Source organism: Clarias gariepinus, chromosome 6, assembly GCF_024256425.1.
Source record: "Clarias gariepinus isolate MV-2021 ecotype Netherlands chromosome 6, CGAR_prim_01v2, whole genome shotgun sequence".
Classification (NCBI taxonomy): Eukaryota; Metazoa; Chordata; class Actinopteri; order Siluriformes; family Clariidae; genus Clarias; species Clarias gariepinus.
This window is the reverse complement of record NC_071105.1, coordinates 30,465,044-30,753,401: the sequence shown is the minus strand read 5'-3', so window position 1 is coordinate 30,753,401 and position 288,358 is coordinate 30,465,044. Positions and strand designations below refer to the sequence as shown.

Sequence of the window (288,358 nt, the reverse complement as noted above, 5' to 3'; positions counted from 1 at the left end):
TTCATTTCTGCAAATTCTAGTACTATACTATCACCTAATGATATATTACATAGTCAATATCCCAGTATTTAAAATATGAGTGTATTTACCTCTCTTGGCCTCTTGTAACAGCGATCAGCAGCTGCTGTCGACTCCACTGAAACTGAACCAAACTAAAGCAGGCTAAAATATTTTTCCAGTGCTAATCACATGCTTATATTTTCAAGTGAAAAAGAGGAGAGACAGTCAGGCTTAGTGTTTTTCAGTGAATGGAGTGCTTTTCATTTGAAATAGCTCAAGGAAAGTCTCATTCCTCTACTATCTACAGACAAACAGCCATTGTGATACATACAGACTTTCAGAAGTATTTCCTGTAGCTGCATTTACAAAGATAAGTTAAAAGAAAAGTATATCATTTTATGTAGGTGAAATATTCAGAAAATCCATTTTAATATAGTGTATACATTTTAATTCAGTAATCATTTAATTTGCATCTGGAGATTATCCCAACAACACTGCATTTGAGGCGGTGATTCACTGCATTGAACATCAGTTCATGCACATTATAACATTAACACAATTAACATTAAAACCACCTAGATTTTAAAGTTTACCCTGTGTACTCTACCCCTTAGGGGATGTGTTGTGGTCTCTGGCACCAGGATGAAGAGATCCTTTTTGTGCCCTGGGTTCCAGGGTGGCACCACCAGGGATACATTACATGATGATGCACATCCCATGGGTGCTGGAGTTTGGAGGCCAGGGCTGTATTCACAAAACTTTTTAGAATTCTCTTAAAGAGCTCCTATCTTGGCTTCTATCTTGGCTATTAGACTAAAAGTGACGTAGGAAACGTCTCAGAGCAACTCTGATTAAGAAAAGTAAAACACTTTTATCTTAGTGAGGTGGTGTGACTGACCCCGTTGCTACAGTAGGAATGACGCAGCAATTGAAGGACTGTGACTGGTTGATAGAAAAATCTGTAAAGGTCTTAAAATACACTCTGTGTGAAAATAGAATATATAATATCTTTTATGGGCTAAATATCTTAAAGTTAAGAATATTAGAATATTTCTTCTTCCTGCCATTTTGTCCTCTGCTATAGAAACTCTTAAGCCTCTTAAGCCTCCTCTCTACTCTTAACAATTTTTACCTTAGGAGTTGTTTATAGGTCTAAGATGTTTCATGAATTATTTTTATCTTTACTACGATTTAGTTCTAAATTTAAAGGGAAATTCTAAGAAAATCTTTTAATTCTTGGAATTTTCAAAAAATTTTATCATTAGGAGCAACTTTTAGGCTTAGAAGCTCTGTTAATATGGGCCCTGAGGTCTGACGCCTTGACCTCTTTGCCTCCTGTACCCCAGACATAGCAGGGTGTGGTTCGCTGGGTGTTTTGGTGCCTTTCTATTTTATCATGACCAGTACTGACTTTTTCCAGCAATTTGTGCTATTTGCTTTTTTGTGGAACTGGACCAGACAGGCTGGCCTTTGGCTTCCATGGGGATGGGTAAGCCCTGGGTGCTAATGATCCTGTTGCTATCTTTATTGATGTGAATGGGTGATGCAAACTGGAGAACCCGGGGAAAACCCATGCAGACATTAGGATAACAATCACTTACACAGACAATAAAGTTTAGGGTTAACTTGGTTACCCCAGGGCTGTGAAACACAATGACTTGGCTGATTTATATCCCAATAAATTTTTAGTGAATTGATTCACATGATGAATGGAATGAAAGACAAAGGCAGAGCAGATGTGCTGAAAGTGGTGAAAGATGAAAAAGGAAGAATGTTGTGTAGTTCTTTGGGGAGGAGTTGAGACAGGCTCTGGGTGGTCAAGAGGTGCTTTCAGTTGACTGGACAACTACAGCTAATGAATAGGTGATTAGGGAAGAAGGTAGGAGGGTACTTGGTGTATCATCAGAAAAGGGAAAAGTGGACAAGGAGACTTGGTGGTGGAACGAGGAAGTCCAGGAGTGTATACAGGGAAAGAGGCTAGCTAAGAGGAAGTGGGACACTGAGAGGACTGAAGAGAGTAGACAGGAGTACAGGGAGATGCAGCAAAAGGTGAAGGTAGAGGTGGCAAAGGCCAAACAAAGAGCATATGAGGACTTGTATGCTAGGTTGGACAATAAGGAGGGAGAGGTGGATCTGTATCGGTTGGCGTGTCAAAGAGATAGAGATGGGAAGAATGTGCAGCATGTTGGAGTGTTTAAAGATAGGGATAGAAATGTACTGACAGGTGCCATAAGGGTGATAGGAAGATGGAAGGAGTACCTTGAAGATATGATGAATGAGGAAAATAAAAGATAATGAAGAGTAGAAGATGTGTTGTAAAGCAGGAAGTAGCAAAAATCAGTAAGAGGGATGGAGTTAAAGAGGATAAAGAGTGGAAAGGCAGTTGGTCTTGATGACATACCTATGGAGGTCTGGAAGTGCTTAGGAGACGTTGCAGTAGAGTTTCTGACTAGTCTGTTTAACAAGATTGGGTGGAACAGGTGGAGAAAAATCTATGGAGATGGTGTTACTGTATGTGACAAAAGAATATCAGCGAGAGTGAAAGGAAAGATGTTCAAGATAGTGGTGAGACCAGCGATGCTCTACGGCTTAGAGACAGTGGCACTGAAGAAAAGACAGGAGGCAGAGTTGAAGGGTAGCAGAGATGAAGATGTTGAGATTCTTTTTGGGAGTGACAAGGATGGATAGGATCAAGAATGACTCCATCAGAGGGACAACCCATGTTAGATGTAAGGTCAGAAAGGCCAGATCGAGGTGGTTTAGACATGTTCAGAGGAGAGATTGTAAGCATACTGGTAGAAGGATGCTGAGGTTGGAACTGTCAGGCAGGAGGTCTAAAGCAAATTTAGAATTCAAAGAGGAGATTTATGGATGCAGTGAGAGAGGACATAAAGTTAGTTGGGGTGAGAGAAGAGGACACAGAGGATAGGGTTAGGTGATTCGCAGTGGCGACCCCTGAAAAGGATTAGCTGAAAGACAAAGAAGAAGAAGAATGTGCACAGCTGTCATCAAGGTAAAGAGTGATTACTTTAAAGAATCTAAAAAAATTATCACATCATATTGTTTAATTATTCTGTTAATCTAATACCAAATGCAGTGGATTTTAATTATTTCATTAATTTATGTGGGTAATATGGAAAAACCACTAAACTTACTGTGCATGTCCTCAGACTGTGGGACACAACCCACCATGAAAACACTTTAAACCCCCAATCCAGGAGGTAAAAGCAAGAGCTTGCCACCAAGCGACTGTGCCACTTGGGTTAACTTGCATTTAATTATTGTAGAACTTTTGCTACTTTTTTTTAGAAAGTAGCTTAACAAAATTTTTATACATATTTATATCATTATCTAGCCAACAGTGGTAAGGAAAAACTCTCATGGAGAGTAAATCAGCACCTTCAGGTTGTGCTGAATGGTGGGACTCTGATAACCATAGTAGACAAATAAAATTAGTGAGGGGTATGAAAATATTTTAAATAGGAGGCTTGCGATAATCACTGCAGCAATTTTTTGGGACAATAATTAGTACAGTGTATATCGAAGCACTGCTAAATTCTCTAATCTATTTGCTTAATTTATTTTCTATACCACCAGAGCTGATAGCAATCACAAGTTTAAGGTACATTTAAGCTAAGCTAACCATAAGACTTTATTAATTGACACAGGTCGTTTAGATTGCACATGTTGGTAGAATGAGATACTCTTTTTCTATACAAAGGTACTATTCGATGTAGTCTTAATCACCGGTGATGCATTTGTGGCATCATTAAACCCAAATCTCAAATCCTCTTTGAAAATCTCCTTTATCCCACATTCCATCAAAATGAAGATGTCATGTCTGGTGCTATTCCGAGTCAAAAACAAGCCTTCTAAGAGGTCATTATGTCACTGTAAATGTCCGTGTATGTCTCTACTTTCCCAGCATTGTTAGCATGGTGCTAGCAGCAATGATAGTGAGAATGCTAGCTCTAGCAGCAATGCTAGCGGCATAAAAAGGCTATCAGCAAAAACAATGGCAAACTTCAACATGGCTTTGCGAGCAGTTCTCCAGGCTTTATCATTACTAGAAAGCATTTCAGCTGCCTATTGCATATTGAGTCTATGGTTTAAAGGGGGCAGTCACAAACTTTTAGTTGGCCGTCATAAGTGAATGATAAGTGGCTTGTTCTAGCCGAGCAAAGGGGAATTGGATTTTCCGTCTGAGGGCTGGTGCTTTGGTTGTCAGAATACAATGAACTGGTTCTAAATTGGGCATGGGCTTAGAGATGGCTCCAGGACTGCTGTGGTGGAAAAGGGGCTTTTGTCGCAGCTGATGGTCTCCCACTGCACTACTAAATGTTTACAGAGGTGACACCACTAACAAGAGCAATTTGCACAAATGGATAAAGAAGTTTAAAGAAGCAGAGACCAGTATTGAAGACATCAACACAGGGGATTTACATTTAAACTAAGCATGTCAGTTAATAATAATAATAAAAAAAAAAACATGCCTACTTTTGCATTACTTTGGGTACAGCCCAAAGCCCAAGTTTTTTGTTGTTGTTTTTTATAGTAACAGCTAATTTCCTATTTACATAGGGCTAATAATTAAGATCCAAATAAGATTTGTTACATGTACCTTACAGCACAGTGAATTTTTTTAAATAACCCAGTTTGGAAGCTGGAGGTCAGATTTCAGGGTCAGCCAGGTCAAAGTGCCCCTGAAATAGATAGGGTAAAGGACATTGTTTAAGGGCTCAACAGTGGCAGTGTGGTAGTGCTGGGGCTTGAACTTCCAACTTTCTGTTCAGAAACCCAGAGACTTAGAGCCCATTTGAGCTACCACCAACCGAATAATTAAATAATTTAAACTAATCTAGGTTTTATTTTTTTGTTGGCCAAATTGTTCTGTAAAGAGACAATTTAATATTTTTGGATGGGGTCTTCTCCTATTACAGCATGTCATTGATCAGTCCTTACTTAGAGCCAGGCTATTCCAGGGTATATATTTTTCTATTATTCTTTCCCTTTAAGTGTATTTGTGTAAGGGACAAGCAAAGTTGGCTACTGTTTATGCCAGCGAGACACATGGCAATGTGACAGAGAGAAAGAGTCTATTTACTGTGCGACCATGTACAGGCAGTGGCTGCTATGTCTGAAAATGAACCGTGGATATTTTTACACAGCAACTCTCTTAGATGCACAGTCTGCAGAGTCTCTGCCCATATTTCGTAGGTCATGTCTTTCATTACGCTCTGAATTTGCACATCTGTATTTCTTATAAATATTTATTGGCATAGCATCTTTTACAAATTGCAGATTTCACTCATTAACATTGAATAAAATGAAATAAAAAGAGAAAAGGCCAATGCACAAGAAGGTACTGGACCATGGGTAATTTAAAACAAAAGTTTCTGTGAATTTGTCACATGCAGTCCCCTCTTGCTGGCTACAGCTGAAGAACCGGCTCTGGTCCTAGTCATTGTTGAGCCATGGGAGTTGATAGAGGATGTGTCCTTTAGTGAGTTACAGCAGAGGCTAAGGGCAAGCTGATTCACAAGTCTAAAATTAGATGCAATATACTGGTCCATGCTTGCCTACGAGGGGAAGTCCTGGTCTTATTTAGAAAAGCAGGTTTAAGCTTCTTGCCCTCTCTTGCAAGATGCCATGTCTGGATCAAACCAGATACTGTATGCTGGTCAAATGCAATGAATTGGTGCAACAATAACTCTAAGGAAAATTTCTCAAATGAATAGGCAGACATTTCAATGTTTTCAGTGAGCCTACAGTAAATACATACTCAATTGTCAGTTATTTGAAACAAACATTTAATCAAAATAAGAATTGATCATCCCTTGTGGCACATCAGAAGTGGATGAGACCAAAGACAAACAGCCATCTGTTCAATGAACTGTGTGAACTAAAATTATTTCTTTTATAATTATAAGTATAAAATTTTAATTATATCTTATACTTATAAGTATAGTAAGTGTATTAATAGGATTTATATACTGTATTAGTTTTTTTTTTCTTTTTGGCGGTCTGCCATGAATAAAGGTCAAGTTAGGATCATTTACAAATAAATCCATCATGACAACACTGAAACTTTGTCAGTGCCACTATCTTTAATACACTTTAATACTGATTGCATGACTGGGCCAAATGTACTTGGTGCTGAGGCATCATGTGTCAGAACATTCTTCAACATGCTGGAAACCTGATACGCTACCTGTTGTTCATGCCATGCCGTACGCATATACCATCAGAATTTAAAATACTATTCTAAGCATCTGGGCTTTAGAGAGCTGTGGAGATCTTCAACTTAACCATCGACATAGCTGCCAAAGTGTTCTTAGAAAGAGATATACTTTGCTTGAATAGATCAGTAATGAAGATATTGCTGAACTAGATATGATTTTATTGCAAGGCAGTTGTGCAGTAAAATACTACAAATCATATTAATTTCCAGTAATGTAAACAATACAGTAGGTACAGTACAAGAGGTTTGTTGCTTTGGCCTTAAGGGGTCTTCTGGGTGTCTTTTCAAATGTGGGATCCAAATGTGATAATTTGATTATTTAGTCCCCTTTATGAAAGTATTGGACATTTTTGCTATACACTGAAGAAATTTGGGCTTGAGATCAAAAGATGAATATTTGATTTTCAATTCAATTAAAAAAAATTTTATTTAGCCTTTTTAACAATAAACATTGTCTCAAAGCAGCTTCACAAAAATGAAAAGAAAATTTAAAAAAGAAAATTTATGGAAGTGTGTATGTGTGAGAAAAATGTGTCTAGATAATAATGGTGTGAATACAGTAAATGAATGATAAACGAAATGTCTCTGATGAGCAAGCCAAGGGTGATGGCGACAGTGGCAAGGAAAAACTCCCTGAGATGGCAATAGGAAGAAACCTCGAGAGGAACCAGACTCAATCAGGGAACCCGTCCTCATCTGGGTGATAACAGATAGAAATGATATAACATCATGTGTGTTATGCAGCTGAAAGTTAAATATAACAGAAGTTATTTAAATTAACAAGTTTAAGGTACATTTAAGCAGGAACTTTGCAGGGTTGAACTTTGTCTACTGAAGCTGACACAATCTCCAGATGCCTCGGGATACAGTAGGTGGAAAAATAAAGAAAACATGGATATGGGTATTAGCGTAGTTGCTATTCAGGATAAATGTACTGGAGTATGAGGTTATGGGATGAATTATGTGTATGCCAGATTAAAGAGAGTCTTGAGTCTACTTTTAAACTGGGAAACTGTGTCTGAGCCCCGAAAACACTGTCACAGCCACCCAATTTTTAGATGAAAAGTTTTGGAAGACATAGTCTTAAACTAAATTGGAGTAAATAACATAAAATATCATCACCTACTGTATAGAACAGTCTCTCTCATCCAGGTTGTTCTTTAACTAGTTGTTATTACACCAGTGGTTTCTTACTTTTTTAAAACCTTGTTGTAATGATTATGATTGATTATTATTATTTATTTTTTAATCAAATAAAAATATAAATTCATTTTTTTCTGTTTAGTAGACCGTTCTCTGGTGATCATGCTGGTTTATCCTTTTTTAACAATAAACAGTCTGCCCAGGTGAAACCCAGGGCCTATATGCTCATGTTGTGTAGGGCCTCGCGCATTGCATAAGACCTCCAAAATAAGAAACAATTCTATGTTTGTGTCGAAGTGACTTTCGTTAAGTATGATTTACTCCATGAGAGTGAACTAAGCAGTTCAGTAAACCAGTATTTTCCAGTTTAATGTCAGTAATAACAGGTGCACATCACTTGCTAACTTAGTTTCTTAACTTAGCTTCTTGGTCTGTGTCTTGCTAGATAGCTTGTTGGCCTTACCCAGACATTTTGAGAGAGTATGCAGACACATAGAGTTTCAAAATAGAAAAAACCTGTAAATGCTTAATAAAATCACTGTTATTAGGATGTAAAGTCACATGCATATTTCAACTGCACACGTCTGGTATGGCTGGTATGCTTATGTTAAAAATACCCATATTAATATTATTAATGTATTGTTTGTTTAATACATCTTGTTTGTTTTTGTTGTTAGTTCAATAGATGTATACTCCTTTCTGCTCTATATTGGTCTACTTATTCACTGATGGATGAAGCAAGCTGTTTTAAAAGAGGGAGGATTGTAGAGGGAGTACTGGGGTGTCAGGTGTTACTGTGTGTCAGTAGAAAATGGCTCGCAGAACAGGTAGGAGATCTTAGCAGAAATTAGCTTAGAGCCCCAGGAAGGTTAGGTGTGGCTCTGCACAGGGTTCAAACCAACAGTAGACTTGATAGTTTAAACAACTGAACTGAGACTGCATTACAAGCATTGAAGGATAAATGTATGAAAATATGTATGTCTGTTTGGCACAATGACCTATAAAATTTAGAAGATTTGGCATTACGCTACTCCAGCAGTCACAGTTTTGTCCCAATGGATATACAGTATCAGTATCACCTCCTCCTCTAATACTTCATGACAGTGCCTTATCATAGTACAGGCAAGTGCCTTATTATGTCTGACTGAAAATCAGCCAACTGCATAAATGTCTGTGGTCTCAGAGGTTAATAGAGTTCAGAAATCCTGAATGGAAAATGGGGTGCCGCAGGTGCATATTTCTCACATCACTTTTACACAAAGCAAGAGCTTTTTGCTTTGAGCAAAAGTTTGATTGCATGGATCACAGGTACCATCTACCTAAACATTGTAGCCCAAGTGCACTCCTTCATGGCAGTGAAATTCCGTAATAGTACTGTAGCAGTCTAATTAAGCAACATAAATATATACAGTATATATATATATATATATATATATATATATATATATATATATATATATTCAGGCCAGTCATCTAGCTCTCACAGTTTGCTCTCCTGAACTCCTTCAAATTTCGTAATAGTACTGTAGCAGTCTAATTAAGCAACATAAAAAAAAAAAAAAAAATATATATATATATATATATATATATATATATATATATATATATATATATATATTCAGGCCAGTCATCTAGCTCTCACAGTTTGCCCTATATATACTACTTATACTATTACTGTCTGCTACTTACTGTATGCTCCGTGAAGCCTTCATAAAAGGTCTAATATGAGATGCTAATAATGGTGATTTTTGAGACTGGTAACTCGTCATGTCTTAAAATAAAAAGACTGTTGTTGTTACTTAATTACCTAATGTCATATTTAATAGTTTTAAAACATTCAGCATTAATCCATAGTGTAGAAAATGAATCCAAACTTTTGACTGATATGTTCAAACTTTGAAACATTTGGTACTATATTTATATTAAAGGAAAGAACATCTGAATGATCAGATGTAACAGAGCAACCATCAGCAAATAGTAGTTTAATGAGCTCACTCTACTGTACAGCCTTTGTTTTAAATCTGGACCCTGGCAGCTCCAGCTGATGGTTGAATCAGTGTGGTCCCCTGCCCATGTAGCACTGGCAGGGATGTGTGTCAGCAGGTGTAATTGTCGTGGATGGAAACATGAGGCGTGCTGTAATCTATTCCTGGACTTGCATGGCTTCTCTCATTCTCACTCTGCGAAAATAGTCTGCCCCTTCAATCCCATACACCAAACCACCGAAGTGAGGATATGATATGTGTAGCTGCTGTGTCTATTTCCACACAACTATTCTTGTGTGTGACTTTGTGTAGATAGAGGATGTAGGAAACGTATTTGTATTGATTTTTTTTTTGGTAAACACTTTATTCCCATTGAATTATCCAATGAAAATCAGCTTTTACAGTAGTTCTTGAATCAACTGCATCATTTCAAGTATTCAAACATTTGGACAGACATAGTAAAACTAAATTGTAACAGCTGTATTCTACAGCTACCACATCTAGTTTTTACTTTACAATCCTATCAAATCTAATATTCAGGTGTAAACCATGTTATCTAAACTAAACGTAATGGAAATAATTAAATATGAACATTCATATAAATACAAAAGTATAAAAGTCAAGTGAAAAGTGGAAATGGTGCAATTTGTCATGTAAAAAAAACTGCTTTTAAGATTGCACACACTCATCACAGTTTTCAAAAGCAGCTATTTTGTGTTCCTGTGCTAACCGGGGCTCTTTTATATTTCTTCATCTAAGTCTTTGTATCAAACAAAGTTTTTCTTATTGTTTACTCTTCTTCTGCCCCTTTTGCCTCTTCATATTCCTCCTCCTCATCTTCCTCTGCGTCTTCCTCCTCATCATCTGCACCAAAGTCCATTTTTGCTAGCATGGCCTCTACTTCATCAGTAAACAGTGTGAGGTGGTCCATCTTCTCAAAGCCAAACTCTGGCCTTTGTAACTGGGAGGTTTTTGCTGTGTCCTTGGCTTCAGCAATGAGCTTCTTGGCATTGATGAGAAACTCGGCTATGTTGCTCTTGTCCAAACTCTGTGTGGCTTGGTCTATCAGCTTACTGGTAGCCTCCAACCGTTCTCTGTACTGCTGAATTAGTGATTGCACGACTGCTACCTTCTCATCCTGCTCTTGTGTGATTTGCTCCAACAACTGGGCCTTACGGTCTTCCAAAACTGCATAGAGTAAGTCAAACTTCTCTCCGAGTCTCTGCTTCTGTAGTTGGCTGTTCTCTTCCACAGCCTTGCAGATCTCCTCCATTTGCACAAGCATGGCCTGCACACAGCTGTTGCTAGCTGCAAGCAACTCTGTTGAGTTTTGGAGCTCAGTCTTCTCGGTTTCATAGACAGCTTTCAGGGTAGATACTTTGCAGTCCTTGTGCTGGCCAAATACCTTGCACATGGAGCAAGTAGGCACCTGGCAGGAAATACAATAGATGTTGATGCGTTCATCCGCATGCTCCTGGCACATTGGTTCTTTTGTGTCCTTGTCCTTCAAAGGAGGCTCCAGGCCATCACCACCACCTCCACTGTTCTCCAGCTGTTGCTTGTAGATGTCAATTATATTCTCCACAAGGAGATTCCTCTGAAGCCCATAGACACCATGGCGGTCCAGCACCACCTCAAAGCGGCAGGTTGGGCAGCGGAAGATTCCTCCTGAGAAGTGGTAGGGGTTGCGAGAGTCATAGAGGTCATTAGCGCAGCCACGGCATAGATTATGCTGGCAGGGCAGGATGACCACCGGCTTGGTGAACATGTCCAGGCAGATGGGACAGCTTAGCTGTTTCTCCAGGCTCTCCATAGGTCCTACGGCCCTCACAACTTGTCCTGTCTGAATGTCCATGTCTAGAGGTACTGTATCCCAGTCTTTTTTTATGTCAGGTCCTTGTGTAAAGCTCTCCTGAGTGTTCCTGTTCTTGTCAAGGTTTATTTTGATCTACTGGTCCAGTAGGTCACCCTCTTATATACTAGTCAGCCAGTTGTGTCATTTGATCCAGGGGCTGGCTGTGTAAAGATTCCACCCTCCACTTGTTTGTGAAGCTTGATTCGGAGAAGACATTCTGCCTTTTGACATAGCCCACTTGGATAGTCACATGCCAAACTTAGCAGCAACCCTCCCATCCCTTCCCACCCCATCCACACTCCATCTGTGGGAACACTAAAGCAGCACAAGCCAAACAAGCCCCATGTGACCAATGAAGTATTCAGACAGAGCTCTGCTTGTTGCTCAACAACATGTCAGGTTAGGCTATACATAAATCAGCTTTGTTTATAGCTTTTTATGCACATTTATAAGCTTTGTTTTGACATCATATCAGGATTTTATATACTAAAACATATGTATATGAAGATATAACACACAAACTTGTCCACTAATCCTTCCACCAATGACCTTTAATGGTAATTTTAGTTGGTTTTCCTTATTCAAAGTTTCAATGAATGTTCCTGGATATCCTTCAATTGTCAACACTGTTGCTCAATATTGGCACTGCTTCTTCGTAAATAAACATGTGGACCTGTGTGCACTTCCACCTCGCTGCCCCTGGAAGCCACTTGTGCAACTTTCCTCTGAAAGGAAAGAACTCACTGTAAAATCTTTCAAAATAACAGGTGTTGTCCATGTGGTTATCAAGTGTACAGGTTGGAACAGGCTCCTGGATGTCACACCTTTGTGCAAGATGGAAATATTGCATAGAAAAACAAACTATCCAGGTCTGTTTTTAGAAAATTAAATCAGCAAATTATAATGTATAATCAAAAATGTTTTTTCATTTAATCATTTTTATTGGTCTGTTGAGTAAAACTGTTTTATGTGTTAAGAAATTAAAAGGGGTGTGTTATTATTGTCTAACATTTTTTTTTTTATTTCAGCTTTAAAAATACTTTCTTCAGAAATGAACTAATGCTGTGGATATATGGCATTTTTTCCAACATTTTAAAAAGAATGCCAGTAGTTGAACATCTTATTTTAAATTACCCCTGATTGTGAATCAGTGTGTAAGTGTGCATGTGATAGGTGCCCTGCCACAGACTGATGTCCACTCTCATTACCAATGTTTCTGAGGTAATGGGAGCAGCACTGCATGTACTGGCTGGGTGATATGGGGTGTGGCAACCCACACACGGCAGGGCTCGAACCCAGATCCTTAGATTCAAACACAGCAACCTAGAGCCTTAGCTGCCTGAGCCGCCTGAGCCACCACTCCCACATCTTGCATCTATTGATCTGTTATAGGAATAGTTCCTCTTGACAGTAGCACACAACTTTGGTTTTACCCAAACATCCATCTAATAATCCATCCAAGTTGGAAACTTGCTGTTCCGCACACCTGGTGACGTTTCCTCAGTCATCTTATGATCCGCGTTAAATGCGCCATTATCACACACACCCAGATAACTGCACTGCGAGTATAGGAAGCCATTAGGCTCAAACTTGGTCATATGATTGATTTGCGTTTTAAAAAAATAGTAAAGCTTTCAATTTCTAGATTAATCACATGAGTTAACGTGTTAATATTGACAGCTCTAAATTGAACATAATTTATAAAACTTCTATTTATTTTCTAAACTATTTCTTTGCTCTAAGTAAGTTAACGGCTTTATTTCATTGCAGTTTTAATGCAGTAACTTACTCATTATTAGACCACTATTAGAGCGTTATTGTATCGCTATATCTAGTTTTGATTTTGTAGCTCCATAGGACTGAGAGTGACCAAATCCTGTTTATTTTTTTTTATGATTCACCCTTGGTCCCCCCCAGCTTACACACACACGCACGCACACACTCCTGTCTTCTACATTCATGTAAATATAAACAAGCATGTGATTCAGCTGGTACCTGACACTTGATTATGAAACACTTTCCAGTGTGACCATGCTGATGACTGTTGCTGTCCAGAGAATTGTTTTTTGGCTTGCTTTTTCCTTTTTTTTTTTTTTAGGAACAGAAAAAAAATTATTCTTAGTTTTCACCTAATTTGATTAAGCTTGGCTTAATTAATAGTACACTTGCACTACTGAGGATTTGACATTAATATTTAATCTTAATTAAGGCAGCATGTTCATAATGCCGAGTCATAATAAAAAGCGAAGATGGTTCCAAGAACTTGGAGTTCATAAGGTTCCAGGTCCCAATGAAAATCAGCTGTTAAGGTTCCTGAACTTTTTTCTTATGCCTAGATAAGTGTGCCAGAATACGTATGAGCGCCCTGGTGCCAGGATCACTGATATTTTATTATTATTTTTTTTAACTGTGCAGTGTGTTCTTGCGGTCATGTTGTCTGGTCCTAAGGTCAGACTAAATGTTAGTGTGTGGATCAAATCACATTAGTTCACTTACTAAGAAGCCTAGAAAACACAAATACTGGTGTCCTATTTAAGGTCGCACAGGTATAAAATCTGATACTAATTTCCATTTTGTTCTAATCCTAATATAATCAATTTGAGTTTGTTTTCTATGCTTAAAATGATAGTGTGATATATTATTTGAGCTAATAATGGAGCTCTAAGGGAAAAAAAATAAGCACACGTGACAAATAAACTGATGAACTATTAAGCATAAAGAACAACCCACTTAAAGTATGCACTTAAAGAAAAAGTATTTTGGTAGTTAAAGTTTTTAAATAATAGCTAGATTTCCAAATATGTTCCAAATTGTTTTTGTTGCATGAGTGTCAACTGCTTTCTTAGAAGTCTATATCATGTGACATTGTAAGGAGATGCTGTGAGCCACAGAAAACAGTGCTGTTAGGTCATACTTATGCCACAAAGAAAAGCTAAAATGACTTTCTCCTGACGCCTGTTTATTGCTGTTTTGTAGTACATACTGTAGTATTCAGGTTCTTTCCTTTCTTTAATTAATTCCCTGCGTATGAAAAATGTTATTTTTAAACCATCTTTACATCTTGTTTTTTTATATACCATCTTTACATTACACTTGTTTTGCACCAGATGTTATTTATTTATTTATCTATTTATTTTTTACAAAGCAGCTTATATCTGCAGCATAATGAAAACTATGGACAAAAGAGTGTTTCAGTGATGTCATAAAAACAAACTATAACCATTTACCTGTCAGTGACTCTAAATGTTTTAGTAATACTTTAAGTGGCAGTGGTGGCTCGGTGTGTTAAGGGTCTGCGTTCCTGATTGGAAGGTCAGCAGTTTGAGTCCCAGCTCTGCTGTGTTGCTGCTGTTGGATCACTGAGCAAGGCATGCATACCTGTCTGCTCCAGGGGTGCTGTATAATGGCTAACCCTGTGCTCTGGCCCCAGCCTACTAACTACTGTAGAAGCTGGAATATGTGACCAATGCAAAATTTAAAAAATGTTGGAAAGTGTAACTACGCAAATTGGCCACTAGATGGCATGTAACACCTGCTTTTCCAAGTTCTTCAATATAATTTATCATGGTCAGCATACAGAATACAGTACTGCCTTTTCAATACTGTCTTAAAGTCAGACCTTATTATGTATATTATGTTATGTATTATGTATTACTTACACGCACATATATGTGTGTGTGTGTAAAAAGTTTAAATATTTACATTACTTTACATTATATATATATAATTCTTTTTTTTTTTTTTTCACAAAGCAGCTTATATCCGCAGTATAATTCAGGACAAAGCAGTTGAGTTACCAAGTACTCAAGGGCTCAACAGTGTTTTTTCAATGTCATACTATAACTATAACCATAACAATGTACCTGCCAGTTAACGTAATAAAAAAGGCTGCACTTTTTATATCTAGTGTATAGAAACGAATGTAAACATGAGCAGAACTGCAAATAGTAAAAAGCTACATATTCAGAGAAAAAGTAAAATTTTTCTTACAATATATCACTCTGACCTCAAACAATCTTACTGTAATTGTGGGCTGGTCCATAAAAAATAGCACCCTCCTTTGTTTACAAAACTAATTTATTGAAATACCCAGGGGCCTTTCATCAGGACGACAATCTGATTTGTGCCCTTAACAGACTCATGAATGTGCTTCCTCCCTGTTGGAAGTCGAGTTCCTATCAGCAGTAAAATCTCAGCTCCCGAGTATGCCTACAATACCAGTTTATTGTGCTTAAGTAAATGAGGCACAATGGGGCGACTCCATTGAGCAGAAATAGTTCAATGAGCTGGTTTTGCTTCTTGTGACAGACTTGTTACATTATGTTTTTTTTGTGTCTGGCATGCTGTGGATACGAGGTTCCTGTTGAGTTCAATCTCACTGTTGTTACTGAAACGTCACGCCTCATTATGTTTTGTCCTGTGGTGACCTCTGTGATGAGGTCATGTGTGATAAGTCTTATATGAAATATATGAAATATGTAAAATAACATATTACAGTACAAACCACTAAATTATGATTTATGATTATGATTAAAATAATGCCTAACCTCTCTGAAAATGAGAAAAAAAGTAATAAATATCTGATTCTTTGTACATTTAAAAAATATATGTTTTCCTTTTCAGTCTGTATTGTGTAGTGTATGTGGAATTAAATTGTTTTGAAGCAAAAGTAACCAATCATGTGGCAGCAGCTTAATGCATAAAATTATGCACTATTTCAACCTTCCGTTACTGTTCAGATCAAACATCTGAATCAGGGAAAAAATGTGATCTTGGTGACTTTGACCAGGGCATGAGTGCTAGTGCCAGACAGGCTGTTTTGAGTAGTTTATAAATTGCTGATCTCCAAAAAACATACAGTATGAGCTGATGAAAGAGGTTGGAGGAGAAAGAGCAAATTAATTTGAGCTGAATGTAAGTCAAAAATAATTACTCTTTACACATGTGGTGCACAAAGAAAATACATATCAGATGGCATAACACTGAGGTGGTTGGGCTTCAACAGCAGAAGACCACACTGGGCGCCGCTCATTTCAGACTGTAAAAGGAATCTGAGGCTGCACTCGGCACAGACTCAACTAGTCAAACATTTCCTCATCTTTTTCCAGTCTTCAAAATCCAGTTTCAGTGAAGCTGTATCCTGGTTAGGCAAATGGCTGATTGTTTAATTGCATGAATGCAAAGTGGAGCTAGTGGATGTGTAATCCCAGTTAAAAGCCTGCTTCAGGTCCTTGATGTAAAATTTGGAAAATTTCAAGACTACATTAGTTGCTATTTAAAATACATGGAAAACACAACAGCAGAAATCTATACAGAATTTTGAAACCAGTGCATGACATGCCTTTGGCAAACACCTGGGAAAAAGATTTGTGACACCCCTTGGTTGTCTTCTTCTTTTTTATGTATATCGCTCCTGTCAGTCTTACTATATCCCAGTTTTTCACACTCCCTTGGGCTCTCTTCATACTATATTTAGTGCTCAGAAGAAAAAACATAGTGAAATCCATTGCTAAACACACAGCAGTGCCAGATAAGTTTGCTCCTGGCAAAAGTCTTCTGCAAAGGAAAATAACAACTTTGGAATTTCTTTATCCAAGATAGAAAAAAAAAAACTTTCAACCAGGAAGTGCTCTGTGCCAATTTAGTCACATTCCTGTAGCTATAAACTTGTGAACTGTCAGGATCGTTAAATAGAGGCTAGCTGATACAGCTGGACAAAGGTGTCAACAAGTAAATCCATGCAGAAAAGGAGAAGGACAAAATCTTTAAAAAGAAAAGCACACATTGATGGAGAAAATAGTTCTCAGAAATGATATAAATCTATTGCTTAAACTCACAAGTTAACTGCAGTAGTGTTTATACATAATCAGGTGTTACTAATGTAAGTGCATGTCTTAACAATATTAAACAAATCAAATACTTGTCTGCTGTACACTGATCAGCTGTAACATTATGACCACCTGCTTAATATTGAGAAAGTCCCCATTTTGCATCCATAACATTGATGCACTGTGTTTTCTGACACCTTTTTATTACAACCAGCATTAACCTTGTCATCAGTTTGATCTATGGTAGCGCTTCTATTGGATCAGACTACATAGGACAGCCATTGCTCCCCATGTGCATCAGTGAGTCTTAGCCATTTATAAGCCTCTCGCTAGTTTACTGGGTTTCCTTCCATGGATCACTTTGGTAGGTCATAATCACTTCCGACCAGGAAAATCACACAAGACCTGCAGTTGTGTAGTTGAGTCCCAGCTCTGCTCAAATCCTTATGCTTGGCCATTTTTATTGGTTCCGGTACGAGTGGGGCGCCACTGTAAAGAGATATTGAAAATGTAGCTACTCTAAGAAGGGCCAAATTGAAATGGCTAGACAACTGGGCTAGAGCAAGTCGAAAACCGCAGCTCTTATAGGATGTTCCCAGGCTGCAGTGGTCAGGACATTCCAAAAGTGATCCAAGGAAGGAAAACCGGTAAACGGGCAATAGGGTCATGGGTGGCCAAGGCTCACTGATACACATGGATGGTAAAAGAGATACAGTAGCTCAACGTGGAGAAAAGGTTGATGCTGGTTTCAAAAGAAAGTTGACAAAACAGACAGGTGTTAGCAAATGTGGGACATAGTCAGTATTAGGCAGGTGGTCATCATGTTATGGCCGATCAGTGTACCTAGCCAGGTTAAGAGCTAACAAAGCTTAAGAAATAAAATTAAGGGTTTAAAAAAAAAAACTAAAAGTACTTCTAAACTGTTTACCTCAGTAACACAGAACATAACCCCACAAAAACGATTTTTAATTAATATTCAATCATTGCTCATTATTGTTTCTGAGACTTTTTTTTCCTCTGGACTCCAAGTAAAGGCTCAGTCCAGTTAGACAGCACATGGAAGGTTAGCTAGCTATCTAAATGAAAAATACACAGGCCCAAACCATGTCATCTGTGACAAATCATCACAAAGCAGAAAAATAAAAACAATTCTATAAATTAGACTATGTTACTTATGATGTCCTTATATCTATAATCAGTATTGTCAACAGTCATGGGTGATTTTTTATTTTTTTTGTAAACACATTTAACTGTCAGGGTAGCAGTGAACACATTGTATGAGATAAAACTTTTCAGAATTTGAAGTGGTTCCTCCACTGCTAAGTGGTGAGTAAATTACATCCAATGACCACTTGCCACCTTCTCCATTTATCCTCTCCCCTGAGAAACGATGAATATGTCAAAAAAATAATGAAAGAATCTGTCCTTTTCACATAAGTTTAGCATAAGACACATCCAGCAGAAAAAAATGTATAGGAGGAGACTTTTAAAAATAACCATGGCCCCATATTATATACATCTCTGTCAGGGAAGGCGTCGTTCCTAAGGCCCCAGGAGGCAAACTGAAGATGTACTTTCCCCTCTGCTCTCATTTAACATCTGGCTGTGAAATAAATCTGTCCCCATGAAACCATGTTATCTGAAGTTATCTGTACCTAATGAAAGACACAGAGAAATACGATGGGAAACAATCATGGAACACATTATGGATTAGTATTTGCTTCACCTCTCTATGAGGCACTGACCGTGCAAGTTCGTCTGAAGACACTTCAAGAAGCTTTTAACTGATCATAAGGTAAACTTTACCATGGACTTACCACAGATGAATTGATACTTGTTTTTGCTGACAGCCATGCCTTTAGAATTTATCTGAACAAATATAATAGGTACATACTTTAAGATTTGCATTCAAAACTAAAACCTTTTAGAAGCCCACGATTATTAAACCAAAAAACTATTTTTCCCTCCTCTGCACGACCCCGCTCAAGACTGTTAATTCAGCATTATCTCTGTCAGGATGAATCACAGTTCTAAAAGGCCCATAACTAAAACTGAATATGTTATGCACTTTCCTTTCGTCACATCATCAAATAAAAAAAAGAGAAGCTATCCCAACGGAGCCATGCTATCTAGCATTAGTTGACAGCTGTAGTATATAACAGGGAATAAAAGTGAACAATTAAATGAGCTGTATCAGAACGCTATGGGTTATGAGATTTAACTAATGCATCCTGTATGATTGGCTTACAGACAACATTGTAGAGGAATGGTGCCATTAGTACTATTTGAAATACTTTAAAAAGGTGATTTGGAAAATCTTATGTGTTTATTTATGTGATCGGTCTAGACTAAATGGATCACAGAGGACAATGAGGCAGAATTCTGGCGACTTGAGCCATTGCGTGACATAGTTGAATGTGTGAGAAAATGTGGGTGTTGTACATTATTGTTCACTCTCATGGCTCTGAGCGTTTGATCCCTCACCTCCGCTTTTGAAACGCCCAGTGCCCTCTTAGCCCTGGCATTGCCCACAAAGGGCAGACGGGTTGCACCCATGGTTTTGAATGAGGATTGGCATCAGTACAAATGTCGTAAGCCTTTGTGAACATACTAGGCGTCTGGCACAAATATGCACTTAACTGAAGTCAGAGGTTAATGTGGTTTAAATTAAACAGTGAATCATTGTTTTATTCACGTCCCCCCAAAAAAATTTTGGTGCCTAATATGTTGTTATTGTTAGGGTTCTATACATCTGTGCTTTCAGACAAAATACAGACAGTGGACAAATTAAGGGAAAAACATCACAATAAGGTTTTAGATCAGCACATGGTTGGACGGCTTCTATACAGTATATTATTTTGATATATTTTTCAAAATTCTCCATATTTACAGGATGGATGAAAAACATCCCTCCAAATGATATTTCCACAATTGTTTTTTTGATGATGGTAGTAAAAAGCCCTGTCTAACACATTGAACCAAAATCTCCCACAGTATTGGTTCATTTGGATTGATATATGGTGATTGTGAAGGCCGTAGCATGTCATATATGTTATACTCATCATACTTACTGTACTCTATTTTCATACTCATCAAACCAGTGGTCCCATGTCTGCAGATGTCATCATATAAGGATCTGTTCCCATCACATTTCATCACATCCCATTATTATTTCCAATCATACAAGTACCTGTATGTTAAAATGAGTAGCAGCTTTAATATGCTACCAGAAAGTTATTCTATATCAGAGAGTGATTGTAGCAAACCAGACTTATCCAAGAAGTGACAATCTATGAAGTGAAGATCCATTAATTTTTATTATGAAATCCAGTTGAACAGAGCGGCTGTTTTTAGAGGTTTTGGTGGGCAGATGCTCTGAACCAAAAAAGTACACATTTATAAAATAATACTCTACTTGAGTAATATGCATGATATTTCATATATATATATATATATATATATATATATATATATATATATATATATATATATATATACAGTATATATGGCATCTTAATTATTTTTTCCCCCAAGTTTTAGTAAATTACCTAATTATAAATACAGTGTACCTCTCAGTCTATTTTGTTGCACACACTCACAATCATCCGGAAACTTCTGACTCAACATTCACCATAAGGTAAGGAAGGTAAGCCTTACAGAGGGCTATATCGATGCATGTTCATATTCAAGAGCCACCACACACTGATGTCTTCAGGCAACAAATGCTCCATTTATAGTATTAAGCCACTCCTGAACTAGAGAAAACATCAGAAATGGAATTTGGAAATCAAGGTCACAGAGTCTGCAGAAATGGAAAGGCACAGAATTCAAGTTGCTTGAAGTTTTTACAGTTGGTTGATTGTCATCTGTTGATGTTGGTCCACTGTGCTTTATCAAATCCAAAGTCAATACAAGGTCTAACATGAAATTTTGGAACATTTCATGCGTGCTTCTGCTGAAAAGCTAAATGGATAGGCTGATTTGAACAGAATTTTTTTTTCAAATGTTGGACAGTTCTGTATTGTTAATACATGTTTGATGTTGGTCATGTTTGTCTCACGAAATATTCTAATATTTTGGATTTTTAACTTTCGTGAGATGCAAGCCATAATAATTGAGATATATACTATATATATTCAGACAGGTATACTCATTGCACTTATTTTATCATGGAACTATTGTTTCACAAAGTACGATGGATAAACATAAATTTAAAAACATAAATTTTGTTTTTTGTGTTAAGCCCTCCAACAAAGTATGGGTTTGACAAAAGATTTTGTTTTGTGATAAACCAATGCAACAAATGATCTCCTAGTGAAACTGTACACTGAAGACACAATTATCTCTGGGGAATTTTATTTAGTTGTGTGAGCTCAGTTTCTATGTACCACACACACACACACACACACACACACACACAGTTCCTTTCTTCTAAAACATTAGGTTTAGGTTGTGTCAGACAGGGCAGTATGTCTGTGGTTTTACAGTGACAGTTGCTGTGCACAGGAATGCCACAACATATGAGGTCAAAAACCTTGAAGACAGGTTTATCAGTGTCCCACTGTGGTTATCAGCCTTCCAGAGGGAGACAAGGCTGATCCTGGTCAAAGATGACCAAGATTCACTATGTGGACATTTTTTTCTCCTTGGTAGCATAATAGAATAAATGTTTGGTGAATTTTGCACATTATATATCCAATATAGATGATGTACTAGTCTTATGTTTGCTAATTCATAGTATATGAAGGGGTTAAATTGCACCAGGATTGTCAGTATGGTTTTATTTGTGTAAGCTTCTTGTTTAAGCTTCTAGTCATTTGCTAACACTTATTGAGGTTCCCATTTCCAAACAATCAGCATAAAACAACATTCACAACTATTGATAGGAGAGCAATACAGGTGCCCAGAGAGGGTTATCAAACATGTTAAAACTTTTGAATTGAAGTATGTACAAAATCTGACATTCTTACAAGTATATCACTTTCTAAGTAATGATGCTAGCCATAAAATTACTTAAGAAAATCTGACTTGGTATCTTTCTGCTTCATGAGAATCATAATGGAGTGGTCCTGGTATTTTAATCTAAACAATGTCCTCAAAGACCATGTCCCAAACATTGCTTTGAGTTGTGGGGGAAGATAAACTCGCATGCTGGCTCCAAACCTAGGGATTTGTGCTCACACACTGAGGGAACGAGATTATATCTATCAGCATCTTATTCACTGATAGTAACGGAACAAGCAGGAGATTAAAGACTGGCAGATTAAAAGAGATTACAAAATCTCTCATCTCATCTAAAGCCTTCTGGAAGAGTGTAAACAGAAGTGTGTCCAAGCAAGGTTCTGAGTTACGGGTATTAGTCACTCACAATAATAGACCTAGTAATAATAGCGCTGTTTGCCTGATGTGATTTCTCAGAGTTAGATAGAGACGAAGCTTTACATTATCTACTTGCCTCTTTCTGTTCAAGGCATTGTGTTTCAGGATTTATTCGTTGGGAGGATTATAGAAACCTTGCTGAGGCTTTCAGGACCAGTTGCAGCTCATAAAGTTGCAGCTGAAGTTCCGGTGGACATTTATAGTGCTGGTGTCACATAGTTATTTATGATTTTTTTTTTTTTCTTTTTGCATGTTTAGGTCTAGTGTTAAGCCAGCATGGTCACTAAAAGTGACAGCCACCATGGTTGTTTTATGGTGTCACTTTAAAAGTGGCTCGGGGTCATCAGAGAATAAATGTGAGGTCTTTGCTCTACCAGGGGTTGAGGTTGGGGTATTCCACAACCTGTAGTCATGAGACAACTCAAAAAAAAAGGAAAAAGAAAGAAAGAAAGAAAGAAAGAAAGAAAGAAGGAAAGAAAAGAAAAAAGAACCACATATTTCAGAAAATGTTAACATTTTATTTAATAGAGGATTTGTGGTAAAAAGAAACATGCAACATGAGTTTGTATGTATACTTTTCCCATGGTGAAACATAACCTCTTGCTCTATTGGGTTTTTTAACCTACAATAAATATTATTTTTATTATTAGGGGTTCCCCTTATACTATAAGTGGACAATATACCTACTCTAAATATATAAATATAGAATATTATGCTAGGCCAGATAGTCACTTAAAACATGGACAATACCACTGCTGATTTTCCACACACTTCATTTCATTTCACACTTCATGGCCACCCATACTGTTACCGTTATATCAACATGCCATATCTTTCCTTATAATTCATACAGTTTATACTTTTCCATTTTATATATCTCTATTGTATATTTATATTATTGTAACAGTATATTGCATATTTCTAGATTTGATATTTTTACGTTCTTTTCTAGTGGCATTTGTTTTTTCTTATCTTCGTATTCTTCCTCGTCTTTCCTTCTAAGGTCACAAATAGCCGTGTAAGCATTTCAGTGTGTCTTATCCTGTGTATGGTTGTGTATGTGACAAATAAAAATTTGTTGTTAAATTTGAATTTAGTCAAATACATTATTTAACTTTTCCTACTAGCAAACAAATGGAGCTAGAATGATGCATCATGTCATATTTAACACTCATAGACATGCTGCAGGGAAAGATTATGCCCTATCAAATGTGTATGCACTTACTGATTGACATTTTCACATTTGAATACATTTTAATGCACTTTTTTGTACAATGCACTTAGGATTCTTGGGACAGGCTCTGGATTCAGCAGGAGACAGAAATTCCTAAAGATTATCGCATATAAAAAAAAAATACTAATATAACATGCTTCTCAGACCAGACAGACTATGTTACTGTGGGATTGTAAAAAAATCCCCTTTAGATCTTTGGGAAGAGATGCAGTGGAATGTGTGGGTTTTATTAAATCTTTCAGTCTCAAAGCTCTCCCAAACACTGTAAAATCTCTCTGATCCTCAAGGTCACGTATAGTCTACAGTAGATACCGTAACTTCCCTAGCAACCATACCAAATACTTTCCTTTATCTATGGAGCACCTGCATCTTTCCAAAAAAAAAAAAATTTGCTCACATAGGCCCCTTATAGTGTAATAATATGATTTTAATAAATAAATTAAATCAATATTAGCTAGAAGTGTTGTATATTGACTCGCTTGAGTCACCATGTAGTTTAACATTTTGGTAAATACTAAATACTGTACCCTAAGGTTCTATTTCTGTAGAATTCATTTTTATATATGAATTCTGAGTGTATGATTTGCTTATGTAATTTGAAGGCTAGAGAAAAAAAAATACAACCAGGAAAATTAAATCCCCCAACTGACAATGTTTAACTAATACCTATGAGGATTTTACTTCATACCTCACACCCTCATTCACATGTGGGTATAACCATATTACATTATGGTAACACATTAGCAGGTGCCGGTATCTCCTACTGTAGCTGTGCGTAATCAGAGAAGAGTTTACTGCAATAAGTTGTCCCATAGTTTCCTTTCTTTTCTTTTGAGACTTTTACATGAGCGAAAGGCATTCCTTGTTATTCAGATTAGCCGCTGTACTTTTTTCCCATGTCATGCTCAGCCTGTGCTCTGATGGGCATGCCATAGAGTCAGCGATTCTGGAAATACCCATGAAATTACCCCAAGCCATACCCAACTCCTTGTGTTGCTTTACCCTGGTCACTCTCTCTCTCTCTCTCTCTCCTTCAGAACCGGAGGTCCCAGCAACTTCCTAATTGAATCTGGATTGTATCCAGCTCACTACAATGCAGGTCAAAACATGCATGTGACGGTTATTCCTTTCGTTATTCCTGCTCCTTATCTCCACATCTATTTGCTTTATGTTTCTTCATGCTCGCCTGCTTTGCTTTTCCAGGACTCCTGTCTCCAATCTTATGTCGGCAAGATATTGTTGTATGGAATGTCTCTGCCAAGGATGACCTCATCTGAATGATAAGATCTACCAGCTTGGTCGGCTTGTGTTCATCAAGTGTTCACAAGAAATTTTCATTAGCGACGTCAGAGATCAAAGGGCAAGAGTGGAGGGCCACTAGACTTCATGAGACTGCATGAATGAGTGACTAAAAATATCTGCAGCATTTGTTTGGCCTGGGTTGTGTTTGTGATGGGGTATGGTAAAGGATCTGGAGGGAAAAAAAGCTCCTCAAAATAAATAGGACCAATCAGATTTGAAAACATGCTTTGTCTAGAGATACATTAATATTAATATTTCTTTGGCTGAATTTCTCATGTAAGTTAATATACTGTTTATTAAAGTATAAAACCATTAGCAGGGAATTATAGTAACAAAATCATGGGAAAAATCATGAGAATGCAAAACATTTATTTGTGCCTTTTTAAGTAACAAACAGAATTACTCAACCAAGACTACAAATTTGGCTCTTCCCCAATAACCCAAGATTAGTTCCGAGCTGAACTGCTTTTAATTGAGCTCTGTTTCAGCCTTTGTGGGATTGTAGGTCAATGCAAGGTCAACAGCGCGGCAATTAAACCTTTAAGTTGAGCAGCATGTTGGAGGGAAAAAGAACTTGCATTAAGGATGTATTGCTTCTATGTGACCCACTCACAAAATACTTCAAGAACACTTCTCTTTGAAGTGTTTACTTGTACTCCTTGATCTTTGCTTTGAAATGAGCTAGAGACGAAGACAAAAAAAATTTAATAGCAAGGAAAAGCTTTATTGTCTCTGATCGATTCGGAGGTTGTGTGTTTGCTGATTGCAATCTGCTCCACAATGTAGGCCAGGTTGTCTGGGCGGCAGGGGAGCGAGACAGGCGTGTGTTTTCACTGTCCTCTCCCTTCCTGGGCTTTGAGCCGTGCAGCCTGGCTCAGTAAACACACCGCACGATGAGCACCCAGAGTTTCTCGCCCGAGTCTTGAGCATTAGTTCAAGCTTTTCCGTCAGGTCTGAATTTGCTTATTTGGGGGCCTTTTGGTAGTTTTTCAAACCAAACAAACTGTCTGTGCATGAGATTTCTTACCAAAGAGGGACAATTTACAGTTTGCTGTTCAAGCATATAAAAAAAATATTATTAAGTTCACGCTTTTAGATTTGGTGTTAAGTTGTGTTGCAACACTTGAATAGCTTGAGAGCTAAAGATTTATGCAGGGCAAAACTGTCTAAAGCGCTGCAGATGGGACATTATTTTTTTTCCATAGCCAAACACTATTTTTTTTTTCATTTTTTAAAATTTGTTTTACCTTGTACTATGCTCTTGCAATTAAGTGAAGATTTCACCAACACGTTTAAGGGTTTAAGGGTGACAATGTTTTTTAATATGAAAGGAATAATAGGTATTAAGACAGTGAATTGTTTTAGTCCTCTTATACCCTTGCAGTTCACCAATGCATACTATTTTACATTTATTATTGAATGACAATTCATGCTGTTTAATGATTTATAGTTGCATTTAATGTTGTGGAACTTACTTATGTTCTTACTTATGTTATAGAAACACCTGTTCGCTTGGCAGCTGATTTTTTCTCTCTCGCTTGAATAAGACAAGAAATGCAGCCTGGAATATTTACAGATTCCAAGGAGATTAATTGAGCCTTTCAGATTTAAAGTTCTTGCAATGTTTTTTTTTTTTTGTAACTCAAATCTCTGGTTGTTTCCTTAATATGGCAAGAAAATTGCAACAGACGCTCACACAGTTTAAAGCTAATTATGTCTACATTATGGATCTCAATTCCATGGATAATGATCTTTGACAAACAAAACAGCAGTTAAATATGAGGGATTCATTGTCAGGTAAGGGATTCACGCCGGGATTGAAACGAAGCCAGGTCACTCCGTGTTAATTTTTAAGTGCAGTCGGCGGTCACATAAGTTAGCACGCAATCAAGCGATTAATGAAATGAAGGAAATGAGATCAGTGACCTTTTTTGCATTTATTAAGCCCCAAAGCACAATCTAGTCACAAGACAACATGGTTCTACAATATAGGAATGCAACATTGAGTTTATGTTCAATTAGGAGTGCAGTAATTGAGAGAAATAGAAGAGTATTAGCTCAAAATTTCCCAGTGAATAACAATTTGTCATGAATCCAAGTTTAATCCATAGGAGACTCTGGTGCATGAAACCCGGTGTGCGTACAATATTGATACATCCCTAATGCTCTCATGAGTACACTCTAGCCTGCATTTAATCATCCTTGGGCTTAAAGCCAAGATACAATCAAGCATTAAACCAGTAGTCATACAGAATTAAATCATGACTTTACTTCAAATTGCTCCAAATCAAAATGGATGTTAAGGATTAAAGACATGAATCAAGGAATTCATGAATAAGTGTCCTGGGTTATGGGTCCTATCACGCCTCATCACTCCACAGCTCTACTTTCACTGAACGCGGTGATAGGTTGCTGATTAATAGCATGTAATGAGAGATTGGGTTTCAAATTAAACAAAGTCCAAAAGCAAATCGTCCTTTTTCTGCCGAAAATGGTCACGGTCAGTTTTTATGTTTTAGCCAGGACAGCAGTTTTGGCCTTTAGAGCTCTTGACATTGCATTTCCAAAAAAGAAAAAAAAAAGAAAAAAAAAAGAAAAAAAAAGTAATAATACATTTATTATTACAGCAGCTGAGCATTGCAGAACCGGAACAGTCTATTTGCACCATTACTTTCTGACGTACAAATGAATATCTGTTTACAAGATCAGGAATTCTAAATGATATTTCTTTAACCGTTTAAATAATTTATATATGCTATTTGTCATTCATCACGTTATTGGGTTCTGCCATAGCTAAAACTCTTGTCATAAATAATGCTACTCTTCCATGATTTAAAAAAACTACAAGCCACCAAAGCAAACATTAGTGTAGCCACTTAAAATAGTTACTTAGCAAAGGTAACTGAAAATAAAGTATGAAATCTATTCACTCAGTAATTTCCCAACATTTAGCTGAAATGTAAATATCTTTTTTAGATCGTGCTCTGGTCAGAAGCTTACCTGTGCAAATATTAAGGATTTGGATCGAGTCAGGTCATGTCTTGGCTTAAAAGGAAAAAAAGAAAATAAACAGACAGTGTGTGTATTTTCTGTCTTAGCTCATGTTAACGCTCTTCAGCTAAACCTGAACGTGGCACTCCTTGCCATATTTAAGACCGCAGAAATCGAGATGTGTTAAAAAGTCATGTGGGACGCCTTGGGATCCTACAGGATCATAAATGCATTCATTTAAACAGGGGTCAAATAAGGCCTTTTTTTTTTTTAGTTTGGCCATCAGTAATGTAAAATCTGTGCTGGAAAAAAATTTGCTGCAGTCCCATGTTTCGGTAGCAGTAGGTAAATATTTTCTGATTACAAATGGCGAGCTAGTTAGTTAAGCACATTAGTCAGTAATGGTGGAGAGAAACTAAATACTCTATGATCATGGAGAGTGCTCAACAAATCTCAGAAACTGGATACCTAAAATTTCAGCTATGAGAAGTAGTGCACTTCAATTATTCTGGTTGAGAAAATTTATTCTGGTCCCTATTTTCTTCTATATGTCTAACATGTGATGAGAATCTGGGTTCTGCTAGCACTACATGACATATTTGTGCAATTTATTTTGGTTATGTCAGTGTTTCCACAACGTTGCCTGGTCCTTTGTCTGAAAAATCCATAAATCCATGCATAATTTATTGTAGGAATTGTTATTTTGTGGCAGGATAGTGGCATAGTTGATAGCACCATCGGGTCGGTGTGCATGGAGTTTGCATGTTGTCCCTGTTCTTGGTTTGTTTTCTCCAGGTGTTCTGGGTTTCTCCTACAATCCAAAGACATGCAAACTGGGCTAATATGTAGTGTGTGAGATAATGTGTGTGCTTGTCTGTTTTACGATGGATTGGCAATATGTCCAGGGTATACCCCGCCTTCTGCCCATAGTTCCCTGGGATAGACTCCACGCCTCCTGCAACCCTGTACAGGATAAGCTGTATAGAGATAGACAGAGTTATTTAGTGCACAATGAGGTCTAGTTACTGCATTGAAGTATGCTGCTATAGTTGCATCATATATAATGCCTTAGTAGAGTTAAAGCACTGAAGTACTTTATTAGATTTACAGCATTAAAGTGTGTTTCTATAGTTACTCCATTGAAACATGTCTCTATGGTTACAGTACTGAAGTGTGTCTCTATAGTTACAGCTTTGAAGTATATTGCACCACTTTAAATTATTTACTGAACTTTATCTAGCAAAATTTAATTTTCCTTTTTTTCTGGTTATTGAACCAATTTGTCAGACGGGCAGCTATGAATGAAAAAACTAATAACCCAGATGCAAATTTTTCCAACAAAGCTAGTGATTTATCCTCTCATATTCAAAACCTTAATTCCTAAATTTATATCATAATTTATGCACCAAAAATGAAACAATAATAATTCAAAAGCAAATTTTGTTTTCTGTTTCTGTTCTGTTTATTTATAATTGAGCAAATACCATCATAATATTGTTTCGTTTAGCTTAAAGCAATCTCGGTTGACTTTGTTGCATTTGTCATAGTAAAAGAAAAAGCCAAGCAGATAAAAAAGCCGTACCTTAAATACACATCTAGCATAAAGCAGGTTTCCCCTTTTTGATTTAACTGCTAAAGATCCTTTAATGTCCCTCTAAGAAGCAGTGGTAAAGGCAGTGAACATCAGGAAGTTCCCGGGAGAGATCTGAAAAGTTCGCCAGTATGAACATGGTCTTTAACAAGACTCAAGATAAAGCAGTGACTGACAGTGATTGACAGTTTAGTGTCTCCGGTCCGTTTGATATAAGAGAGCACCTATAGTGAAGAATTGAAACGGACTCCTCTATCGACGCGCTGCCTGAGGTCTGGTCCGGATTAAATACAGTAGACTGACAGCTGTGGTTTCTTTCTTTGTGCAGGACTATGGCCCCTGGCCCACCTTATACCAGCAATCTAATATTTACCCAGACTCTCTGAACAAAAGACACAGACGGGGGGCTTATAGCAGGCTCCATAAACGGCACAAAACAAACACACACTCTGAACCATATGTGTTTATGTTAGACGAGAACCATATATATATATATATATATATATATATATATATATATATATATATATATATATATATATATAATTAAACAACTAATCATTCTTTTTTTCATATCAGTTTTATGGTCACATTTAATGTAGTGACAATCTGTATCAGGAACCTTCTAGCTGTTATAAAGCACTGACACTGAATGCTCCTTCCAAACACATAAAATAAATACATCACCCTATCAATGATTATACAACACTTTTTCATCTGTTTATGTGAAATTTCTCGCACATTAGTCCCTGTTCAGATTATTGCAACATAACTAACAATAATAACAAAAGTAATAATAACAGTATAAATGAAGAATTATGTACCAAGCATAAATCTGAACCTCGCAGCCAGAACTGTCAGAGCTGCTGTTATTGAAAATATAACACGTCGTTAGTGGTGTGGTGGTAATTCCATATAAACATTCCAAAATTGATACTGGATAATAACTATTAACTTGGTTAAATAGTATTTTGGAGTCATTTTAATTAAGGTGTGAACAGTTCTTGGTAGTAGAGTCAGTCTTTCGGATGGGTAACCTTAAGCTCAGAAACCAGGAAAAAATGCTTTAGCTCAGTTTGTGTATAAAAATAATAAATAAAGCAAACAATGATTTTCAAATAAAATGCACACCATTTTGTTCCAAAGAGCAAATTCAAATAATGTGTGTGTGTGTGTGTGTGTGTGTGTGTGTGTGTGTGTGTGTGTGTAAAAAAATATGGGTTTTGCATTTTCTAAAAAAAGGGCTGAATAACCATGTGGTTAGCACTCATCGACTGAGCAAAGCTCTAATGCTTGGATTGAATGTCAATGAAAGACCGGTGTCAGTGTATCCGCTTTATTTCATAGTGTAAGTGTTGGAGGAATGAAAGATCTGTGTGCAATTGGGTGTGAAGATTAATGGAGTTTGCATGTCTCAGAGTTGGGGGCTTTTAATAGATGCCGTGTGCCATGACAGTTATGAATGAGGATGTGCAAGACCTTATCACGGTATTCATTATGTTCAATGATAACAGATGCATAAGGCTCATTTAGCATAGAGCTGAAGAAAAATCACCATGTTTCCTCTTCTTTTTGACCAGAAATTGTGTGAAAGCCAGAGGTTAGACCGTGAAGTAACATATATAAATCAAAGCAGTTTTTTCAAATATGTTTTATAAAGGTTGAAAGAACTAGTACAGACCTGTATATAATTGATGTGCTTATGCTATTATTCTTTTTTTTTATCTTTTGACTGCCTTCCAATTAAAGGTTTGGTATATTGAATATGTATTTTTTACTTGTTTTGCACTCATTGCTTGACAAAGGGGAACTTCAATTCAAAACTGGACTTAAAAACATCCAGAATTGAAAATTTCCAATGAATGAAGGACATAAAACTGATTGACATTTACAGAATACATCAAGAACAATACAACTAAAAGACTCTTAGCAGTAGTAAAACATTTGAATGGTGCAAACATGTTAAAGAAGGCCACACGTCCGTGAATAACGATCTCAGCAAAGATGGCTCTGAGCCCACTGCAGTCATTCCTGTGAACATTCACAAAAACCTGCTTTTCCAGAAGGAGACTGCAAGTTGGATAACAAGAGAGCTCTCTGTCTTCGATCGTGAGTGACTTAAAAGGACATGTTGACACTGAAGGCTAGGATGTCTGATCATGGTTCCAGCGTACGGAGAAAACGTTTTGCTTTGGAAAGTGCATTAGAGTGGCAGGGGATTACATAGTTATTATATAATAAAAGTAGTTTTTACTCTCATAACTGTTTTCTGTTATTCCGCACATTAAAAGTCTCCGCATTGTATATGCATTTTTTAGCCTCCCTTTGTTTTTAGTTTCCTTGTCGACTAGTGGCTAGCATTCAGCACTCTTATGTCTGTGGCCTGGGTTACATTCATGGTCAGGGAACTGGCTTAATTGCACCAAAAGGAAAAAAGCATTTTGAGCATTTCAAGGACATATATTATAGTTGTAAAATATAAATAAATGATGTATTTGCAATATGACTTTGTATTTGTCATTTTTTTTTTGTATGTCATTTTTACAAAATAATTTTAACTTTCAAAAACAACCTAATACCAACAGAGTCTTAATGTCCATAATATTGGCATTGTCACCACAGCACAAGCACAGGCACAAGGTGGGGTACTGCCTGGGGAGGGTGCCAATCCATTACAGGGTACGCACACTATGGACAATTTGGGAATGCCAAATTAACCTAATCTGCATGTCTTTGGGCACTGGGTTTTTTTTTTTTTTTTTTGCAAGACCATTAAAACTGGATGCCCCAAGGGCCGAGGTGGGAATCGAACCCTCAACACTGGAGGTGTGAGGCCATATTGCTAACCGTGAAAAATTCCTGTCGGGAAATATCAAAAACCTACAAAATTGATTTCTCAATAAAGTGAAAGGAAAAGAGATTCTGATTTCTGACTCACTACCTTGTGATCTGCTATTACAGTTTTCTCCAGTCTGACTGCCAGGCTGCAAATAAAACTGAATAAAAACCCAGTTGAAGTTGTCACTGAAGAATGTAATGAGGCTGTAATTTGATTCACATGCTCTCTGTGACATGCCACAATTGATTAATGACAAAACCATTAAAATAAAGACACTCAGCCTCTAAAACAAAGATTAAGTCAATAGTTCCCCTCTATTTCACACTAAAGCACATGATATTTACACTATTAATTCTGTTTTTCCTCCTCTGCATGCCAGAAGGTTGAGTTTCTCATGTTTAGGGATTTGGGAAAGTTCTTGGTGAATGAATCAGTGGGATAAATGATATGTACACTATTACACCACTCACCACTCAGATGTTGTATTTGCTCTTTCCTTCCGTAAGCATGAAGATGAATTAATAAATCATTGTAGTAATTCACAGTGTTTGAATTATGATTGCACATCTGGTCTTCTTAGCCTACATAATCACTATTAAAAACATTTAAGATGGTATGTGGTACAGCTCAAATAAAATGTAAACTTGAGCATTTTTACTTGTCAGTATACCTGATTTATGTGCATTTATTTGCTTCTCCTGAGACATCCGGAAAGTAGAGAATGAGTACTGAGCACCGGTCTACTAGACTTAAAAAGAAATGGTTTTGTATCAACTGAGGCCTTCTTGTTGCTCACATCTGGTTATTCACAGATTTGCTGTTCCACAAAGCTCAAGGAAAACATGCATCAAGGGTCCACTGGCACTCGGGTGATGGAACGAATTTCCCCTGGCTGTCGGGAGCATCTGCATCACTGGCCATCTTCAAACAAAAAACTGGAAACCTACTTTTCATGAATAACTTGCCTGATATTAATTTAAAAAATATATAAATATATATACTATATATGCTATTTTCATTATTAAACTAGAAACTCTCCTTTATCAGGGTTGAAGCATGATACTGTTCTTGCAACCTGATCTACAGTTTTTTGATTTTTTTGAAGATTGAAGAAAAGTATTTCTGTACGCTCTGATTAAGGACATCCTGCCAAGAGCTCTAAATGAATTCACATAAATACATCTTAGTCAGACTTACTTTATATGTAAATACAGGATATACAGTTCCATTAAATTCATATTAATTTAAAATATGTAAACCATCTCACATGCACATTAAACACTGAGGAAGGAATAAACCCTGGATGGGATGCCAATGCTTCACAAAGCGTCATACACAAACACATTCTTACCTAGGAACAGTTTGGATTCATCAGTTTCCCTTTTGGCATGTTTTTGGGTGCGGCTGAGAACAGAGGAGCTGTGAGGCAGCAACACAGTGCAACAACATTCTGTATTACACCACACTGTATTTATTTATAAGGTTTAAAGTACTGTGGTTTCAACCAGATAAGAAAACTGACATTTTATATAAAGTTTTATTTCACTATACATAAACTTTCAACACATTATTTCAGTACAATATAAATTCTACGTGTCATCTTTATTCTTTATTCCTTTCTTTAGTTGCGTGTCCTCGTCTAATGGTGTACCTTGAGTCCTTTCATTAGTGTACAAAAGTCCAAAGGAGCTATGTAAAATGAATATACATTCAAGTAAAGAACACTAAACATTAAAAATCAATATTCGACCTGACCACTGATTTGCACATAGATAAGTATTAGTTTTATATATTATATAGTATAATATATACTGTTTTGTTTTTTAAGAAATTAGCTGTAAGGTTGTTCTAAGCATCTTGAAAAAACTTGCGACAGTTATTGCGCAGATGTTGTCTCTTACTTATGCTTTGCATGTCCCACTCGTACTTTATTATTTCTTTGTGCAAAGTACTGGAAAAGAAGGGAGAACCACATTCATTAAAGCACTTTCAGCAAAAGAAAACTAACATTGTGTCATCTTAAACAACACTTTGCGTCCTTGGTCAGTGCTTGTCCATGTTGTGTTTTGGGCTGGTGGCACAGTGGCATAGTGGTTAGCACTGTCATCTTGCCCCACCAGGGTCCAGGTTCGATTCCCGTTTCGGGTCTGTGTTGTCATCGAGTTTGCATGTTCACCCAGTGCTTGATGGGTTTTCTCCCACAGTCCAAAGACATACAGATTAGGTTAACTGGCATTCTCAAATTGGCCCTAGTGTGTGAATGAGGGGTGTACCCCTTCTGGTGCCCTAAGTTTCTTGGGATAGACTCCAGGCCCCCTGCAACCCCCTGCATAGGCTGTATAGATGATGAATGAGAGAGTGGGTGTTTTCAACTTTCATTACTGCTATTAACATGAGCATAAGCTCGCATTCTGTCAGGGCTTTGACAGGTTCATGACTTACCTCACCACTTTGTTCACAGCTAATGTAAACTACAAAACTAATAAGATTCCAACACAAGGCCCAATCCCAAATGTCATTCTAACTCCTGAACAAGGTTGTGGATCTGTTACCCCATTTATGCTGTTTCATTTAACAATTGTTAGACTATATCTATTGTGATGTCTGGTTCCCCTGCAAACAGAGCTTTACTTCAAATCCTATTCCTGCATCTCTGTTTCCTGCACCAGACACGGTGTATGAGATCAGTGTTGTCTCACTTACTGCATTCTGAGAGAAGAAAGAAAAAGAAAAGGGGGATTTCCTTCATCTGAGTAATTTGGATTCCTGACAAGGTTTAATGCATTATCCACAAGAGGATATTTTGGAAAAATCTGGTTGTCTTATAAAGTATTATTTGTTATGCTGAATATTGAACCAAGTGTAACCCACATGTTTTAAGCTTAAATACTTTAGAGCTGAGCTGGAGTAATTTTAATTGGAAAATGAAGCACAGTGCATCCCCAGCTCTTCTAAGTCAGAGCAAAAGAGCAAAAATATCAAAGTCTACTATTTTTGCCACTAAATAAAGGCTCTCTGTCCCATCTCTCCATGCATTCAGTATTTAGACGGAGATTGAAGACAGGTCGTGCTCCCCCTGTCAGTTAGTGCAGACTTGGGCCTTGTTCTCATCTCACTTTGGCACTTTCTTGGCTTTCTGTACCCTTCATAACTTTGATCTCAGGGTGTCCAGAGTTTCTAGCCAGAATAGGGGCATGTGGGAGACTATTCTAATCACATTTAATCTGGCTTATCTAAATGGAGTAATATATTTAGACCATGGAAAGCAGTAATGGATTATCGCTTGGGGGCATAAAGGAACAGCAAGGCTGAGAGCTAATCAGGCATTTGATGTTTTGCCAGGGTGTAGCTGGCAAAGACATACTTTTCTAGGTGTGCCTATTTTGTTTCTCTTCATGGAGATAAATGACATAGGAAAATTCCTGATGTGCAGAAATTCTGCAGACTCTGAAGAGAAAACTGTATGGCAACACTTTCTAATGTATAATTAATAATTAGTTGAAAACATATAATCATATTTTAACACATGCATCGCTACACATTTACAACTGTTCCAGTTCAAGGCAGAGCTGGGCTCCAAAAGATCCTCAGATAAGGGTGAATAAGGAAAGAATGGTAATTTTGCCAAAAGCACCTTTAACAGGAATCGACAAACCAGTTTGAGCTAGCTTTTGGCATATAGGATGTGCTTTTACTGTGGTATTAGAGGTGGAGGACAGATGTAGACTCTAGCAAGAAAACCAGAGGTTAAATAAGGGAATTGATCGTACAAAAGACCTGAATCTGATTAAAAAGAATGGAGATGAACAAAAAGGTCAAAACACTAAACATAAAGTGGAGAGAAACACATGGAAACACATAAAAATGTGAGTCCCATAGCCGCAAATTAGGTAGTGCAGGGAAAACCAATAAGAACTCTACTCCTGAAGAATGTCTCAGGTTTTCCATTGTTTATAACAGGGCAACTACCCCACCATCTCTTGTCAGTTCCTCTGACACTGAGTCTGTAATACAGTGCATGGTAGTGGTTTGACCTTGACCAAAGGTAGGGTGTGGACCATGCAAGACATTATTGAGGCTGGGATGTGAAGTAAGCATGATGCTTCCTAAGCCAGGCAGAGGTGCCAGCACACTGTCCTCGACGCCAGATGGTGTGACCAGCACGATACCCTCAAAGCCTGGCAGTGAGGTCAGCATTATGTCCTCTCAGCCAGTTGGTGCAACCAATGTCTCACCATGTCTTCAAAGACAGCTGGCGACTGTATCATGGCGTCCTCGATACTGGAAGGTGGTGCACCCGGGACATTTTAAAAGCAGGGGGCATCGTATGGGATGACTCTGGAAAATGAGGGGATGACTAGAACAGAATAGCTATTGCAAACAAGGAAGGACCTTTCTTTGACAGAACATTGCATAATTCATACCTGCCATGAAAGGCCTTCTCTATGACAAATTAGGGCATGGATTAGACTGAAACCTGATGAGGGAGGTCATTTCTTTGCTTCTTCATATTGCTGGGCTGTAGAGCTCACCAGGTTGACTTCTGCAGAACAGTGAGCTTGGCTTTTGGGGGCACTCGGTTCGATCTCCACGGTGCACTGCGCAGTTTTAAGTAAGACTGTGGAGACCACCAGGTTGTCCTTCCCAGTGTGTTGAGCAGATAGCATGGTTTGGAGCAGACGTATGGGCAGCCTCTTCACCCAGGACATTTTTGCACTTTGTGCCACCATTCCTTGATTGGCACGTGGCACAGGGAGCCATTTCATCCTGAACACCTTTGCGATTTGTGCTGTTGGTCTTGGTGCTTGGTGCTGATTGGTGCATGGTATGGGCTATCTCTTCACCATCTATATCTTTGTGCTCTATGCAGCCCTTAGCTGGAGCACAAGGTGGGACGCTGTCCAGTCAACTTCCCTTGCTTGCACCGTTTTGAAGCAAACAAAGAAAATATTCAGGATATTGCCTACCACATCCAGAAATTATCTGTCTTGCTTTCTGTTATGGTATTGAAGGTGGATGCATGACGTAGTCACATAAAATGTTTAATAAGGTGCATCATCAAATCAAAATAAAACAAAAACACAGAACTAGGCTATGAACGAGACATGAGAAATTAGCATAGCAATAGTACTAGCTTAATGTTACCATTGCTTAGCATTATAATTAGCATACCAGGAAGAATATCACCTAATGCCAGTAGACTTGTGCCATGCTAACATTCATTATACATGTACTGACAATGTATAAATCAATTGAATTTCTATTAACAATAATAATAAAAACAGTATAAGCATTCTAAATGTTATATAAAAGCCGCTGTATGCATTATTTGTCATATTTTAAAATATTTAAGTGTTTCATACTTAGCTTTTTCTTATACCCTACCTACATTAGTATTCTTTAAGTATACTTAAAGAACTATTTAGAAGTTTAATATCTGCACTTTACTGAAAACAATTAGTAAACATGGTAACATGATAACATGGAGTTTGAGCTTCATAAGGCACTATTAGGGATTGTTAAGATGTTTACAAGGAATCATTATGAACTTATAAAAAATTCTAGGCACTCTTACAGTGATTACTGAATAAGGGCTTCACAGAAGGTATGTGATTACCCAGTTTTGTATGTGTGTGTGCATTTGCGTGTGCGTGTCTGTGTGTGTGCATTTGCGTGTGTGTGCACGCATGGCATCAAGGCTTCCTGTTGTCATTTGTTTGACAAGTCTGAATGCCTTACCTCCTGGAATGTAGTGTAGCCACACACCCTTTTTCATTCATATAAGAAAACTGCGGATCCTAAAGGTGCACTGACAACGCAGGGTCGGCTTAGTAGACGCACATTTTGTTTGCCGCTGGCGTCTGTGATCGTGTATCATGTTTACGCATGTGTCTGTGTGTGACAGCGGCTCAAAAGCCTAAGGCCTGGGGTTAAGTCCCAGTGTAGAGAGGAGTGAAGAGTGACAAGCATCAGACCTCCCATACATCAATCTCTTTCTCTCGCCACATTGATGTCTGAACACACACACACACCCACACACACTACCTTCTTCTACTCATCCTTTCTTCTCTCTCTCTTTATCTTTATGTCTTTTCCTCTACAGCCGTGTGTCTCTCGGAAGTAGCTGTTCACAGCACACACACACTGAGAGAAAAGGCCAGGATGATGGCAGCTGATGAAACTGTTGGCCTCGGAGACCGTCAGTCTGCCATCTGTGACCAACTTCAGAGACCCTGCTGCACAAACGACCATTTGGCAGAGAATGGACAGAAAAGACAATAATGTCAGGAGTTCTTTGGGAGTCATCTTTGTAGACATTTATACAAAAAGGAAGATTCTCTAAAGGTTCTTTATAGAGTAAAGGCCTTTTTAGCTTGCCAAAAGGGTTCTACTGAGAAACCTACCGTGTCTAAAGGAGAAACCCTGTGTTGCAGCGCTCTCCCAGACTAGCCGAACTAAAGAATTCTTCGGAACTAGATGAAATGATGTGGTTTGCTTCGTCCAGTTCATAATGTTAGACATGCCACAACTTCTTCCTGACATTTGGTTGACAATGTACTGTAGCATGTCACACTTCATGGAGTTTCTAGATAGTGGCAGTTTCGTTCCACATTTTTGTTGCAGCTTTTCATCACTTGTGTAACTATCTAATTTTGGAACTTTTGTTTGTGTCTTAGTAATAGGTTTGGGCATAAAAAATGGACGGAATGTCCCAGGATAATTTTTTTTTTTTTTTTTTTTTTTTTGTAATAAGAATTTAATTACATTCCAATTTAATTACATTCTTACTTTATTCATTTAGTCCTTTATTATTCAAAATATAAAGAATCAAAAAGATGTCTGCAGTATTCTGGTGTCACTTATTCAATCCATGCCTGCTTCATTCCTTCCTAAAGATCACATACAAAAGATGTTTTATTGACATCTCTACTGCCTTTTTCACCCTCGTCCACCAGTTTTCTATTGGGTTAAGGATGGGAGACCCTCCAGAAGCTCCAGAAGCTCCAGAAGCTGAATACCTTTCTTAAATACGCTGGGTTTTTTTTACTAGTTTTTTAGTTCATTAGTACAACTTTTCATCAGATAGAGTGGAACTAATTTGTGACTCGAGTTTATAATACATGACATATATTGTCATGTGGCACCCACTGTAGAAATTAAAAAAATCTACATACCCCAGTTTTATTAAATTTTTATTTTTTTTTATCATGTTAAAGAGTGAAAACGATCTTTCATTCTTTTAAATATACCTGCGATCTTTCATTCTTTTAAATACACACATAAATACACATTTGAACAGGTTGTTTGTGGACCTTTATATTCCTTATACCTTCTGCTTTATAGTATTTACCTTTTTTTCTCTGGAAACATGCTATACATCACTCAGAAATGTAAAAACCTGTTTTTCAGCTCGACATGTAACGAAAATAAAACAAAATTGTCTCGATCAACTCAACTGTAACACTGATGCTTGGCGTGACCTTTACTCCAAGTGAAATACCTCATGTGCAGGCTATCAACTAATAGCACATTTTTTCACTGTTTTGGTGAAAAGAAAAATCATTCACCCATGATACATTCCTGTGATAACTGCAGTGAGGAAGCAGGTATCTGGTATTCATGCAGATTTTCTCGTAAAAGCCTTTTCACACTCTGTTGCAGATTTGAAGCCTCACGAGAGAGTTCCCCTTTTTTTTTCCTCCTGTACTTTATCATGATAGATGAGCTCAGGCTGCACTGACGCGCCACACTCGAGGGGAAAAGGACTAAAGGGAAGCGGCGAGTCACATCGTCACCTCTGGCTGCTTCTTTTGTGTGGCCGCCAGACTGCTGCAGGGTGTGTGTTTGCCAGCAGTTAGGCACACTCTCACTCCCCCAATTCCATCATCCATCATGGCTGACTCACACCTCTGCATACACAACATGGGCTTTTCCTTTTAACTCTAATGATATATCATGTGGAATTAGGCCTAGGGTAAAACCTGGCAAAGCTTTACTTATAATTTTACGGTGAGATGATATATTATTATTCATACTATAACGCTCCCACACGTACAATATGCTATTAAACGATCATTAGAGATATTAAACCTGGCATGACTGATGGGCAGCTTTGCCATGATATACAAAAAAAAGGGAACAGGAAGGATTGTTGAACCATGAGAATTTATGAGGAGACAGAAAGACAATATTCATTGACACTGTCGATGTTTAAGTCCATGTGTTGGTGAGACAGACATCTTAAAACCCACTTCATGGAGACGTTCAGTCTGAAGGGCAATGGGGGCCGATAAATCATGGGCTCGTTCCGGCTGGTGGGACGCCCGTATTCACAGCATGGGTTCTACACCTGCTTTCACTAAACACAGTCTGAGCCTGACCACAGCACCACAGAGTCAATCCTAACCCTCAGGTTAGCCCTTAAGCTTTTCTTAAACAGACTAAGGGACAGATAAATCTAACCTCTGTGTGCACTTTGTGTGTTGGCATACCACAGGATTAACTTTTAAAATGCTGAAATGGATTAACATTTTTATATTATATTTATGTTTAAAGAAATATAAATACAGATATTTTTTATGTCTTTTTAATCCTAGGCAACAAGTGCATCATTTATAAGCTTTCTTGATTATTGCTGCCAATTGTATTCAAGACTTTGAGTTACTGATCTGAAGGACGGCGGTTCGAGCCCCGGTGCTACCAGGTTGCCGAAAGCTGGGATGTGTGAAGGATAAAGAATTTCAGTGTATGTAACGAATAACGGCTAACCTTCTCAATGCACAAACTTGAGGTTGAAGCCATACAAATAGGTCATTAAAAGCATTTTACCTTTTTCATTACTATATAATTTAGTACAGGTATGAAATATCAGTGATCTCATCAGTCAGATTAACAATATCAATAATCATAAAGAAAGTTCAGCTGCAGCTTTCTTTCTGAACATTTTTTCCATAGTGATAAGTTACACAAATACAGTCGATCCCCTATCATATAATCATCTTTATTCTACCATAGCACTTTGTAGATCAAATAAAAAATTAAAGGAAAATAAAGGACAGGATGTTTTGCTTTAAGGATTTAAACATATCAATCATGTATTAATATCATTTCGAATAAGTATGGCTTCCAAAACTTCAAAATTGAAGCAAAACATATCACATAGCACGTGTTTTACTTCATCCATAAGGCTGTTTGTGTTACATGTATCTACACTGGGCTCTTGTTTCCATTGCTTTGGAGCAGCTTGATTGGTGTGGCATTAGTTCAATACCCGCTGTGTCCCCTGGCAGCTTTTTCGTGTTCTTTAATGTCTTGACTGAACAGCAAGAATTGTTTGAATTACCTTTGAACAAAGTTTAACTAAATGTTCTTTCAGCTAATATTTGTGGACTTACACTTTAAGTACATTCATTATTCTGAGTTATGCACAGCTCTGATTAACATCTTACTTGTGCAGCTTTTATCTCCTGTAGGCTTTTTTTGGTTTGCCTCTCATGTCCTGGAGTCCTGGATATATTAAAGCAATTATTTATGTCTCATTGTATTTGCACATCACTTACAGACCAACAGTAATGTTTATGAAGCTGCCTCAGTCTAGTTCTCACTGATCTCAGTGCAAAAAGAAAGTTATTGCATTTATTGCTAAATCTTATTAAACCAAGATAAAATAACTGACATCTCCAGACTAAGCTGGAATTAATTAAAAAGGTTTTGTAAGCTTTGGCTTGCATGTCTGATGTAGCAAATAAACAATAAGTGAATACCACAAAGATATTAGTCCTATCCTGCTCACAGTCCTATCCATCTCATCTAACCCGATGAATGTGGAAAGACATTACAACACATTGCACTGCACAACAACGAAAAAAAAAAAAAGAAAGATCTGGGTTGGAATATGGGTTGACCAAAAATGCAGGTTGTGTAAAAGAATATAAATGTTATAACAGTAATAAAAAGGGAATCAGTACATAAGTTAGTGCAATTGGGCAAAATAAAATGCTGTTCAATAAGGTACAGGTTTGATAACATTACAATGCATATGGGAATGGCAGATTGAGTATTCAGAGTACCTAGGCGTGGGCAGCACGGTGATGTAGTGGTTAGCAATGTCGTCTTGCACCTTCAGGGTCCGGGTTCGATTTCAGGCCAGGCTTGATTCCCGTCTCTTTGTGCATGGAGTTTGCATGTTTTTCCCGTGTTTGGTGGGTCTTGGGTTTCCTCCCACAGTCCAAAGACCTGCAGATTAGGCTAATTGGCATTTCCAAATTGCCCATAGTGTGTGAATGTGTGCCCTGGATTGGCAATGGATTGGCACCCAGGGTGTACCCTGCCTCGTGCCCTAAGCCTCCTGGGATAGGCTCCAGGCCCTCTGCAACCCTGAATACAGTATAAAGTGGTACAGACAATGAGTGAAAGTTAGTGAGTACCTAGGCAGATGGGTCCCAAATTTTCCCGCTTGCAATTTTTTCAGCACTCAGTGCTTTCTTCCTAGGGCACATTTGCTAAAACAATTTTTAAGCCCGGAACCAATCCAGAGAATTAGTCCCTGGTTTTCCTACAAATGTTGGTTTGAGGTTTGCCTAAATAGAATTATGATGCAATCCACTTCACTCACTGTATCAATCATCTGTACTTTTGTGACACTGGGGAAAATGTTTTGGTTATTAATATGTGAAACCTAACTTCAATAAGACGGGCTCATTGAATGAACTTTTTTTAAGCCTAGCATGTTGGAATCACACATTTGACCCACGGTTCATAAGACGTTCTTCAATGTGCAAGAAAAACTGTGATCATGAGCCTGTCCCCCAAATTAAGAGTTTTAGGGCACTATCATACTAGGCACCGTTGATTTTTATCGTCACCAGGAATTATTGCTCCTCCCTTCTCTCTACCCCTTAACATCCCAACCCCCCAGCCCGCGGCCAGGAATCACAACATTATATTTGTCCATACTCTGTTTTTTTTTTTTGCATAATTTCACCCTCCACCCATAATTATAAAAACAAATATATTAATATCAGATCGACCCTGATTAGCAAGCGAGGGCGACAGTGGCAAGGAAACCCCCTCTGGCAATAGAAAGTAACCTTGAGCGCAACTAGACTCAACAGGGAACCCATCTTTATTTGGGTGATATCAGATAGCAGGGATTAATTTGCATTTGTCATACTGAGTGTTAGCTAAATACCACAGAAGATGTGTTTAAGTTCCACTTTAGGAGTCCATTGTTGTTATAAGAGGCTCAGGTACAAAATTGTTTGTAGGAATTTCAGTCCTAAACTATTGAGTGACAGCAGTCACAAGTCATCAGAGAACAGCTGAGTTCCAGACCATCTTCATGGTCAAGTGGAACCATCCCCAGTCACCACACGGGGCCTTCAACCTGAAATGGTGAACCAGGATGAGTCAGACAGGTTCAGAGGGCAGAAGGGGTGTGGATCACTGGGAGCTCATTTGTAGCTCAACAGAGAGAGAAGAGAGAAAGAGAAAGAGAAAAACAATTCTTAAGCTTTTCTCCCTCTCCACCAACGGGGATATAGAGTGTTTAGTACATTTTTTTTTGTACTTTTAACACTGTTAACAACCATTTTGATAGAGTGATAAGGGGGGTTGGAGTCTGGATATGATCTGCTGGCAGGTGTAGGGGGTTTGGTGGTTGGTGTTAGGTGTCCACTAACTGCTTGGAGGCATTCAGGTTTTTTATTGCAAAGTTTCAGCACCTGATCTGGCCTCAGTGTGGACAGTGAATAGAAAACCTGAACAGACCCAGTCTCTAGTGCAAGGTCATACAAGCTCAAGTCCAGAGCTCTATCAATACCTACATAAATCTACATACCACAGCTGTCATTATAGGGAGCATTGGTTACAGTGACTAGACCTGTCCTGTTCTTGGTCTAGTCTAACACAAATATCATATTACTTTTTTTTTTACTGACGCTGTAGGTGCCTGCTATGATGTCCACTTTTTATTTTTATAAATAGACCAAGAAGAACATATTGGGGGAAATGCAGTTTGATGGCACAAAACATCTAACTAGCAGTTTTGTTACTAAAACAAGAATGAACAATGTAAAAAAATCTCATTCATGGAGGCCAGACCTCTCAACTTACACGATCTAAATGATCTGCTGCCAATGTCTTAGTGCCTTCATTTTCCTATGTAATGAAAGGGCAGAAATGTTTTAGTGGCACAAAGAGGACCTGCACAACAATAGGCAGATGGTTAATGTTATTGCTGATTAGTGTATGCCAGAGAAGTTTGCATGCGTGAAACTTCAATAGTAAGAGAGAATTGAGAGAAAAGTGAGAACATGTTTGTATACAGATAATTAGCTACAAATTAACATAGCTTTTCCACAAGCATGCTGAAAGTTAACACTAATGTTGTAATGTTACAGTATACCGTATTACACTGATGAGCATTAATTTGCCTTCAGTAACTTCTGCAACCTGGTCTTGCTCACATTGATCCAAAGCCCGTCCCGTGGAGACTGAGCATGATCCATGAAGACCCTGAACCCATTAACATTCCATTGCAGGAGAACATGCACCAACATTTACACCTAGGGGTTTTTCAGAGATACAGTAGAAGGAAACTGGAGAAACCCACACTGAAGAACAGGCACAGTGAAAAAGCTTTGGGGCAATAAAATTAGCTGTTGAGCCACTGTACTGAGTACAGTCTATGCCATGCAAAACTGTATCAAATCATTTTAAACTTCATATAGAAAAGTTCCTGATTTAACTTTAATAATGAATATTTCGTTTATGATTTATTAAACAAATCCCAGTAACGTAAATAAGTGTGTATTATTATTATTATTATTATTATTATTATTATTATTATTATTTATTCAATTGAATTAAATTGTAGTTGTGTAGCACTTTTAATAATTGTCATTGTCGCAAAGCAGCTTTACAGAATCACAAGAAATTATTTAAAAAAATTGTATGAAATGTGTATGAATCAAAATGATCGGATTGCCCCTAATGAGTAAACCATTGGCGACGGTGGCAAGGAAAAACTTCCTGAGATTGCAATATGAAGAAACCTTAAGATTTATCTGCATTAAATCATAAATGCAGCTGGATGTCAGAACAGGAACAATCAGTATAAATGTCCGGTAAGCTATAAAAGAAGATTTTGCAGGATTGTAGAATGCTCTCCATGGATCTGTTTAAAATTTAGCACCCATATGTCATCCGCATTAATCTTTTCATCCCTCTTTCCACTCATCTTATCTAGGCAACACTCAGGCAACACAGAGCTTAAGTGCTCCGGCTGATAGCAGGACACGGAGACATGTTCCAATGCCCTGTAGTGTAGTGCTGCTTTTCTGGCAGGATGGACAGAAAGGCAACAGAAGGAACCAAAAGCGATAGCATTAAGCTAGTCGCTCACGCTTGTCTTGGAAAAAGAGATCCATGAATATCATACCCATATGGGATTGTTAAACAGCATGTTCGGGATTTAGTCCGACATTTGTTGTTAGAATAACCTCCACTTTTCTTGAAAAAATGATTTTCTCTGGGGTTTTGGAGCGTGACTGTGAGGATTTGTCAATTCAACGACAAGAGCATCAGTGAAGTCAGGCACTGATATTTGGCAAGAAAACCTGGCAGACTGTCAGCGTGCCATTTGATGTCGAAAGTGATCAGTGGGGTTGAGGTCAGGGCTCTTTGCAAGCCACTCACCTTTTTTCTCAGCAACCTTGGCAAACTATGTTTTTATAAACCATATTGTGAACAGGCACTGTTGTGCTGCTACAGAAAGTAAGCAGCCAGTCAGTTGGAAGTAGAAAATTAACAAAAGAAAGGATCTGAGTGACTTTAATAAGTGCAAGATTTTAATAACTAGACAATGGGGCCAGAACATCTTAAAAACAGCAGGTCTTCTAGTGTCTTCCTGGTACCACAAAAAGTGGTGTAAGAAAGGACAACCAGTGAACTGTTGACAGGGTCATGGGCACCCAAGACTCACTGGCTAGCTCATCTGTTCTGATCCCACAGAAGAGCTCCTGTAGCACTAATTGCTGAGAAAGTTAATGCTGGCTATGGTAAAAAAATAAAAATAAAAAAAGTGGTGCCCATGCTGATCCCTGTGCACCACCAAAAACCCCTACAGTGGTTCCTGATCATCACAACTAAACCATGGAGCCGTGGGAAAAGGTGGTCGGTGTGATAAAACACATTTTCTTTTACATTATGTTAATAGTCAAATGCATATGGGTCGCTTACCTGAAGAAGAGACGGCACCAAAATGCATTATGCAAAGAAGGCAAACCAGTGGTGCAGTTTGATGCCCTGGGCAATGTTCTGTTGGGAAACTTTCAGTCCCTTTATTCATGTGTTTCATGTGCATACCTCTTTAAAACTGAAACGTCTAATGTACCTAAACATTGTTGCAGACCAAGTACACCCCTTCATGGCAATGGTATTCCCTAATAGCAGTGGCCTTTTCCAGCAGAACATTGCACCCCGTCACACTGCTAAAATTGTTTAGGAATGGTTTGAGGGGTACAACAAAAAGTTCAGGGTTTTGCCGTGGCCTCCAAATTCCCCAAATCTCAATCTGATTAAACATCTGTGGGATGTGTTGGACAAACAATTCCAATTTTTTCCAATTTCCCAACCTTCCAATTTATAGGACTTAAAGGATCTCCTGCTAACATCTTGTTACCAGATACCACAGCATACCTTTAGAGGTCTCCTCAAGTCTGTGTTTCAAGGGGCAATTTTGATTGCACAAGGGAGACTAGCAAAATATTAGGCGGGTGGTTTTAATATTATGACTGATTGGTGTATAACAGAAAAGTGTATGTGCATGCAATTACTTTAATCTGTGAGTAACATTAGGGTAAAACTATTTGAGAGAGAACATTCATTTAGCATATATAGTTGGCTAGGAATTATCATAACCTTTCAACAAGCATGTACAAATGTAACGGATATAGTGTTATAATAGTACATAACACTGCTAATAAGCTTAAATTTGTATTTACATTTCGGCATTTGGCAGACTAGTACTAAAATACTGTAAATTGTATTGATTAAGCTTGAAAGAAATCATAAAACACAGAGGCTTTGGTTGTTGAGAACATTGATTGTTGAGAGCATTGGTGATCAGTGATTGGTATATCATCTTTACAAATTATATATATACATTCCTCCCATTTGCATAGTCTGTATTTGTATATCGGATCAAATATTTGTATAGTGGCTCTCAATAACCTTGTCATGGGTTCAAAACTAACTCAGATTTTCCAAAGATTCCATTTTTTAAGCTCTCATCGGCTCTTAAAACAAAAGACAAAACCACTGCAATAAATTTTTGCACTTTGACAATAAATAAAGAAACAGCTTAGGGTTATGCTGACAACAGGGGTGCAAACATTACACATACAGAAACCTTTTTTTAATTATTCTGAATTTTATATTAAACAGAGCTCTATCTGCTATATACAGAAAAGAACTCTTCATACAGACTGTGTAATAATGCACAAAGGAACATATTGTTAGGACATTTGATCCCTAAATCAACTCATTGTTTTTGCTGAAAACTTTGTATCATTACTCGCATGACACCATCGTGTCCTTGGGGCTTTCATTTCAGGAAGGACAGAAATCTGTGTAAAGTATCATGACAAATCGTATTACACTCTTCTGTAGAAAAACAGTGTTTGAAAGAAGGTCGAAGTGCTGATTGATGTTCAGAAAGGTTATTCCACCTCTGGGCTTCAATTGCACGTCAAAACCATTTGCTAATATATGTAATGTGCTGACAAGTTGGGTATTACAGTAATGCTGTGTATGTGGCTTTAGCCTTGAAGTCAAACCTTTCTTATGGATATCGCTGATTGGTCACCACAAGGTCTGGTACCACTTTAATATCATCAGTTCATTTTTTTTCCCCTTGCACATGTTCTTCGTTAATTTACTTGTGAGTGCTTGTGCATACTTGTATATACTACCCTGTTTGTCCTGTTTTTGTCAATGATTGCTAATCCTGTTTCCTTGGACTGTTTGTTTATTCTGTTTCCTTATTTAAGTGTATTTTTTTTCCTTTGTTTATGTGTTACCGTTTCTAATTATGTGCTTATTTGTGTTCTGCCTGGGCTAGTGTTCCTGGCAAGAAATATTATTAAAGGTACTTAGTATGTATTCAAGCTGTGTACATGTTGTGTGCAAATGCATTGTGATTCATGTTCATTCTATACATTCTGTTCGGCGTTAAAGCAAGCACTCTATCTGAACCATTAATAGAGCATGGAAGTATAAAAAAATGACACCCTTTTCAATGTTCCCTTGTCATCCACAACCATACCACGTCTCAAGAGCTTTCTGCTCATCTTAAGTTCCTTGCGTGTGAAAGTAGTGGGCCCCAGGGCAGTAGGGACTAGACTCGACCCTCTTTTCTCCTCCTGACAACAGCAGCACCCCTGCACCTCACTCATCCGCATGGGCCCTGTTTATTATGGCCTGAGAATGGCAGAAAGCAGGAGCTCCAGGCCTCACATTCATATGCATCAGCACGGCGCAGGTTTGGTTCAAAAAGAAATGGTTTAATGCCGACCAAGGCGCATTTTTCACCTGACAAAGCAAAACTATAGCATCTGCAGGGGGGGGGTCAGAAAGGCTTTGGCAAGCATCTGCAATCGTTCACAATCAGCACTATGCTAAACGCATTTGTAAAATTCAGATGGGTAAAGTTAGAGCGATGCTCGGAATGGCTAGCAGACTAGCAGTCATCACGTACCCGATGATTTATTTCGCTTCTGCTTGTTAGATTTCTTAAATAAATATTGTATGTGATTAGTTGACAACAATTCATTGGAAAAGAATTCCAAACATTTCAGTTTTGTAGAAGCCTCTCCAGTCCGCTTATTGTAATGCCAGCTTAAAAAGCATATGTTTAAACAGGAAAATCAATCAGTAGTGGCAGTCTATTATTGGATGTGATGGGCAAGAGTAATGACTCTCATTTGTTTAGCTTCCTCTGCTTAAATATCGCATGCTGGAAAAACTGGTATTTCTCTGTTCTCGAGCCTTTCTTCTACATACCATGCTTTCAGCCCTTATTTGTATAGCCTAAACACATTGAAAGTCTATACGCAGCTAATGCCATGGTGCAATCTGAACGACGCCAGCAGACTTGTGAAAATAAGCAAGACAGTAAGAATCCTCTCTGCACACATTAGAATCATTCTGGTGGCCAGACCATGAGGATGTAGCACTCTTGTCAAAATAATCTTCCTTTTTTTTTAAAACACATTCAAGCTACTGAGAAAGCAAACCAAGTTCCTTGACACTGCCCTTCTTTGACATCCTCAAAAATACATTTTGTTTCTTTATTATATAGCCAGGCTTTAAACCTACAGTACATGTAGTGTACATTTACCTTTTTTTTTTTTTTTTACTAACTGTGGTACTAAAATAATTTAAAAGGGACATTTTTATGTGAAGGGTAAATATAAAATAGACAGAAAAGCCTACCCTTGAGATCATAAAAAAAGAAAGGCACAGTTTAGTTTTAGAAGCTACCCATAATTCTCCTCATGACAAAAATGCATATCATTTCGACAATAGTGTGGTAATTGTTCTGCCTTTTTTTCATGTATATGTGTCGAATTTCATCGAGCCCTTCAACAATTCTCCCGCTCCCATCTATGGTTTCAAGCCTTTGGCCAGACCTGCATTGTATAGCATATAAGCAGACTTTTTCCGTGAAATAAAGGTGAAATGAAAAATGATCTAGCCTCATTACCAAACAATAAGCGTCAGCGAGAGACTGTCAAATACTGAGGCCAAACACAGAGAGAAGAACAGTGAATGGCCCATTGTCACTCCCACTGAAGGTGCTATGGACTCACAGGGTGACACCCAGTGTGTGATGCTAATGTTATGATGCACCCCTCCCTCTTTGGCCTACTTAAACGCTCTACATGCGACCCAATCCTGCTGAAAGTGCAGGGGTCTGAAATGTCATCCATCTGGTGTCTCTGGATCACTTTCTGCAACATGCAACATTTGTTTACCCAGGGCTGCGATATACCCCTGGCCTCGATACAACACATATTTTTGATGTTCACTTATATCTAATGATCTAAAGCTACATTACCTCTAAATACGGTTGATAGCACTGCAATAATTAGTCGCGGCAATCAACTATCTATTATGAAAAAAGATTTACGGGATTTTCATATTCAACAACAGAATCATGTTGTAATGTTGAAGCAAACAGGCCTCTAGTTCTGCTTATAACACCATTGTGAAGGCCCTCGGGGTGGAAGCAGTGCTGCTGCTCTTGCTCCACATATCTCCATGGGCGAAATTGTTTTCAGATCCAACTCTCTTAAGGCAGTTTTTACAAGCCATGAAAAACAGATTGTCCGATTTTACTCACAACCTACAGGCTTCTTGCTTAGATAACAAGAAGCCAAACAGAGTAGTCAGGCCGAATGTGGAGAAGAAGTTTAATGTTGTTTGGCAGTCTTCCTGTGCGCTCTCGTAGACGGAACTTTAAATGATTGTGGGAACAAAAGTGGAGGCAAAAAAAGCAAAACACTGGGAGTTTCACTCAAAAAAATTGCACAGTACTTGGTTTAAAGGTTGACACATACCATACATGGTTCTCCAAATTGATATTACATGTGTAAGAATGTATGTTAAAAAGAAGAGAAAAAAAATAATAAAGTCACTATAGTATAATACAGTATGTTGTATAAACATTGAAATGATAATTGAAAATAATGAATTGAATAATTGATCCTGTGTACACGCCCATATTTGGCAGACGCTAACAAATATTAATATAATGCAAATATAACGGTTATGTGACAAGTTGTCAAAACAAGATGTTTCGAAAACCCAAACAAGTAAAGACTTTTCCTGGCAGATTCTGTAACAAGCTTGTGTTTTTTTATGCGAGTTGGGTCACGTAATCTCAGTTCCATGGAAGAAAGGTTGGGCCTAATTAGCATACCTAAATTACAGGCTAAACAAAACAAATTTTAAAACTTTTTTTTTTTTTTAGAAGGAGGCCAAGGCAATAACGGTATCACTTGTCATTTTTATAAATGTCCTTCTTATTTATTGTGCACTTGTATAGGCTGAATCAGTCAAAGGCTATACAAGTAGAAGCATGCTGATGAGACAAACCTTTTAAAAAATAAAAACACCTGCAATAAACATATTCCAATATATTCATATCTCATTTCTTAAGATTAATGATAAAAAAGAAGTAATAAAAGATTAGTATAAATTCATAATTATAAAGTGCTGTGTGATGGTATTTAAAATGTTGTTTTATGTTATTAGAAAAAGGAATAGTCATTAGGTTAGGCCTTGAGCAAACCAAATGCTAATAGTAAAGTTGTTAATACTAGTACATTTCTCATTTCTCACCTTCTTATTGGGGGAAAAAACTGTTTTTAAATGCCTAATGATATTTGTTTTTATTTATAAGCCACATTTGATTCCTATGAATAATTGACTATTTATATACTGCTTTCATTGCAGTCCCAATAGTAAAAAAAGTCTCTTTTTTGAAGAAATATATCACATCTAACAATACACAACACACAAAGAAGGATTTTAGGTCAGGCCAATAAAAGTTACTGCTGTCTGTCTTTGATGTGAACTTTTTTTTCTCAGTGGTTCGGGCATACTTTTGTGTCTCCTTAGTGAACCCAGGCCAATGGTCAAGAGATGAGGTCATGACCACGGTAATAAATCACTGTACTCATACGCGGAAGTACTTTCTAGCTGTGGTATAAGTCACCTATGACTTCATCTTGGTGAAATTAGCATTACCCTAAACTCATAGAACATGACAGCAGGATTGGTTGCCGCCTAAGAATAAAACATCCAGCATCATTCATGTGGCTGGGTTATTGCTAGATCATTCTGAAGCGGTACACACACAGGCATACACGCCAGGCGGTGAGAAAATAAGCAAGGCGCAGTCTCATCATCGTAATAAATGAATACATCGTGAAAGGAGGTTCTGTCCTGAAGCTTCACCCTAACACCACCCACAGCCTTTCACACGCACACACACACACACAAATGCACACACACACACACGCCTCATAACACTAACACTCCAAAGATCCATCTTTTCAAAGTAATGGCAGATAGTGACTTTACCCCCAGGACCCAGCAAAAGCCATCTTTGTGGGAGTAATTTAGCATTTTCGGCAGTTGTAAAAAAAAAAAAAGAAGAAGAAGAAAGAAAAAAGAAATAAATAAAGTGATTGTCAGTTTTATTTTATGTCACATACAAAGCCCTGGAAGTCTTGCGTGCTAATTGACAGACTGCTTGTGTTGTTATATTAAGGCTAGTGCTAATCTTTAAATCTACAAGTGCAGCAATTTCTTTGTATTACTTAATCCATAGATTTCTGTGATAAGATTCAAATGAAACTCAACCCAAAATAATGATTACATCATCAAGCACTATGTAAGACATGCTCACAATAACAGTTTATGTAATATGTATTGTTTGCATACAGTATATGACTTAATCGTGCAAAAAAATAATAACAAAAATAAAACCCTTGAGGTTTTATAAATAAATGTATATATTTCAAAAGATGTAGATTTTAACTTGTTGAAAAAATAATATTAGTGGTTTGGAATGTTCTGTTTTCATGCAGCAGATACAAGCAGTGAATAAACAACTTTAAGCGGCCCTATATGACAACCCTGAGGCTATTCTAGTTGGCAAAAAGGAAATACTACTAATCCATTTATATTTAAACACTACTCTATTTCAATTTTTGCACTGTGTTGTAGGAAAACTATATGCTACAGGTTTTTGCGGGTAGCAACAAGTTGTTCTGTTTTTAATATCTGCATGTGTATGTATTTCCGTGTATTTAGCTTTAAATTGAACTAAAGGGGATTGCCAGATGGTTATTTCCTATACTTCTGAGTAAAGGATGAAAAATGGAATGTTGCACCAAGTTATACAGTATGTTTATGGATAAACTAAGACCTGGTTCTCTTTTGGGGAGTTTCCAATTGGGAGGTGACGGTAATCATGCCTCACACAGACAGTGTAATTTGCCATGCACTTGGAGCCACAGTGATGAGGAGGGAGAACGAGGGTCTCTTTGAAAAGCACTACTGACTCCAGGAACACCTGGATCCTTTTCATAACTACAAAGCAGGAAGACAGAAAAAAGAAGCCCTGGTACTGATTAACCAGCCACTCCTCCTTCAGTCTGCCACCGAAGGCGAATGTACAAAGAGCAAAGGCGCGTACACACGCACACAAAGAGACATATGCATGCAGGCATATGAATTATCTTCACTAGATCAGTAAAGATGTCTGCTCTCCTTCAGGCCCACCATATGGATTCATTTTACACCAAAGGCGGCTTGTGAATATTGAGCAAACTAACTGTAACTTAACTGCTATGGCTGATACAGTACCAGTATTTGGCATTGTAGTTTTATGATACCTACTAAATGATGCCTACTAAAAGTAACAGTTATTACAAAATGGCAGTAGGGACTCATCTGCAAGTGTCTTAAGTAATGTCGAAACAGCTTTTTATTTTCAGCAAGAGCCGCATAACAGTTCCTATTTTGTCCTTAGTGTCAGTGGTCTGTGCCTGTTTTGGACCATTTGTGGCATTTAATAGTAATAAATATTCCCATTTTAAGTAGACATGTGGTGTTAAGTAGCATGAACAGGTTGATGACACACAAATGTATTGCTGAAGTTTTGTTTGGAACTTGTGGGCTTGCTGTTTATAGTACAATGGAGCAGTGAGTAAATGCTGGAGCTGGTTTACACTGCGATCAAAATAAGATTTAAAAAAAATTACTGCTAAACTGTGAAGCTACAAATGGCTTCGCAATCATTTTTTTTCCTTTGACAAGATACAAATCAAACTGCATCTCTACTCCAAATAATTAATCAATTATTAAACTGTATGTAATATGTGATCAACCTAACATATTTTAATTCAATTATATATTTGAGTATTTTTTTTTATTTGAGTGAAACAAACACATATGCAATTTTTAAGAATTCCTTTTTTATTTTAATAGTACATTTTAACTTCAAAAACACTGAAAATACACACTGTTGAATATATAAATATTCCTTAGTATTTACAAAGCATACATCTATCTAAAAAAGTATATCTGGTTTCTACAGCTGGATTTTTACTAGAACACATCCAAGCAATTCAGTCATTCCTTAACAATTTCTCTTTATGAGAATTTGGACATGTCCCCCTCTGCTCACCATGCTTTGGCTCTTTTTGTGTCCCTCCTTATTAACTCTGTCTTGGTTCATTGGCTAAGCACTTGTGATGCCACGATAGACAGCCTAAAGGTGGTCGTAAGGTACAGATAAACGGAGACGGGGTCGGCCTCGAGGTCAGAAAGGGCCCTGAGGCTTCGTGTGTTCTCTGAGCGTCTCTTCTGCAGGAGCAGATTTGGACTGACCCCTATAACCTTATACGCTTGACCAGTCAAAGCCCAAGCTTACTGGCTTACCCTTCAACTCGGTACAAGTGCTTCTGTCATTACATCTCTCAAAATAATTTGAATTTACCAAAAAAAAAATGTAAAATAATAATAATAATACAATTCTACGGTATATACAGATGTACAGGATATTCTGAACAAATACAATATTCTATAATCCCTTACAAAGCATATGCAGTTTCAGGAGAAGCAGTTTAAGAGATCTTTCTCTTTGGAACAGTCCCATATGTGTCTCAACCCAATACAGAGGGTCAGCAGAGTTTACAGTTAAGTCAGTTAGCAATTTCTTCAGAGGAAATTTCCTCACAGAGGGCCCTGGCTCTCAACAGCGGAGTATTCAGTCTCAGAAGCACGAGTCACGTCAATGAGTTTGGCCAGGCCGCTTTTGGTGGAGTACTTAAAGATGAAGGCCTTCATGAGGTCATAGCGGTAGTTGCGATTGATGAAGTTGTACACGACTGGGTTGACGCAGCAGTGTAGCAGCGACAGGCACTGTGTTACATGCAGTGCCACGTACAGCGCATTCTCCAGTGTGCAACTCAGTGGTAGCTCGTTGAGCAGCGCCAGAGTGTCCAGGAGAAGTGTGCCATGGTAGGGCAGCCAGCACACCAAAAAGACCACTATGTAGGTGAAGACAAGGCGTCGGCTTGCACGGCGCTCCTCGTCCGCCGAGGAGCTGATCACCCTGGCCAGGAGGGCATAGAAAACAGCAATAACAGGGAAGGGAATGGCAAAACCAAGAACAATGAAACTCAGTTGGACACCTACAGTCCATTCATGCAACTTCTCAGGTGGGTACACTGACTTGCACACGGTTAAATCTGAGTGCGTGGACTTGACCGCTTGGAGAAAGTAAGTGTCAGGCAAAGCGGCAAATAGTGCCAACACCCATATGGCCACACAGATGACCTGCCTTATCCACTTTCTCTTGCTGTGTCCAGGGGAATCACCGAAACGAGCCACTGTGAGATAGCGGTCCACACTCATGCAAGTAAGAAAGAAGATGCTGCTGAAGAGGTTGACACTGAAAATCAGATGTGTGATCTTACACATGGCATCACCGAAAGGCCAGTGGCCATGCTGTAGAAGTGAGCTGATAGATATTGGCAGTGTCGCCACTACACAGAGGTCAGCGATGGCCAGGTTGAGGATGTACAAGTGTGTCTCGTGGCGCTCACGGCTGGAGCGAATGTTCACCCACACCACCAGTGTGTTAGCGGCCAGGCCTATGATGAAGATGAACACGTAGAGGACGGAGAGGGAGTAGAGCATGGCAGTTTGGCTGAAGGTACTTTGGCACACCATCGTCTCCACTCGAGAGCCGTTCTCCTCCAGGAAGGAGAAGTTCTGATCTCGCAACATGTCCAGAAAGTCCGTCAGTTCATTCATGTTGACACTCATGGTGATTCTTCTCACCAGGAACTCTTGATCCTGTAATGCAAAACATCCACTTGTGAGTTATGAAGGGCTGGCAAGGAATATACACCAAGTCCCAAAAAATTACTGGGAAGTCAGAAAAATGCACAACAGAGAATGTTTATTTTTAAGAACAGCACGTATAACCTAAAACATCTCACACATGCCGGGTCCCGTGTCGGAGGGCAGCACCTCATGTGGTTTAAAGGAATTTTTTTAGCTTTATACATAACAGGGAGCCATTTCCAGGGAACAGGGAGTGTTACTGAGCTGTTTGTAATCTATCAATAGCAAGGCCGACCACTCAAAAGGGATCAAAAAGGGGGATTATCAAGGCTGATATTTTCGGCCTAATGCATCTGAAAGCAATCGTCAAAAACGAAATGCAACCGACAGGAAGAATGCTTAAGATTGGAGATCCCTCTGCTCTAACACCTTTATCAGTATTAACAGCCCTATCACACACAGTCCATTAGGAAAAAACTGAAAGAACTGATAACAGCATAGCTCCACAAATAATACAGGATCAAAACTCATGCATACAGAAGATGCTAACTGGATTATAACTAAGCCTACTATGACAGTTTTATAGCTAAAATCTACAGCCTATGAATTCCACAAGAGCTTAGATATAAATAAATTCCTTACGCCAAAATTGTCAAAAAACATATCAGATATCCATCCCCAATGAGAGCTGTGCATTAAATATTTAAGAGAAATGCGACAAAAAACTGAGTTCTCTTCTTCTAAAAAGCATCAGAATGACAGAGAGAAGTGCAATATTACTCAGAAAGTGAAATATTGTGTTAGATATGGGAATGTTCAGCAAGAGATCTGCACTGGATTCAGGACAGACAGAGAATGAGGCAAAGCAGAATCCTGAAAAATATATTCTATAAAACCTACTCCACTGTCTTTAACAGTGTTTCCTAATGAACATACAACTGAGCAAAGCTGATCAAAAAGTGTTTTCCAAAACCTATATCATGTGCATTAAGGACAAGAATCTTAAACCTCACCAAGACGGCACCTCGATCTGTGACTTACAAAGAATTTAAAACAAAGTGATAGCTTCCAAACGGACGACTGTGTATGTGTGTGGCGCACAGCTGAAGAGCCATTGACTGATATAATCTGTTTAAGCTTGTTTAGGCTCATTCCATACCAGCCGGCTGTTTTGAGCAAGAAACTGTGTTAGCACTTAACTTTAATGCCATTATGAGAAATGTGAGAGGCGATGCAGCTGCTCTTAATGCACAGCGACATGACTACTGATCCCACCAAATCACAGCAGCAGCAGCAGCAGCGGAGCCAGTAGCCTTTATAGATCTCCTCTGTAATTATCGGTGGAGGGAGACAATGTGCGCAATGTCAAGCTCCGACCTGGCTCATCAGGTGCAATAAAACATGGTGGTCTATGAATGCTCCCCCACCCACCTTGTTGTAAATCTGTTGTGTTTACACTTCTCAGATACAGTGGGTGCCCTTACCTGAACCCCCAGCCCTTGAGGCACAAAGAGATCCCTGTGTGGACACAGCAACTCTCGCCTCGATCCCCCTCCCCACCCTTGTCTCTGTCTCTCTCTCTCTCCGTCTCTCTCTCTCACTCTAAGTCTCTCTCCTTAAGCTCACTGAAACTCTGCATTGTTCATCTTAAACAAGTTAACGCATTCGGCTCCACATGGGGAAGGAATGGTCAGTGGACCTTAGAGGCACTCAGATTTAGAATGGGAGTGACAGTGTTAAGATGCCGAATGAAAATGAAAGAAAAACAGAACCGTGAAAGGAACAGCACCAAAGCAAAACTAGTTTGCACTGCACATAATTTTACCTAATGTTTTATTTATATAAATATATATATATATATATATATATATATATATATATATATATATAAATATATATTTTTAAAAAAAACAGAAATGAGAGGTGTTGGCTGTTAAAAATGCTTACAAAAGTAAATGTATATTGTTATAACTGCACGATGTGACAGTGAATGAAAAGTAACAGCATCCCAACATTGCACAGCATGAAAGATGTACAGAAAAACAGAGGCGGTTAAGTTAATACACATCCAACAACATCAATTATACAACCCCCCAAAAATACATTTTAAAACTTGATTTTACAAATAGTCTCTTGTACCTTTAACCTGAATGTGTAGGGGTTACTAGAGTTTGACAAATGTGGAAACAAGTGACTAGAGCTTGCAAAATGTCTAAACAGGTTACTGAAGTTTGATAAGTGAGTAAACAAGTTACTAAGGTTCACAAAATGTGTAAAGACTTCACTAAAGCTCACAAATGCATTATTCCTAATAAAGTGAAATCACTGAAAACAGGGTAATCCGAATTGGGTGGAATAGTAATCCGTTTCAGTATGTGACGGGTTTAAAATGTTTAAAAAAAATAAATAAATAAATAAATAAAAACATCGTCACCACATACACGCCCTGGGACCGAATCAGCTGCGCGTGCAGAGTCTCTTCAGCCAAAATTTCGACTTAGAAGCGAGCGCGAGCGTTTAAAGTCACACTGAAGTGACCAAATAAAGAGAAAAGCGGAGCTCAATCCTTACGTTCTTGGTATCGATCTCGGGGATTCCGCAGATCCGCTCGTGTCGTAATCCTGCAGAGTCACAGGTCTGGCTGAGGCACAGAAGGCACTGAGAGAGAGAGTGTGTGTGTGTGTGTGTGAGAGAGAGAGAGAGAGAGGGATAGTCTCGCGTACTGGAGCGCGTTAATATACGCGGAGGAGAGCAGGAACGCCTCCCACACGCACAACCGAGGAACTGAACTGGAGAAACTGGAGTTTCTGTTCAACTAAACAATAATGAGAACGGACGTGCGACACGTCGGATTTCCCTACACACCAATATAAACACTTCATACAGTTCAAAGAGCGACATTACGGAAAAGAAGTGCATAAAAAGCTTTCAGGCGCAATCACCATGAATTGAATTTCCATAAAAATAAAAATAAAAAAAGCCAGCACCTGGATCTCTCTTAGATCCATAAAACTTTTCTAGCCTACGTTTCATTTATACAGGTTAAAAAGGGCAGTTCTTTGAACATTATGTTTTTTTATGTAAGCAAAGTGTTTCATGATGCATGAATGATGTATGAGCTCGAATAAAGTAGGTGTTTTTGTGAAGTTGGTACATTAGCTATCTGGGGTATATGTCTACATTTACTATTTCATTTAATTGGTTATGATCCAAAAAAGTAACCGCTAAAATAGAATGTAATAGTTTGTTTTCACCATTCTTGTTCAGTGTATTTTTATAGTTGTGATTGTTTGCTATGTTGTTGTGATTGAGTTAGTTGATTTATTGCTTGGTTGATTGATTGAATATTATATCATCATTATTATTTTTATTGTTGTTGTTGTTGTTGTTGTTTAAAAAATATGATTATTTATATTCAGATTTTTAATAACCATTCACAATTCTTGTCTTTGCAGAACCCTGCACACTAAAACCCAGTGCTAAATATTTTTATTAATCACGCAATAATCATGCATACTCATTTATTAATTTTCTATACTGCTTATCCTGAACAGGGTTACAGGAAGACTGGAGCCTATCTCAGGAGACTTCGGGCACAAGGAAAGGTAAACTATGGCCAAGGTTCCGATGCATTGCATGGCACACACGCACATGCACTCACTTACACTACAGGGAATTTAGGAATACTAACCAGACTACTCTGCATGTCTTTGTACTGTGGAATGACAAAAGCCACCATATAGAGGGAGAACATGCAAGCTCCATGCATACAGACCCAAGGCAGAAATCAAACTCTTGTCCATAGAGGTGTGAGGCCACCGTGCTATCCACTATGACATTATATTTTTATGTTTACAGTTTGTTATGAGTTCTCTTATGTATTTACTATAACCTAATACTCCATCTGTGTTACAGTTTAATACTCTCCATCATTTTTCTCAGAAAATCCCCAGTGATTAATAAACATTAAACCAGTGTTTACATAACTACTAATTCATTTAATCAATGCAAAGTCTTTGTTTTTATACAGCTAGTTTGATATAAAAGATTATGCTGTTAATTCAACACTGCATTTTGTTGTAAGAAAAATCTTTAATCCACACTATCTTTCATTAATAATGGTGGGAGATTTTTCTCAGTTTTTGTAGTTTTTCCTGTTGTGAGTTTAATTTAGCATATATCCTCTTGCCAGTGGCTCATTCTTTTCTAGACAAGAGGCTTAATATAGGCACAAGAGCATTTCACCTGTTGCTGTTGGACAAGACGTGTTCAGCTGGCCCCAAGTCTATTGATTTAAGGTTGCATGCTGATTCAAGGCCACTGCATAATGTGGTGCAAACACAGAAATGGCGAGTTTTATATAGCTAAATAAAATCAATTGAGTGAATTTCAGTTAGGGAAGCAGCAAACTGTGAAGTTAAAGCACAAATAAAGTTATTTTATACTTTGTTAGGTTTAACCTAGACATAACACCAAATCTGTTTCAGATTCCACAACCTATTACACACGCTTCAATTATTCCTTTGAGATCATACTCTATAGAAAATCAGATCCAAAAATTGGGCTTTAACCAAAAAGTTTTTCATTCAGCAATCAGCACAGATCCAAATGCATTCAGTCAGTGCCAGCATTTTCTTTAATGAGGAAGGAGGTAGATCAATAGGCCTTGAGTGCGTAAATAAATGCAAAGCATTAAGAAACACCTGACCAAACAATACACACATATTTCCTGTTCATTTGGAGCAAATTGCAGCCGAACAGGGGAAATGCACATGTGGACGGATTCAGGACCTGCTACAGGGAATTTCCAGTTTAACAGTTCCCACAGATTATTTAATAAAAACAGATGACATTAAATAGGTTTAGAACAACAATAATAAGCCATTTCTGTCCATTATTTAAAAGCATGAGGATGAGAATTTTTGACTAAACAAGTGAGCAGGCCGGTGAACACATGTTTGAACCACATTTGGTTTCTGTTAGGGGTCCTATATGGTCAAAAATGTCAAAATTAAGGTTGTTAGGGATGTAAATATTTTTTCCCCCATTATTAAGCTATTTATCAGGCCCCATTTAGGTAGACATTCCTGACTTTGGTGAAATTTCTGAGATGTCTGCTGTCCTCGTGACCTATATTTGGAGTTATCCAAGTATGTGGATTATCCAAATGTGTCGATATTGCTTTCTAAATGATGAAATAAATGGCATTGTGGTAAAGGATGACAGACCATGTACTTTTTATAAAAGTGTTTAATCTGTATAAATGAATAAAAATAAATAAATAAATAAATAAATAGTTATATTTCCATGCAGGGGGCGAAGTCGAATTTTGACAAATAATGCTAAATGGGTTTCAGCCAGGCTACGCTTACGTAAATGAACTCACATGCCTTAACATATGATTATGTTTTCCCGTGTGATTATCTGAGAAATGTGTGAAGGTAGGGAACTTCATGGCCTGAAATTGTAAACGCGAACTCAAGTAAACACATTACATTATGTGAACAATATGTTTCCACGTATTGTAAAAGAATTATTCATGCAAGAAGCTGCACTATAGGCTGCATGAGCATGTGCGCATTCTGTAAAATGTGCAAAATGGAGCACGTGCAAATTTTCTGTGAAGTTGCACTACACCTGCTACCGTGTATGAAGGTACAAGCAGAGTGCTAGAACTGCAAAGGGACAAATAAGTTACAAATTGAGCTTGATAATCAGAAAAACAAACCATTGTGGGATAAAAATGTGGAATACTGTTTCTTTTGCGTTGGCTCGAGAACCTCGTAGTTCATTTGAATACAAAGAGCAAACGAACAGCGCAGGTTTACAGCTTGCTGACAGAAGTATTACCGCTTTACCTTCACTTCGCGTTTTTATCCGTCGATAAGATAAGATGATCCGAAAATATCTTAAAAGATAGCATCTTTGATTAAGGCGCCTTTTCGGTACATAATTTAATGAGTATTGTGTTCTGTGTTCTATCAGCTCTGTGTAGCTGAGCGCATTCTGTGCTAAGCGCGTCTCCAGCTGCGCGCGCGGTTACAGTCAACAGACTTTGATCTCGTCGCCATGGTAGCGGCGCGAGGCGTCGAGCAAACTACCCGGAGCGCGAGGAAGGAGAAAGTCAGCTGCTCGATTAATCATGGCGGGTGCTTTAATATTAAAGTTTTTACTTTAATTAAATCTGACATCAACTCGTGTTTTTCTGTTTCCTGTTTCGCTGTTGAGTGGATTTGGAAACAAATAACGCACTCGTGATTACTTGCTCAGGCTGTGTCAGTGAAGCGCACTGACTTGTGGAAAAGTGAACTGATCACACTGGAGGATGTCACACAGGTACGACGGTTTCTTCTTGACCTATATAATGCATATGATACCAAATTCATGCATTGCTTTAACAAACAATATAAATCAGAGCATGCCAGTGTTAATGCATACCACTTTGTGGAGTGTTAAAAGAACATGAATATTTTAACCTGTATAATGCTGATAAAGTGCCTAAAATCCCTGCATGCAATATAACCTATACCCTGTAAGTATAGCTTAAATAATGGACATTTTTACACCGACCTCGTGTGTAAATACAGGGTGCATGGAAACTAATGTGCACTTTGCAACCCTGAGAAAGAATAAGATGTGTTTGTGTGTGGGTGTTAGTGTGTGTGGGTGGGGGTGTAGTTAACATTGTATTCCAGTTCCTATAGCAAATAACAAATCATGTCTCCAACGTCTTTCCCACAGTATAGCAGGTTAAGTATGGTCAGCTAAGTCCTTTGGCTGAACTACGTATCAACACACACATTAAGACATTAAGTAATGTCCTTGAATGTAGGGTCCTTGAATGGCACTTCACAGATCGCTTTATCAGAAAAGTTATATCTCGTCTCCCTGGCACTGTTGTTAGCATATAATCTCTCACTGCTGCTGTAGACTGTAGACTGCTTCGTCCAGCTGTTTTGTTGCCAGCAAAGACAGAGAGGGAGATTCCCTCCCAGTTTTATTGTAAATGTTGCTTTAGAAGCATCCTCACAACCTCCAGCTACAGCTGCCTCCCAGCCCCCCACACACACTCCCACTCAGTGATGTGTCTCCTTTGACTTGGTCACTCCTACAACCAATGGCGCTTGACAGTGGTTTTGCCCACACTGTATGGCCCGATCAGAATACGAAAAGAAGCTAGTTTCACCCTTGTTCTGAACCCTTTGAGAGATGCACAAAAGGGACTCCCACACACAGGAGGGTTAAAAAAGGGCAAAGAGGCCATCTATTAGAGCAGTGTGTATTCTATTTAAAAGATTGAAATGAAAGACATGCAAAACAAGGGTTTATTTAATACATAGTCCAACAGCACAATTTAATTATTAGCTCACACTCTTATTAGCTAGCATGTCATGTTATATTCTCTTAGGTAATCAGGATTGAATTTGGGGAAAAAATACATTCTGAGGGTACTAACCTTACAATTGAACCATCAATAAGCTCCCACAGGGCAGGTGATTTAGAGAGGTGTTGTTAGAGACTTTAATAGGTAATAAAATCTAACCTGCTTCTGTTTAAAGGGCTGTAATTGTCATGTGCAAGGTGTAGAAAAAAACGAGAGGAGCCAGGAAGGTTTCACAGTTACAGTGAGTTAATTATATATTGGCTATACAAATCCAGTACCTGAATATACTGACAACTCATTTGAAATAGAAAAAACACAGTTTGGGTGTTGGTTGTTGCATGTGTATTTGGCCATGGACCTTTTAAAATCATGATGACTATACAAGAGCCTTTATGGTTTGTTCTACTAACCGCATTATTTGCGGGAATAAAGTATTGAAAAAAATTATATCTGACTGTTTTATTGTAAACTGAAAGGGGACCTTTAATTAAAGAGAAAAGCTGAAATTGCAGATTTATCAGATTGATGTGGATTAGCATTTCAAAGACTTTTATTGCTCTTTTGTGCTCAGCTCTTATGGCAGAATGTGGGCTGATGCCCAGGGGGCCTTGCAGGATCTCCTGCAAGATGAAATGCCCCCGTTGCTGCCTCGTCCTCAGAAGGATCGCTTTCAGATCTTTCAGACTCTGGCCACTTTCTACCTGCGCTACCTCCAGATCTTCCGTGGATTGGAGGCAGCCTATGACCAGCTTGTTCATCCCCAGAAGAGACGTGTGGTGCGCCATGTCCTGGAAGGAGTCATGGGGAGATTGGTGGAGCTGAAGAATGAGATGGTGGAGCTAGAGTACTCTGAGTTTCACTACTTTGACGACGTGCTACAGGACCTAAAGATGACACCTGTGAGTGCATGTGTACACTATATCATGCAGAAACTTGAACAGCGTAAAGGATATTTGCACCTTTTATAACGCCACTTTGACTGTTCAGAAAGTGTTAATAATGAGTTAGAGTTCCAATTAGTCCATGAGCTAATTTGCATATGAATTGACCAGGATTTCTCTATTTGCTTCACACATTAAATGAGTTTCACTGTAGAAGAACAACTCCTGAATGAACAGTGTCCAGTGTAAATCCTAACGCTATTCAAATTTAAATTGTAAATCTCAAAACTATTCAACAATATTATAGCTTCTAAAAAGACCCTACACTAGACCGTAGTACTGTGAGGGTGTATTTTTATTTTTTATTTGAATGATTATAGAGTAAGCCATGAAAGACATGAATCATATTTGAAATCAATTTAAACACCACTTATCAATCCTTTTAGTTTAGAGCTTTGTCTAAAAAATCCCTCTTTGTCATAGAAAACTACTACTTAACAAATTCAATCCCTTTTAAACGGGTTTTAATTTAGCAGAAAGGTAAGTGGGGTCACATGACCCACACCAGCAGTTCTTTGCAGATTTCCACCGACTGGGCTGGTTCCCATGTAGAGCTTTGATCTAAATTAAATCTTTTGTGCTTTTCACAGGAGGACTTGGAGATTCCCATCCCACGGTATTTTGTGAGGGAAAGGATGAAAGCACTGAAAGAAAGAGAGAAAATGCTGGCTCATATTCTGGCTGAAAAGGAAGACATAGAACAGGAACCTGTGCGTATTACACACTTTATTAAACCTTTTAATCTTTCAGGTTAAATATATATATGTATATGTATATATATATATATATATATATATGTATATGTATATATAAAACCACTGACCACTTACCACTGATTCATGTTCTCAATGAGTTGTTGATGATTTAATCTGAATTGTTAATACAGTGCTGTGAAATCTCCTCGATCTTTGCATATTTAACACTAATACCAATACTTATAGATTCTTATACAAAAATTTAATACAAGAAAAGGAGAACATGGAAGAATACAATTTACAGTGTTTAAATGATCATTTCATTTATTAAACACATATGCAACAGCTAAATCACCCATATTTTTTTTAACTAATTGCCCCCTTTATGTTAACAATTGGTTAAGGAGCAACAATTCCGTTCGTTACGTTCCTGCCTCTTCATCTTAACGGGGTTTAAACCAGGACACTGACTAGAAGGAGTGGTATTTGTTTCTTATAAGAGGTGAACTTGCTCTTCTGTGTCGAATCATTGTCCTTTATTCAGCTCAAGGACGGATGCCCAAGCATTTTCTTATAAGATTTTCTGGTAGAGAGCAGAATTCATAGTTCAGTCAACTGTGGCAAATCACCCAAGCCCTGAAGCAGCAAGCCATCTCAACACTGTCACCATCATGTTAGACTATTGGTATGATGTTCTTATTGTGGAATGTTGTGTTAGCTTTACACCAGATGTAATTCACCAAGTCCATCTTTCCACCCATCAGTCCAAAAAAACATCTTCTAACAGCATGATCAATTCCAGTACATTTTTATCTAATCGGAATCAGCACATATTGTGCTTCTTGTTGAGATATTTTACTTACATTGATGTAATGGTTTTTCTTTGCTGGGTGTGTCTACCCATTTAGTTATTTTTTTTATTTAGGCACTAAAGGGGCAAATACTATTTCACAATGGAACCGATGGTATAAAATTTTTTCAAAATGTTTAAAAATATATAGTATAGAGAATGAGTAAGTGAGTGTACCCAAGATGAAGATTGGTCGTATTGATTTATTTCTACTGCATTGTTTAGAATAATGCAACTGAATCAATTTGACACTGATAAATATTTAAACAGAATTTAAGATCTAAAACTGCATAAATAAAAATTACATAAAAAAGTTGAGCCATAAATTACCACTTTTTGGCAGAAAAAAGAAAACCGTGATTAGGAGCAACAGCCCTTTCTATGATGTTATATTATGTGTGTCTGGAATGGCAGGTACACAGCATGACTGTGGACAGGGCAGTGCTCTTGCTGCAGGTGAGTGAACGTGCGCGACAGGGACGCCTCAGAGCTCGTTTTATGAAGGAAATCCGAGATGAGGAGAGGAAGAATCAGCGTAGCGTGATCGGCAGCACACTGGACCCCCATCTCTCAGCCACTCTCATACAAAAGGTACTACTGGAGAGATCATAGCATATTACAACAAGAATTTATTACAATACAATTACTCTTATTCCTTGCTCCTGCACATGAAACATGATTAAAAGTTGCAAATTTTTAAAAGGAGCCCATAGAAACGTACAAATTATTACAGTATTTAATGTATTCAAGTACCATAATATGTGAATAGACACTATATTTATTTTATGTGAAAATAGTTATAAGCAGATAATATTATGCCCTATGAAACATGAGATTGTGTTATGGGATGTTTCCATTTCATGAACCTTAATTAATAGAAAATAACTAGTTAGGCATTTGCTTTTTAAAATGGAGATCTACACTATACCATTTCACTTAGGGAATAAAAGAGCAGGCAGTATAATCATGGCTGTGACATACTAGGCAGAATTTCTACCTTGATGACTAGTGAAACACTGGGATAAGTACATTAGTGTAGCAGTAGGTTATAGAGAAAAATAAAAGTTGTTTTTACTCTCATAACTGTGTTCCATTATTCGGCACGATCAGAAGTCCCAGTTTCGAATGCCCCTCATGCAAAATGCTGTGTTAGTATAATAATAGTAATAATCTATTTTATTTCTTTATTCCTCTTATACCACAGCAATTCTTCAACTTGATTTTTTCATTCATTATTAAACAGCACATTATACTTTTTAATTGCTTTTTGGTTACATTTAATTGTGTAGAACACCTTCAAGACAAGTTCACTTATGCTATATGAGCTGTTTCTCTTCAAGGTAATAAGTCAAAAAGGACTGCTTGTCATGTTACATAGAAACCAGAAGGCACAAAGTCCTCTGTCCTAAAGACTTTCCCATGGCAAAAAGCATGCCATAAAGCAATTGTTACAAAGCTCTGACACCCGAGACTCCTCCTAAATGTCAAATGAATATTACCTTAAAGACCTTCAATGTGTGCATGATCTATTACATATTTTACATTATGGTATTAGGCTTTAGGATTAAACAAATCCTGCTTTGGGTTTCCACCTCTTTAATATTCTTTACCCATTCTATTCAGCAGTACAGAAATCCAAAAATTATACTATGTATAAATACTTTTGTCATTTACGTTATACAAAATTGACTAAATGGGAGGAAATATCAAGAAATATGTAACTCAGCATGTGCTACATAATCTCCAGATTAATGCCTGTTAAAATGTCTGTATATATAGCCAGGAAAATGTTTTGACAGTTTTACACTACTTATGATATCTTTAAAAGGGTTGTGTTAGGTATAAGTGCTGATTTATTAAAGGCAATGGTACTTACAAACGATCGAACAAGAAACCTTTATGCGTCTGTGGGTTATGATTAGACGTTTATAGGTAACTTTCCATACACATAACTGTCATAACTTTGTTTTCCTGCACAAACGAATATGCAAAAAAATCTTTAAGTATTTATACTGTCTAATTAAATTGGCCTTTAACCGCACTGTGTTTTATTATGTTCCCTGTGCACTCATAAAAAAATCATAATACTCATAAAAGGGTCAGTCAAGCTAGACACAAATGGTACTTTCATGCACAGGAGAGAGAGTATTACTGTAGCTCAACCTGACCATGAACTCACATGATGTCCATCTGTCCTGTCATCACTCCTCATTGGCTTTGCAGTGCCAAATCTACTCAACAGGGATTATGGATTTCATGCAATCACTCCCATAGCATAAAAGATACATGGCCGATTCATGCGCATGGATAATGTGCTTATGGTTCTTTTGTTACCATAGAAAAGATTAGCACCTAAACCTAGACAGAGAGACAGAAAGTGGTCCTGGATTTTAGGCATAATCTTTCACTGTCCTAATCATGTAATCTGAGTCAAGATGCTTTGACGTGTCTCCCAAAGCATGTGTCCTTCAGACCCTGAACATAATGTTTAGCAGATAGTCATAAAGAGATAGTAGATATGATTGAAGAGCTCTATGCATTCGTGCCGTTGCGTGAGAAGCCTACAAAGCAGCATGTGACGGAACTGCTTTTTCAACAAAACACCATGGCTTTCTTTTATCTCTCATGGCGGCTGCTACATATTTAAAGTTTGAGGCACCTTAGTCAGCGTTGTATGTATTTGCTCCAGTGCTGGTAGTATATGCAAAGTGATTTACTGGCTTTAGAAAGCCTAATCTCCACACTGTTTGCCTTCTCATTCTCTTCTGTTTGTGCTCTGAAATCCTGGAGACGTAATCTCTTTTATCCAGCCAGCCTTAATTATTGGGTTGGCATTATCGTTGCCCTCACGCAGACGGAGGAAACTCTTTAGGATAAATGCAATTCCTTCCCTCTTTCTATAAGCCAAAAGCTAAATCATGGGATTACATGTCTTGATGCTGAAGACAGGACAGAATGGCTTTGCTCTGATTGTTAGTGTTTTTGTACGGCACAAAGCTGAATTCTCCACTTTCGATTACACAATAATCATGACATATTGCATTCCTTTGCACTAAAACTGAATGCTGGTAAGTGTTACTCAATAACATAACACAAATGCTGACTTTTCCTTTGTTCAAAAACTGTTTGTCATGTTGGCATCTGTCTCCAGAGCCCCTGGCTCTTTCTCATTCAGGTACTCTAGTAATCTAAGACGTGTGTATTGTGACTGTGCTTCTCCGTAGACATGGCGGGGATACAGGGAGAGGAAGAGAACCAAGAAAGAACGTCTGGAGGAAATGATATTTTTGGGAATGGTTGGTAGCAGGAAGCACTGCCAATGTACTATTTATGAAAAGTCTTTCCTTTTTTTGCTGATAGATTTTAGCTGGTTTACTTGTCAACGGAAATTTAAGTCATCAACGCCATTTTAAATGGCTAGTAGTCAGAAGCCAAGGCAAAAACAGTTAAAATTATTTCATCACTCATTTAATGGGCCTTATCTTTTATTGAGAATCAATTGTAGAACAAGACCAATATAGAGTCAATATGGTTTGTATTTCAACTATTTAATGAAAATCTAGCTGTATGCATATGAGCCTTACTGAATTTACATCATTATTCCCAGATGGACCCCCAACTCCCAACACCCAGTCGTGCTCAGCAGCGAGCAAAGCATGTAGAAAGCAACAGGCATCAGGTGCAGGAACAGCATGAAGCAGAGTACCAGCAGGCCCTGATCACCATCAAGGAGTCTGTTCGCTTAGTAGATGGACCGGACATAAAGGAAACACTTCAGGACCAGATTCGCCAATGGTTCCTTGAATGCCGGTAAAATCGCTGCTTAAAAATGAGCAAGTATTATATATATCAAGATTTTACTCAAAGCAACACTCGACTTGTCTTTTTCTATTTTATAAAAGTTGCTTAATTATTAGTAACAATGGCTTCCTGGTTAGGGTTGTCGTGGACCTACAGTATATCCTGCAAACTGTGGGTGTGAGGTGGGCATACACCCTGAACAGGATGCCTGTTCATCACAGGAAATCATGCCCACGTACATATTTACACATTTATTCACACCTAAAGGAAATTTTTACTTAGTCATGTTTTTGGGAAATTAACTGAGTGGAAAATCAGATAAACAGCGAAAACATGCATGTACTGTGAAGCTCTGAAGGTGGCAGGTTTACCGTCTGTACCTCACACTACCCAGTGTGTAGGAATTTACAGTTATTATTGTTGGTCCTGTGGGACAACACTGCTCTAGTGTCCTTGGTTTGATGTCTATGGTTCGCCTCCAGATTCTCTAAAAATTACGTACAACCTCCCAAACACATATTAACAGAGGAATTGATTATTTTAAACTGTCTCTAGGAGAACTGTCTCCTTTCGGTTACTGGGTTTTAGTTTAGGTTTGTATTTAGGTGTAGACATAGCATTCATTATAATTAGTATATTTAATTAATAATAAATCATTGTGTCAATGAAAAGTCCACACAAGGATAACATAAAAACTGAAAAAGAAACAGAATACTTTGTGGAACCACAATGTATTCATACTGGGCACCCATTGTTCCCAGGATATGATCCATCCACCTGACCCTGATCATGATAAAGCAGTTTCTGGGGGCAAATACATAGGGAGCTGTCCTCCCTAGAGACTCCCTGAAGACTCCTGTGCAGTATCACATGACTAGAGTATAATTTCAATTCATGATTATAAGTAGCCATAGTAACCTTCAATCAATGTGACCATCTCAGAATCTGGAATAGACTAGTATTCATGTGTAAATGATTCTGACATGGACAACTTTGGTATGAAGTAGAAAAGTATTAGAGTTATGAAAAAATCACTTTGCAAGCCTATTTCAACACCCACTATCTTTTTCAAAAACTGATTTATGATCAATTATATCTGATGTGATAAATTTTATTGATTGGTACTTTGATTAATTTTAATCTTTTTGAGAATTTTAGATCGATGCATCATTCTTGTTAAATCCCTACATACATCATACAAAAATCATACTACAGTATACACTGAATTTAGCTCTAATGGTTTATTGTTAACTGTTAATGCTTCAGTATTTCCAAAGCTGTGCATATCTAATAATCCGTTGTCTCATATCCTCTTAGCCCCTGTCTCCTTTAGCCAATCCACTAATTTGTTCGCTTGCTCCAATACTCTTTAATCACAAGGGATTTGCCTTCCGTCCCTGACAGTCCCGGCCGTGCATTATCTTGCTCCAATTGTGTTGTGCATTCCTCAGTTGTTTTGTCTTTTTGCTCCGAGGCTGGAATGTAATCCAAAGTGGCGGCAGTCTCATTTAGCCTTTATGCTAGGATAAGGCTTGTGCTTGGTCAGCTCGTGTGGGCAGTTCAGTGCTGTGCCGAACTGATTAGTGCATTCCAGGCTGATTTACAACCAGCCACTGAATGTTGTTGCCCATTAGTGCAAAGACTAAGGTCATAAGTCATCTTCATTGGACCCCACAGGGAAGCTTGCTCTTTGTGGGCCTTTCGCAGCACACTGTCCACAGTGACCTTTTTTGGACTTGAAGCACTTATACAATATATGTGTGACATTGGGTCAGGTGAAGCATGTTGGTTTTCAGGCATTGATGCAGGGAGATGAAGTAAAACTGTTTGGCAGATGGAGGACTACTGAAAACTTGACCTTCAGGAACCTAGTGGCAAAAAATGGATAAGGAAAGGTTTAGGGCATGAAGTATTTACAAGTCACCAGTGTACAAGGTCTCATCAATCACCATGCCAGAAATTATGGTAGCTAGAAGCAGATCATGGCTGAATGCAACTGTTGGCCTAAGTTCTGATCAGTAACAGACAAATATTTGAGTTCCTGAAAAATGTTATTCATAACTGATAGTGTTTATGTTTCTAAAAGTTTGATTTCATTATGTAAGCTATAAAACACAATGGAGCATGCGACAAAGTTGATTATTTTCCAATAACAACATGCTTCAAGTGTTTATTCTTTTTATATCACTGAAATTTGCTAACATAATAATTTTCCATTCTCTGTTTTCACTCTCTTCTGCTAAGGCTTGAAAATGAAAATGATCTCATCTGTCCTGGAGGTAAAATCATAGATTTACCCCTGACTGAAAGTGCCAACACTTGAGACTCCTTCTGTAAATGCCATGCATCTTTCATGTGAAGTTTTCACCATCCAGTCTCAATGAACTAACCATTACTGTGGAGCCAATATTAGAATAAAAACAGCATATCAATATAAATAGGAAATTGACATTTTTCACGTGACGCTGGTAAGAAACTTGCCATCCGGAAATGGTCCCGCCCACTTCTGGGTAGCAAAAGCTACCAAACCTATACACAACACTGGTCTTAAACGTTCCTGATGCTTCCTATAGCTAAACGTAGCTATCCACCCAGCCAAACTGAGCCGACAGGGAGAAGAGTTATATGGTGGGACCTGTTTGCAGAAGGCAGGACCTTACACAGGGTCGCTGTTTTTTTATTATGATTATGATGAAACATTAGTCAAAGTACATGCCTGCTTAGCTGGAGTTTGTCAAGATTATATTGTTTGATTTCATGTCAAAAGAAATATACACTGTCACCTGGATAATTCCATCCCTACACTGCAGCACAGTGGTGGTATTCTCATGCTCTGGGAATGTGTTTCAGCAGTGGGTATTGGAAAGCTTGGTGGTTTAGAGAAAGGTAAACAGATCAAATACCGGAGACATTATTGAGGAAATCCTGCTTAAGAGAACTCAAGACCAGAATGGGGTAAAAGGTTTAATGTTAAACATGACAGAATTGCCAAATGCCCCAACCAGAGGCTGACTGAATATCTCTGGTAGGAACGGGAAATAAGGTGAAACACTGAGGCTTTCCATTCTAGCTGAATGCTCAGAAGTAATTCTGCAAAAGAGCACTGGGAGACATCCCCAAATGTAGATATACTTTGCAGCAGCATATTCATGATTATCTAAGGATATCATTTTCTGCCAAGGTCATTTACAAAGTAATGAGTAAAGGGTTTATTAATGGGATATTTGAGTTTTTAATTCTCTAATAAATTCAAAATCTATTAGGTAGACTGCTACATAATTGATAAGGAAGCAGGAATGTAACATAAAAGGAGAAAATTAAGACTTTTGAATAGTTTCTGAATGACCTGTATGTTCACAACTCGGTCTTCCATCAATGTTAGATACATAAATTTCACTTTCATTTTAAATACACCTAATGGTGGTAATGTTTAATTTTGTAGCTATCTGGTACTGTACATTTAATTAAACTGTACTGTTCACATACTGCTTGCAAGACTAGAATCAATAAACCAGAAATGGATTGTGATCACTTGACTTTTTGTAAAAATGAATGCAGTTATTGATCCAGTCATTGCAGGCCAAAGCACATTTATATGTCCTCCAGCTGTGACCCTGCTCTCAGTATGTGGTATGAACTGCGGCCAGTCTGCTTCTGATTAATTTAAGGAGAAGTGAGAGCCGCGACTGACATTTTAAGCTCACTACTCTAAACCTGATGGAGATCCCCTGAGAACCACAATTGGATCTGGCTAATGTAACCTCATCATGTGAGAGGTTTACAGTTCCAATATGTCCGATTCGCCCTTGTTCCTAGTTCTTGAAAACTGTTTTATTGATTCACAAGAAAGTGGAGAAGGTAAACCAGTATTCTTTAATCAGAGAAATATTTCGGTTAATTTTATTAAAGAATATGTATAACGGAGGGATAATCAGAAGGGACCTGTCTTTACTGTACAAATGGAAATGAGTAATTAAAATGATCAGTTGCAGGCTATTGCATATGATGTTGATATTGAACATTGGCATGCTCTCTGAGAAAAAAAAACTTTGCTGTCTTTTGGGTATATGGCTGTCTTCCTGAAAAGGGGCCCAAGATAAAAATCGGGGTTAATTACATTACTTATACTGAGTGCTGGGATTTATTTTTCCTGTGATTTTCGGGGAGTCCTGGGAGTTAATAGAAGCTAATTAGATGAAGCCTTTCGTATTTTTGTAATTAGCATGGTCACTTGGAGGTTACAGTTTATCTTGTATATAATGAAGGGTTTGAATGAAACTGGGGGAAAAAAAACCTTTGTTTGTGAGACTGAATAAAGGTTTTTGCTTAGTGTTTCTTAACTAGATAACACATTAACACCTGATCTCTGTTCTGTGATGCAGAGATGCCACCGGAAAGTTTCCTGATTTCCCAAGCAGTGAGGATGGAGGATCAGCTTCCATATTTGCACAGAAGACACCGGAGGAGGTTTCACACACGAAATTACCATCACTATAACAAGAGGACTCAATATGATTTAATATCATTTAATGCATTATGTGCATTAATCATTCCCCAAAGGATGTGTATAATACAAGTCTTTTTTTAATGCATGACTTCCTGTTCAGGTTGCAGCTGAGCTTGCTGCTAAACAACAAGAGAATGAGGAGAAGAAGAAGTCCAAGGGGAAGAAAGACAAAAATGCTGTAAAGGACAAGAGGAAAGACAAGAAGGGGAAGACTAAAGGCAAAGGCGGGAAAGCTGATACTGCGGTAAGGACATGAACTGATAAAAATGCTGAAAATAAAAACAATATGAACGCTTGAGAAATATGACCGGTTATGGCTCCATATTCATATCCAGCCTCTTCGGAGCATGCCTAAATGATAAATGTCTTTAGTGGTCATGACAAAATGAGCAGTCAGGAATTCCCAAAGGCCAAATCACACAGCTGGCATTCACATGCTCAATGGGAGAGCATTTACTTTTCCTCTTTTTATAATGCTTTTCCCGAAGTCTTCTTTCATCTCCCTAGTAACCTCACTGGCTCGAATGATTTGATTTCAAGTGAACTCAAGTCCTCTTTTACTTCTTCCTTTTACACCAGAAGGTTAATGTGTGTTGAAGTGAAGTGAACCTATTGTGGGAACAGTTTATATATCATTAAGTTAATAGGATATGTAGTGTACAATTGACCATACACTGCTCAGAGGCAGCTACAAGTTCAAAGATAACATAGGCGTGACTTTCCTGTTGTTTCTTTTATCGTAGTGCACTCAGGTATGACGAATTGTTACCTAGGTTTTCCTTAGTACAATCCCAGCTGTGTACGAAGCGGAACACAAATACTATGTTGTACTCTCACGCACAGCTAAAGGCACATAAAATACCAAACTCGAAGGAAAGAATGTTAATGCTTTAGCCTTAGGCTAGGATGAAGGATGGCGAGGATGTTTATTCTAAAGGCTGCGCACGCCTGTCTCAGGAAATATCTCTGATTCGAACAAGGCGTGTCTCCAGTGTCCTGCTCTGTCCCGATAACCTGTCACCCTGTTCATTCTTAACGCTTTCCTCAATAAATTTCGCAAGGCCTTTAGAACAAGGACACACTTGGCGCTTCTAATTGTTTTTCCAGTTGGGAGTTTTTTACAGTAGAGAGCAAAGTTTATATCATATAAGGTTTATTAAAGAAATTTAATGTTAGTGCAAAACACAAATTTAATTTTACACCCAAAAAGAACAATACCTACATTTTATATAAACTCTCAGTTCTTGTTTTATAGCTCATATTTGCACCACACACGTTTTCTTTTTAAATTCTTTGTTTTGTAACTATGTCACCATTGTTTGCTTCATAGCACATCCAAGAAAATTCCAGTATAATTTTTCCATGTTAACAAATATGACTGATGCTAAATCTCTCCAGCTTCTACTGGCAGCCTGTGCATTCATCTGCAAACTCTTGCTCCAATTTGGACTTCTTTTTTTTTCTGAAGCTACTTTTCACGCAATCCAAACATTTCAAGTGCTTGAAATCCTTTCTTGCACATCTACAAGTGTTCATTCTTGGAGCGCTGAATCTGTACTGTGGTGCTAATCCTGGTAGTGCCTAAATGCAAAGCAGTCAAGCATTGTAAATACCCACTCACCGTGATTGCCGTCTGCAGTTATAGAATAGAGCCATTGTTCCGGCTCTTGTTAATAAGAGCACCTGCTATTCTCATTACGGAACTGAGCTACTGATACCTGCAGCAGACTGATGTGAAAGGTCAGATTAAAGCCTCTTCAAAAAAGACCACTTCCTGCTGAAATATGAGTGGGTCATTAGAGGGAATTCTTCTCAAAGCTCTTATGAAGTTAGTTTGGGTTTTTAGTGCCTCTAAAAGACTGAGGCTGTGTAGAACTTAAGTGTGGTGATATATTACCGAAAACTACGTGGGTACAGCTCCAGTCCTTAAATGGGAGCAACTGAGTCTAATAAAAACAGCAAAAACGAGAGAACATAAAAGTTTGTCCAGACAGGGTTTAGGCAATATTTGCTACTCTTAACAAGCTGTCTGGTTTATTTAATTAAGCCTGAACCAGTAATTCTTTCTGGGTTTTTTTTTTTTTTGCTCCCAAATAAGGGGGTCTTGCTAACCAAGCTCTATTTCTCTACAGTAAAGCCTGCTAGATCCATAAGGAAATGCCCTGCCTCACGCCTTGACCACATCCATATATTACTAGAATGTATTTAAGAGCACTTAAGACTCTTCAGTATTTCCAGACAGATTTCTGTCTCTATTGGGGCCCATTAACTACTAATGGAGAAGTGTGTTTAAAAGCAGACCTGTCATAAAACAAAGTATATCAGGATGCTTTATTTCTTGTGAAAACACATCGCTGCTCCTGAATGGAGATATGCTCCAAAACCCGGCTCCGTGCAACCCGCAAAACAAACATTATTAGTAGAGTATGAGGATAGTGATTACGTTTTAATGTGCGACCCCCAACTGAGGGAAGGAAAACATGGGCAGTTGTAAATCATGCTCACAGTATAGTGCCCTGCTCCCCTACCAGTGATCGACATCATTAACCCAGTGACTCTGGGTATCACAACGCACTGGAGAATTTCGCACCCTGACTTTGATCTCTGCTCTTTTCAGCAGAAATATCCATAACTCGGCTTGAAATGCCCCTGATAACTCTCAAAGGCCCGCTCTATTTCCAAAGGTTTCAGCACACCACGCATGGGGTAATGGGTGAAAATGGCCAAAATACAGAGAGCGATTGTGTGTTTTCCAGGAGGAGGAGGAGGGATGGAAGATGAGCCCCAGTAACTTTCTGCCAACGGTTGTTGAAGGAACTAAGATATACAGAGGTGAGTAATGAAAAAGGTGTTATACAGTTGTATGTATGTTACAATTTTCAAATGTACTGTACCTTTTTTTTGTTGAGAAAATCATATACACCTTTTTAAGTAACATCTTCCTTGAAGTTAAACTCACTGGCCGTTTTTTCATGTCTAAATACATACAGTACCTATCCAGTAAGTGCTATAATCACTGTATGTATGACAATAAATAATCCCTCATCCATCAAATCAGAGTAAACACCAAAATACAAACAGTGAAGAGATATGTTATCAATGTCGTAGTCTCTGTGGTATTTTTCTGGTATTGCATCAGGGATCCTGTTGAAAAATTCAGCTTGGTGTGAGCAGCTGCCAAAACACAGACGGACCAGGCCAAGCCAGTAGAACGGACAGTTTGTGAATTACTACGACATCTACAACACGGTATAAAAGTTATTCTAAATAAAAAATAACACCACAGAAAGGCAATTTAAAAATATCAAATAATGACTCATCAATTTATTAATAAGGAAGCTGGAACATACAGTAACTTATTAGCTGGTTATAACTTTGACCAGTTCAGTCTGTCTTGGCAGCTGTGTTGTAGTGTTACTGGGATTTTCCTAGCCACTTTATTAGACATACCAACCCTGTTTTTTATACATCATTTTTTCCAAACACTGTGGGCGTTAATCGTTTTTTTAGGTCTTTGTCAGTGACAGTTTCTCACCACAGCCATGCAAGATAGATTTTTTAAAGGGACTGTTCGAGGCCTGGGATTAAGGTGACCAAAAATAACAGCAGCACTGCTATGTCTGATACACTCATACCAATGCAAAACATGTCCATATCAGTGGCACTATTGTGCTGAGAATGGTGTACCACCCAAATAACTACTCAGCTGTCCACTGAACAACAGGGGTGAAGGGTGACTGACACATTGTAAGTAGTAACAGATGGGCCACCATCAGTAAACTGCGTACTAGCAATTTAAATCAATATTGTCAACTGGCCGGTTCTCTGATGGCCTAGTTGTTAGCATGCGGTGCTCACAGTGTCACGGCTTGGGTTTGATTTTCCCGTCGGAGAAACTGACCGCTGAGGGGTTGTCCAAGTTATACTATGCCAGGGGAAATCGGGGATGTTGCATCAGGACATCTAGCATAAACTTTGTGCCACATCTAATAAACAGGCGGAGAGCTGCTAAAAAAAAAAAGGTCAACAACTTTTTTTTTTTTTTTTACTTTTTTAAAGCTAACTTCCTAAAGAAAGACAGAAAACAAATAAAATTTGTTTACTTTGTATAAAACTGGTTAAAACAGAACTTCTCATGCCACTATTGTGGAAGTTTTTTTTTTTTTACTATATTTGAACCTCTCAGGTGTTAAATAAATTTTTAGTGTAACTTATTTGTGGATTATGTATGAAGACAGAGTCACGGATTTAGGGTAAGCTAAGTTGCCCCTTGGGCAAGGGGGGGATCAGGTAGTTGAGCCTCTGGGTTGCTGTTCAGAGGGTCAGGGGTTCGAGCCCATTTGCTGTTGGGCCCTTAGGCAAGGACCTTAACCCTATGCCCTTATAAAACCACTCCACCAGGTTTTTATATCAGTATTCAGTATTAGGTCAGGATTATATGAGCAAGATGTCTCCAAGGTAGTGACCTGACTTATTTCTGAGGACAAATGTGCAGTAAAGTACAGTTCTGATGAAATAACTGATGTTTTTCAGTGGTGGAGGGAAAGGAGCAATCCAGATCATTCTCTCACCTGTTTAAAGCTTCTGTCACTCATTGATTCTCCCTCTTGTCTGCCTTTCAGAGATAAATGCTAGCCATAGCACTTAGATGCCGTGACTGGAGTCTGTATCTCATCACACTGATACTGAGTGCAGTCATTTATCAGAAAACACCTTTTTGCTTAACTCACGCACAAGTGTTATATCTTCTGGGAATAATAGCTTATTTAGAAAAACTTTAGTGTAAAGTTCACAGAACAATGTCAAACACAATAAAGGAGTATCACAATGAAGAATATCTGGTTCCAGATGTTATTGTACATGAGAGGTGTAACTATCCATACAACTATCCATGTTTTTTTGTCTCAGAAAAAATCTTTAGTTCCCTGCTGATTCAACTACACACCATCAGCTGCATAAACTTCTTGCTGTTTGGCCAAACGCCTAATTAAGATGCCTGGGCCCCAGGGTTCTTTTTCTACGACCCATATAGGTGTGTCTTTGTCAGACAGCCAGAGACTTTCTGTGGTACGGTGAACGAAAAATCAATATGCCTACCACCCAACCCCTTGACAGCATGAACGTGTTTCTGCAACGAAGCGCTACATTCTGTTTGACTTTAGCAGGAAGTGAGTATCCCAGGTCGTGCTTCTGAAACCCAATGATCCGTGCTGACAGGGGAGAGAGCTGGACCTCCACAAATCTCATGTGCAAGTGTGTGTGTACATGAATGTGTCGATGGGGAGCAATTGGCGCAGCAGTCAGAGGAAAGTCAGAGTTTAATCAAAACCAAATCACAATCCACTAAGTTTCTCACTGCATGGATACTTATAGCATTTCTGAAAAGTAAGCCCTACCTTCTGGTCCCAGGGCTCTGGATACTGGCTATCTCTAAAGCCCAGAAAGTTCACTGTTAATTCAGAAATATCCATAACAAGATTTCAGCCTGTCATGTGTTATCATGGTTAGAATGTGAAAGGTTCTGAGTTCAAGCTTTCTTATCATAGAACAGCTCATTTATCTTCTCCAAGTCTGTCTATCAGAAGATCGAGGGTTAGGTTGAGGCCCTGTTTTGGGTCAGCCATCATCTCCTCCTTTTTCTCCTTTCCTCTCCTCCCTTTCCTTCCTTAGAACTGCAATCCATCTCTTCTTGCTTTAATCCCACCACTCACCTGTGGACCCGTAGATCTGGACACAACAGACCTATGACACAGACATAATTGACACAATATGTTTTTTGCATTTTTCTGATTAAGACTTGTAGAACAGCTTATGAATCACAGATTGAAATTAATTAACATTATAAAAATCACGTAGGATCACTTTACTTTATAAGATAGTCGTAATAGTTTGTTCATGTGGTTAAGGTTACACTTTTTGTGCATGCACACGTGTGTCTGTGAATCTAAAAGTCAAGAATGATGCCATGAGGCACATAACCGCACAGCTGCACAGCATCTGCCTCTTTCGCTGTCATCACTGTTGGCTAAGTTAATAGAGATTTAGATGGGCATAGATGAGTGTTCTAGGGTGAGGGGTTTCAACAGCTCTGGTGAAAATGGTTGAAACCTTCTTTGATGTGGTCATTGATGCTTTGTCTTTATTTGGGACCGAATATTTGTGTATGTAGGGAAGGCATAGCAGCAGTTAGGTAGCATGGAAAACCCACAACAGAATGTGTGAAATTAGCATGTGCATCAATAGTGGATTTCACTCATTCTGTGATATAACTAGAAAAACAAATATAAATCCAATCTATCACAGTGTGGATATTTTTGATCATTACGGTTTTAACATTAAATCTTCATAAAATAAATCAGTCTCTGGCAGTTAGTAACCACAAACAAACACTAATGAAAAGTTAAAGAGGCTCTTTAACATTTTAAATTTAAGCTTCCTCTTAAGTTCTAATTTAGAACCGGATACTGTAATCAAAATGGCTTATGGCACTGTAAACATGCAAAATTCCCCTCTTTATACATTTAGAGGAAAAAGTAGCCCAAAGTTTATTCTTTTTATACCATAGAACATTGTCACTAATTTATAATTATGTTTAATGTTGAACATCTGTGGAACATCTGTGGAACACATTTCTCTTGATAAAGCACAAGGTAGAAACCAAATGCATTTATTTTTGGAAAACGAAGTAGTGTGTTCCAATCCCATTATGACATTGCACTTATACCATTGAGATTTGCTTATGGTTACAACAGACCAGTTTTAAGTTTTTACCAAAATGATTAGTTTTGAAATTTAAAGAGGAATTTATGGATTTATTTCCTGTTTTTTTGCATCTATATTTTTTTGCAAAAGTATAGGAACAGATAGCCTTAAAGTAAATTAACATAAAATAACACTTTGGCAATATTTGTTTGCTTTTCCCTTGCTTGGAGGAACTCCACTAAAACATTCTTCTTTTAAAATGCTTTCCTAGCCTTGTACTGCAGCTTTCATTAATTGTTAGTTTTGAGGGTTTTCTCCCTTCAGCCCTCTCCTCAGCAGGGGAAAAGGATTGCCCAGTTGGGTTAAGGTCTGGTGATTGACTTAATCAGACTAAAACCTCCTATTTTTTCCCATGATAAAGCCCTTTATCATGTTTACTGTCTGTTTTGAGTCATTATCTTGCTGCCTGATGAAGTTCTGCTCAATTAGATTGGATGTTTTCTCTATAAATTGGCAGACATAATGTTTCTGTAGACTTCTGAATGCACTCTGCTGCAATTACAACATCAATAACGATAAGTGAACCCAATCCAGAAGCAGCCACCCAAGCCCATGCCACTGTCAAAAAATGGTAAAATGTTCCAAGCTGTTTACCACAACTAGATGCAAATATTTGTACATGAAATCAGAAAATCTATTGTTTCATATTCATGTTTTGATTTCAACCCAAATGTCTTCAGTATATAGTGAAAACTAAATATAGTACAGTAAAAACTATAAACTCTCTCTCTCTCTCTCTCTCTCTCTCTCTCTCTCTCTCTCTCTCTCTCTCTCTCTCAGCCTAATATTGACACAGCTTTTATTGTACTGAGAAAGCAGAGAAAATAAAAACAGTCGCTTTTTTTCTCCACAAATGATTAATATAAAATCCATTACATCAACAATTATTTTAACAAAATATTTTGGTAAGCAACAACCCTTTTTAAATTAAATTGTCATTACTCTTTGCGATGGATTGGCACCCAGTCCAGGGTATGTCCTCCCTCATGCCCTAAGTCTCCTGGGATAGGCTCCAGGCCCCACATGACCCTGAATACAGGATAAAGGGTACATACTATACTATACAAACATTACCTTTACTATAATACAGTGGAACCTTGGATTGCAAGTACCGTTTTGCAAGATGATAAAAATTTTTTAATAAATTTTGACATATAAGTATTATGTATGCGCTTTGTCTGCCTGTGTCACATGATCACAACTGAGCCAATGGTTCTTTACTCTCGTGCACGCTGTGGGATTGTGGGTAATCATCTCACATGCTCAGTCTGTGTGTGTAACTCGTATAGTCAAAATCTGTACGTGCGTGTACTGTTTAAACATTGTGATCATGTGTGTGTGCACGCGTGAAGTATTTTTTTATTTTGTGTCCAAGTGTAGGGAGACTGTAGCAGTGCAGGGGATTATTTTGTTTAACGACAATGCAACAAGGAAGCAAAAGCCATGATTCTTTTCAAAGGTTAAGTGCAGGTTAATTTGTTAAATTTTTACTTTATATTTTTTAATAATAATTTTTATATGAATATATTTGGGTTGTGGAATGAATCATCTGAGTGTCTATTATTTCTTATGGGTAAATTCATTTTGATATACAAGCAGGCTTTTGAAACAAATTAAGCTTGCAATCCAAGGTTTAACTTTATTAGAACTAGCACATAAGTATTAAACTTCATGTTACTGACAGGACAAGCTGTGTTGTAGTATGCTGTAGTATAGTAGAACATTAATAAAAATTGAACTCCATTTTTTTCGAAACTTTGGCACATTCTTTTAGGACACTTAATGTGTACTATGTATTATTATTACATTATTAGACATTGAATTAATAAATGTGCTTTGGGTTGAATTAAGTGACGTTCATTTATTTTTTTTTTACATGAAATGTTTTTGCCTAGAGGAAATCAAAAATCATTTAATTTCACTGTGACTTTCTAGTTCGATGGGCAATGTAAATGTGTACAGACCTCTGTTCTAACCCCAGTGGGTGAACACAAATGGCCATATCAGTAATACTATTTAGATCGTCCAAATTATACACACTTTGTGATACAGCACAGAATAATGTGTGGTAGGAGCAAACGATTTGCTATTTATTTAAAATTGCTTAGAATCACAATACAAGTACCTTTACATTGTGATAATATCATACCAAGTGATCCCTAGTATTTCCCATTCTTGATAAACAATCTGAATGGTGACGGTCACTGCCTAGCCTGTTTGGCTGTTGTCAAAACACAGAAAAGTATTCTTTTTTTGTTCTTTTTCTTTAGGACTTTTAAATCAAACCCACTTAATTTCAAGTTTAAACCTTTAAAAAAATAATATAGTTCCTATAATATATTCATATCTAATTTCAACATGTCTGTCGAATACTTCCACTTCAGGGAGACAGCTAGCAACCAGGGGGGAAGATGTGTATCAGGTGCACCCTCGAGGCATTTAACACAAGCTGACCACATCCTTTCGAACTGCTGCTTATATAAGATCAGAGGTTAATAAAACACTTGCTTCACCATGGATTAAAAGTTCCATCTCATGGATGATTGGGGATTTTCTGTTGAGGCACATCGACTGCCAAAAGATTTGAACCTAAAGTTCAAAACGGTTTACAATCAATTCAATGGGCCAAAAATGGGAACTGTTAAGTTGTTAAACCAAAAGATATTTTATTGGTAGGTCGAATACACATTCACTGTATAACACCCCGACACCAAGTCATGCCGTTTTCTTTTCTTGACAACACCGCCTGAAGCCTAACCCTGTCAATCAATGTGAAGTGTACAGTAAGTACCTTTTGTTAAATATTTTTACATTTAAAAGCTTTTAAAGTGTTAACTTCTCTATGGTTAAATTTACTGCACCAGTCATTACATCTTTGATGCTAGATAGCCATTAACATTAGTTGGTTAACTTATTTTGCTTCTAGCTACTAGCATGCTCAAACCCTTTTCTCATTCATGACTAACCGGTGTTGTCTTAAATTTTGTTCAACTCCTTTATGACCACACTCAGTCATAAAGTTAGCTAGCTTTAATTGCTTCACAACAATTGCAATAACAGAAAAAGATCAAGTACGAAACATTAACAGGTGTGACAAAAGCTTCACAAGCTGCCCAGCTCCCCCAACCATATGGCACACTCTGGTGTAGGAGAGTGTGTAAAGATGTGTGTGCATGTGTGTGTGTGTGTGTGTGTGTGTGCCTATGACCGTGAGTACAGAAAGAGAAGGTACCATGCATTTATGTGTGCATGCAAGTGTCAAAAAAGCAGCTCTGTGTTTTGTAGGAAGTAATTATCTGGCCGGTCAGAGCCACTTCATTTGTTTCTATTACAATTTGCCTCCACGTGTTACCTGACGCAACCCGGGGAGCACAGGGGTACATTCTTGGAGAATGAAACTAAGATCTATAATGAAAAGCAGACTATTGAGCTCACCTCGCAAACCTTAATCACGGTATAGCCACAATGAGTTCCAGCTCTCGACTCTCGACTTATAACTGCAATTCTCAATGCTCATTAGCTCTGCTGCCCTCTTTAAGGGTTTCATGAGAGGTCGACTAGAAGAAGTGACTCTACACTAATATGATGTTGACATTGCTCGAGCTGTAAAATGTCTGTATGGAATGTCTGATGCCAAGACTAAAAAAACTGAGTAATTTACTTGAGGTTAATTGTGGACTAGCCTTAATGCCTTTCCAAAACCCACCATAGAATGTAATTAATCAGTTATTTTCTGTAGTTAATCTCCCAAAAGACAGGATTATTAATTTTTCCAACAAAAAAAAAAAAAACAGCAGCATTTAAAGACAAGTTGCACATCTGGCGCGTCTAAGTAGTGATTAAAACTAAGCAGCCTGGCTGCGAGGACTCCCCGGATCTAGAGCCTCAGCTCTGTTTTATCAGCTGTCAGTAATTGGGATGTTATTATTCGACGGGTTTGTTTAGTTGAAGTGGACCAGAAAGGTGAACTCTGTATTTACCCAGATACACAACATCAGACAGGAGGCTGCCTTGTCCCCTCACTGGGGACAATCTGACACTTTGGTTCTGGATCGCTGGCATTGACGATAAGGAAACCGTACATGCTGTACGATGAGAAAGAGGACAATTGTCTGGGCTTGTTGGAAATTTTCCCATTTCTCATCTCTCTCCCTCTATCTTTCTCAGGATTCATGTGTAATATCTGGAGCCATCGCTGTTTATGACATCTTCATGCCGATATCACAATTTTCCTATAAATAAGCAGACTAAATTCTAGATAGTATATTTTCCCCTCTGCCCTCTTTGTCTCACTTTTTATCTTTCCGGGTGATCTGCAACATGGAGAACTCCCTTCCTGTCCATTGACATCACGATGCTCTGGCCTGACGTAAGTCCTGATTTCAAACCCAGACCGGAAGGGCTTGTACCTTAGGAACATCTCTAAACCAGACGCATTTTTTCTTTCCTATCCACTAAATGACTCAAAACCAAAAAAAAAAAGGTTGCATCATTCCCAAAACAAAAGAGATTAAAGTGACGAGATCTATCACCATATGCTCACTGGCATACTAATGGCACATTAAGGATAAGCCAAATGATGAGCGAATGATGGTGGGCAGGGCACCATAGATCAAAACAGCAGTGCAAACACCAAACACACTTCAATCCTCCAGAGTCTTTCAGCCTGTACCCAGGTGGTCATCGGTGGATCGACTCTACACACTCAGGGTCCAGTTTGCACATTTGTGTGTGGTCCTCTATGTGCCAAGTTATCAGTCTATGTAGCATCAGTTCATCAATTGTCCATCTAGCATGAAATTCACAGATGGTGTCACGTTTTGGAACACTGTCAGCTGCGGCTCTGCCTCTCCCTCTGCATCCTTTCACGGTTTTGGACTGAGTTCAGCAAATCCCCCTGAAAAAGCTGTCTGTTTTCAGTATCCTGAGTTCTATGTCTTTTTTAAACAAACAGGCTGGTCTGCATGAATGCACCCCACTGAAGCGCTAAGGTAATTATATAGATCAGATTGCCTAGGGATGTTTGGAAATTGTGACCTCAAAAAGCAAGGCTTGTGGAGGACAGGTTGACCTCTGACCCAGTCTGGGGATCCAATTTCAAAAGTCTAATGCTTATTTTTAGTTTTCACTGCCACAAGCTTCGGTGATGCCCTTCAACTCTCTGCAAAATCTGATAAGATATAAGGTGTGCCTATAACTCTTAAATCATTTTCTTTACCACAAAATCTTTAAGACGCGTTTGAGGCGATTTTAAAGAACATCAGATACATTTATGAACTGACGGTCGAAGCTTTGTTGGGAAAATACTGTAAAGTGCAAAAATGATGCTTAGGTCATTTTGACCTTAAGGTGTTAAAGTCAAACAAAAATATATTTGTAGTGCCTGACACATGACCTTGAGTGCATATTTTAATTCTCAGCTGTGCATGCACACCTGGCTTCAGAAGGATCTCCAACCATTTTATATTTTTTCCAATAAATATAATTTGTATCACTAGCACACTGCTTGGCCAAAAAAGCTTCACACTCTAATATTTTATTGGACTGCATTTCGCTTTAGTTGCAGTGTGCATTTGCCACAGCAGGTTTCCATAACCTTATGCACATCACAACATTTATTTCCATCCGGAGTTGCATTGAGTTGCATTGATTTTTGGCCAAGATCTTTTATTGATGATGGGAAAGTCTAACCACTCCATAAAGTCCTCTCCAGCATATCCCAAAGACTTGAGAAAGGTTAAGGTCAGGATTCTGTGGAGGCCAAATCAAGTTCCACACTGATTCCCCGAAGTCACTCAGTACATTCCAGTTATCAGCTGACGCTATTGTATTGCCACATAACGTTGCTGAGCCTAAACCTGACCAACTGAAGTAACCCCAGATCATAACTCTTGTACAGTGGGTCTCTTCTTAACCTGATGCACCCTCTGGAATAGGGTCAATCAGACCACATGACCTTTTTCATTGCTCCAAAGTCTAATCTTTATGCTCCCTAGCAAACTGAAGACTTTTTTTCTTATTGTCTCGTTAACAAGCAGTTTTCCTATGGCCACACAGCTGTTTGGTGCAAATCCGGTGAGTTGTCATCACATTGCATGTGTGGAAATGTTCTTACTTTCACTATTAAATATAGCTATAAATTCTGCTGTTTATTTTTTTCTGACTCAACCTCACCAAGCGTTTACAGTGGGTGATTTTCATTCAAGGTCAATCATAATGTTTTCCAACCACATTTATTCCACTCTTCTTGGTTTGCCGCTATCCATTCCAGGTTTCAAAAAAGCATCATTACATCAATTCCAGTAATTTCTGCAATCACCTTAGTTGTTTTCTTTGTTTGATCCAACCCATCTGAAACACAGTAACATGTTTTCCACAACTATGTGATATGCCAAGCTTCTCACTGCATCGGTTAGGGTTGAAACATTAATCACTGCAGTAAATAATTTTCTTTTTAAGTCTAAACATTGCTTTTTTTCTTGCCAGTCACTATATGACAAATTAAAATGTAATTTTTTATTTGGTAATTAATCAAGTTAACATAAACAAAACTAAGTTGTAGTTACTAATTAAGGTTCAGTGTAATAAATCTTTTATAGCATCAGGTGTGGACTGTTCAAGTTTGTAATAGTTTTTTTGTAGTCTAGTGATTTTTAAAACTTCTTTCTGTTACAGCTTTAAAAAGTGACTTAAAAATAAACTGGTCAGTCTGGTAGCACACTAATAAAGAGCTAACGCAGTTCCATTCAATCATGAAAAAACATCTGGCACAGCTTTAGTCTGTGAATGGGTGAATTATATTGTACCGTTATGATCATGTCTGCAACAGTTTTACTGGATACTGGCAGAGTTTTATAAAAACAAGGATGTTAAATGCGCAGTTAGTTATCAGAAGGTGTTGATTAATTTAAACTAGATGAGAACAATGCGGTTTAGAATGAGCATTAATATAAACGTGTGATCTTGAATTACAGCCGTGCTGCTGTCCACACCTTTTGCCCCAATCAGAAACAAGAATACAACAGCCCTGTGGTGCGATTAGCATTGAAAGAGTGTCAGCGCTTTGTGACAAGCTGAGGTAAAGCAGTAGCTTACATGGGAAGGTCTTCAGGACAGCGGGTTTTGCAGTTTCTCGAGGAACATGAAAGCTGTGGTGTTTTGTCTAGTTACTTCCACGAGAAAGAAACAACTGTTTACCTCTGGTATAAAGTAAGTACTTTAGAATGTACTGCAACTTCATGATGGTAAGAGTGGCAAACCTGCACCAACCCATGGCTTACTTTTTCCCCTTCGTGTTTTATTCCTTGCTTAAATGTAAATGCAAGCAAAAAAATTTTTTTATGCGGCTCCATGAAAAAAGCTTCTTTTTCAGCTGTCCTTAAAAGCTGTGAGTCAGTCAGTCTCTGCCCGTATCTGCCTGGCACACGGTCCTATCCTGGAAGAGGAAGTGCACGGAAATTAACTTCCTGTCAGGATATGGCGCATGAGAGTGCGACACTAAGGACAATCACCTTCAAAATTCTCACCCGGGCAACAGCACCTGTGCTTCCTCTGTTAGAAGTCCAAACCGGAATATAACAAAAATAAATGAATCAATGAAAAAAAGAAACCAGCAGTGCCATGATTATTTTTATATGCTTCATTTTAGAGTTTTACTCTTTGTGTTGTGAATGTGTTCGATCCTGACATGTGTGTGTGCGTGTGTGTGCGTGTGTGTGTGTGTTTTCCAGAGGTTTGGCGGGCACGAGACGAAGGCCAGAACTTCCACCAGCATTTTGATCCTGAGCTGGTGCGAGAGGAGAAAAGAATGGAGGTGGAATCGGAGGTCAGAGTTCAGGTAAGAGTTAGGAACGTTTTCTAAAACTTCATAACAAATTCTGTTCTCAAACCTTAAAGTTTTAGGTATGCCTCAAGCTTTACTAAGGAAAAAAAATCCCAAATGCCACTAACGATTTCAGGAAACAAAGAAACCTGGGAGGGGAAAAAAAACTTCCTTTAGAAAAAATGGAAATATAATTTTTGTATTGGAAATACAAATCCTTAAACAACATGAGCTACACACTCATGTTCTTTCACAGTAGTATGCAGTATTACAAAAATGACATGAGTAGCTCCCAGGCTGAAGAATCACCTCTATTGTGGATAAAGATAGAAATCATGCAATGATGTGGTTGAGACGAGCTTAAAGGCAAACAAGAATTGTGTTAGCTTTAATTATGGAACAGGAGTACAGTGTGCAATAAAGAGTAATTGGATAATCAACCTAAATAGCTAAAGAGTTCATTGTCACTTTTAACTTTAAATACAATTGAGTTTTAAAACAACTGAGGTAATGCAAAATAACTTTTGCACAGTAAAATAATATAATAAGCTTTTTTTTGTTGTAATTTTTGTGATGTCATTCCTCTATTCTGGTAGCACTAAAATTTTGTGTTCTAATATGTAAAGTAATGACTTTCTTTCTACTGCAGTTGTAACAGTGTGACTACTAATAAATTAAATAAAAAACTATTATTCTTTCCCCAAGCCGCCCTAGTAAAGGGTTAGGCTACCAATCCAAAAATCTGCAGTGACATCCTTGGCTTTAGCCACGTGCGAGGAAATTCACTTCCGAGTAGCATTGGCACATCAAACTATAGTGCTTACTATATATTTTGGCAGCATGAATAGTATATCATTCCAAGCACAGACATCGAGTCAATATCAAAGGGGGTCATAAGGAAGGATGGAAGCTGTAACAGGACTCAATGTAAGTGGGCCTAAATGCACCACACCAGATAAGATCTTCTATATTTATTGTCAAGAGCCAATAATAGTGCATGAACTGTGAGTGAGAGTGAGGATATGGACTTGGCGAAGAACACTGATCGAGACAGGAGAAATTTCTTTAGTGATTGTGGACGGACTAGAGCCGTTCACTCTGCTCAGGAATAAGGACAGAAGGCAGATGGAGCCGTGGGCAGAAGGCAGCAGTACGTGAATTGATCGAGATGGCATACTGGAACAGAGTGAGAGGTTTGTCAGAGTCAGAGCTGGAACCAGTTTGTAAAAAATAACTGATGAATAGCAGGCTGATGAGTGTCTCTCAAACATTCCATACTCATTTTTCTAATTTTCTTTTGATTCTCTAAAGCAACAATGACTATGTTAAAAGTGCTACATAAACAAAATTGGATGTACAGTAGCAGAAAAAAAGATGCAGCAGAACAGACAGGACAGAGAAAACTTCTATTGCTAGGTTATTATTCAAAGGCCCAGGCAGACTGACAGTCTCCACAATCCAATAAATTCAGCAAGGTCAGATATCCAGTAAATATATACCTGTATAAACAGGCAGACAGGGATACATAGAACAGGTACAAACAAGCAGAGGTCAGGTACACAGGCAACTCCAGGAAACATGCAGAAGGCTAGAAACCTAATTCACGACGTGAAACTGATTGAGTGAGAACTGATTGTGGTTTAAATAGAGAAGGAGAGACCAAAGCTAATTAATAACTAATAATTAAGCCCTGCTGGAGCAGAGGGAATAGGAACTGGGTGGTGGTGCTGTGGAATAACCCAAAATGTCTGGGGAAATAGGAAGTGCACGGAACTATAACAGGAAACTGGCTTTGTGTGTTAAAAGGACGCAGGTTACCATTCAGAACTAAATAAATGGCCAAAGCTTTTTGATGATGCATGAACACAATATTCAGATTTCAGAGTCATACAAGGATAGCAATTACAGAAATATGCACTTCAAATAGTTCCCTATATAAGAAATAAATCATGACAGCAGCTGAAGAGTTTTATTAATGCTAGGGATCAATTTACCAATGCTAATCTTTTTTTCTGTAAACAATATGTCCTGAGCTTTTTAAATTTATAGATTAATTAAATATTATGAAACATTCATAAAGCAGGTGAGTTCCTGATATTACTGCAAAACTTAACCTTACAAAAAATGTAGGCAACTTTCCTGTGGCAGAAAAACTGCCTAAAAACGTCTAAAAATCACGTAGACCTCCTTCTTTATATTACTGTTTTTACATCTGACTGTTACAAAGTGCTTACACCAGCAACTTCTTCCAAAAATGTTAAATAAGTAACAATTTATAAAAAAAAAAAAATATATATATATATATATATATATATATATATATATATATATATATATATATATCACTCTGTATATTTTATTAAAATTTGTGAATTAATATGAAAGCATGATATTCCTTGCAGTGGGAAGCACTACCTGAATGCTTGTGAGAGAAAGTCAATCAACACCTTCTGAATAATCAGACTCAAGCATTTGACAGCCTAGAAGTATGATAATAAAAATAATAATAATAATAATAATAATAATAATAATAATAATAATAAATAGAATAAAATTTGGTATGTTGACTCTTTTGTTATTCTATTTATTGAGACCTTTGGAGTTTTCTATATGGTGTAACCTATACAATTTGTAATGACATAGCAGATAACAAACCATATTTAGATTAAGCCGCTATTTTTAACTTCTTTTTTTCATACAGGTAGATGAGCTGATGAGGCAGGAACTGAAGAATCTCAAATTGGTTGTGGACCGGGACAAGGGCAAAAAGAAGAAAAAAGGGAAAAAGTCCAATAAAAAGGTAAAAATATATATATATTTATTTAAACTGATTTTTTTTTATGTGCATAATATACTGACAGTTTGCATATATCAGCTCCTTGATACTATCCTAAGTATGGGATAGGAACCGAAGTGTTTGAATTTAATTTACGGTAAAAGTTTGCAGCCTGCAGTGTAAAAGCATTGAGAATTTAAACAGAGATATTGCTGTTATAATTGTGAGACACTGATCACTAGGAATGTTAGAGGAACACAAAGGCAGATGCACAGTCTTATCCTTGTCAGTTTGTGTTTTGGTAGGACTGCTTTCCCACCACCTTTGTCACATACACATGCACACAATACATACACACATACAAAAAACAGGGCCAGATGTGAGCAGTGTTAGTGGATCTGAAACAGGATGTTGCAGTTGTTGTTTTTTCCCAAACAATTATTTGCCATACTGAACATCCAAATAGGAACATTTACCTTTATGACATTGAAATGGACCGGATTTGTAATTACTCTGCTTATATTCACATGCATACATAAGCGTGTGTATACGTACACGCTGTATGTCATGCATGTCTGTTTTTTTCTTTGTATATACAGTATGTATACGAACCAACTGCATTTCTGCAACAAAGTGAACCTTGTTGTTTCTTCTTCCAAACACTTTGCATCTGCACGAGCACTTACAGCATGTCTGCACAAGCGAACAGTTCAACAACATACTTGGCACGTTGATCCAATGGTATTTAACATTCAACATTTTTGACAGACAAATCAGCCTTTCAATTTCTGGCCCACATGTGGAATGTATGTACAGTACGCATATAGACGGTTATTAATTTTTTGACAGATGCAACAGTCCACAGTTTTAGTTTTCACTCTGCTCCATGAATACAAATCTGTTCGTGGTAATGTTTTATTAAACTCATATATGGGTTAAAAGAAACTTTGATTAATTTAGATAGTGTGTAACTTTGTCTACTTCTGTGGCCCTGAATATGTCTCTGTAACATAATATATCTTAAATGTAACATTTTAAATTGGATTTATTTTTATTTTATGTTTTTGTCCATGATGCATATCCAAATAGTTTCATAGGGGTGGAAAGCACAAATTAATATTGTCAATACTATATATTTTAGTATAGTATATATATTTTTCTGGTCACCTTAATTGAGTCATTTTATTCCAAGCATCATTAACATTAACTATAGTAGGCCTATGAATAGTGAACTAACATGGATATAATGTGTTCTGATAGTAGAAAGGAATATTGAAATAAAAAGCTGTAGATGTACAGTAAATATCAGAATATTACTGTCAGAAGTGTATAAACCATGAATTCATCAGCAAGCCTACCAAGCATGTAAAAGATCCAATACGCTGCCCAGAAACTGAATTAACTTGGATGAAAAAACAACAAACTTTATATATGAAAAATATATCAAGCTGATTATGTGTATAATACCTAAACAAGTACTTGTGGAGCGATTTAATGTAGCCATGGTTTTCATCCTTCCCTGATAATGTCAGTTGAGATGAAGCATCATGTTTGCACACTTGGCAAAAAGTCTTTGGCTTCCACCAAACGATTGGGTCATAAAAATATTTGTGTCTGGCTAGCATCTTCATTTTTTCTTGATGGTGTGTGAGCTCACTGTGTTGTTTTTAGAGCATTAGGATTTTAGGAGTGTTTTTGTGAAGCTGCATCATGTATACTTGATATTATCAATGTTTTTACATCCCTTTCCGATCTGTTTAAGATAATTAATATGTATAGGAAAAATAGAGACTTCAAAGAGCCAGACCACGTCCTGTATGTGTGTAAGTTGTTCAACAGGTGGCAGGATTCAGAAAAGATTAGCGTGCCAAAACTAATGAGTTGCTTTTAGCAACAGAGAAACACCGTATATATAATTTAAAGGCTTGTTTAATGTTTTAGCAAACATTTTTAATGAAAAGTTTTCTTTTTGCAAGATCAGTAAAGAGAAGAAGTTTTTCTTTTCTAGAGTTTCTACAGCATGGTGAAGTGTTGGTGAAAGTTATATCAGCACCCTTCTGAACTAGCTGTTCTTCTGTGGAAGTGTGAATGGAAAAGTCAAAGACAGAAAATTAAGTAGTTTGAAGACAAACTACTCCAACAATCCATGTTTTCTTCATATTCACATACAGCCAGGGTCATAAATTGTGGAACAACGATAAGCTTTTTACATTTGGCCTCTGAACACCACCACACTGAATTCAAAATAAAATAGATGAGAGTGAAGTCAAGACTTTCAGCTTTAATTCCAGGTGTTTGGCGAAATGATGGCATTAACCATTCAGGAATTATAGCCATTTCCATACACAAACACCCATTATGAAGGGGCAATTACAAACATAAGGATGGCCTTTTATACTTGGAGGAAAGTCCTATGCACTCAATGACTGCATGAAGACTGAAACACATGGACATGACCAAATGCCGAGTTTCCTTCCTCGGGATGATTTGCCAGGCCTTTACTGCAACTGCCTTCAGCTGCTGCTGGTTTGTGGATCTTTCTGCCTTCAGTCTTCTCTTCAGTTACTGAATAGCATGCTCTGTTGGGTTCAGAGCAGATGACTGACTTGGCAAGTGAAGAATATCCCATGTCTTTGCCTTGAGAACCTCTTGGGTGGCTTTCACCGTTTGTTTTGGGTCATTACCCATGTGCAATATGAAGCGGCATCCTATCAGTTTTACCGCATCTGGCTGCATCTGAGCAGAGAGTATATCGTCCTATACACTTCAGAATTCATGCTGCTACTTTTATCAGCAGTCAGCTCATCAATAAACTCCAGTGACCCGGCCTTTGGCAGCCATACATGATTATTCCATAACATAACTTCCACCATGTTTGACAGATGATGTGGTATACGTTGGATCATAAGCTGTTCATTTCTTTCTCCATATATTCATCTTCCAATCATTCTGGTAAAAGTTAACCTTGGTTTCATTCGTCCAAAGAATCCACTTTTTCTGACAAGGTCTTATCTGGCCTTTCTGTTCTCGAGTGTTGCCAATGGTTTGCACTTTGTTGTGAAGCATCTATATTTACTTTATAAAGCTGTATCTTGATTGTTGTGACAGGGTTCTGCTGCACCATGGACGGAATTCTGCGGTCATCCACTTTAGTTGTCTTTTGTGGGCTTCCACATAACCTTTTTGCAGTTGCTGAGCTTTCCAGTTAATTCTTTCTTTTTAAGAATGTTCCAAACTGTTGTAGTGACCATTACCAATGTTTTTGCTACTTAGTTTTTTTTCAGCCTAATGATGGTCACCTTCATTAGACTCATTTTTGGACCTCATGTTAAGAGTTTAAGTAAACAGCTACAAAATGCAAATGTAACACTCAGAACCACCTCCAAGCCTGATCTCAACTGCTTGATTAGTCATGGATTAATGAGGGAAAACGCCACAACCAACTATAAAACTGCTTGTCAGCCATTTGTTTTATTATTTATGCACCTCGAGATGGTAGTGAGTGTATGAAACTGGCTGAAATTCCAGAATGGTTAATACCACAGTTTTGTCAAACTGCTTGAATTAAACCTGAAATCCTGGACTCCACTTACACTCACAAATATGGTGGTGTACAGAGGCCAAATGCCAAAAAACGTACAAAATTTATGGACCTGACTACAGTTGACCTAACTGTTGGATTAGAATTTATATTTATGGAACAAACCTGTGCTTAGTGGGTCAGTGAAATATACAGTGTTCCGAACCATAAGACAACTTAAATGTCATTAGTTTAAGGGATAGGTTAACATATGCCAAAAGAAAAATATAAAAACACGAGAAAAGAAATAAGAATATGTTTTATGAGTTGTATGATTAAATCATTATTATGAATGTTTACAGATTGCACAGTATATACATGAAACACACCAAGATTTAACGGCAAATAGTGTTGACATTTTTAGTATATGATTGAGATTCTATGTTGACTTGTCTCACCACAGAATCCTCCCTACACCCCCCACACACACCCCACCTCACCTTTTATTTTAAGCATGACAAAAACAGCCAAAAGATGACATCCAAGATTTCTTTGTTTTCGTGTCCTTGGGATTTAAATTCAGTGTTCACCTTCCTCTGACCCTGACTACATACTTTGTTATAAGAAACCAGTTCTTGGCTGACATCACACAAAATATTTTTGTTCCATATTGGAACGGATGAACAGTGCAGCCACATGGCAAAGATTACACAATATTGGAACTGCTTGAACTCTTTTTTTAATTTTAAAATGATTTAAAAGGTTTGGATGTTTACTCTTCAAGATTCAATTGTTTCTCTGACTGACAGTTGGCATGTTCGGTGGCTGCCCTGATTTTAACCGCAATAAATCTCAGCAATTCCACAGCTCAAAATAATTATAAATGGATAAAAAAGTATGTTTGTTAAAACAAGCAATGTTAATGTTGGCAGAATTTTTTAAATCTGTAAGGAATAAAAAAGATGTTGATTATTTTCTATAATAATATATATTATATCATTATATCATTTTAAATATGACTAATTCAGATCACAGCATCATAGTAGAGTAAGGCCAAATTATTTATTGCTGACATTTCACTCACTCACTCATCGTCCATACCGGTTTATCCTGGAGCCTACCCCAGGAAACTTGGGGCATGAGGCGGTGTACACCCTGGACAGGGTGCCAATCCATTGCACAGCAGACAAACCCATTTACATACTATGGGCAATTTGGGAGCACCAATTGGTTTTGGTCTTTGGTCTGTAAGAGGAAACCCACCAGGCACGGGGAGAAAATCCAAACTCTCTGTACACAGAGGCGGGAATCAAACCTGGCCGGGAATCGAACCCGGACCCTGGAAGTGAAGGTGACATTGCTAATCACTAAGCCACAGTGCCACTTGCTGTGATTTCAAAAGTCTTAAAATAAAAAAAAGAAAAATTAAAACAGGAAATTTTGTCCCAGGTATATCACACTCATATTTGAACTCATATTTGCACTTGTTATATGCTCTGAACTGGCTAAAATGCTTGACGTAAATATAGTGTAGTCAGCCCCATCAACGTCATCAAGTTTACACTGTGATGAGTCACACATTCAGTGAATCTGGCAGGGAAATTCCTAATAAGCCAAGGTTCCAGTGTTTCAGTGACCGCATTCAGAAATGAATTGAGTGCATCACTAATCAAAGCAATAAACAAACAAAGCCACGTACCGCCCATGGGCTCCTATCAGGAACATTTTGAAACAGTGTTTATAAGCATTTGCATAGTGCATCACTCACCAGATGTTTTGTCAAGTGTCATTTTTGCAAACATTGGTTTGCAACAATGCATTCACGTTCCTGGTTCAAACATATTTACCAGTTAGCTCACTGACAGATTTAAGCCATAAGAGCAGCTTCAAAAGCTCTGACTATTATATGAATTGGTATTTAATTAGCTTGGTTGAAATGTTTATATGTGCTGTTTCCCAATTCAGAAGAAAAAGAAAGGCAAAAAGGGTGGGAAGAAGAAAAAGAAGAAAGAGAAGGATCTGACAGCAGACAGGTTGGTGATAAAACAGATATACACAAAAAAACATGTTTACAGGCATTATGAATTTTATATGTCTATAAAAGATCCTACTTAAGGACATGATCGTGCTGTGTTTTTGCAACTTGAAAAGAGTTGTGTTTTACAAGGTCTAGCTTCTAAATTGGTCTTACAGAGAACCTTAAATCTGCTGCACGTAAAAAAAAAAATAATGTTTTGTTAGCATTTCTAATACCTCTAACAGCTTTCTAACATTTTCCAAACATCTGTAATTCTCTACACAATAAAAAGATGGCATATTGAATAACAATTTTATTCAGTATGATTTAAATTGTTGCAAGAAATTTTTTTTTTTTTAAATAACAAAAAATGTAACTTTTGGAGATAACAAATAGGTGTGGGGAAAGAAGGAAGGTGTGCTATACATACAAAGAGATGTATATACAGTTCCGCAAAAAAAAAAACATTCTTGGGTTTTTGTTCAGATTCAGATTAATATTACAAAAAAAAAACAGGTAATTACACAATGCATTTTTAAATGATGCTTTTATTTATTAAACCTACCTGGCCCTTTATGAAAAAAAAGTAATTTAGCCCTTGATAAATCATGACCTAACCACTAATTAATCTAAGTTAATAAAGCTGAGTTAAATTTTACTTGCTACACCCAGGCCTGATTACTGTCAAACCTGTTGAATCAAGAAATCACTTACAGCAAATAGAACCTGTTTGACAAAGTGAAGCACACCAAAAAGATCTCACTTCATGCTATGATCTAAAGAAATTTAAGGACAGATGAGAAACTTTAGTTTGTAACAGTCTGGAAACTGTCAGTTCTAAGTCTTGGAACTTAGAACAGTGGTGTACCTTCCCAGTGGTAGGCCTACAAGAGCAAAATGACTTATCTCATGTTTCAAAAAACATTTTGATTATCCTCAAGACTTTTGGGCACAGATTCTGTGGACTGATGAAACAAAAGTTCATCCTGTTACATCTGCTATAAAACCAGGATAGCATTTCATGAAAAGATCAAAAGATAATTTCAACAGCCAAACATGAATTCTGTGCTTTACCAGAAACTCCAAAAGACCTCAAGCTCAAGTAAACTTAGGTTATGTAGCAGGAAACTGACCCAAACACACCAAGTCCACCTCTGATTGGCTCGAAAAGATACAAAATTAAAGTTTTAAAGTGGCCTAGTCAAAGTCCGGGCTTAAATCTTGGAGCATGACCTTAAACAGGTCAATAACCCTCTAATGTGGCTGAATTAAAAAATTCTGCAAGGAAGAGTGGGCCAAAATCCCTCCACAGCAATGTAAAAGATTCATTGCCAGCGGTCGTTAATGCTTGATTCCAGTTGGTGCCACCAAGAAGTGCTTAAACAGTTATTAGTTTTAGGGGAAATTACTTTTTTTACATGGGGTCAGACAGGATTGGACAGGTTTTTTTCCCTTAATGAATGAAATCATCAATTAAAAACTGCATTTTGTTTTTAATTGGGTCACTTTTTTGTAGTATTAAAATTTGTTTGATTATCTGAATCATTTAATTGTAACAAATCTCAGGAGGCTAATACTTTGTCAAGGCACTGTATAGAGGGGTGTAATGCAATGCCACCCTCTGTAGTTTAACAAATTCTTTATTGGACTTCTGCACAGCTGCATGCTTTGATCTTAAGAAGATGCTCTGTGACATTTTTCTTTCTAATGTGACTGAGTAGTCTAAGAATTCATCTTTCGAGAAGTGATCTTTCGAAGCAGTAATGTCTTTTGCAAAGGCACAGCACATAATATTTGATCAGATTTACTGTAATTTCTGGGATTTGTTGCTTCCCAGAAGATCAAAGATAGATCAAAGATGTAAAATCCAGGACGCAATGCTACTTTGAGTCCCTTTTTAAGATGCATTTTATTATACTGTATACAGTTTGGGTATCTTAGTTCCAGTGTAGGGAAAATGTAATGCTACAGCATACATACTGTAGACATCATAGACAGTTTTTAATGCTTGTATTTAAAGGTTGTGGGGGGAGGGGGCACATATGAGCCATATAACCATAACCGTGTCTATAAATGTTTCCACACAGTGTATATGATGTTGATTATGTGCAAAGAGCAAAGTATTTTAGGGCTTAAGCTTGGTCCTCTGATTTATCTCATGATCTGTGTGCTACTTTTTATCTTCCTTTCATCTATGGCTATAATTTATACAAAGCTGCCCAGAGGAGGATGGATCTTGGCTCAGTTAGCTCTCTTTTTCTGTCAGCCCATTTGTCAGAAGTCTTAACCTAGAATTCTGTCAGGTTCCTGTCTGTAAAAACGTCCAATTGAAGCTTGAAAGATTTATCAGTAAAAGGACTGTGACGTTGAAGCTGGAGATATAACTTCAGATGTAGTCAAATGTGGCAAGCATGAGGTCTTATATGGGTGGGTTGCGTAATGACGCAATTGCTAATATTTCAGATGCTGTGCGAGTGATTCATCTGCTTCATACTTCTAACTTCCCCTTTGCTCTTGTTTTTCCATTTTTCCATCTCCCTCCCTCCCTGTCTCTGTAGGAATATTGAATCGATATTCGAGGAGCTCGTTCTGGAAGGCATCCTGATTCAGCCGATGACCGTAAAATTATCTGATTACCTCGGTATTAAGCAGTCACATACCTTTATGACTCTCTTTCCAGTTCATATATGATTTATATCAACTTTTTCTTTTCTGGGAATGGTTCAAGCCTGTGTTTTTAACTGTCCAATATGGCTGTAGTGTTGCTAAGTGTGCACTTAAGGTATTTTTGGCCACTTCTCTAAACTCTTGCATGCGTATAAGCCATGGCTAAATCAATAGCTCCAGGCTTCTCAGTAACATCCGATGCTATACTTTCACCACCACGGACTGAATCATAGTCTGTGTGCGTACGTGTGTATCCCATCATGACAGAGTATTTTCTCTTCCTCAGTGGGAAAGATGAGTCAATAATTTCCATGCGCTTCATCAATACAATACCAAGTAAAGTAAAAACAGAAGTTAACAGGAGAGCTATTCTAGCTTGTTACTTCCTCAGTTGGTCTTGATTACGTGCTGTCAGTAGTAATACACATGCACACATGCATGGCCTCTTTCAGGTCAGAGAAATATTAAAACAGTTTTTCAGAAACTATGCAAAGCGGTCTTTACATTGCCTGCGCACATTTTTCCTGATAGTATTTTTAACGTATTTCCAGATGTTTTTGGTCGTCTTACAAACTGTGTGAAACCAAATGTGCCTTTACATTGAGGTTCCTAAAGTTTCAGTTCATGTTTGAACCTTTTCCATGCCTGGGTGTGTCACTGTAAATAGACACCACATCAGTTCTGACACGTAAAATATGCCATTTTGATGTTGTTTGGTGGTGTCGCCAAAGCAACGTGATGTAATGTGGGCAAACAGCCTGAGATTTACCATTATCTGTTAATCTTGAAGGAATAAATGTGTCAGCGCCCTCTCTGTTTTACTCTTTATGTATCTGTTTCTCAGTCCAGGTGAGTGCAGTTGCTCATATCCCTACATTTCTGTCCACAAACTGCACCATAAACAGACTTTTAATATTAGTCACTGTCTTATTTAGTCACTGGTTTTATCTGCACAGAGTGCTTTTGTTTTAATGCTGCTTGTGTAAATCGTCTCTCTTTCTCTCCAGGGGAATACAGTTACCTGGGTACGAGCCTGAGGCAGGCAGACATTGAGCCAATGCCATCCCTTTCAGACGTCAGACAGCTCATTGCTCTGTATGGTGTGCTGCCTCTAGGTGAGTAAGTGTTCCCATGTCTGCTCGCTCTGTCCCAGGATGCTCTGCTTCCTCTACTCTTAGCCAGAAGTCATGCGCCTGGAAATAGGAGTTCATATAAAGCCATATATGGAACCATAATCAAAAGTAAAAGGACAAAATAATCCTCGCTTCAGATCACAAAGAGGTTTTGTATTGCACAACTTCACAGTGACACAACATGATGGATTGGATCTATTGTGCGTAGCAAAATGTCCAAGGGGACGCTAATGAACACCCTGGGAACTAGAGTGGCTCCCATGAATTTTTCAGCAGGGTTACTGTTAAAGTCTTGTGTGCGTGTGTGTTGTGTGTCATACAAGTGCATGCCCTTCTGAACTGTACCCGACCCTATTGTGGCTTATTGCGCAGCCCAGCCTCTTTTGTCACTTTCTCTACAGTGAGCAAGCAATTAAAGGAGAGCACACCGGTGTCTGATATCACACCATCCTCTCCCACCATCCATTCTCTCCTCCGTCCCCCCCAATAACCCGTTTTTCACACCCGCACACGTGTTTAGAGCCCTGGTGCGCTATAACCCCTAACAACACTCAGCAGCCCAGAGTCCCAGATAGCATTGTGTTACCACATAAACAGCCTCTATGGCACTAAAACAATGAGAGATCAGTCAGCGGCTTAAAAATAATCACACACTGGAGGGCTTGTGGCCTGTGATCAGGATTCGGCAAGGGAGACTGATGGAGACCCCCAGGGCCTTTCATCACCTCTGTGCCAGGGGAGAAAGAAAACAGGCAGGATAGAGACTAGGCGGCCAAAAAAAAGTGTGTGTGTGTGTGAGAGCGAGAGAAAGCAGGAAAAAAGGCAGTGAGCCTTCTTAAAAGTAAACCAGCTAGCCATCTTAAAAGATCTTAAAAGAGTTGTGACATGCAGTATGCTTGGGAAAACACTTGGACAGTGGTACATTTGATGAAGAAATGAACAAAGGCTTTTTCTACAACATTTGACGGAACATTTGTCACAAACCTGGCCATGGCGTCTTCCACAGAGAGGCGAATTAGAGCCCGGCAATTTGGCATATGTTTATGATCACTGTTCCTGCTGGGAGACTGTTTGGATTTAGGCCTGTTCAGAAGCAGCCCTAAGGCTGGTTTACTCTGCCATTAGTGCAGTGTTTAGTCCTCTTCACTGATGTTCTACTGCGCTCACTCCATTTGTTTCAATTGCTCAGCTGTATTTGTGTTCGTCAATCCTAAAAATTACATTCCCACACGATAAGGAGCCAAACATCTGCCATTCATAGTGTAAAATAAGTTTGACTAGTTTACGATGTGTGGAAATGGATTATACAGGGATATTACTGTACGCAGGAACTAAAATATACTCGCGAAGATGAGAGTCTAAACTTAATTGAATGTGTGTGTGTGTGTGTGTGTGTGTGTGTGTGTGTGTGTGTGTGTGTGCGCGTGTGGATTTTCACATTTGCAAAACAGCTTTCTTTTAAACACAATACTTCTTATAAAGGTTTCAGAGTTACAGGGAAAAATGCAACTGGTTTCTAACCTTGGGTTTAGGGAAGTAAGTACACCCAGTCAGGCACATACATGTGCACACACACACGTCTCATTCAGTGGACAATTTAATGTTCGTATCGCCCCCTACTGCACAGATCTGTAGGCAGGAATTCCGCTCTATTCCTCCCCACCAGACCTTCTCGCACAGGTTTACTCAGCATACAGAGATTACACGAAATGACAAGAAAACTCGAGAACTGAGATTTTTTTTTGCGCTTAGTGGTGACAATACAATAAGTACACACCCTGAAGTCAACCGGGAAACTTTAGAGGATAATCAAATGTCACGTTGTGCAACCCTTCAGTGTTTTCAGGGCAATTATGTGCAAGTTGTTTGAGAATATACTGGAGAGCTTCGAACTGGATTAGCTGCCAGATGTATCCTAGTACTGGTGTTAGACATAAACTCCACCCTGAAGAATGTTAAATATGTTGTTGTGAAAATATTTGAAAAGTGTTTATAGTTGTTCGGAGATCATTTGTTCATTGGTGCTGTATTTTCCTGCATTTTCCTCTAATGGTGTACATGAGAGATAGCGTAGAAAATGAATTTTTAAAGCTTTCAGTGAGCTTTCCGGTAATAAAAACATATATTTTGTAGATTTTTATAAGAAATTCAGTGTAGTGGAAAGAGCAAAAACGCATTCTAGTGCTACATACCTACTATACAACTCAGCTGCGTTATAGCAGAGACCTGATTCCACTTGTTGGTGGTGTTTATTGTGGTCAATCACAGACCTGATTATCTGTCATCACCTGCACCTGTTTCTCACTGGTTCATTCCTTAAGTTAGAGGTTTTTATGCTTGAATGATTCATAGGTCACTGACTGGCTTAAAAAACAAAAAGATTTCTCGGAAACTTTTCAGTTGCAGGGACTGGACTGAAAATTTATAGAGCCAAAAAAGTCCTTAGGAAAAAAAGAACTATTTCTCAAGACTACATTCAAAATAAAAGAAAGTCTGGCTCTTTGGAAGCAAAATATGAAGAAATTCGTGGTGGCTCAATACTTTGCACAATTACACAGTATACCACACTATATTGCCACAAGTATTCAATCACCAATCCAGATCATTGAATTCCATGTTTAAAGGTGGATAAGATCAAGCACCTAGGCGTGCAGACCACTTCTACAAACATTTGTACAAGAATGGATTACTCTCATGCTGGAATTTCAGCATGGTACCATAATAGGATGCCACCTGTACAATAAGTCCAGTAGTGAAATATTCCACAGTCAACTATTAGTGGTATTATAACAAAGTGGAAGCAATTGGGAACAACAGCAACTCAGCCACTAAGTGGTAGAAACAGACTTTTAATATGCAAAATCACAGAGTGGGGACAGCGGATGCTGAGCTGCATAGTGCAAAGAGGTTGCCAACTTTTGGTAGAGTCAATAGCTAGAGACCTCCAAACTTCATGTGGCCATTAGATTAGCTCAAGAACAGTGCCTAGAGAGCTTCATGGACTGGGTTTCCATGGCCTAGCATTACCAAGCCTTACATCACCAATGCAATCAGATGCAGTGATGTAAAGCACACTGTCACTGGACTCTGGAGTGACGACTCACGCTTCTCTGTCTGGCAATCAGATGGACAAGTCTGTGTGTAAAGTTTAAAGTCTGGTGGAGGGGGGGATTATGGTGTAGGGTTGTTTTTCAGGAGTTGGGCTCAGTCCCTTAGTTCCAGTAAAAGGAACTCTTGAAGACCAAGTCATTTTCATGCTTCCAACTTTGTAGTAACAGTTTGGGAATGGCCACGTCCTATTCCAACAGGACAGCGCATCGGTGGACAAAGCAAGGTCCATAAAGACATGCATGAGCGAGTTTTGTGTGAAAGAACTTGTCCTGCACCCCAACCCGATAAAACACCTTTGGGGATAAAATAGAGTGGAGAATGTGAGCCTGGCTCTTTTCATCTAACATCAGTGTCTGACCTCATAAATGGAAGAATGGTCAAAAATTCTCATAAACACACTTCTAAACCTTGTGGAAGCCTTCCAAGAAGAGTTGTAGCTGTTATAGTTGCATAGGGTGGTCCAACATCATATTAAACAATATTGATTAAGAATTGGATGTTACTCAAGTCCATATGCATGTAAAGGCAGATGAGCAAATGCTTTTGGCAATATAGTGAATGTACATATTATATAAATAGATAAGTATAATAAATATTAGTATTTTCATTATTAGTATATATAGTATATATACATGTAGTGAATATAGTATTTTCAATATTAGTATTTTTCATTGCTGGCTGTAAGTTGCAAGTTCACTGGAAGGAGCTGCGCAATTGTACTGCACTTTCTGCACTCATAAAGCAAAGTTTGGATGGAAGTATACATGTAGCCGGATGTTTTTGTTTGTATCACTCACCTACACACCACTTCCTGGCCCCAGTCGGAATCCTTAACCATGTTTGCGTTTGCTATCACCCCAGAGACACATTAACCTATTGTTCTTTTATTACAGAGCATCAGCAGCTACAGAAATCACCACCTGCGCGCACATCTTACTTCCCACCCTAACAAGTCTTAAATTAGCATGGGTAATAATGCTTGGTTATAAAGTTTAAAAGCAAACAAATTATTCCCAGCTACAGAACCCTGACAGGGATTGACTTATGTTCACTTGAGCATTTTATGCTATAAAGTATTTTAAAGTGGTTTGAGCATTTATAGGGAAGTAAGTGATGAGAAATCGATGGAACAGAAGCAAAATATAATATACTGTATAGGCAAGCATAGTAAATGAGAGTTCGAGGCAAATGAAGGTCAACGAAGCCATTGAAGGGAGAATCAAACTTGTTAATGTGGCTAATCATTTTTTTTTTTTATTTTGAAGCCCTGTTATTGTACTTGACTGAACAGTTCATTTGATAATATCATGGTATAAATTTCCATGTTCTTTTATGACACTTTTTTCAGGCTCTCAGTGTGTACATGAGAGAGGACCTTTAATCCGCTCAGTTCTTCTGGCCGGGCCATCAGGTGTGGGGAAAAGGATGCTGCTGCATGCCCTGTGCACTGAGACTGGGGCAAATCTATTCAACCTGTCCCCTGCCAACCTGGCAGGCAAATACCCGGGCAGGAGTGGCCTCCAGTATCTCCTGCATATGGTCTTAAAGGTGAAACTACTGTTTCTTCTTATTCTTCTTCTTATTTTTTTTTTTTCAGGTGGAAACTGATTTTATTGTTTGATTTTATTTTTCCAAAGACCTAAAACTGTTTGCTCTTTTTTTAATAAGAGATCAGATCAACATGAACATCACAGTTTGACTCACCGCAAATACTCCATGCCGTGTCCTGTCGAGTTCACCAGAGTCTGGTTTATTCTGAAGAGATCAGTACTAACCCTATAGCCTCCAACTTGATGCAATAGTCACTTCTTTCTCTATGAATCGGAAATAAACCAATTTACAGTTGTTGTTTTTTTAATGGCCACACACTGTTCTGCTGTCAAAAATGTTTAAACATGAGCAGGCATTGCTATGTTACTGTGTTTCAGAAGTGTCAGATTAAAGAAAATAACTAAGATGATTGCTCAGATTGCTGGATTGAAACCAAACAGCTGTGTGGCCATAAGAAAATCAATCCAAAAAAAAGAAAATTTTGCTGGGGGGCTATGGAAAAAGTTTGTGGTGTGATGAGATCAGATTGATCCTGTTCCAGAGTGATGGGCATGTCAGGGTGAGAAGGGAAGCGCATGAAGCGATGCACACATCATGCATAGTGCTGACTGTACAAGCTCCTGGAGACAGTGTTGCTTTAGTTAGTCAGATCTATGCTCATCAAGGTTATGTGGGAATAAAATGAAGTCAGCTAACTACCTGAATGTACTGAATGACATACGGTATACACTCACTGGCCACGTTTTTTTTTTTATATGACTTCATAACTTAGTACTGGGTTGGACCCCCTTTTGCCTTCAGAACTGCCTTAATTATTCATGACATACGTAGATTTAACAAGGTGCTGGAGTCACTTAGAGATTTTGGTCCATAATGACTTGATAGCATCATGCAGTTGCTGCAGATTTTTCAGCTGCACATCTGACAACATTTTTCCAATCTTGTGTTGAGTCCATGCGAATTGTATCCTGTTCTAACAGAAGTAGCACCCGGAGTGGTCTTCTGCTGCTGTAACCCATCTGCTTCAAGGTTTTTCTTTTAGACCATTTTCTGTAAACCCTTGATTGACTGTGTGTGGAAAACCAGTAGATCAGCAGTTTTGGAAATGCACCAACACCCATGCCACGGTAAAATGACTTAAATCGCCTTTCTTCCTCTTTCTGATGCTCGATTTAAACTTCAGCAGTTGATCTTCACCATGTCTACATGCCTTAATGTATTGAGTTGCTGCTATGTGATTGACTGAATATATATGCACATTAATATATACAGTACACAAATGTATGTGCAGCCTGTCAAAGTTCAGTGATTCTACTTGACCTGTTATTAAATTACAGATATTATCTTGTGTCATTGCTGAATTTGAGATTCCCAAACATGTGCTTTTATTCACCTTTAATTGATTACTAAACTCTGAAGCGCATATGGTCAAGTCGTATCGAGATGAAAGTTCAGGCTTTGCACGCTCTGTTTGCTCTTCCGCACATTCAAACAGGTTGCTTACTGTATCACAGAAGCCACAAACATACAATGCTTGACATCTTCAAGTTTGACATTTCCCAAAAAATATAAACATAAACACATGCGGCTTTTTAACCAGAAACTGAAAGCTAAGAGAGTTTGTCCCCGTTTTGCCTTTTTCCGCCTGCTTATAAACTGTGCAGCCGCTTAAAGGTATTTAATAGTGGTGTATTTAGTACGGCGCGTTTGAGGGTGTGTTAAGAAGGAACAGGAGGAAAGACAAGCTTTGTGGTGTTATAGCAACTCAGCTCAGGTCAGGTAGGGCTGGATTTGCAGATAAACCACATTAAGGGCCTTTTTGCATTGTGTGCACACATTTCTTTCAACACTGCTCCTAATGCATGCTGGGAGCGGGATTGTATCCTATCACAACTTCCTGCTTACTTTGCCATTATGAAAGGAACGGACCACCTTCCTATCTGCTGCTGGCCACTACTTAGGCCTTATCTTCGAGTTGCATCTGTACACACACACACACACACACACTCACAGCACTCACACACAAAGTAACAACACGAGACATCTGATGTTTAGAGTAATTGTCTTCAGCAGCACTACGTGTTAGGGTCCTGACTGAGCGATGGGGTTTGTGAGAAAGCTGGTGATAATAGTTTCTGTTGTTTCTGCTCCGGGTGTCCGGGTTGCTGAGAATATACATGTTTATTGTCATATTTTGCCAGGTGGCTCGCCAGCTGCAGCCCTCTGTCATTTGGATCGGAGACGCTGAGAAAACATTCTACAAAAAAGTTCCAAAACCAGAGAAAGAGGTATGCCTGCCAACTGGGCTCTATTTTCACTTCACAAGATCACAAACACCCACAGGAACATTCACACGCACAATTACTAAATAAAACAAAAGACAACAGGTGTTCCACTGATGTCAGATAACTTCCATAATCCTGTATGGAGTCATGTCAACAATCAAGATGTGCCACATTGACTGAGTTAAAAAAGTCTATACTGCCCTCTTGTGGTTGTCAGATGATTCAACACCCACCTTTTGTCTGATCTCTTACCTCTGAAGATGGAACCTAAAAGGCTGAAGAAAGACCTGCCAAAAATAGTAAAGTCCATTAAAGCAGAGGATCGTGTGCTGCTGGTTGGGACATCCCGCAGACCTTTCGACGCAGACCTCAAAGCCCTGTGTAAAGTTTACAAGAAGATCATTCTGATTCCCAGACCAGACTATGCATCGAGACTGAGTAAGTCTAAATATATTACTTAATGTTCACTTGTAGCATCACAACCTATCTTAGTAACATGTAATGGAATGTACTGTGTGTGTGTGTGTGTGTGTGTGCACGTGTGCATGTATAGATTTATGGAAACAGCTCCTCAGGGTGCGAGGTGTTCAGCTCAGCCCCACTCTGGACCTCAGCTCTTTGGCTAAAGTCACAGATGGCTACACTCAGGGTCACATCCTGCAGGCTGTGCGAAGTGTCCTGACCTCTCAACGCCTCAGTCGGCAAAACAAGAAACCCCTGACTGCGCTGGAGTTTATCCCTCCACTAGCCAGACAAGACCCCATCTACAAAGAGGAGGAGGAGGCCTTTAAGGTCAGAGGCAAGCACTGTGACGTGTCTGAGACATATATTATATTATAAACCTGTACTGTTCTATTTATTCAGCACACATGATACTGTTAGTGTTCTTTTGATTGTTTCACAGTCATTTTACAATATGAAATACAACTATAGGGGTTATCAAACTCACATAAGAAAAAATGATTTGGTGTTCAGTATCGTCTGGATGAAGCGTTCCTTTGAGTGGTTTGCACAGCTGCTGAATGAGCAGAAGTTCAAAAAGATGTTTTATGTGTCTCAAAGGAAGCCTGTAATAGGAGATCTAACTGCTGGCAGGACTTTTTTTTAAATATATATTTTTTCTTTAAACAAGAGACATTGTCACAAAGCAGTTTTACAGGAATAAAATTTCTGATATCAATTAAAAATGTTTCTTCCTGATGAGAAAGCCAGAGACAATATTAGCAAGGGAAAATTCCCTCAGACCAACATGAGGAAGTCAGAACCCAAAAGGGAACCCATCTTCCCCTTAAATTATGCCAAGGTTCTTAACCCCGTTAAAGTAATGTTAAATCTTTAGTTGTTTTCTTTGCTAAATGCAGCCCAATAGTATGGGGCCTCTCTAACCACCATTCATCACCATCATTTTATAAATAAGTTTGTCAGGGCTCAGACTCCGCCTACTGGCCCGTGCCCTCGAGCAGTCAAATCAAATTCTCATATCGAATCACATAAAGTGCAGATAAACCCAGACCCTGGTATTACATTACAAGCAAATGAACAGTAAAATTAATTAATTAATGAATGTATTAAATAATGTGTTGTATTGCATGCTGGCAGAGTTGGTACAGCAGGACTCCGATGGGCAAAAGACGAGCACGGGCAGGAAAGGCATTTCAAGACGCTGCAGAACTGAAAAAGGGAAAGAAGAAACATGGAAAGGGCACAAAAGCAGCGGCAGATGCAAAGAAGAAAAAGAAAAAGAAGTAAATGTTTTGCTGTTTCCCCCGAGTGCTGTGGTGGTGTTCCTGTTCAGCACATCAGAAATGTTCCGTTTTATTATTTACTACAGCATTTTTTTTTATTTTATTTATTTATATTGATATACAGCCATAACAATGTCTTCACAATGGCACCCATCAAGGGGTGGGATATATAATTCAGCAAGTAAACAGTTACTTGTTGAGCTTTACGGGTAAAAATAGGCAAGTTTAAAGATTCAAGTGACTTTGACAAGGGCCGAATTGTGATCGATAGAAGACTGGGTCGTAGCATCCAAGGGCCAAGAAAAAACAACCAGTGAACTAGATGGTTCCCAAGACTCACAGATGGAAATCAAAGGCTAGCCTGTCTGGTCCAGTCCCATAGAAGAGCTACTGGAACACAAGTTCCTGAAAAGGTTAACACACAGAACACACAGCGCAGCGCAGCTGCATAGTCACAGGCCAGTCAGATTGCCTTCACAGGGTGCGTGGGTATCAGAGTGGACCATGGAGCAATGAAAATGTGTGGAGCAATAGAAGTGTGTATAGCTGCATGTTGCCAGATGGCACAATGAGAAGAGCAGCAGAGGTACAGTAGTGTGATGCTCTGGGCAGTGTGTTACTGGGAATCCTTGGGTCCTGGCATTCATACTGTGACACATGACACCTATTTAAACATTGTTATCTGAGCTGTTTCATGACAGAAGTGTATTGTATTTCTAGCTTTAATATAAATCCCAAACACTTGAACAAAAACTTTGAAATGCAGTTCTTTGTTTGGCCACTGGAGGGCAGCAGTAGGCCTTACAGTAGGTCATTTTTGTGCTGTGATTTTCCTTCACACAGATATTGTTATTCATTTACATGTACTTGTAGTTTAATTTGAAATAAAAAACTATTTTAATTTAATATTACTCATTTAATTTTAATTATGTTCCAAACTATACAGTGTTTTGTATGTCCATGTATTCATTAAACTATTTCACATCGTGTAGTGTTACAACTCGAAACTGAAATGGACTTAACTGAGATTATAAATCAGAGTTCTAGCTTAATAATGAGGAATTGCCTATCATTAGCACATCTTCCTATAGGTTTTTTATGGCAATGCTTTTATCGCACTATTTTGTCATTCTTTTTAAAAGTTTTTTTTTTTTTATAACATTTCAGTCCAGAAGCCAATTTTAATTTAGGACAAGTATTATAAATTAATTCGATGTGTTGGATTAGAACCTTTATCAGGCTTGTCCTGGGCTGTTGGTCAAATGTTTGAAGCACCACTTCAGTATTCGATACATGTGGTATTAATCAAGTGTACACGTAATATTGCAATCACCCCTGAAGACCCCGTGGATTATGGTTTTGAGATGTAATTGTCTAAAGATGGATTTTTTTTTTTTTAAATCAGGAGTTTTTCATTTCATTCCATTTGCATCACAACATCTAAGCAGCTGGAAATAATGATGGAGAAATGAATCATATTAAAGATATGTGTTGTGTTGTATTGTGTTGTGCCAGTGTCTCTCCTGAGCAGTCTCATTTAGCTCCTTAGTGATGGAGTTGCTAATTAGCCTGTGTAATGGGCCGCCATGCCCGTGGGTGCCAGCATGACTGCGCCTCAACATCGCGGCCCAACTGACAGGATCGTTCTGTGCCCGGTGTGCACGTGCACGTCTGTTTCACCAAGCAGCTGACCCACTTCCTTGTCTCAAACTCTTTTCCTCTTCCTAATGGAGTTTAAGCCCAGATTCAAATCTTCTAATGTTAAACCCATCCACTTCTTCTCTCACAATCTTTTCTCTTATCCATCTCTTGATCCTTCCATGTTACCCGCTTCCCTCATGCTCTGTGCCAGGTGGGTTTATAGAGCATGACAAACACACTCAAGACTCTGTGCTCCTTCCAGCTTCGACTCACATCTAATTGAATTATTCAGGAGGGTGTGTGTGGATGTGTGTGTTCTCATCCTGAAAGCCCTGAAGCTAAGTATCACTCTATGATAAGTGAGATTTTTTTTTTTTTTACCTCTTTTTTAATTCAAATGTTAAAGCACATCTGCTAAAGTGCACTCACTTATAAAGGCCATCTATTGTGTACTTTTCAGCAATAAAGCATACAGTCCAGTGCACAGGGCCTGGATCTGTTGCTGACATTACTCGGTCATAAGAATGATTTTTTTTTTTCCGGCTGTGGTCGACATTTCATTTTTAATTAATCTGCCCCTTTTGACTGCTCACTGTTCTCATAGGTAATTTCATAACCCTGCACACATCTCCCCCTTCAGGAGTGATACTAATTAAACATTATTCTAATTGGATTAATCACATGCATTTTTTCTTCGAAAGCATGACGCAGGGCTAAAACAAAGAACATTGTTTCAAGAAGCTTTTTTACCGTTTGTCTTTTAAGGCTTCAGGGCCAGTGCATTTCCTGCAGCGGTGTTTTTCCTGCAGCTAGTCACAACTGTTTACTCCAATGCCTCGTGCTCCTCTCTGTCATGTGACCTAACCCAACCTCAGCCCCTAAAACTGACCCTTAGGGTGAAGTGTGAGACAGGCCCAATTAAAATGTTTTCTCCCTAAATTGAGATCGTAAAAGTGAGCTTTGGCAGGAGTTCCAGGGGGAAAGAACCTGTCACATTAGGCTATGTCTGTTTGTGTGCAGAACACAAATTGCTCAACTGTTATAAGCAGTCGATGGCCTCCGCTGTTCTGTGCAGTGCCATGTTCTAGCTCCCTAACATCGTTTTGAATGCTCCAATTACTGAACAATTAGCCAGCTGGGTATTATAAAACAAAGCAATTAATGTTATGCTAATAAGCATGCTTTCTAGAAATTCTTTATTATTTGCTAATTATTCGTTAATTAGTCTGAGTTGTGTAGCACATAAAATTACGTGTGATTAATCAGATTCTGGTATTTAAAACAACTCCTCTACACAGCTGGAAGAATCCTCATATCACTGCACAGGATGGGGTCTGATCCTGCAGGCAACCTCGACAGCGAGTTTAGCATAAATATGTAACACAACAGCTATTAGGAGCATTACAGTATGAAGAAAAGCATATTTACACACACTTGGACTTATCAGAGCAGCAGTGTCCAGTCCCCTTAGTGATAAAAGGATTTAAAGGCTATGGGTATCTCAAAATCAGTCTTCCACTGAGTAAAGTTCCAAAAGGCCAAGAGCTGAAAAAGTCTTCTTAATCTGACTCAATCATCAATGTTGCACCAGTTGGTTGAACTGAAATCTTATTCATTTATTGCACTGGTGTCAAAAGTGCATGCTTGCCTCACACCCAATGTTCTGGAAATATAGACTCAGGATCCAACATGACCCTGGATACGATGCCGGAGAAATCACACATTGCAACAACATGACTCATAGCTGGGAGATTGCAGAGCTTATGTACCTTTTTTTTTTTTCTTTTTTTTTTAAGGAAATGTGGAAAATGGGTAATATCATTGCAGTCCTTCATGTGAACATTCAGTCGAACTTGAAAATCAATGGATAACTCATCACCAAATTGCGGAAGAGATGCATTTGTCTGTGTGAACTGTACACACACTGATTCACCACTTGCACATTACAGGACCTCAAGGATTTGGTCATGTAATGCGATTTGGCAAGGATTTTTTGCCACATCCCCTCATACAGTCTTGACCTTGCTTCAAGTCATTTGTACATATTAGGGACATTAAAGGAGTGCCAGGGAGGCCAGTGTTTCAGATGTGAAGCAGGCAGTTCGTCATGGCTCCAGTGTACTGAGAAAATAAAAGAAGTATTCTTCCTGACCATGTGTCTGTCATTTTTGTCCTTTTCGTTCTTTATACATTTGAACACTGGAAGAGAAAGTTAGAGAAACATGATTGCAGAACACGTAAAGGTAAAGAAATCAAAGCCACTCACATCATCATGCAAATCCTATCCTGGGAACACTGAGCAATAAATAGCCAATAAATTTTCAATTCAATTTAAGCAGTAACAATCCAATACTGTGTCTATAAAATTCAATAAAATATTTGTTAAGTGAAAATATGGATGTCTTAAAAATGCACAAGTATATTGTACACCACAATGTAAGATATAAAAGTAGGACAAGTTGATGAACAGTAGCTTACTTACGGAGTGGCGACTGACCATAATTACCGGCCCTTAGAAAAGTTATGTGGGAGGCACTGCAAACCTGTTACATCTTTATAGCCCCTTTGAAAAGCTGGCTAAAAGTGCCTACAGTGAGAGTGAATAGGGACAGGTAGAGTAGGTGTACATGCTGGGACAGTTGAACCAGGTGAGCTGTTCCATAAAGGCCAGGTGTGCTCCATCTCAATTACACCGCTGCCCCACCACCTAATTACCAGCCACCCTGCCCAGGTCAGTCACTCCAGCAGGGGAATCTGGAAAATCACAGACCAGACTTTTAGGACTGGGGAGAGACAACCCCAGCAAGCACATTTTATGACCACGGAAAACCAGAAGTGCAAGTGATCATTGACATAACTCTTATTTGAGCTTGGATTCCCTTCTAACCCGTCCGACCCAGGAGTCATAGCAGGACAAGCCCTTGTCATTAAAGGCATAATGAGATGAAAGAGACAGGTTGTTTGTGTTTAATGCCTTGTATAAGTTTGTATAAGTTAGATATCACATCTTTTGAATTATTTTTCCAGACAAAAGGTTACCTACGGGCTCCTTGCTTTTTAAATAGGTTTTACCTGGAGACATTTTGATCATTGATCATTTTGATAGACATTAACTCAGATATAAGGTTTTACAACTGGTTCACCCAATTACACCCAAAGGCCACCCAACCCAGCCTATCAGTGTAATAGCATGAAGAAACCCACAGAGACACAAAGAGAAAATACAAAACAGAAAGAGACAATAACCTGAGCTCAGGACCAAACCAGGTACCCTAAAAGTCAAAAACATCCTTCACTGCACCACTGTGCCACCAAACTCAAATATATGCTTAGAGTATGCAATAGAGTATGCATGATGGTATTTCCATATTTCCTTAGAAGTTTTATGTACTGTATAACTGTTGTTATGACCGTCTTAATCTGTTCAAGGTTACCGAATTTATACCGAGACTGTGATTAGCATTCTGAGCTATGACAAATTAAGAACTCAAATCCCAGGCTTGCCAGACAGCCACTGTTATGCCCTTGAGCGAGACGCTTAACCGCTTAGCCCTGTACTCAAATTGTATACTTTCAGAAATTAAACACTTGATTTGGACAAAAGCATCTGACATGTGAATATGTGGAAATGTCCTCTTCTGAATCTTACTACTGCAAAAAAAAAATAAAAAAATAGCTGTTGTCCACTAAATGAGAATGGTACTTGATGATCTTATGTAGACTAGCATGATTGTTCCAAGCCACTGAAACTGCATGTGCATTGTGCCTTATACACTATTAGGAAGTCTCTGTGTAGAGTCACGAGCATTGTAATGGGTAAAGTGGGACTGACTGCAAAGAGCCTCAATGGCTGGAGGGCCTGGAGTTCTGTGCTATACTTCGGCACTGGGTTCATTTTTAGACAAAAAGTCCCTAGAAGAATCCAATCAGAAAATATGAACAGTTAGCCATCCGAAAAAACCATTAAGGGACTTGAGGAATGGGATCAAGTAGAAAGTCAAAAATGACCAGAGGTGATCATTAGGAGAATTCATCACTAATTATACAGAATACACTAGTACTACAAACGCCAAAAGTTCTTCTTAGCTCTCCAAAGTCTGTTGATCCTAACTTCTCCCAACATCTTACCACAGAGCTAAAATTAAACCCCACCACAGCCACAGTCATGTATTGGTATCCACTCCCTCTGCAGGGTGCCGTGGCTGTGATGAGAAGGTGGTGTGTGTTGGGCCCATGTAGGACTAATTAGTGTATGAAGAATGAGGAGACAGAACTCATTAGGCCTTGGGAAGGCTGAGCATACTGTCGCCCCCTCACCGTAATAATCTTAAATCCACTGCAAAGCCGAGACACACAACACTTTATCAAAAGTCCGCTTCCCCAGGATTAACCCTGCTACTGACACACTCTCACTCATCATTTGCACACATCTATTTAACTCTCCTTTGATTCTACCTGTTCATGTGCCTGTCCCCCTCTTTATGTCTTCATTTGATTGCAGAAGTTTTAGAACCAGAATCCATTCAATTCATTCATAAGTACCTACATTTGTATTTCTTGTTTTTTAGAGTCACCCTACAGTTTTGATAGAAAATGTCTGAGCGGTTAGCATGATGTTCCCACAGAGGAAACCAGGCCAGTGAGCGAGAAACTAACCCAATTTTAGTATCACAAGATTTCCACTCTATTTTAGTCCTCTCGCCTGTACCAGTAATTAAGCATGTAATTATTAAATAATCGTCTTTTGAGCAGCCTGGGGTGAACTTGTGTCAAATCTAATATGGCCACCGTGTGTGAGACCGCAATAAGGGCAGAGGCGACTTTAATAGTCTGGATTTCTAAACACATGAGTGTCTTGTGCTAAAAACATCCTTAATTCTATCACATTAGGCCCAAAACATTTTTGTCAGCTTAAATGATTAGTCACTAGGAAATGTTTAATTTTTTGAAAGGTTTTAATTCAATCCCAATAACCTAAAAAGATAACCTTTTGTCTTTTTCATTAAAAAATAAATAATAAGAAGAAGAAGAAATAAAAAGATTTGGGGTTTGTGAGTGAAAAGTTAAAAAAAATTAAACGCTCCTTGATTCCAATGAAAAACCAATGTGGTACACATTTGGAAGGGTTGCCTGGATGCAGAAAGCGTTTTAGGCAGTTGTGTGATTGAGGTCTGTTACTGAGCGACTGCTAGGCGTATTTAAAAAGACTACAGCCTCTAATTAGGTGTGTGCAAGACATCTGGATTTTTAAGGTGCGAATTGTATGTAGGTTTGGCTTCTGGTATGGATTGGTGCTTTCAAAAATTATGATTTGTATATGTATCCTCTTTTTGAACCCTAACCTGGTTTGTAGTTAAAGCATTTGTCCTAAAATTGTCTTGCAGAGAACACCTGATGAAACACAGTAAATGCAAATATGCTCTATACATAGGAGCCAACTGACCTGGCCTTAAAGGAGGTTCGTTTTTTTCTGATTCTGCTACAATTCAACTTGTAATAATAATAATAATAATAATAAATGAATAAATAATAATAATAATAATACCACCTTTACATTGGCTTAGTACTTAGGTTAGCTTTGTTTCGTCAATGGTTAGTGGTTCTAATCTTGCCTTTAGAGGAAACCTTTGTGTGTATTTCCCTCCACAGTCCAAAGGCATGCGTCGTAGGCTGATTGGTGGATCCAAACTGCCCATAGTGTGTGATTGTGTGTGTTCCCTTCAATGTGTTGCCACTCCATCCAGCGTGTCCCCTGCCTTGTATAATAACACCTCTGTGACATGGTATAGAAATAGAACATGAATCAAGTAATGATACACACCTACCAAAATGTGCTAGACAACATATGATCTTTGATGTTACAGAGACTGTGTAATCTTTTCAGAAGATGAAAGCCCAGTTCGAAGTGGGAGTCAGTTGGTTTTTAAAAAAGGTTATCCTGTTGGACATCAGGCACACCAAATAAACTGTTACAGCATGCCATATAGGCCTACATCAGTGGTCACACGGAGAACCTGGCCCTGTCCTGAACATTTTAGTGTTACTCACTCTTATTCAGTAAAAGCTGTTAATTAGCTGAGAAAACACTAACATGTGCAGACAAGGGCTCCTCAAGATGAGGGTTGGGAACCACTGACCTACATAGACACATTTGATAATTAATGGTGAATGTGGTATTTACACATTTGGTATTTAATTTGGATGACTGCACTGCCACAAAGACGTTACATCTAAAGCAAATACTGCCAATCCATATTTAATGACAGTATTAATGTAATAAATGACAGAAACAGAGATATGTAGATGATAGTGTAGGGCTTGACTCCTCTATACAAATTTTTTGCGGCAGCACCATGTTTGCCCCCCGTCGTTCATCTGTCTTGAAAATGTGCCCCCGAGGCTCGACTCACTGATGCCTCACCTCATTTCCTCTCTTTAATAAAGCAAGATGAATTGGGCCATGGCGTCGTGTCATGGTGTGAACCGTTTAATGCGTTACAAATGAAACACCGAATGCTATGATTAGTGCACCGTTCAGCACCGATTTCACTAAGCGTGCCTGGCGATGAAAATGCACCCGGTACACATATCCACCTCAAAAAGCCAATTGGCCTAATCAAGGGGGTGGAAGAGTAGCCTTAAAGCATATGCTCAAACCGCTTCATGCTTCCTAAATAAGAAATCCTGTTAGTTTGTGTTACAGCAGTAAATAGTAAAGGTTTGAAGAGTATTTTATTACCCTAAGAGAACTTCACATGCACAATTTAAAAGTGGGTTTTGAACACTTTTAATATATCATTTACATGCATCAAAATAGCTATGCGTTGCCTTTTCACATGTAGTACATGACATGTTCTTTTTATGTATAACCTGTTCACAAGGTCGTGTTTTGCATGTTGGACATGATGTCACATACACTTTGAGAAATTTTTTTAAATGTACTTCCAGATGTGACTACACAGTACTTACAGAATCACATGGAAACAACACATGAATACTGTTTGTGATGTTTTCTCAAGGGCTTACATACACATACACAAAAGGATTTCACATTAGGATGAAATATCATGCAACATCTGAGATCTGTAGCATAAAACAGTATAAATAGCTACATAGAATCACGTGCAGTAAATTATGCAGAACAACAAAAAAACAACATATTTTCTGAAATCTCTGATCAAATTCCATGTCTTCTTTATGTGCGCAATAAATCAGATAACTCAGATACGTATACCAGTGAATGAGACAGCAGTTGGTCAGATCTGCTACAGTATATCATGTTTATCATGGCATCACTAGGTCTGGCGTAAGTGTGAAAAGTGTAGTGTTTCCACCACCTCTGAGAATATTGACTTATATGGGAGCTCATGAGCACCACTTGACTGGAGAAGTGGATCAATAAGCCCTGTACTTATTCCTGCACCTTAGGAGGAACAAATTCCCCAGGCTTGATCTCACATCATTCTGGGACAGTTTAAAGGTTAATAAATCCATTTCATTCAGATCAAATGATCTAAAATCGAAGGCCAGGAGGCCGTGGATTTTTAATAGCTGTCTTTGAAACAATCGGAGAGGATTAAATGTGTATACTGCAGAAAAGTGCTTGCGCCTGTGGCCTTTCCTAATATGTCTGAATCAGGAGTGGAGGAAACAGCGAGTCATGTTTTCATTGGGAGAGGCGAACTGTGCCGAATAAATTATGGCTGACATTTGGGTCTTGATGAAAAGGTTGAGCCTGAGACACGGTAACTAAATAATGTTGAATGGTCAAATGCTTCGGGCAACATTTCCGAATCCATTTCCCAGCAAAACTGCGTCCAGCAGCAATAAGAGCCTTTTAATTGGTTTGCCCAGTGAGTAAACCACTTCCAAATGCAGGGGCATTTCTGCACAAGTGCCATATGTCCCAGCGTGTGATATACTTCAGCTCATGCATGGGAAATAAAGGTGTGCTAGTTTGAGCGTTGATATTCTGCAACTATTATCACCACTGTTGCACTTTATTGTCCCTGTGCTGAAGGTCTTAAGGGCAGTCAGTGTCTCTAGGGCCCTTCCTTAATTTAGCCTGCGGTAACGCTTCCCTTACTTTGACATAATAGATGACCCCACACACCACCATGCAGGAAAGGTTTAATTAAATCATATTCCAATCATAATCCATGTTCTTAATTAAACTGGATAATTTATAAGTACAAAGGGGGTATTTATTAACTGGTCTCCAGCACTGGTGCTATGGCAGCATATTAGAGAGAGCGTAACACCCCCCCCCCCCCCCCCCCACACACACACACACACACGCGCACTCCACAGCCACCCCATCCCCTCACACACATACACCCCCTCCAATTCTCTCTCCTTTTTCTATTGATGCCTCCACATGATTGATAATGAGACAGTGACTGCTGTACTATTTGTCTAATGGCTGTGCAATTAAATCCCCTTGTAAATGACCCATGCCTCATTTCGTTCTAATCTATGGAATTTTGATTGAATTTGTCAGCGCTAATTGAAAAATACTGCTATTTAATGTCTGCATTGCAGTTGTGGCTCAGGCTCCCTTTAATGAGACAGTGTCCCTGTGACCCTGTGCAGGGAAGGGGGTGTCCTTGATTTAGATTGGGGCAGGAGGGGGTGTCAGAGCAGAGGTCATGGTTTTAGGGTGAGTGCAGAAAAAGTCCCCAAAGATTACAGATGATTTGAAATATATACAAAAAACCTACCCAGCCTACATGGATTTTAATGATCTGGTTAAAGAATATGATTATAATACATAAATAAATGATTACAGATATTTGACAGTAAATGTTTCAATAAAATTATGCAAACTGTAACAAACAATACATACATATTTGTTTTGTGTGTGTGTGTGTGTGTGTATATATATATATATATATATATATATATATATATATATATATGTTTATAGTCCAAATGGTTTGCTTTAATAAATTAGTTTAAGTGAGTTAGCAGGACTTTTGTGTCAGCTTTGTGTCAACCACTAAATATTAGTGTGACTCAAGTCATAATTATTAATAATGATTCCATGACTCAGTGTCTTTCCTGGTGAAGTACGATTATTTTCAGAATATCTCATTCGTAATTCAAATTATTTAAAAGTATTTTTGTAGCCATGAGAAGATTCATTTAAACAAATATGCACTTGCATTAATGCAATACTGGCATGCATTAAAAAGGTTTTAGGCTACGTCATATAATCATACAGTTTCTCAAGCATGACATTTGTTTTAGATTGATATATTCAGCCAAAGCGCTGCGGCTGCTGCGCGCGCGCGCGTGTGTGTACTCGGAAAAAAAGGTACTAAATTGTACCTTGGAGAGGTAATAATGTTTGGGGATGCATCTTTCTAGTTGTAAGTGTGAAAATGCCAACGATATAAAGTAAAAGCAGAGATTTGTTCTTTTTCTAAAAGATGGATGTTTTATAGTATGCATAAATAGTTTTCTATTTATGTTTACTCATGTATGCTTTATTGTAGGTCTATAAGACAACATATTGTCATATTGACATATTGAAATTAGCATGGTATTAATTCTAATGTGTATAAAAATGCCTTGCACACACACTCTTTATTAAAGCTGCTTTGTTCACCCTGTTTGACAACAAGACCTATTCATCAGACCCTTCTCTCACTGTCACTGTGGAAAAACATTTTCAAAAAAAAAAAAGGAAAACAGAACAACACTGCAAGTGTACCTAACAATTTTAGATCAAAATAACAGGCGTAATTATTTAAACGAGTTTATTATTTAGAGTAAATGATTATTATTCATCTGATTATGTGCATAAATAGAAGTCAGCAGCACTAACCAAGGTGTTGAAGCAGAAATGCACAGGCGCTGATGGGTAAACGAGCAATGTTATATATACAGGACTGAATCCGACATAAAGCGACGCGACGCGTCAGGGAAGCTCCGTGTCCGCGCGCTCCCGGGGACCAATAGGAATGGCAGGTGAATTTGTGGGCGTGGCTTTGACGGGCGGTCCGGGCGCTTAAACCGAAGGAGCGCAATTCAAACTCTCAGATCAGCAGCTGGTCACAGATGGAGATCTGGAGGGAGAGGTCACTATCGAGGCTGAAATTAAGTGAAAGGAACGAAGATACCGCACAAGGTATACTGGTGCAGTATTGTTGTTATTTTTCTACCTAAATTGTGTTTTTAAAGTTAGTATTCAGAGGAGACTCGAGCTGAAACGCGCGCATACGGAAAGCGCAGGATTATCAGCGCCACCCTCAGCACCTGCTCCGGACACCGGACCTTCTTCCTCTGTGCTTTTGGGGGCTTTTGACTCTCACCTCACTCACACCCACGCGCGCCGGCGTGCCCGCGCAGGCGCGCACGCGTACACACGCACACATAGTTTGTCGGGATTGTAACGCGTGAAAGTGATTCCGCTTGGATTTGAGGTGAATGAAAGTTGTGAGGAGAGCCGCTAACTCTGCGTCACTGTAAACTTTTCCAACTTCCCAGTCTGAACTAGTCGAGCTTATGAGTGCCGCGTTCGGTTCCTCCTTCGCCATGATGCAGCGCCCGGTGGGAAACACCACTGCCTTCAGCATCGACTCGCTGATCGGCGGCTCCCAGCAGCCCAGTCCGGGGCACTTCGTGTACACTGGTTACCCCATGTTCATGCCCTACCGCTCTGTGGTGCTTCCTCCTCCTCCTCCTCCACCTCCTCCTGGTCTGACACAGGCGCCTCCTCACCATCAGCTCGCCGCTTTACCGGCCGCTCTCCCCGGCGCGTTCTGCTCCAGTTTGGCGCAGGGCATGGCGCTCACCTCCACCCTCATGGCCAGCCTGCCCCAGCACCCGGAAGCGGCCCGGAAGTTTGGTACGCAGGCCCTGCACGCGGCCTTTGACAAATCTCATGAGATCCGACTAGACGCAGAAGACGGTAAAAGTTTCCTGAGCAAAGAAACCGCCGCGCTTCTGCCCTTCCACGATGAGCCTCTGCAGTCCGCTACAGGTAACACTGTCAAACACTAAACATGTACATGAGGGTAGTGCAGGCGCTTATTTACTGAACATTACGCATAGACCGCATTATTATATGTTCCTGCATCAGAGAGTTTGCACAATTAAAGAGATAGACCTGGTTTTGTGTCCTGGTCCATTTTCACAAATAAATAAACTAGATTGTTATTGTGGTATTACTATCACTGGGACGTTATTTGCCTTTTTTATTAGCAATCTTAATTTTCTAATTAATTATTATTATTATTTAGTTCAGTTTTAAATTTGTTCCTGAAAGTGCAGTTATCTTAAAGACTACGATATTATGATTATTATGATAAAGCTGAGAGCAAAAAAAATGAACAAGCAAAAGCACTAAATGGCACCTTATTTTCTAAAGTGAATCTTGTTGATCACTTTTCGTGTTTTATTAAGGCATACCACAAAAAAAGACTATTTTAGAATATCTAAGCAACAAATTACTTAATAAATATTTTTTTGAGATTTAAGGACGCCTGGACTAATCAGTTATTAAACTTTGTGAATGGCTCCTGTGGCTCTGGAGTAATCATGTGTAATCTTCTTACGCATGCCGTCTATATGACAATAATGCGTGGAAATGAATCAGTTATATGAGTGTTTCATTTAGAGAAATGAGCTTGTGCGCTAAAGATGAAAGAGGGACTGCTGTCTTGTAAAATGTCACTCGATTTGTTAATGACAATATAACGATTTAACGGCCTCGGGAAATACAGTGTTATGTGCATGGCTGAGAAAAGTGCAGAGGCATGAAAGCCACTTATCAGGTGTGGATTAAAGGCCTTCAGAGAGCAGCGCCTGAAGGCGAACTGCACATGACTTCCTTAATTTAGCCCAGTTTAATTGAGGGATGAAGAAAGAGCCTGTGCTGTTTCAGGGAAGCTGTAAGAGGAACGCAGTGTCGCCTCCATCAGTTAAACCTGTATGGAAAGTTTAAAGGACACTTCTGGTTATACAGTGTAATGCCCGCAACTTTACACAAAAAAGGGTCATTAAACGTCATATACATTATAAAAAAGGGGGTAATTTGTTTATGTGCTTCATTTTAATCAAATTAATTAAACTTTTTAATTATTTCTATTAAGACTTTGCAAATGATTTATTATGGCGATCCAATAATTAATCTTCCAAATGATGTAAATATTTTTTGTGGTAAACAAGTCACTTTTTTGCCGGGGTAAAAGTGCGATTAATTTAGGATCCAAATAAATATGTTTCTATGCATGGCTAACTGTTCCAATGATAATCATTATCAATAACAAATATTATTATTATTGTTATTGTTGTTGCAACTGTTGTGCAGTTGTATATGGTGCAGTTATGAGTTTCATAAACCGCAAAGATTCAAAACATTTTTTTCTCCAGACTCTCTCCTGGCAGGTTTATTTAAAGTGTGCGCATGACCTCTGATTACCTTGTTTTTGGTGCCTTTCCAAAACATACTCCGAGTGCAATTGCGCGTAAAAGTAGCTGAGCAGTGACCACGATCTGATTTTAATGTTTTGAATACAGTAAAGTTTAAATACATTTATATCTATAATTAGAATTCATGCATAATAATCAGTAAAAAGAAAAAGTGATCTGATTCAGTTATATTTTTGTCCACCCCACAGTACGAGGTCACGGCAAAGACGATCCCAAAGAAGACGAGTGCGCCAGGAAGGACGAGAGTTTCTCCATGGACAGCGACCTGGACTACAGTTCGGATGACAACATGGCCCCTGCGTCCAGCTCTCTGTGTGCTAAAGACGACGGCGAGGTAAGCGCGGGGCTGGAGGAGAGCGCGCGCTCCGGGAACGGCGCCTCGGGTGGGAAAAACCGGCGGCGGCGGACGGCGTTCACCAGCGAGCAGCTGCTGGAGCTGGAGAAGGAGTTCCACTGCAAGAAGTACCTGTCGCTGACAGAACGCTCGCAGATCGCGCACGCCTTGAAACTCAGCGAGGTGCAGGTGAAAATCTGGTTTCAGAACCGCAGGGCGAAGTGGAAGCGCGTCAAGGCGGGCAACGTGAACACCAAGGCGGGGGAGCCGTCCCGGAACCCCAAAATAGTGGTGCCCATTCCCGTGCACGTGAGCCGCTTTGCCATCCGGAGCCAACATCAGCAGCTGGAGCAAGCAAGGCCGTGACCCGCGCTGAGCTGCGGACTAAAACACACTCAACTCCGACTCGTTTACAAACATGACTCCAGACGCGGATAGCTGCGTTTCTCCTCGGCGAGGAGGCAGTGTCGGCTTGTCTGAACGCACGAGACTGCAGAGTTTTGTAGTGAATAATGCGGCACAACAGCACTCCTCCAGAAGTGTTACTATAGATAGTGTGCTGTTTTAACATACAGTCTAATGCGGTTTGGGACGCAGCCCAAGTTCTGGTAGCTGGGCACAGACAAGAGCGCGCGCGCGCGCACGCACACTCACACACACACACACACACAGATGCCGAGGACCAAACGACGAATAAACAAATTCCCTGTAGATTTCAAGAATGTGAACTTTCATTATGTTTCTCTGTAGTGTTCTCTATGTGTGTGTGTGTGTGTTTGCTTTTTTTAACAGAGATGATAAGGTGATCTATTAAACGGAGCACTTTTGCGGCTCTGATCCACTGAAGCACTGAATAAAAAACAGTCATGCCTCCGAGATTATGGTCTGTTCTATTCACACCTGTTTTTATTGTTTTTATTTGTTATAATTAATACTCATTAGTTTTTTCTGCTTTTGGTATTTTTGTTCTTCATGGGGGCACGCTGCTAATTTATTTGATATTGTGGAAAGAGTTGCTAACATGCGAAGAGTTTAATGCGTCGAGATTGTGTGCATTAAAGTGGACCGTGATTGTGAAAAAACTCGTGTTGGTGTTTTTTTTTATTATTCATTTGTCATTTTCATAAATAACCGAGTAAGAGACTACATAATAATAATAATAATAATAATAATAATATTATTATTATTCTCTGTCTGCTGTAATTAAAGTTACACTATTAAATTTGCAATTAATTCTTTAACTAATTTGCGCTGCAAGAATGCAAGGCAATCTGTTTTTTATTATTCTATTTATGTTTTTATCCTCATCTCATGCGCAGTGTGTGTTAATTAAAGCCTATTCGTTTCACACACAACCAGAATTAAAGACCAAATGAAGTTCAAATTAACATTATACAAAACACGTATGCAATTATTTCCAAAGAAAAAAAAAGAAAAGCAAATCTAGACATAGCTGCTTTTTTAAGTTCTTTAAAATAATAATAAAAATATAATAAATAGAATGAAAGAATTTTGTTTGAAAGAAAACGTTCCAAATGATTATATTTAAAACACAAGATAAATACAATTTAAAATTTTAATTTAAGAATGCTTAAACATTATTTTATTTTTTGTAAAAATATATTTTTAAAAATTATTTAAAAAATCATAAAACATTACGAAATATGAAATGCTTTGTTGATCTGCACTGTGAAGGGAAATGTCGGGGCTCTGAAGCGCCACACACACACACACACACACACACACCACAGCAGAGCATTTCAGAAATCTCGCAAAAATACCAAACAGCAAATGTTGAAACATTCAGTAAGATTCTCCACTAAAATCTCGGTTGTATTAAGAACTTGTGCTGTCAGTGACATTACAAGAGGTTTATGCTTTTCGGACAATGCTGTATGAATGAATAAATAGCCAAAACAAATAACCACAATATATTATAATATAATTACACATCGTTCAGCCATAATATTAAAACCAGCTTTCTAATATTGTGTAGCTTTTCCTTGTTTTGCCAAAACAGCTCTGACCTGTCGATTCCTGAGCTCCACTAGACCTCTAAAGGTGTGCAGAGGTTTCTGTGGTGCAGCAGATCCTCTCTGTGTGCTGTAAGGTGCAATGTGGGGTCTCCTTGGAAAAGACTTGTTTGTCAGGTACATCCCACAGAAACTCAATCAGATTGATCGAGATTGAACACCTTACACTCTTTGTCATGTTCCTCAATCCATTCCTGAACATTTTTTGGTTACTCATACCATTCCAGAACACATTATCCTATGGAAGAGCTCACAAGCATTACAGAATAGTGTTGGCATGAAGGGGTTTACTTGGTCTACAGCAATATTTAGGTAGGTGGTACTTGTGAAAGAAACAGCCTGGATCCAAGGTTTTCCAGCAGAGCATAGCCCAGTGTATCACAATGCTTCCCGTCGTCTGTTCCACAGGTTTCCTCGCCTTACACACGTTGATCAGATCAGGTCATCTTCTTCCCATGCTCCCTAGTCCACTTCTGCTATGCAGCATTAATGTTTTTATTAATGTGTGTGACACAAGCTCTTCTGTGGTATTAGAGTGGACAAGTCAGCTTTTGCTCCCCTGTGAGTTTTGTGTGCATAACCCTTTTGTTAGGTGTTCTTTCTCAGATCATTGTCTACTTACCGAAAACCAGGAATAACCCTCAAGACTTGCTGTACTGGCGATGCTCTGACCCAGTCATTCACCCAATACTATTTATTTATTATATAAATACTTGCTTAAACCCTTATGTTTGACTACTGTTCCTAATCAGATTCAATTGTTTACGTGCTGCCCAATATATCACACCCTTTGCCATTGTAATGTGAAAATCAATGTTATTCAGTTCACCTGTCAGTGCCTTTAATGCTTTTATATATGATCCAAAAAAGCACAAAAGTCAGACACACTGATTAATAGCTTGAACTTCAACAATATATATTTTTATAGAACTCACAAACCAGCTGTACGTCTTCCAAATGGGAAGCATCAAACACACATATACAGTAGGAACAGTTATTTTGTGAGGAGCAGTCCTTAAGCGAGCCTCAGTGGACTAGATAAGCTCTAAGATCAAGTGCTCTAAAAGTGTAGGCTAATACAATGATTTGAGAAATATGAGGTAAAATGTGCAGAAAGAAACAAGATGCCCAAAGTGTAACTAAGGAGGAGGAGGAGAAAAAGAGAGATCTGACAATTGCCTTAAATCTAATCATTTATTTATTTATTTATTTATTCATTTTTCGCAAATAGTAATCAAGACCAGCCATCGTGCCGGACAGATAAATGGGCCCTGGGGGAATCGGCCAGGCCTACAGCTTTTCACTCCTTCGTGTCCCTTGCGCACTAAATTAACAGCAACTTGTCTAAGACTCAAATTAACCTCCGATGATTAATTCTGATAGAGAACAAGCCATGAGACTCATGTCACCTAATAGGCACTGGCTGGAGGACCAATAAGTCATCTGAGGCACACGCATGCACACACACACACACACACACACACACACACACACACACACACCTCTTTAACTGACCAAATTTGTACATGCAGAATAAATAGGAAAGTAATTCACTCGACATTTTATAAATAAAATCACATAGATCTCACTCTAATAGGATTCACCAGTCAGCAACTCAAACATGTGTCTGATAAACATTCTAGTACGCTTGTGCTTCATTATTATTTGTGTCTATAAACCTGGAGATACACTCTTAATACAAGTGACATACTGTATGCAATCTTCTACATTATTTCCTTCATCAGCTTGGGATCTTTCATTTGAAAGGAGATACAATTTTGATTCATACATGTATTTTATTATGAAAATAATAACATTTATTGAACACATTTTACCATATTTAGAAATATTCATGTTTTTATTTCCTACTTTAAATATAATGAAAATAAGACTACTATTCCAAAAGCATATTTTAAACTAGCATTGCATCATCAGTGTTGTTGTCAAGCAGTGTGCAGTGAGCAATGGCAATTCCAAGGGCCCCTGTGTGACAGAGGGCCCTTAAACATTCTATGGATATAGAAAATAGTTTGCTTCCACATGGTTGGGAAACCAGTATATTAGGTTATCAAGGACCATCAAGGATTCCAAGTATCTCTAGTGGTGGCTCTGGGGTGCATCATATACCGCCAGTCTCCAATATTGGTGTGTGTGTGTGTGTGTGTGTGTGAGTGTGAAAATGTGAAAAGACACTCCTCCAGCTCTTCTTTCCTCTGAACATAGCAAGATTATCATCACACCATGATGGCCCTGCTCACGCCTCATTTCAGGGGATGTCTTGCATTTCTAATGCCATTAGCATGTGGATGTGACACACACACACACACACACACACACACTGATAAATGAACACAGCTGTGTTAATACACTGAAACAGCACTTTGCTTCACTGAACTCCATCACAAGGGGAAGTGGGTCTGATTTATGACAAGAGGAGATCAGACTGGAGTTGGACAAGATGCTCCACAATGGCAGCCTTTTCATCAGAACAATCCTGCTCCACTGCGCCACCGCTTCCTTACTCCATGAGCAGGATTATGTAAAAGTACAAGTACCTTAACTTTGGTTGAAGTTACCAAAGTCTGATTTTAAAATGTATTATGAGTGTGTAATGATTATAAGTTTTATTATGGCTTTCTTATGGTAAGGCATAATATGGTGCAATATCAGTTACAAATCTGCATGTAAGCTAATCAGTGATGTTAGCTAGTTAGTTATTATCCGATATTTAGCTAATGTGATGGCCATTTTTTTTTTTTTTTTTTACAATTTTACAAAATTAATAATACATTAGATAACATAGATTTTCTGGGTTTATTAAAATCAAAATGAATTTAATTCACCTTAATTTTTCAGGTTGAAAGTGGAATTCAGTGACTTTCTGTAGGCACAAAAGGTATCTGGTATTAAAAATCTTTCAATCCCATGCATGAAATCATTTCTTTCAAACCTGCGTTCTCACAGATTTTAACAGATTTCTTTTGATTTGATTTTATATCAATGAGTAACAAAGATGCTTAGGGAAAACGAATCAGAGTAAAAGTACACATTTTATTTAGGAAATGTAGTGGAGTAAAACACACAGTTCAATCCCTGCTATCAGTTATCACCCAAATGGGGATGCGGTCCCAGTTTCCATCTCAGGGAGTTTTCCTTTAACAACGTTATCCTCCGCTTGCTTATCAGGGACAATCTGATGTTTACGATTAATAAATATTTCATCATACTTTTTAAACTCATTTCCAGATTTAGTTATTTTTAGATTCAGTAAAGATGTTTTGCGACAGTGACCATTGTTAAATGTGCTATATAAATAAAACTGAACTGAACTGAAGAAAAGGTTGCATGTAAGTAATGTAAGTATTTAAGTAAACTACAGATATCTAAAAATTCTATCTAAGTATATTATTAAGGTATTTGAACTTTGTTACATTATAATACTAGATTATAATGATTACTCTTAAAATGATGTTTAGAGGCACGCCAGATGTGCACTGGTTACGTCTCCAGATTCCCCAGTTCAATCCAAAATATATTATTGAATGAGGAGTGTTCTGCAACGTTCCATGTCCGTATGAGTTTTTTCTGGGTTTTGTGTTTATTTTTTTCCTGCTTTCCAAAACAACATGTCATGAGACATGAGAATCGGCTACTCTTGTTAGTTGTCAAAGAGCATGTGAATACCTGTCTGTATTAATAGTGCACTGTGATGGACTGCCGTCCCACTGAGGGTGTCATGATCCCAGAATAGGATCCACCATGACCATGATCAGGACAAAGCACTTATTTTATACTGATAATAAACTATAATAAACTGTATACATACAGTTTTGCTATATCAAGCAACAAAAAAAACAAACAACTAAGGATATTTAAATTACTTAAATAAAGTTAAGAACTCTTTAATACATTATCAAAACCTGATGATGCTGACTTCTCAACTTTGTTTAAGAAATATGATGAGAGTACGTTTAATAGTGAAAGTAAGAGCATATCCATGCATTAACACTGTGATGAGAACTAAACAGCTGTGTGGCCATAAGAAAACCAGATGTTAGTGAGACTGATCTAAAAGGTTTGCTAGGAAGCACACTGACTGGACTTTAGAGCAATAAACAAATGTCATGTGGTCTGATAAGTTCAGATCGACTCTATTCCAGAGCGACAGACGCATCAGGATAAGAAGGGAAGCACATGAACACTGTACAAGCCTCTGGAGACAGTGTTTTTTACATTTACAGAGTTTGTGCTGTAATCAAAGCTAACGGTGACTGAATCTTAGAATGTGAGATTTTTTTAGCCAGGCTTGGTCTATAGTCTGATGATATAAAACTGACAGTCGTCGGCCTTCTTTCGTGAAACTCCTGCTATCTCAGCACACCCAATGTCCATTTCCTTTCTGCACACTGTTCAGTTTCCCCCTCAGTCCTGTCTGATCTCTTTAATTACATCTGCTGTCCCCGGCTGCTGAGGCTCCCTTTTGTCCTTCCCTGGTCAGGGGGCTTTTGTGAGCGTGAGCGTTGTCCTTCTGTCCCCTCCCCAGCTGCTTTGTGAAGCTTCCTGAGACAGAGAGTGAGAGAAAGTGCGAAAAAAAAGAGTCAGAGAGACAGAACGAGGAGAGGATTAGAGCACCATTATCCCATTAGAGCCTCAGCAGAGTCCACAGGGCCTGGCATGAAATGCCTTCATCTACACCACACAATCCCAGTGCGTCTCAGAGGGCCTGCAGAGCAAACACACACACACACACACACACACACACACACACACACCTACACACACACACACACACACACACACACACACATATACACACACACACACACACATACACACACAGCCTCACACACACACACTCCTGTTTGTAAGGAAGGACATGATGTGATTGATCTTGTGGAAATCCGTCAATTAAATTAATGCTAAGGACAAAAAGATACATTTTAAGCAGCACTAAATATTATCCCTTACTGTATAATTTTCCTAAGAATAAAAATAAGACTTTACATTGTATTATTGTCTCTATTTGTTCCTTGAGCATGGAAACAAGCTTACAATTTAAGCTTGTTTCCAAGCTTGAATTTACCGTTTAAACAAAAATGCTTGAAGTTTAATCTTTCTTGTGCATCTCTGAACTAATATTTAGTTGTAGAACCATGGTTTCTGAGAACTGCTTCACATCTGTGACAATTGTACTACAGGCCACAGTTCCTCTGTATTTCTTGGTTTTGCCTCAGAAACAGCATTTTTAATGTCAGGCCACGTGTTTTCTATTGGATTAGGGTCTGGGGATTGGGCTGGCCACTCCATAACGTTAATCTTGTTGGTCTGGAACCAAGATGCTGCTCGCTTACTGTTGTGTTTGGGGTCGTTGTCTTGTTGAAACACACATTTCAAGGGCATTTCCTCTTCGGCATAAGGCAACATGATTTGTTTAAGTATTCTAATGTACTCAAATCGATCCATGATCCCTGAAATGTAATAAATAGGAAAACACCGTAGTACGAGAAGCATTCCCATATCATGATGCTTGTGCCTTCATGCGTCACACTCTGCTCTTGACAGAAACACTGCTCTGTCGCGATTCTTTTCAAAGGTAAAGTACAGGTTCATTTGTTAATTTTCTCCCTCAGCCTCTCTTATGTGTGCACGCGCATAAGTTGACGCCGAGCCGGTTCACACACTTTCTCTTGGGATGGGAGGGGCTTCTCACTCACTCACTCACTCAAACTCAAACAAATAATTTGAGTTTCCAGTATTTCTTATGGAAAAATTTTATTTGCTTTACAAGTGTTTTGGAATACGAGCCCGCTTCCGGAATGAATTATGCTCATAATCCAAGGTTCCACTGTGTGTATATATATATATATATATATATATATATGTAGTGTGTATATGTGTACAGTATATATAAAATTACTATTTTATGTTTCATGGTAAAATCCAGAATTCAAGCATGTTCTTTGTATAATTTGAGGGCTGATTCAGACATGTCCCATGCACAACATGAAAATGTCACATCCACAGCACCAGTTTATCTAAGACAATTAATTCCTATTATTACAATAATATTACAAACATTTTCAAATCTACATTATATATTTTTTGTTTATTCAAGGGTACCATAATATAATGCTAAAATGCAGAATTTGTAGAAAATCTGTACACTGTAATAAAATCTTACGTGTTTAATGTCACAACCCTGATGCTGCATATTTTCAGGAGGAAAATAATGGTCTGAATTTAAAGGATTGTTTTTAAAAAAAATCTAAACTACATAAAAAATTAGGCAAACTAATCGACTGATCCTAAGCTTATTTATGCTCTGAGGCTTTTTGTTTACCAAGATGAATCCAAACGTCCTATTAATAACACAATAACAATTTCCCTTTACTGGCCCAATCATTACACAGCAATGACAGCAGCCCTGAGCACAAAGTAGCTCCATGAACACATGCTTTGCTGGATGAACTCGGCTAACCCAAACAAAACCACCTCACTGAACACCTTTGTACTGGAGGATCTGGAAGGTCGACTGCACACCAGGCGTTTCTGTCTAACATCAGTGTCTTAGTATTTCGGCGGATTGGGTGAACCCCCACAGATGCTCCAAAATTTAGTAGGAAGCCTTCCCAGACGAATGGACGTCATCATTACAGGAATAAATATGGAATGGAATGAAATGTTCTAAAAGCATGAGTGCAAGGTTCAGTGTGTTGTTTTCTTGCCACTGAGCTGAACATGAGACATTTTAATCAAAAATATTGTTTAGTGTGGCACTACTTAATGACTGAGGAATTATGGGGTGTGTGTGTGTGTGTGGGGGGGGGGTGTTCTGCATCACAAATTGCACACTTCTACATGGGTATTTGTAAAAAAAAATTTCCCTCTTTCCCTCGCTATATATATATATATATATATATATATATATATAAAAAACTTGTTACAATATGCATTTAGGTTTAATGATTATGCTATTCAGCATATTACTAACAGTTCATTTTCATACACCTCATACAATAAACTAAATTGACCAGCCCGTGGTGTTATATTACGAAGTAATTTTCTTTATTGAAAGGAGACACATTACAGTATAAGACTCTGCATCAGGTATAATTTTTCAACACAGAACTGTACAGCTGACACAAACTCAATATAATAATAATAATAATAATAATTAGATATACAACAAGGACAATCGTATTGACATGATAGTAATGCAAATGGTCTGTAAAAGGAAAAACAATACAAAAGGAAAAGTAGTGTGAGAGCCCCACCCCTTTTAGATTAGCATATTCGCTCATAAATAATCAGGTCTCTCGGGTTTGGACGCATCAAGGATACTGTCGACAAACTGAGGTAACAAAAACAACAAAACAAAATAACAAAGCAAAAAAAAAAAAAAAGTGATGTTTCAAACAATTTTTTACAGCTATGTACAGAAGGTGGCGGCTACACGGCAAGCAGATACTGGTTTAAAATCACAGATGCATGAAAGCAGCTTAAAACAGACGTAGAGACCCGCAACTGCTCACGCGGAGCAGAGTCTGCTTTGGTTGCTCTTCTGCTATTGGTTGAGTAGGTGGTGATGGTGGTGATATGACTCCTTCATTCTTTGCCAGTTCAATAACATACAGGACACATGGCGATAGAAACGGACTGTTTGAAGATAAAAGAGTGACTGAACGAACATCAGGAGGAAAAAAGGCGAATATCAGGTTCAAATATCAGCTGTCAGTCATTTATGAGGAAATTTACATTCATGCATGCAATAAGGATCAGAAACCGAAAAGCTCAGGCTTTCACAGAAAGGACGTGAACTGGGCACGATAGTGTGGGTTTATTATTAGGATGTGTGTGTGTTTATGCCTTAAAGCATCCTGTCATAAATTACTGTGTACGGTGCTGAGACCTCTACGGATCTGCTACATTATATACAAACACTTTACAGCTTAACTCTTTCAATAGACTCTGTACACTCTTTCTAACACACGTCTCGCTCCATATAGTGCCCTCCAGGAGACTAGGGCACTAGAGGTTTTTATTACGAACTCTCATCCCTACACACTCCTAAAACCCATAAAGCAACCCTGACAGGTCAAACACCTTCCTACATGTTTAGTGTTACAGACTAAAGACTTGCGTTACCTCACCAATGACAAACCCTTAAGCTAGTGGCGTCATGTCTTTTTTTTAATTATTATTATTTTAAAGTTTTTCTCGAACACAACTTCCTTAATGACACATGACCTGAAACAGAGTCTTACATTTCTCAAAGCCACACAACAGCCAATACTGGTGTGGAAAATAAAATTATTACTTCAGATAGTCGCCTGGCTTTCATCTGGCTTCGTATTGCTTAAATACAGGTCAGTCAGGGCTCAAGCCTGTACAGCACAAACACACACAAGTGAGACAAAGAACAACTAGGAAAGAGAGGTAAAAGATTAGAGAGAATTAGCAAACAGACACACACACACTTGCTCATGATCGTTTGACAGCCTGGCATCAAGCCTGTGGAACTTGGGCTGAAACATTAAAAGGACTTTTTTTCGGGGAGAAAAACAAAACAAAACATATTCTCTTCATTTTTACCAGGTTTTCACCAAAGAGTTTCTATAAAAGACAAAGTGATAGAGTGAAAACGATGAAAAGGATACAGCGCAGCAAAAGACGAGCCATCTCTTCACTGAGCCAAATAGGGCTCTGCACTCCAAGGCCTCGGAAAGTAATGAGTGAGTAATGAATGGACATTTTGGCCAATGCTGACAAATGACCCCTTGTTCGCGCTCTGTCTCTCTTTCTCTCTCTCACACACACACAGGCTTAAGAGTCTCTGGCATGAATAAGTATGTAGAATATAGAAGAGAGTTCTCCTGCTTCTCCTGAGCACCTAATATTGAGTAAGAACAGGTAAATGAGGTTGTAGGCTCTCCCCTCACTAATGTTTCCGTCATAAAGCACGCGAGAAATGCAGACGCTGCGCATTTGATATCGACCAGCTTGCGAGGTCAAGCTCCTGCTCCGCTCTGCATGCGGTTTCATTTGAAAACAAGTCTGACTTGATCAATATTATCAATATGGCTAACAGGAATAAGAAAGACTCTTGGCTATGTCTCTCGCTCATGCGCGCACACGCTTGATTGTGACGAGCACTTGAGAGAACACAGTCAGAAGCTTGTCACTTTAGTGTCAGTCATCACGTGACTCATCGGCTAAATAAGACCTGATTGTTTGCAGTGGGAAAAGAAGCATGCAGGAAAAAAAAAACTATCAATCACAGGACATTCCCTTTAGTTTTGTAAAAAGTATAAATCACAAAGCTAGCTTGATCCATTCACACGAATAGTTTAGGTTTACACGTGGTCCGCAAATGCCCAATGAACTCATTCACAATCCAGAATTGTTGAAAAGGTTTACAACCAACTTCTTCGTCTCATCACCCTTGTGGTATTTGGATGCGTTCCCGAAAAGGTCTTGGAAACATTGTCTTTTCACATTACTTAAAAAAAAAAAAAAAAAAAGGAAAAACTAAATTGTACAAAGCGCAGAAATTCACACAGTTGTACTAAACATTTGGCTTAAAGGGTGGCAGAGGACGAAAGTAACACAGAACGTGTGCATTTAAAAGCACCAAGCAGGAAATCGCTGCTGAAGTTCTCTAGGATCTCTGGAACTGATCCAGCGTCACTTCCTTTGCATTTGAGTCACACAAGGAGCTGCACAAAACAAAAAAAAGAAAGAAAAAAAAAGAATGGGGAGGCACAAGGACCAAGTTGCTTTGAGAAGTCTAAATGGACATGTAAGCCTGCCATTCGCTGAGCTCCTGGTTTGGCCTTGTTTTCGCCAATCGTCTCCGTGCACCTTGTGGGATTTGTGGGCAGCAGCTTGGTCAGAAAGTTTATTTGGCGAACACGGTGCTGCCGTTCTCCCGGCACACGCTGCCTGATGATGGAGCGCCGGTGTGATCGGCTATGCAGCGAGAATAAGAAGCTAGTAGTGGTGCGAGGCAGTGCGAGTGCAAACTCAGTGGTTCTGTTAGCGTTTTCTCTTCATCATCGTAGTCAGTCGCTCTCGGACTTCTCTCGTGTTTCTCAATCTGTCTCTAAAGAGGAGGAAGAGCTGGGTGTGTGCTTTTGTGTTAGTATGAGGGTAGGGGTGCATGTATGCAACTGGCTGTGTACGTGAGAGTTTATTTCTGAGAGTGTGAAATGCGTCTCAGATAAGGGCAGTGCTCCCTGTGCTGCTGCAGCTGTTGTTGCGGTTGTTGTTCCTGCGCGAGAGGTTGGGCGTGGCCATGAGTGGGTAGCGCTCGTCCGGGCAGCCGTACTGCAGCAACACATCCACACATTCCTGACTGTTGGCTTGGCGCGCATAGGCCAGTGCTGTGTTGCCGTGGGCATCACGCGCCATGATGTCTACCCCGTACTGGAGGGACACAGAAAGACGAAGAGTTAGAAAACAACGATCACACAGCGACAGAACGTGAATCAGAGCTCATGATGTTATGTAAAATCTCATTACAATAAATGATTTTTGTTGCAGGTGTCAAAAATAGTAAACACAATAATATATAAAGGTTAAGGCAAACTATACTGTTACTGAGTAGTATGAAAAAGGGGGCGTTCCAATTAACCGGGCTTTTGGTGCAGATTAACTGAACACAATTATGAGAGTAAACACTCCTCTTATACAGTAATTCCCCTGATCAAGGAAGGAAGCTTTCTGTTGGGCCAAAGATGTGGACATGGCTTGGAGCGAGGTCAGGACTGTACGGGGGATGTGGCAATAACTCTCAGCTTAGCTCCGGCAACATAATGTAATGTAATGTAATGCAAGTGCTGTTCATGAATGATTGTGTGTAAAGTCTCACAGACTGTTTCGTCTCTTCCACAAGTTTGATGGTTGATTTTTAAAGATCAGGATCAGGGTCAACTACCGAATATTCACAGGAACACCTACAGTGGGCTCTGAGCCACTCGGCTGGGATCATCAAACACGGGCATACGGCTTTCTTTTAAAACGTTTGCACCATTCAAGTGTCTTACTGCGGTAAGAGTCTCAACACTGTACTTTGCTTGAAGACTTCTGTAAAGGTCAACTGGTTTGTATGACTTCATTCACAAGAAATTTCACCACTGTCCTGGTTTGACTTGAATGCCCAAAGGTATCTGTACATCCAGCCTTAAAGCTGTGATAAATCACGTATCGACTCAGTGACAATGTTGGTAATGGAATTATTTTGCAATTGATAATTCTTCTATGTTACTGTGTTTTTGGTAAAATCATAATAGATAAAATTATGAAAAAAAGTTATATGTTGTCCACTCGAGGTTGTATTTGCCCATAACTACTTCTACTAAAAACTACATTTAAAAGATTACAGAAAAGCACAAGATTAAAAGACAGTACAAAATTTTATACATGACCGTATATCCTTCTAAAAAATTTTTTTTAATCAACACAAGTTATGAAGTTTTTTAAGAAATACACACTTTGGGAAAATTGGAAATACTGAACAAGAACAGTTTTGTTAAAATATTCTTATGAAACCCTCACAGGAGAGCTTTGTTGTTTAAAATATAATGGTGTTTATCTAACGGTTACGTAAACTACATGTAACTGCTGTTAAACATCCATTAATATAGACGTATTGTTTATGGACTGAATATGATCTCACACCACAGAGGGAGTAAATATAGATTTAAATAAAAGATGTAATGATAAACACAGCTCAGTCACTATACTGGCCCAGAACAGAATGATGTAGCGTGTGTGTGTGTGTGTGTGTGTGTGTATGTATGTGTGTGTGCATACCCAGATGAGGAGCTGTGTGATCACCACATTGCCCTTGCGGCAGCCCAGATGCAGCGCGGTGCGACCATCTCCTTCACCGCACGTCTCATTCACCTCATCTCGTGAGCCGTGAGCGAGCAGCAGCACCACTAAGCGCATGTCCTCTTCGGCTGTAGCACGCAGCAGCTGTTGGCCTAAAGTCAGCTCCACACACGGCAGAGACGCCACAAAAAGCTTCTGCTCGTACTTGGCCCGGATCCAGCGCTCACGCTCCTCCCTGAACCACACACACACACACACACACACACACACACAAACATAAAGCGTTAGTATTAGGAGGAGGTCAAAGTAACGTTAATGTGTAAGGTGGAAACATCACTGGTTCACATTGGAGTAATATTTGGACGCCGCTCTCACTCTGATTGACATTTAAGAGTTCTTTGAGTGACATTTAAAAGTTCACGGATTTGTGTAGATTGGTATTGGATACTTTTTTTTTTCTCTTCACACCACGCAGTTCATGAAAGAACAATGTTTGTGTATGCAACAGTATACAGAAAAATAAAACAAAAGCTGTGCCACATGTATTCAGGGGATGGGGTGTGGGAGAACAAACGAGTGTGTGTGTGTGTGTGTGTGTGTGTGTGTGTGAGAGAGAGAGAGACGGTGATGTGTGAGGGAGGAAATAGGATGAGTGGGTAATAGAAAGCAGGAACAGGAAGCGTTTAAGGTGCTATTTAAGGTGCTCTGCGTGTGTTTATACAGTTTGAGAGAAATGTCAACCAAGCCTCTGCCCAGCCCAGAAGGGGGCTATCAGTAGCATGTTTTTAGCTCTCCCACTAATCCTGTGCTATGATAGCACTAATCTGTGTTAATCCCCACAGTGTAAACAACTCCATTCAGGCCTGGCCGAGATTAGTTCAGGCCCAGTTCCCATGTGAGGGCTTTGGGGAGTGCATCGAGCCCCAGAGGAGAGGATATTGAGCTATCCCCTGAAGCACAGCTGCCCATCAGGGGGTCTTCATCTCTGAAAAATAGAGAACAGAGAGCGGAGAAACCCCCTCCAGCTTCCACTTCCTCTGCAAGCCGAGTGTCTGCTGAGAGCGGAGAATGTTGCATGTAAGGCTCTCCTTTGTGCTGGAACAGGATCTGCTACAGCCTGGGTTTAGTGGTCCAGAACTTGTTTGCAACGACGCACCACCTTGACAACATTCAGACAGTAAGATTTGATGATGGCTGTGGTGTTGTAAGGCTTATAGTCTTGTTTAAGATCAGTATGATGTTAAACAAAGATTGTACACCAAGACATAACATAATGTGAGTGTTTTAACAGAGATGGCTATAACGTCCAGTAATCAACAGGGATTAGGAAAACAGTTCTGGTTAATTTCCTCATTCGATTAAAATCTATAGGGATTGGATAGACGTTCCCCTCTTTGCAGTCTTACCTTAATCACCACTTCTCTGCTTTTCTAGGACATCATGATTTACAAATTAGGCAATGGGTCCCTTCACAGATTTCTGAAAGTGTTTATACTATCTGTGAGAAAAGCTGCGACACGTGTGGTGCTATGCTCACTAGAAAAATGAGAATTTAGCTCTTCTTGTTTCTAATTTAACAGGTCGCTAATTGATGACAAATTAGCTGCGGATGTGTGTCATGGGCTAGAGGAGATAACATTCTACGAAGGAGGCTAAAGGACAAGCACGGATCAATACCTCTGAGGATCAATGGTTTGGTGACATCGTTCTTAATCAAAGAAGAGCCTTCGTGTTGATAGACCCTGACTCACTACGCCCAAAGATTTCATCTCCTTGGCCATGTTTACATTCACACAGCTTATATAACATGTAACACATGTTTTTCATCATTCTATAACTTTCTATCACACACACACACACACACACACACGAAAACAGTGGAAACTGTAAAAAGCTGAGAAGCGGATGTGGAGACGGTTGAGGGCAGCCGCAACTATGGGAACATTAAGGAATTGTATTAAGTGTGTGCGCTGCGAGCCTCGGGTGAGTGAGAGGGCCGGACGGTGGGTGCACGGGCCACAGCCCCAGCACAAAGCATCCTGGGAGCTGGGGTGGAGATGGGCAAAGAGAAAGGGCGGAGTGGGAATGGAAAGGAGGAGGTGGACAGGAGAAGAGGAAGAGGCTCGGCAGGGTCTCTGTGTGGTTGGAGGAAATGGGGAGCACTCGAGTGCACCCTGAAACGCATGCTTTCCTCGACCAGCGACGTTGCCAAGGGCAGGGTCAGCAATGAAATGGGTAATGGGAGCACGAGTAAGTGTGAAGGAGAATTCCACTGAGCGAAATTTTACCCCTAAATAAAAATTTAAAAAAACGCGAGCTTTGAATAAAACAAAAAAAATCGAACAAAATAAATATCATTCCACAACTACAACTGCGGATTTGCTTATAAATTTCTCAGAATTATTTAACCGTTTTAAAACACACACATTCAGCTGTACATGAAAGAAAAGTGATCAGGCATGTCATAGGTATGAAGAGAACATTGATGAGTCAAGATTAACAGACAGCTTAGACACAGACTACAAAATACACAAAACAAGGATCATTTTATACTCCGAATATAAATGGAAAAAAACTACACATACACAAGAAAAAAATCTTGGAAATCCTATAAATTTGAAGAAAACAGTACCTTACTAACACTCAGATGTGTGTAAACCTTACGTGATGGGCTTTGCATAATTTGTAACAAGTTATTATTATTTATTTATTATATAAATTACGCTGATTAAAATACTGCATTCCACAGTCACTTCCTACACCATCAGAACACGAACAATGAACTCTTTACATTTAAGTAAATCTTAAATCAGCACTTTTTCAACTGTGTGCAGTTAAGTGGAGTAAATTTATGAAAAGGTGACTTTTGAGAAGATCTGGAAGTCCAGAGGCCGAGGAGGTTTGAGTGACAGCTTAATTAGGGCTCGGCGCTACAGGACGAGGGGTCGCGGGAGAAGGGAATGTTGCCTAATCGCCGTTAGAAACTGAGGGGCGGAATGCAGAAGGGATTAATGGGAACCAGTGTCAATCCCCGTTAGGACGGTTTTCTGCGTGAGAGTGTGTGTGTGCGTGTGTGTGTGTGTGTGTGTGTGTGCGCGCATGTTGTGAGTTCTCCCTGGCTGAGCGCTTTGCAGGCTAGTGTTTACACACTTGCCAGTGTTTCCTGTCCTGCTCAAAGCCGGCGGCTGTTTACCCAACGCTGACAGGCGTCCATGTGAGCACCCGTCCGTGACCGGACAGCCCCCCAGCTGCTGCTCATAACACACGCACTCACAGATAGGCACAAACACACACATACTATCTAGATACACCAACCCCCATGTAAACACACCATAAAGGGTTTCTAGGTTATGTTCACACTCGTGAGAGCCGAAAGAAGCTCCGCTTATGACAACAAAAACATTAGAGATCGAGAAAAGAAAATGTGTTGACTCTAAATTTTATAATACAAAAAGTTGTTGGGGCAACATTCAGTACAGGGATTTCACCAAGTCTGCCAACACCTGGACAAACAGTACAGATGTGGTGTATAAGGATTATTATTTTTTATTATTTTTTATTTTTAAATTAAGTGTCGTAACATCCACTTTAGAGAAAATTCCTTCACAGAAAATTCTGTCACCTGAACAGCTAACCCAAGGCGCCACATGGTAATGTCGATACCACTGCTACGTCAATAGCTTCGTGTGCAGCATCGATATCCCTTAATTCAGAGACAGAAGTAAAAAAAGGCACAAGTTTGAGGGGGGAAAGATGTATGGGAGGGGGCGCAAGGTGGGGGGCAGCGGGTGGAGGAAATCATTAATTCCGGCATGGCCGAAGAGAGGAGTCTGCTTCAGCTCAACGCCGGGTGCTCTTTTCTTTTAGGCTAATTATACCGCTAATTCAGCTCATTAGAGCCCCGGCGACTCACAGGTAATGAACTCTGACAGGACGAATCTGTCAAACAGACAGTGGTGAGCACTCACCTGCTCGCGCACACACAGCCAATCACACATACACACTCGTTCATTTCAGTGCAGTAATTAAATCAAACCCATTTACACACCATGTGAACGTTCTCTTTTTAATGCGGATCTCAGCCCTGGTTTGATGTAAGCATGGCACGAAAAGTATGAAAAGAGTCAGTCCTGGTGTAAATCGTCCTACTGCCTTCTCATACAGACACACAAGAACATCCTAAAACCTGAACGTTTGAAAAGATGATAAAATTGGCAAGAGACAGAATGTACGGTGTTTATTTGCAGGAAAAAAAACAACAGGGAAAAAAAATTATAAATAAATATATAAATATAAAATCTCTTAAAGAGAGAACTGTGACTCGTTTTGTGTTTGTCGGGGTTGGGGGGGTATTGAGGGGCGACCCGGAGTCTGAAATCAATTATCATCTCCAGGCTAGTCGTTAGCTGCCCTTGGATAGACACAGATAATTAAACTCAGAGCTTTTTTTATTACAGACAAAGTGCGCTCTGGCCTGCATTACACTCAAAATCAGGCACTTTGGAGGCAATGGGCCACACGGAAATGATGTTACACACGTCCATCTAGTGGATCACGTCTGAAATGTACGGACAGAGCAGGCAGTTACTACACACCACTCGCACAATGCCTTCAGAATTACTGACGTATTTATTCATACGAGTTCGTTTAAAGAGCACCTATAAGTAATTAAATAAGTAGATGAATAAATGCGTACACAATCATTTACACAAGTGGCATTTTATATACTGCTTTAATTGTTTTCTCAATACATGTGTATGAAAGAAAAAGAGAGAGAACATAGTATAAATAATCAAGGAATAAATCCTTTACATCATTCCTAATCAATATTTCCTGGCTCAGTTAAACCCTCCAACTTTCTCAGCGCTTACCGCAGTTAAAGTAAGTGCTATAAGTGCTGTAAAAATAATCGAGGTAATTCCAGAGAAAAAGGAGAGACGGGATTTAAAAATAAGCGTCCGAAGTGATTCGAGCGGATATTTTATGCTCGGGTGATTTTTGAATCAAAGCCACTGTGAGCCATTCCAAGCACTGATAAAAGCCGGTCCTCTGATCTAATCTGATGAACGCACTCGCGCAGCCAAGCTCACGAATACAAAGCACTGCGACCAAATCGACTGAAATACAGATCTATGTTTTTGAAAAAAGAAAATGTTGAACTAGGAGGAAGCGTGTGTATATTTCTAACAATGTGATGAGTCAGGCAGAAAAGCAGCCCATTACATTGGCTTTAGTGCATATTAACGTAGCTAGTCATGAGGAGCGGGGTGCAACGGCGTGCTGATTGGCTCTTTCGGCTGGTTTAATGTCAATACTAAATCGGGGCCCTTGTTAACCTGGTTTAGACATAACTGCAATCATGTAAAAAAGGAAAAAAAAAAGAATCATGTCTCATTAGGCTAATCTAATCTAGGATTTCTTTTCCTATTCGGATAAATTCCGATTGCGAGAGCCAATTATTTTTCTGGCTGAGCACTGAGAGCAGCGTTTAAAATGCAGCCCACGGGTAAGCTCTTATCACCGAACTCATCAAGGGAGAAATGGCCAGAGAGTGACGCACACTGGACAGCTAGTTAACGCTGATGAAATGGACTTTGGTGCCTAGTACAGGGACAGGGCTATGCGGGGACACACAGACATGATGGACAAGTCATTTTAGAGCAGGCAGCCTGTGCAGTAGCGATTTCCTCTTTTGGTTTTTTGAAAGCATTCGACTCGAGAAAATCTGAATCGCTGTTAATGGTGCGCAGGATCTGTGATTGGTTCTCCGGGTGATGTAAATCGAGACGAGGTCAGTGTGAAGCTCACCGACTCGGGGGGTAATTACTAGCCCTGTCCCCTCCTCATCCTCCGGGATCCCTTGGGCCTAATCCGAGAACGGCTTTGGGGAGGTGCACCTGCACCCCGTTCCGGAATAAGCGGCGCGTTTAATTTGAAATCTGTTAGCGCTGCCCTTTTTGAGACTGATCATCGGCCATAAAGACGCTCTTTTTACCTACTTAGTGCTGAATTATTATGGCTTAGGCATTGGTCATGATGAGGCATGTAGCTAAGCGAGACTGGCTCTGTGTGAGTGGGTGTGTGTGTGTCGCTGTCTTTGTGCGTGTCAAACCAATATCTCATCTGTCGATTTAGGATGGGAATCACTCAGCACCAGGACACTGATCAAACAAACACTCAGCAGCGGCTCTGCTAAACAGCACATCTAAATTTATACATTCCTACAGCAACAAAAACAGCTTGAATAATATGAAACATATTCATCACAAGTAAAAAAAATATTTAAAACTTGGATAGTCCCTCTCTCTCACACACACACACACACACACACACGCACACGCACACGCACACGCACCAAGTGACACTAACGCTAGCTGACAGGCTACAAAACGTCAGCGTGAAGGCAAGGGTTTGCAGTGTCGGCCGCCAACGAGCTCCACCCTCCCAATAAGTCACCACGAGGTGCAATTAGCAGAGCTGTCACTCTAATGCTGCCTTGGCCACTAATACAGCTCGGCATCGCGTGTGTGTGTGTGTACAGCAGTGTGTGAGCTCTGGTGTCCATGACAGCATCACACTAATTAAAACAATAAGACTTAGATGTGGCCTGGCTGATACACAGAGACCCTGTGCCAAATCCTAAATCTTACAATAGTTGTCTTTTCTAGTTACTGTCATGTCTACGTGTGCAAAAGCGCACTTTAGCGCACGTACACATGCAGAGAAAATTACAGAATGCAAGATATATGTCGATCTAAATAGTAATGCTTAATTTGCTGATGATACATTAACTGTGAAAGTGCTAATCGATTTTGAAACCTTTCACATTCCTAATGAAGGGTGCCAATAGTTCTGGAGTACTGTTTCTGCAGTTTCTCCAACAAGACAGGTTCCAGATTTACAAGAACGTTTGCCCAGTACAATGTTTGTTTGGAACAGCTACGATGAAAAAGTGCTGGAAAAAGTGTTGAACATTTTTATATCAGCAAGCCAAGACTTCTCACGCAGAACAAGCTGAGACCAGGACTGTCGTCTTCTTCCTGGAATGAACTACGCATGAGTGTCTTCTAATGAAGACTTAAGATATAGCTCCTCACCAAGCACTTAAATCAGCACTAGTTTTAATTCAGGGGGGGGACTTGTGTGGCTTGTGTGGGTTACTGCTGTTCTCTCTAACAGTGTTTCGAATCAATAATGTTTATAAACCCTGATTCAGTAAACTAGCATGAGATGTTTTAAAAAAAAGGCAAATGATAGGATATGATAAAAACAGACAGACAGACAGACAGATAGATAGATAGATAGATAGATAGATAGGCAGGCAGATAGGTGGACAGAAATACAGAAGAACAGATATATTGATAGATAGAGAGATTTTGTTACTTTTTACAGAATAACTAAACACTGCATATAGTTGCGGAAGGCAATGCGTTTTTCTATGCAAAGAATTTTTATGCTTTTTATGCTTAAAGGGATTATATAAGTCTACATATACGATTTTAACAGACTGAAGACATAAAAGCTAAATTTTAAAGCAAACCTGTGCAGAAAAGATCTGTGTGTGTGTGTGTAACAAAATTAAAGCAGAGGCACTTAAGAAAAAAAAAGCACTGATAAAAGATCTAAATGACATCAAGACAACCTTGCCAGGGCTCCACGGCTCTCCAAAATATTATCTGCCTGAGGTCTGAGTGGTGCAAAAGTGAGAGATGATCTGGGCCAAGAGGTGGAGGTGTGGAGGAAACGGGTACTTTTCTTCAACCCCCCTCCGACCTGCCCCCCACCCACTCACACCCACACCCACACTCTCTCTCTCTCTCTCTCTCTCTCTCCAAAGCAGCCCTAACTGAAAGGCGAGAACGGCCCAGACCTTGACAGGCGGGAGGTCAGTCTAATTGCTGCTGGCCATATTTAACATTAAGATAATCAGCCCATTAATTACCCTTTGGATCATTAAATCAGTCGCTTGCAAAATGAAATTTCGGGCTCTATTACTCACTTGAGAGACCACAAGGGAGGGTTTTCATTTATCAGCCACCAATCCTGAACGCGGCAGAGATGCTGTCGTGCGCGCTCTCTCCCTCTCTCTCTCTAACTCTCTCACACACACACGGCAGTCTGAGGATTTCAGATCCCATTAGCATGCTACGGTGTCTAAGCATACAGCGTATACACACACTTTAATTTATCGTCCGCATGACAACAAAAATGTAAATTCAAGAATGAAAAAAATTCTAAGACCAAGCATTTTTTTTTTTTTATCTTACTCAATTGTGTGCTTTATTTAGGTGGGCGTGTGCCCACTGTTGTGCCTGACCCTGTCATGGTGGTCTTGCCATGTAGCCCGTCTGCCTCAGGTTTTGACATGCTGTGCGTCCTGAGACCAGTCACAGAATATATACCGTCTCCCCATTCTGGTGTTTGATGTGAACATGTACTTAAGTGTTCGGCCTGTATCTGCTTAATTTCATACAGTACACTGCACTGCGCATCACATGAATGGGGACTGGATACTGGCATGAATGAGTGTATATAGTGTAATAGTGAGTATATTTAACACAGGATATCTTTATATACAGAACAGAAAATAAATACAACAAATTGTTAACTTCAAGTAAGCAGAAGTATAATATTTTCCTAAATAAAAGACGCTTTTCTTCAATCTTCATGAAAATGTTTGGTTAAAAATCCTTTCCAGTCTCACACTGTCAGTGATTTCATTTGCGTTTTTATCCACTTAGACTCATCCATTTGGACGCCCACAAGCTTAATCAATTCAGCTGCCTGGGAAAGTGACGACGGGGAGGGAAATTATATGCAACACAGCTCTGGCTACTGACAATCCTACTTTTCACCCTGGCTAAACACATTCACACACTGACAACAGAAACACACACTCAGTAACCCTTTCATATTATAATTATACATGATCATGGTACATTCATGGATTTAATGCCTTTGTCAGTTACATTATAGAATTTTTAACAAATCTCTACATGAGGCCTCTAAGTGCTTGGCATATTTCCTAGAGTCTCTTGGTCTGTTAGAGCAGCACAGGGCCAGTCAGGAGCTACTTAAGAAACGGCAGAATAGATGCTATTGACGGTGACAGAGCAACGGCTGACGTGCTGGGCTCCACAGCTCGGGTTAATTGAGATAGTATCGACCAGCGCTGTAATCTCTCCCTCTCACGTGCAGGCACACAGAGCTCTGCGTACATAAATAAACGGCCACCAGAGGAACAATAAACGCATTAGCGCATCGACGCAGCGCATCCGAAAATGGCGGATCCATAAGGAAAGATTTTTGGAGGAGGCCGAGTAATTAAAAGGTGCTGCCGGTGAGTAATGAGGTCGTCTCGAAACGGGGAGTCGATAATCCCGTGGCTGGCAGTCAGCTCTAATTTGTTATTATGGCTGGAGAGGCCGGACCCCCCTTGGCCGATAATTACACGGAGATAAAAATGCAGGGGAAGAGGAATGAGTACGGGGCGGGGGGAGAAAAGGAAAGCGAGAAGCTAGGAGTTCGGGAAAGTTAAACTAATTTTGCCACACGGGTTTCCAGAATATTTACATTTTGACGTTCCCATTTTGATGATCCTTATCTGCTTTTTGTTCTAAATAACTGTATCAACGCATACATGAAAGAAACAAAAGAAAGTATCAAATGAATTTCTCCAAAATCAGTATACATACTATAGTATTTACTAAGGATACTGTTTGTAGTAAATAGGAATCAATTTGAGTCTACGTACAGAAGTGTTGTCAATCAAGCTAAAGACAACAACAAAAATGTACTGTTGGTAAATATATTGTAAAAGAATTACATAAATACTTGAAAAATTTTTAAGAAATATGGAACAGACTCTCTCTTGCTTAAAGCTGCAACAGTTTCACCATCTCACTATGTGACACTACACAATTATGAATGTTTAAATGCATTGAAATGCTAAAATGATATAAGTAACTAAATATATCAGTGCAATTTTTTAAAGGTATATATAAATCCCGCTCTCTGCAGTGTCCATTCAGCTAGCGACGATGTTCATCAGTAATTACTTGTCCCCAGGCTCTGCACATTATAGCGCTTCCCTCCTCCAGTCACGCACGACTGATTTTTAGATCGACTTCCAGTGCTGGAATTTTAAATTGTATATGGCAATTTATAAGCATTAAAGAACAGATATGTTTTTTCTTCTTTCAGAAATGTGGGTGATTATGGGTTTAGCCCATAATTTAGGTTCTGAGTGGTAAGGGTAAATGGGTTGAGCAGTAAGGTTCGGTGTGTGACCTATATGACCCAGTGATGGGAAGTACAAATCCCAGGGCGGGCACAGAACCACTGACCTTTTAGCCAGATCCTAAGTCATGATTGCTTAGATTTATCCTTTTGCCAAGTGAATTAATCTTCGTTCTAATTGTTCATTTAGAACTTTTGATGCGTTATTGCATTCCATTAACTACCCAGGTACACTTATGCATTTAAACCCTTATATAGATGTATGATCTGACTCAAGAGCATTGAAAAAACAATTGCGAAAGAGAGACACGGACATCTGGGTATAGATGGAAAGACACATGTAGAGCTGTGAGACTTCGTCCCACTCGCACGTTAATGTCACCTTACCTGCTGGCATCAGGTGCGAGTTTTAGTCGACCCTGAGCATTGGCCTCCCACACAGTGTTGGCCAGGTCATTGCCGATAGCAGACATGACCTTGATGAGCTCGAGAGGCCACTCGTCCAGGTCGAGAGAGCGCACACGGGACAGGTGAGTGCCGAGGTTCCGGTGGATACCAGAGCACTCAATACAGATAAGAGCTCCGAGGTTCAAGCTGGCCCAGTCAGGGTCTGCAGGGTAAAATACCAAGACAGGCAGTAGGTCTTTATGAAGGAGACGATTTGCTGTCAAATGACTCTGAATGTACAGTACAAATAATAGAATAACTCACTTTGAGCATCGCAGTCGACGCAGCGAGAGTTTCCTCTCATGTTCCTAACAGACTGCAGTGCAATGGCTTCAGATTGGCTGGTCAGACGCGACTGTAAAACGACACACAAACACAAACAGGTTTTCACAAGTTTCTCCCTTCTTGAATACGCTAGTATTATTTCTGATCAAAGACCTGTACCTGGCATACACCGACCTGCACACTGCAACATTAAGATAAAGTTCGAAATAAGGAAAAACAAGAGGAGAAAAATAAATAGAATAGAGGCACGGTAAAAGGTACTCCATCTGTACAGCAGGCAGTCATGGCCTGGGGCGTAAACACAGCACGCGGATAGAGAACTGAGGTTGGATAGGGGATCAGGCAATCCAAGTGGGGCCATATTAGTTCTAAAGTAATTGCCATTTGTAATTGTGTGTATTTTGAGGAATAATGTTTAGGTCACTTCAATGGTGACATTTTTAAGCAACATGGTATACAATGGAGGGAGGGGACATCAACAAATGTTTATTTAGGCTGATGAGAGCAATCACTGTTAAAACACTCAAACTTACATTAAACACACTATTCCTATGCATTTTAATTCACTCTATTACTATAGGTTAAACAATTGTATTTTACTCTAGTTTAAGCATTACTTCTCTCACAACTTTCTTTCTAACATATGCAAATTATTTTTTTTGTTTCCCAATGGCTAAGAAAAAGAAGAAATATACAATGCCTGTATCCTGTTGTATCTATAAACTGTATCAAGCATCAGGTCGGTTTTATGTTTCTGAGATGGCAGCGTGTAACATAGGTCAGGTGTGAAAACCTGTTGACTTGAATTGGTTTGATGCTCTGTCATTACTAAAATCACACAGTGACCAATGAATCATGCAAGCATAAAAACAACTAACTTAAGGTATGAACCAGTGGGAAACACATGGAGATGATCATGCTGGTGATTAGTATACTGGTGATGCAAAATGCCACTGAGTGCTTGGAACAGACGAGGGGGGGAAATGAGGTTGCTGCTGAGATTGTTACATACAACCAAAAGCTTTTTAAATTGTATCTTTAGGCACTCTGCAACCTGTCAGTCCAGTAGGTGGCCATAATACACCAATCCTTCTGTTAGCTTGAAAAGATCTGGTCATTTTCTTCTGACCTTTTGTATCATAACTAACGTGTGTAAACTCTACAGACTAGAGAGTCTTGGTATTCTGTGGTATTCTTTAATCAGATTACAAATTACTCAATCTAGCCCTTCTGGTAACAACATCCATGTGTGTATAAAGTGGTATAGTGGTTTAGAGTGGCTGATTAAGTGATGTTGACTAATGTCTTTAATGTAATTAGTATGCTTTGGTTGTATGCAGATGTTACCTTCTGCTTGCTGCTCTCACAGGACTGCAGGCTGGCCAGGATCTGGCTCTCGATGGCCTGCACCCAGGCATCACGCTCCTCATATGAAGTTGCTTCGAAGTGCCATGTCTGGCCCGTCAGTGACACGATAATGAACTCGAAATTCTCCTCTTGCTCTAGAAGACAAAAGTATCAAAGCATTAACAATCAGATAATACAAAAATAAGTATTGCTATTTCATTAAGTAACTATGTTTCAAAAACTAAAATGAATTATAAACTATTATAAAAATGAACTAAACTAAAAATGAAGTATATGGAAGGAGAGGATATAAGATGTAAATCCAGAACCTTGTGTTTTCTCTGGCTTTGGATTTATAATGAATATGCTAAAGGTGACACTGGTGAAGAAACCCCCCAGAAATCACAAAGTAACCCTGAGTGAAACCAGACTTCAAAGGGAAGCCTATGTTCTTCTGGTTAACACCGGGCAGAATTATATTAAATAATTACTCCTCCACATTGTTGTAAAACGTCTCATATAAGGAGCCTGGAACAATTAGTTGTAAGATCTTGTCCTGCGAGTGCACCTGTTGGATAGGGCACACAGTCCAGGACTTCCTGACCTTCAGGACTTCCCTGGAGCCTCCGGTTTCAATATCCCTCTAATTACAGACCGGGTCAGTCAAAAATCAGTCACTAGACCTTAGCAAACAGTTCCTTCAACAAGGTGACATATGGATCTACTAACTAGGGCCTGGTTTAGGTTAATGGGCCAATCAGACGTCAATAAGACAGGGAAATGTGGGTGGATGAGTGGGTGTGCAGTGGTGCTCAACAGACATTTAAAAGTCTGACAGGTCTTTGAGCTTCAAGAGAAACAGGGAGCCTATTAAACAATGTGAAGGGTCACATTTGGAAAACGTTAAGAACAAAAGGGTATTGACAGGAGGGACATGGCTGGCAAGGACATGCAGATGGCCAATTGAAGGAACTCACACTGATGAGACTTGCGTTACGTTCAAAGGGGAACCCCCTCGCTAAGAAACCTGATCGCCGGGGCACAGGAGATCACACACTTTACACACCCTGTTTATAATTTACTCAGGAGGGGGGTAATTACATAATGAAGCAGCAATCAGAGAGCCAATATCCCTGTACCTAAACATATGTGAACACACAAGTAGTTTTAAGGACATGCCAGTCAGGAGCATCTGGAGAAGAGCAAAACAAAAATATACTTTAACGCTTCTAACTTTTGACAAGCATCATCATAACATAACGAGTCTAAATCGACAGTAGAATCTAACAATCCCAGAAAGGTTAACAGAAACAGCTCTAGCTCTTTAAAGATTTGATAAAGGTATCCTAAAGTCCTTATCATATTTGAAAGCATTATTCAATCCACTACTAAATCTTCAAACAATTTCTGAGCTTTCTGTTCTCTTCGCACTCGTTCTTTTTTTAAGAGAACCGAGAGACTCTTCTCCCCAAGAGGCAATTTCACAAGCTCAATCAGCAGGAAAACTTGCTTTCCATTTTCTATTCCTCAGTCAATCATTCTGCTAATTGGGATCCTATCACACAAGGTCCTGCTGAGGCTACCACGTATACTTGAAAAGAGTTTAAGCCCTAAATCCCTTAAAGACAACCACCACTATGGATAATTTGCACAGCAATTGCTACCAAAAGGTAAAACTTGAGGACTGCAAGACCATTAGTATCATTATAAAAGCAATAAAAGCTAATGATTAATGTTATACAAATCATATTTCTGCTTGCACCACATGGCAAATATTTACACTGAAAATAATCAGTCAGAACGCAGTTAATGCTGTATGTATTATTCAGTATGATCGCTGCAGGCAGACAAGGTAGATTGAATGCAGCCTTTTTAACTAGTGTTTTGGTAAAAATATATAGTTTTCTTTATGCAAACTGCTCTAGACACAGACTCTCTTTACATTCCAAATCATCAGAAGAAACCTTAACACATTGTATATGTGGCACTTTGCTTGTAAACGAAGGAAGATCCAGATCAGATATTTGATCCTGGTCCTGCTCTTAATCATAGGGACAATTAGCCACCTGCTAGCCGCACTTAATTAAACAAAACTACAACTTTAGAATCAGCTTAAAGGCGGACTTTAACCATTGTTCAAACGATACCATGACACTTAGCAATAAAATAAATAAATAAAAACAGTAATTTGATTAATTCACCGGCTTTTTAACCCGTAAATGCCTGCGCCAACACTCAATTTTAACAGAAAGACTTAAAAGAAGAAGGAAACTTGGGTAACGTAACAAATCTGTTCTGAGCATTTCTCTGGATTCGGGATCACTGAAGCATCCCATCCTAGATTGGGTCGACCCTTCAAAGGCGCCAGGCCCTCTGGGGTCGGTCGTGACATTCCCATCCTAATTAAAATTGCAGTGCTTTTCGAAGGAAGAGGGTGTGCATAGGACAATTATGGAAACCAACAATCCAGAAAGGCGAGATACGGAGAAATAATTTAAAGCAAGCCCTCCCCCATTCCCTTAAGCATGTGTAACACGCGGTTAATAAAACTCAAAATCACAATGAAAGGGCATTAGGCACCCATACCTCCCCTCCCCGCCTGTTTTTCCTGTGAAATTAGGTGACTCACTGTCAATCAAATCTACTATAACATACACTAATACATTCTCAAAGTACACGTCTGTAGTAAATAAGTCAGCACCACATGGAACCAGTCACACTAATGCACAAACATGTAGCTGAAATTTATGGGATTTCCACAGCACCTAAAGTAAAGCTTTGAGATTTGGTAATTTAAAAAAAAAATAAATGTAAAATTACAAACATTAAATGCTCTACAGAAACAATATACTACAGCTTTAGCGAAAAATACAAAGCACTTCCATCTTCTGCAAATACTCACATTTTGCAAGAGCATTACTGTTGAGTCTGTAGGCAGTTAGTGCAAGGCTGACACCTACTGGTCTGGAGTGTGGAGCGGAAGCTTGTGACATATAAGCAACAATCACATTACGTCTAAAAACAAGTAGAAAAAACGGCAACCACACCACCCTGCTTTCTTCTTTTTCTTTCCAAAGCACTTGTGAGGAGCTTGTGCTTCCATGGTGTCTGCCATTGCTAAGCAACGACGAGCTACATGCTGTATGAAAACAAGTAGGTTGCAGAATATAAATGGATTTCCAGCACCAAAAATCCCTTGGACAAGAGAGGAAGAAAAAGAAAAAAGAAAAAACACTATTTGGGTGCAACCCATCCTTCAAGCACAAAGAAAGCTGGTTTTTGTTACATGACCTACGCTTTCTGCTTTCATTACGCTTTCTGTATTCTAAAAAGTGTTGTTTTTTTTTTATAAAAATAGACGGGGTGTACACATGCATGGAACAAAGCGGGCTCAATTATCTATTGTGAGCGAGCTTGTTGCACGCCTCCATTTAAAATAACAAGCTTGAATATCTTTAAATTATTTAAACCAATACGTTTGAGAAAAATAAACGCTCAACGCTATTGAATCAAATATCGCAATAAAAAAAAATATCAAACTGAATCAAAAGTTTTCTCCTGATTAACCAATGTAACCTGAAGCATGCTTTAAAGAAATGTGCTCTAAGAAAATGGTTTACAAACAAAGCTTATTAAAGCATTACCAAGAACTGAAAAAGATTATTCCAACCTATGTTGCGTTGACAAGTGATGCTCTTACATGATAAAATCAGACAGGGACAGGGCAAAGGAATGGCACTGCCAAGCATATCACTGTTAATGGTTACCGTTACAATACAGTGTACCTGAAAATTACACACACATACTCCCACATATAAGAGCATCACTTTTGCTCTGAGGCAAACTCACAGAACAATTTGTGTTCTGACACAAGCAACCTTTCCCCATAAACCGCATCCATGACGTACACCGTTGCCTGCGCAGAGGCTACACGCCTGGGCTGCAGACAGAACACGGTGTGGGGGATGCAGAGCTTGGAGCCTACATGGCTGGAAACACAAATTAACCGAGCGAAATGTCAAAGCACACAGTATTGCTTTGTGACACAGGTCATTAATTCCTATATTATTCGCACCCTTTTACAGCATTAATAACCTGGAAAATATTACCCAAGTTGTTTCGCATCTGAAAAGAAATATGTATTCATATTGGACAAGTAAATAAAAGCAGGGTGGGGAAGCGGGGAAGGGAAAAGCACGGCAATGGAAGGAGGGCGGGGCCTTGACCTCTTACTTATTGACTTCCATGGCATCCAACATGTCTACATATTTTTCGGGTTATTTTGAATATCTGTAAGCATTTGAGACACCTGGACGTGTCTGTTATAATAATGTACATTTTTAAAGATGGTCCCTTGTTTCCTAATAGAAAATTTAAAGACAGCGCTGCAAACTTTCCAGTTTGGGGTTGAAATAATCCCATTTTGTCTTTTTCGTTCATAATTTCTCTAAAAAATATCTCCCATAAAGCTGGAATAATTTTCACATGACCCAAACACTAGTTTTTTCCCTACAACAGTACTTCCCTTTATGATGGGATATATTCTTTTTATATGCAACTGTACTGCATACGGACATGATGGAGAAGAATGATGTGCTTCTAGGACAGCATGGACAAAGTGGTAGCAAGATAAACAGTACTAGCACTGATAAGTGCTCTGAGTGCACAGAGCTCGACACAGTGCATGTACACACCGATTATTTTTTTTATGATTGCTTTTTTTTTTTTTTTTTTAAATAACACCTTATTTCACAGGCTGTGTCGAGGCTGACCCGGAGTTAGCCACTTTACCTCCCAGCACACTCTTTCCCCTTGGGCCAGCGGGGACATTTGTCACACAAGAGTAGCTGTGGAAAAATAAACCTGTTTGTGTGATCAAAAAAACTGCACAAATAAAACTTGTACACTGAGCAAAAAGCTATTTTCCACACAATAGACTGGGGTACATTAGCAAAAGACAGGATACTAGGAAGATTTGTTCTCCAAATCCAGTTTTCAATGTACATTTAAACCACTAATGATGCATTTCCCCAGGTTAACACTCAAGGGGTTTGCTCTCTAGACCAGTTTAAATGGCTTGAGAGATCAGAGATGGTCCACTTTAGTAATGTGCTACAGAGCTAAGGCAACGGCACTGTCCATTTTCCCATACCATTAGACTGAGCAGAGACATACGCTCTTTGTTCCTGCTGGCTCACTTGCAAAACGCTTTAATTAAATGGTGCAGCCGCATGTCACCCGTATTTGAGCCAGAGGACACCTGTGAGGGCCAGAAATGTTGTCTCTCTCTGCCGCTCTCACCCTGGGCTTTAAAGCCTGCCTCTGTCCAGGCTCGGGTTCTTTTATGCACCTCTCATTGCCTCCTACTGCTGCTCCTGGATAACATTTCAAGCAAATTGTTTGAAAAATGCATGCCCAGTGAGCAGTAATGACTTGACAAGGGCCACTTATGTCCGTGTGCAGGATCCATGATAGATTGTGATCAACCAAGCAGCACACATGTGTTGCTTCAGCTTCGGCCCTGTGTTGGCATACTTAAAAGCAGCTGCAAGACACATGGCAGTTTGGAACTTACTGATTTACAGAGTGAAAGATTAAATGGTTTGAGGGGGTTTGACTGGCAGAAGAGGCGATCAGCAGAGCTAAAATTAAAGAGAGGACTCACATTGCTTTACTTCTCATTACAGGCGGTGAGTGTGATTAAAGACAGACAGCTACAAATGTGAAACTTATGATTCAATACAAATGGTGCTGGTACTTTGAATAATGCGTCCAATAGCCAGCATGAAACTTTAACAAGACTAATTTCGCTTATGTAAGCAAGTTCTGTAAATGCATTCGCTTTAAAGGCTTTTTATTTATTTCTCTAATTGCGCATCTTGTCGTTACACATGTAACCCGTTTCTTCTTCCTCTTTCCCAAGAGACATTAGGGTGGCGATAGGCTGATGAGGTCAGTACAGACTCATCTATTCACAGACAGTTTGCAGCTTCTCCTAAGAAACAAGTTAACTGTGTGACAATTTTTTTCCCCAAATGGTTTAGTCCAGAGGAGCAGCAGTTCTAACCCAAGGCCACTTAGAGCACCACTTGTTTTTGACACCTATCCCTACAACCTTATTTATTTGGTCATATGTGATAATATAGGATGCAAATTGACCAGTGGACAATGAGCATCTTACATAAACTGAGCTCGTGCTTTCCCATCACGGACCATACATTTCGTGCTCTCTTAATCTATCAAACACGAATAAGAATGCCAAATAGCAAAATCCCAGGCACGCCCTGAGTATAATGCAAGGTCTTTCGTTCATCTAGTGGGAACATTCTGCCATTTTCCAGTAAAGAACCATGGTCTTCAATCTGGAGGCGCTGATTCTCATCCCAGCCAGTCAATGATTTGCCCTACAGGCCAATCTCAGATGATGCCAAATGAACAAAATCTTCTTTAAATAACAGGTTTCTTACTTCAAGCAACCCATAATAGACACCTGCCTGTGTTCTAAAATTCCCTCCGTGAAAAGTAAAAAAAAAAAAAAAAAAAAAAGTTGAGGAAAGAAACATACTTGATGAAGGCCAACACCAACATTATATACTGCCTGGTCAAAAAAAAAAGGTCACCTTTTTAGAAGGGTTGAATTATTAGGCTGTATTAAGAAAATAAAAATTAATGAAGGAGATCTGAAACCACTGGAAATGGGTTAAGAAACTTTAAACCTAGAGGGTTGGTGCTGAACCACCACCTTTGTGTAAGAAATGTGGTCTGACTTAAGTGATGAATGGAGATCACTTAAACACTAGGTGAAGCGGCTGATAGAAAAAAAAAATCAACAGTAAAAACCATAGATATGTGTAATAGTAAAAGTGGGAGCATTTCCATATGCACACAATGAGAATAAAAAGGCACTGGGCATAAGAGCTGCACTGGAATGGAGACGTGGCAAGTAATGTGGGTGTGTATGTGCATGCCTGTCATATAGTGGAACTTGTTTAAAGGGAGGTAGTAATCAGCACTCAGATCCATTTTTGTGTTTAGTACTCAGCCGAATGTCAGTTTGTTTGCAGTATTCAGCTGTGCATGTACAGTAGTAACTTAATAGGTGTGTGGTACTCAGATAACTGTATGTGAGTACATGCATGTGTAGTACTCACCTGAATGTGTGCAGTTGTATTCTGTTGAAAGCATATGTGCACGTGCGTGTGTGTGCGTGCAGTACCTGGCCAGCAGGGCTCATGAATAACCGCGTTTCTGACAGGCTGATCTTTCACTACGGCAGCAGCGTGACAGCCGTCCCAGGCCTCACACGTAACTGCTTAATGGCTAAACTGGGAGACTGTTACTAATCACTGAGTGAATAATGGAAGTGACATCTGATAAAAGATTTCAATACTGTAGAATATTTATAATAGTTCGCTTAAGTGCTCAGCAGATGAATGGGGTCGCGGGAAGGGGACCAGGTCGACCTAAAGCTGAGGGCACTTCGGCATGAAGGCTGCCCCCTAGGGAGAGCCACAGAAAACTAAGGGCGAGACGCGTATTGGTACGATGTTTAAACATTTATGCTGTGATAACTCGTCACCTCAATAAGATGGGTATAACCCAGAATAATTTATTCACGCCTTGACTGCTGTTCATTTCTATTACAATTACATCATGCATGGTATACAAATAAACCATAGAGTAACGAGACTAGGTTTGAAACGATTCTTTGAGTAACTCAAGTAATTCGATTACAAAAAATGATCAAGGCAAAATCTTCTGCTTCTGAATCTTTTAATTAATTTTAAAAGCTTGCGTTATGTTTTTGCACAATTATTTGTTTGGCGTGACACAGCGTAACACTTCCGGATGCAAGCCGCGAGTAAATGAAGAAGCGTTTACGTCACCCACAAAGCGGAAGGAGGCGCAAACAGTTAGCTGTGTATTGATTTGAGGGGGCTGTCTATTAATACTGGAGATGTCATGGACTGAAAAACTGTCAGCTTCAACTGTGACTCCTCAATTGTAAGACTATACCTTCGAGAGATATACACCATGATTCTTTACCAGAGTGGGCGGATAAACACCTTAGAAACCTGACGTCCACATGGTGGCACGACTGAGAAAACTTTAACACCCAACAATGCTCTTCAAATTATTGTGTGTGCTTAGAATCATAACATGTACAGTAGTATATCGCAGATTTCCCAGTCGGACTTCCTCTACAGGTTTTACAGAGGTATTCTGAAATGTACTACTAACAATCGTTCTCAGAAAGTGAGAGATTAGACGTCTATTTGCTTAGCTCAACGGATATTTTACACTGACTATGCATACACACACACACACACACACACACACACACACATCACTGCTATCAGATTGGCTCCCTTTGGGAACAGATCAATAAGGTCGATTGGGAACAATTTAAACAAGCACTAATCCTGTGCTCCCAGGAGGAGGAGGCCACCCACACAAGCCCGCTCCAATTAATCACACACACACTGAGCTGACACAAACTCATTGATCATCTCAACATAGTCTGGCACGCACGCTGAGTGACAGAAGCCTTTAGAATTTTAGACAAGGTTATAAAGTATATACTAGACTAATCAAAGTTATTCGATTACACATGATCATGGACGTAGAACGTGTTAAACTGCTAATGTGCCAGATTCTCAATATAGTTTGGTCAGAATGAGTTGATTAAAGTTCCATAGCAGCAGCTTGGAGAGAAGGTCCAGCTGCGAGGTTCATGACTGTGCAGAAGTCTTAAGCCACCACTCATCTCTTTATATAAAATGAAATTAAGTTATGTCGATCTAATTATTTTAAATGAGAACAAATGTCTTACTGCGTATTTATTTAACAACCTCAGCAGCAAACTAATTTCCCCTCTGGTCTGTTCCAATCACTCATTCAGCATCACCAGTATACTAATCACTGGCCTGATCATCTGTCATCATCTGCACCCATTTCTCACTGGTTTATGTCTTAAGTTGGTTAGTCTTTATGCTTGAGTAATTCATAAGTCACTGTGTGGCTTAACAAACAAAAATGTTCCTTTTAAACTACTCAGATACAGGCACTGGACTGAAAATGAGAACCAAAAACTTGCCAAAAATGGGAGCCAAAAAAGAAAAAAAAAAACACTTCATAAGCCTGGAGAACTATTCCTCAAGAGAACATCAAAATACAAAAAAATCTGCCTGTTTGGAGGCAAAATATGAAGAAAAAAGAGGGGCTGGTCATAACTTTCGCACAGTACTGTAACTCGGAGGTTTATACTAATGTACTTGTCCTAATATGTTACTGTTTCTACGGCTTACAAGAAATCTTAGAACAGTTTGCAACTGTTGAAATGATAAGAATTTTCATTGAGATATTTATTTTTGAAAGAAGTCCGTGCTCCTGGAAGAAGAGACTTCAGGTCAAAGTGCTCTGCAGTTTTCAGTAATATCAGTTGCATTTTTAAAAGCAGAATCACTATGCCAAATTCACTTTTTAATCTTTTTTAGATCCCTTTTCGATGAGTCACAAGTGTACATGTACAAAAAAAAAAGAAAGGGGCTGTAATTCCTTGCTTTTTCCATTTTTTCGTCCTGAGCTTAAAACAAGCACATTATATTTTTACTCCTATTGTGTCACTGTGACTTCATATATGAAGTGGTTTTAAAAAGTTTCGAGAATAATTTTGTAATATCAGATGGCAGCAGTAGGCTGCACACACTGGCACAGGGAGCACTGACCTTCATAAGTCAGTGTGCGAAAGTCATTGTGCTGTGTACACCGGGAGCTGTGCAACTGGTGCTAACCTGACCACATGATTTCATTAGGGGCAGAAAGTTAAAACAAAAAGCGAAATTGAAATTCAGCGTGAAACTGTGCAAATCTGTCTGACATGTTTGATATGATACGGCAGGTTCATGGAAGAACATCACTGGAAGACGACAAGGGATTGAGGAAGACCTTTAACGAACTCATGCACCAAAAAATGTCGAAACATCGGAGAACAAGCATTGAGAATTCGTCTCCAGGGGCCAGTCCACCAGTAGAGAATTCTAGAGTTAGGTCTCTGAGGGAGGACATACTGTGGAAGCGATCAGATCCCTAGCGAGCTAATCTCAAAACTTTTTAATACCAAAGAAAATCCCCTCCCCTCCGCTCTAGTGGGCGGGGCTTAGTAATTGGTTGTTTACTTAGACACTAAGTAAGGAGGAGTAAAGAAAGTTGGAGATATGATATACTTGTTATCTGAGGTGAATTTCTCATGAGAGGTAACAGACACACTTTGTGAGAGCTCTGAGACCTGTGTTAACTTGTTAAAGAAATACTGCAGGTGGGAAGACGGTAAGGACAGGCAAATCTACAGCCAAGTGCACAGGTCTACACTGGAAAAAGGCTAAAACGCCTTGAGCGAAGCCTAAAAATATCAATATATATAGTTAGCTACTTTTTTAACCCCTAATGTACACCAGCATATAAATCCTGTTACCACACGTAGGGCTGAAAAATTTAGTCGAATAAAATCTGGGTTACACAGTCACCCCTGTGTACTAGTGCTCACAGTGAACAGCTGTTATTTATCATCACTTATTATTAACACTTTTTAAAACAGCATTAAGTTCAACCCAATCCAGATGTACAGTCAAATTGAGGACACCTGCAGAACGAGGGCCAGATGTGATATATGTGTGTGTTTGTGTATGTGTGTGTGTGTGTGTGTGTGTGTGCCGAAAGTGCCCTGAATGATGGAAGTGAAGCAAAAACCCACTAAGAGAAGCAGATTCAAAGAGAAACGAGTGAGTGCCAGAGGATGATGTTACCTTCCGCTGCACCGGAGAAGACATCAGCTTTGAAATTGCTGGTGCTCTTCTTCCGGCGGTGTTTCTTGCGGTTGGCGTGTGGCGATGGAGGAGGGTCCATTTTAGGACTGGTAGTGCTGGATATACTGGGACTGGAGCAAACCGAGTCTCCCAGACCAGTATCTACAGCAGAGAAAGAGACAGAGAGAGACAGATAGATAGAGAGAGAGAGAGAGGGAGAGAGAGAGAGAAACCCAGAAAGACACCAGAAGAGAAAAACGTCAGTGGTCAGATCTTACAAGCCCCATACATCCATAGAATTAGCCCCGAAGCCAGTGATGTGCTCTAGGTGCACAAGAAGCAGCGGTAACATCAGGCCTGATGGCGCTGGCATTTCCCAGCACCGTTTACTTATCACGTGCAGCTGACAGCTGTGACTAGAGGCAGAATAAAATAACATTCGGATCACATCAATATCCGGCTGGGTGAGTGGGGCAGGCTGGCACTGAGCACGCTCACGGAGCCCCCAAGGACGCTCATAACTTATTTTACAACCGCTTAGTCTCTGCTCGAGTGGAAAACATGACAACTTATCTCTACTGACAGGATGCCGTCCTCGCTGAGTGTTTAACGACCTCAGCCTCTTGGGCTGAGCGCAGACGCACGTCGCCTGTATGTCATTTTGCGGTGTTTTATTGTCACCATGCACTCTGACTTGCTCTATTGTATGAAAAAACATGCAGTATTTGGTCGGCGTGGTTGCACAGGGTTGGGGGAGGGGGTGATGAGGGTGAATTAAAGGAAATTGGACATCTGACTTCCTCTCTTCTTCTCTCAGGCTGTTCCTAAGGCTCAGAATTTAGATTTTTTTTTAAATCAAAAACACCTGTTAAACACACACACACACACACACACACACACACACACACACACACACACACACACACACACACACAAAGCCACTTTCAGATGCCTGATGAGGCAGCCAAAGTGATGTCTTCCTGTTGGTTAACTCAAACACATACACAGGGGAAACTGGAGGCTTTTGGAGTTAACCACTTCCTGCTATCCCACTGATGTCTCTTAAAACAGAGAGAGCACAAGAAACAGACTGACAGACAAACAGTAGGAGAATGATTGAGAGAGACAGAGATAAAAATTGCAACAGAGAAAAAAAATATGAGAGACGAAAAGAAAAATGTCAAGAGAGACAAAAATAGAGAGAGGAACAGAGACAGCAGGAGAAAACTGTGTAGAGAGACAGAGAATGGTAGAAGTTCAGACAGACCCAACGGACTGACAGAGAGAATGATTTAGAGAGACAGTGAGCTGGAGAAATGAACAGAAAGAGAAGGCTGAAGGGACAGACGAAGGGACAGAAAGAAACAAACAGGACGAGTTATACGACGTGAGACAGAGAGAGAAAAACAGAAGACAGAAGACTCTTGTCGGAAAAACAACAGGAGACGATTAAAGCCGAGTGGCTGGACTGAAAATAAAGGCATGGCTCAACAGGAGAAACCTCGTTGCCATGTCTTTGCCCTACAGCACAAATCTCTAACCCTTGACCTCTGACCCTCCAATCACCCACGTGCAACCAAGAATCAAAGAGACACCCTCATTACATTACTCCTGCCATAATTAAAGCAGAGAGGGGGCAATGAGAGCCACAGGCTGAGGGTCAGACACATTATGTTGGTGCGGGAGAAGGTGCTCTGGGGCAAACTGGCACAAACGGCAAGAAACGACAAGGAGCATCAAAACCGCATTCACCCACATCAGGTCCTCCTGCCACCCAGAATAGCTAGTTAAATGCTAGTAAAACGAGGGACAATGTTTAACCTTTAAGCAGAGCGTTTAGCGTTTTGACTTCACACTGACGCATAGGTCAGATAAGAAATGAAGGTGAGGCCGAGAGCTTAGGAAATGATGACTCTCGTGCTGTCTCTGCTCCTGCTGAGACTCACCCCACTGGGGGACTGCGGCCACTTAGCAGCTCTGTGAGCCACAGTGCACAAGACCCGCAGCTAATTACTTTATCTACCCTCCCTCCCTCCATCCCGTTTTCAAGCAGAAGATAGAAAGTGAGAGAGCGGATCTCGCTGCTGTCACAAATGGCTACAGTACAAATGGCTGTCAGCTCAGATCCTGTGCGACAGGAGCCAAGCACATCATTAGACCAACAGAATGGCTCCTTATGAAACACACACACACACACACACACACACACACACACACACACACACACACACAATTCAGCAGCTCACTTACATTGGAGTGAGTGCAGGTCAGACTCTAAAAAGACCAGAGCTTACAGAAAGTGCACACATCAATCATGTCTTATAGACTTAATGATTTAGTGAATGAACCAATGCACATAATGGGCTAAAGAACAGGAGACAGTGCTCAGGTGAGACATCTAGCGCTATGGCAGGAAGACATGGGGGAATTATAAAGCCTATGTACATAGTAATGATCAGATTATTCAAAAAATTAATAAATACATAACAGCCTTTGATTGGATAATTACTGTCATCATCTGGCAACAACTTTTTTTTAACCCTCACTGATGCAGTTAGTAGCTTCTCATTTCTTAAACAACCATGTGTCCACTTGTTAGTGGAGCTAATCAGGACCCCTTATATTTAACAGGGAGCATAAAGTTTGAAATAAGATTTGGAGCAACTGAAAAAAAGTGATGTTGACTAAAGAGTCCTGACTGAGTCCATCACAGAGTGCACCAGGGTAAGAAGGGAAAGTGCATGAAGTGATACACCCATCATCCATAGTGGCCACTGTATAAGCCTCTGTGTCGCTTTAATTAGTCAAGTCTAGGCTCAGCAATGTTATGTGGCATTAAAGTGACGACCTGAATGTATTTTATGTCTTGAATAAATTTATTTTTTTCCCTGATAGTACAGGTATATTCATGGACAATTCCAGGCTTTAACAGGCTTAAATTGTAAGAGAGTGGTTGAGGAATAATTTTTACACATGAATCAAACACCACAGAGTCTTGATCTTAAACCCCAGTTAAAGTCTTGAGGATGTACTGGAGTCAGTTGAGTCTTTCTTACAAAACCTCCTTCAAAAATTATTGGAAATTATCGTTGTGACAATAACATCGTTGTTAAAACAGTGATATGAGCAATTCAACCAAAGCCAATAAGTTTCATTGTTCAAAATTTTTTTTTAGTACATTGAAAACGTTAAACAGAAATAAATGAGGAAAAGGCTCATCGTCTATCAAAATAGAAAGCGCTCACACAAGCAGTATACTGAGCAATCTGCACCTATCTACAAATAATTTGCACACATTTCATTTTTAGTTATGTGACTTAAAAATGGACTCATTACCAATGCACTACTTTATCACCATTCAAATTATAACAAATGTAGCATTGATAAAACATGCACTTAAAAGTTCTTGAGTTAAAAAACAGCAGCTCTACCTCCATGTTACTGGGAAACACACAATAAGCGCTCAAGTCAAAATTCTTTGTTAACGAAAGTGTAAAACATTTACAGAAGACTTCAAGTTCAGTACAGAGATGAGACTCTTAGCCAGAGTTCTGAGAGTAGAAGGGTGCAAATGCTTAACGTTAGTCGATCCTGACGATCCAGACTGAGGTGGCTAGGAGCCCAGATGCAGTCGCTCCTGTTTTTTTGAGAGAAACGCCTGATCCTTGAAAATAGATGCATAACTTATCAACAATTTGCAGAACTGACATATCTGTCTGTGTGAACTATATACACAATCATTTAGAAACACTGCTTGCATGCTACAGGAATTCAACTGGGAGTTTTTACCACATCCTTCATGTAGTTCTGACCCTAATTCAAGGCATTTTTACAAGTTTAGTCCATTAAAGGAGTTCCTGGGAGGCCAGAGAATTATATACAAAATGATATACACTCTCAGAAATGTGTTCTGTTTGTTGTCACCATGCACTCACATGCGGTTTGACTTGAACGCTCCTCGTAATTAAACAACTAATTTAGCCAGTGGAGGATATGTTCTTATAATGTTTTGGATTACTTATGTAAATGCATTTAGAAAAAAATGAGTGTTCATTTTTGCACAGATGTCAATCACACACTGCTGGGGTGGGAATCACTAGAAACCTGTTAAGCCTTTTAATGGCTATTTCAGCCTGCAGGCAACAGCAGGGCTAAATATGCATACACACATGCATAATTTTAGACTTGTCAAAAAAAAAAAAAAAAAAAACTTTAAACAAGTCATGAATCCAGGGCGCACATAGACATCTCTCGGACTGCTGACTAGCTAAAGTAGAAGACACTGAGGACAGAAGCAGTCCCTCCATCAGTGTCGGAGACTCCTGAATGAATGTGCCATTGATAATGTGGCGCTGTCAGGGCCCATTACTCTGATAAACAGTTAAAGCGGCATTAGGGCTTGACATCACAATCAATAAGAGACATATGAGAGTACTAGCTCTGTGTGTGTGTGTGTGTGTGTGTGTGTGTGTGCGTGTGTGGTGGGCTTCATACCGAGTGCTAACTGATCACTGATGCTACAGAGAGCTGCATATGCTGATTCAAGGCTTGAGGCATTAAGTAACATCAGTAACATTATGATTTAATTCTATATTATTTATTTCAGATTGTTCTCAAAAAAACACATTAATGTAGAATCTGAGAATGTAGCTTAAGGACGATCCTATAAGTTTTACGTGAATAATAACCCATTAATCAATTCAGCTGTGTGAGACATTTTGAACCTCTTAAGACCTGAACTGTTTTTTTTTCTGCATGTATTTGATAGGATTGAAATTAAAAGATTGTATATTTTTATGAACATGAACATGATATCTGACAATTTGATTGCAAAATCTGAAAAAAAACAAAAAAAAAAAACAATAATGTATAATTCATGTTTCAGGGCAACGAGAGACACCCACGTACAAATGTCTCATTAAACTGCTGGACTGACTGGAAACCTCAGTTGATTAAGCACCTTGTATGTGACTCTTGGCAATGCCAGGAATATTTACTGCTAATGATATTTAATGTTGCCAAAATATTTGCTTTTTAATGGGCCAGAACAGTTTGACATACACAGCAGGTGTGAAGCAGCTCATGCTATAATGTGTGTGTGTGCACGTGTTCCAATTATTATATATGTATTGTTTTTCAGGCAACTAATCAGCTAATAAAACTAACAACCTGGACACAAAATCAGCATGCTCCAGGCAGCTAGGCCACTTATCCCTCCACCCCTGACCTGTGCTATAGACACGGACAGACCTGATTCAGGTGTAAAGAGTGGGTCAATTACTCCAGAAGTCATATTTCTCCAGAACATACGCTGATTTTATTAAATACCGAACAGAAATAAGGAGCTTGGCGTACCTGTGCTGACCCCTGAGTTGGCGATGACTGTGGCTTCACTCCACTGGTCTGCGCTGGACACCGAGTACGAGCGCTGATGCATGCCATCCGGCCGGCTGTTAAAGGATACCAGACTGATCCCGCTTGCCATCTGAGACGCTGATGAGCTACTGCTCACAGAGCCTAGAAACAGAGAGGAGAAAGTAACCAAAGACGGAAGAAAATGTAAAATCCTGGAATAAATTCTACTGCCTTGAGAACATCAGAATACAGTAAATGGACCACTAATGACTGAGGGGCCGCCAATCATACGGACATCTTTTTTAATAGCACACACATACACGCATCATTATACTTTTATCTATTGAAATTTAAACCAGATTTAAGTATTTATTAATTAATTTTCTATATTTCTTTACAGAAGCCTGGATTCTGTTACAGAAGACTTTAGGCGTGAGGCAGGGGAGAACCTGGACATGGTGCCAATCCATCGCAGCACACACACACACACGCTTTGTGCAATTTGCAATTTGGAAAGGCCAATTAAGGTACTGATGTGATTATCTCTATCATACATTATATTAATCTGGGCCTATATAAGAATAAATACTGGGATATGTTTTAACCAGGGTAAAACACAGATATGATACAGGCACTTTGGATTTTTTAAGGCTGTTTATTTACAGCAAACCATTTCAAAGAGCGATACGATGGCATTCTGAGTGCCGAGGTACTCCAGTGTATACACTAAGTATTCCTCTAAACAAACAAGTATATTTTTGGAGCAGAGCAGAGGTACAGCCACAGGCCTGCTACAAAACCCGCATTCAATGAAATGTCACAACTCAATTTAATCCCCTTTGATGCCGATAAATCGGACCCGGGCACGTTCAGAGAAATGGCAAGCCCCGACCAGACTATTGGTTGATAAACTCTCTCTCTCTCTCTCACACACACAAAAACAGACAGACAGAGAGACGGACACACACACAGACTTAGCTGTTTAGCCTGTACCACAAAAGCACACCCAGAAAGAGATATTAGACATAAGAGGTGCTTCTCATCGCTCTGCCGACCCAGGCTCAAAGTCTGATCCTTGACATACAAAAGCTTTTATTACTGTATGACTGAGTGAATTATCCTTCTTCTGCCCCCCCCTTTTCTTGTTCTCTCTCTCTCTCTCTCTCTCTCTCTCTCTTTCTCTCTCTCATTAGTGCTCATTTCAGAGCTGGCTGACTGGAGACTCAGTGCTGATTACATTAATATTCATGACAATAATTAGTACATGTATTATGGGTCACTGAATATTCATGCTATTAGTTTGGTCCTCCTGGAGCTGTGTGTGTGTGTGTGTGTGTGTGTGTGTATATATGTATATATATATATATATATATATATGTGTGTGTGTGTATATACGCTCAAACTTAGGGTATTTTATAATCCTTTGGGGAGGAGGTTAAAAGATGTTCAGGTTTGGCACAAACAGTCTAAATGGAAAATAGCTCAATAGTCTGACACTGTTTAATAAATATTCTGGCTTTTGCTTACTTTAGTCTAATACACACTACAGAAGTATGTTCAATAAAAAAAGAAAACATCTTAGAATCATAGAAGAAATTTTTACACTGATTTCATACTAATGTTGAACAAAATTTTTCTGAAATAAGTGTTAATTGTTTTACTTGTACTGTCTATAATAAAAAGACAAAAATACATATATTTAAAACTATAATAATAATAATAATAGTTAAATAGGTTTTGAATTTTATAAAACACAATGTGTCACAATACACTTCAATAATATTAATCAGGATTAATATTAATAAAACGATGCATTTTTTTAATTCAGAACGATTAAAAAATGATAACCAAATCAAATAAAGCCATATTTTTCTTTTAGTTAATAGACTGCATATGGTGGCTGCATCACAAATAAAGTAAATATGGCACATTCAAATTGATAATAAACAAATAATAAGGTCTCCGTGTCACTTCCTTTGCTTATAAAACACATTAACGTACCACCACCATACACTCTGTTCAGCATGAAATTGAAATCTAACCTTTTTTTTATTTATTATTAGTATTTTTAATTGAACTGTACATGTTACCTGGAGCCTGCGCGAGCTGCAAGTTGCTCATGTCCTTGGCAAGGCCGTTAGTCTTGGGGCCGGAAGCTGCGCAGGTGGAGATGGCCCTCGGGGGTCTTTTCCCTGGGACCTTGACTGTAGTGCGCAGCAGGTCGATCTCTTTCCCATGTACGTTCTGCATGTAGTCCTGGAGCAAAACAGACAAATATAAAAACTTAAAAACATACAATGGCAACCCACTGCAGGATAAACAAAATGGATGTAGTGTCCTTATAAGTGACTCTTTATATATTGGGGGGCGGTGATGTGTCAAAAAATATTAAGACACTTCAAGACATTTGTACAAGACCATATTAACAGACTTACAGACAAAAATAGGCTTACTGTGGTCAAAACGTGAAAATGGTGTTATACTTTTAGCTATGCATGAATAATAGTTTTAAATAATATGTATAAAATATTAATTATTTAGCAGGAAAAACAGAAAGGAAAATTAATTTGCATAACTTTAAACCTTAGCATTATTTTTTATTGCTTTGAACCAATATGTTGGGGGGGGGGGGGGGGAAGACCTTAAAATTCATTGTCAGTCAAGTATATTTAAGCACTAGACACACAAGAGAGTGCTGTTGTGCTGATGCGGTCTTGTGTACAAGGTGGTAAAGATATCACATTATCGTAGGTTCATTATATTAGGTTTTTTTTTTCCTAATGACCTCAAGTGTGATGCTGCTTTTATACAACACTTCCACAAACACTATTTATTATAAACCGGTTATGATTTGTTTGTTTATTTAACCAGCTATTATGCTCTACCAACACATATCCGTCCCCGACTGGCAAAACTAATTAACCGCGACTTGCTGAGCTGGCGTCTGACAGTTGATGTAAAAGAAAGTAGATTTCGGCACAAAAAAGGTGAACAAAATAAGCCATGAAGGTGGTGGACAGTCCTGAGAAGCTGAAGAGATTTACTTTATATTTCCACTTTTTCTGCTTTAGATTATAAACTAACGTCTGGAATCCGGTGTTGAACCTTAAATATGGAAACCTAGTGCACACCAAAGCACCCCCTTTGATCGGGGATAAAGAGAGATTTGAGATTCAGCCTAGTGTTAGATGCTAGTGAGCTTACGGTACCCATGAACAGAACATCACAGTTAGTTCAGAGGTGATGATAATAGTGGACAAAGTGAGATAAAGACAATCATCATGCTACTAGGGTATGATTATATACACACATAGTGTGCATTTAAAGTTCTCACTATAAATATGATGCATTACATATTATAATCTTTAGGCTTGCTTAAAAAGTTTATTGTTATTGTAAAACACTTAAGTTTAACGCTGTATAACATTTTGATGACCAAGCTATCGTATTATCTATTATCATATCATTTTCTACATTCCACAACAATACTATTGTATTGTATAAAACAACACGTGTGGAATTACACAAGTTAGTTATTTTAAGACACAGAGATCAGCTGTTCTGGAATAGTTCTTGCAAGAACAGTATTGTCAAATGCATTTGTAAAACCTATCAAGCACCGTGATGAAACTGGCTCTCATGAAGACCTACCTCTGCTGCAGAGAAGAAGTTTATTTAGAGTCACCAGCCTTAAAAATCACCAAGTAACAAACTGCACCTCGGATTAGAGCCGTTATAAAGGCTTTACAGATCATGAGTAGCAGATACATTTTAACATTAACTGTTTAGAGGAGATTATGCATATTTTGGTCGCCAATGTAGAAAAAAAAAATAAAAATCAGGAATGACCACGGGGTTAGAAAATGATCCCAAACTTCTGAGAGGTAGTGTATGTTAACTCCGCTGAGAGTACCTCATAATAAAATGCCATAATTTACAATGATATAATGTGCACCAGTACAACACTACATCATTTCTCATGAGTTGTGTTAGAATAGTAGCATACGATGCTATGGCTTGTACAGTTTGTACAAAAGCAGGTGTGACATTACATTTATTCTTTATTATACCCACAGTGGTTCATAATTAGCTCATTAAGGGAACAGGGTTAAACCCGCCATGGGAAAATATAGTCTTGGACATAAGACATTATACCACTTACATTTATGTATTGAAAATAAATAAATAACTAAATTGCGTTAGAAGAGCACACACACAGGGATCATGCTGCGCCGGCTTGTTTCAGATGCTGAACGGGGAGCCCATGCTCGACGCGTGGCTTCACTCGCGTCGATGATGAAAGTTCCCCGATGCTAATGGGGATGCAATTACCGACCACAAGCTGTTGGCCCGCCGCTCCTGAAGGGCTCTCCTGTGGCTTGTTAAGCCGTGTTGAGAGCACTTGGCTTTGAATTGCCCTTTTGTAGGCCTCCGCTAAGGGACAGAGACACTCAGCTCTTGTCGTCGACTCGCCCCACACATACACACATATGCACGCACACAACGCTCGATGATTGGCACATGGCCAAAGTGCGGCAGCTGTGGGTGGTCTGTTCATACATTCGCTCCCCCTCCCAAAAAAAAAAAAAAAAAAAAATGCCTGTTATTTTTTTAGGCTGCAAAACCCTGCATGTTATAAGCTCTGGAGTGACATGTGTTTCTGTGTCATATCAAGGCCAAGTGCGCTGGGAAAATGATATGCAGCTGAGAGTGTGTAACAATTAAACCGAGAAGGACACTTGTGGGATTTAAGGATTTAAGGATTAGCCTGCCTCTTTTATCTCAAGTGTCTGAATAACTGAATCTGATGAAACGATCATGTGAACAAGTCACAATGCCTGTAAGACAGATGTGATTAAATCCCACACTCTCTTGAGATGCATATATTACGTTCCATAATATGACTGTATAAATACTTGTGTAAAAAAACACACACACACACACACACACACACACACACCATGGGTTTAATGTTAATTGGTCTGAATGAACAAATGGCTGTTAGGTGTTTAGACCTCAAGTTTTCTTCTACATGTTTTGCTGCTGATTATATTCCATTTATTATGATCTACATAATTAGCTGCATTAATGCGATTTTTTTTCCAGTGTAGTTAAGCAATTAGGACAATTGAGTTTCATTCTATTAGCCTCTACAAACACTATAATTGAAGCCTCTGCAGCAGTGCTTGGTGGTAAGCGCGACTTGTTTACAGACAACAGGAGGGAACAGGCTGTGTCTGAGATACTGCTTACTAACAGGACAATTAAATATACTGTGGGGTAAAACTATATAATTTTTTTAAAAACCAGGCAAATTTTTTTTATTTTGCATTACAATCAATATGTATAATAATGTTTCTGCTTCTGAAATATCTTTAATGCAAACAAAGGACACTTTGACACCTAATACAGTTGTCCTTAAAACATCTACTACCAGACATTGTTATTTTTGTTCATATTCAGTTTATATCGGTTTTATAATTCACATTGGACAGTCAAATCTAGTCCAAAAAAAAACACAAAAAAAAACCTCGGTACTTGCCTTTTTTTTTTTTTTAATCGCTCAGAAATCTAGCAATAAATAAAGGTAAAGAAATGCCAAGGAAGTATGGGTGCAAAACTCACTGATGACGGAACTCATGATTCTGACTGTAACGTTTTTTTAAATCACTTAACATATCTTTTTTTTTTTTAAGTGAGAAATACAATTACTGTATACAGATCAGTCATAAGACTGAGCAGCTAAATACGCAATAAACTTGTGATGTACTGTGTGTTCTAGCACCTTTCTATCCACAGTAGCTCTTCTGTTGGATCAGACTACACAGACGGGCCTTTATTCCCCAAGTGCATCAATCAATAAGCCCCGGCTGCCCGTGACTCGTTACCGGTTCACTGGTTTTACTTCTTTGGACCACTTTTGATAGGTCCTGACCACTGCAGACTGCGAGTAGCTCACAACAGCTGTAGTTTTGGAGTTGGTCTGACCTGGTCATCTAGATGTCACAATTTTAAATAAGGCGCGTAAATCCTTTACACTTGCCCATCGTGTCTGCTTCCAACACAACAACTTCAGAAGAATGTTCTCTTGCTGCCTAATAAATCCCACCCACTTCCAGGTGGGTTATCGCATTGTCAGAAGTATTAAATTAAATTATAGAAGTATTAAATTTAATTATAGAAGTATTAAATTGACTCAATTTTGTTTTTAATAACGAATATTTGCTGATCAGCCATCGCAATATGACCACTGAGAGATCATATTCCAATGACTGAACAGCACAATTTAATACTTCTACTGTATATAACTAGATCATATAAAGCAAGGATTTTTTTGCTAGTGGTCTTAAATAAACAAAACATTCAAATTGTCTAATTGTTTAAAAAAAACATTTTAAATAATTTTATATTATCATATTAAACCAATTAATAATTAATAATACTCTGTCCTTGAATTAAAGGGCAATACAAGGCATGGTGACACAAAGCTTAAGGATTCTTTAATTTTGTTTTCATGTGAAAAAATGACGTGTTATTATTTGGGCTTTTTTTTTCCTTCTTCTTTTTTTTTAATTAGAGTAGGTGGAGATTAAGCCCTGTCTAGGGAGATTTTTGTCAGCATGATCTGGCAACCAAAATCATCTGGCAACAGAAACTGAGACTGAACAGACAAATATACAGTTAATGAGTGACACACACATACGCACACAGGCACACAGTCAAATGTTCGGACACACCTTCTATTTCCATGGACCTTTTAGACTTTTATTTTATACTGAAGGCATCCAAAACAGGCAATAATCTTCTTTGAACAGGTTCTGCCACTTACTGCTCTGTAGTGCAAGTACTCAGGGACTTTTTCCTTGTCACCCTCATCAGGGACAATCTGATCATTCTGTTTTATATACATTTCCTGCACATTTCCATAATTTTCCTTTGATTCTGTAGAGCTGCTTGGTGACACTTATCATTGTTAAGAGTGCTATATCATAAAATTTTATTTAAATGTAAAGTCTTTAATAACAGCATCAATCTAAGGTAGTTTAATTGTAAATTGGTGATTTTTGAGACTAAATGAACTTCTGTGAATTGATAGATAATAATCAGTAGGTGTCGTAAGTAAACCTGATTGTAATTCTGACCACAAGGATGAAGCTCAAAACAAGCAGAACGCTCAAATATCTACAAATGTTGGCCGCTAATGTTAGAATGTCAAGTGTCATCCTGGACCTTATTTATCCATGCTCTCTGTCATCCCTTCCTCCTTCCCCACATCATTCTCTCTCATTTTGCCGATAGGCAGAGAATAACTTGAGGCTTTGATTGGTCTGAACAAGTTCCAGGGTAGACAGAGAGTTAGGAAACAAGTGATGAAGTGGCGCAGGATATCCAATCAGGCCTGCATGTCTGTTGCACCATCCGAGCTGGCGATTAAGACTAGCTGTTATGGCTTAATACTGCACATCATGAGTGTCAGCTGCATAGAAACAGGCGACGAGAGGGCTGGTAATTAACAGCATGGAGCCAGTGCCAGTGCTGAGGCGGTGAAGAAGGATAAGTGTGTGTGTGAGTGTGTGTAAGACATGACATAGAGGTGCTTACATGCAGGCTGGGGTGGTAGGTCAGAACACCATTGTCACAGAGGGTGACATATTTCTTCTTCCACTCTTTGTTTAGTGACTTCCCACTCCTCTTCATGAGCATTCCCTGGAACACAAGGAACAGACATCAGACTTATACGTACCAAAAAACACTCAAACACTTTTAAATATTACACCCAGCACTGTAATTTCTTTCTGCATTTTTTATTAAAATCAAAATGGCCTTGTCTCTCTATCTATGCATTTATTTATTTATTTATTTTATTTTTCTTTCTCATGTTCATGTACGTGCTAAGCTATTGTTCTGTTTTTTCTTCCTCTTTTTGTGTTAAAGAAAAATTCAATAAATATGTTTTTTAAAATAAAGGCCTCGTCTCAGACTGAGCAAATATAACAGACCATCATCGTACTATGCTATAATCTCTTTATTTAGTCAAAAACAGGATTTTAGCCGTTGGTGAGAATGGTGCTGACGTACTAAACACGCCATCTGAAACCACGTGGACGTGTTGGCAGCGGCGTGAGCCCCTGTCTCCTGCTCGCGTCAGCAACCGGCCGTTTAAGGCTCAGCCACCCGAACCTCGTTTCAGCTAAATTCATTAGGGGAGACGCGGGATAAAACCCGAGCACTGATTAGCAATTAAGCGTCGACCGTGTCACTTTGCTAGGCTTGTTAAACACTAACACGCAGACAGAATGGATATTAATAAAGTCTGTGACCCAGCTGCCCAGGTGCAGGACCGCACACACCAAGGATCTGGCTTTCCTCTTTTCTTTCCGCCACTCAACCGGCATAAAAAAATTCTCTGAGTGCCGTTACGTCGTAATTGGTGTCTAAACAAAGGTTAAAAATAGAAGTGCAAGAAACGAAGCACTGGACTGCCTGGCGGAGCGAGAACAGCAAGTTTAATGTTGCCTCAGACACTTTATCTATGATGGAGAGAGGCCATCCTGTAATCAGTCTACTGTGCATGCTGCAATGTGCCTCACTTAAAGCTTTTACTTTTTTGGCACCGGTCAGTTTATTATGGCATTAGGTGGCTTTGTCACTAAAAGCACCCGCAGTGCAGCGCGTTACAGGATCAGAGCTTTACTGTGAGACTGTAGTTCTTCAACAACAGGGACGGGTGAGGGCTGATACATGCTTGTTCAGTGCAGACACGTTACTGGTACCACGACACTAACAGGATTCAGACTACAGCGTGTGATAATTGTGTTCTGTACATACATGTGTGTGTGTGTGTGTGTGTGTGTCTGTGTGTGTGTGTCTGTGTGTGTGTCTGTGTGTGTGTCTGTGTGTGTGTCTGTGTGTGTGTCTGTGTGTGTGTCTGTGTGTGTGTCTGTGTGTGTGTCTGTGTGTGTGTCTGTGTGTGTGTCTGTGTGTGTGTCTGTGTGTGTGTCTGTGTGTGTGTCTGTGTGTGTGTCTGTGTGTGTGTCTGTGTGTGTTTGTGTGTGTCTGTGTAGCCTCATGTGTGTCCGGAGGCTCCTGATATTATACAGGGAATGTAAGGCCTCACACTGAGCATCAGCAGCAAAAGAAGGATTTCTGCAGTGCGCTTAACACGTCCTGGCAGAAATTTAATTTTTATTCTCACTTCTCACTCTCAAAGGAACCAAGTAACAGATAGAGAGTGTGAAGAGTGAAGGCACTACCTTTCTGGGTAAAGGGGCAGAGGTTTATTCCATGTGTGTGAGAGAGAGGTGTGTCAGGCTTTCAAACCAGAGGTTGAACAGATAACTAATACAGTAGAACGTTGCATTACGAGCATAATTCGTAAACCAAATAAGAATATAATTTCCCATAAGAAATAATGGAAACTCAAATTATTCGTTCCAGAGCCGCAAAAAAATAAATACATACAAATAATTAAGACAAAATATAAAGTAAAAATAAAACAAATTAACCTGCACTTTAACAAAAAAAAGTAAAAAAAAAAAAAAAAAATCCAGACACAAGTGTTTTCATTTGTGCGCCAGGCGCTGTGTGTGTGTGTGTGTGTGTTTGTGTGTATCTAAAGTAAGCTTCTCTCACCCTCTTCTCGTCTTACACAGTTACCCTACCTCCACTCTTTTTATACACACACACATGCGCACACAACAGAAACACTGTTTTATCGGAAACACTAACGGAATCACTGCTGTAAAGTAAAAATAAAACAAATTAACCTGCACTTTACCTTTACTCTCTCTGTGTAGAGCAGAGAGAAAGAGCTTGTGTGTGTCTGTGAAGGCGAAAGTAGGAGGGGTCTGTGTGTGTGTGTGTGTGTGTATGGGGACACAAAGAGCAGGCCGAGCCTTAAGCAGAGAAAGTAAATGGATCCTTAACCTCTCTAATGAGACTTGCTTTTGCTTTAAATGCGCGCTGTACACACGCATACAAACACATATTTTTTATTATTTTGTTTATATGTTTAGTACTGTTATAATATATTAATAGACAGTAGAAAAATATATAAAGAAAGAAAGAAAATCAAAATGTAATGATTCATAGCTAGCCTGAGAGAGACACTTAAATAGAGAGAAAAAAAAAGACAGAGAGAAAGAGAGAGAATGCAAAAAAGAAGAAAGAACAATTCAAAGCTACACTGATTTGGAGAGACAGATAGAGAGATTGTGACTGAAACGAGAGAATCAAAATGGCAACAGCAAGTAAGATACAGATAAAAGGGAAAAGGAGGAATACATATAACAGATTGAGAGATGTAAATACAAAGAGAGAGAGAGAGAGAGAGATGGAAGGCAAGAACGTGAAAGCAAAAAAAACTGAAGCAGACTGAGGAGGAAAAGTAAAGCGGAGCCTCACGACACAGGCATGGGTTCACAGGTGAGAGAAAAAAACCCCAGTAAGGACTCGTGGGGACCTGGGAAAGTGTGTGACAGAATGACGGTGTACACGTGTGACAGAGACAGGAAAGAGTGAGTGTGTGAGAGTGAGCTCTTTGCAGGCTTGGCGTGTTGCTCTGCGTGGCCGTTTCGTCCTCCCGCGCTGGTTGTGCACATTCATTAGGAAAATGACAGGCGATCATTTTGCACCAGAGGCTAATTGAACGTCACGTCGGGCTCGCTGATGGGAGTCGCCGCTCGTTATTTAAAGCGGCGGCCGCTGACACCCCGCCTGCCCCTATTTTACCTGCCACAGTGTGACAGTCTGCAAGGTCTTCCCGTCCCACAGAAATAGAAGAGATAAATAAAGCGGCTCCCTGCACTTCCTCACCAGGTTTCAAGCGCACTGCTGTCAGTGACGTTAGCACTGCACCCTTTACTACTACGTCAATATCGACAGGAACTAAATTAGCCGATAGGTGCGACTCGATGAGGATTAATAATAATAATTAAGTGACTGTGAGATCAACAGATCAGGTTAGAGAGAAAAACACAGCTGAGGTTTTTTTTCCAAGACCTAACAAAAGCTTCTAATCTCCTCTGTGAAAGCAGGACGAACAGAGCTCATATTGGCCCCGGGTTAATTTCCACTATCTCCTCTGCCTCGAACAAAAGCTGGAGGCCACTTTAAGATAACTGTCCGAAACGGACAACAATGAGGCAGACGTGCATCCAGGGCCGGCTCATTGTTCTGAGAAGAGAGGGCTAAATTGAACATGTCATCCACACACACTCGGCTGCCTCCAGACCTGTCAGAGTCCCTATGTGTGGTGTGAGGGAACCAGTTACAGGGGAGATATCTGTCCTATACTAGAGGTGCTCTATCACTCTCAGGATCTGATCTGGCTGGTGCAGACATCAAGTGGCGAAGATTACGAAGAGGACATTTATCATTAACAGCTAGTTAAAGTGCCGCGTCCTGAGAAATTCCTGACAGCCGGACGCCCAACTGACCGATATCCAGAGCAAACACAAAGGAATCCATGACAAGGAAACAGGACTCGTCTTCCAAACAGGCACTACAGAAACAGGGACAGGCAGCCCATAAAATGGCAGACAATTTTCTGTGCTGTAACTTAAATTCAAAAAAGAAATGAACATTACACGTCCTGGAGTGACAGCCACACTGAGCTGTGTGTATCGGTGAGACACAATATCACATCAAGGTCAGAATTAAACCCAGAAGAAATGACTACCAGAGCGATTTCCAAATCAAAACCCTCAACCATCATTGACTAGATCTAAATTATTCTCAACTAATAAAAAAAAAAAAATGTAGATGCAGAAATAAGGAAAAAATCTAATTTGCTGGAAGTTAGCTTGCATGACAAAATTGCCATCTTGGCCAAAATGGCTCGGAGCGGTGACAACCTTTCGTCGGGGAAATGATATTTTTTCAATCCCACGGAAGGCGGATCGTGTCGCAATCGTTAAAGGCTTGATAGCGGGTCTTTAATATTCACCGTCTTAATTAGGGCCGCAGTTAATTTCATTAAATTCTTTCGCTGCTAAATGAAGCAGATTATGAGACATCTTTTATTGCGAAGCGTGAAATTACAGCCTGCCCGCTGCCAATGGCAGGGCCAAATTAATGAATTACAGGGTAAATAACACCCGAATTAACCATCCAATTTAACTCCTGTACAAAGCACCCTGCTCAGAGGGGGTGAAACTTTGTCAAATTCACACAGCTCAGCACCCATCCATGCACCACAACACACAATTACAACCACCGCACTATTCTCCCTTTATGATGAAAAGACGTTGTCTGATCCTTTTTTTTTTAATATATTTCAAGAACGAGCGAGGTAACACGCAGTTAAACGCAGCTTCAGAATTTCATTTTAAACAGTGACGATACTGAACGCACTTTAAAACCATGCAATTGGGACATTAAAGGTTAAAAAGGGTAACGCATTGCTTTGAGGGAATGATATTTGCTCCTGTAATTAAATACGTCCATGCAGATAAGCTAAGGAAAGATTTCTACACTTTTCTAGGGCCATGCTCGTCTCTGCCTAAGCTTGCCTTTCCATTATTTTGTTCTCGCTCTCAATCCATCCTTCAATTAGTGCCACTTGCTGAAATTAATTTGTTGAAATGCTCTCACAAAAAAAAGAGCCTCTGTCAGGTGCCTGACAAAGCTTGCACAGACCTCTCTGCTGTAATTATCAGCTAATTAAGAACGTGGAACAGATGTCGGCCCACTCGGAGTCATGCAGGGTTCGTAAACAAAGCTGGCGACCATCACAACAGTAGTTAGCTGTTTCGCAAAACACTCGACAACTCAATAAAGTCGTTTTCCATACAAACGCGTCTTGAGTACACTGGGGAGAAGAGTGTATTCGTCCAGCTGGGACTAGACAAAATAATTCAGCAGGCTAATGTTCAGGACTGAATAATTACACGGAACGAGCAGTTAGCGTTTTAAGGCTTGTAATCGCTTGGCCGTCAACACGACAGAGATTGCTGTCGTGACCGGACACACGTTTATAGTCAATAAGAACAAAGTGTCGGGTCAAAGTTGCGGCGGTAATTGGAAGAGCTCGGAGTGGTCGCGGTGAGGCCAGGTGCCAGTGCTGACCTTGGCACACCCCCTTGGTGGGGCGACCACAGGCGCAGCGCTCCTCTTCAGCTTAATTGGTGCAGAGTGGAAGCCCGGCCCAGCCTCGTTACCGCCGGGCCCCGCTTGCACCATTTTAATGAGGAGCAGGTTCTAACGAAGCCGTTCCTACAAAGATCTTATCTCAGCTCAGACAACCTTCAGCGCAGGAGGAAACAATAACTGCTAATAAGATTCTGAGTAGCAACAAATAAACTACAGCAAAGTGTTTTGCGAAAAACCCACAAGAGCTTTCAAAAAAATGAATAATAAATCAGTGCACAATTCATTAGTGTGTCATCTATTTCTACATAAATATAATAACAAGCAGTGTTTCCCCGATAAACTTTTGAAGCTTCAGTAATAAAGTCGCAACACTATGATATTGTGTATCGCTTAACAACACCTACTTACAACATTTAAGACGCAAAGTTAAGTTTTAAGTGTTAAGTTTGGGGGAAATAAGATACTAACAATTCCACGCAAGGGAGAAGAAAAGTGAACTGGTTGATTTAGATTTAGCAGGTCGGTTTTAACAAAATAAGTCTGGGGCTGTCCTGATGTCATGGTAGGAAGGAAAATCAAGAGCGACTTAAGCATGTTCACAAGAGAAAACACTGATTAAATCAGTAATTAGTGTCCTCGTCCCAAATAAAATGCTGGTCTGTGTCTTATAAAGCGCTCTGCTAAAGTTGTGTGAGAGCAACAGGTCACAATGACCTCACAATCTTCATCTGTACAGTTTAAGTGAGCCTGTTACCAGTGTATCATTAGATTCTTTAGGAAAAGGTCACAAGGAGGTTAATTGTTTTAATGATAGCTGTGGAGTTATCATTAGGAAAAATATGCTTAAGAATCCATCACTTGCACATAAATCAGGACAAAAAAATTGCATTAAAATGTGATGTTTGAAGCACTTGATTCTAACATTTGAATAACTAAGTTCATTTATCGCTGTTTATATTATAAATTAGTGTCCGAGCTAATATCACTATTTTTATGTTTGGGGCAGTAATGGCTCAGGTGACTGATCGCGGGTTGGGGGTTCGAGCACGGTTGGCGCCTTGGACAAGACCCAAAAAAAGACCCTCTACCCCATACATCCCAGCCACTGTATGCAGTGCCCAGTCAAAAAACAGGAGGGTATATACAGTACCAATCAAAAGTTTGGACACACCACCTCTTTCCTGATTTTTATATTTCTTTCTTTATTGTAAAACAATGCTGAAAGCATCCAAAATATGAAGTGATCTCTAATCAGTTGATATTTAAACGCGGGCTCATGCTCTGTAGAGCCTACCATAACGGTTCCTGTCTGGTTCTTCTCAAAGTTTCTTCCTATTGCCATCTCAGGGAGGTTTTCCTTGCCACCATCACCCACGGCTTGCTCAATCTAATCATTATGATTCATAGACATTCACATTGTGTAATGCTGCTTTGCAACAATGACAATTATTAAAAGCGCTATACAAATACATTTTAATTGAATTAAATAATGGCTCTATAAGCCAAGATGGTGATAATTGGTTATTTCTAAGGCTGGTAACTCTAAATACAGCAGCTGTGACTCCAAATCCTTGGTTTACTGGGAAGGTCTTCATGAGACCCAATTTCATAATGGTGCCTGATGGGTTTTGTAAAAGCACTTGACACTATTGTTCTTGCAAAAACTATTCCAGCAAGGCTGACCATCATGTCTTAAAATAACAACCGACTGTTATTGTTGTTGTAACTTAATTATCTAATGCCATGCTATTTCTTAGTTTTGAAATAATCCAGATTTGTTCTAGAATGTATAAAATAAAAAAAAATAAAAAAAATTGAATTAGAAGATGTGCCCAGACCTTTGACTGGTACTGTATAGTTTTAGTTTTAACCCTACTTAACCGTCTTAATGATAACACTAACATAATTAAAACTATCAAAAAATCAAATAGACAAAATAAAGCAATAAAACACACGTCATCCATGATGATGTTAGTGTGCTGTGTAATGATTTTAAAGCCTGATATCCTACTCGTATTATTTTCACGCTGACTGTTAGATGACATAACGGTGTGGCTGTTTAACACAGTGTTCCTGGAAGCTGTAGAGGAACAGCAGGAGGAGATCACCTCTGTGCACGGCAGAGCAGGGGACATGATGTATGCACTCCATTGATTGATCTCATGAGATGACAAACTTTGGCACTGAACAGGCCCCTCATCTGCCTGTGTGTGTGTGTGTGTGTGTGTGTGTGTGTGTGTGTGTGTGTGTGTGTGTGTGTGTTGGTGCGTGGGGGGCGTGTACAGGGCTCCTTGTGACATGGGCGAAATTTATCTCTCATTTACGTACCTGCAGACTGAAGGACGCTCGAGAAAAAAGGCTCTGTGCCAAGCCCACCCTGACACGCCTACTATTTAACTGGCAAAGGCACTTTTCCGACGTGGACCCAAACACTATTCACATGCAAGTGAACCATTTCAAAGCACATTTTTTTCCTCCTCGTTTCTTTTTTGCACCACATACACATCGTATACAAACGCCTCATGGCTGTGCCAGGAATGTTCTCATTACACCATTCCTGTCAGTCCTGATCGTCTCCCTACCACACTACAGCTGGACGCCACACTGTCCAGCCTCCCCATCTGCCATCCCTGCTCCACTCAGCCTCGTCCATCAACTGGATGCGCACCAGAATGGACAATGAGCTGGTAGCTGAGGATTCACCTCTGTAGGCACGGAGGTGAATCTGTAGAAACCTGATAAGCGGTTTCTACAAAACTAAGCAGACAAACTATAAACCATTAAGGACAAACCAAGGATTCAGACTGGATTTAGAAGTGCATGGAGTCCACTGAGTGTTTTAACAACTCTTAAGATGTCACCAGGGTCTGTGCCAAATCCATCCCGAATTACAAACATGCTTTAATCGCACACTGCCTGCTTAGCATACGAATGTGAATAATCGGTTGAAATACTATCACGAGTTACGATAAGCAGTCTGTCAAAATTCATAATTCCACACACAAGCTTATGTAGTGACGTGCTGAGAAATGAACAGCGGTCCTGATAGAACATGGGCAGAACTGAGGCTCACCAAATGTTCCCACAGCCTCTGTGGCACATGCTAACATTGCTAAAGGGTGTCAGTGGCGCACTAATGAACACAGATCTCATTTAAAGGGAGAGCTAATCAGAGGCACAATTTGTTCATTAGAAAATTACAAACAAGGCCGCCACGCCGACATGAGAGGGCACGATTAGCAGCGCTAATTACCTGATTCTTACACTCCAGTTGAGATGCGTAGCAGAGAATGTCTACCCCTCCCCCCACTTCTTTCGCTCCTCTTGTTTGTGACAAATTAAAGCCAACTCAAACAACCTCTCCCAGAACGCAGCAGGGAAGAGCGGTGGGAGATTTAGGCTACAGCGCCAATGGTCTAATCAAAGTGTTTGCCTCGACAGGAAAGACACCGGGCTTTGAGGGGGGATGGGTCCATATGTTGACCCTCGGACCACACTTCATTAGGATTCTTTTTAGTTCTTTTTCTCTTCCTCTTCTGTTCTCGACAGGAGGAAAAAGATGGTAAGAGAGCGAGAGGTAGAGAGACGGACAGAAATCCCTTCCCACTCTTTATCCTAATGATCTTGTTTCGATAGACAGGAGATCCCTGCTCTAACTGATGTCAAGTGCACACTTTTGCCGCTAATCAAGGAGACGGCTTCAAACGGGCCCACCGCGGGTCTGAGTCCTGATCACAGGCCTCCCTGGCTCACAACGCACCGCCCCTGGACACCAATTATTGCCGTGCAGACGGACGTGCTGGATCCTACCTGCTTAATTGGGATTGCGCGGCCGCTTCCGATACTGTCCGCTCGGCCCTCGAGTCCTTTCTTCTCCTTGTCTGGTTCACTTGCCTTGCGAGACTGCGGAGAGAGAAAAGAACATGTGTTCTGTTTTTTTTTTCCCTTTTTGAGCCAAAACCCTTATGGACTAGAGTTGTTCTTTAGCACGGTTGGATTCTACTTGACCTTACCATGACCTCTGTTTTACACAATGCTTTCAATTTCTCAGGAAAGCACAAAGCATTTAAATAGTTTACGTATATGCATGTGTCATATATACCTATAGTATTTAAGTACGTATGGAATCAGGACTGACCGTGAACAGGTTGGAGCGACGCTTGGACTGCTTACGGACCGGCGTCGGCGTGTTGGCCGTCTGCGGCACGTCGATGCGTAGCTCCTTCTGGCTTGTACTGGGAGTGGAGGGTACAGAGGAGGAGTAATCGCTCAGACTGCCTCCTCCATTACTGGTCTGTCATATTGCACCGAAGAGACCAAGAGAAAACACGAGTCAAACCTTTTATCAAAACCCACCAACCATACAGTGCAAGCTGTGGGGTCTGTTTAGCACAAGGAGCACAAACCGCATGGAACCACCATATTACGCTGCTCAAACGGCTTGAGAGAAATTGGTCATAAAGAGCTCTTGCTCGCGTTTTCATTGTTTGTTTGTATTGTTATTCATGTTTATTCATATACTGTCTGGAACGTTTAGAGCCTGGATCTCTGGGACTTTTAGTCCCGAACCCATTGCCAATGCAGCAAGCAAAATTATACTCCAAATGTTATGAATTATAGGGGAAAGTTCACAGAAGCAGCACATGAAATATTTTGGCAGCAGAATATCATAAATCGACAGTGTGAGCCGAGTGTGGCTTTACTATTTTTGTGCATCTGTTTCTCTATGAAGTGATTAAAGCGTGGTGTATATACATACCTGTGTTATGTGCACTGCTGTGACGGGGGCCGCACACACTGAGGAGTGACTGGGGGAATTGGGGAGGGACTTGCAAGGCCCGATGGATAGCTGCTGCTTCTTCCGGTTTGCAACAATTTTCTGAGCCACTGCACATAAAACACACACACAGAGCACGTGTCAGAGACGTACAAGAGGGAAATCGGAATAAGATCAAGACGCACAGCCTGAGACACAGAGACAGCCGGTGATTTAAACCACTAAAAATGATTTTCACATTGACATTTTCGTCTTCCCCTGCTCGCACTAGTCCACTACATTACCTCTCATAAGGGGCTGTCGAGCAGTGCTGACCCGCGGCTCTAATTCGACCATCACTCACCCGCCGAACCCCCAGCACGGCCATTATTTAACTATTATAACACCACTTTCATTACTCAAAGATTCCCGGGGAACGCTATCGGCGCGGGCAATATGGCCGTGTCGATCAATCGCTCTGCACAAGCCCTTATCGATCACTGGGCAATCGGCCACGGCCGTGACACGCCGATGTTCAGGCACTCCGTCATCTTCTCGCTAGCAGCTACATCGATCCCAGGCTTCACCTCAAATATTCCTCTGCAGCCACAGAAGAAGCGGACAAACCTGAACGTCTTTACACAGTAACTAACGCAAAATTTGTTGATATTAAGTATACTTTGTGAGAAGATTCTTATTTCCAGCTTTTCCAGGGGAAAACTTTTTTTTCCCCCACAGCAGATGTCCTGAGAAGAGGAGTGATCCTGAGTTAAGCACTCTTGGGCAAGGTGAGGGTTAAAAGCTCGTCTAATCGCCAGAGCTCAATTACTGTCCTCCCAATAAACATGGCCGAGTCTCATTCCCCTCGAAATGAAGTCATTGTTTTAATTGGATCTATTAAAGGCTGAGCTTTAACGATGAGTCAGCCATAAACATTTACCTTCAGGTGAGAGAGACTTCTGTCCAAGGGCAGTCACGGCACAAGTCTGACACACACTCTCTCTATCTCTCTCTGCCTATAGGCTACATCACAACAGCATTCTTACAGAGCAGAACATTATTTAATGACGCACACCTTTGACCATTTCAATCCACAGCTTCAGAAACGTATCTATGGAAATGGTTACAAAAAAAAAAACCACACATTATAACCACGCACGCCACCTTAACACAACCATAACACAACCATAACACAACCATAACACAACCATAACCCAACCGCTCCTTACATCCACGCACCATGAAACCCTGAAGGCCGGGAGATCCGCTTGCAACTCCACAGCTATATTTTACTTTAATCGTTAAGAACACTTATGATAAGCCTGGGTTAAATATTTAAACTACGCAAGTAATGCAATTTAACTTTACCCATCAATCTCGGCTCTCCTGTAAGCGGCAGCCATTTATCCTGCTGGGAAAGGACGAGCGTTTGATCAGATTTATGGCAGGTTGGCGCGCGCCCGGAGCTGACACTGAAACCCGAGGCAGGCTTCTCGCTGTTTGCTGCTTGTGTTGCACTGATTAAGTGCTGGAAACTAACAACATCGTGTACACAAGATTCTGAATCTATTTATACAGATGTACACTCCAGGCACATCTTTTCCAGTTTTATTAACGTGTTATAGGATCAAATTACAGCGGACAAAGTGTTTTAGCCTTATACATCAAGGGAGAAGAGGAAGGGAAAAGTGTGCTGTGGAGGAACAGAAAAAAAAGCTGAAAGAAAGAGAGAAGCAAAGGAGTGAGGGAGAGGGGGGGGAGAGGAGAGGAAGAGGAGAGGGAGCGCCCTGCTGAGTTTATTAGGCTGCTGTCAGGCTGCTTAACAGCAGAGTGCTATAAATATTAACTAATGAGTTGGAGGGAGCGGGAGTCTGGCAGATGATCCAACACAAAGGTCAGAGAGCCATCTCACTTACCACTCAATAATTACACCACACACACACTATACACACACAAATATGTACACAGCATGTAACAGATATTCCCCCACACGTGTTTTTGTCTCATCCTGAAAACTGCTACTTATTTAACATGCGAGATACTCAATAAAAATAAACATACAGGTTTTCCGAAAGAAAAAAAAAAACAGATTGAGACTGATCTAATAGATGAAACAGGTTCTTGTAAACACACCTGACGGTGGCTTACTGACTGCAGTTAAATCATTTGTCAAAGCCTGTACAAGAACATTGACTTGTAAAAACCTGCAAGTTAAACAGTAAGCATTTTATTAAAAACCTTGTTGTTTTTATCTTTATTCACAAATACAGTGTTGCTTTTAATAGCACTCAAAAGTTTGGACATAATTTCGGATTTATTTTCTACATTCTATAATAATAAAGACCATCCCAGGAAAGCAAGACCAAAACTTACCTTAATGAGAAATTCATTTAGAGTTACCAGCCTCATAAGAGATAACTGCATATTTTGGACGCCTTCAGCATTTTTTTTTACAATGTAGATAAAAACAGGAAAGACCATGGAATTATAAAGTGTGTCCAAACTTGTGATGGGTAGTGTACGAGTCTCAACATTGAGCTTGTGAGAATATACAAATGCTGCATATGTTCCTTTATAAATAACTTAATTAAAATCATATAAATTATTATTATAATTATTATTTTTTTCAGAAACACGTTTACACTTTAGGACATACGTTAACTAACAACTTAACTGCTTAAACAGCAATATAGAATAGTAAAGTGGAACCTTTTATTATGAGCATAATTTGTTCCGGAAGCGGGCTCGTATTTTAAAACACTCAGAAACCAAATCGAATTTTTCCATAAGAAATAATGGAAACTCAAATTATTCATTCCACAGCCCCAGAAAAATAAATACATAAAAAAAATAATACAAAATAGAAAGTAAAAATAAAAAATTAACCCACACTTTACCTTTTTAAAAAAAAAGTAGAAATAAATCCCCCCAGATAAGTGTTTCCGTTTACGCGCACAGGCGCTGTGTGTGTGTGTGTGTGTGTGAAGCTAAAGTAAGGAGCCCCTCCCCCTTTTCGTCTTACACCGTTACCCTTCCTTGACACTTTTTTTTTTTGTTTTATCGGAAAAATAAACAAGAAATCACTCTAATGACACTCGATTGAACGACACACTAACTGAGACACTGCTGTAAAGTAAAAATAAAACAAATTAACCTGCACTTTACTTTTGAAAAGAGTCGCGACAGAACAGTGTTTCTGTGCAGAGCAGAGAGAAAGCGTGTGTGTGTGTCTGTGAAGGGGAAAGTAGGAGGGGTCAAAGAGCAGGCTAAGCCTTGAGCAGAGAGAGAAAATGGATCGTTAACCTCTCTAATGAAACTTGCTTTTGCTCTATACACGCGCTGTACACACACACATACAGACACAAAATAAAACAGGTTTTACGCGCACACACGTGGTCACTTGATGTTGATTATACCAGTAAGAGATGCGCCAGGGAGACGATCTTTGCTCGTCTTGCGGAACACTCGCAAACCGTGTTACTCGCAATCTAAGGTTTCATTGACAAATTAAAAACAACCACACAGCAGTAAAAATGTTCTCTCGATTTAAAGAGGTTCTCCCGCACATCCTTCCAATGTAGACTCTGTGCTCAATCAAACCAAAAAGTTAGAAAAATATTCTAATAGTCTGTTTCTATAAAAGGTTCGAAAACTATCATGACGTAGAAAAAATTATTCATGTCCAACTTCCATCATGGATTTAAGGAACTGGCCTTCAATATAAAAACAAAAATAGTGATTCTAAAGCATTATTATTATTATTATTAAACTCAGCATCTATCTAAGATCACAATTACCTAGACTTGCTTATAAGGCTTTTCTATGTTTTTAAAGAAGTACCATCTCAGAGTGAGTAAACAAGGCAATGCTGAGAGGCCGGGGTGAGCGTTAAACAACAGCGACAACAACTGAACTAATTACAGCAATAAAAGTATATGACAGTGACAATGGCGCATAATCAGAGGACATTAAAGGCCAAAGCGGAGAGGGAGAAGGTATCGGGGGGAGGAAAAGGAGGTGAGGGACACACTGCACAGCGACGCTCGTTAGTAGTTAGCGTGCACTAACGAAGCTCTCCGTCCCCGGCACTGACAACGCCGCCGAATTGCTAGCACGGGGGAGGGGAGGGGGGGTAATTAGGATAATTAAATTAGTGCGCTGATGGACGCAGTTTGGGGAGATGTCAAGATGCCTCACCTTTAGCCAAAGACCAAAGACCCACACTTTTCAAATCTCTCTCACACACACACCGTTCATATTATATCAAAAACACGGGACAGACCCGCACAGGCATCCACATGTAATTACACACAGACATACAACAGACTAAAACCCCTGGCTGACCCCAAGTAAATAAATTGGCTCTTCATCTGTCCACTGGCGTCCCGTAAACGCTGTGTTATATAAATGTAATACAGATAACTACTACGCCAATTATTTTTAATGGTTAATGCGCTTGTTATTCACGCAATGGCATTCCGTGATCGCTGCAACTCGCTGGCCTGCAGTATTTGATTTGCAATTCGAAGCCGCTCTATTACTGTGTGCTCAACTAGCGACAATTATCGTTTATAAGAAGCGAAAGGCCAGCCAGGCCGTCCCAGAACACGGCACGACAAGTTTAGACAGACTTCTGTGCCATAAAGGTTTATAATTTTATGATGATGATCGACATAAATGGCAGAGCACAAAACATGCGCCTATTGTTTTTGGCTTTTTTTTTTTTTTTTTTTCATTTAATTTAAACGTTTCTATTCAAGCTAAAATTTCTAAATGTCATTCCACAGTTAACAAAAGACATCACAATTTTGATACAGGTTATATGTCGAGGTGTATATGTGTGAGTAAATGTGTATAGTGCATCTTAAAAACTTTTTACATCATGAAAAAGCTAAAAGCTTTTATATACAAGCTGAAAGCTGCTATTAAAGCAACTGGCCTTCAATAAAATCTCAGCAGTGCCACAAAATGATCGCCTTCGAGCCACGTCGATGCAGTAAATCATACTCAAGGAGCCCCGACCAAGTACTGACTGTATAAATGAACAAAGATTTTAGAATTTCTATAGTGTCTTTTTTTAATTGATCTTAGAAAATATTATAATATCTTGAGATACAGAATTTTTAGATTTTTATGAGTGTACAGTGTAATGATCAAAATTTTAAGGAAGTTAAGACTAGAAATATTTTGCTTTAACTTTACATGCAATTAATCTATGATATACCTGTTCACTTTTTAAATTACAGAAGAAAATAAACTTTCCACATTATCCAAATATTTCATCTTTATACATACATGTGCGTGTGTACATATAAACATATACTGTATATACACACTGCAAACGCTGCATATATACCTTTATAAATAAGTTAAATACTAAATACAATTTAATCCTTCACAGTTGCCTCAAATCATCTTCTACTTAACATGTACATTTTACTTTTTTAATGTTTATTTCATACAGAGATATCATAAAAGACTGGTTTAATTCATCACGATATCACTATACGTTGTCTATTGCTCAGACCTAACCTAAAAGCTTAAGTTTAAATGACAGTTATAATACTGCTCCAATACACACACAATATAACATTTTAAAAGATATCGATGGCAGTCTGGAAAAAAAAAAAAAAATCCAGACGACTGAAACACACACCACACACAGCTCTCTGCAGTGTCGCACTACAAAAAAAAACCCAACTAGCTTCAAACTCGGAACAAAAAGAAAGGCTAATGTGGAAAGGTTAGTGCTTTAGGATGTTTTACAGACCGAATCAGAGACTGAAGATTCAGCCGAAGCGAATCTAACGAGGGGATGATGTCATTAAATAGCTCGTTATTTTTTGTTAAGCGTGACTCTCGTGCCATGCGCAGTCGCTGCACTCCGCCTGTAGTAGAGAAACGGACCAAGACTGCGTCGCAAAATTAAGGTCATGTGCATAGTAATTACGGCCGTGGCGTTGCGCTGATGCAGGAATGAACCCAAGTCAGGCAAATGAAATGGAGTGTGTGGGTCTGCACATGGACACACACACCCACACACACACACACACACACGTGTGCACCTCTGGGCAAAAAAAATTATTAAAAATTATTAAAAATTATTAATAAATAAACCTTCAGAGAAGTTGTTGCGACACAAAACATTAAAATAATCATTTCGGTACTCATTTATGAATTCCACTACAGTGCATAATTAGAATGCGTGATTAATTGAGGATGATGGCATAACAAATACGAAGAGACAGCGTCAGTAATGATAAGAAATTTAGCCTTTTCTTCTTCTCATTTGGAGCTCCTGATAAGCCTGGCTACCTCATAGACACTCTCTCTCTCTCTCTCTCTCTCTCTCACACACACACAGGAGTAAATTATAGCAGACTTGGCTGCAGCCAACAGTGTAATAATTAAGGAGATAATGGCTGAGCGTTTAGAGTGTAAATCTCCCTCCTGGGCCGAGGGCTCGGCGCTCTTCAGACAGCTCGGCTTCTCCTCCACAGCTGCCTGCAACTGCTACGACCTTTCTCTCTCTCTCTCTCTCTCTCTCTCTCTCGATACACACACACAACAAACCGTAAACACATTTCCTGACCTCCTTGTCTTCATCCACCTGATTTCCTCAGACAGAAATCTATCACTCACGTCTCACTTTTTTATGCATACTGTACAGCAAACCCCAAAGAACAATGATAAACACTGCTTTTTTCATTCAATAAGTAAACCAGATGTAACTAGATACCATCATGGTCACACTGGCTTTCCAACCTGCAACTGTGCACAGAACTACTTATCTTCAACAGCATTCTGTAATTCTATCCATTACATTATTTGTAAGGAAACAGAAGTGCAGTACTCTTTTGTTGGCATTTGGCTCCCTCTAGTGGCCAAACCACAAACTGATCAGCTCATGGCTCAGAGAGCAGTTGTAGTTCTATTGCTATAGCTCTCATCCCAATATATTATTTTGCTACAGTAACAACTTACACAGAGATTTGTACAGTATAACAACAATTCTTTGTAAATGAATCAAGTTAAAAAATGTGAAAGGTGAGTTTAGAGACATCACTGTAACTTTCTAACACAAGATGGAAGACCTTCTTCTGTTTCTTGGTAACATGGCTACACACGCATGTTTCCTTTTTACATTTTCTCTCTGATTTGGCTACCTGCAAACAAATAGTGTAAGTGTTCCAGACTTTTCACAATGCTGCCGTATAGCACATGCAAGATGCGTCACAATCACGTAAGGAAAAGAATCAACATTAAGGCCACAATACTGTCTTTCATTCCTGTCCTTCATACAATAGTTAGTTCCGACAAAGTTTTTAGTTTGGAAGAAAGAAATTCCATGAGTGCTGATACAGAGTAAAGCGTGACTGGTACAATTAACTAAATCATTCCACTTCATGCAGTGTTCCAAAAATACTTTTGTATGCTAACTTTCTGTCGCCAGCTTAACGTTACACTGCCAACATGGTAATTGTTGCTTAGTGAAAGTCAAGTCCCGATCCAGCTGCGGAACTGTCTGTTTGACGGAGCCAAATAACTGGAAAAATACCTAAATAAATCATAATCTGTTGATAATAAATGGTGTTTGTAGGACTTTTGCATGAAATCAATATCACACTTAAGGTTGCATTGGTGTGCTGAATACCTTTAGCCGCATCACAGCTGTGCTGATGTCAACCTCACTTTTCAGTTTTTACTACAGCTCTATCAACTAGGGCTAAAATGATTCCTCGAGAAACTTGTGTGATTCGATTACAAAAAATGATCGAGAAAGAATATCAGCGAGTAAAAAGAAGAATAAACCAGCAAGAGAAAATGACAGAAACTGTCAGTAAAGGCTTATGTTATACCTAAGCTGTAAATTTTGAAACTTTTAGTTCTGAAAGTTAAGTGGCACAATGTAGTGTTTTTGTATAATTTTTTTAATGTGTGTGTTATGCACTAAAATGTCCCCCTGCCACGGATGCATTTTGGTGCATAACAGTGTGCCTTAGTTTTTTTGATACTTAAAGTCATTTAAAAATTTTTTTAGTTTTTGCAGCTGAAATAAAAATGTATGGCACTGTAATGCACTTAATTCATCTCAGTCAACTTTAAGCTATTCCTTGTATTGTGAATAATGACAATGTTTATTTTTGATAAAATACTGGAGAGCTTTAAAGTGCCCCAATTTTGCCATTTTAAAGGTTGCTAATATTCCTTAATGAGTCTCTTAAAACAGGTTTACATGTATGCAAGGTCAAAAAACACTTTAGTTTTCTCTAAAAATAGATTTAATTTTATCCCATTTCTAAATTATTCGTAAACTATTCGTTTGAAAATTCGTCGTAAATTATTCGTGTGAAGCAGTTTGAAGATTCAGTCTAAACCCCTCCTTTCCGTGAGGGCACTGCTGTGATTGGTCAGATGGCGCGGTGATTTATGATTGGTCTACCGCTACAGCGTGTGTCAGAAAACGAAACGCCCATTACCATACCTGAACGACGGCTGTGGAGACCCGTCAATACATAGAAAAGATGGTGTTGGTTTTACAGCTTATTTTATATTAACTGTGACTACAAAAATCGAGAGGTCTTTTATCTTTGTGTCGGTGTTGCGTTAAAAGGCCGGTGAGCAAAAAGGACAAACACAAAACAGGTAGATAAAGCAACCGTGTATTATACAAAACTAAATAAAGTAAACGTAAAAGGTGCACAACAACCAAACAAAGATATAAACAATATTTACAAACTACATATAATAAACTGTATGTGTGCACGAACGCGAGTAAGTGGAAAAGGTCCGAAGTCCGTGTTTATTGTATGTGTGTACATACCAAAAAAAAGCAAAAAGGACAAACACAAACAAGTAGATAAAGCAAACATGTATTATACAAAACTAAATAAAAGAAACAGAAAAGGTGCACCACAACCAAACAAAGATATAAACAATATTTACAAACTATTTTAGTTTTACTGTGACCGCTGTCAGAGATAGAATTTAAAACGTGGTTGTTTATGTAAAAACCTCAGCAGCAACCTCAATACCCCTCTCATCTGTTCCAGCCACTCAAAATTTAGCATCGGCAGTATACTAATCACCAGCCTAATCATCTGTCATTATCGGTCATCATCTGCACCTTTTTCTCATTGGTTCATGAATTAAGTTTGAAGTTTTTTAAACTTGAAAGATTCATAGGTCACTGTGTGGCTTAAAAAATGAAATACATTAGCCTAAAACTGGTCAGGTACAGAGACTGGATTAAAACAAGGGCCAAATAAAGTCCTTCATGAAGAGTGGAGAACTATTCTTTAAAACAATATATATTTCTATTTACACTGATTTATTATCACAGTGCATAAAAAAAAAAATCCCAACCAACTATTATCAGTTATCAAAGTTATTATATAGCGATTTACTTGTTTAACTGATCAAAAATACAAATGAAAAGAATCACAATGAAATATAATCTATGTCTTGAGGGGGACTGTAGAGTACTGTGTAAAGCAACAAAAAAAAAAAGACAAATTTTCTGCCATTCAGCAATAACCATGTGTCAGTTTAACCATCTTGCCGCTCTTAGTTTAACAAAACAACCTGAACGTTTTCGACACACATCAGTTTAGCTGTGTGTGTGCTGTGGCATTTAATGTTCAATCAGCCCATGATTAACAGCTACTCCATAACAAGTCACCTTAATCATCTCGCCTTACTAATTCCTGCATTAAGCGGTGTGATACAGAGCTGACTATCCGTCACAGACTTTACTGCATGTTATATCCATAACTAGATACAATCCAAAATGTCAGGAAATGACAGAGGTTTACACTATACTAATACTTCAGCGAAAAATCCAAGAACACATCATCTAGAAAAAAAGAAAGAAAGAAGAAACAGTTTTATGTAAGAACTCTGGCACATACCGTCCTGAAAGACGCGTTCCACGTTAAGGCCGTAGGTGGCACATGTTTCATAGTATGTGCATCTCTTCAGGTCATTGGAGAGCTTGCGTGCTCGAGCGTCATCGATGACACGCGGGTTAGCTGCACTTATAGCATCTAAACACAAGAAATCACAATAAAAGACATTAAAAAGCCAAAAAGTCAGAGCTTTAGACGTTTTGCCACCTGAAACAGAAGTCTGTAATGTTTGTGTGTGGCACCCTCTAGTGTCCGATACAGGGACAAAAGAAAAAAAAAAACAGGTTTCTGTACAATTAGAAAATTGAGACAAGAAATGAAACTTTCTCATTACTACAATTTTTTAAACTTTTTAAACTTTATTTAACTGTACACTCTAGTGCAATTTATTTCATTGTTATTGAATCTTTCTTATTAGGTCATGGCAGTCATGTAAGCATTTTACTGCAATGTGTATGGTTGTGTATGTGACAAAATTTTAATTACTTATTTAATAAAATGAATCTATTCGTAACATTAATGCTGTAAATAAAAATTTGTAGAATGGCAAGCTGGTGCAGTAGTGCAACTCAGCCAGTAGAGGGAGCTTGAGAATCACATTTCTAACAAACTGCAGATCAAGAGCAAAGCTTCTTGTTTTCAGGCCATTATTCTGTTTGTGTAGATTATGTTCTTAACATTTCTTATAAGTAATCTTCATGACAAAGGATCTGGGTAATCCTGGTGAATTAAGTTTTTTGGTTAAAATTTTATAAAGCATGCATGTCTGTACTGTACATCAACAATTTTTCTTGCACAACAGCAAAAAAATAATATTAATAATTTCTTCATCCTCTTAACTCACCCTGAGTTCCTACTAGCACCAGGGGCACGTCAGCAGTGTTGCGGTAGTTTGCCATGCGGCTGTAGTAGTGATACACGGTCTGAAAGCTGATCTCATCTTCTAGACTGAAGACAAATATCACTGCGTCCACCCACAACGCAAACTGCAAGATAAACAGAGAGAAAGAAAGTAAAAGACACGTTAACACACTTTAGTGTGCTGGTTAAATAATGTGTTGTGCAATAATATTGCGTGGCGTAAATCTTTTTCTGATCACACGTCTAACCTCACTACAGAACCAAAAGCTCAAGTGATGGGTTTGGACGTGCTTCAACTACTAAAACCTGAGCAGAGGACATGCATGGAGACGACTCTGTGTTTCTTTGCATTCTTACAGGTTAGGATTAGACTGACGGTTTAGGAATAGACTTTAAGTTGGGGGCTAGCTCTACCTCCTAGACTTATGATTCTGTAAGCATCCTCAAAGTAATATACTGCCTGGGCACAACAAAAAAGTTTCACACATCAATATATCATTCAACTGCCTTTAGTTTTAGTTACAGTGTGAGGTGCAGCCAGTTCATGTGTAAGGATGATTCCTCATGCTCCCAGAACCTTTTTTTTTTTTTCAATTTGAGTCCTGGGATATGCCTTTGCCATCATGGGAGAGAAACTCTACTGATAGTACCCCCAGATCATTCAGTTCATCAGCTGACTTCATATTATTGCCACAAAATGTTGCAGTCTATACCTGACTAACAGAAGTAACCCTAGATGGTTCATCTCTTCATGCACTTCCCTTCTCACCTTGATGCGGAATCACATGACCTTTTTCCAATAATCTAAAATCCAATTATATATATATATATATATATATATATATATATATATATATATATATATATAGGAAACTGAAGGTGTTTTTCTCTAAGTATTCTCACTAACAAATGGTTTCTTAGGGACACAGCTGTTTATAAGAGTTCTCATCAAATTGTTGGTGGAAATGTTTTTACTTTCATTATCAAACACAGCCATAAGTTTTAATGTCCTTAAAAAAAAAAAAAAAAAAAAAAAAAAGATGCAACTTAAAACATAAAAATTATATTCAGCTTCACAAAGAGTTCAACCGTTCTCTAATCAGGATTTTTTTTCCAACCACATTTCTCCCACAAAGTTGACAGTTCAGCTCCATCGCTCCAGGTTTTTCAACATGTTTTAAAGGGTTTTTAACACAGTTCCAGTCATTTAAAATCTCCTTTAGTAGTTTTCTTTGCTTGATGCAGCAGAATAATTTGACGCTTCAGAAACGGTGACCTTTCTTCCTGCCAGGCGGCGTATATACAGCTAACTAATGCGAAGGAGTTACTCATCTAATGTTGGCCAAGTAAAACATCTGCCATCGTTTCTCACAACTCACAAGCGTTGTGTGACAAGTGTGAGGGGAAAGCAGGAGAGATGCATGTTTCAAACTTTTAGTCAACAGTTTACTCCAAATCATTATTACTGCTGAGCAACGGGAACAGATATGTATAACACCTGCACACAAGTTGTGTGTCTTCATTAAAGCTTTTTGATGTTGATATTCAGATAGGAAAAGATTATGTTTATTTAGTGTGCATTGTTTTTTTTTTAAAACAAGCATGATGGTACGTGTATTTGGTACGTATCAAGTACTGCACTAATCACTTTTGGTTTTATCTGCAAATGGTATTTATTTAAATATGAAGTTAAATCCCTTTAAATTCCTTTTACTTTTAAACAAAAAGCTGTGTGTGTAGAAAAGTAAGTAAATTTGTTTCTCAAACACGTACCTGAGCCTCCGGAGGGCCCCCTTCATCCCTGATAAGGAGGAGATAGCTCTGCCCATCCACTACTATCTCCTTTTTGAAACGTCCACCTACAGAACAGAAAGAGAAACTCAACAACCAATAGGAACGGTCTCGTACCAGGTAAAGAAGGGAGCCAAGATGGATGGAGTGACATGACATCTGAGAATGGATAACATAGGGGAAAAATGGATGATTATTCTTATTTCCTCATTTCTTACTACGGTATTAGTCATTGTGATCTGTACACTTAAGCTACTTCTTTTAAGGCGAGAAAAAGTGACTATGAGCGAATCACTACGCAATGCATTAGGAATTTTGTAATTAGACACAAGCCTGAGGATTTTAACATTGTACGTCCCGTAGCAGGTGAACCTGAAGCAAAGTGATAGAGGAAACCCTGTGCCGTGTCTAAGCTGTAAGACTGGAGGCCACATAAGAGAGCAGTGTGATGAAAGGAAGTGGAAGTTGACCTCTTGACCTCGCGCACATTTTTTTCCCCCTCTGACACACTCACAGAGCAAGCGCTGGCTGGTTTAATAAAGCATAAGAGGATTTCAGAGGATTGTACAGTGTGTATGTTTCTCAACATGGGTAATCAAGACTTAACCTGAGCTCGGCTTTATACCTCTAAACAGCTCGAGTTTAAAAAAAGAAAGCTTTAACAGTTCTGTGTTCCCAAGAAGAGCTTTTCTAGGACACGGCCTTCATTTCTGAACTCTGGCTGCTCAAACCCTTGACTTCTAAACCGTAGAACTGATACATGAAAGTGAAAAAAAAAAACATTTTGTCCCCTTAAAAGACTTGTGGAAGGGCAATCTTGTCTGGTTTACACTTCTGCTCAAAAACTGTGCATCAAGACACTTTTGCAAATCAGCATCTTTGAGCGTCCTTGAGTGCGAGACCGTTAAGTATTAGCATTTTGCCTTAACACTTGTGTGTAACTGAGCACAGGATGTGAAAAGGATCAGCTCTGGGAAAGCTTTGCAATCTGGTAGCCTCTCTGTGTGCGGTGCTCGTAGCTCGAGCGGCCTGCTGGCTTTTCCGTAATGACAAGGTTCGACTTCTTTTTTTTTTTTTTTCCCTCCCACGTGGGAAAAGGAAGCAGAGTTAGGGCAGGAGAGGCAAGGGCAAACACGCAGAGGGACGGGTCTATTTATATCCCTAGTATGGTAGCGCGGCCGGAGAGAGAGAGAGAGAGAAAGAGAGAGAGAAAGAGAGCAGGGCATTTATAGGCATATACACACTTGCTAATTAAAAACCTTAGACAAACAAGCCACATGGGTAACCTCAGCTGAGTTTAGATGCTGCAAAGGCATACGTAACACTGGAAACATCACACTGCCTCATCGTTTCATCTTAGTAAACGTATACGAACAAGAGGAAGACCTTACTACTGTGTGAGATTGCTTAGTGTACATTTATTTATTCTAGATACAGGATGCAGTCTCAGCGTGCAGTCCTCCAAGGGCCCTTCTTAGAGTAATCCCATGATGAAATGTGTGAAATGGAGAGAAATGGCAAAGAACAGAGCTACTGAGAGAGAGAGAGAGAGAGAGAGAGAGAGGGTGGCACGGGACCTCTTTTATAGTGGCTGTTTTTTTTTTCATCTGGCAGAAGCATGAAAACGTTGCAGTGTTGAAGCTATAATAACTCTTGAGCAGAACGCAACCAAAATAGAGCAAAACAGTTTAATGGGACGTTTGCTATTTCTGAAGGGTACAGAGGGCAACTGAACGAAGCCAAGCCACGAAAAAAGAGGCTACACGCCTAGCCCCGCTCCTTTTGTGTGGAAAGACTGCGCGTCCTCACAGCTATAGTGACACAGACAGAGACTGATAAAGGTGTGACAGGAAAATAAGGAAAAAGGGGGGGGGGGGATAAAGTCATTACCTGCATCCACGTCAGCTAGTTAACAGTGTCAGCCAAGGAAAGAGCGGAGAAATAAAACAAGAAGCAAAAAATCAAAAGAGGCAAGCCAGTTAAACATGCACAGTCATAACAGCACAAAATAAGTGTGAAAAACAGAGAGACATATTGAGTACAACTGAAGAGTAAGAGACAATCCTTCATACAGTGCTCTAACGGCACAGTGAGGCTGTTGAGAGAAAAGAGTCGCATTACAAGTAAATAAATGCCACAGGGATGTTTAGCTCAGCACCACTCAACCTCAGCACCTACAATGACTGTCGTCTAACACACCTGAGAGAGAGAGAGAATTTTGGGAAAGAAGGACTGAAAGGAAAAAAGTAAAAAAAACAATATTGATAGACAGTGAAATAGTGCTTGATAAAGTCTGACCAAGAATAAGATACACAGATAAATACACAAATAGAGAAAGACAGATTGGGCAGAATAGAGAAATAAAAAGAGTGAGGCATCAACATTTTAGAGAAATAGAAAGACAGGAGGAGAGGTTGAAATGGATTAAAGAAACAGATGCACTGAAGCAAAAAGTAGAGAAAGATTTTGGAGAAAAAGAAAGATGGACAAAAAGAAAGAGAAAAGCAAAGTGCAATAAGAAGAGGGAGAAATGGAGAGAGGGATATCAGATAATAGAGAGAGAAAAAAGATGAAAAAAGGAGGACAGAGAGGCAGAACTCCGTTTAGTGTTTTGTATAGACGTGTGATAAGCGCAGCATGGACACAGCTGTGTTCTGTACATAAAGGAAACATTGGCGCATTTTTTTCCTCTTTTTTTTGTTAGTTTGTTTTCATGAGGTAGAAAGAAAAACTTTCATCTTTTCCCATGATGCCTTAGTGTTGTGACAGCGTTGTTGAAATGCCGGAGAATCGTTACCCCAGTGATCAAGTTTCATTAAGCTTGTGAGCAGTGTGTGAGCAGTGTGTGAGCAGTGTGTGAGCAGTAGGGAGACATTCGGTGGAGGCTCCGGTGGGGAAAGAAGTCTGCTGGGTTTGGGCTTTGGGATAACTACACCAAAACTCTCCCAGCCTATTTTTACCCTCTAAGAGAAAATTATTGGGGAAAGTGGAGGGGGGCTTTCTAATCCTGGATCAGGTTACAGAGACAGCAATTCTGCAGATTGTGTTTTTAATGTTAGCTGGACATTAAGACTAAAAAAACAGAAAGTAGAATCAGTACAGGAAATCAGGCGGCACACTTTGGCATTCTCTGATATCGTGGTACTGTAGCACCAACTGTTGGAATCCAGAGTGTCACACACACACTTTCTCACTGGCATCTCATTTTCTGAGTGGTTTCTCTGCTGGCCGCCTGAGATTTTCTAGCACTGAGTGAGAGAGAGAGAGAGAGAGACAGTGGCTGTGGTCCTGTGGTCACTGCATCCACCAGTCAGTTAATTTTGGGGGAAATTTATTTTATTTATTTATTTATTTATTTACTGTGGAGCTACACTGTTTATTTCCCTCTCTTCTTCTCCCCACACATACGTCTTCATAAAGATTCACTCCATCATGCAGCTAACAGCTAAACCCGACCTGACAGTAACATTACTGAAGAAATGAAAAATTAACACACAATGCTGCTGAAAGCTGAGCCTCGAGATGGAAGCACATCACAGTGAATCTGCCCGCGTGCTGCTCTCACTTATACTCAATTATACATGAAGAATAACAGCAAGGAGAGAAAGAGAGAGAGAGTAAGTGAACAAGTGCAGGACGGAGAGATGGAGCAAATAGAAAAAAGGGACAGACTGGCAAAGCACGAGGAGAAAAAGATACATACAAAAGAGACAGTGGCAGATTGGTCGAGAGAGGGACAGATTGAAAAGACACAAAAAGGCAGAAAAAGAAAGGAAAAGACAAAAATAGGACAGAGAGAGAGAGTTAAAATGATCAGTTGCAGATCAAAAGTATCAGTACTGAGTCAGTATAAGGCAAGAGAAAGGAAGAAGTGAAAGTGTTTCTGCAGTCCCTGTGCTTGTCTTTGCTGTCTGCAGTCTCTGTGCAGTCCTGGGAGACCTACTTCTCTGTGCTGTCTAACACTGCTGTTTTCATTACACACACTAAACTCTGCTCCAGCACAACACTCACATCACATTACAGAGAGTTAACACTTACCTTCTGGGCTCTCCTCCTGAACATACGTCCCTGTCAGGTACCTGTGCACCAGAGCAGATTTCCCACTGGCCAGGTTCCCCACAATACCCTAGGGAAAAAAATAAACACACATACTCATGTCTCATTCATGTCATCAATCACTCATGTTGCCTCTAATTTTGAATTATTTTTGCTTCATTTCATTGTTTTTTTTTTTTTTTAACTAAAGCGCTGATCCAAATTGTCATATCGCGCCCCTAAAAAACTGTTTGTTCGATGTGGGAAAAACAAAGAACACAAAAATAGTCAGAACCCAGTGAATATTTATTTATTTAAAAGAATCATGCTGCTTATTCTGTTGTTTAACTAGTACAAATCATCACTAAAGGATTTATTCACATTGTATTGCAAGATGGCAGCAAGAAAACCTGCAGCCAAAAGAAAAGTCTGGCATCACTTGTGATCACCCTCATGTGAAGCGCGGGTTATATAACACCAAACGTGTTGATCAGCTCACAAGAACTTTCCCATATTCCAGGACTTTGGGCTATTGTGTGCCGACTTAAATTAAAATCCTCAATGGTTCTTGATCATCAACTACATGACGTCACATGTCTTATGTTTAAATTATTACTATGCCTATGAAATGTAAAAATGTAAACTTACAAATGTCCCAGATTCTCCTGTTGACGAAAATGCTGCTAAACGTTTGGCTGAATCCAACAATAGGACAGCACAGGATCATGTAATACTCTGGTGCAGCTCGAAAAAGCTTTCTTTTTGTTTTTATTATTTAAGAGTGGCAAGGGCGATAATGTTTCTGAGTATGCTGAAGGTGAGGACATGCAGGTTATCGGCGGCGGGGCTTGTAGGTCACACACACACACACTCACTAACGGATTGGGAATGACTGCTGTCTGGCTCACAGATCACATAAATTGTCTGAATAACGAATTAATTTTTTTTTTAATAACTAAATAACTGAGTATTTAAATGGCGGCCCTAACACGTTAGATTACTTGTTACATCAAAAAAGTAATTCAAATACTCTAACTTTGTAACGCGTTACACCCAACACTGCCACTAATACACACCAATGTTAAAAGTTTTATTATGCAACAGTTAGTTCAGACCAAGCGATCTAATTGGAAGAGAGGTGAGATATTGGACAATAACAGCACTGGGACGTTATCACTCCGTGTCCCAAGTGTTCTACATCATTAATCACACTAACTGTTAATGGCAGCATGAGTGAAAGTAGGTCAGTATGGAATGAAGTACTGAGGAGACAGAGCAGCTACCTGCCAAAATACCAGTGGGGCCAGTGGTAGCGCAGTGGTTAAGGCATTGGACTACGGTTCGGAAGATCCCAGGTTCAAACCCCACAACCACCAAGTTGCCACTGTTGGGCCCTTGAGCAAGGCCCTTAACCCTCAACTGCTCAGATGTGTAATGAGATAAAAATGTAAGTCGCTCTGGATAAGAGCGTCTGCCAAATGACTAAATGTAAATGTAAATGTAAAATACACATTCAAAACCAGTCTCGATCGCATTTTAGCAAAACTCACATCAGATAATGTTATGTCATCTTAAACAACAATTAACACTACGAAAACCTTGCTTCTAAGTTGTTCTGAATTGCCTCCGTGTTGTTTTATTTAGGCTGAAGTTGAGCTATGAAGCGAAAAACATTTAATGCCAGGAACTGTAAATAAATAAATAAATAAATGCAAGATTTACAGGACTGTCCACCACCTCCACAGTTTATTCTCCTTAGTACCGTGAAGAATTTAAACCACACTCCCTCTTGTGTGAAATCGCTTAATTAATCAGACAAAACTACAAGAATTACAGGATAGAAATGCAATTTGCTTTAATTGTAATAAACTGTGTCACACTGCCCACTAACCTTTCTATCTTGATGTGTCTTTTGTACATGATTACATCATTTGATAATCATAACTTCTGCAGCTGATAAAATTTCTTTCTTTATGTTTTCTCCTCAGTTTGTCAGACGCAGCAGTTGTGCCGGCAGTCATTTTTACATTGAGACGATGGATATTGCAAATTATAGGAATAACTGAGCATCATGTGATGTTTAAGTCATACTAGACTGAGTAAAAGAGCAGCAGAACAGGAGGTAGAACTCACCACTTTGAGGTCTGGTACTGAGCGACTCAGGGTCCATTCCTGACTGTTCACAAAGGCGTCTGTAACACACAAAGACACACATATACAGGTCATAAATTATGTGAAAAAATGACACGAGCAGCACACAAATGCAACCCTACAGTATAAACAGAGAGCAAACACTCTCACCAACTTAACAGTAATGCTTTGTTAATTACATACTACTGGAGCCACACCCCCAACCCCACGCTGTAAGAGCCATCTTACTAGATCCAATTCTACTAGACCCATCCTAGTTGACGGACTTAGCCTTTTAGACCTAATCTAAATATGTCCACCCTTTACGATAGGGTGGACCGAGCAGCATGGGGATAACTGCCCCAAACTACTAGACCCTTTCTAACTAATAGAGATGGAAATCACCAGAGTTCAGCATCAAGACAAGTTTAGTGCCCACCAGCTACAGGATTACACAAACGTTTTACCACAACAAAGGCAAATACATAAATTTAAAATTAAATAGAAAAAAACTCATCATTCTGGACTCATCCTTCTAAACTCATCATAATTTAAAGACCCACCCTACTTGACAGACTAATCCTCTACTTGATGGGCCCGCCCTTCTGGGCCCGCCCTTCTAGGCCCACCCTAATTGATAAACAGCCATCAATCACTTCAGACCCAACCTTCTAAACCAATAATTGACAGAAACACCCTTACCGACAGACTGACTTTAAGAGCCACACTTAAATTGATAAATCCCCCTTCTAGCCCCACCCTAAGTTACCTAACCTTTTAGACCCACTCTAACTAACAAACCCACCCTACATCACATTTTTTAGACCTTAGTTGATTGAGATGCCCTTTTAAACTCGCCATAATTAATAGACCCATCCTAGTTGAAACCAACTCTACTAGACCCATCCCCTTAAACCCAACCTTCTAAACCCAGGCCGTCCAGACTAGACTAGAACAACACAGTATTTAATAAGAAATCTTTTCATGTTTTTAACCCGCAGCAAACTCACAGTCCTGCATTTATGTGATCTATTGGCTCCCAAAACACGCTTGTAAATTTACCTAGATCAAGTGTGTGAAGTAAGAGTAACCGTGACCAGGAGCAAGAGCGCATTTTTTTTACACGGTGTGTCCAATGAGCTGGCTTTTCCACCAGGTCAAAATCATTCACATTTATTATCACAGCTGTTAAAGATAAAAAAAAAAAAGATAAGTTAAAGTGTAGATGTGGATACCGCTGTGAAACAGGCACAAACTTAAATCATCAATAATAATTACTGCATCATTGAGCACAATCAGGTAGTTTTTTCCCCATTACAGTAAACTTGCTGAATGACCTGGTTTGTAGACCAGACTTCTGGATTTTCTACTTTAAAAGTTTGCAGAGTTTTCGATTTGAGATACAGTCCATGCTGCCAATCTAACCACAGTGTAAGGTTTGGAAAGAAAAACAGAGCTCAGTGTGTTTAACACCATTGTGCATAAAATTTGCTGTAGCTTTAACTGGAAGCCTGATGGACAGAGACGTTTTTAAATCTTTTGGATGTGCCCGAGTGTGTGAGTAATAATGCCGCTTGATTACACCGTATCACAATGTGGATTTTCACTAAAGTTACACATATATTATTCATATAATAAAACATGTAACAGATTTTAGTTGTATTACTGATTCTGTTATTCTAAGTTACAACTGTAAAAAATCTTGGGGAAATGTCCATTTAGGGTCACTTTTACAAAAAAGGTTTCACACACACAAGAGCAATTTCCCAAAAAGGCCAATTATTTCACAAATGGGGAAGGAAAAAAAAAAAAAAAGACATGGTGCAGTTTATTATTCAAATTCCATATTGTGAAACAACCACGAAACAAGTTAGTTCCTATTATAACTTATTTGAAAGCAGTTTTTTTTCTTATTTAGTTAAGCTCCCCACCCCAATGCAACAACTCCCTCATTCCCCCCCAAAAAAAAAAAAACCCAACAAGTCTACTCCTTCTTGTTACTAATTTGAATTCTTAAAATTCTCCAAAAAGGGAAGCTATTGAAGAAAACCTGCCCCTGACATCTACCTCAGACCATGACCATGCTTAGGATCAACTTTAAAATGCAAAATCTCTGACAAGTGGACAGACGACGAAAATCATAAACGGGGATGAAACTGGGCTTTGGGTTCTACTCCAAATTTCATCAGAAAAACCATTTCATCTGCCAGTTACAAAGGATAGTGTTTTTATTATTATTATTATTACTATTTGCTACAAACAGGGTGGAGGATGCTTACAGGGTTGAGGGTTTGAATCTTGCATCCGGTCTGTGTGTGAGATACACATATATACAAACACACACACACACACACACATATATATACATGTTCTCCTTGGTTGTTTCTGGTTTTCTCTCACTGTCCAGAGGCATGTGATGTGGGCTAAATGATCTTTTCAATTTGATTGTGTGTCTATATTTGTGGTTGTGCCTTGCTACAGGACGGCACCCATCCAGTGTGTACCCTACCTCATATCCATAGTTCCCTAGAATAGGGATATAGACAATGGTATATAAAGTGTACGAACAATCAACCCAGTCAGTATCAATATGCTGTACATGCAGGAATCTCAGATACAAACATAGCCTGTAAGCCTGATAAAGCCCTGTCTTAGAGCTGGCACGATATGTGGTACAAATGGATCTCTGATTTTTTAAAACAAAAGTTGTTTTTGATTATAAATGAATAAAACACTAGAGGACATAGAATTATTTTCATTTAAGCAAAAACAATATAACCAAACATGAACTGCTTATCTGGACTAAAAGTGCAAAAAAATACATACTTCTTTTTGGGATTAAAAAAGTGCAAACTTTCACCAGTCTCTACAAGTTGTGGTTATTCTATCAGAATATGAGGGATTGGTAAAATGCAAGCTGGAGACTTAAATTACTCTTTATAATAAGAAATTTAAAAAGTTGTTAAAAAAAAAAAAAAAAATACAGACAGATTTTCTTTTTAAGAAAAACAAATTTTGTAAACCACATGCTAAATAAAATCAAACAAGTGCCTGACAGCATTTTACACGTTTTTAGTAAGAAAGACAAGTCTGTTAACTGAATCAGGCTTGAGACGTAGAGAGATAAAATTTATTTTAATTTTTTAACATCGACTTAAACCATACTAATACAGAGTAGTCGCACAGCTCTACCCTTTTTGTTTGTACAAATGTCCTTCACCAACCTTCTCCAAGAACCACGTAGAGTCCTACACTTGTTCTGCTAAACCAGTAGCGGTCGAGATGTTTATCTGGAGCGGTTAACAAAAGCAGAAACCAGGCTCGAGAGCAGCCAGAAGCCTCGTATCAGACCGACGCAGAACAAACACTCATCTAGCTTTTAAATTAAAGCCGCTATCTGACTGATTTAACACTAATGCGAAGCATGAATGCATCCGTGACAGGCTGTCAGACACCTAGTCTAATCGAATTATCAGCGGCGGGAGCGAGACAGCCCAAGGTCAGAAGTCATTTTTCTCGGTCATGCTTCTTCTCGGTTCCACACGCAATCTATTTTCGGATGCAAAGAGTAAACAATCACACGCTGTGTGGTAATAATTTGAGCTCCGTGGAATACAAATGAAGCGTTAACGTCAATCTCGAAGAAATAACAACGATAACATTAACAATCTCAAAGAAAACCGACCTTGACATGCGTTGTACAGTTCTGTTCGTTATTTCACTACATCACAACCAACAGGACGAACAAACCTTTCAGTAGATTAATCCTTGATTACACTCCATTTTACACGATAAGAGACTCTTTCATTAACTCTAATCATGGTTTGTCCAAAGTAATTAAATAAATGAATAAATAAAAACACTGTTTTATGAAGCACTTTAAACGCTACAATAACGTTCATCTTTCAGTCGTAGTATTAACGGTGTCCTGTGGTAGCCAATTAAAGATTCAGCACAGTAACCTACCACAAATACACAAGATATTTGTGTGTGTGTGTGTGTGTGTGTGTGTGTGTGTGTGTGTGTGTGTGTGTGTGAAGAGCAGAAGAGTTTGGTTATTAAATCAGCCGCTCATCATTCATTTCTATTTTCACATGACCTGCTTAGCCTTCCCACCCGCTCAGTCTGGGATCCGACGTGACACATACACACAGCATCAGCAGCTACAACGTTGTGGATGATCACTCACACAAATGCTGGTGTGTATTAAAAAAATAAAAAATAAAAATGGGTGGGACAATGTGTCTTTAGCAGATTGAAAGTGAAAACTAGAAAAAAAAAAAAAAAACAACGACATGATTATATAAATCTCTGATTATCTTTTCAGACCAAGAGAAAGTGATGTTGGACTCTGCACAGGGAAACGGCTTCCAGCAGGGGAACACCGGCAGTGCTGACCTTCTGATCGGGCAGCCATGTGCACCTGTATCTTATTCTAACTCCATGTCTTCACCGTTTAAGCACTTCTCGTACGTTCTCCCTACAGTATTCACCTCCATGCATTTGCTCTTACAGACGCTGACTCCAGCCCTGGGGGGAACTGAAGAAGTAGGTCATACACACACATATGCGAGTGCACGCACACAAATCTGCCTGGCATCAGCAGGAGCAGCGCTGATGGTGACAGCTTGCGTGTTGCGCAGCCCATTAAAGATGCGAGTCAGATTTATGGAGGCTGAGTGAATACCCAACACCAGAGAAGCTAATGGGAGAATTAGCTACGCTGCTAAAAGGTGCGAGATCCATCAGCCAACACTTCACTCTGAATGAAAGCATCAAAATATCTCAAATAGCCAGCGGATCAATTCATCCTGCAACACACACACACACAGTGATGCTTCCCTGTCTGTGATATCAGATACCCATATGCTAAAATCCTCCATCTTGAATTTTTTTTCACCATTATGTTTTTTCATAGCTTCCTTTTTATTGTGATGAGAAAAATCAAAAGCCACAAGGCCCGGGACAAAAACAGTTCATGTATTTAGACTAACCTATTTTTATTAGGAAAACTCTGCTCTGTGCTGACTTTTGTAAAAGAAAACCTCCAATGTCTGTTTCAATATAGCACGCTTAGACTGGCTCAGAATTTCCTCAGCCCTGTGGTGTTACCCCGTCTCCATGCTCTACACACACACACACACACACACACACACACACACACACACACACACACAAAAGGATGTGGTCTGGCTGTTGGTAGTAAATATTATTATTAAGAATATGATTTATTATGAACAGATCCGAGACACTTTCATTTCCAGAATCAGGAAAATGTGGAAAGAGTGCAGAGTTACATAAAGTGAAGTTCGTCTGATTTCAACACTTCATAAAGAGAAAACGAAGACCCTTGACATGAGTATGGCGTCTGTACGTGTGACGAAAGAATTTTGAAATGTTTGCTGACGCCATGCGTCATTTACGGAAGACGTCATCAATACACAGTTACTTCTCAGGGATTCAAGAACTCGTTTGTTTTTTAATAGTCCATATCGACGAACATAGTTGATGTCTCATACTTTTGAGTTAGGCAAGCGTGTTAGAGCAGCGTGAAGGGCTAGCTAATGAAATTATGATTCGGCCACCTCGTAGAGTCATCCTCGGAAAGGTCCGGGGTCCTGCTCATCTGATTTCACTGATCAGGGAACAAACAGTTGTTGTTGTTTTTTCTAAATTAAAGGTGTGTGTGTGACACAACAGAAAAAAAAGGGTGCAGTACAGGCAGGGGGGGACCAGAGATGGCAACCACTGACATACAGTTTAACATTCACAATACACTGATAAAAATTTTTTTTACATATCTATATGCTCTTTTTGTTCTTGTGCTTTTGCACCAAATTCCAAAACAAACATGGCGCGTGGATTTTCCCCATTCAGCCACAAAAGCATTAGTAAGGTCGAGCCAAAGTGTCAGGGATTACTGTAGCTCTGGTCGGGCCGCGTGCGCGGTCAACATTCCAGTTCATCCCAAAGGTGTTCGCTGGGATTGAGGTCGGGAGCCTGTGCGAGTTCTTCCACTCCAAACTTGGTAAACCGCGCGGCACATGGAGCAGGCTTTGCTGGAACAGGTTCGGGCCTCTTCATTCCAGTGAGGAGAACGTGTAATGAAAAAAAAAAAAACTCCAGTGTACAAAAGACACCTTACACAAGCGTGTGCACTTAAAAGTTTGTGAAGTATTGGAGCACATATTAGTGTCATTATTAGTGTCCGCATACTTTTGGCCATGCAGTGCAGAAAATATATACAGTAATGTTCAGCTTTTAACGCTTATCCTCTGTCTCTCTCTCTCTCTCTCTCTCTCTCACACACACACACACACACACACAACATAGAGCCTAAATCTCTCATTTCTCAGTGCAATACCAGACTATAAATACAGTCACAATCACATAAGCAATAAATGATTAAAGTAAATTAATTTGTGCATTATCAACCCTTATGTATATATTGTGCTATTTCTTGGTGCAATATTTTATAATTCAAGCTGCAGAATTGTTCTCTTCCTCAGTGTAATAATGTTTTTTTCCCCATTTTTTTGTATAAAACACCATCCTTGAATATTTGTTTCTGGTCATTATATCTTGTTTCTTAAACCATACAGTAATTTCTATGTACGTGTCGACCTGTACTTCCAAGTGGTGTAGTGCTCGCCCCATAATCCAGAGATCACGAGTTTGATTCCCAAGTGATGCTGTAACCTCTCGCAGCCTGTGGTCTAGAGAGCTGATTGGACAGGACTAAATTAGGGAGGGAAAAAAAAGTGATATTTAAACTTCTTGTTTTTTTTTTTTAAACCAAAAAAAAAAGGCTCTCGATTCAAAGAGATTACATCTCTCGAAAGAATAGATTACGATCAAAACTAAATGCAAAGATGGTGTTTCAATCCCCGTGTGAGACATGCTGCAACACATGAGAAAGAAATCTGTAAAATAAGCAGTCTATATCAAATAAAAACAGGCCGTGTCCGAGAATGCTTCTTTAGTTGTTCCCAGTAACAAAAACAGATTGATTACAATAAAGCTAATTTCAACAAAAACGATGTAAACAAATCAAAACTTCCAATGGACAAGTTTTCAGCTAAATTTGACTGCACTACTCCTAGATTTGTCAAAGTGAGGAACACACCCACACTGGCGGAATGATTTCCTGCACCGAGCACTCCAGATGTCTTTGTTCGTTTGTGTCATATATCTTGATAATATGGAAAGCCTGTATTAATGATAATGACGTAAAAAGGATAGTCGCTGAGTCGATTATGTACAGACACGCATTTCAGTCTCAGGATGCTTTATGTCAAGGCACTATTATTAGTCTTTAAGCATTTTAACATGGAAATTAAGGAGGTCTAGGCATCTGCTTTACACAAATTCACCAAAACATGGGAAGGAATTTGGAACGATCAATGAGGTAAGACGTGGCCTCAATATGTATTTTTTCACTTCTCTCTATGAGAGAGCCTATAGAGGAAAACCATGTACATCCATATTTAAGCTGCTAAACCAGAACATGGCTATTATGGCACTTTAAACAACTTTACCAAGTCTTAGTTTAATTTATATAAGTAGTCCATGACTTACTAACATAGGAGATACAAAGTTCCGTAGATACAAATAAACTGTGTTTCTAGGAACATTCATAGCTGAGAACAAATTACAAAAGTAGCTTACGTGCATTGTTAAAACAAATAGACACTGCAGTGCACCAGATATTAATATTTACAATATTTTCAGCGTGTAAGTGAAAGTATAAAATGCCCAAAGTCCGCTATATTTTATGTGTAAGCAGGGGAAATGAGCTGTGTAAGATTGATTTCCTTAGGCATGATTACAGTTTTTGGCCCCATGATGGCAGTTGTGGGGAAAGAGGGCAGGGATTTCATCAAGTGGATTGGTATGCTTGGTATAAGACTGACTTTGTCAGACTTATGAACAAATCCGACTTACGAAAGTGCTCCCAGAACGGAAATGATTTGTAAGTTGGGGACTGCCTGTAGTACCTTATCTCCCAAACAGAGAGATTGAACACTTTTACAGAATCAGTTTCAATCAAAGGTTTGGACACACCTACTAATTCAATAGTCCTGATTTTTAAATTTTTTTACATTATTGAACACGTTAATGTTGAAATATGTCTTCTATTTACGCTCTGTAAAAGTGATGTTTGTTAATTGGAGATTTTTGAGGCTGGTGACTAAATGAATGTCTCCTTTGCAGCAGAGCTGAGTTTTGGTCTTGCCTGCCTGGTTTGGCCACCATGAGAGCCGGTTTCATCGTGGCGTTTGGCGGGTTTTGCAAACGCACTTGCGCAACTCTTCCAGAACAGCTGACCTTTGTGACTTAAAATCCAGTATTATTCTAGAACGTAGAAAATAAAACTAAACTTGTGTCTGTACTTTTGACTGGTACCATGTGTCATTTATTAAGGCAACTCTCATAAAAATGAATGATGAGTTAAAAGTTCTCATCTCAAGTGCATGTGTTTATTATCCAGCCAAGAGGACCACTAACTAACTAGGCTTTTCACTCAATTCTGTTAACTTACATGCACACACTTTCCTCTCACACGTCTCTCCCCGCCTCAGATCTCTAAAACCTCTTTCTGTCTTGCTCTCTGAAGACTCTGAGAACAGACTGTTTCATCTCCAGTGCTGCTTTTCCCTAAATAGCAACACGAAGCCTCGCTTCCCAGGGAGCTTTCACTGCAACCCAACAAACAAAACCCAGAACGTCACATTTCACGAAAACTTCAGCGCACCACAAAAATCGAGCGGAGGGGGAGCACACACTGGACCACACAGACACAAACACAGATACAAACACACGCAAACAATTTCTCTCCCATACCCTGCCACAGTCGCAGACTGAGAACATGTGCTGGCGAATAGCTGTGCCTTTGTGTCGAGCAAACTTGTTCAGTGGTTCAATGCCGAGAGCCGCTGAGCAAATGGAAAGAATGCAGCCGTTCGTCCCTTGTGGACCGAGAAACACACTGGCCTGCATTGTTGCCTCACTGCCGCCTCTCTCTGGGGCTACTAATAGCCGCGCGTTTGCTGCTGGTCCTCTCCCTGGATACTATTCGGCTACAGGATGTTGCTCCAGCTGTTTCCTGTTTTTGGAGGAGGGTAGCCTTTTTTTTCTCCAGTCTTCCCATCACAGGAGGAAAATCATATATGCAGCAATATTTCACTTTCATATTAGAACATTTGATCGCAAATTGTGCAAAAAAAAAAAAAAAAGGGGCCTGTACTGGTTATCTCCAGAACATTTGGCACACAGCAGATCATCACTTCTAACGCACAGTGCATGTGGTATCTGTTTACTCGCAATTGCTCCGCAGTTTATCAGAGGGTATAAACACGACTTGAAGGAAGTGATGATGTTATGAAAGCGCTTGGAGGGAGAATATCATGATATATGGTCTAACTGATCGCCGGGGCACGCCACATGGTGACCACATGTCTGCTGCCTTCTGTGGGTTTGCTCCACTCCACAAGCACACATCGACTGGTGTCAGCGTGGATCTGCTCACGGCCTCAGGATCGATGATGCTGTCTAGAGTGCCGAGCAAAATCAGCGGATGCACAAACAGAGCAAATGTCTGCATTGTATTAGCTGGATTGGGTTGCTAAATGCAAAGTAAAGAAGCTTTTCAAATCCTCTATGGGGATAACTTGGAGAAGAATTGTTAATATGAAGCTGAGAAATACAGGTAGTCTCGACTTACGAACAGTCGAATTATGAATTTCCGGTGATAGGAACGAACTGTGGTTCTCACCGGTTTTACTGAAACAGTCCGGGAGCATGATGATAAAGAATGTCTGTCCAGGAAAGCTTTCCTAATGGGGAATAGTACTAATGTTTAAAAAAACCTCAACAAAACAAGTCTAATACTGTGGCAAACAGCTCAGACTAAATAGAGTCCAGGATTCCCCTAGCGATTTAAAGACGCAGAGACAACGCTGGAAAATTTCACACGAGATTCATTTCCTTTGGCCACATGATGGTTGTGTGCTGAAAGGGGGCAGAGATTCAGTCAAGTGGATTGGTATGCTTTACATTGTATATTCGTGTCAAAGTTGTACAAGACTCACTTAGTCCAACTTAAAAACAAATCTGACTTACGAACGTGCTCCCCAAACGGAACCTGTTCATAAGTCGGGGACTACCTGTAAGGGGGTGAAATTACTTTCAGATTGGGAGGGATAACTGTCAATCATAGCGACCCTAGCCAATCATTGCAGTCTGTGCATGCTCGGAAGAGGACAGAAAGATGGACAGCCCAGTTTAAACTGATGAGTTTGATTAATGATGACGTGTGACAATCCTGTTCAATCCTGAAAATCCTGTGCGATTCTTTAGAGTTTGCGATCAGGTTTTAGATTTCGGGTCAGGTTTTTGATTCGTGCTTTTAAAATTATTTAACTAAACTTAGAAATGTGAAATGGTCTAAAGTACCCAGTGATTTCAAATACTAGTATTTTGCCTTCTTCTTCTTCCTTTCCGTTTATGGGCAGTTGGTGCAATACTGCCACCTACTGAACTAAAATGGAAGATTAGGAGAGAAAAAAAATTTATAGCTTTGTACGAGATGCGACATTGAAACAATCAACAAGACAGTTGTTGAAAAGTTGTACAAAATTGTACAAAATTTCACTGCTTATTAGAGACAACTATCAGTTTTTATTATTTCAAACCTTGTAGGAAATATGGCTGCTTAAGACAGAAAAGATTACTGCTACTGAATCAAAAAAAAAAAAAAAAAAAAGAAAATGACAACGCTTGATTGATTCTCACCTCGATTATTCATTACGGTGGCTTCCGAGTGGAATCTAACGCTCATGAACTGTATGCTCTGATCAAGACAAACTTTTAAACGTGTGATATCTGATCTGTAACAAACCAACAGGCATGGCGATGTTTGCGTTTCACTCGACTGGTTTATTACTACTTCCTGCATCAACTACACAGGAAAATGGTAATGAGCTGAGGTACGGTACTGTGCAAAATTCTTGAGCCACTAATTTCTTCACATCTCGCTTCCTATATTTTTTAATGTAGTCTTGCATTGTAGTCTAAGAAAGAGAAAAAGACGGAGACAGACCGATAATGCTTACACAAACTGTTTTTAAATTACTGATTTTCCATCGCCTCTTCCTTCTTCTGTTCACAGAATGAATAAAGTCATTATCGTTGTCACGTGACTGATCACACTCCCAAAGCCCCACAGGTAATATCCACAAAAATCACAATCTACAAATTACACGGGAAAGAAACTCTCACGTGTCACACCTTAACTCAGAAAAACACAAAAAGGAAGCAGCAGAACATAAGTGGACATGGAGTTCAGATGCAGTACCGAGCAAAAGTCTTGGGCCATCCAATATTTCTTTTATTTTGCCTACAAAATTTTACAATCAGATTTTTCTTGTATTTTTTTTTATTTGGTTTTCAGTCAAGTCGCTGTACCTGAGCAGTTTTAGGGGAATGTTTTTGTTTGTGAGAGTTTGCAGTGATCTATTAATCATTCAAGTACAAAAAAAAACATCCTAAAACATTAAGGCATAAACCATTAAGGCATAAACCAGTGAGAAACAGATGATTAGGTTGGTGATTAGTACACCGGAGATGCTGAATGGTTGGAACAGATGAGAGGGGAAATGAGGTTGCTGCTAAGGTTGTAACAAACACCCACCTTTTAAATTGTACCTTTAGGCACTCTGCAGTAAAACATTTGTTCCCTGTTTTTAATCAAATGCACATCATTTAATGTAACTTAATCTGAAAAAAAAAAACACATGGTAGTTCCACACTTTTGCACATTAGTGTAGGAGTAAAGATCCGAGCCTCTGCTCCTGCCCAGGAATGTATTCTTTGTGAAAACACGCACATTTAGATCTGCATGAAAATTACCAGTTCAAAAAAGTCACTACTACAATGAGAATTACTCTTGAACATTAAACTGTTGTGAACTGGATCTCAATCTCTAGTTCATTATCATTATCAGAAATATACACAGTCTCGTTTTTTCTTTGTCCCTCTTCTCGTAAAGCATCATCTTTTGCCAGTTTTGCACCCACATTTGGACACTTAAAATTTCCAAGATGTTATGTAAAATTAAGCTAAAAAAAACTTCCCACTTTTAGGTTGCGAATAATTAAATCAAAAGGTATATCAAAGTCAAAGGTGACTTGTTTGTATAACACCCTCACACACGTGCTGTGATTGGTTGATAACATGTCCCATATAGACATATAGCACGTCGGCCAATCATGGTACATCTTACATCCAAATCCAAAACGCAGATGGTTAAAGATGTTTAAGTTTCTTTCTGATTGAACACGATTTCCAGACCTCATGTAACACGACAAGAAAATGTGCGTTCAAGAATATAGAAACAAAAATGTACGTTTGGATTCGGTACACTTGCAGAGCCGCCACACTTTACACCATAAAGACACAAGTCCATTTCTCGGAGAGACTCAAGTCTATCAGGACTTTAGTGTTGATTACCCGATGCTGTGCTCAGCCGACTCGCTCGTTCATTAGCGTCTGTGTAAAACTGGGAAATCACAAAACTGTTTAAAGCCCGCTCCCGATGGTGTTACACGGCGTAGGCGTTATCGCACTGCGTGTTTATGTGACTCTGATATGTGTGCGTGTGCTGAACAGGACAAATCTGCTCTTCCTCAAACATGCGCCAGACACAGGGACCAACGGAAGAGCGAGAGGGGGAACAAAACATCTGCAGAAGTGGATGTATTTTAAGCGTCAGTGAGAAACAGGCAGTAGGGATACAGTGTGTGCGGAAGTTGACTGGGTTAGAGTGGAAGTTGACTGGTGCACCATGGATACCGGCCAAACAGCAGAAGTATCTTTCTCTCTCACTCACACGCACACACTATGCTATGCGCTTAATATTGCTTAATAAGAAAAATCTACAAAATTAAATTGCATGTGAAATAGTAAAATCTGGTTTATTGTTTAAGGGAAGGATGAGAGGTCTAAAGGTCAGAAACTACAGTGAAACCTGAGCGCCTTCAACACCGCTGTAAAACCCTGTTTCTCCCATTTTTTTCCTCATGCAAACTATCTTATCTGTGAATTGGCTGACTAGGTTACCATGCCATGATGAATTTCTGAACACCTCGGAAAATTTGACATCATCCATCGATTTTTAAAGATCACGCGTTCCACACACTGATAGTTCATGAGAATGACTGCACCTCGGCATGGATCTGTATTTATGGACGTACGGGCTTCGTTTAAACGTTAGCACCATTTAAATATTCTACTGCAGCCAAAATACTCATCACCGCACTGTGCTTGAACTCTTCTGTAGACATTAATTACTTATAATGGCTTCATTCACGAGAAATTTTATCACAAGTCCTGGTTTGACTTGGACACTCCTTGTAATAATAATCGGCTCTTGCTTCTGAAGTAAATAATCCCCAACATGTTACACAACTTTGGTCATTAGTGTCAGAACACGGAGAACATCAGCTTTCCTAATGAGGACTGCACCGGATAAATCAAAGCATCTTTAGGTCAAATTTAAACTTTGAAACTTTCATAAATTGTTCATGTATTTAATGTTAAAATGCTGCTGATTTTATTTTGTGCCTGAAGAATAGGCAAAACTAAGTGTAAGTCTTTTTTTTAAGATAATTTCTACATAAAATCTGTCATTGCATCCGCACATTGCTGCTAGACCCATTTATTAATTCTGGACACATTTTATGTGGGGGAGGGAAAAAACGCTTCTGCAATAAAAAATTATAAAAGTTTTACAAATTCATTATAAAAGTTAGTTATTATGTATCTATTTCTTCTATTATTTTTACTAATATTTAAGTCATTTATTGGCAAGTTAACAAAAGCATCAACATCCCATCTAGAAAATATTATTCACCATATTAATTGTGAAAATAACCGTTACAATAATCCACCAATGGATAAACAAATAACTGACAGGTGTGTCCATTAAAACTTAATAGTTAGCTGCGATGCTAGTTGACAAGCGTATATTTTGCAATCTTTTCCTCAACTTTTATCTTCACTTTCCTGAGACATTAGATTAGAAATAAAATGTAAAAAAAAAATTTAACTTTTTTTTTTTTTTTAACTGCAAATTTAGTTGACAGCTACATGAGACATCTGTGCAGACAGATAAACACCACAGGCAGTAGAGTTTTTCCACTTCCTCTAAAATCTTGGCTTCATTTTCCACCTTCCGCTATTTTCCTAAAACAAATCTGTAGCACAGAGAGGAAGAAGAAGATAGCAATACAGAGACGGAGACAGAGAAAATGAGCTAGGGAGACAGATACTGCTGATTTTCCGTCGCATTTTCTTGCTTCTGTTCCCTGACGTTATTACAGTATGTGTAAAGTCATCAGCGTCATCACGTGACTGATCACACTCCCAAAGCCCCACAGGTAATATCCACAAAATTCACAATCTACAAATAACACAGGGAAGAAACTCTCACGTGTCTCACTTTAACTTTGAAAAACACGAAGAAGTGAAGCGGCTGTAAATACGTGAACGTGGAGTTCAGATGCAGTACTGTACAAAAGTCTTGAGCAATACCTCGTTTCTTCTCAAATGTTTAATATAGTCTTGAGAAACAGTTTTCCAGGCTTCATGAAGAATCTGGCTCTCGTTTTTTAGTCCAGTGCCTTTACCTGAGCAGTTTGAGGGGAATGTACTTGCTTTTTAAGCCACACAGTTATCTATGAATCATAAAAAAACTAAGTTAAGGAATAAACCGGTGAGAAACAGGTGCTGGTGATGACAGATGATCAGGCCGGTGATTAGTATAGTGCTGATGCTGAATGCTGAGTGGCTGGAACAGACGAGAGGGGAAATGAGGTTTCTGCTGAGGTTGTTACATAAACAACCAACCTATAGGCACTTGGCAGCCTGTCACAAAAACATTTGTTCCAATTTCTTTATTTGATGTACATTATTTAACAGGATATGAAGAAATGAGGGGTGGGTGTAGACTTTTTTGCACAGTATCGTACAGCCAAGTCACTTGGACATACATTTCAAGCTGCAGGTCATCAATAACACCGCTCTACACACTTAACTCCTTTGTATTCAGTTATGTGATGGTTTAACAAATTATTATGAGCAAGAAGTATATTTTAACCGGAATTTACACTTTTTGGGGGGGAGGATCGGCATCATGTCATCACGACTGACTCTACACTGTAACCCCATTTCCTGACAAGTTTCTATGTGCTGTAATGTACATGCGACAAACTTCTTCTGTATTTAGCTGCACAGTAATGTCAGGCTAAGGACTACTAGAAGAGCCTCACACCTGCTAGCATAAGGTTGTTTAATCTGCTCTTGGAGGCATGTTTACATGTCTGACTTGGTAGGCTGCAAAAACAAAGTACCTTATTACACCCTCACATTTCAATGAAACCCACAGCTGCATACCAAAACACCAGACGTACACAAACCCACGCACACATTCCCAAGACAGGAGTTTACACGGCAGGGCTAATGAACCAGCAAGAAGGGGTGTGTTTGGGGTCTAAACAATGCTGGTCAAACATATTGATGTAGATGATTTTAAAAGCGTTCATTTAATACCAAAGTCTAAATTATAAGACCTCATCTATCTGAGCTTGGATCCAATTATGTAGCAGAGCAGCAGAGAGGACAGAAGACTTATAGTCTGTATAGTTATTGTACGTCTCTTCAATATGGTCTACATGCTACAAACACCCAGAGTGGCGCAGCACTAACGAGCTCGCCCCATCCCCTAGAGAGTGCAAACTCGAATCCCGTGTGATTCCTGAAGTCTGAAGCGTAGTGAGAGCTGTTTGAGGGAGTTTTCTTAAAGGTGGGAGGATAAGAGGCAGTGTAGGGGTCAATCGCCTCAATCGCGGACAATCATGGGTGTCTTGTGAGCTCACACAAGTGGAAGGAGCGAATAGCACTGTCCTCAGAGTACGTCGAACGAGCACTTCGAAGAGGAGTTGTAGCCTTGATGGGGGAGTGCTCTAATGAAGAGCCAATTCGAAATTGGGGAGAAAACCTGGGATGTGTGTAACAGTCAGTGTGTGTGTGTGTTAGAGCTAAAGATCTTTGCCAGGACCTGACGGGTTCGGGCTTAATTAATATAATTTTACACGGGCTCGGGGCAGGCTCGCACTTGCGCGGTAAATGAGCGGTCATGTGATGCGTTTTGATTAGCGCGAGAGAAATGCGAAAATGGATGGTGAGGAGTTTTTTTTTTTTTGTTCCAACTTCCAAGTTGCCTGTAGCTTATACTGTATGTTAGTCATAAATAAATTATGTTTAAACATGTACAAATGACTTTCTTGACCAAAGGCAAAAGAACTGTGTGCTTGCGCACATTTGAATAATGTCGGGCTGTAAACGAGTTCGGGATTTTAAAAGGTTGTCAATCAAAATGTACTTGTCGGGCTCGGGCCCTGTCGGGCATAACTTTTAAGGCCCGATTACAGCTCTAGTGTATGTGTGTGTGTGTGTGTGTGTGTGTATATATATATACACACATATATACAATGGTGTGAAAAACTATTCTAACCCTATAACTAACCCTTCCTGATTTCTTATTCTTTTGCATGTTTGTCACACAAAATGTTTCTGATCATCAAACACATTTAACTATTAGTCAAAGATAACACAAGTAAACACAAAATGCAGTTTTTAAATGATGGTTTTTATTATTTAGGGAGAAAAAAAATCCAAACCTACATGGCCCTGTGTGAAAAAGTAATTGCCCCCTGAACCTAATAACTGTTTGGGCCACCCTTAGCAGCAATAACTGCAATCAAGCGTTTGCGATAACTTCAACGAGTCTTTTACAGTACATCGCTCTGGAGGAATTTTGGCCCACTCATCTTTGCAGAATTGTTGTAATTCAGCTTTATTTGAGGGTTTTCTAGCATGAACCGCCTTTTTAAGGTCATGCCACAACATCTCAATAGGATTCAGGTCAGGACTTTGACTAGGCCACTCCAAAGTCTTCATTTTGTTTTTCTTCAGACATTCAGAGGTGGATTTGCTGGTGTGTTTTGGGTCATTGTCCTGCTGCAGCACCCAAGATCGCTTCAGCTTGAGTTGACGAACAGATGGCTGGACATTCTCCTTTAGGAGTTTTTGGTAGACAGTAGAATTCATGGTTCCATCTATCACAGCAAGCCTTCCAGGTCCTGAAGCAGCAAAACAACCCCAGACCATCACACTCCCACCACCATATTTTACTGTTGGTATGATGTTCTTTTTCTGAAATGCTGTGTTACTTTTACGCTAGATGTAACGGGACACGCACTTTCCAAAAAGTTCAACTTTTGTCTCATCGGTCCACAAGGTATTTTCCCAAAAGTCTTGGCAATCATTGAGATGTTTTTTAGCAAAATTGAGACGAGCCTTAATGTTCTTTTTGCTTAAAAGTGGTTTGTGCCTTGGAAATCTGCCATGCAGGCCGTTTTTGCCCAGTCTCTTTCTTATGGTGGAGTCGTGAACACTAACCTTAATTGAGGCAAGTGAGGCCTGCAGTTCTTTGGATGTTGTCCTGTGGTCTTTAGTGGCCTCTCGGATGAGTTGTCTCTGCGCTCTTGGGGTAATTTTGGTCGGCCGGCCACTCCTGGGAAGGTTCACCACTGTTCCATGTTTTTGCCATTTGTGGATAATGGCTCTCACTGTGGTTCGCTGGAGTCCCAAAGCTTTAGAAATGGCTTTATAACCTTTACCAGACTGATAGATCTCAATTACTTTTGTTCTCATTTGTTCCTGAATTTCTTTGGATCTTGGCATGATGTCTAGCTTTTGAGGTGCTTTTGGTCTACTTCTCTGTGTCAGGTAGGTCCTATTTAAGTGATTTCTTGATTGAAACAGGTCTGGCAGTAATCAGGCCTGGGGGTGACTACAGAAATTGAACTCAGGTGTGATAAACCACAGTTAAGTTATTTTTTAACAAGGGGGGCAATCACTTTTTCACACAGGGCCATGTAGGTTTGGATTTTTTTTCTCCCTAAATAATAAAAACCATCATTTAAAAACTGAATTTTGCATTCAATTATGTTCTCTTTGATTAATAGTTAATGGTTTTTGATTAGCAAAAACATTTAAGTGTGACAAACATGCAAAAGAATAAGAAATCAGGAAGGGGGCAAATAGTTTTTCACACCACTGTATATATATACATATATATATATATATATATATATATATACATATATATATATATATATATACATATACACATATACACACACACACACACACACACACACACACACACACACACAAGACTTGCTGGAGAAATCAAATTTGCCAGCTTGTGCTTTTATCACTCAATATTGTGTAAGAGGTTTCTTAAAATGAAATGGGCCTTTTAGAACCCCCGCCTCAGTGTGCCTCAAGTGCCCATCCGGAGTGTACACCTCTCCCGTAATAGGCTCTAGACCACTGCGACCCTGTATACAGAATAAAGTGGTATATACGGTGAGTGAATAAGTGAGTGAGTTTTTTAAAAGGGTGGTTTATAGAGCTGTGTGATACGAAGACTGTTAGCTTGAGACAATAAATTTTTAAGCGCTGGCATGTTTTTTCAATAAAGTCTTATTGCTTACAATTTTTTTTTTTTATTAAAACTGTTAAAAGCATCTAGTAGACTGTAGACTGTTAAAATGTCACATCTTGTGCAAAGCAGTAATCTTTTCCTATCTGCTAGTCAGTAATATAAACTATATATTAATATATAATAGTTTTTAATATAAATGTATATAAAAATATAAAGTAGTCGATACTCTAAAAATGCGAGAATTTGCACAAAATAGAAGCGGATTGGATTTTCTGCAAACGCTGTTCAATATTTTTTAAGGAATTAGACAACTTAACATTTGAGAGTTTACCCAAGTAATGTAATGTAAAAAGGGTCAGATGTTAGCTCAGTGGTTAAGGTACTGGACTACGGTTCGGAAGATCCCAGGTTCAAACCCCACTACCACCAAGTTGCCACTGTTGGGCCCTTGAGCAAGGCCCTTAACGCTCAATTGCTCAGATGTGTAATGAGATAAAAAATAAATAAATAAATATAAGTCGCTTTGGATAAGGGCGTCTGCCAAATGTAAATGTAAAATGAGTAATTCGGTTTTGTTGAATGGACTAGAAAATGATCGATTAAGTCACACGACTCTAATGGCAGCTTTGATGCTGAGAATTGCTAGAAAATCAGCAAGTCGGTGTGCTTAAAGGCAACTGGATCGTTCAATATCATGTAATGGGTTCCTGGAAATGGTGGTTTAAAATGAAAAGTAGGCACACTTAAAAATTAACAAACAAAAAAAAACACCTACTAAGCACTACACTTTTTACCGACAACCTTAAACATGCAGTGTAATGAGCATTGCAGCGCTCGCAAAAATTTGGATGCATCTCTCATAAATAACATGTAAAAAAGAGACTGATGCGCAGAGGCTTGTTCCCGAAGCAATGAACATCATTCGCATTCATGAATCAGACACTTTACACGGTATAAGCTCCTGTGACGGCCCAGGCTATGGATGTCTGACTGATTTCCTCCCTCTGACTAGATTGGAGTCTATTATCATTAACATTAAATGCATCATTTCCCATCTACACACTAATGGATGTTAGTGGCATTAGCTATCATTAACATTACAGAAGCCTGACAATTCAGATTAAATTTGTTGTTGTTTTTTAAAACAGCCTACAACTGAAAAAACTCCAAACTTCTACGCCAAATTCATTACCTTAAACTACGTCAAAGCCGACCTTCTCTAATTTTAAATTTGTCTATAGCAGACACATATGCAGACACAGTACTCGAATAAGTCTGTAAGGCTAAACATGCTACTGAAAGCTTTTTGCTAATGCTACACCGGTTGGCATTTTTCTCACCCGATACCGAGTTTAGAGTCTAAAGTTTGACTAGCCGATATCGATACTGGCCAATCCTGATCTTTTTTTCTTCTTCTGTAATTCACAGTACAGACTCCATCATACATGCCACTTTTTAATTAGTATAGTAATAAACAATATAATAAACAGTGAGGTTTTTTTTATCTTAAACTTTTCTCATAGCGGTATTCCCTCCGCACGGTAACTAACACTGGCTTGCATCTTTTTTGTAGGCTTGTACTTTGACATATGAGTTTCTATAAAACATGTACAGCCACTTCCCGGAACTGTGTGTTACCAGAAGAAGTTAGCCTTAACCAGCGGGACAAGATTAACCGACACATACACACTCACATACAACAGAGGATGGACGACGTGGCAGGATTACGTACTGTTGAAAGGACACACACACACACACTTGCAAACCTAACCTGATAGAGAAAACAAACATCTAGACTAAAAACAGGTCTGTATTGCTTTCCAACACAAACTGATTATTGCGTGTGTGTAAAACTCCAACTGTTAAATTGTTAATCATTCAGGGCTTAGTTGTAAGAATTAAATATGTATACACCTTCACAGTTTCTCTTAAACCAAACCTCGCTTGTTTGTTTACTATATAGTTTGTTATCCAGACAGTGATCCAGGTCTTACACGGTCAGGTTTACGCAGTACACGGACACCAGCTCTAATTATCATTACTTGATAGAAAGTTAAGTGATAGAGTCGTTCATCCACTAAGAGTTACGAGAGAAACCACTCAAGGCTGTTCAATGCTCATGCCTACAACAGACAACACTTTATCTAACCTTATCTCATATTAAGTGTGCGCTATAAACAGGAGCATTCCTGATGATTACCCCAGTTAAATCCTCTCATCTTAATCCCATTTAACCAAAACTTTTTTGTTTTAATGGCATTAAAAGCTGATATGCGATAAAACTAAATGAGGTAGCCTCTAAAATGCCTTACATTTTAATGAAAAACCTAATTGAAACACTATTTTTAAGAAAACAGGAAATGGCATAGAGCTGTGAATCTTCGGCAGACTGTCAATTCAACTCAACTCGAGTCGAAGCAGTGCAGTAGAACGCATGTTCGCTGTCTGATTGGCCTCAGGCAGTTTATATATTTCTTAGAGGCTTTAAGCATTTCTAAAAAGTATTCAATATGCATTAAAATGCTGTCAATGTTCTGCACCACACTCCGACCCTGTAGGTTGCAGACTTGTATTCGTTTTGTTTCATTTTCTAGAGACTGGGGTAAATTTTGGAAAAATCTGTCAAATTTAGAGTATTTAACATTTAAATTTTTTTTTTTAAAAGAACGAAAAAAGGGGTGGGGGAAGAGTTAATTGTTTCTGAATTAAAAACTCGACTTTGTCAAGTAAAGGTGTCCATGTGCTTTTTTTTTTTTTCAATTACAAGACCGACTGACATTACTACAACTAGTACAAGCCATGGATAATATATATATATATATATATATATATATATATATATATATATAAATAATAATCCGTGATTGTCAATTCTTAGTGTTGCACTATGAATAAAAAGACATCTTTCAACCTGGGAGCAGATTTTATTTTTATCTGCTGTTCTAGCTGGCAACAAAAAACAAAAATATATAACATCGTGAGTACAGAGCAATGAAACTGCGGAGGAAGATCAGTTCACATGCCGCACAGAAACATAAAGAGACATCGCTCTGTCCCGTGAGTAAAGCACATGGGGGGGAGGGAGGGCTAAATAAACTTTCACTTTTAACGCTGCTGAGCGCCTTATTAATCTACTAATAAAACACAGGGACACGTGGTCAACAAACAATGAACGTCTCACACACCCACTCAGCCGCATGTCCTTAACCACATCCTCAACAATGCCAGGAAAAGAGCTGGGGGAAAGAAAAGGGGTGGGGGGGAACACGCTCAAATACACACAAGGTAAAGTGGCTTGGCATCATGCAGACACATGATGGAGATAACATGATGGAGATAACACCATAGCACTTCGGCTTCGCGCAACGACACCTAGACCGCTAAAGCCATAGGAAGAAACAAAACACAAAGTACTAGAGATGGTACTGACTCAGTCATTAGCAAGGTCATCAATAGCACTTTTTGTTTTTCCACTTCCACCGCAGTGTTTTGTCAACATTTACACTTCTTTTATTTCTTTGTGAACCTAATTCTTTTTGCTACCTTTTATGTTTCTAAACAAGTTCCTGTTATTACACACGTTAGGGCAACTTTAAACAGTCTGTCCAGCTCTTAAAACATACAACTACACGGCAGTAACAACTACACAGCCTATTCAAGTGATGAAGCAGAGAAGTGCAGATTTCAGCTGGAGTTATAAACTTCTCGTATGAAAAGCTTGCCTTCGCTTCCTATTTGCCTTAGATGATGTAGATCAATAGATCAAGTCGATGATGTGTACACTACCGCACAAAAGTTTTAGATAATTTTCTAACTCCATGGTTGTTCCTGATTTTTATTTTATTCCACATTGTAAAGTTATGCTAAAGGCGTCTAAAATAAGCAATAATCTCGTTTGAACAGTTAACGTCGAGATGCATTTGCTATTCATGATCTGTAAAGCTTTATAACATCTCTAATCCAAGGTGCTGTTTGTTAACTGGTGAGGTTGGTGACCCTAAATAAACTTCTCTTCTGCAGCAGAGCTAAGTTTTAGTCCTGCTATCCTGGCAAGGTCTTTAGAATGGTGATTTAAAGAGTTTTGCAAATGCACTTGACAATACTGTTCTTGCAAGAACTATTCCAGAACAACTGACCTCTGTGTTTTAAAATAACAACTGACTTGTTGTTGCTATACAATTGCCTAATTCCTTATGTGTAATTTCATCGAAATCCCCAATATTGTTGTAAAATGTAAAAAAAAAAAATCACTAAACAAAAAACAAAGACGTTGTGAGTGATCACAAACTTTTGAGCGGTAGTGTAGGTCAGCCGGATCTACAAGGCTGTGATTAGCTTTAATATGAACCTGCCCATGGACGATCTGCTTTTATACGAAAGCCAGCTGTGGCACAAAATGTATGTCAACACAATGCATTGTTCTTTGTATCCACTGCACTTGAAACACCTGCTTACACACACACACACAGCTAACCAACATCACTAAGCCAACTCAATGACTCGTTCATTTCAAAGCCACATGGACCCTCTCGGTAATAATTATGCGGAAGACAGTGCAGTGCTGTCTCAGGAGATGAGTGTGACCGACCCTCATTAGCGCAGTCATGGCAGGAAGCTAAAAGGCAGTTGAAGCCTGGACAGGAGCCCGGTTGCCTCTCTATATGCCACTTAGTGCCAGTCTAACAGCCCAGTGAGAAGAAAGAGACATCACACCTCGGCTTCCACCTTTCACATGCCATAGATGGAGGAGAAAGGAAAGAGAGAGAGAGAGAGAGAGAGAGAGAGAGAGAGAGAGGAAACACGATAATAAAGGGGAGTTTGCTTATTTAGACTACTTCTTGAAACTTGGGGAGAAAAAAAAGAGGATAATAATATCAAGTACTGACAATAAATTCAGCTTCTTTAACACACACACACACACACACACACTTTCTCTCAGCAGCCGTTTTTTTTTTTTGTTCTATTCCTGGAGCAAACTGAAGAGTGATGTGACATTCAGAGTCCTCCTCCAATAAGAGTCAATAACAATCTGACACGTTCAGTCACACCGCTGCTGTAAATCACGCGACAGCCTTCACCTATAAACGACACTCCCTCCATGCATCTGCATCAAAGACAAGAGGAAAAACTCTAAAACAAAAATCCTAAACCCATAAAACATAATACTGTAATGGTCTATATTATTTTAAGGGAATAAAGAAAGATTGTAAGATTTTTACAACTTAAAAGACAACAGCTTCAATCAAGCTTAAAAAAAAACATAATACAACTTTTTAATTTAATTTTTTTCCTTCATTTTTAAATGTCTCATTAATTTGCTAGCAGTATCAGAACAGGTCATGCATAAGCTAAAAAAGGCAACCAAAAAAATAAAAAATAAAAAGACATTTGCAAAGCCAGACAAAACACAGACCGCCGTTCATGTTAGTTCTGGTCAGCGCTACATGTTTGTCTGTGCTTTCAATAGAGTGATGTGTATAATAAATTTATTAACATAGTATTGTTACATGTTCACAACATAAAACCGATTACACAGCTGAAGGGCTGCAGGGGAGTCTGTGATTCCTGCTGCAGGTTGATGCAGGATGATTTAAGGTGCGTCCAGAGGGAAAAGGGCTGTGAAAGTCACAGCCAGGAACAAAAGGGGTGAGAACCTCTGGAGTCAGGGTAACTGAACTGGGGATTTAAAGGAAGAGGGCGGGAGGGGGAAGAAAAAAAGCTGTGTATACAGCAGACAGAACTACACTGCTCACTATGACTTCCACTGACATGGCAACAACCCTAATGCTGGGTACAAACGTAAGAACTGGACACAGCGAGATTTGATGTAGCACAAAATAATAAAGCGGCAGAGACACAAACCGAGGTCCGGTTTATTCCCTGGGATCAACACTCAAGTAAAAAAAGTAAAATTTTAAACAAAGCTTTAGCTAGGCTGTGTGTATGGACTCCCAAAGACGAAATAAATAATAACCCCCGTGTTGGGTGGTTGAGGGGTTCAAGTTTGAAGGCTACACATTCAAGCAGCGTCCTGAAGCAGGAGGTGTGTGTGTGCGTGTCTAATGGTGAATTAACGAGAGGCTCGGTATGACAAATCGGCACGGCCTTTGCTGAGCCCTCATCAGTCAGCCTGGCACCCCGCACTCATTTATTCACCCCCCCTCCCTCCCTTCAATGCTTCTGCTGTTCATTTGTCTGCGCGCCGTCGGGGCACAAGCTGAGCCTCTATATAGCTACACTCCGGCTGGGCTACTAACGTCCCAACGTCTTATCTCGGCTGAACAAACACACATGCACATGCAAATCCGCCGGAGACTGCGATAAGGCCTTATATGCTAATGCTACACCAATCTACAGCTGTGGCTTAATCAAAAAGCAAAACAATAGACTTCATCTAAGTAATTAAGGCTGGATCCATCATCCGTACGGGATTATAGCGGGACGATGACACGCACATGAGCGCTGGATTTAATTGATACGGAGCTTCGACGCTTTGGGGAGTTAGATATACGTCTTTGAAAACCTGTCATGCTAGTTCTTTTACATACAAGACCAGAGAGAGAACACTATTACACACCCACACACACACACACACACACAAAACAGCACATCTGTCCAACACACACACACACACACACACATAAAAACCGCAGCTAGAAAAAGCCTGGGTGATGTTGTGAACCTAGTGCTTATGTATGCGGAATGAGAAATCATCCAGATAAACAATGGTATAACGAGAAAAAAAATTAGGATTCAAGACAAGACACGATTTGTGTTGTAAATGTAACTTTTTGTACACATCACTGAGGATGTAAATGTATCCATTGAAAACAGCAAATGGCCATGAATATTTATATTAGCTTCATCTCCGCCTCCCGACACACAAAAACAGACACCACACACCACAGTCACGGCACACACACGGGCCTGTGGGGGCTTCTGGAAACGATCCCCACACTGGCCCGATGGCAGTCATTAGTTCGCCGCCGGCAGTCACTCAGTTGGCCTATTGTCCTTGTGACAGAAACACACATATCGGGGCCAAGGCTTGCCCCAGGACTCAACCACCCACCACACTGGGGGAGGAGAAGCAGTGGAAAAAAAAACATAAAAAAAATAAATAAATCAGGAAGCCCTCCACATGAAGACTAGAAAGGAAATTGTTCTGGGTCAGCAGCCTCGTTGGAACACCCTTCCCCTCTGCACATACACACATTCACATTCCCTCCCATGTGACCAGGCTACCAGTGTCGAATGATAAAGAGGGACCTGATTTAAACATCAGATGACCTTGTCCTGAGATCATCACACCTTCTTTGTCCTAAAGTTCACAAGGAAGCCAAAGCGGTCTTACCGACCCAAAGCTACCTGGACAACAAGACAATCATCTAAGACTGAGGAGCACTCCCACTCTCCTGTACTGCTACACTAGGGGTCCAGATCTGCAAATCAGCTTGTGATGGACAGTATGATGTCTGGAGACCAAAATAAATAAACAAAAAATATATATATCACACAGCAGGACATTGCATAGGCTTTCGAAGCACGCACTTTCAGAAGCTCTTCCAGGTGATAAAAACAAAAACAAGAGCTTGAGTCGGCATCATTTCAGTGTCCTATCAAATATAAAAGATAAAAGAGTCTCATCATATCTTGTATTTTTCTAAAAACAGAAAAGCATTTCTGCATCACATGGCATGTGGTTAAAAAAATTATATATATATATATTTGTAGATTTCTTAATCAAATTTATCTATAATTATTACTTTAACACACAATGCATTGGCCAATCAGATTGTGAGGCAACTCGGGCTGTAATTTCTGCTAAAGAGAATCGGATCGGTCAGACTGTGTGATGGAGTGGGTGGTCAGGAGAGTCAGGGTGAACGGGAGGGAATGCAGTGGACCCACTCACACCTAGGCCAGTCACCCATGTATTTCATGCATTGCTACACTTCCTGGTAGCAATTTTACAGGTAACAAAACCCACACAGCTGAAACTTTTATTACTGGACCCTCGGCTAATTAAATTACAATTGTGGTTTTTGTGCGAAACAGTCCAATTGACAGCCTGAGAAATAAGCACCTCATCTTGTGACGGCTCCCTACACGCATTAGGAACAATTACTGGAAACGTCGCAGAATTCTGCCTTAAAGCACAGCTGCTTTGGGAGCTCAGCTCCTGCAGCTGACAAAAAAAATGTTAACACACCTGCTAATGAAACGGATGGACTGATGAGCAGGCAAACTCAAAAACACACCATGCAAAAATAAAGAGAGTGGGAGAGAAAAAGTGGTAAAGAGAGAGAGAAAAAGAAGGAGTCACAGGAAAGTGCTTAGATGTGTGGGAATGTGTGGATCAGCTCGGCTGCGCAGAAACTGCAAGCTGGTTACTCAGGGAGAAAAAGCAGCAGCACCCTAACCACCTGCCTAAAAATGAAAAAGCTTAGCTTCAAGTCCTGGTGAGAAAACAACATAACTGGACGTTAAGGGGAAGCTTAGATTCCTCTGGGCTTTGGAGCTATTTCAAGGCCACTTCTGCTTCCCACAGACCAGGCACGTCTGACCGACACATTTTCCACTCTGAGAGATGATTATGAGCTGCTCCATCTGCATGCCTGAGTGCAAACAGGCCACAATGTCATGCACAAAGACATGCAAAGACTGAGAAGCTAGGATTGGGCTTGGACCTTTTTTTCCTTCTTCTTACCGTTATTACAAATCATAGAGAGGCTGGCAGCCAAGATGAGGAGGAGGAGTGCCAGCTGTTCTTTACAGATTTTAACATTCCTGTAGGCTGCCAGTACAAGGCGGCCTTGAAATCTCCTAAAATTCAGCTCTCATATATACTGTGAATTTACGCTGCACTGTCGTACGATGAAGTGCCCAGGTTGAACAGTGTGGATCTTTCTTCCTCTTTTCTTCTTCGTATCAGTTGTCCAAAAAACTCCAGAGGCCCAATCGACACCGGCACACCCACCTTGTTTCAACATTCCCACCCAGAATATTCACAAATAACCCCACACTTTTTCCCTTTTACCCTTTTCCCATCTTAGTCTATGATAACCTAGCTAATCTTTTTGGAAAAAAACAGGATAAAATAAACACAAACCCTGCACTCAGTCCTGAGGGCATGCAGAATCAAAAAGCCACTTAGCCAGACAACCATGCAAAGCAGCAACTGACAACGGCTCTCGGGCTATGAACTGCTTTTGTAACGGCCATGTTGACCTTTTACCCCATACCTGGCAGGTGAGAGTTACGAAGTGTTTTTTTTTTTTTTTTCCCCACATTTAAAACCTCATATGGTTTATTCTACTGGTAAAATAACGTTCAAAAGCGTAGGACGTAATTAAGGTGGAAAGTGTTATTATTGGAAGTGTATAACTAAGTGTGACATTTTCGGGTTTAAAAAAATAATTAATCATAAAACTAATTAATCATAAAGAACAGTTAAAAAAAAAAAAAAAAAAACACATAACACTTAACAATTAAGCGATATAGACGCCGGATGAATGAATGAAAAACTGATTCAAAGATTTCCACCATCTCCATCCTTTGCGATAACATTAAAATGTCACTGGGGATCGTCGCAGAAGCTTGCACAAGCCTAATACAGCCTCATTATAGAGAAACTGATGTGCTGAAAGAAAAAAAAAAACTATCAATCTTCGCACCAGTCATTTACGTTCACAGAAAATATTTTAAACTGGAACTTACCCCACTGTCAGGGGTGTAAATTTAGCATGAAACCAGAAATGCATTAAACTCCTCCAGCACCAGCACCACCCCACCCCCTCCCGCTTCCTGCTGCCCAGCATCTGTCTCTCCCCTGAGCATGCACAGCAGCCCTAATCTAGCCATGCCCTCTCTCTCTCTAATACACACACTCATCCACTGACCTTAATTTCATCATGTCAGTACGTAAGAACTCGCTTGACCTCAGAACAGCACCACAGCTTCCACAGAGCTTCACGCATCTTCCTCTTAAAACACCTAAAGCTCTCGTCTTCTCAGCTTCTTTTCCAGTCATTTTTGTATCGAGTCTGTTTATGGTACGTTCGGGGAATAACGTAAGAGCGAGGACTATCTGGATCAGGGACAAGTGGTAATCCACAGGGACCGCGCTGATCCCTGTACTGACAAGCTTGCTGCTTAATTAACCACAAGCTGAATGAGGAATAAGCTAAGAGGAGAGAAATTCTAGCAGAATGGGCGATGATTTCCTGCACCAAGAAATTGTACAAATCATTCTTGTTAGACTTTAGCGGGGGTAAAACTTATAAATAAATTATTATTTCTTTTATGTGTTTTGAGGATTTCTCCTTGCTAGCCAATATAATTTCTAAAAAAAATTCTCATATTTCATACATATTTCCATACTTTTCCATTGATTCCATAAAGCTGATTTGCAATAACCATTGTTAACAATGGTTATTGCAAATCAGCTTTATGGAATCAATGAAAAAGTATGGAAATGTGTATGAAATGTGAAATTTTTTTTTTTTTAAATATGTATATATTCATATTTTCAAAAATGAAAATGAATAGAAAAAAATTTGGTTTACGTTTCATCCCACATGACTGAACCAAAGGTAAAGACAATGTTCTGTACACACACACACACGCACAGACGCCTGACACTCTCATTAACAGGTAACATATCTCTTTTGAAATCCCACACATGCCTGATTTCAACGTGACTGATTTCAACTGTAGAAGTTGAGCATACAGGTATGTATAGTAATGGGTCATGTGATGGGTTAGGCTGAGTTTCCTAATTATGTAAGAATATTATGACATCACTCAGCCCATCAATCAATCAATCAATCAATCAATCCATCTATCCATCTAGATAAACAGATAGACAGATAGATAGCTATGAGTGGAAGGGTGTGTACTTCCTAAGTTACTGTGTGCTTATTTAAACAGCAAAGGCACAAGAGCAAAATAGAAAAAAAGAATGTAGAAAAACATTGAGTCTGAGCTCATTAGCCTGAGCTAACTATGTGAACAATTCACAGCACCTTGATTGTGATCGAGACTGAAAATAGCAACTGCTGAAAATTATAGACAACTGAAAAGAGAGAAGGAGAAAAATCCCAAAAATGTTTCTTCAACCTCAGTGTAGTGGCGAAGACCCAATTGGTGGCAACGCTGTTCTGATGAATACTTTAAACAACACAAAGTTCTTTTCTTAGATGCTTGGACAAAAAAATAAGTGAAAAAAAGATAAAAAGGCAAGTGAAAATTTCCCAAACTCTACTGGGGAACATTTGAAGGGAATAAACCACCCAACAACATGGCTACTACGCTACACTTCACTTCACTCACATTCCAAAGTGTCTACAGTCAGATGGCAGCACAAGGACGACACACTCATGACCTACTGAGCAAAAGACTGGGTGGGGGGGGATAAAAATAAATAAATAAAAGAGAAAAAACAATGGAAAGCAGCGTTTTACAGGGATTGCTCGAGATACCGTGCTCTCCTACAAGGATCATTATTTTTACACGGTCCTGCTGCTATGTTCTGCTCGGCAGCCAGGACAAGCCACAGAGGGCTCGTTAGGGTAGGGTTTTTTTTTTTTTTTTTAAGCTTCGCCTTACATGCACACTATGTTTTATGCGCTGGACAGTTGAGGCATGTTGAGTAAAGAATGTGTAAAGGCTGGTCGAATGGGACGTTTTTATTGGAGATAGAGTGAATATGACATTTTTGCAGAAGAAAAATACAGTTCAATCTGAGCACAAAGATGGGTGCAATTTCTTTAAATTAATTAAAAAACCTGGATTTATTCTTTATTTATTTATTTCTGGCTGATTGCACATAATAAAAAGAGTTCTTTGGTCATGTGGTCACAATGTGGCTAAGCAGTAATTAATATTTTTTTTAATAAAATTTGTGCACTGTTCTTCGGATTGGCTTTGTTCTTAACCCATAAGTGCCACTCATATCCGACACCATAAACCCCCCATGCGAGGCAAAGTGACCTCCATCACATACGTGAGGCTCAGTTCCTGCGGTGAAACACCTCCCTGGAGATACCCATGATGTGTAAGTGAAGATGAATAAATATAGTTGCTCTGTTGAGGCTAAAACAAGCTTGGGAATATATCCTAGCTTGCCTAATATTTGTTTAGACAGTATTTTGCTAAAAGAGAGGCAAGATTCCAACATAAAGAATAATAAATGGTGCTGGAAACAAAACAAAACCAAAAAAAACATACATAAAAACCCTGTCTGTGATATTTTTAATCAGCCACTTCAAGAACATACTGAACTGACAGAACCACCGAGCAGATTAAAAGAAGACAGACTTTAACATGCCACAGACTTTCTGTTCCACATCCAGAAACCTGCCGACATCCTGCCTTTTCTTCTGTGAATACCCTCCTGATTTTTTTTTATATTTTAAAATACAGCTAAAGTACTAAACAAGCCTCGGGAGCGCAACACAATAACATCGGCGCATCACTGCTTGTACAATACGGAAACAATAATAGTCATAACGCAATTTTAGCCCAAAAGAATCCTGATCCGGATCGGGATCTGATCCATGCAGATGGCTGGCGCTGTGCTGACTGCGCACTACAGAACGCTATTTCACATCCTGCTTCTGCACAGTAACACATGGCACTAAAAAACTTAACTGAACAATGCCTAAACAAAGGCGCATCCTCTGAGACTGAAAAATAAAATCATCAAACTATTATGCAGCTTGTCAGTTAGTTGAGGATTTCAGCAAAGCTCATCGTTTAAAACAATCAACAATTAAAAGCTATCAGGTATCTGGTGCTTCGGCTGTGTGTGTGTGTGTGTGTGTGTGTGTGTGTGTGTGTGTGTGTGTGAGAGAGAGTCACATCTTAACTTTAGGAAAGCCTAAAGAATTTGCAGAATGTGGAAGCAGCCACTCAGCACTGGTAATGTTACACCACACACACACTTAGGGTCATGTAATCCAAACACACCGTACAGGTCACAGGCTTTACAACACAGCTGTAGTCTGACCTCAGGAAAGAAAAAGGAAAAAAAAACTTGCTAATTTTTAAATCCATTTTAAGGTCATACTTGAAGAAGAAATCCTACTTTAAAAGCCAGGGCACAAGGAATATATCTCTCAGCAGACGAGAGCAGCCTGTCTTTCAGGACGTGCGTCTCAGCCTGGCTCACCTCGGGGGCAGCAGATGGCCCTTGGCTCACGCCCAGGCAGGTAATTCATTAAGAGCACTTTCAGAGCATATGAAGTATCTGCCAGAAGCTGTCACATTACCATATCACAGACAGTGTGGTGGTGGTGGTGGTGGGGGGGGGGTTAGTCTGGACATCTCTAGTGACCTGCTGTCACCAAAATCATTCAGCGATACAGATAATGCAAATGGAACCATAGAGAGAGGGTGAAAGAGAAAGAGCTGTAAACGATACTGTAAAGTGGGCAATTCACTTTTCAGGTCGTTCCATTTAGTAAATTAGGCGTTCCTCTTATAAAAGAAAAAAATGCAAAGAAATGCAACCTCTTACTAAGAGGAAGAACCAGTTACACACACAGGCTCGCAGATCAATAGACACAGTCTAAATACAAACCATAAGGAAAGATAACAAAAGTCAACAAGGCTGACAGCCCATTTAATAAAGTACCTCGTAGCTCTACCTCCTACAGACAGATATTTTAAAATAAAAGAGAGACTGAGAGAGAAAAGGAGGAGCAACTAAGTTAAGCCTGGACATACAGTAATGAAATGCAAACACAAACAGTTCCAAAGAATGGCAGCTAAACATCACTGTTGTGTACAAAATAAACAAACACGTCGACTTTATCCCCCCTCACCAAATGGTTCCTGCTGGGTACACACTCCTATTCTTTAAGATTTAAGATTTATCACGAATAAATAAATAAATAAAATAAATCAGGAGCATATATTACCGTCCCGCAGGAAGCCATTGACACTCTCGGTGCTGGACTGTGAGCAGCCCTTGCCGGCCCTCCTCTGAGAGCCCATCAGTCCATTCTTGCGCAGGGAACGGTTGCTGGGGCTGCACACCGGCGTGGAGGTACTGTCCTTCCTCAAGAAGATCCCGCTAAAGAAGTGAAGAAGCCTGCGCTCATGGCCGCTGGACCGAAGGCCAGCCGCTCTGAGAAAGCTCTCTTTCTCCACCAGGGGTTTCTCAGACAGTCTGAGCAGATCGCTGTTGTCCAGTGTGCGGTTTTTGCCCTTGGCACGGTCCCTACGGCTGGGCTCTTTCAAGTTGTTCACCTGGACAAGGACCTCATCGATATCTAGAGCGCTGCCTTTCTCAGACTCCTCAGTGGCTGGGTTCCTCAGAACAACAGAGGGCTGAGTTGGGGCCTCGTCTCTCCCTAAGCAGCCTGAGCTACTGTGGTGCTTTTCTTTGGAGAGGGCTCGGAGCCGCAGCAGCTCTCCTCCTGCCCAGTGGCGAAAGCTGAAACTTCGACGCAGCAGGCTGGGGTGCCTCTTAGCCGGCGGGGTCTGGGGCGTCTGCTTCACATCGCTTCCGTTCTCTTTGGCAAGCAAAGACGGAAGGCTGTTTTCCTTGGGAAGGCTGCCATCCTCTGTAGATGCCTGATCCTCAGCACCACATCTGCTGACCTGCTCTTCAGCACTTCTGGAAGTCTGAAGGATCCTGTTCACTTTAACACCCACATTTTCAATATTTCCAGCAGCTGCTCTGCAGCCTACCTCAGTCTCAGCATCTATAATTCCGTTGCTCTCATTTACTGCCTTCGCATGCAGATTGCGCTCCTGAAGCCGAGCGCCGTTTTGCGTCTGCTCGACACAGCACGTTACAGTTGAGTCCATCGAGTTATCTTTCCGCAGACTAAGTGCCTTTCGAGAGATTTTCGACCTAACAAGCTCCAGTTGTCCAGTGCTAAACGTTCTAAAGGTCCTGTATGCCTGCGAAGACAAGTCGTCCGTTTCATCCTCCACTTCTTTGACCTGCTCGAGGAGGCAACCGCGCTGGATTTCTACTGAGCCTTCCCGCCGATATGCGCTCACCTTGGGGTTCTCCAGGCGTCGGTGCAAAGGACCAGCGCCCCCACCCTCATGCAAACTCTCCCTTTTCACTAAGGTTAGAGAGATCCTGTACACGGTTTTTCTCTGCGGCGTACCACGATCCATCCTCTCAACACAATTTCCATCAAGCAGATACATTCTTCGGGCACAAAGATCAGATTAATTTATATATATATATATATATATATATTTTTTTTTTTTTTTTTTTTTTTAAATAATAGATTAAGGTAGATTAAGAACACAGTACCAGTGAAGGGAGATGAAACTGATCCCAGGTCATGCGAGAGCAACTTATAATTATTCTTATTATTATATTATTATCATTATTAATAATAAGTATAACAGTAAGGTGTTTGTGTTTGGAGCCTTAATAATAATAATAATAATAATAATAAGCAATAAAAAGAGTAAAATCAGATAAAAATTAGTGTCAGCTAAACCTAAGATGCATTCGAGTACCGGATGTTTAACTCAGGAGTGACGGTCAGTCTACAAGAGCAGCTCCACAAGACATCATCGGTTACCGAGCCAAAAGATCATCATCGTTCTAAACTCCATCGGTTCTCAGAAAACTCCCGAATTAACAGCTCGCGCTCGCTCTGCCCAAAGCTCCAGGTTCGGATCCCGCAGCGACGCTGTCCATCTTGTGAATAAAAACACAATGTATTACTGTACCTCGAACCGTGCGTCCCGGGCAACTGAGCGGCGCTGCCTATTGTGCGCGCGAGTACTCCCCCCACCCCTGCCGCGCGCCTCGCTCGCGCGCATTTGTTTTCCTCCACCGCCGCGTCCTCAAGTGCTGTTTGCATTCACATGGAGCGCGCGTCTTAAAAAAAAAAAAAAAAAATCACATTTCACGCGCTGCACAAAGCCGCGGCGGCTGCAGCACTAGCTCGTGCGAGTCCTCTCGTGCGAGCGGGCGCTCTGTAAGAGACAGCGAGCCTCCCGGGGAAAAGCGGCGGTGAGAACAAAAACCGGACTGGATCTGGAGCTCGCGCGCTCACCAAGTTGCAAGCTGCTTGCATCACCGATTAGAAACGAACAAGATCGGAATCAGACATTTTTATTACCGGAAAGAGATTCGGATAAACACGGTGCTATCAAATTATATACAAGTCTAGTCTGTAGTTAAACTGTGCGTTCTCAATTGTGTGATATATATATATATATATATATATATATATATACACACACACACACACAAACAATATATATACAGGATATATATATATATATATATATATATATATATATATACACACACACACACATACACCTTCTATTATATATTTTGACATCACGCACGCATGGACTCGGTTTCAATGTCACTTTCCTGCTGTTCTTTGCACAATTAATACTATTTGCACTGTTGTCACTTTGCCTACTGCAATCAACTTCATTTCACTTATTAGTTTCATTTTTATATGCTTTATTTACATGCTTCTTACATATCTTGTAGATTTTTATTCTTAGCATTGCACTAGTACCTTCCAGTCAGTTCTCACATTACCCTATGTACAGTGTGTACTGTCTGTATGTAAGATGTACACAGTGTGCCATCACATCCTGTCTTAGTGTTACTGTCTCTACTGCCGCTGGATATCGGAATCAATTAATCATGTGTGTGTGTATATATATAAACACAATATATTTTGAAGGTGGGGAAAATAATCAGAAATCAAACCGCACGAAGCAAAGCACGTGATCCGCTCCGGGATACACAGCCGTCCGGCGCGCGCGGGGAGGGGGGCGGGGTTTATCATTCCCGCTGTCAATCAAACGTGGTCGAAGGCGACCGGTCTCACCTGTTAAGTGTCGAGGACAAAAACGTGGTCCTTTAAAATCTCTAAAAATTAGTGTGTTACATGCTGTGTGCTCTTACAGAAAAGTTCCAGCTTTACCTCTGAGCAATCACATGATTTATTTTTTCTTCACACATGATCACAGACGGAAAATAAAAATGAAATGAGAAATTTGTTCAATCTTTAATAGGGAAATTGCAACACTTTTTCCCCTAGCAGTAATGTTGCACACAAAAGTTAGATACTTGTAACACACAGGTACGAGTGTTACAGATTAAATTCGACAAGAATGCATTGTGAGTGGTAGCAGCAGGATACTCAGGTAAACAGGTTGAAGAGATGGACAGATAAGAATATTAGAAAATCAGCAAACAGGCCAAGAGACTCGCAATCGGATATGAGCGTGATGTTTCTGTAAGAATTTATAAACACCTCAAATGTTAAACTTAATAAAGCAAACAGCACACCACACCCTCCCCCTTACTGCCCCTCTCTCTCTCTCTCTCTCCAGAAGACAGTGGTGTCTGTAATAGAGATTACTCGTCTCATCTCCCCTCAAAACCCCGGGCCTCGGTTTCGCCTGACATTTGAGGAATCATTACAGAGATTAAGTGTGGATTAGGGAGGGGTACTTTAGTCTTCATTATCACCCAGCTGCTTTCTGCTTTCTCCTCCACACAGCCCACCCTGCGTAAAGGAGCACCACCTGCTTAAATGTGCCTCCATCATGACCAAGTTCTTTACACCATCCCATACCCCCCCCCCCCCCCCCAAATCACGATAGTTTGACGAGGTCTGTTCAGACTTATTGCAAACAGCCTTGCCTAAACTAGTCAGAAAGGCGGGTCCTCGTCCTTTAAATTCGAGCAACAACATTCATATGTATGCGCACACACACCACATGCATATATACTGTACACACACCATATGCGTATATATACTGCCTTTGTTTGTTTGTTTTTTTACCTTGACAATGTGAGCACATGTTGAGAGAGAAGACAAACGATAATTCGATTCCTCCATACGTCTGCACATATGGTGGCGTTGACGAATAAAAACCTTGAAAACTCAGCAGTGTGGAACATAAACAGGTCAACGTTGAGGACAAATACAGAGTATTTCATTAAGTACAAATCAAATAAAAATTGTGGAAAAAAAATGCAGAAACCAACTGCATTTCCAAATTTTAGTATCCAATTTTTTTTTTTCCGTTCTGTAGTATTTTTATCAAAGTGACATTGAAGTGTAGACATCCACCTTTATTAAGGCAACTGTGTGTCATGAAGTTTAGATATAATCTGATATATTTTTAGGGAAATTTGTCAAATATAACAATCACAGCTTCTGCAGAAAGTATAAAGTGTGTTCATCTTTGGTAAATACAAACCTTTTTTTGGGGGGGGGGTATTGTTCCTTCTTTCTGTTTTATTAATAATGATTTATTTATACCTTTCCGTGAGTGCTGATATAGTTAAACATCTCAGTTCTATTGTACCCTATATTTATCGCTTCACAGGCGTTTTAACAATCGTTAATTACATTAATTGTTGGTCACCAAGTCCTGGTAGACTGCTTGTGTTGGTGGAGACAAACAACTGATTAAATAAACAAAAAATCATAATCTATTGATAATTAATAGTAGCCTAAAACCACATCACAGCCATGCTGATAATTAGTACAACAGCACTCCCTCTTGTATGATATTGCTTAATTTTAGCACGTTGGTGCAAGGCCACTATCTATTGGACCGGAGAATACGGTCAGAAAAAAGGCTTGGCACTTTGTACAAGATATGTTATTTAAACAATCAACAACACGAGTTACACAGTAATTTTTACTAGAGATTTTAGTAGTTTAAATTCTCCAAAACGTGTAGGAAATATGGCTGTTACATTAAAAAAAAAAAAAAGACAATAAACCTAACACAATTGAATCAACAGTCTAAATAGGGTTTACTGATGCTGTACTGAGCTCGGTGCACTTGATTCAACTACTAGCCCTTACTGAACGGCAGGAAGCCACCTACAATGTGCAGGACCATGGAGACAAGAGGACTAGGTTCGGGACCCTGTCTGAGTACAGAGGTGGATTTACTGCAACACTTTTGCAGGAGATGATTCCTGTTCCAAATAATTTTAAAGCCGGCAGCCTGAACGCTCTGTGCACTCGAGTACGGCTTACACACTTATTTATTAACAAACTGACATGTATAATAATGTAATGTTATAACCTTTATCACAGCACACTGGGGTTGTCAACCTACAATTAGTGAACCACAGACACTTCTGGGTCTGGGATGTTATTTAAACCCACTCACAAAATATTTTAGTATATCTTCTTAAAGGACAATTCTATAGAAACTTGGATATATTTTAGAGTAGTCAACGTGCAGCTTGCATAACAGTATAGATTTTATTTACTCTAAAAATAACTCATCATACTGCCATTATTGTCAAAATAGCCACAACCGTAAGTAATAACAGCTGTATTGTACATCTTTAACAATGCAAAGTCACACATCCTCTTCATCATGTTTATGTGTTTGTCAGTGGTGGAGTATGTCTTCAGAACTGAACCCTAGTGAGCATTCTCGAGTGGAAGGTGGTGTAACGCCATGTGTCCAACATGCAGCTACCTGATATCATTATGGAGGAGTGGAAGAGGATCTCTTCAACACATGTGCAGCTCTGGCGAATTTCATGATCAGGAGGATTAAGACAGAGTCTGCCTTTTTTGTAGATAACAAATGGTGCTTACACAAAATACTGGCACTTTGGACACAGTTTTGACATGTTTATTAGGACGTACTCATTTTCATTGCCAGTTATTTAACAATAAAGTCTGCATGTTGAGTTACTGTTAGAGGACGGTAAACACTTATATAGCTGGTTTTGGAAATTTAGAAAGAATTTCTGGTGTTTATAAAACAACAATAAAGTGTTGAAAATTTACAATAAAGATTATAAACTGGTAACATGTAGACTGCTTAGTTATTATTATTATTTTTTTAAATTAATAATTTAATTATTAAATCCCAAAGGTAAGCTGAGCTTCAAAAACATAAGAGCAGATTTGGCTAAAGAGCTATAGAGTCAGTAAGCGTTTTACTTAAGGTGAGTTTTTTTCAGTGTACAGTGTATAGGTGATGAAAATCTGCTTGGATGGTTTGAGCAATAAGCCTGGGTTTTATTGAGTTAGCTCGCTTTATGCAATACCATGCAGATCCTCTTGCATCCGACAGATCCAAATGGAAAGAGTTATATATCCATCAGCGCTCAAGGCGAGCGCCGTCTAAAGCTTGGTGCGAGGGACGGAGTTTCATTTCTTTTGAGACACAAGTTTCTAAGTTATGCGGGGAAACAATTCAGGAAATATTTCTTTAATTTCCACATTTATTGCTCCTACTGTAGCAGTGACTATAAAGATGTAATGAGAGATTATGAGAATATGTCTGTTTGAATAATTTGTACAATCCAAACTCTTGGCTTAGAACCAAGTTAAAACTTTAAAAAAAAAAAAAAAAAACTAAAAATAAAGCACCAGGGATTACATAAACAGAAGTGTGTGCATTTAGTCTGTGTTGCCTTGCTGCGTGTCCCTTGCATATTGCTTCATAATATACTGCTTCAAACAGCATCCCAGTTGCTTTTGTTAAAGCTGCAAAACCAACGACAGGATCAGTTTCGCATAATGCCATTATTTTCCTCCAAAGCAGCTCTAATTGCAGAGAGAGAAAAAAATCTGAAACAAGCAAGATTGCAGCAAATATCCTACACGGGGGTGGGGGGGGGGAATGCAAATTATACACTAACCTACGCCGGCAAGTAACTTCAAACACAAGCCTGTCAAACGCCTGACATAAGTAATGTGCAAATAGAGTAAACCGAGAGCTCGGCTGCTGCTGTTCAACACTGTAACGATGTACTTCGTCTGTATTTTATGAATACTACTTAGTTAGGAAAGCCAAGTGCATGCTTGGAAGATAAAAGCATGTTCGTGTGGAACACATACAGGTAATGACCTCTGACATGGGGCTTCAGAACGGGATTAAGTGCACGTCATGAACTAAAAACACTGAATACCTAAACAAATAAAAAAAAAATACATTTAGTAAAATTAACTGGACAAAATAAACAAAAAGAGCAAGTTATGTAAACCCAAAGGAGTTTTTACATCAGCAGCAGAGCTGAACATTGTGTTCTGAACCTGGAAGAGTTGCTGAAAAAAAAAATATATATATATATATATCAGGTTCAAAGCGCACATAACAGTCAAGTTGCTCCAGTATTATTTGACCTGTTATTTTATTTAATCCTTAGAGAGAAAGAGAGAGAGACAAACGCATGTGATAATTACAGGGAAATATCACTACAATGCTGCTTTAATGAAATCTGAATGCACAGTCCAATCAAGCTGCCTTGTTTCCAGGCAGGATACTGAAGTTAGACTGTAGGAAATACAGCAAAATTCATCTGTTAGAAATACTTTGTTTATTAATACGGATTTATCATAATAATAACCCACATATTAAGAAATCAAAAATGTTCTGAATTCAGCCCTTTTCCAAGTCCAATAAAACCTGAAGGTGGTAGTAAACAGATCTTATCATTATAAACACAAGGTGCTGAAGCACAACCAGCCACCAAAACGTCCCTGCTGTCCCATAATAACGAGTTTACAAGACTTTGAAGCTGTAAGGATGAGCACCATTTATTCACACGATATACTCGACTGGTTATTTGGTAATGACGATGGCAGTGGAGAGAATATTCACACACATTGATCTAAAATCTCCTCACCAAGTCTAAACTGTGACTTGCTAAGTGCGAAAGCTGTAGTGTGTGATTGTGTGATGTAGATTATATACATCCTGCTCGAACCATTTAATAAGCCACAAAGAGACCACCTGAAGTGGGTATACACGCAAAAATGTATACACAATTCAGAAAAAAAAATACTTTTATAAATATTTTAATACTATTATGTTAATGCTATACATTTTATAAATACTATATATATATATATATATATATATATATATCGTTTTTTGCAAGACTCAAACATTCAGGTTTTACTCCTCGCTCACTTGAGAGAATAATGACTCGTCTGATTATTTTGGTTATGTCTCTGCAGACCACACTGAGACTTTTAAATGTCTTTTTGACTGTCTCTGTAAGGAGGGGTTTATTTACTGCAACACTGTTCTCTCTCTGGACAAATGATTCTCGCTGATGGTCTGATCAGATTTCCCATCACATCCGACACGTCTATTCTGTTCTATTTTACACATGGCACAAACGCATGAGCGTCACATGTCAACAACCATGTGCTCCTAAATCAAATTCCAACCCTATTTACTGCCTTTCCTCCATCGATCTAAATGCAGATGTTCATGTCTTCTTGAAATGCATCAGGCCAAGCAGTCTTCGTGACCGACTGTTATGGACTCTCTTTCAAAGTCAATGAGATTTGTTTCCTCGCTCCATCGTGATCCTTAATCAAGGTCGGTTCACGGAGCATGGCACTGCTTAATCATGTTGTGCAGTCCACAACTCGCGCCTCGTTCTCCAGTTATTTATTCAGTTTTTTTTGCCTTCGTCATGCAACACCTAATGCTCAGCTTAAGACTGGCTGTAAAAGATGGTACAAGCGATGTCACAGAACCAGTGTTGGGTATAACGCGTTACAAAGTTAAAGTACTTGGATTACTTTTTTTGATGTAACAAGGAATCTAACATGTTAGGTTCCCCATTTAAGTACTCATTTATTAAGTTACTTTTTCAAAAATGTAATTCGTTATTTATACAACTTATTTAATTTGTGAGCCAGACAGCAGTCATTCCCAATCCCGTAGTGTGTGTGTGTGTGTGTGTGTGTGTGTGTGTGTGTGTGTGTGTGTGTGTGTGTGTGTGTGTGTGTGAGAGAGAGAGAGAAAGTCGTCCTACAAGTCCGCCTCCCTCTATTATTCCTGCTGTTATACTCCTATCTCACCTACTGTATGCGGTTTGACTATGCGAGGACCGACGCTTGGAAAGATGGAAACCTAATCACAGCACCAAAACTCGCGGTGAATCATGATAAACCGTACTTACGGCCACCGCCCAAAACGGCGTAGGTGAGATAGGGGTTAACAGATTATGGGCCAAACTTCGCTAAGTGATGATGGTAGAATAATTATAAAGGTCTTGACTAAAACAACATGCATGAGGAATCACAAAGGAGTTTTCATTTTCTGCAATGGAAAAATACTCTAACTAGTTACTTTTATCAGAAAGTAACACTGTAATGTAACTGTTTCCTTATTAAATGACAGTAATTTTGTAATGTAATTAGTTACTTTAAAAAAATGACATTCCCCAACACTGCACATAACCAAGTTACTAGTAGTAATGATTTAAGGGTTTAAGGAAGCACAAAGACAGACTGGAGGAAGAGAGAACATATTCAGGGAAGTGGAAGAGAGTCATTAGTGTGATCTGCTTGTTCAGCAGACAGCCGGGCTGGACTCAGCTGCCCTGTGCCAGCCTACATCCACCAGTAAACATTCCCATGGCAAGACACATAATTCTTAAGCAGCGTTCTGTCCTGACGAAAGGCACAATAATGGCTAAAAGAAATTCATGGTTCATCCAATAATTTAATTTAAATATTTTTGGAATTGATACCTTTAACCCTTAAGGCCTTTCTGAAGACCTGCAGTAATTCAGCGCTCTTCTAAAAATTTGTGTAAATTTCAAATCTTTATCTTCAATATAGTAGCTAATACATTTTCCCTTATTTATGTAGAGCATAAACTTGGCTTTTATAATGACAGTGAGGTAAAAAGAATAGAGTCGTTTACATAAATTTTGCATGTAAATGGAGTGCTAAGTGTGGGGGCAGGTCTCCAACGCGTGTGGAGACGAGAATCTGACACACGCCTGTTATTAAATTAGTGTTAAAAACAAAAACAAACATTTATTTGGCATTAAACTTTTTTTTTTAAAGAAAACCTGTTTTTTCTACTGTTTTTGTCTACTGTTTGTGTACATATTTTCTTCTGGGTTGCTACAATATAATTTCATTCACAAAAACACTTGAAAAGAAAAAATAATTGAACACACAGAAAAGAAAAAATAATTGACATCGTCGACGATGCCGTCGACCCCTAAGGGTTAAAATTAGTTTCAAGTGGTTTAGGATCGTTATGTTGAGGGTCAGAATGCAAGAACTGACGTTGTGAAAACACTGTTTCTGCTCAGAGCAATTTTTCAAATCACATTTTCAAGTGCTCATGCCACACAGTAAAAAAAACATTCTTAAAAAATAAATAAAACTGTATAAATAAGAAGCTTCTACAGTTAGAGAAAAAAATAAATAATAATAATAATAATATGTAACATTAACGATCATCTGATTTGTTAATATGGCGGTCACCACATTCACTAAAGAAGGAAGAACAAGTGTGTATTTAAAATATGATCGATTCTTCGGCTCGATTCTGGTAGGTTTCCAAAAAATGTAAGCACGGCAAAAAAATTCTCTTTCCTTTTTTTCATTCTCTTCTTCCCCAGTAATAAAGAGAGCAACTTCCTTGTATGTATTACTGGGATAACAAAAACTGGATTCTGTTACACAATGAGAGGAGAGGATGAGAGCTCAGACACAAGAGAGAAGGATGGACAGAAGTGAGAAAAAAAAAAGAGATGGAGAGATGCGCTGATTGAAGCAGGTGTTCTTCAGGCTGTTCTCCACACACGGTACAGCAAGCAGGATCCTCTGCGGCAAGACTTTCATCCCAGATAAAAGGCTTAAGGGGGATTTTTTTTTTAATCCCTGTTGAACACGCCTCTTCTGGATTTTTTTTTGTTTTTAAACTGCGATATCAGGTCATGGTACGTGGAACAGAAGTGATTCTTTCACGTTGAGCTGGTCTGTCTTGTTAGAGCAGATTTAACAGTGCAGTAGTGTTGGGAATAAGGTCAGGTATGGGCATTCGGAAAGAAAACCACTGCACATCCATGAAACACGCTGTGATATGAACTGAAACTAAAAATAATGGCATGACGGGACACATGATCCTTAATCTAGGAGAGAGATCTAGTCTGGGTTCTTATCTAAAACCCACCAGACTCGACTCCCTGCTCAGCATCCCTATCAGCATGGTCTTCATGAGGTGATGGAGAAAAATAAAAAAAAGAGTAGTGCACTCGTTACGCTGAGCCTTTTTTTTTCCGATCAACGAGGAAACACAAAGGAAACAGCAGAGCAAAGAGGGTTTGTTTTTTCCTGCCGAGCCCAGGAGTTTAGTGAGCCAGCATTAAAAATGGAGATCAGGAAACCAAAAGCCAGATGGGACCTGGCACTAGAGAGGAACAGAAAAGGAAGAGGTGCTCTCGCTTAATGTAGTCTGTATTTGAACACACCCTTGGCTAGAGCAGCTGCTTCTCCTCCCACACACACACACATACACACGTTATTCCTGCTCTGCATCACATTAAATATGAAAACACAGTGCTGCAACACGAACAGGGTTTGTCTTCACACACTTAAACATAAATGCAAAAAAAAAAGGCTGATGAAAAAGGAAGCAATGACGACTACTCCAACAACGCCGGCTCCTCCACGATGATGGGATCGGTGTGTAGAGTGCAAGATGCTCAACACCGTTCTGCTCATCGACCCATATTTATTTAAATCTCACAACAATATCAGACACAGGCCAATTATATAACTACAAATGAAAACAGGAATTCATCCATTTGAGTGCACTCGTGGTGAGTGAGCGCTATGGAGGCATGGGAGCTGGAGTGATAAAGTGTGAGAGTGTGTTAGAGAAGCATCACGCTGCCTTTCATCCCTCAGAGGAGGCAGAAATTGGGTTAGTCAGTCTAAAGAGAGAGAGAGAGAGAGAGAAAGAGAACAGAGCGCTGCTGGTGCACACACAGACACACACACACACACACACAAGCACTCAGATGCTACAATTACACACATCATAAAGAGTTCTGACCCAATATCCCTCGATACTTGCTCACACACAGAGACTTTTAGACTTAATGTAAGCTTTACGTTGTCCAATAAAGCACCAGTAGTAAGAAGAGCAATTCAAATGTCTCGAGCTCAAATGGGTTTAAAAAGAGAAAAAGACTAAGAAAAGAAGTGTGGGTCTTACCTGTAAAGGCCACCAGCATCGCCATAACGACCAGGACATGCATAAAAAAAAAAGGGAAAAGACTGATTAGGAAGAATGAAGGTAATAATAAAATAATAACACTTACATGAGAGAGGTGTAATATAAAACAAAAAACATTCTGCAGAATAATAACGCACAACGGGTCGACTGAATGCGTTGATAAATTACATGAGAAACGATTAAATAGGATTTAAAGGACCACTGTAATAAAACGTTTCCAGATAGACCCCAAAAAAACATTAAAACAAAAACTTTTACTGCTATTGGTCCTTTTTCCACTAGCCAGATCTTAAACAAGCTAATTAGGTTTCCTCCCTATTGTGACCTCGTATACCCAGAGACATTCCCCCCGACAGGTTCTGCTGTTCTCTGCGCACCATATCTAAGAGCTACATTAAATAAGGCTATGCTAACGAGTTGCTGCTAAAGGCTAATGGTTTACCTAGATTTTAAGAAGCGCTACTTTGGCTAACCGTAGCCTAGATATCTTCAGCCCTTAAAAAGGTTTATAATAAAGTTAAGAGAGTTTTAACTTTTATGTCGCCAAATATTGAAGAACTCGCTTGGAATAAATGCTCATATATATTTTCACCTCATTTTGTTAATCAGAAATGCACAAAAACTGGTGGGAAATGCTTGAGGAGGTCCGGGAAACGGATGTTTTGATCCGCATCTGTTCTGATTGGCTAGGAAAATGCACTTCCACAAAAGAGGTACAGACACTGAAAAACTTTTAATGCTTACTTTCTCTCAGATATTCATTTGCTTTTGGATTTAAAAGGTCAGAAAAGTTACACGCTTCCATAACAACTGGCCATGAGTGAACTGTACTACTGCGTCCTACTTCCTGTTACCAATCATATCTGATAAATCACCAGCTGGTGATCGCCAGCTCCTGCTGGTGACTAATTTTGGGATGGAAGAAAGAGGTGGCGGTTACAGCCCTAAGCTCCCACCCAAAGAACAAGGAGTGATGGCCAGTGTGCTCAGTGTTTAACCCAATAGTGCACAGATCATTGTTCTTGTCCCACAGAGAAAGGAGATTTCAAGACAAGAACGGGAATACTCCTGTCCTCATGCACTTTCCTGAATAAAAAAAAACATGAGTTGGTTTGTAGTACAGCTATACTCACTATCTAAGGGAGGTCACACATTAGGCGTGATGTTTTTTTTTACTGTGTCCAGGAATGATGCGCCCACCCCCCTCACAACCCCCACTCCCCCACTGGCCAGTGTTTATATTGTTTTTGTTCTCCGTTCTCGGGTATACTTGCGTATTTACACTCTCCGATACAGCAGGTGGCAGTATGCAGGAAGTCGCCGTTAAACACATGAGAAAAAGAGAACACATGAATTAGCTTCCGTGCTATGCCTAATATTATTGTTATTTCAGGAAAAAAAATCATCAAGAACAACACTCTCGTATGCCGTGTTAATGCATCAGGTGTGGCTGATGCATGTATGTCAGAGAATGAGAAAGCACAACGCGCCACAAGCACACAGATTTCGAAGGAGACAGACGTTGTGTCTAAACAGCGATCTGCTTCTGTGCTCAGGTTTGATTGGCTTCCATATTTAAACTTCTTAAAGCTGTTCCCGAGTCTGGAACGATTCTGTTCTCACTGAAACAGACTTTTGGGGTCAAGTGTTCTCCTAAACAATCCGGGGCCCTAATGTTTAAAAAAAATAAAATAATAATAATTAACATACTTCATGGTGGTGTGAAGCACATTGATCGTAACTATAGTGCAAGATATTTATATTGTCCCAGTTGGATGCATTAGCAGGAATACACAGCAGACTGCGCTCCCGGGATCAGGAACACACTCGCTTGTGAAAACACAAACACATAACCGAGCAGCTCATAAAGAGAAAATAATATTGTGCAATTAGTGTGCAACGCAGGATGAGAAACATCGCACTGCAGAGCCAAAAGCTACTCTACAAACACGCATTTTGTGGTTTGCTTATTTTTAATCAGTCAAGTTGCAAATCTCATCATGAGATCCTAAGGTGAGTTTACGGAACGTTACCAGAGCTTCACACATTTAACGTTTAACAACATCCGAGTATGCTAGTATGTTCATGTTTTCACTCAAACACACAGCACATGAGCTGATCTGGAACGACGTCTGCACATGTGTGTTGAACTCTCCCATGTTAACTAGAAGCCCCGCCCCCTTTCTCTCATCCTTCTTAGGACTCGCAGGGTGTTCTCGCTTTCTAACACGGCTAATGAACATATTGAACACAAGCGTATCATCGATAAAAAATCATTCTGTTTATTAGGGATGTCTCTGAAAAGATGAAACAACCAAAGCCTGCAACAACCAAAAAAAATATTATAATTGACATTGGGCTTATGAGGTTGGAGTTTATTTTTTTCGCCTGCTAAATTTGATATGAAAGGTCTGACAACTTCGCCATTCAAGCAATAAACAACATTTCCCTGTATATTTGGGTTTTTTTTTTTTACCATTGCAACAGTCTATGTTAAATTTTTAATACCTAATGCATGTTAATTCTTTTTCATTGTCTGGATAAACTGTGAAGAGGCAGAGAAACCAATCTGCTTGAAGTCCAGTGTGAAGTTTCCACAGTCAGTGTTATTTGGGGCGCCATGTCACCCCGTGATGTCGGTCAACTTTGTTTTATCAAGTCCAAAATAAACTTGGATGTCTAACCGGGAAATTTTAGAGCACTTCATGCTTCTGGCTGCTGACGAGCTTCATGTAGAGGCTGATTTCCTGCCCACAGTGTCAAAAACTACCAATTACAGATTTTCTGACCATGATATTACTGTGCTTGATCGGCAAGACAACAACAAATTATCTGACCCGAGTCTCTATGTGTTTTTTGTTAAAAGGAAGATGAGAAAAGCCCGACCGAACAATACAAACAAGCTGAAGGCTGCTATCACAGCAACCTGGTCTTCAATAATGCCTGAGCAGTGCCATAGACTGATCATGCCTCGCCTCGTTAGTGCAGTAATTCAGGCTAAAGGAGTCCCAACCAAGTACTGAGTGCTTAAATAAATGTCCGAGTTTGTGTATTGTAAATAAAAAAATTTTATTTAATTTTTGGGGATATTAAAATATATCGGGATACAGGATTTTTTTTCATGGCGTAATCATTAAAATAAAAAAAGTTTGAAATAATTCACTTCATGTGTAATGAATCTAGAATATATGAGGGCTTTTTTAATTAAATTACAAAAAATTTGTAATTCGTTTTCATGATGTTAAAATAGTTTTTTAGATGTGCACTGTATATGTGCATTTTAGGCAGCGGATGGAAAAACAACAGCTATATGAAGTCATGAATAAATGGCCAGTCATTTATAAAACCACACGGGACGACGCTGCAAAAGCTCGAGTTCAGTTCATATTTTATCCAAACGAATGGAGCTTGTTTCGCTTGGGCCACCAAGAGCACAGAGGCACATGTACACAAAGCACATGCCACCTTCGGGCAAAGTGGCAAAAAAGGCCAGCAGCTGAGCCAAACCACCGCCCCCACCCGGGGCATGGCCATGGCACACATCCCTCTAGATTCGCCTTAATTACCCGACACCGTTCACACCATATGCTCGTCCTCCAAATGCCCTGAAATCTAACTTATACACACACACACACACACGCACACACACACACACACACACACACACACAATGTGTGCTCCACGCCACAAGACAGAACACACTTACAGAGCGGAAATGTAACTGGTAATCAGGAATCAAGGAAGCACAAGTATAAACACACACTTGAGGAGGAAAAAACATTAACAACAACAACAACAACAGAGCAACGTAATGCATTTGGGCTTGCAAATGTGACTGATGCAGTCATGAAACATGGGACAGGAAGTGAGGGTGAGGTGTTGAGGATGCACTTATGAATGAGGATCTGAGTACGATTGGTGCTGATGCAGACTTAGTCATGAGTCCTGATTGGTTAAGGTTAACCTGTAGTAAAAGAGATGTTTCTATTAAAAAGTGGATGCGGACTCGTATCTACAAGCGAAAGCATCACAAAAACTTTAACTGAACTCCAGTAACAGCTCATTAAACTAAATCTGATGGAGGGAAAAGTTCCACATGGACAAATAAAGCCTGAATGCCTCCATTCATCACTTGATGTTCTGTTGCCATCTAGCTGTCACCGCCTCAGTATGCGATCTCGAGCTTTACCGTCGCTCAGTTTCAATCCCTCCGGACTGCATAAGACGTGCCGAACCGCCACTAGCGTCTCGTTTTTCAAAATGCTTCTTCCCTCAAAAAGCTTTCTGTGGTGAATAAAGAAAATTCCTATTTCGGGAACTCTGCGATTATCCTGAATATTTCTGAATGGTAATTCCATGTGGGTGTTTTCCTTCAATATTGAGGCTACAAGTACAACTACTGTCTTTTCTTTCATTCCATAAGATTAATTAAACCTCAGCAAAACAGCGCCGTGACCAGCAATCACAGCTGCAGCTTTTCCACTTTAGCTCTATTAGAGAATTTTAGATGATGTAGAAGCTCAGAGGAGGAGGGTAAGAAGAAGGTACATAGAGAGAAAGAGAAGAAAAAGAGCAAAAAAGGAAAGAGAACAGAGGGACAGAAAGAAAAAATGATGAAAGCAATAAGGAGGGGGGGGAGAGAGGGAGAGAGAGAGAAAAAGAGAAGTGATGAGAATGAGCAATAAAGAAAGAGAATGATGATGAAAGAGCAAAATGCAGAGGGGGAAATAGAGAATGATGAGAGAGAGAGCGAGAGGGAGAGAGCAAAGAGAAATGAGAAAGAGTGAACCAGTGAAATGAGAAAGTGCAAAATGAACACAGGGAGAGAAGGAAAGAGATAAGAGAGAGGGAAAGACGCTGATGATCACAGTAGGGCTGTAGCTATCGAATATTTTAGTAATCAAGTATTCTACCAAAAATTTTATCAAGTAATCGGATAAAATGTACTTTGCTTAATTAAACAGCAATGTAAAATATATAAGAGAAAGGAGGATCAATTGGTTTTCTTTTTAGAAAAATAAACTTTTTTATGCATACAGCATTTTATCAAAAATAAACATTGTCATTATACACAGTACAAGCACACATTAAAATTGATTTTAATATTTTATCGCTCCTCTCCATTTTGCAGCGCGCCACAAAAACGCTCCCTTAAATCAATACACAGCTAACTGTTTGCGTCTCCTTCCACTTTTTTGGGTGGGGTAAGCGCTTCTTCTTCTAAAAGCGGCACGCCAAACAAATAATAGCGCAAAAAACATACGGCAGCTTTTAAAATTAGTTATAACAAGCTTCGAGGCAGAAGATTTTGCCTCAATCATTTTTTGTAATCGAATTACTCAAGGAATCGTTTCAGCCCTAGATCACAGAGAGAGAGAGAGAGAGAGAGAGAGAGAGAAAGATGAGAGAAAGCAAAAAAAGACAGAGTGGATATGAGAGAACAGAGAGAGAATACAAAAATGTCTAGAATACAGAGAGAAAGGGAGAGAGAAAGGGAGAGAGAGAGAGAGAGAAGTAACGCATAAAAGAGTGAAAGCAAACAGAGGGAAAGGGCAAGGAAGAATAAAAAAATGAGAGGGAAAAGATGCTGATGATCAGAGAGAGGGGGGGCGAGAGAAAAAAAAAAGGCAGAGTGGATATGAGAGGGCAGAGAGAAAATACCCAAATGTCTAGAACACAAAGAGAGAAGTAGAGAATAAAAGCTTAAAAAGGGAGCGAGAGAGAAAAGAAAGAGAGAGAGAGAGAGAGAGAGAGAGAGAGAGAGAGAAAGGAAGTTCTCAGCATGGAGAAAAGCTGACATGAGCCGGCTAAAAGCCCCGGGAATGTTGTGGAACACAGGAAGTCTTTGAAGTTTGTGTAATGTGGGGAATTGTGGGACTGTTCATGAGAGAGACTGAGGACAGAATAACCGCTGTGTGTCCCGCGCTGATCCACGTGCACTTACTCACTCACACACACTCACACACACTCATGCACACGCACACATTCACACACTACAATCACATAACATCGATTAATAGTCACATGCTTTGTGTTCAGCATCCAGCAGGTTAGGGGTTAGGGACGCTCACAGAGTTCATTGAGAGTGAGAGAAAGAGAGAAAGAGAGAGAGAGAAAGAGAAAGAGAGAGAGACTGATTAATTGACAGGTGTATGAAGGACAAGTGTGTGCAGTCAGAGAGAGATAAGAGAGCATCAGTGCTGTCATGTAGGAGGGGAGGAACAAGGACTACCATGGAGAATGGGAGACTTCAAAGAGAAAACCAAGAGACAGCCGAGCGTAAAACCTGCGCGCACACACACACACACACCCCCACACACACATTTCCAAAACTACTACCCTGGAGACATCATTAAGAGCGGTGGGAGAGAAAACATTAATAATTTACAGCCTCTGTGTACGTGCACATGTATGTGTGTGTGTGTGTGTGTGTGTGTATGACCTTGTTCATGTGTTGTAACAAGCATGTATAATAAAAACCTAAATTAGGTAGAGCGTAGAAACTAAGAAATGGATATGAAGTGACAGCTGTGCTGCAGCTCATCACAAGCAGATCAGTAAACTCGCCTGATTTCAGTGAACACCAGCAGAACCGGTGTTTGGGTCGCACTGAAGGACAGAGCAGGAACGGAGCCCTGGAAACCAGGCACCCTGAACATAAACAAAAGCCAGGGCCGTGACCTTTACCTACCCGGCATGACCCCAACACGCATTACTCATGTATACTCATACTATGTGTGCAAAACCTAAAATCACTCAACAGCCGCCTGACAAAGACACAAAGACAGAGAGGAAAGCTGCACATCTTTTGCTGTATTTTTGAGTGATAATGTAATCACTGTACATAATTGGTTGTTTAATTGTAAAGCTTTTCTTCTTTGTCTTTCGGCTGTTCCCTTTCAGGGGTCGCCACAGCATAACATCTGCCTCCATCTAACCCTATCCTCTGCCTCCTCTTCTCTCACACTAACTAACTTCATGTCCTCTCTCACTGCATCCATAAATCTCCTCTTTGGTCTTCCTCTAGACCTCCTGCCTGGCAGTTCAAACCTCAGCATCCTTCTACCGATATATTCACCATCTCTCCTCTGAACATGTCCAAAAAAATTGTAAAGCAATTGTAATTGTGAAGTAATTGTAAAGCTTTTACATACAGACAAGTGTGTACAAGTTAAGAGCTTTAATAATGTAAAACAATCAGAAAAGCATCTCTGGATACGGAGGCAGAAAAAAAAATCATGGGTTTGTCTAAAAGCCTAAACATGGCATTACGTTACTAAAACACAAACTTTAAAACCGTAGCCTATACAACAGTGAAAAGATACAAAATATACTCTGTTCTGTCCTAGTCGTTCTGTACACGCTGTGATGCACATCATTGTTTTGCCCACTCATGCTGACTAGAATTATAAACCACATATACATCGAATGACAAAGTGGGGACTTGTCAATTTTATTTGTCTCTTTGAGAACATGAGCTTGTTCATGTGCAACTGTAGAGCCTGTAGTCTTCTCTGATATTTTACAAACTTACTCCAACTCATTATCACAGTCACAGGCTAAATTTACTGAGTTAGAAAATCTCGGTAAAGCTACACCAGCTCAATCAAAATTCGACTCCAAGTCAGAGTGTAAAGTTGCTTAAACCCCTATGTAGAAAGTAGTTTACTAAAAACTTAATACTTCGGTAATTTAGCTTCAGGTTGCAAAATACGGAATTATGATACATTGTAATAAAGTATGTTAACGATCACTCATTGCTTACTTAATTGACGTTTTGTTTTGCATAGCATTTTACCGCAATATATATTATATAATACACTACAGTAATATATAATATACAAACCTAAATACAGTACATACATATATGTGCACCAACAGAGGGCGCACTTGAAGTTCAGATGATGAGCAGTATTTGATGCTGCCTCCTTTTTTAATGAAAGACAGAAACATGAGCAGTATTTCTTCTGTGCCTTATTTGTGTGTGTGTTGGTTTAAACTATATGTGTAATTTGTCTTATGTAAATAATAGACTGGGAAAATAAACTGAGAAGAGAAAGTGTGTCATGTTATTAATTTTTATTTATTATTGATTAATAGATTATTGGTTATTAAATTGTTCAAGAACTGGTGTGTGGAAAAAAAGTGTGACTTTTGCTGTGATCAGTCATGCATAAAGTGATGCTTATTGTTGCAGCGGTATGATTCAAGTGATATACATACACAAAAGCTACACATGAAAAGATGAATCAATACATCTGTGAGTTCTTTAAAAATTTGAACCAATAAGAATGAAAACCTCAGGATTTTTAACCTGACGAACCCCTCCTACGCTTGACTGCGCTACTTTGATGATGGTCAAAATTACATCGTCAACTTCTCTGTGTTTGTTGACATTTTGTAAATGTCAGAGGAGTGACATATACTGTCTTTCTCAAACAATAAACTGTACAGTCAGAGTTTTAGACTATAAAGACTATATAAAGACTTTTGAGCAAATAAAATTTCCAAGTTGATTTATTTATAGATAATACTACAGTATAAAGGTATTCACAGTACGTCTTTAAGCCGGAGTGTGAAGTTTGTTGTGGTGGCGGCACTTCAAGTCACAGAGGACAGCTTCCCAATTCACTCAGTTGAGAAAGAACGGACCGCCAAGTTGTGCAAAAATATAAACCAAGCCATCTTTAACAAATAGCGAAAGAAATAATCTTTTTAAAAAATAAATAAACATCTGGTATTTAAAAGAACCACTGTTTGCCCTATTTGCTACAGATAATGCTGTTGCTATTGTTGCACACCTTGGTGCACCTGGATACCTAAACACAGGTATGTTTTTAAAACAAAGAAAGGTATGTGCTTTAGGTACATTCTTCACATGTTCAGGGAATTACAGCCAGTTTGTCATCGTGTACAAGCTCATATGTTCACAAGGTAAAATCAGCATAAATAAAATGAAATGTTATGTTGTTTTTCCTGTCCCCAAAACATACTAAACTTGTGACTTTAAAACAGAGCTATGTACTGGACTGTGACTTTTGCATATTTTTTACATTACTCCACTAGATAAATTTACATAAACAGAAAACATCCTACATAAACAGGAAATACTAAATCTGTGACCAAAACGTGACCATGACCAACAGGGTGACTTAACTTTAAACTGAGGTCTCGCTCTCAAATTCGTATTCACTCACTCATCGCCCGTACCGCTTTATGCTGTATACATTTACATTTAAGCATTTGGCAGACGCTCTTATCCAGAGCGACTTACATTTTTATCTCATTACACATCTGAGCAGTTGAGGGTTAAGGGCCTTGCTCAAGGGCCCAACAGTGGCAACTTGGTGGTTGTGGGGTTTGAACCTGGGATCTTCCAAACCGTAGTCCAATGCCTTACCCACTGAGCTACCCCTGGCCCATATACAGGGTTGCGGGGGGACCTGGAGCCTTTCCCCAGGAGACTTAGCGCACAGGGCAGGGTGCGCACAGGGCAGGGTACACCCTGGACAGGGTGCCAATCCATCGCAGGGCACACACATTCACACACTCATTCACACACTACAGGTAATTTGGGAACACCAATTAGCCTAACCTACATGTATTTGGACTGTGGAAGGAAACCGGAATATCCAGAGGAAACCCACTAAGCACGGAGAGAACATGCAAACCACATGCTCACAGAGACAAGAAACGAACATTGCCGAGAATCAAACCCGGACCCTGGAGGTGCAATGTGACGGTCCCAACTACTACACCACCGTGTCGCCCAAATTCGTACTTCAAATAGCGTTGATACAAATCATCTCCCTGTGTTTCATTTTATGCACTGGTTTTGGCTTGGGTCAGTCATGCAGTGATTACATAATTTATATTTTAGATTATATAAATTTATATAGCACTATTGAGCCAATACCTGCAAAAATAAATAAATAAACAAACAATCAGAAATTTGATTGAAAAGAGAACAAAGCTGACCAAATCTTGTTAAGATAGGATTTTTTTTTTTCTCAAATCTTTCTTGGAACTGTCAATGTTTACATACAAAGAAATACAAAAACTTTTAAACGTAAAGACTTTTTTTGTAAGGATAAATTATTATTATTTTTTTTTTATCTGTTATATGCCAATATGCCAAAGTTTTAATTTAATTATAAATAATAAAGTACAGTGATGACGGATAAGAAGCAACTGCAAATTCAATTTCCATTTGAATAAAATATAAACATTTCAGTAGTCGGTCCTGTACGCTGCCTTTAAACTCCATTTGGCCTCTGATGTATTGAGTGAACATTTAAGTCCTCGTTACGCAACACGATATCAAATTCTTGTATTTGTACGTAGATCAGTTTTGTTCATGTATCCTCTTACACACACACACACACACACACACACACACACACAGTGTAACTCAGCGAGGTGTCCGTGTCCAGCGATCCAAGACCACAAAATGACGAAGCTTCCTACACAAAGAAACCATTATACTCCTTCATACATTCTTAATGAGTTAATTCACACTGTGTGTTTACAGTAAATGGATAGCTAAACCATCCTGATATCTGTCAAATGTTAAACCTAATGATATCTTTTCATCAGCGCTCCAGTAGCAACTACAAATCTAAGTCTTTGCTCGATCAAACGGAGAAAGTTGACAGTCCTGAAGCTTTTCTTTCAGCGGGAAGCCTGTGTACTTCCGGGGCTAGATGATCACAGCGCAACCAAAAAACAGCCTTGAGGCTCCGAGATGCCTGGAAAAATCTATAGGACGCGTCAGTCATCGGCGCCCGGTGCGCTGTGGCTCTCTGTCGCCTCGCAGTGATTAAAATGCAGCAGCGCGTGCGAGAACACAGACGTTCATTGTAGGACAATCTGAAGGCTGCGCTGATCTCATCTGTATGCACGCTGACACTGTGTCCTCGACAAAGCTATAAATAAAAAAGCTTCGACCCTCTGAGATTTTATTTCCACGCCTGATGTGTTCTTAAAATGAGAAACAAATAATCGCAAAAGTGATATATATATCCATGATATAAATCATAAAAAAACATGTCTTTGGTCTGATTCTCCATCACTGTATTATTATTACTATTATCCGAAAATAATACTTCTGACATTTTAACAAGAAAGATAATCATAAACATGGTTTTATCACAGAGTGGCCAGAAGGGGGCAGTGCTTATATCTAAATAGCCAGACTAAACTACTGGGTCAGACATTTACCAATAACACCACAGGTAGGAGGGGGGAAAAAGGGAGTCATTTAGATTGTATTTAACCGCACACACAAATTCTAAGATGATATTAGTATTAGAAGAGACTAAGGCTGAACAATATGATGCATCAGCATCAGGATGTGTAACACCGGACTTTTTCAAAGATATCACAAAGAGCCTGATATTCTTTTATTGTGCCCAGTATTGTGTAGCTTTCCCCTTGTGACACCGGGGCTGACAAACATTGTGTGTTTCCAAACATAAATGATTTATACACATATCCAGATTATACATTTATCAAGAAGTTTTCACTTAAAATGAAATGATGTATGAATATGATCCTGTCTACTTATCAGTTATATTACAATGTTAATGGATTGTCCAAGTATTATTAAAAATAAATAAATAAATCATCCAACATTTTAACACTAACACTAAAATGAGTAGCATTATAAGAGACCAAAAAATAAAAAATAAACATTTTTGAACATGTAAAAGTTACACAGATTAGGGGTATGATGTTGCTAAAAGTGTAAGTATGTATCCAATGACGTAAACATTAAAGCACTTCTTGTAAGTCGCTCTGGATAAGAGCGTCTGCCAAATGCCTAAATGTAAATGTAAATGCTAAAACACACAATACAAAAGCTCCATCTTTTACAAATTGGAAAAAGACATTCAAACAATGAGAGCATAAAATAGTCTGGACAGTTGACTTTTATTTACACAATCATTATAACCATGACTTATTCATAATTACCTTTTTGTTTCCCCAAATAATTTTTAAAAAGCCTTAAACTGATTCTCCATAAGCGTAAAAGGGTTTTTTCAAAATATATTTTATTTTACATATTATTTATATCAGAGTTTATTTGATTTAATTACATTATATTTGATAAAGACAAGTGTTCAAGTTAAACCAGGAACTGATTAACCAAGCAAAATTTCTTATAAAGGCGTAAAACCGATTGATGTTTACAGAAGACTTTATGCACAGTACAGTAAGTAGGCTCCACAGAAAAACATTTGCAAATATTTTAAAGAAAGTTGTACAACAACAGATAACTTGTCCACAACCTGTGTAAGTGACAGTGGGACCACCTCACACAATCACTCGTGAACACCAATTGCACATCACAGAAACTCAGCTGGGAGTTATTGCCATATCTCCCATACGGTCCTGATCTCAAGGCACTTAATCGTGTTTAGTTAGTTTTGATCATGGCCACGGCCTACTGAGAAAACTTTCTGACTTGATGATATCCAAGCACTAGTAAAACCCTGGGATAAGTGCATTAATGTAGAACGGGATTACATAGAGAGACAAAGGGAGTTTTTACTCTCATAACTTGTGTTTTGTTATTCTGCACAATCAAAAGACCCAGAGTGACTTGAAAGCCACTTCGTATTTATTGTTGCACAAATAAGTATTACACTATGATTACCACTTTTTTATGCTTTGTGCCTTAATTAATGCCACCCCTATTCTCTCAAACATAATTATTTACTTAATAAAATTTACTTGATTTTTTTGTTTAAACTGTGTTTCTTCATGAGATGTGTTTAAAGCTGTGTATATCTTCCATGTGGGCAAGTTAAACATCAGATGAAGCCGTAAGCAAAGTGTGTCAGGAAAAAAAAGTTTATTTGAAATTTTGTTTAAAAAAAATACACCAGATTAAAAAGCAGATGTTCTCACAATTGGTATCAACTGATGAGCCATTTCTAATCGTACTATTACGGAAAAATGTCATGACAGTGAAAGAAGCAAAGCATGAAAAATATTTTGACTGAAATTCAGCTAAATCATAATTACCATATCATAATGATCACATCTCTAATTCAGACTGTTTACATTTTTTAAAAGGTTTCCACTTTAAAATGCTTTTCCCTCACATCGATTCAGTGTCAGTTAAAGAAACTCACAAATACAAGCTCTCATATTAAGTGAGACCTCAGGTTTCCAAACACTGTGTTGCCCTTAGAGTCTGAGTTTACACTGAGACCTATGAGCACTTCTTTGTTTTGCCTGTCATGCTGTCTGTTGCTGTCAGCTACTGTGACTGTACAGGGTGAGCTAATCAAAACAGAGACATGGAGAAGCTGGAACACACTCACCACCGAATTATTTATTCAAAAAGTCAGCAGCTTCAGTCATACTTTATTACAGCTTCTGTTTATCAACACCAAGCTTGTTTTTTTAATCTAATCTAAATCTGTGTAAAGAACAAGTGGACAGAAACCTCGGTATCACTCAACAGAATTGGGGGTCCATGTTCAGGGACAGATCTGCAGGCTGATCAGGGTCTCCATATTAACCAGATACACGCAGAAACAAACTAAACGGAGCAGCTCTTTAAAAAACCTGGACACATGATCAACATGATGCTGCGTACTTGGACTGGGGCTTGTAAGAAGAGTGTCAGGTTGCTCTGCTAATTGACTTGGCTGATGAGAGGCTGGACTAAACACGGAACGTGTGGGTAAACGTACGCCAATCAGCCATAACAAAAAACTACTGATAGATGAAGTAAATAACATGGAGTATACAGTTTACAGTGGCTCCTTCTTAAAGGCTGGGATACTGTAGACATCAGGCAGCAGGTGAACAATCAGTCGGTTAAGTCAATGTGTTGGAATAAGGAAAAATAAGCATGAGCGTGAGTCACAGCATCTCCAAAACAGTACGTCTGGTGGGGTGTTTCAGGTATGTAGTGGGTAGTACCTCCCAAAACACTCCAAGGAAGAACAACCTTTGTATAAGCTTGCGTGGTTGTAGACCAGTCAAAGCGCCCATTTGATTTCTGAAAGCCTTTACAATGTGCACATGAGCATCAAAACTCCACCACGAAGCAATAGATGAAGGTGGTCTGGCTCGAAACAAGTGCGATGCTCTGGGTAATATTCTGCTGAGCAACCTGGTAGTCATGTTACCCTGACACATACCACCTACCTAAATATTGTTGCAGACTCATTACACAGCTGCCGTCATGGCAACGGTAATAAGAGTGACCTCTTTGAGCAAAGACAATGCGCCCTGCCACACTGCAAAAAAATTCCCAGAGATGAATTAATGAACATGACAAGGAGTTCAAGGTGTTGACTTGGCCTCCAAATTCCTCAGATCTCACTCTGATCGAGCATCAGTGGGTGTGTTGGGGGGAAAAAAACAAACTCTGATCCATGAAGGCTTCACCTCACAACATACTTGGAGAACTTAAAGCTGCTGAGTGCCTTTTGCTTAAAGCAGATAAAAAGTTGCTTTCAGTTTAGAGAACTAAAATCTACATAGAACAAAACATACAATGTTATTGTAGACTATAGTTAAAAAGTGATTAAACACAATGTAAAAATGTTGAGTATGAGCAGAAGCAGATCAACAAGTATAAATGGCAAAAGACACTGTTTTATGATTATTTTTGTTTAGTTTGCTTTGTTTTACCAACAATTTCCTGTTCACCTTAAACCTGAATTTTTATAAATCTTAATTTTCCTGCTTTCGCACTCACTCACTCACTCTTCCTCCCTCACTTACACACCCTACCTCACTGATACACTCACCCACCCTCCCTCCCTCACTCACTCACCCTCCCTCCCTCACTTACCCACCCTCCCTCCCTCACTCACTCACCCTCCCTCCCTCACTCACTTATTCATTAATCACTCTCCCTCCCTTCCTCACACACTCACCCTCCCTAATCTGTGCGTCGAGTTGTGTTTTATTTATTGTACAGTGAGGGATAAAATCAAATTTTTTTTATGATAATGTAATGACACTGAACAACAAAAAACACATTAAGTCTGAGATTTGTCCTTCCCTGCTAATTCTCATGGAGAATAACAGTAACACATTTGTCAGGGTTTTTTTTTTTCCTTCACATTTTAGTAATATTTAAAAATCCCAGGAACGTTAATCTTAACAAAATCCAGGCTGCTGAAAAAAGCGAGTACCTGCGATTCCATTTTTACATTTTTTGGTTTTACCTTACATAACCTCCCTGATCACTGATCACTTTTACTATACTAATTTCATTTCCTGATATTTACTTCTAGATTTGTCCGACAGGCCCAGAACATGACACCTTTTGTTTAAACTCACCTATTTCTCGCATGATCAAAAATACTGGAACACACGACTGACTGGTGTTTCTTGTTGCCCAGGTGCGCCCTGTTCGCATTATTGTTTAAACCTCTTCCAACTTAAAATATCTATTCTTGATCCGAGTCCTCAGTTTTGACTTGTGATGACTGTGTTTGTTAAAAATGGACAAACCACCATGAAGCCCAGAGAGCTGTCTGAAAGAGAGCAAGTCGATTCATTTTGAGTGTGACAAAAATAAAACAGCAACAAAAAAAAAACTGATCAGAGTTAATGCACAGCATTTGACGTGTTACACAAGCAATAAAACACTATTAAATAAATGTTTGTAGAAAAATATCCCAGTGAGGGTAACTCGCTTTGCATCGAGTTTAGTGGTCTAAAACAGAAATGTCAGGGGCTTCTCTGTGCACTTTGAGAAGAATCGAGGGTCTATGTGTGCACATTCCCACCACTAAGCCACTTCTCCCCCAAGAGGGCACCAAGCCAGCTGCAATCTTGAGCATAATTCAATTGCATGGGGTATTTTAAGCTACAAAAGTGGATTTGTGTGCTCTCAGCTCCATCCTCTAAACAGCTCTCAAATCTCAAAATGCCCCTCGACGAGCAACAGTGCTCTCTCTTTCTCTTTTTTTTTCGCAACTCTTCTTCCCTTTCCTTCTATTCCTCTTCTCTTTCTGATTCCAGCACCCGAGTAGTCTTTTCTCTTTCTCTTCTGTTCAAGGCAAGGCCATGATGTAAAGGAGGCAGACAGTGTCTCATTTCATAGAAAGAGAACGTGAGACAAAGCAGGACAGAGAAAGAGGAAGAGCTTTATGCCAGACCATAGCCCAGCCCTTATTCTTCACACGTACACACGCACACACACACAAAGCCAGCTGTGGGTCTTTTCAGTTCCCTAACAACAATGCTCATGGGAACAAACAAAGACCGCCAAAACTCCAAATGCTGTTCCTGTAGCGTAGAGAGAAAAAAAAAAAAAGATTCTAAAAATAAATAAATAAAACAGCTTCCTCTCTTTTTTTCCTTCCAGTTGTTCTCTGACTGAGCACAGTAAGGACGAGAGACTAATACGACTGCTGTTCATGATTTAAAAATGCTGAGTCAGAGGTCACATGGGAAAGGAGGGTTGAAACATTTTAGGTGTGGGGAGAGAAAAAGTCTGAAGATATAGCAGAGTTCGAGAAGATTAGTCTGCATTATTTACAGTCAAGATATCGCAGTGTCATCTCATCGTGCATTATTCATAAAGCGGCTTTCTGTCTCCAGTGTATTGCTAAAGTAAGATGAAACGCAGGATAATGCGTTGATAGACAAGTGAGATTGTGGGCTGAATCTGATACCGTCACAGACTTGGATGTAACCAGTGAGAGAGAGAGAGAGAGAGAGATGTTCACACCATAAAACGACTGATGCACCACGCATACTTTCACACAACTGGATGACTAAGACCGGAACAGAAACATGATGTCATCCTGCGTCTCGATGCCAGACGACCCCGCTGCTGCAAAAGTGAGTCACTGGCGTTCTGGACAGATTCGTATAAAAAAATTAAAAAAATAAAAAATCACTGGCTCAGGCGGCCGCCAGCTGGCTACGTGTTCCTTTACAGTCCGAGGTGGCTGTCCAAACCCGACGGCAACCCTAAAGCCACTGCTGGGATTAGGCTGGTTTCGGATCCGATTAAGGTCGGCTTTCTAGTAGGCTGGTTGTCCTTGAGTCCCACGTCTTTGATATGTTGCCTGATTTTTTACACTTTTTCTTTAAACTGGCACACGAAGTCTTAGCACCACAGTACATCACACTCCGGATTAAGTATTGGTGCAATCCTTGAAAGAAAAAGAAAAATAAACTTTGGAAGTCATCAGGAATTCCTGTTTGTTGTCCCTGTTTGATTACATTTATTTGGGTAATGACTGTAACTGCACGTGTTTTCATAAAGTACAAGACATTCAGATCAGTTTACCAAATATTCTGATCGAGATTAAACGTCTTCATAAATATGGATATACATTTTTTTTAATTAAGACATTCATCAATGCTGTAAATGTTTAACCTAATAAAAAAGGAAAAAAAACATAGCCTCCTTAACTGCCTCCTACGGCCTGTGCTCCTGCCAAACACTGCACTGTGAAAAAACTGAAAGAAAAAAAAAACTGGCACGTAGCACGCCGCTGAAGACATTTAACCATCACTTCTGAGATTTGAAATTTGTACAGGTTTGAAATCTTACGTTAGCAGGTTTGCATGAAATATGATGCTGCAAGTCGTCTTGAGCTGTTATGCACTGCTTAGGATTACATCATTTCCGACATCTCGATAGACCAAGAGAGGAAACCGGATGCCCAATGTTTGTGTTTTGTTAGCAACATGCTAGGCAGTTAACGCAGATGAGTGATAGAAACTGTCTTTTGTGAATTGTAGAGTCAGTGTTTTAGATCTAACAAATTAAAAAAAAACAAGCTTGTATGTTGATAAGGCTAAAGCTAATACTTGTACATACAATGCTGTCCAAAAGTATTAAGGCAACATATGCCAAATATTATATTTCCCCCTGTGCACAAAACAGATGATGTCACTAACTAGTTTGCACCTATCTGGCTGAATAGGTATGCTAATTAACTGAAAAATTAGTAAATAAAAAAAACTGGCTATGTGACAATGGGATTCAGCATCTGGAGCCATGGGCCCTGGGTCATCTCCAGACCTAAACCCAATAGAAAACTGTTGAACAATGATGAACACAGAAGCAGCCAGGAAACCATTTCATATACACAATGTTCAAGATGCTATCAAGCAGACATGGACTGAGCGAGTGACACCAGAGCACTGCAGATGTTTGTTTAGTTTTTTTGACTCCATGTCCAAGCGAGTCCAGCAGGTTTTGACGAATAAAGGACTTCATACTAAATACTGTTTGTTGTATAGCACTGCAAAAAACATATTTTTAACTATCTTGATTTCCAATACTGTACGTTTTTGAGAATGTCATTAAAACATTGAATTTTACTTTTGTCTCAAAACTTTTGAACACCAGTAAGTTGACAACTTAGTTATGGTGGCATTTCACATCATGACAGACAAGCTCTCCATTTACTGTCACAAGACAAAAAATAGCGCTATTTATAAAAAAATATATATTATATATTATATATATAATTTAAAAAATTATATATTATATATATAATTAAAAAAAAATTCTATAGATAATGCTGTTAATATTCTTATACAACTTAGAATGTTGATGTTTTTTTAAGAATGGAATGGCATTACTTATGATTTCAGGAGTTTAGGAGCAGTTTTATTACTGTATACAAGTTTGAACAAGTTTATATATTTACAACTTGGAAATTTTTAACTGTTATGAAATTATGTTTTTATTTTCCGTTGTACCGAGAAACCTACAGATCAGTGCATTCTGCATACTGTTACAGCACTAGATTATACAAACTATCATTGTCACATCTTGATTTGGTCGACAAAAAAATATATATTATTCCGATAAACTTAAAAATCTTGTTCTGGAGACCGGATCAGACATGAGCCTGGGAAGAAATAGGTTTGTTCACATCACTGATACACACTGGAACATGTCATCCCTTCAGTACCATGGTGTAATACACATCCGTATGCTAAACTAAATGAAGTGTGAAACAATATAAATACACAAAACATGACAATGAATAACAAAAAAGCACGTGCACAGGCTGTAAACTGTAAGTTATTGACAAGTTAGCAGCAACATGTTTTATGTCCCATGAAGCTCCATGATGCAGCTTTATACAGTGCAGCGGTGTTAACTTGTAACTTATTATGTTAAAGTCACTGAGAATATATCTGTTGGCATGCCCTAATGCTACCGAAGTATTATGAGAGCAACAAAACTTACTGCAGCTACTTTTATGGTCACATAAAAGAGTACAAGGTGTGACCTCGGGAATGTTCTTCTAGTATGCTGACATTAATCTACAGTATATCAAACTTGGCTCTACGCAGCTTTGGCTCAACAAAAATAGACCATGCACCCTAGTTAGGTAGGGCCCTTTAAAATTTATTTCTCTGATTAAATGGCGTTGAAACAACGCCGACTAAATGACAATGGGATAACGTTGAATGAATGCCTCTAACACAATGTTGCAAAAATGACTTTAAACAGTATTAATACCAAACCAAATGGACTGAGCAGAACTTGAACTCTCAAGTAAGAGCAATGCATGCCTAACACCTGACCACTAGAAAGAAAACAGGAAGGAAAAAAATCAGACAACAGCAATATACCAAGATATTAAAATGAACAACAGCAAAAAGTGTGCGTTCATCAAAAGGCAGGGTTTGAGATCTGTTCTGTGAAAGCAGGCATAATGCACTCCACATGCTCTGCAAACACATGTGGCAGAGTAATTTGTAATCCAAGATACCTCTGACAGTAATACTTTTGAAATAAAATTAAACAGAGAGGTAGCATTACAACACTAAGAGATGCGTGACATGAGACACACACTGTGTGTGGGAAGCTGTTGTATCCGTCCCAATCTCCGATCAGAATTCAAAACCCTGTTAAAAACCTAAGGGACCGTTGAGGTGGTCAGACATTGTGCTAATGAATGTTAATTGGCCTCAAATAAAGTCCATTATCCATTGTTTTTAGGTTGCATTCGGGTCATTCATTCAAGGCAATCTCAACATCGTCATTCTTTCAGAAACATTACATTGAATGTCACTGCAGCATTGTTATAACTACATTACAGCATAAGGGTTCCTGCTAGGATGCAAACTACAATGATATAATACACAAAAATAACTGCATTGGTAGGAAAACAAACAAAATAAAACTAATTATTTACTATTATTTAATACATTATTCTTTATTTATTATTATTTAGTAAATTAGTCATGTTGTAACGGGGAAGGGCAACCCCCAAAAAGTTTCCACAAAGTTGGGAGCTTGAAATTGCCCACAACGTCCTAATATACTGAAGCTTTTTAGAGTTTCTTTCACTAGAATTAATGGGCTAAGCCCAAGTCCTAATAAACAACCCCACACTAGTTCCAACATGACTGAGCACCAGCGCACAAAGCAAGGTCCATAAAGACATATATGAGCGAGTTTGATGTCGAAAAACCTGACTGGGCCGCACAAAGAGTCCTGACCTCAACCCGGTAGAACACCTTTGAGATAAAGTAGAGCGGAAACTGTAAGCCCGGGCCTTCTCGTCTGATCTCACAAATGCGCATCTGAAAGAAAGGTCAAATATTCCCATAAACACACTCGTCTAATTCATCTTTCCACAAGAACATCAAGTGTTCTTGTGGAAAGCCCTCCCAGAAGAGCTGAAGCTGTTATAAATGCTGATATAGATTCTTTCCTTTTTTAAACGCCATGCCAGCTTCTACAGCTATATTCATGGACAGACTCAGTTTTTGTTTCTGGATATTAAAACTAGATAAGATGTTTAAAAAAATTTTTTTCTAAGAACTTGGATTTACTTGTCTAAAATCTTTTTCAAAAGTGTCAACAGAATAAAATAGGATTCTAGCAGGAGTAAAAGAATTACAGTCAAATAAAATATATTTGATGAACTGAGGTTTTTACACCATGATGAACACTGTGGTGAATTTTCTCTTGATAGTAAAAATCTCTCTGTAGCTTTCGAGTGTCCTGTTCTGCATTTTGTATGAATTACTTGATCCCAGCAATTATTGAAGTTCCAAAATCAGTATTTATTTTATTTTAGTTTGTTATTTAAACATTGATTCCATTCTGACTGCCATTTATTTTTGATGCATGCATTTAAAATTGGTGCTTCTTAGGCAGTTTTGTCTGCTTGCTCATTACCTGAGATTCCCACCAAATTCAACCCAATATCGCGGACACACCACGATCACAAGTTTGTCAGAGTGACTCACAGCAGGTCATGCTCCAGAGGGTTTCTTCTGTGCCGCCAACTCTTTAGCACTGATGCCACTAGGTGCTTAGCCGTTATGTTTTGAGGTTGTCCGGCCCTCCGAATGTCCCTCCGACCACAGGGGTTAATGTAGCAGTAAGTAGGATTTACGGCAAATTATTGCTGCAACCGGCAGATGAGCTGATCGGACACTGATCCAACAGAATCAAGGTCACAGCGGAGGCAAATTCATTAACATCCTTCCTGTTTAAAAGTATAATTTAAGGGTGGTTTAGGAATACAAATCACCAACAAGACGTTGCCCGGTATATTTTTTGTTTGTTTGTTTTTTTTCAGCTGCTTCAGGTGAATGTGGTGATGTGAATTATTTGATTCTTATCACACTAGGACATGAATAGTGTTTCATCATGTTCAAGTGTAAATGTATCGTATGTTAAATCTGTTTGCTAAGATGTGATTAGAGTATCTCTGTTCACACAAGGGCCTTCAGTACACACAAGGAAGGCTTTAATTCATGTCATACAAGCTGAAAGGAGCGTTATAAAAAGATGTCGAGGAGCGATGTGGCGTCTGGCCCAGTTCCCTGGCAGCAGAGATGGCACAGAATCACTGCAGCCGCCTGCCGGTAGCAGCCTCCACAGGAGGGTTAATTAGCTTAATGCTGGGAACCTAGCACCACTGCCATAGTAACCCCTGCTCACCTGAGCACCTGCTCCCCAGTGTGTGGTTCACCATGTGTGTTCATTTACGTCGTCTATTTGTGTCATCCTGTCTACAGTAAATGACTTAAATAGAAGTTCTACGTCAAGGAGTCTAAAGTTGTCAAAACAATGCTACTGCGTCATCTTATCTATGCACGACTGGCACAGTTTAATAAAACTATAAACCATTCTGAAAACACAGGCTTTTAAACCCGACATACAAAGTTTACTAACCGTCTACTAACTAACTTTAACTACCATCCAATTAATCAAATTAAATTATGTATCCTGAGTCTAGCAGAGATAAAGATGTTGAGGTTCTCTTTGGGGGTGACAAGAATAGATAGGATCGAGAATGAGTTCAGCAGAAGGACAACCCATGTCAGATGTTTTGGAGATAAAGTCAGAGAGCCCAGATTGGGGTGGTTTGGACATGTTTAGAGGATTGAAAATATATTGGTAGAAGGAGGATGAGGTTAAAACTGCCAGGCAGGAGGACTGGAGAAAAACCAAAGAGAAAATTTATGGATGTAGTGAGCGAGGACATGAAGTTAGTTTGTGTGAGAGAGGAGGATACAGACGATAGGGTTAGGTGGAGGCAGATGATTCGCTGTGGCAGCCCCTAAAAGGGAACAGCCGATAGACAAAGAAAAAAAAAATATCCTGAGTACAGATTCCAGTTTTACTGTTTACACTGATATTAGTACAGAATGAGCATTTTCTTTAAGGTGAGGTTAGGTTTCCCACCTTATTTCTGGATAAGTCCTGCCTCCTTATGATTGATTAAGAAATATGATTAGTCAGATGCTTTACTACTTGTGAAATACAAGTTCACCCTTCTTAGACAGGGACACAGTGGATGAAAGACTGATGGGAGAGAGTTTCATCTCACTGAGTTTACTGATTACAAACTAAAACATTATATTGTTCACCTGATCTAAACTGAGCATGTAAAAAAATACAGTAGCAGAGGAGAAACATCTGCGTCTACAGGTTAATATTTTGGTTGCGGCTTATGTAATCATGCGCATTTACGTTAATTACTTACAACTGATCAGAGGTTCACTACGCCAATAGATAAAAAGCTCAAAGATCAGAAAGGTCAAAATGTTACAGGTTTTCAGTTTTTTTTTCTTTTTATCTTCTTAGTTAAAAAAAAAAAAAAATTATGCTTATTATAAAGTTATGATAAATGCAGTCATTCCTCTTATAGGCCAGGAGTTAAGTGAGCACTTAGTGAGGACAGCCTGGGATTTGGTAAAACATAAGAATGCAGGGGAGAAAAAAAGCATGAATCTGTAAAGACTGGATGGGGGAGAAAGATCAGGTCTAAAACAGAGTTATTAATATTAATATAATAAAAATTTGAAAAACCTTATGCTATTTTTAAATGAATCTAAACTATAGATTTACTATCCATAAAACTATAAATTGGGGATTTGTCCATGAAGGCACATTGAAATATTTATACCATGATTAGCCATAAACTAATGGCTACTAGATAAGCATTTAAATGTAACTGTTAAAACAGTTATTCATTCATCTGAATTTCTTATCTGGACATTTAGTACAGAGGCATTTCACCTAACTAGACCTTCACCTATTTTAATCAAATACTCCTGTTGTATACAAAACAAGCTTAGATTTATCTTACAAATCAGCACTCAACAGGAAACTGCAAGCATTCCTGAGTATTAGCCAAGTATTAAAAGGAGAAATAGAGAGGCGTATTAGTGGATCATTAATTCGGGCTGTTGTAAGAACTGGGTCACTGCGCATGGGCCGTACCACCAGCAGACTCACGAGGTGCGGTAGCATACATTAATTACAGCGTTAACACGAGGAGTTGGGGGGGGGGGGTGTACAGGAACCGACAGATGGTGACCCGTCACAAGGAAGGGGAGACATTGATTTTTTTTTCCCCCTCTTAAACACTGGCAGATGGAAAGAGTGCCTCCTATTGATGCAACACATTCACTCCTTACAGTAATTCAGGCTCTCTCGCACACCGAGTAACCCAAAAGGTAAGGATAACACACTCGTTATTTGAGCCTATCAGGAATCAGGTTTCAAAATCTATCTTCATGACACGACCAGGGTCATCTGAGGTCACATGCAGATAGATCTATTGCGATCTAAACTTCAAAAACAGTTGATTGGTTTAGGTTAGGTTAGTACTACTAGTCTGCAAGTATCAGGCTTGCTCTTCCTATTACTGTGGCTGAAACAAACTTCCCTATACAGCTTCCATGGAAACCGTGAGTGCATTTCAGTTAACACTACACTAAGCAAAAGATCTCATGAACCAGCATCAAGATGAAAAAAAAGGTAAGGCATAATAATGACCATCACCCTCACAGAAGGATTTTATGCGCGAGACTCCATGACACTGTGTAGTCCTGGGCCAAAAATAGCTCTACTGTCCATATCTTTTCTCTCGTTGAATTATTTTCAAATGTAAAACATATGTATTTTCTTTGTTTCCAATATGAAACATGCTGAGGGGAAATTCCACTAAATAAAAAAGGCAAGTGGGAGGAAATGGGGGGGGCAGCTGACCAGTAGTCAAATCTGTTTCTCTCATCCACCTCCTCTTAGATGCTGTTTTCTACCTCAGTGACATTTCAGCCTGGGAGGAACTTCATATCATTATATCCAATCCAAAAAAAAAAACTGTAAAGTAAAATTATGGCATTGGCCAATAAATTACATAAAAATCCATCCAGAATCTGATTAGCTGCGTCTCCGGAGCTGTATAATCCTGTTGCAGTGTAATTAGATCTAATGATAGACACAGCCTCCCCATCCCCTGCTCCTTCCCGTCCGGAAAATGTATGTAAATGCTTTCGACAAGCAACATATTGATCGGGAGTGATGTTGCAACCGATCCATCAGAGCGTCTGCAGTTGTCCAGACAGCTCCTTAAGAACCGGCAGCATCTGGAACACCGCAGCTAGTGATCAATGCACAGGAAGTGACATCAGGTACTCGGGTCCTCGGGGACACTAAGGGAGGAGGGGGATGCATCATGGCCAAACAGCAGGAAGACTATTCTTGTCTGAATCAGAGCTTGGCTATTGTCTGCGTCGGGATCTGACTCCCGTGTCCTGCTTTCCAGAGTGTTGCAGCTGGATGCCACAGCTGGTATGCACTGGCTTCCTTATATTTCCCTCCAACACAGCTACATTTCCCAAAGCTCTACCCGCCCCATCCAGTCCCTAAAAGGAGTCACCTTCCCCCACTGCAGTGCTGTAAATTAGTGCCACAGGGGACGGCGTCCGGGGCCATAGCAGTGTCTACGGCTACTGCAAATCATCTCCTGGCAATGCACTTAATAACACGTGAGTGAAAAAAAAAAAAAAAGAAGCAGTAAGCACTAACTTCCCACTGAGAAGGGGAAAAAAAGAAGAACTACAGACGAATGTACGTGTTCCTCTTAAAACGTCAGGCTATGGCATCGTAAACAAAACACTGTAGTAGTTCTCAAAAGGATCTACTGTCGTGACACGCAGCAGGACTCTGACGAGCATCACAGCAAGCCAAGGTCACAACAAAGCACTGTTCTGAGAGGCATGACATCACCGCATCCCCAGATCAGAGCTGCCATTTCCTCGGGGAGCCCCAGCAGAAAAGAAAACGACAGGCCACATGGTTATCTCTCTTCTCATTCTGTATAAATAAAAAAGAAGGTACACTGACCTAAAAAAAATATAAAAGGTTAGTGGCTAAAAATACCTTTGAGGGTAAAAGCCTGTTGGGGGGTTCTTACAGCAAGAAAAGCAAACACACAAGACGAGGGAATGTCTTAACAGATTACAATAAGTGCTTTGGTGAAAAGGTGGGTCTCAGACAGTCAGTGACTGCTGTGACAGTTGAGGAATGTTCATTGCACCGACAGATTTTATTTTTTTTTTTTTACCAATCTACTGTTTAATAAAGCAAAATATCATAAAATACAAAATACTTTTTTCTTAACATTAAATAACAAATAAACAAACAACCTATGTCTGATGGGCACAATGAACTATGGATCTTCACACCTGTCATGATTTAAGCTGCATATACCCCAGGGGCTGAAGTGACAACTTGTTCCTCCCCCATTCTTACCAGCATGGAGGCTTTAATAATGCCACTTGCCACAGTTCTTTAAAACAGGCACGTTTTTATGCCTTACACATCCTAGGGGTGTTGAATAGCTGCTGGGAATGAGGTCGCATGAAAAGCCCCAAAGCTGAGTGTTTCTTCACGGTTCTGTATTTAAACTCCATTTGGCTGGGAAAACACTACAGAGCGTGCGGTGCTGCATCAGTCAAAACTGTTTCACAATGTTGAATGCTATTTAAGAATACACAAGAAGATTGTATGCCGGGGTGGAGCCTAGGAGAAGCAGGGCTACTTCACTATCATGTAAACTAGTGTTGTATTCAGGGTTCTGAACCCTGTAGCCAATTAGCAGAATATTAAAAAGGCTCTTGAAAAAAAAAATAAATAAATAAATCCTTTACCCTGTCAACAAGAATTAGAGAGTGTGAATCCTGAAATAAATCCTACAGCCATCCATGTCTGGGGGTTTAGTGAAAACGAGGTGGGAGTGATCGCATAGTCTCTCCCCTGTCAATCAGAGCAGGGCTAACCAATCACAAGCATTTGAGAGCTCATGTATTTATATGCAATGTTTTTTCCCCTAACCGTCCCACATACTCTTTGCCCAAAGGCTAACACGTGTTTTCTCCAAAACACAGCCAAACAACAACACGGGGTGGAGTAACAACACCAGGAGGAAAGTTACCCCGCATGCGTGAACTCATCAATGTTAATGATTGGATAGCTTCGCTGAATGGTTTTTGTTGTTCATCCACACTGTAACCTGTAGATAGTGCCCTTTTTTACTTGGTAGTGACTGAGGAGAACTAGCTTGTGCGAGTTTTAGATTTACCCATAACACGTTTCATCTGCTAACAGAGACTGAGCTTGTGTAAAAGATGGAAGAATCAAAATGGAGTGCAAAGTGTGTGTCATTTCATTGTTTTTTCTCTGCCTTCCTTCTAACTGGGAAAGAACAAATCTCTATTCAGCTATGCCTGAGAACTCATGGTCTCTCACCACCCACACTCAAAACATCCAGCACATGCACACACACAGACACAGAGAGAGAGAGAGAGAGAGAGAGAGAGAGAGGATAAGACATCTGATGAGGCCAAAAGCAAACCCAGAGCAGTGGTCTCCTGCACCCTTTTATTCTTTGCTTCACAATTAGACTTTAAAAAGGCGCATGTATTCAGTAATCAGTATAATATTCTATAATATACACAACTACCAACACAATGAACAAGTTCTTTTCTGTCTTTATATCCCTCTTTAGCTCATGCATTTGCACCTTGTACAGAATGTATGGATATAAATAAACACTCATCATCCACTTTCATAGTTTTGCCGTTTTCCATACGCTATCAGACAATCATGTGGAAATAGAGCAACGTATACAATCACACCAGTATATTTTACAGTAAAAAGCTTCACTTAAAGAGGACTGATTATAAAATTCCCATTTTTAGATATCTGTAAACATCTGAATGGATTTCTGGCGTATGAAAAAAAAACATTGACAAAAAATAAATGTATTTATTTAGTTAGTTATGTTTAAATCCCTGCCTTTTGCCCATTTTTGCCTTTTGAGCTTAAACAAATCACCTAGATCTTCCCCCTAATGTGACCTCATATTAATAAAAAGATACCCTTTCCCATGTTGCTGTTTAAAAAAGAAGAAATGCATTAACCGAGGTGCATTTCAGCTAGGCGACATTTTAGTGGAAGTCCGAGACCTATTTTAACTTCGTAAACGAATAGGTAATAATAGGACCTTTAATGCTTACAAAAATCAAGCACCAAGTAGGACTAAATGTGACCTGACAGACAGACTGCTTTTTAAAAAAACTGCTGATTTTCATTTACAAAAGTCTCTTTTCTCACAATAAACCACCAGTGAGTAGCAGATCCTTGAGCAGAAATGTCTTGCTAATGAGATGGATCAGAGTAGAATGGCCAGGCTGAAAGGAACTCAAATATGCGCTCTTGACAAATGTGGTGAGCAGAAAAGAATCTCAGAATGCACAACAAGTCAAAGCTTGAGGCAGATGGGCTACAAGAGCAGACGCTCCTGTCAGCCAAGAGTAGGAATCTGATGCTCCCCGAGGTCACGGAAACTGGCCAGAAACGTTTCCTGTCTTTAAGTGTGCAGTTACAGTGGGCATGTACGGTGAGTGTATGTGCAAACTGCGTGGCTATGGTGAGCACTGTGCTGCTGCAAAACAGGTATCCTTAATACAGTGGCTAGCAAGTGCATTTGTGCAAAAGTGTATTTCAATAATAGATGTACTGATCTGAGCTATAAGTAAGAATTCAGAGTAGTACACAATGTACCACAAAGATGCTGATTATTTTCCAATAAAAGTGTGTTTTATTACTCGAACAACAAAATGCTTTATTTCACCTACATTGCAGCAATTTAGCAATTTCATTTTTAGCTAGAGACAAATTTCTAGTTACATTTACTGGTATTGCAACTTTTACAAATCTAGTTAGTTCCTGACAACAATTTGCTGTTATTATAAAAACAATACCACATAAAAGCAAACAGATATTAATACAAAACTATCAAGGGTGCAGGCAATTAATTCCGCCCTGACCCTAGGCACTGACATAGCTGCCTCTCTGACATGTGAACACCACTCCCCCACGCGACCCCCTTCTCTCGAATGGCCTCAGTGAATCTTCCTAAGGGATTCCTAATTAAATCTAAACAGATATATGGCACCCCTGCTGCAGTTCTCCTAATGAGATCTGTCCCGGACCAGAACAAAATCAGTACCAAAAAAAAATAAATAAATAAAACAGACCACCACCCTCCAGCTCCCACCAAGATGAATCACTAAAAGCTGTCAGATAAAGTCTTTGTAAAACGTAAAGCACTGACAAGCAGGATGCAGGCGAGAGGACAGAGAGTCATGACGGTACACACAAGCTTGGCACAATAGACAGGGTGCAATACGCTCCGCTGTCCGGATGCTCTTAACTGCATGCGTTTACATTAATTACTGGTGGCCTCCAGGCAAACTGGGTGGGAGGGGCTGGATTTTTAACCTGCATCACCGTCTGAATGATCCGGTGATCCCTGGCTCTGTCGTCTGACGTTCAAATGACACGATGACACCATGATGTTTAAAGCATTAACCTAGTCTCTAAATTTGAGGATGTGCTAACATTCTGTGAGCTCTTGGTTCCCATTTCGGCCGAGTCTAGTTGTCGCTGGGAAACATGAAGTGGTAATGTTGTACATAAAAGTTTTTCTTGTTTGTTTTTATTTCACCTAGGAATACGGATCAATTCCATTCAGTTCAGAATGACGTGTGTTGAAATGATTAGGAACAGCAGGCTAGTGCAGTGGAGCAGGTGGTGCTAAAATTATCTTGCAACTGCAAACATGCCCCTTCCTCTCAGGGCTTACTGAGAGAGATGAAGGGCAAAAGAAGACCATGTTGGACCATGTGGTATGCTCTGGGATGTGGGCCGTGTCTGTAATTACGAACAAGCCTCAGCTAACCCAAAAGAGCAGATTTATGTTTCTTACCGTTATTTTTTTTCCACTTTTCCACTATGCCACTGCCTATGAGACAAAACTCGCATGGAATTCTAAAAGTAAAATGATAACTGGGCCCAATTTGCTGCACTAAGACATTAAGAAATGCCCTCTACAAAAGCCAGGGCGGTTCACAGATGTGCTCGGCATGTGTGGTGTGTATGTTTTAAAATGACTTGCTGTGGTGAGGGTTGCCTCGGCAACATTCTGAACAAAGATGACCACAACGAGAGAGCGATTTATAAAGAAACAATGAGTGCCCTGCACATTGCCCGATCTCCCCAAGACACACAGACTCCTAACATCAGCATCCTGGGCCAGTGGCAGAGTACACGGTTGCATAACCGCTATTCACAGCAATGTTTAAAAGCATCTCTCTTATATTACGGTACGGCAATCAGCCGATTACATAATTGCACTTCTCCCATCCTTTTTGATTTTCCTCTCATTTCTAATTCAGCTCTATTTCTAGCTATGGCTTTCTCTGTTAATACATTTCTATTAGTCACTCTGCATCTACCTCTTGCTCACACAGTCCACAGTGCTTTGTGCACATGTCCATCTCCCAGAGCCCTTTCTGTTCCTTTCCAAATCTCCCATTAGACATCTTATAGTTTGCAGGAGTAAAAGATCGAGAAGCGTGTCCTGTATCAGTTTTCAGACAGCATTTGCCATCTGTCAATCTATGAGGCTTACAAAATGCCTTAAAAGTTGAACTAGAAATTTGAACTGATTTGAACTGATCTGGAAAACGTTGTGAAGAAAACCGCCGTGTTTAAAAAGCAAAAGTCAACCACACATATATCACAGTCCCTTAGTACTCAGCAGATAACTTTGTTACTTTTACTTATACTCATGACCAAGCAGACAGGACACACATTCTCAATTAGTCCTTTTAAGGAAAAAAACAACAACAGAAGCATAGTCTTGTTTGTATAAGGGCTTTTACATGTTGCTAGACCGATCGTTCTACGTGCCTAAGCAGGTCTCAATCGCCTCTTCTCAAAGCTTACCCAGTCAAACGTAACCTCAGTATAAGGTCCGACAATATACACTTCCTCAATTAGCAGGAGTTTATTCATGTGTTGGGTTAATGAGTTCAGAATGAGACACTACATTGTGGGTTTAAAAAAAATAGATAAAGAAAACAGACAAGAATAGATAACCATGCATGTCGCAATGTAGCTTGAGTTTTTGTATGCAAATGCGAAAAGATTTATATATGTACAACATATATTACTTACAGGTATTTGCCACAAAACTTCTACATCTTCTCAGACTTAACTGATTTTACATATACGCAGATGTGGAGTAAAGTTGTTATTATAAGATGAACATCGATGAGACTTCAGCTCTGTCCGAATGCATTAGGTCATTAATGTTTACGGGCTGCACGGACATATCTGGAAAAATACTACTTGTACTAAGATACTGTACTCCTTCCATGTAAAAAAATACTCTTAGAAATGATGCCATGCAGTATGGTCTGTTCTATTCTGTGGTTATGCACCTTTTTCTTTAAGATAAAGACACTTGCTTTTTTATCAAAAAGACGCCCAAATACCAATAAACATATAGAACATTTTTGAAATACTAAACTCCTAACACAAACACAGCCTACAATCAAACACAACTTGCATCCAAAAAAAAAAAAATTCTAATCAATTATTTTGTGTATGCAGCAGATATGGACGTTGAGATGTTGATGTAACATTGAAGACACTCCCATTTGTGATTTAAACGCTAACATCCTGTGCAAACTTGGCAATGCTCATTAACTAACAAACATTCAAACTGTACATCTGATCTCATCCGAACAGCACTTATGACTGAGATTATCCGATGATGTAATGGATATGCATTTCATAACTAGGAATTTCTCCCCAAACAGGTGGCTGTGAAGCGATACACTGAAACACACCTGCTGACTAAAGTAATGTTTCAGTGCTCACAAAAATAATTACAATCGACCCGATAACCTGTCCAGCTCGTTGTTACGGCAGATATGCATGCCCTTCACCATGAAGGATGAAGATCAAAGATGAAAAGCATGAGGTGCAGAGCAGGGTATAAGATGAAACATCGTGAATGGTGTAAAGGAGATGCAGAAGAGATGACTACACGATTAAGGGTCTGAACTTTACCCGGTATCGCTTACCTTCGATGGCAATGACATGCTCCCGGATCTGGTTCTGCAGCAGGGGCTCGTCCACCCGCTCCAGGAGCTCGTAGATGGAGTAGATGTTCGGATGGACGGATTCAAACCTCTGGATCTCGGACCTGATCGCCGCCGAATTGGCGAGGTGCTGCTGATAGTTCATTTTGTGGGTGAAAAGTGTCTCAACAGGCTCTGATTGTGTCCTGACGTGTCTCTGTAGGGTTTAGGCATAGACCATGCTCAGAGATCCAACACGCCTTGATGTGTCTTAATACTGTCTTTGAGATGTTTTTCAATCAGAAAACACTTTACTGTTTATGATTAATTCCGAGACGGGTACGACTGACAAGTTCAACACTAGACAAAACTCCAAACCAAAGTAACTAGCTGTCGGTGTTTCTGAAGTGCGCCTGGGTGATGATGGTGATGATATTTCCACACAGAAGATCCCAGGGCAGGAGCTCTGAGGCCGGAGGGAAGCTGAGAGTTCCCCCGAGGTGAAGTCCTGACTGGAGGGGCAGATGGAGACGGTCAGCTCGGCACAGCTTCCCCATATCCTCCCTCCGCCTCCGGAGAAGGGAAACGCACGAACAGCACAGAGTATAAACCGAGCCTGCTGAAATCACCAAGTGTTTGTCATAACTGGCTAAAGGCTATAAAGGCTAGCTAGCCAGGTTGAAGAAAGAAAGAAAAAAGGAAAAGAAAGAAAGAAACAAACCAACACCAGGCCCCCTAAATCCCGTTCAGTTTTTGCAGAATAAAGTACTCATGAGCGGGCCCGGCGCTTGTCATATTCTCTACACGCCGCTGGTTGCTTGGTTTAAACGGGGGAGAAAAAAACAGTCGGAAATAAACGCAACAACAACTCAGAAAGCCGAGCGCCGGTTAGCTAGCTGTGTGATGTGCTAGCGCGCTAGCGCGTGAGAGTGTCGGTTCTGCGCACTCTCCGCTCTCGCTCCCTTGCTGTGTACACTCCAGCGCGCGCTCCCAAACAACAACGGCCAAACTGTCTTTTTTTCTTTACTATTTTCAATAGCACACGCTTGTCGCACCGGCACGCGCATCAACCGTGACGTTATGCTCCGCTCAGGTCGCTTGTCTCTCTCTCTCTCTCTCTGTCCTGTTTTTCTGTTTCACGAGCGAAGGCGCGAGCGTCCCCTTTCCTCCTGAGCAGCTCTCCGTCCCGTCCGTATCCTCTTCTCACACACCATTTGCGCGTGCTCGCTCCTTGGGACGTTTCCTACTGGAAAGCTGCGCGGCTGAGCGTTGGTCACGGTCCTAGCTGCAACAATACTGCGCAGTGTACTGGGAAAATCGTTCATGTCCATGCAGCGCAGTCATTACGGCTCTGGCTGCGCTAATCCTGTGCAGTCTGCAGCACAGGTTGTAGATAATAAGGTGAGAAATTTACTGCAGGTTCAGAGGTTCTCGTGATTATCCCTGGAGGAGCACTACAGTATATTTTAGTGTCCTCCCTGCTCTACAACACTTGCACCTCCAGGGTGCAGGTTCAATTCCCAGCCCTGGGCTGTGTGCATGGAGTTTGCATGTTCTCCCTGTGCTTGGTGGGTTTTCTCCCGGTATTCTGTTTCCTCTCACAGTCCAAGGCATGCATGTTAGGCTCATTGGCATTCCCAAATTGCCCGTAGTCTGTGAAGGCGCATGTGAATGTGAGGTCCCGCCAATGTCGTAAAATAGGAATAAATACAATGATAGTCACCATTGGCCTTCATGGTCCCTAGTTGGACTACAAAAGTTTTTAGATGGGTGGGGGCTGAGAAAGCATTAAAATGTATAGGGCAGGGGTTCTCCAGGACCATAAATGAGAACGACTGGGTAAAATGAAAGATTGCGGATCTGGTAGGGACTCCCAGGTTTGGTCCTGAACTTGGGTCATTGTGTGTATGTCTGTTTTAGTCTATGTTCTCTCTATCTCTGCTTGTCTTTTACGTACTAAAAACATTAATTCATCTTCTATACAGCTTTTTTTGTGCCCTCGCACCTTTATGTTTGCATCTACTGTATGTTTGCATGGTTCTTGGTAAATTTCCTCAGCGTACTTTCCTCCCACAGCCCAAAGCTATGCTAATTAGGTTCCTCGCCATTCCCAAATGGTACAGATCAAATAGTGTTCGCCTTGTGATGGATTGGCACCATGTCCAGGGTGTACACTGCCTTGTGCCCTAAGTCTCATAGGAAAGGCTCCAGGCCCACATGAACCCTGCAAAGGGATAAGCAATATAGAATATGAATGAAAAGCTTTCATTACCCATGAGACTATATTGTTTTTGCATAATATCTGATCTCTTTCTTGGTACAAAATGAATGTCCACATTATGATGGTTCTATCTTGCTTTTAATAGTTCATCTATAGTTATTAATAAAAGATATTGAATCAACATATAAGGCATCGAATAAACCTCTTGGACACAGGGTGTGTGGTAAAAATTGGGGTGGCGAGGCTTATTTTAAGAGTGGCAGCTGCCATCCATGTGGTTACGCCCCAACACACTAGTCACATAGCAAAAAAGGCGGTGTACTTATCACTCAAGGCAATGCGTAATCTGAGCACAACATCAAGTGTTTAACTGCATATGCACACACAGATAGGACTTACAATGGCAATGGGAGTTAATACAACATGAGTTCCAGTGCACACCATACTGCAATTTATATAAAAAAAAAATTAATCCATTTAAACCCAATATGGCAAACAATTCCAAGAATCTATTTCTGTTAATACAAATGTGTCTATAGAAATAACACAAATATAAAATAAACAATAAAATCTTTATTTAATTAACGTGAGTTGCTTAAAATCACAGCACATTCAGACATTTATTTAATTTAATTTCAATAACATTTGAATCAGGGAGTATTAGAGTACAAGGAAGTAATCGCTCAGCTCCTCCACCACCTGAGCTTCAAGTGCGCAAAAGTGAAACAGGTTGTTTTCTTCCTCACATGACCTTTGTCCCGTCCACGAGCAGAGTATGCATTACTCCGTTTTTTTTCTTTCCACTGCCAGTGGCTTTTATGCAACACTCATGTTTCCCCACTGCAAAATGTGTCTCAGCGCTATCATGTGTAAACTCCCCCTGTACATTAAAAAATACAAATGCACACATTTAAGGTAAAAGTTGTTAATGCAGTAGGTATGAAGGCACACACACATGAAAGTTCTTTCAGATCCATGTACATATGGGTCCATAAGTATTTGTACACTAACACTATTTTCATTTTTTTTGTCTCTGTACACTCCGGCAATGTTATTTGAAAAGAAGCAATCAAGATATGATTCAATTTTAGACTTTCAGCCTTAATTCAAGTGGTTTAACAAAATAATTTTTTTATCTGGTAAAGAATTCCAGACTTTTCCCAGGTAGAAATTAATTGTACAAACGAATATAATGCTACATAGTAGAATTATGTTTAATTTTTATATGCAATTGTTTTGTGGTTTATTTACCTTAATTCTGAAACCCTTGAACACTACCAAATGCTGTGTTTCTTCCACTGAGATGTTTTGCCAGGCCCTTACCCCAGCTGCCTTCAATTGATGCTTATTTGTAGATATTTCTGTTTTTATTCTTAGAAATGATTGACTCATTTAATAAAATTTGATTGATTTGGGTTGTTTTTGTTGTTTTTGAGTCAATGTTTCTTTTTCAGTATGTTTTGGGTCATTATCCATCTGTACAGTGAAGCACTATCCTATAAATTGTGCAGCATTGAACTGAATCAAAAAATTCATCCTGCTGCTTCTGTTAGTAGTCACAACATTAATTAGCACTTTTGACCCTGTTCCATTTGCAGATATACATGCCAAAGCTAACACTGCCACCACCATATTTAACACACCCCAATCATGATCAGGCATCATGATCCTGTCCTTTTCAATCTTCATATTCTTCACCTGCAGTCATTCTGATACAAGGTATTATTGGTTTCATCTGTCCAAAAAAAGTCTAGTTCCAGAACTGGGCAGGTGTGTTCTAGTAAAGCTTAATCAGGCCTTTCTATTCGTGAGTGTTACATTTTGAGGCAGACGCTCTGTGGTTACAGTCCTGAAGGTGTCTTTTCATTGTTGACTTTGACAATGATTTAAATCTCTTCCAGGGTGTTCCTGACTACTTGTTGTGAAATGATGTTTTCACCAAGAAAAGAATTCTGCAATTATCCACTTCTGTGGTCTCTGGTGGTCTTCCAGGCCTCTCGCTGAGCTCATTAGTGCATTTCTTAATTTTAAGAATGTATTAGATCGGTCTGTTTTGCTTTTTGTTTTTTCAGCCCAATGATGGCCTCATTCACTGGCGTCAATACATCCAGGCTCAGTAAAAATGGAGGGTCTTCGTAAAAAAAATAATAATGTCGGTTATTCCTAAAAAGCATTTTTATTAATTCCCCCTTGACTTAATGGAACATCTACACTTCAAACACATTTTGATTGCTTCATTTAAAGTGCATTTGTGGACTGAGGCAAAATTGCAAAATGAGTCGCTGTTCAGGAACTTATGGACCTGACTGCTTGTATATTTACTTTTTTACATTTCAATTGTCTGCAGCAGATTATACTTCCACATGACAAGCACTGGTTATTATTCAGGGGACCTTTTCGTACAATCAGTCATCGAAAGCATGATTTAAAATTAAACTTACCATGGTTTCCATCTTTTGACCATTGCACCATACATCCATAGTATCTTTCTCTGTTAAGTTGTAAAAAAAAACAATAATAATGAAGTATTTAAACAAAACACATTAGAAAATGGAGCACATGAGGACATGCAGGAGTATTGCCACATCTGCCAAAGGAGTATGCCTATGACTGTATCCCTGTAATTACACATGCTACAAACATCTAGCTTTTCTGAAAAATAAGCAGACTGTAGAAGTCTGCATCCACAGGTTTAAATGAAATTCATTCGAATACAATGTGCTTCTTGAAGATAGTGAGTGGCACAGACAATTAGTTCCTAGCTATTTGATCCTAAATGTATTTTCCTTGAACACAGCTGCATTGCTTTTCTCTCTTACCCAGAACAATCCTACAGTCAGCACCATCAAGTTTCAGCAGCCAAGTCTTGGATATTTTGGCCCAGGTCTCTATAAATGTCTGGAGACTTTTTCCATTGATTTCCAGAGTGTACTCATAAGTAAAGCCGGTAAGTGCTTCGATATTTATAGTAGCTTTTGCGCCTGTACATCCAACAGGGAATGTTTCCTTGCCCACCAGTTTGAACATCCAGTCCCTCCTGAGGACCTCCTTCAGAATTAAACAGTTTTCAGTTTTGCAATATTATGACACTTTGAATTACCTACATGGTTTCTCATCAAATGCAAATCAATCTAGGATCTAATACGTGTTCCATCTTACCGTCTTGTTGATGTAAACGACACGCTTGCCTGTGGTGGTTCCGTGCTCAAATTCAATCTGGTAAATCCCATCACTGAGCGGCACCTCCCACATACCCACCACATCGACATTCGACATTTTTTTTTATTGAGCATACAGGTTACGTATTTGCCCTATTCTATCTTAATGCACTGCCCAAACTCAAATCGGAACATATTAACAATCTCCATAGTTGTACACTGCTGATTAATTTCCTGAAGCCATTTAGTTCTTACCCATTGCTCACTCAGCAGCTCATGCATTAGTGTTAAGCGGCTTAAATTACTAGGCCCTCTGTGTATGTGTCTGTGTGTGTGTGTGTTTTATTTCTTCATTGAAATGTGGTTCTTCAGATTCATAAGTCTTCAGTGAAATAAAACTGAAGTAAATTGCATTTTTTCCATCATTTACTTAAAAAAATAAAAATACGCTTTTCAGACTGCTGTTGGACTACATCCAAGTCTAATAAAAGCATCAAAATGTAATCTAATCTATTTGTATAGATCCGTTTCATCACTTAGTGGAACATTAGCTGAGCTCAGATGGAATTTCACTTGTTCTTACTGTGTCCACTTTCCTCCTACCTTCTTTACATATGCCAGGAAATCGATTGGTGCGGCTATATTGCCCCATGGCCTAAAATATGCCATGATAAACTTGCTTATGAAGATGAATGAGAAAACCACACTTTATTAACATAACTATTAGAGCTCTCTCTTGCACCAGTCACTGGTTTAATACTGAGCTGATATTACTGCCTGTGCAGAGTTTCTACTTTACACCTTTTAAAACAAACCAGTAGGTTGATGCCTAAATATAAATTGCCCCTAATGTGTGTGTTCATGGAATGTTGCAGTGTATTCCCAACACGCACCGCTAAAATCCAGATCCAGGTCAACCCTGGCCTGGATATAGTGTTTACTGAAAATGAATGAATATTCAAACTCATCACTGAATCCACCATTTGTAAACATGTAAATCTTTATCTATGCAATAGTCTCCTTTGAACAGTTGATACTGAAATGTGCTGATGCAAATCCCAGCCAGTGGATGCAGTGTCGGCCCAAGCGGCCCAAGCGGCCAGTGTTAAACCTCTGCCAAGTCGTTGTGCAGATCAGATGGTCAGCTGTGGTGACCACATGACGCAGCCGTAAGACTAACAACATTTATCATCTGATGATCTGTTAATTGATGAGGCTTTTTAAAGCGATGACTCTAAATTTACTTCTCTCTGCAGCAGCGATAAGTTTGGATGGTCTTTATGATGGTGTCTAATGGGTTTTACAAATGCACTTAACATAACTGTTGTTGCAAAAACTGTTTCAGAACAGCTGACCTTAAATTAATGTCTTAAATTAACACCTGACTGTTGTTATTAATGTTGTGGTTGTTACCTAATTACCTAATGTGTTATTTCATTGTTTTGAAAAAATCCAGTATGTAGAAAATGAATCCATACATGAATACTTACGGCAGCACGGTGGCTTAGTGATAAGCACTGTTGCCTGGCACCTCCAGGTCCTGGGTTTGATTCCCGACATGCAAATTAGGTTAATTGACATTCCTAAATTGCCCAAAGTGTATAAATGCTGCCCACAGGTCCTACCTCGGTCGTACAAAATGGAAATAAATACAATGGTCACTGTTAACCTCCACGGTCATTAGTTGGATTACAGAGGTACCTAGATGGATGGATGGATGGATGGATGGATGAATACTTATGAGACCAAAACATTTTTGTGCACACATTATGGTATTCTATAAACCAAGTTCAGAACAAAAAAAAATTATTCACAGGCAAAGTGTATTTTTTAGCATTCATTAAAATATGGGCTCACTTGAAAGCACTTTAAAGGACTCGAACCTGGCAGAATCTACAAACTTATTAAAAGAATAGAACAATTTAGTATGTTGCAAGGCACTTTTTCCTGTTCAACAACAAACCAAATTAAAACTGACTCACAGTGGATTACTCACTGGATAATGGGGAAAAATGTACGAAAGGCCTAAAGCTTTAGTAAATTTAGGTCATAGGAAAGTTATTTGCACATCACAACACTTTAGCCTATGATCTTTTTTGCAATTCTGAAATAGAGACTAAATTACAAAGCTGGTTATGGCTACAAAACTTCATCAGCTGCTACATAATTAGCAGATTTGTGCTCATATCTGCTTTCAGATACACTGCCTGGTGCCCAAAAGAAGTTGCACACTCATTCGGTCACCTTTATCTTTTATTATAATACAGTTAATGCATACCAGAACCACTCCTGGAGTCCTGGAATATGCCAATGCCATCAGAGTAGAACATTTCATAGATGTGATAACCTGGTCATTCCATGCATTCAGGTCATCAGCTGGATGCAGTCCTAATAGATAGAGAGATAGATAGATAGATGGATGGATGGATGGATAGATGGACGGATGGACGGATAGACAGATACGGACGGATAGACTTACTTACTTACTTACTTTAAGTATTTAATTTAAAAGTAATTACTTTTTAATTACAATAATATCCAATAAAATACAAAACAGTTGCAGTTTATTTGTCTAGTGCCATATTTCAAGTCAAGTGCTTAACATACACCAGTGTTGGTAGAGTACTTGAATTACTTTTTTGATGTAGCGCGTGATCTAAGGCGTTAGGGCCACCATTTAAGTACTCAGTTATTTAGTTACTTTTTCAAAAATGTAAGCCAGACAGCATTTTGTAAGCCAGACAGATTTTCAGTCCCTTAGTGTGTGTGTGTGTGTGTGTGTGTGTGTGTGTGTGTGAAAGTCGTCCAACAAGCCCCGCCCCCAATAACCCACCCGACCCCCCTCTGTTATTCCTGCTGTTATACCCCTATCTCACCTACGCGGTTTGACTATGCGAGGACTGACATGCGAAAAGATGGAAACCTAATCACAGCGGCAAAAACTCGTGATGAATCATGATGAACCATACTTGCGGCTACTGCGCGAAACCGAGTAGGTGAGATAGGGGTATTAGTAGTTAACAGATTATGGGCCAAACTTCGCTGAGTGATGATGGTAGAATAATTATAAAGGTCTTGACTAAAACAACATGCATGAGGAATCACAAAGGAGTTTTCATTTTCTGCAATGGAAAAGTACTCAAACTAGTTACTTTATCAGAAAGTAACACTGTAATGTAACTGTTTACTTTTTAAAGAGAGTCATTTTGTAATACAGTGTAATTAGTTACTTTAAAAAGTAACGTCCCCCAACACTGCACATAACATTCTAGAATGTTCCACAATGTTACCTTTGGACCCCAACTGTTGTTGATACAATAAAACATTTTTACCTTTAAAATTTTACCTTTGATTTTATAATAACTTTCAATAAAGTAACAGATTCATAAAATATCACTAGTGCCACATTTCTGGAATTTATACAGTGCAGTAAACATATTTAGTGGAGAACAGTATAATCAGGA

General features: G+C 39.3%; 7 protein-coding genes across 14 annotated transcripts in view; 2 read left to right on the top strand and 5 right to left on the bottom strand.

Annotated features, from left to right (window-relative positions):
* Nucleotides 1–107, bottom strand: part of mlpha (melanophilin a) — a 21,366-nt gene extending 21,259 nt beyond the window's left edge. For 2 of the 3 annotated variants that reach the window (XM_053497623.1, XM_053497624.1), the window contains exon 1: nucleotides 90–103. The gene's annotated coding sequence lies outside the window, so the exon portion shown is untranslated. Of the gene's footprint in view, nucleotides 1–89 lie in introns of all 3 variants that reach the window. The other variant, XM_053497622.1, reaches the window with a different exon arrangement.
* A 10,024-nt stretch (nucleotides 108–10,131) lies between these two features.
* trim63a (tripartite motif containing 63a) lies at nucleotides 10,132–11,300 on the bottom strand. The gene has a single exon (XM_053499035.1). The coding sequence runs from the start codon at nucleotides 11,222–11,224 to the stop codon at nucleotides 10,160–10,162; it is 1,065 nt and encodes a 354-aa protein (XP_053355010.1). The 5' UTR covers nucleotides 11,225–11,300; the 3' UTR covers nucleotides 10,132–10,159.
* A 43,120-nt stretch (nucleotides 11,301–54,420) lies between these two features.
* On the bottom strand, nucleotides 54,421–59,045 carry ackr3b (atypical chemokine receptor 3b). Of its 2 annotated transcripts, none has more exons than XM_053499210.1 (2): nucleotides 58,891–59,045; nucleotides 54,421–56,328 (listed from the first exon to the last, which is right to left on the bottom strand). In XM_053499210.1, the coding sequence occupies exon 2, from the start codon at nucleotides 56,296–56,298 to the stop codon at nucleotides 55,201–55,203; it is 1,098 nt and encodes a 365-aa protein (XP_053355185.1). In that variant the 5' UTR covers nucleotides 56,299–56,328; nucleotides 58,891–59,045; the 3' UTR covers nucleotides 54,421–55,200. The 2 variants fall into 2 exon arrangements, with proteins under 2 accessions (XP_053355185.1, XP_053355186.1); XM_053499211.1 differs by lacking the exon at nucleotides 58,891–59,045 and adding an exon at nucleotides 58,761–58,878.
* A 3,511-nt stretch (nucleotides 59,046–62,556) lies between these two features.
* Nucleotides 62,557–110,792, top strand: iqca1 (IQ motif containing with AAA domain 1). The gene is made up of 19 exons (XM_053497661.1): nucleotides 62,557–62,655; nucleotides 64,275–64,602; nucleotides 65,235–65,354; nucleotides 66,604–66,780; nucleotides 69,414–69,485; nucleotides 69,797–69,999; nucleotides 74,373–74,457; nucleotides 74,598–74,741; nucleotides 77,254–77,329; nucleotides 88,990–89,096; nucleotides 91,783–91,881; nucleotides 97,343–97,410; nucleotides 99,953–100,035; nucleotides 101,069–101,176; nucleotides 105,654–105,853; nucleotides 108,058–108,144; nucleotides 108,402–108,579; nucleotides 108,695–108,933; nucleotides 109,741–110,792. Exons 1-19 carry the CDS (start codon nucleotides 62,645–62,647, stop codon nucleotides 109,888–109,890), a joined length of 2,535 nt encoding a protein of 844 aa, XP_053353636.1. The 5' UTR covers nucleotides 62,557–62,644; the 3' UTR covers nucleotides 109,891–110,792.
* A 10,766-nt stretch (nucleotides 110,793–121,558) lies between these two features.
* gbx2 (gastrulation brain homeobox 2) lies at nucleotides 121,559–125,359 on the top strand. The gene is made up of 2 exons (XM_053499121.1): nucleotides 121,559–122,514; nucleotides 124,154–125,359. Exons 1-2 carry the CDS (start codon nucleotides 122,037–122,039, stop codon nucleotides 124,663–124,665), a joined length of 990 nt encoding a protein of 329 aa, XP_053355096.1. The 5' UTR covers nucleotides 121,559–122,036; the 3' UTR covers nucleotides 124,666–125,359.
* An 8,037-nt stretch (nucleotides 125,360–133,396) lies between these two features.
* Nucleotides 133,397–280,779, bottom strand: agap1 (ArfGAP with GTPase domain, ankyrin repeat and PH domain 1). 5 transcript variants are annotated; one of them, XM_053498464.1, is made up of 19 exons: nucleotides 279,519–280,779; nucleotides 203,222–203,280; nucleotides 201,092–201,179; nucleotides 198,944–198,958; nucleotides 197,036–197,121; nucleotides 195,246–195,387; nucleotides 194,405–194,539; nucleotides 184,497–184,624; nucleotides 183,876–184,031; nucleotides 183,548–183,640; nucleotides 174,248–174,352; nucleotides 168,736–168,901; nucleotides 166,646–166,807; nucleotides 161,291–161,452; nucleotides 150,486–150,640; nucleotides 149,118–149,208; nucleotides 148,794–149,016; nucleotides 138,147–138,402; nucleotides 133,397–136,757 (listed from the first exon to the last, which is right to left on the bottom strand). In XM_053498464.1, the coding sequence occupies exons 1-19, from the start codon at nucleotides 279,679–279,681 to the stop codon at nucleotides 136,548–136,550; spliced, it is 2,595 nt and encodes an 864-aa protein (XP_053354439.1). In that variant the 5' UTR covers nucleotides 279,682–280,779; the 3' UTR covers nucleotides 133,397–136,547. The 5 variants fall into 5 exon arrangements, with proteins under 5 accessions (XP_053354439.1, XP_053354441.1, XP_053354437.1 ...); XM_053498466.1 differs by lacking the exon at nucleotides 279,519–280,779 and adding an exon at nucleotides 255,669–255,700; XM_053498462.1 differs by lacking the exon at nucleotides 279,519–280,779 and adding an exon at nucleotides 235,718–236,966.
* Nucleotides 280,780–281,872: 1,093 nt separating this feature from the next.
* faimb (Fas apoptotic inhibitory molecule b) lies at nucleotides 281,873–285,109 on the bottom strand. Its single transcript, XM_053499201.1, has 4 exons — nucleotides 284,896–285,109; nucleotides 284,556–284,784; nucleotides 284,178–284,227; nucleotides 281,873–282,616 (listed from the first exon to the last, which is right to left on the bottom strand). The coding sequence occupies exons 1-4, from the start codon at nucleotides 285,010–285,012 to the stop codon at nucleotides 282,479–282,481; spliced, it is 534 nt and encodes a 177-aa protein (XP_053355176.1). The 5' UTR covers nucleotides 285,013–285,109; the 3' UTR covers nucleotides 281,873–282,478.
* Nucleotides 285,110–288,358: the final 3,249 nt, after the last annotated feature.

What these genes read in the sequence shown, in the direction of transcription:
- trim63a (XM_053499035.1), bottom strand. Translation starts at nt 11,224, where the DNA reads ATGGACATTCAGACAGGACAAGTTGTGAGGGCCGTAGGACCTATGGAG.
- gbx2 (XM_053499121.1), top strand. Translation starts at nt 122,037, where the DNA reads ATGAGTGCCGCGTTCGGTTCCTCCTTCGCCATGATGCAGCGCCCGGTG. An exon ending in GCCTCTGCAGTCCGCTACAG is followed by an intron (nt 122,515 to 124,153) that starts GTAACACTGTCA and finishes TCCACCCCACAG; the next exon opens with TACGAGGTCACGGCAAAGAC.
- agap1 (XM_053498462.1), bottom strand. Translation starts at nt 236,966, where the DNA reads ATGTATCTGCTTGATGGAAATTGTGTTGAGAGGATGGATCGTGGTACG. An exon ending in CAGCAGTGCACATAACACAG is followed by an intron (nt 184,032 to 184,496) that starts GTATGTATATAC and finishes GCAATATGACAG; the next exon opens with ACCAGTAATGGAGGAGGCAG. An exon ending in TCACACAGCTCCTCATCTGG is followed by an intron (nt 136,758 to 138,146) that starts GTATGCACACAC and finishes GTGTCCCTCCAG; the next exon opens with TACGGGGTAGACATCATGGC.
- faimb (XM_053499201.1), bottom strand. Translation starts at nt 285,012, where the DNA reads ATGTCGAATGTCGATGTGGTGGGTATGTGGGAGGTGCCGCTCAGTGAT. An exon ending in TCGTTTACATCAACAAGACG is followed by an intron (nt 284,785 to 284,895) that starts GTAAGATGGAAC and finishes TTAATTCTGAAG; the next exon opens with GAGGTCCTCAGGAGGGACTG. An exon ending in TGACTGTAGGATTGTTCTGG is followed by an intron (nt 284,228 to 284,555) that starts GTAAGAGAGAAA and finishes ACAACTTAACAG; the next exon opens with AGAAAGATACTATGGATGTA.
- ackr3b (XM_053499210.1), bottom strand. Translation starts at nt 56,298, where the DNA reads ATGAGTGTCAACATGAATGAACTGACGGACTTTCTGGACATGTTGCGA.
- iqca1 (XM_053497661.1), top strand. An exon ending in AGGACCTAAAGATGACACCT is followed by an intron (nt 64,603 to 65,234) that starts GTGAGTGCATGT and finishes TGCTTTTCACAG; the next exon opens with GAGGACTTGGAGATTCCCAT. An exon ending in AAGACATAGAACAGGAACCT is followed by an intron (nt 65,355 to 66,603) that starts GTGCGTATTACA and finishes CTGGAATGGCAG; the next exon opens with GTACACAGCATGACTGTGGA.